Source organism: Heloderma suspectum, chromosome 4, assembly GCF_057233095.1.
Source record: "Heloderma suspectum isolate Gila_16-S chromosome 4, 16-S_ref, whole genome shotgun sequence".
In the NCBI taxonomy this organism is placed as follows: Eukaryota; Metazoa; Chordata; class Lepidosauria; order Squamata; family Helodermatidae; genus Heloderma; species Heloderma suspectum.
This window is the reverse complement of record NC_139461.1, coordinates 60,529,847-60,818,204: the sequence shown is the minus strand read 5'-3', so window position 1 is coordinate 60,818,204 and position 288,358 is coordinate 60,529,847. Positions and strand designations below refer to the sequence as shown.

General features: G+C 43.9%; 2 protein-coding genes across 3 annotated transcripts; one reads left to right on the top strand and one right to left on the bottom strand.

Annotated features, from left to right (window-relative positions):
- The first annotated feature begins 39,302 nt into the window (after positions 1 to 39,302).
- On the top strand, positions 39,303 to 40,388 carry BHLHE22 (basic helix-loop-helix family member e22). Its single transcript, XM_084848051.1, has one exon. The coding sequence runs from the start codon at positions 39,465 to 39,467 to the stop codon at positions 40,386 to 40,388; it is 924 nt and encodes a 307-aa protein (XP_084704177.1). The 5' UTR covers positions 39,303 to 39,464.
- Positions 40,389 to 56,085: 15,697 nt separating this feature from the next.
- Positions 56,086 to 224,237, bottom strand: CYP7B1 (cytochrome P450 family 7 subfamily B member 1). 2 transcript variants are annotated; one of them, XM_084849427.1, is made up of 6 exons: positions 223,593 to 224,237; positions 99,019 to 99,155; positions 84,069 to 84,659; positions 83,405 to 83,611; positions 70,058 to 70,236; positions 56,086 to 61,292 (listed from the first exon to the last, which is right to left on the bottom strand). In XM_084849427.1, exons 1-6 carry the CDS (start codon positions 223,688 to 223,690, stop codon positions 61,005 to 61,007), a joined length of 1,500 nt encoding a protein of 499 aa, XP_084705553.1. In that variant the 5' UTR covers positions 223,691 to 224,237; the 3' UTR covers positions 56,086 to 61,004. The 2 variants fall into 2 exon arrangements, with proteins under 2 accessions (XP_084705553.1, XP_084705554.1); XM_084849428.1 differs by lacking the exon at positions 56,086 to 61,292 and adding an exon at positions 69,718 to 69,899.
- Positions 224,238 to 288,358: the final 64,121 nt, after the last annotated feature.

Here is a 288,358-nt window from a genome sequence, read left to right as displayed (position 1 = left end):
ATACATCATTAAACTGGAAGGAAAAAAAGTTTGCCCATTACTGCTGTTTTAACATCTTGCCCCATCTTGTCTCATTAGCAGGAACTGATTGAGCATGAAGGTGTTCCCTGGCTGTCACTAGATAAAGTAGGTGCTCTTGGCTTTCATCTGTTCTGAGTTCTCCTTGTCTCATTATCTTTACAAGGTCAGTTTCTTTGACACAGGGACTGCTTGCTTAGCACTCCATTCTGGTAATTACTCGCCTGGCAATCCTTACCATAACTAGATTGCAGGTACATCACAGCAATGAAAGTCTCTCTGCATACAGGCCAAAACAAATTCTACTAATGTTCTTGCTGGGATTCTATATTATCAAATTCCCTGAACTCCATTTGTCATTATGGATGTAGAAGTGGGAAGATGATCAACATTCAACCCAAAGTGTGTCTGCTGTGAAAAAGGCACATATTGGGATTCATTAGGAAAGGAAAAGAAAACCATAATGCCTTTATTACAGATCTTTGGTGTAGCCACACAATACTGTGTACACTTCTGGTCATCTAGACCTCAGAAAGATATTGTAGAGTTGGGAAAAGTGCAGAAAAGGGCAACCAAAATGATCAAGGGACTGGAGCAATTTCCATGTGAAGAAAGGTTGCAACATTTCGGACTTTTTATCTTAGAAAAAACAGTGAGTAAGGGGGAATGTGATAGAGATGTGTAAATTATGCATGGTGTGGAGAAAGTAGATGGGGAGAAGCTTTTCTCCCTCTCTCATAATAGCAGAACCCAGCATCATCCAGTGAAGATGAATAGTAGGTGACTCAGGACAGAGAAAAGAAAGTACTTCTTCACACAGTGCATAGTCAAACTATGGAATTTGCTATTGCAAGACATAGTGATGGCCACCAATTTGGATGGCTTTAAAAGGGGATTAGACAAATTCCTGGAGGAGAAGGCTATCAATGATTACTAGTTCAGATGGCTATATGCTACTTCCAGCATTAGAGGCAATAGCCTATGTATACTAGGGGTGTATGAACCCCACTCACCCGTCCAGTCCAGAGCATCTGCTGGGGGGGGGCATCCTTCCCTCCCTCTGGAATCCTTCCCGGCCAGCTTCACTCCACGGTGAGTCTGCGGAGCCGCTGGCTGGGCCCATCTGCACCTGGACTTCCGTCCGCTGCCACACAAATGGCATCTGGCATAGTGGATGCCATTTGCATCCCTGGCCTTGGCCGTGATAGGCAACATAAATATTTACGTAGCCTATCACAGCAAAGAGCAGGGACGCAAATGGCGTAGCGGACATAAATATGTAAATATTTATGTAGCCAATCATGAAAAGAGCAGGGACATAAATGGCGTCTGCTATGCCATTTGCATCCCTGCTCTTTGCCATGATAGGCTATGTAAATATTTATGTAGCCTATCACAGCCAAGGGCAGGGACGCAAAAGGCGTCCGCTATGCTAGACGCCATTTGCGTCTGCAGCCTGGCAGCAGATGGCTGCAGATGGCAGCGGACGGACCTAGACCAGCCGGTGCCAGGTAGGGTCCATCCCTACCGGACTTTGTGGGGGGGCGAGGGGGGGAGTAGTCCATTCTGCCACAGACTCTGCAGGGCTGGATTCTAAAGAATCTGGCCTTACTGGAGTCCGTGGAGGATTTCTCCGCCATCCCTAATGTATACCAGTTGCTGGGGAACATGGGTGGAAGGGTGCTATTGCACTAATGTCCTGCTTGTGTGATTCCCACAGGCAGCTGGCTGGCCACTGTGAGAACAGATTGCTGGATTAGATTAACTTTGGTCTGTTCCAGAATGGCTCTTCTTATGTTCTTACGTTTTAATTTTATAGTTTTTCTATTGAATCTTCACCATCTCTTCTGATCATCAACCATCTTTAATTTCTGCTGTTTGCAATAAAAGGAACATTACACACACAAAGATTTGTAGCCAAGAATTCTGAAGTGCTAACGACCAGTCAAAAGGATGTATTCCACACACCCCACACACTGATCAGGATAGCATTTACACTTACATATAAGCCCATTATCCAAAAACACTAACTATGGATAATGGACTTATATTTATTGAATTCTTTAATTATCTGGATTTTAAAAACATTTTTTCCAATGGTTAAAGTGCTAAGCACAGTGGTTTAATACATATTTTAAAATATATATATTTAAAACAAATGTGAAACCACTATTTCAAAAAAGTCCACAACCAGCAGCATTATTAAGGCAATGAAAGAGATATCAATATTTTACTGCTTCTAGTAGGTGCAAGATGGTCTGTGCTTAAAAATTCAACTATAAATGGCCTGATATATTTTTTTAAAAAAATATTGTGGTCTATTGGACTACACAGTGTGGCTGCTAGCATGCCTCTTTGGGTAAAGGGTTTCAGAGCTGTAGCTTCACCATGTGCAAATCCCTACTGCTATTTATTTATTTATTTATTTATTTATTTTATTCCATTTCTATACCGCCCAATAGCCGAAGCTCTCTGGGCGGTTCACAAACCTGGAACCTATGCTAGCATCCATACTTCAGTTTTTATGTTGGAGCAGCAGGAGGGGGAACCCAACTGCTACCCTTCCAGGTTAGTGAGGGGACGTCCAAGTGATGACAGCAGTGGAGGCTGGTGGCTCCAAATTTGGTGGGGCTGTGATTCCATTCTGGGTTTCAGACAGAACTAGCCAGAACTCTAAAGGAGATATGCAAGGTGCTGAACCCATTTTGGGGATCGGGCTCAGCATCTTGGACAGCTTCTTTAAGGTTCTGGCTAGTTCTGACTAAAACCCTGAATGGAATCGGAGCCTCACCACAATTGGAGCCACCAGGCTCCACTGGATGACACCAGCCACCAAATTGAAATGGTCACAGATGAAAAATGTCCTAAGAGCTGCTGTCTCCACCATTACCACTATTGCTGTCCATAAAAAAAAGTTTGTTCATGTTCCTTTAAAAAAAAATACTGCAATTAAGAACATAAAGTCAGTGCTGCCATAAGGGTAGGACATTGGGGCAGACATCTAGAGCTCCACTTGGCAGAATGAACAGGAGGGCCCCCATATGCAGCAGGGCTGACTTACCACATTTTGAAGTAGGTAAAGTAATACACATTACCAGTGGAGCCTGGTGGCTCCGATGTCAGTGGGGCAATGAATCCGTTCTATGTTTCAGACAGAACCAGTCGGGACCCTAAGATCATCTTCAGCGGTCCTTCTCCAGTAGCCCCTGCCAAAGGAAGTGAGGTGGGTGGCTACCCGGAAGAGGACCTTTTCTGCTGTGAAAAACCGGCACCCCGGTTGTGGAATGAGCTCCCTAGGGAGGTTCGCCTGGTGTTTGTACTCCTTTAGGCATCAGGTGAATACCTTTTTATTATTATTTTCCCAGCATTTTAACATTTTAGCATTCTAGTCTTTTAGCTCTGCTGTTTTAAATCTGTATTTTAAATTTTGGCATTGCTGCTAGGTTTTATTCTGGTTGTACTTTTATATCGTAGTTTTAAGCTTTTGTATTTGATACTGCTTTGTGCTGTACTTATGATTTCAATTTTTGTGAACTGCCCAAAGATCTTCAGCTATTGGACAGTATAGAAATGTAATGAATGAATGAATGAATGACTCCAAATGAGCTCTGCAAAGTGCTGAACTCTATCCCCAAAATGGGTTCAGCACCTTGCCTACCCCCTTTAGAGTTCTGGCTGGTTCTGAGTGAGACCTGGAGCGGATTCACCACCCCACTGCCATCAGAGCCACCAGCCTCCACTGATTACCATCTAAAGCAGGAGGAGAGGAGTAAGACCACCAAGTACAGAGTCTAAAAATACTGAGCTGCACCAGTGCATCAAGGTTGTAAAGAAGGACAGATGATGGTTCTGTTCTATCCAGCCCAACAAATGGCACATTGGAAATACACATCTCTGTTGCCTGGGTTGGTTATTAAACAGTGTTTGACTTTGTGTCTTATTCCTGGCTTCTGCACTCAAATGAAAGAGTTATCATGTGCCTTACTAACCAAATACAGAGATGGTGCACTCATCCGTATGTCCAAGTGCAGATCAGACAAAATCCAGTCTGCATAAAGAATGGGATCTTCCAAGATAACCATTTGAGCTCTTCATGGTTTTGTGGCTTGTCTTTAATCCCCTCAGCAGGGACTGCACCACCTGCAGCCCTCAGGACTGAAAAAGTTTGCCCACCCTTGCTGGCTAGCAGTGAGAGCAACTTTCCCATTACCAGCATATCGGCATTAATCCTGATTATGTTTCAGTAGCTTAATAACCATACAAACAAAATGATGGAGAGTAGATGCTCAGGTGTATCCTTATCCAAATGGAAGATGACTGCTGATTCAGAAGCAAATCATACCACAGTCACCTGAGGAAACCACATAGACATCACGCCAAAGGGAGAAGGGGAAGGAGAAGTACACTGACTTTTATATGTGAATGACAATGTACATGCCTCCCTCCTTTTGTGTACTGTACAGTGCTTTGATTTGTAGCAGCACAGAACAGGTATTCCTTTCAGTTTGGTGATTTAATGGAATTGAGTGAAATTCACTAGATCCACTTGAATTTCTGAGGAATTTCTGAGTGGCTGATTGGGAAGAGGAATTCCTTATGAAATTTCTCAAAATGGGTTTACACACTCCCAGCAACAAAAACATTATGTGAATAGCCAGCACTGATTTTTTTTTTTTTAATCTGCTATATGGATGGCTTTACATTTCAAGGGCTTGACGTTTTGAGTGAAGATACTTATTAGCAGAATGGGTTAGTGTGCCATTCCAGTCTACAGAGATTACAAATCACTGATAATTACTGATCAAGATGAGTCAATTTGCTTCACCTGATTTCGATGAAATTATTCTGTTGCATGTTTGCTGAGGATCATGCACATGCTCGTTCAATGACCAACAGCACAGCTGAAAAAAGTATACAAGAGATACTCAGGTTTATCTGTACCACCATATAGATGATAAGCATTGCCACTAGTTGGAAAGTCTAATCAGCCTACCTGCAGATAATTTTATGAATAAGAAGCCACTCAAAATTAAGGAATTGAGATTCAGCTAATGGCTCAAAGCTGTTAGCTGAATCCTCAATTCCTTAATTTTTATCAATGAACTGTGGAGATGATCCACATGATCCTTTTTAGCATGGTGAAAGCAGTCATCTAACTACCTCACCATGTGCCCAGATTTCTGGCCAGCCTGTGATGTCCTCAAAGAATAAAATGAATTGGCCATGTAATGTTTTCCTCTGTTCCCTTGAGTTATGTTTGTATAGGGACAAAGATTTAGCCCAAGTCCATTCAGCAATTCCATTCTTTCATTTTCATCAATTAGAAAGGACTATTTCTCAACAGCTGCTACCACAAAGGTATTGATGTCATGAAGATGTCACCGAATAACACCCAAGCCATCGGGAAGAACTGCTTTAAGACCTGAGCCAACTCCATCTGTCCCAGCTAGGGATGTGTGATACTGGGAATTCCATTCCATTTCAGCCTGATGGAATTCCATGGTGTGTCCATTCCAGTAAGTGGCAGCAGACCATAGCAGTTTTTCCCCCCGATTCCAGAAATATTTTGTGCAATTGTGTGTGTGTGGGGGGGGGGAGTCCACCATTTGCACAAATTGTAATTTGCACATTTCAATAAATTGGGATCTTGAGTTTGCACAAATGGTGTAACTTTTAAAAAAAAAAAAATTGGTGATCTTGTGCAAGTGCACATAAGTCCACCTGTCTGCTAGATAGCCCCAAAGACGCATATTCCCTGCTTGTCACTATTTTTGTCAGATTCATCCTCTCCACACACTACTTTGTTTAGCCCAACAGAGCCATATTCCATACTTGTCAAAGAACTTGTTAATTTCATCCCCCCACTTCAAGTGAAGGGGGTAGGGTAGGGGTCCACAAGTTCTTTGACAAGTAGGAAGTAGAGAGGATGAAACTGACAAGGATATTGACAAGACGGGAATATGCCTCTGCAGGGCTCTATAGCGGACAGGTGGACTTGTGATCATGTGCATTTGCACAAGATGGCCAATAAACACTTTTTTAAAAATTATGACACCATTTGCACAAATTTCAAGATCTCCCCTCCCCCCAAATTGTGCAAATTGCAGCCATTTAAAAAAACAGAATCTGCGTATTGGCTTGACTAGTTACAAATCGAGTCAATGCCAGTGGGGGAAAACGGAACGAAATCTGCAGGGCTGAATCAGAAAAAATCCACTGATTTTCACCCCTCCACCGATGGAATTGTCATACAGGCCTGATGTTCTCCACCCCTAGGACATCCCATCTCAAAGCTGATACAGACCTGATGCTATCCATATGCAGTGCTGACATGCATATAAGGACAGGCTCATGTTTGAAAGGTTCTCTCACCATATTCCTCGATCAATCCATACTTAGCACCTGCACACCAGTGCAGCTGCCACTTGGACCATAAATTGCTTGAGTACAATGTTACACTGTGTGTGTATGGACCAGTGCAAGATCCATTAAATGCAATACTACTGGCTACATGGAGCTTTTGTACACATGGAAGGTGAGTTTCTGAATATGGCTGGCATATATAAATCAGCCCTGATCTTTTAAAAGGGCTCGCTGGCACTTTTTTATTAGCAGGGATGCTGATACTGTATGCCACCCCCCTCAGAAAACCCTGTTCCCTCTGAGCTTACCTGCAATCCTCACAGAAGCTGGCTGGCGGGGGGTGGATTTTCACAGCAACAATATATTGTTCCCTGCTGTAATGCAAAGTATTTTGGGATCAGTTGGTCCTGAATGGGCAATTAAGACCCATTCATTTTATTAAAAGACCGCTCCTGTGAGAGATGAAAACAGCTAGAAGTGGTTTGTTGATATGGATCAACACAGCTACCTGCAGTTTTGGAGTCCTGTGGTGGGTATGGCTATGGGGTTGTCATGATGAGCGCCTGTGCTTCAAAATTTACCACTACAGCACTGCATCTGGGCATTTGGACTTGACTACTGCAGATTTTCCTAGATCTACAAATACAGACAAATCAGCTGAATCCTTTCACAAAAGTCCCTCACTCTATAAACAATTCCACCCTTCGTAATACGCTGTACTCCTCTACATCCTATCCAGTAATCTGACCTCTCAAACAGCTATTGACTTCTCTACTTACAACCAGTGGGAAAGAGTCAGAATGCTAAGATAGCAGTCTGTGAAGTAAACAGTACATAGTCCTTAAGGTCAAACAAGTACAAAGTCTCCAGCATAAATGATTAATAAAGATATACAAGATGTCAGAACATGTTCCAGAGATTTACTAAAATACAGATAAATTGGAATCTGACAAAAACAAATTGTGCTTAATAACCCTTAAAGACGTGATCCCTGAAGCATTCTGCAGCCCTCCACTTTCCCCTTGTCCAACTACTTTCATCTTAATTTATAGGAGACAAAGAGTAGTAAAAATAATGTTAGGACTTTAAGTAATAAGATCACTTATAAAATCACTTGCTTTATCACATACCTAATGCATTTTCTCTCTTTTTTTCTCCCACCTAAAACTCTCTGATTATATTATTTAGCAATTACAATTTATCACCAGCTTGGAAAGTACTGCTGTTGAATAGAGAACAGTGCCAGTCCTACTTAGAGGAAAACTGCAATGTAATCTAAAAAGATATTGAATAGGACTGTTGTGAGACTACCCAGAGAATCTCAAGTACAGGTTCATGATATTTGAAACACGGACTTGAAACCCCATAGAAGTTCAAATATGGATGAACCTAAAGACCGAGAAGGAAAATAAAGATTTGTTGAAGAAGGGAAATTAGCATTGGACATCGTATGCTACATGTACATGTCTACTCAGAAGTAAGCCGATTGAGTTCAACTGGACTTATTCCCAGGTAAGTAGGGAAATGTTTGCAGTCTTATAGTATGTTTTGTAAAGAGGTTTAGGTTCAAGACCTCTTAACTGATCTTGTTCAAAGGTCAACCCAGGGGTGGGAAACCTCTTTCAGCCCAAGGGCCAAACTCAGTTTTGGAGAAGATCTTGAGGGCAGGGCCAGCCTTACCATTAGGCAGAGTGAAGCAGTTGCCTCAGGCAGCAGATGCTGGGAGGTGGCAGCAAGAAGTTGGAGGGGAGACCTGTGAGTTACACTGCCTGCCCTGCACCCCCTAACCTGGCCTCCTGCCTTCAGGTGTGATGAAGGATGCTGTCCCATTAGCAGTGCTGAAGAAAGTTTCGGCACCAGTCCAGTCAGAATGGAGTGGAAGGGAGCGCCATCTTGTCTTTTGCCTCAGGCAGCAAAATGTCATGGGCCAGCCGTGCTCATGAGCTGCATTCCAGTGGTGTGCAGGACTGAAGGCAAAGGGGGCAGAGCCAAAGACAAAAGACATGGGGCAAAAAAATACCAGCATACTTTAGCTTAAATCTCCTACTGCCAGTAAGTAACTAAGCCCTAGGAAGCATTTCAATCTTTTTAGAGTGGGGAAAACCCGGCACAAAAAAACCCAGGGAAGTACCAAATGATTGGTGGTTGGGGAAAAGGGGGTGTGGCCGGGGTAAGGGAGTGTGGCCATCGGGGCAATCCCAGAGGTTTGGATTGGAAAGCAAACACTGAGTATGTTGGGCCTGCAGGCAGCCAATTATAATTCTACCATCCACCTCTGGCTTGCTTGCTACCCTGCTCTCAGGTCTTAGCTGCCCATCCCACCTTCCCAGCATTTAGTTTGGCTAGCCCTTACCCATCTGCGGAGGTTATCAATGGATGGGGGCAGGGGGAAATCAGTTCTGTATACTAGTAAGTTTTCAAATTCTCACCACCACCACCACCCCCCACACACGCATTTGGGTTTTAAGGCCCTGCCAGCAAGGCCTGGCCTGTAGGCTGCTTTTGAGATGATTCATGATTCATCTTGCTTGCAGGCAGAAGGCTCTGTCCATGGTACTTCCAAACAAGTCTCTTGTTATGCCTTCGCCCTGCCTCAAACACAGAATTTTGAGAGAGGTCCAGACAGTGGCATCTTCCTTTTGTAACCCTCCCATGTTTTCCCACCACTTTCTCCTTGTTTTTGCTTGCCACACACACACAAATCCATTAAGGAGGGAAAGAATAGCTGTCTCTGGAAGCATCTCATACACCTCCAAACCTATTGTGATTGATCTATGCCCCAAGCATATAGAATTGCTTATAGGTCCCAGTCTGGATGAGGTTAGTAATTCCTTATTCCTGGTCAAATCAGTGGGTCTTCAATTAGTTACAATTAGAAAGACCCATTAATCCAGGGGAGGGCAACCTCTGGTCTGTGAGCTGGCACCGTCTACAGTCCCTGTCCTCCCCAAGCTCTTCCCCGTGGCCTGGAGTCCATTCCCATGCCATTTGAACCAACTGGGTACATGAGTGGTGCAGAAAGGGGGCATCCAACTCAGCTGGGGCAAGCCCCTTTCTCCCTACAGAGAAAGGCATGGAGTTGTGGGCCTCTCTCTGAACAGGGGGGTGAAAAAAAAAGAAGGGGCAAGGTGAGACAGATGATGTCATGGGAGGGAAGGGGCTTCATGTTGGGTCTCTGCCCCTTGACATCATCCAACCTGCTGGCTTCATCTGTGGGAGGCAATTCGTGATGAAAACGGATTGCCTGCCCCTGTGTTAATCTCTCCAAAATATATGCATGACTTAACCGTCTCTCAACTGGGACCATTGTGTTGGACTTGGAATGGACCAAAGGTTACTTAGCCCATTAGACTAAGTGAGTCCATCTAATTCTGTATTCTTTGCACTCCTGAGATAACCTTCTGCTGTTGTTTGTCCACAAGAATGGGTACATTTTCAAAGGAGGTCCATGACCAATAAAGCAGATTGGGAGCACACTGAACTTAGGCCTAGATCTAGGGATGGATGAAAGTCCCTTACCTGATCCCAAAGCTTGCTTCGCGGTGGGGGGGAGGTGCTCCGTTCCTCCCCCCGAAATTCTGGCCAGGGGGAGGCGCCCTGTCCCTCCCCCCAAAATTCTGGCCAGGGGGGAGGCGCCCCATCCCTCCAGCCGCGAAACCTCCTCTCCTGCTGGGATGCAAATGGCGGCGGCTGTAGCCGCCGCCGTTTGCGTCCCTGCAGTCAGCCGTGATAGGCTACATAAATGTTTATGTAGCCTATCAAAGCTGACTTAAAAAAAAAAAAGCACGTATGCAAATGGCGGTGCCCATGGGCGCCACCATTTGCATTCCTTATTTTGGCACGTGTAGTCTACGTAAACATTTACGTAGACTATGGTGAAAATAAGGGGAACGCTATTTGCGTTCCCCTTATTTTCGCTGTAGTCTATGTAAATGTTTATGTAGACTACACGTGCCAAAATAAGGAACGCAAATGGCGGCGCCCATGGGTGCCGCCATTTGCGTACGCACTTTTTTTTTTCCAAAGACAGCCGTGATAGGCTACGTAAACATTTACGTAGCCTATCACGGTGTTTTTTAAAAATCTAGCCGTGATAGGCTACATAAATCTTTATGTAGCCTATCACGTTTGTTTGTTTGTTTGTTTGTTTTACTTGGAAATGGCGGCAGCGGCAGCCAGTTGGAAGACCGGCCGCCGCCGAACTGCCACCGAACCGCCACCAAACCACTGCCGGAGCCGCCACCGCCAGGGACATTCGAACAAGGGGTGGCGGGGGGCTGGCAGACCATCTCTCTACCAATTTCGGGGGGCCGAATGCGCTGACATTTGGCCTCCCCAAGATTTGTGGAGAAATTCTCTGACATCCCTACCTAGATCTCAAGTGGGTTCTTCCTTCCAGAACATATAAGAATGATTCTGATCACAGCAGCCATTCTTGTAGCTTGGCCTACAGAGTTCGACTGTGATCCTTGCCCATTTCGCAAGACAAGGAGAACTTGCAACAAAGCATTACAAAGTATCCTTACCTCCAAACACAAGTGCTCTTGTTCGCAGAGTTCCTGCCTGCCAGCCAATGCTCTCCCGCAAGATGTTACTAGCTGCAAAGAGCACGAGCATGGCATTTCATTCTCCCAGTTTTCTGATTCTCCTTTCCAGCTGTCACTCAATAACCTCTAGCTCCTGAGCATGCTCAATTTTTACTGGGCTGTTTGGGGGGACCCTCATTTGGGATCGTTTGTCCCCTTAGGTTGTTTGTTTTCTTCTGCAGGTCTTGTTGTTTCCCTGAGGATGCTGATACCACATTGTTGTTTCTAATTTTGGCTCCATTTCTGTCAGCACTCACCAGCTGAGCTTGCTATTATTCTGCAAGGTGCTTCTGCAGCAACCCTCTCAGACCCTTACCAGACACACTGTTCATCAGCTGTTCATCAGGAAGGAATAGCTCAGGGGCTTATGACCATTCCCCGTAAATAGCCTATAGGCACTACTGCAGCTGGATTGGAAGAGGGCTGTGTATGCACACAGCACCTGTTTGCACACATGGTTCTTTATCTAGCTGGGAAATACATGTAGTATCCTGCTTCTGTGCATGCATACCCTGTAGTTAGATTGGGATATTGGACCTTGTGCTGGTTTGGATACTGCAAATTTACTCCTAGGAACAGTTCTTCCCATATGATCAAATGCTTAAGAACTGGTATTTTTGCAACAACCACACCTCTGGATTTTGCATCAGTGTATCTCGTGCATGTTATGTGGAGAAAGTCACTATCTGTGCTGTGAAGTTAACTTTATTTTAGCATTCTATTTTCTCCGTGTCAGTATGTCACCATCCCTGCTTCTGAAGGGGAAAGGTTTTAGAACAATGCATCTTCTAACCCTGAACTGCAACCTAAAATTTTAAAAAGAAGTCAGGTTGCGATCACACATCAGGCATTTGTATATTTTTATTAGGACAGATAGAATTTACCAATTGAAAGCAAAACAGTACATATACAAGCAATAATTCACAGTTTTAGGTATCAACTCCAAATCAAAATAAGCACCATTTGCAGTCAGCAACATTTGCCTGCCACATGTATGTATGTACAGCTGGTGCAGAATTAAATTTGAACACTATTTACATGGTACGCATGCTGCATATAAAGTAGTTTGTCAACTGTTCACTTCCCCCCAAAAAGGAACCAAAGGATACAGAAATGAAATATGAAAAAAATCAAAGGATTAATGATGTGCAATGAAAAAAAAAGAATGAAAAAATGAGGATGCAGATGTGACCTCTCTTTGCATTTGGAACTTTACACATTTAAGACAGCTGTTCAGTTATTTATTTATTTATTTATTTATTTGGTGAGTTGTCACTGAGTAATGCATGGCTACAAAGTTCTCTCTCCTTTGTTTGATGGATATATCTTTATAATCTCCTTGTGGGAGATTTTTCTTACCTACCACAAATTCTGTACTCTTATAAAGTAGAAGAATGCTAATCTTGAAAAATGATGTCTTCTGATAACACTGGAAGATTTTATGAGCTCTTCTTCAGATATCAGAAACCAAATTTAAAAGAATCTAACATTCCAAATACTACTTCAGGTTTTTTTTTTTTTAATCCTGCCTATTTTTAACATAATCTGACGCTTTTAAGGGGCAGGTTTCTTGGATCCTTCATTTAACAACACTGTAGCCTGCCAGAAATGATGTATTTATTTACTTATTAAATTATTAAATGTATAGGTCATTTTTCCACTAAAAAAACCTCATGCTCAATGCAGCTAAGAATATCATACAGAAAAAATACCGAAGTTATAATTAAAATATTTAAAAAAATGAAAAACACATAAAATAAAAGCACACTAAGAGGAAAGAAATAGCAGCAGCCATCAGGTTAAATCTACCTCAGCAGCGAGTCATCTTAAATGCCAGAAGTGTGTCTGAATAAAAACATCTTTGCCAGCTGGTAGAAGGACAACAGAGATGGTGTTTGCTCAGCCTTCCTTAGCAGGGAGTTCCACATCCTTGGAGCAGCCACCAAGAAGACCCTCTCTGGTTTTCCCACCAAAAGTGCCTCTGATAGTGGCGGGACAGAGAAAACTGAGTCCCCTGAGGATCTTAAAACCCAGCCAGGCTCATACAAGAAAACGCAGTCTTCCAAATAGCTTATTCACAAGTCAGGTCGAGAAACTCCATAGCTTGAACTGGAATGGAGATGGGGATCTAATTTGTAGCCAAAGTTGATGAGACATCCAGTGAGCAGAACTCCAGTGTATTTAAAGTCTGGCAAAGAACATCATTTTAGCCCTTCCTCCCATGCCATTTTACCAATGAAAATCAACTCCCCCTTCCCAATGCTGCTATTTCTTCATTACAGGCAACATACTCGTACACAGCCTGCACACATAGGTTTTCCATAACTGGGCAAAAAGCAGCTGGTATTTCATAGGCACAAGTGGGAAAACATGGTCCTGATCTGGATTGATCCGCCTGGAGGCTGGTTCTTGCCAGAAATTTGAAGAGACTGAGCTGTCCTATCAGTTTGGCCTTTAGTGAGCTACCATAAACGGTGTGTGCTCAGGTCTCAGAGCCCTCTTGAATGGCAGAAAAGGGATTGTTGTTGTTCAGTCATTCAGTCGTGTCCGACTCTTCGTGACCCTGTGGACCATAGCACGCCAGGCCTTCCTCTCCTCCACTCTCTCCCGGAGTGTGCTCAAGTTCATATACATGGCATCAGTGATGCTATCTAGCCATCTCATCCTCTGCCATCCCCTTCTCCTTTTGCTTTTAGTCATTCCCAGCATCAGGGTCTTTTCCAGAGAGTTTTCTCTTCGCATTAGGTGGCCAAAATATTTGAGCTTCAGCTTCAGTATCTGTTCTTCCAATGAGCAGTCAGGGTTGATTTGACTTCCTTGCAGTCCAGGGGACTCGTAAGAGTCTTCTCCAGCACCACAGTTCGAAAGCATTAATTCTTCAGCGCTCAGCCTTCCTTATAGTGCAGCTCTCACAGCCATACGTTGCTACTGGGAAAACCATACCTTTGATTGGCAAGCTGATGTCTCTGCTTCTTACTATGCTGTCTAGGTGTGCCATAGCTTTCCTCCCAAGGAGCAAGCGTCTTTTAATTTCATGGCTACAGTCACCATCTGTGGTGATCTTGGAGCCCAAGAAAATAAAATCTGTCACTGCTGCCATTTCTTCCCCTTCTAGATGCCAGGAAGTGATGGGGCCAGATGCCATGATCTTAGTTTTTTTTTTTGATGTTGAGTTTCAAACCAGCTTTTGCACTCTCCTCTTTCACCCTCAACAAGAGGATCTTGAGATCCTCTTCACTTTCTGCCATTAGGGTGGTATCGTCTACGTATCTGAGGTTGTTGATAATTCTCCCGGCAATCTTAATTCTGACCTGTGATTCATCCAACCCGGTGTTTCTCATGATGTACTCTGCATATAAGTTAAATAAGCAGGGTGACAATATGCAGCCTTGTCATACTCCTTACCCAGTTTTGAACCAATCGGTTGTTCCATGTCCAGTTCTTACTGTTGCTTCTTGACCCTTGTACAGGTTTCTCAGGAGACAGGTAAGGTGGTCTGGTACTCCCATCTCTTTCAGAATTTGCCACAGTTTGTTGTGATCCACACAATCAAAGGCTTTAGCGTAGTTAATGAAGCAGAAATAGTCATTTTTCTGGAATTCTCCTGCTTTCTCCATGATGCAGAGAATGTTGGCGATTTGATCTCTAGTTCCTCTGCCTCTTCGGAACCCAGCTTGTACTTCCGGTAGTTCTCGGTTCACATACTGCTGAAGCCTAGCTTGTAGGATTTTGAGCATCACCTTGCTGGCATGTGAAATGAGCGCAATTGTGCGGTAGTTTGAACGCTCTTTGGCATTGCCCTTCTTTGGCATTGGAATGTAAACTGACCTTTTCCAGTCTTGTGGCCACTGTTGAGTGTTCCAAATTTGTTGGCATATTGAGTGCAGCACTTTAACAGCATCATCTTTTAGGATTTTAAATAGCTCAGCTGGAAGACTGTCATCTCGGCTAGCTTTGTTGTTAGTAATGCTTCCTAAGGCCCACTTGACTTCACTCTCGAGGATGTCCAGCTCAAGTTTAGTGACCACACTATCATGGCTATCAGGGACATTCAGATGTTTCCTGTATAGTTCTTCTGTGTATTCTTTCCACCTCTTCTTAATCTCATCTGCTTCTGTTAGGTCCCTGCCTTCTTTGTCCTTTCTCATGCCTGTCTTTGCAGTTCCCTTGAGATCTCCGATTTTCTTGAAAAGATCTCTACTCTTTCCCATTCTGTTGTTTTCCTCGATTTCTTTGCATTGTTCATTTAAGAAGGCCCTCTTGTCTCTCCTTGCTATTCTCTGGAACTCTGCATTCAGTTGGATATATCTTCCCCTTTTTCCCTTGCTTTTCCCTTCCCTTCTTTCCTCAGCTACTTGTAAAGCTTCATCAGACAGCCACTTTGCTTTCTTGCATTTCTTTTTCTTGGGGATGGATTTAGTTGCTGCCTCCTGAACTATGTTACGGACCTCCGTCCAGAGTTGCTCAGGCACTCTGTCTATCAGGTCTAATCCCTTAAATCTATTCCTCACCTCCACTGTATATTCATAAGGGATATGATTTAAGTCATACGTGAATGGTTTAGTGGTTTTCCCTACGTTCTTCAATTTCAGCCGAAATTTTGCAAGAAGCAGCTCATGATCTGAGCCACAGTCAGCTCCAGTTCTTGTTTTGACTGACTGTATAGAGCTTCTCCATCTTTGGCTGCAAAGGACATAATCAATCTGATTTCGATATTGACCATCTGGTGATGTCCATGTGTAGAGTCACCTCTTGTGCTGCTGGAAAAGAGTGTTTGCTATGATCAGCGTGTTCTCTTGGCAAAAATCTATTAGCTTTTGTCCTGCTTCATTTTGTACACCAAGGCCATGCTTGCCTGTTATCCTGGTGATTTCTTGACTTCCTACTTTGGCATTCCAATCCTCTATGATGAAAAGGACATCTTTTTTGGGTGTTAGTTCTAGAAGGTGTTGTAGGTCTTCATAGCTGATCAACCTCAGCTTCTTGGGCCTCAGTGGTTGGGGCATAGACTTGAATTACTGTGATGTTGAATGGTTTGCCTTGGATTCATACTGAGATCATTCTATCATTTTTGATATTGTACCCCAGTACTGCTTTTCCCACTCTTTTGTTGACTATGAGTGCTACTCCATTTCTTCTAAGGGATTCTTGCCCACAGTAGTAGATATAATGGTCACCTGAATTAAATTTGCCCATGCTTGTCCATTTTAGTTCGCTGATTCCCAAGATGTCGATGTTCAATCTTGCCATCTCATGTTTGACCACCTCCAGCTTACCTTGATTCATTGATCTGACATTCCAGGTTCCTAAACAATATTGTTCTTTACAGCATTGGACTTTCTTTTCACCACCAGACACATCCACAGCTGAGTGTCCTTTCGGCTTTGGCCCAGCCGCTTCACTCTTTGTGGTGCTACTTGGAAATACCCTCTGCTCTTCCCCAGTAGTATATTGGACACCTTCTGACCTGAGGGGCTCATCTTCCGGCATCATATCTTTTAGCCTTGTGATACGTTCCATGGGGTTTTCTTGGCAAGAATACTGGAGTGGGTTGCCATTTCCTTCTCCAGTGGACCACATTTTGTCAGGACTCTCTGCCATGACCTGTCCATCTTGCGTGGCCCTGCACAGCATAGCTTATGGCTTCACTGAGTTACGCAAGCCCCTTCGCCACAACAAGGCAGTGATCTATGAAGGGGAGAAAAGGGATAGCACTGTGCAATTGTCTTAGATGAATTCCAAATAGAGATTTATCAGCAAGCTGAATGACCCAGAAGCTGGAGGGGTTGGTGTCCTCTGTAATCTGGGATTGAGAGATTCTCTGAACCACCTTTGTACAAAGTACATTGTTCAGACATTTTAAAGGGGATTAAGAGTGCAATCCTAGGCATGTTTAGACAGGAAAAAAAACCCCTACAACTCCTAGCATGCCTCAGCCAGCTATGCTGAGAGTTGTAGGACTTTTTTTCCCTCTAAACATGCATAGGATTCCACTTTTGATTTCTAATCTTTCACTTTATTTTTTACAAAAATAGAATAACATCTCTATAAAATTAATATATCAATTTGAAAAGAATGAAAATGAAACACACAATAAAGCACAACATCCCTCACTCTCTGTCTTACAGCCCACTGGCTCAGAATGTAGGAGCAAGCAATTTGTCCCAAGCAGGCAGGCAAAACTTAGAAAGTCAAAAACCCTTTGTCCTCTCCTTCCTCCTTCCTCTTTCTTATCAAATGTTACACCATCCAGCCTCCTCTCTTCTGGAATTTAGTTTTACATTGTCTCTGCTTTCTGAGGCTCTCAGTCACCAATTGACAAACCAAGATGCCCATGCCATCTTCAGTCTGTCTCCAGCATTGCAAGCATGCTTTGAGAGAGAGAGAAGAGAGAGGACAAATGGGCAAACACAATTCTTCATTCATCATGGCATCCATTTCACTTCCATGTAAGACATAATGCCTCTAATATTGCACATATTAAGCTTTCCTGGCCCCAAACGGTGCATATTTAAATATGCACATTTTTAAAACTCCCTTTTTTCTGTAAAAAAAAAAAAAAAAAGGCAGCAAAATGGCGGGTGCTTGCTGGATGGGTTGCGGTGAGTCTGGGAGGGCGCGAACGGGCGTGACCGAGAGCAGGGGCTCAGCAAGCACAGTCTGGGGGTTGTGGGCAGTGGGGGGCGATGGACTCCTGGACCCATTCAGGTGTCCGCAACATCCCTAGCAACCACTTGGTGTCAACAATACTGGGCTAGATGGACCAATGGTCTGGCTCAGTATAAAGCAGCTCTCTGTGTTCCTGTGAGCACAGTAGAGGAGCAGTGCTTGAATAGCCCAGCTGGCAAGTACAAACAGAGCAGCTGCCTATGGACAGATCAGGTCCAGACTTTCCCCCAGTCTCCAAGTGTGTTTGAGCCATGGATTCGCTGACCATCCTTAGGGATGCTGGAGAAATCCACCGCAGACTCAAATGAGGCTGGATTCCAGAGAATCCGACCTGCGGAGTCTGCAATGGGCCATCACCACTCACCATCCTTAACAGTTCCCACAAGGCAGCTCTCTGGCTTTCGAAAAGGACTAATAGACTAATGGCAGCCGCCATTGGCCTATCGTGGGAAAATTACAGCCATAAATGGTGTGTTTTATGCCATTTGTGGCTGTAAAGCACCTACTTTTATGTAAATGCATCCATAAATGGCTGCAATTTATGTAAAAGTAAGTGCTTTATGGCCACAAATGGTATAAAATACACCATTTATGACTGTAACTTTCCCACAATAGGCTAATGGCAGCTGCCATTAGTCTATCAGTCCTTTTCAAATGCCGGAGAGCTGCCCCGCAAATTCCAGCAGCCACGCCAGGGCTCCAGAGAAATTTGCAGGGCTCCAAGCAGCAGGGATTTCCCCATAGTGCCCCCTCCTGAAACCAGACATCCAGGGGGTTGCCCATCCCTAATTTTCCTTGTTATTAGCCCAGTCTCGGTGTTGCCCATGGGCCTTGGGTAAATGTTTTTTTCTAGAAGAGATCCTTAATATTTTTTTCTTTTCTTTTTTAAACGCTGCATACCTGCAGTTTGTCCTATACTCTAGCTTGCTTTCTGGAGTTATCTGCTTTACATGTCAGTTATTCCCTGCTTTCTGGTTGTGGCACAGTTTTAGTCTTGATTGTGCTGTCATCTGTAGGGGGCCTAATACCATCTGTGGATAGTATTGCTTGGTGGCCATGAATTTATAAGCACGTGTGATAGGCATACACCTGAGAGGAACAGAGCATTTTCTGTGGGATCCAGCGCTTGGCAAATCACAGGCTCCACTGCAAGACATCACCTACAGGTACCAGGATTTTTTATCTCAAGAGCTGACAAACCTACTTGCCCTGGGGAACCCATTCTTCAGGTCTAAACTTGGGTATGGCCTGGCTCTGAAGGAGCCTCATGCTACCAAAAAATCACTGTGTAGGACTGACACTTTTCATTGGCTGAAATGTTACCAGTGTCAGGACAAAGTAGTACATATAGTCGAAGTGCTACATGATTTTAACCTCTTAAAATCATGTAGCACTTGGAGCACAATCCCCATAACATATATCTGTGGCAGTAACCCATGGAAGGAATTATCTGTCACTGGTCAGAATGGAATTTACTGAACCCTAGAAAACTAATGCTGAAACCAATACCCAGGTACTAGTTCCCCAGCTCCTCCATTCCTCCTATGCCAGTCTTCTCCAACTTGCTGCCCTCCAGATGCTTGGATTACAACTGACCATTGGTCATGTTAGTGGGACTGATGAGAGTTGAAGTCCAAAACATTTGGAGGACACCAGGTTGGAGGAGGCTTCCCTATGCAATGTCAAGAAATAAGCCTGCTACACTATTGTGACTCTTAGTTTTATACTGATACTTTAACAGGGAACATGCATTTAAGCAACAGCCATTTCCATGGAAATAAAGAATCAAGAAAGCCATGCTGATTTAAAATGGGAGGAACCTAATGATGAATCAGGCCAAGAGAGCTAAACTCTCTCTCTCTCTCTCTCTCCTGCTCTCAGAAGCCATTTTCAGAAATTATTTCAGAATTGTGTCCAAGCAAGCAGAAGGACTCACAGATGGATAAGATGACCTAAGAGGTCTTTTCTGTCTCTAACTTCTAAGGTTTGAATACACCTTATGGTCCACTGCGTAAATAAGCATTAAGTATGGGTGTGTGAAACATGTCCCTTAATTTCCATGGAGTTTTTCACTTTGCCTCTCCATGCTGTCAGATATTGTCATGGGTATCCTTGCTTTGCCAAACAACTTCTGGGTATTTGGGAGGTTTTGGAGGGATACCCCAGAAAAGAAAAGAAAAAACAATTGCAAAAGACCTGTGCATTCTGATGAACATTTTAGCAGCAAGCCAGGGTTGTCGATTAATAATTAGTTATGGATGGGGATGCACATTGAAATCTACATCCCACTGAGATGATTGCAATGCTGAAAAACATAGATGTGCATTCTAATGCTCATGCAGCCTTTGCTTTTCCCCTTCTCTATGCTCCTTGCACAAAAGTTTGTGCACCTAGTCACCTATCATTTTCCCTCAACAGAAAGTAAATTGGATTGAATAGGACATAAAGTCCGTTCATTATAATGGTTCTCACCAATATAGTATCCATGTTGGAAATCAAACCTGCTGGATTACTGTGATAGCCCTAGCATTAAGGCTTTTTTTTTTTTTTAAATTGCATTATACCACCTCCCTGACAGTACAATCCTCTGTCCTCTGGGATGGAGACATTCCCATGGAATTCAATGGGACTTACTCCCATGTAAGTGTGCATAGGACTGCAGTGTAAACATATCAGCTGTCTAATTTATTAATACACAGCTTAGTTTATCAAGAAATTAAAATTACTTTGTAAACTTACTAATAAATGTTGATCTCTAGTTGTTTTCTCCAGATATTCAAAATAAGACTATATTGTGGAGTTGGAAGCAGCCTCATAGGAATGTGAAGAGATGTGAAGGCCTGGGAGGATGGGGGGAACATGAAAAAATGGGAGGGAATACCAGGAAAAAGTAGTTTTTTCCCCAGGAATTTCTGGAAAATTTATGGAGGGGGAATGTTTCCCCCCTCAGTTTTCTGGGTTTCCCCAGTTTTTCCCCCTAAGCCTTCACATCTCTACTGATAAATCATGAGACTTGGCTTCCAGTGCATAAGCTTCTGTATCCATTATCCCAAGAATTTCAATTTTTTTGAAGGTAATGCAATGTTATGGGCTCCTATACCCTCCAAGGCATCTTCTCTAATAGCCAGGAAACAGTACCTTTGGATGCCCATCCATCTGAGTTTGGAAACCCCCACTAGGCTGTTCTCATGAATAGCTCCTGTCTTCGCTGTGAACTAGGCTAGGCCAGTGGAGGCTGGTGGCTCTGATGTCAGTGGGGCAGTAAATCTGCTCTGGGTTTCAGTCAGAACCAGTCAGAACTCCAAAGGAGCTATCCAAAGTGCTGAACCCTACCCCCAAAATGGTTTCAGCACCTTTGATAGCTCCTTTAGAGTTCTGGCTAGTGCTGACTGAACCCTGGAGCAAATTCACTGCCCCACTGAAATAGGAGCCATCAAGCTCTACTGATCCAGGCTGAAAATCCACGTAAGCCTTAGAAACATCCATGTAGGCCAAATCCACGTAGGCCACAGAGAACCTGATTTACATTATTATACCACTAGTTGTAGTATATTTCTGTTTTAGATGTTTGTGTTTTATATATTATTTGTCTTATATGATGCATCAGCACTTTCAATAGAACTGTGTTGAATATTTATTAACATTAAGAAATATTACCTTACTGTTCTATCTGTTTCCTCTGTTCTACCTGTTTTCTTTTATTCTTTTTTGCTGCTTTAGATTATTGAATTTTGTATACTATTTCTCTTGTATAACTCTGTGGACACTTTGAGTTGAACCACATCAGTGAAAGCGTCTTGGCATTCTGCTGTCCTCTAGAGCTTCCCATCACAACCCTGCCCTGCTTCATTCCAGCTTCTCTTTTCCTTTAAAAAAACTGTCTCTCTAGACCTTGGCTGGCATCCTGATCCTAGACCAAAGCTAAAGATGGTCCTGGAATACAAATTTCTCTGGTTTGCAATGCTTGGATGTATTCCAGACTGAACACCATTGCCCCAAGTTCTTCCTTAAGTTCAAATCTCGAATACATGTGTATCTGTGATTGTGAGCATGTGTGATCAGCATCCAACGTGCCAGGTGCCCAAAGCCAGCTGCCCTGTAGGCACATGAGGGAATGTTAAACCAATTTCTCTTTCTGAAACTCTTGTTGATTGTTGTGAAATTATGTGAACTACAAAACAAGATACCTTGTGGGCAAATGTGCAGAGGTTTTTTGTTATTTTTTTTAATTCAGTGACTTTTTAAAATTAAAGATACATTGCAAGAAATACAGCTGATGCAAGGAATGAAGGGGGGGGGAACATGGACAAAATAACCCCCCAAATCATCCTTTAGAATCATAGAATAGTAGGGTTGGAAGGGGCCTACAATGCCATCGAGTCCGACCCCCTCCATTGTTGCATTGCTCTAACAGTCAGGAAGTTTTTCCTGATGTTCAGCCGGAATCTGGCTTCCTGTAACTTGAGCCCCTTATTCCATGTCCTGCGCTCTGGAGAAGAGATCCTGGCCATCCTGTCTATGACAACCTTTCAAGTACTTGAAGAGTGCTATCATATCTGCCCTCAGTCTTCTCTTCTCAAGGCTAAACATGCCCACTTCTTTCAGTCTCTCTTCATAGGGCTTTGTTTCCAGTCCCCTGATCATCTTTGTGGCCCTCCTCTGAACCATTGCCAGTTTGTCTGCATCTTTCTTAAAACGTGTTGCCCAGAACTGGACATAGTACTCCAGATGAGGCCTAACCAGTGCTGAGTAGAGGGGAACTAGTACTTCCCGGGATTAGGAAGCTATGCTTCTATGAATGCAGCCCAAAATAGCATTGGCCTTTTTTGCAGCCACATTGTTTGCTCATATTCAGCTTGTGATGGACAACAATTCCAAGACCCTTCTCACTTGTAGTGTTGCTGAGCCACGTATCCCCCATCTTGTAACTTTTCAAGAGGCTTTCTGCCATGGCTAATACTAGGAACTACAATTCTTAGCATACATTTAATTTCATTTATTACATTTATACGCTGCCCCAAAGCCAAAGCTCTCTGGGTGGTTTACAAAGATTAAAAACCTAAAAATACAATACTATGCATAACATATGTAATGAGTTTGAAAAATCAAATTTGAACAGATACGGTATCCTGTATGGTGTTTGAATGCATAGAGACATGTTTGGCCTAACCGACACCTTTATAATTAATTAGGCCAGTAATTTACAGCTTCATCTTGAGGCTGTTTTGGCCAGCTGTATGATCCCATTCCTAGAAGAAGACATAAGTTTTGCTTCCTATGGGAAGAGAAACACCCCCCCACACACACTTCTCCTGAGATGGGAGTGTGTTTCCCTTGAGAGGTTCCTGGGCTCATGGAGAGACACTTATAAAATCCAGCCCACCTCCTTTGCTCTTTGGTCTCACTCCATGGGGGAAAATGTTCACAACCATTTGGTCCTAGGAATGACATCCCTTATGCTGTTGATAGGGTCCCCAGAGTACAATCAGCTGTGCTGAAGGTGCCAGCTTTGTCAACTAAAGAAAAGTGTGAGCTTTCTTTGTACCTTTATTCTGCATCCCTTTTCTATCCATAAACTATCATTCCTTTCACAACTGGTCTAGTTTCATCTTGGTAATCCAAAGAATCTATTTTGACTGGGCCCTGAGTTGATCAGGCCTCCAGATTAAAACAATATAAGAAACAGTTTAGCTACAAACATACAAACAGAGCAGACACACATATATGCACACATATCCAAACAATATCCCATGATCCGATAAGAAAAACCTATCATATAATGCCAAATGCCAGAGAATAGAAGTAGGTTTTAACCTGGTGCCAAAAAGATAGCAATGATAGCACCAGGCAGTCCTCATTGGAGAGTTCATTCCATAATTGGGGGGCAACCACCAAGAAGACCCTCTCCCTTGTTGCCATCTTCAGAGCCTCCCTTGGAGGAGGCATCTGGAGAAGGGCTTTAGACAAGGTTCATACAATATGATAAAGCACATGCATGCAGCCAACAACATTACATGCTGGGACAGAATTCTCTGAAAACAGATGACTTCATTCTTAATGTGCTCTGCAAAACCTCATAATTTCTGAGCCAGTTCCAAATTGATCCAAGGAATTACTAAACAAGACTGGAATGTGACAAGAAGTATAAGATACCATTTTGCATTAAGTAAAACTTGCATTGGTTAGAGTGTGGTTCTATATTTTAGTCTGAATTAACATTTGCATATGGCACAAATACTTCAAGAAAGATTCAAAGGTGGTTTTAAGCCTCCTGTGTGAAACTCTCCTATGTTCTGCAATTATTCTTATATGTTCTATACATTCTGGTTGTGTGGTCTAAAATGTGGATGGCCTTTAGTAATGGGTGCAAAACATAACATTTCAGAAGGCTTTGGAATCACTATTATGCTGTTTAACTTCGTGAGTTCAGGATAAAAATATTTTGCTTGACTGCTCTTGTTTTGAATTTTATTATTGCATGTGAGTAGTTTTGCTGTTTTCAAGCATCTGGTTTTAGATTTGGAAATGGTGCAAGCTATCTTGATCCTATGGCAAGGCAGGGTGAAAAATCCTGTGATTAATTTTATTTATTTATTTATTTATTTATTTCATTTCTATACCGCCCAATATCTGAAGCTCTCTGGGCGGTTCACAAAAATTAAAACCAAACAACACATAATAAAACAATTTAAAATATATAGAACATTAAAACCACAATATAACAATACAACCACAATAAAACCTAGCAGCAGTGCAGGAGTTTAAAATACAGATTTAAAACAGCAAAGATAAAAATTTAGAAAGCTAAAATGCTAAAATGCCTGGGAAAATAAAAAGGTCTTCACCTGCCGCCGAAAGGAATACAATGTGAAGGGCTGAATTCATGTCACATATGGACAGAAGGAATTAGACTCTGGGAAGGATGCTTATCATGAAATTTTATTTTATTTCAAAATAAAGTTAACAATATAAAGGCAACAAAAGGAAAAGGAAGAACATACATAATAATAAATCAAGATCAGTAAAGAAACAAAGGAATTCACTAATTATAATTCTTAGTCTATAACCAGTATGTTTATAGAACATTACAATAAAACAGCCTAAGTAAGAATTCCATACCTAATGAAAGAGTATACAGCATATAAAAGGACCATCTGCTTTTTCTGTGTATATGTGTATTACTCAGAAAAAATATAGGCAATGGTACTAAAAAATGTAGGCAATTGGTTGAAATTTGATCAAAAGTTTAAAGAACTTCAGCACAGGTAATAAATGGAAACCATGGTGCCATAAGACCTTTCTTTAAGTTAGGATTCCTTGTTTGCTGCACTTGCTGAGTGAATTTACACATAGTCACGGACTGGGGCTAGATCTACACTAGTGCTTTTTATCAGTATTGAAGTGTACTGATAACTGTTGGGGCACACTGCACACTCCATATACCGCTTTTCTAGCATTATTTCCTGCTTTTTATTCCGTATTATCCAAAATACCACAACAGATGATATTGTGTGTGCTATGAGGTATAAATTTGCAAGATGACATGAGGTGTAGATCTGGCCTAGGTTCACACATAATGAGAAGCCACCAAGGGGGAATTTCCCCACAGGGCTTCTTGTTGCCGCCATGGCCACCATTCTGAACATTCAAGCCATAGTGGGGGCACCGTAGCTTGTCATTATGGCTTTGCGCCTTGGATAGCTCCTTTAGAATTCAGACTGCTTCTGACTGAAATCCAGATTGGATTCATCTGCAGCCTCCACTGCCTGAGATTTCTCTACTTCTGTGTACCTGCTCATTTTTAGGGGAAACCATTCCCATACCTTCAAAACTTGTGATATAAACAGCAAAACCTAATTCTGGAAGGAGACAGCGGTGGGAAGCATTCACCACAGCTGATTACCATAAGCAAGAGCACATACATTTAAATCAAAAGTCAGTTGAGTTGGAAAAGGTTTAAGTTTTTCAATAAATTATTTTTATAATGACTATAAAAGTTATATAGGACCCAGAGTCTTGCTAGAAGGAAACACTTTATTGTGCCAAATTGCTGGTAACCTTCCTTGAAATATAAAGCTGACAATCAGGTGTCTGAAAAACATGATGTATTAAAAGATTCTAATAGGTATTTAGAAAAGTAATTAAAGAGAGAATCCACTATTTTATTTGTGTTATTTAGTAAGACAGTGGTAGGTAATATGAGAGAGAACATAGCTAATTTTCATTTTATTTAAATAGTTAAACTTCCCCTCCCCCTGCCCCCAAAGTCTATTTGTGCATTAAATATATGGTTCTGTGACTCAGGGGTAAGTATATTTCTTGTATCGTATTTTAGATATAATGTTCACAATAAATTATTAAACATACAAAATTATTTTACAGAGTTCACAAATGCTTCTAACATGGCAGCCTGAAAATCTCTATCTCAATCTCTTTCTTTCTGATCATTAACATTACAGTTTCTTCTGTTTTCAGAGTTCAGAGGTGAGTGCTAATCCTTGTATAGCCAAAAATTGCATGTTCCATGCAAAAGAGGAAGGGCTTCCAGAAACCCCAAGGTTTGTAGATGTACAAAAAATGTTTTAGAAAAGTACTCTAAAAATGCTAAGCAGGAGGACCCCCTCTCCGTCCCAAAAGTTAAATGTGGCCAAGACATTTTGCTGCCTGAGGAAAAGGACAAGATGGCACTCCCTCCCACTCCATGTACAAAAGCCAACTGGACTGGAGTTGAATCTTCTTCCTTCAACATTGGTGATGGGACAGCATCCTCCATTGCTCCTGAATGCAGCAGGCTAACTTAGGAAGCACACAGAAGACTGCATGGCACACAGGTCTTTCCTCCAATACCTTGCTGTTGCCTCCCAGAATCTGCCACTAGGGATGTCACAGGCATCCAATTGAGGCTCAAAGCTTGGAGATTTCTCACTGGCTTGGCCCCTTGGACACTAGTCCACAGACTCCACACTTGCCCGACTCAGCATGCGGATCCCGGATCGCTTGCCAAGCCAGCATTTTGCATAAAAAAGGTGGCTCAGCCTTTTACAGAAAGGCTGGTTTTGCACAAATGGCAGCCATTAAGAGCCCATTTACACAGAATTAGAGACATAAATTGTGCATGGCGAGCAGGGTCAGGTGGCTGGCAGGGGTCCAAAGCAGTGCACAAGGCAGGATAAGGTGAGTTCACCCATCCCTATCTTCTGCCTGAGGCAACTGCTCCACTCTGCCTAATGGTACGGCTAGCCCTGATGTACTCAGTGACCATAATCACCTTTGGTGCGAATGTAGCAGATGTTACACATCAGTGCTGGGATGGAGTCAGCATTTGTGGTGCACATTGGCACCAGTGACTGGAGAAATGTAGTTGGGAGGTGTAAGAAGCCACATTTTCTAGGTAGGAGGTTAAAAGTCAGGACCTCCAAGGTAGCTTTCCCTGAATGCTACTTGTTCTACATTCAGGGCCAGCTGGACAGCAAACCTGGGGGGTCTCAATGCATGGATGGGACAGTACTATCGGGAGGAGGGGTTTAGATTCGTAAGGCACTGGTGAACATTTTTGAGCAAGCCAAACCTGTACAAGAGGGATGGGTTCCACTTGTACCAGAATGGAACCAGACTGCAGGCACTTAACATAAAAATGGTGGTAGAGCAGCTTTTAAACTGAACACTGGGGTAAAGCTGTCAGGTTGACCTTGAGATGGAGAATGAAATCAAGGAGGCACCCAAATGAGGAAGTGTTCTAGTAATCGGGGACTTCCATTACCCTCACATTGGCTGAATAAATGCATGTTCTGGACACAAAAGAGGTTAAGGGAGCAATCCTATGCATGTTTAGACAGAAAAAAAATCCTACAACACCCAGCATGCCCCAGCCAGTTATGCTGGCTGGGCATGCCGGGAGTTATAGGATTTTTTTTTTCTATCTAAACATGCATAGGATTACTCCCTAAATCTCTCAATACCCTAAATGATTGTGCCCTAGAACAGTGGGTCATGGGACTGACTAGAGGGGAGGTGACCCTGGACTTAATCCTAAGTGATGATACCCAGGACCTAGTGCAAGATAAACCAGTTTAGAAACAGTGACCATAGTGCTATCAAATTTAACATATATTTAAGTGGGAAATTCTCAAGGAAGTCTGACACAGCCACGTTTGACTTCAAAAGAGGAATGTTCTCTAAAATGAGGGAACTGGCAAATAGGAAGTTGAAAGGGGGAGCCCAAAGAACAAGAGGCCACCAGCATTGTTAACAAGCAGTATCAAGGAAGCCATTAGAAAATTTTGTCTCTCTAACCATTTTAGGGTTTTTTGAGAGTGTGTTTTTTGAGACTTTGGCTTCCAAAAGGCTTTTGACAAATTCACTTATGAAAGACTCCTGAGCAAATTAGCAGTCTTGGAAGCAGAGGGTAGGAATAAATGGCCAGTTCTTGCAATGGAGGGGTTTAAACAGTGGGATCTCACAAGGATCTGTTTTGTGGCTAGTGCTTTTTAACTTGTTGATAAATAATCTGAAGTTAGGAGTGAGCCATGACGTAGCCAAGTATGTTGACAACACCAAATTATTTAGGGTAGCCAAAACAAAAAGGGATTGTGAAGAGTTCCAGAAGGATCTCTCCAATATTTGCCAGTTCCAAAAAGGATCTGGAAAATAGTGTTCAGTACAGTATAAGCAAGTGTAAAGTGATGCATATTGGACAGAGAAAAATCATAACCATGTATATACTGATATTATCTGAACTGGCAGTGATTGACAAAGGAAGAGATCTTGGGGTTGAGGTGGATAGCTTGATGAGAATGTCAACCCACTATGAAGCTGCTGTGAAAAGGCAAATTCCATGCTGAGGATCATTAGGAAAGGAATTCAAAATAGCACTGCCAATATCATAATGATCCTTCTACAAATCTATGGTGTCACCATACTTAGAATACTATGCACAGATCTTATTACTGCACCTCAAAAAGGATATTGTAGAGCTAGGAAAGCTTTAGAAAAGGACTAAAATTACAAAGTAGCTGGAACAACTCCCCTATGAGAAAAGGTTACAACATTTGGGTCTTTTTATCCTAGAAAAAAGGTAAGTGGGGACATGATAGAGGTGTATAAAATTATGCATGCTGTGGAGAAAATGTGTGGGGAGAAGTTTTTCTCCCTCTTTCATAATATTAGAACTTTGGACCATCCAAAGAAGCTGAACTGTGGGAGAGTCAGTCAGGACAGATAAAAGGATGTACTTCTTCACAAAGTGCATTGTTAAACTATGGCCTTCACTACCACAAGATGTAGTGAGGAGCACCAACTTGGACCGCTTTAAAGGGGGATTAGAAAAATTCATGGAGTATAAGGTAATCAATGGCTACTAGTCCTCATGGGATATATATTACCTCCAGTATCTGAGGCAGTATGCCTAGAATCCCAGTTGCTGGGGTATATGAGCAGGAGGGTGATTTTGCATTCATATCCTGTTGTAGGCTTCTATAGTTGGCCTCTGTGCAAACAGGTGGACCAGGTAGTCCTTTGGTGTGATGCAGCATGACTCTTCATATGTTCTTATGAATGCTGACTGACTATTAATGAAAAGATTGGAAAGCCACCTGGGAGGGGGATTGGAATGGGATATTTTGGAGTAGGGCATGGTTCACTGACTGGAACAGTGAACAGGAGTACTTCACACTGCAAAGTTTTGCCATTTACGTTCTCTACTTTCACACATTGTCTTGCAAGTGCTGCCAGATGACAGTTACAAGCAATGGTGACCATTTGAAGAAGCCCTAATCCTGAGAAAGTTAGTTATGCTTAACTTTTCCAGTTAATGTTTGTTTAGTGAGCTTTCTCCATTGACTTCAATGAGACTTAAACACAGCTTAAGTTTAAGATCATGCTTATAATATAGTACCTAAATGGCTTCACATGATCCATCTTTATTCATTGGGCATCCTGTGTGACGTGACCCTGTGCCATAGGTGCTGATGTCTAAGGCAGTGGTGGCTGGTGACTCCATTTCCAGAGGGACTGTAACTCCCTTTAGGGTTTTACTCGCTCTAATGGTGCTATCCAAGGTGCTGACGGGTGCTATCCAAGGTGCTGAACCTAGCCCCAAAACTGGGCTCCGCACCTTGGATAGCACCTTTAAGCACCTTGGATAGCACCATTAGAGTTTTAGCTGGTGGAAACTAAAATCCTGAATGAAATCACAGCCCCTCTGGAATTGGGGTCACCAGCTGGCACTGGTCTAAGACACAGTTAAGCTGCTTAATTCCATTGAAGTTAATGGGAGTTAAGCAGTCTGCCTGTCTGCAAGTTTACAGCTTGTCATTACCATTAACCCCAGAGTTCCACTGAGGTGTGAAGAAGACTCAGACGAAAATGAGATTAAGGCCACTTTCTCTGGGAGAGAACCTTCAGTTCCTTCTTCTATGTCCTCCTGGCTGGGAGACATGGCCCTCAGGCTCAGAGAACAAGTCCCCAGCAGTTCCTCCATCTCCTAGACCTCACAGAACCCAAAAGATTCAGAATCAGGCAAGGCCCTTTAAGGAACCCAGCTGACACCTTCAAAAAGGAGAAGCCTAATGCAGAACAAGGCTTGCCTAACTTTATAAAGCCCCAGATGGGTTCAGCTCCATAGGCCTGTTCAGGAATTCAGACAAACATGTGAGGGCTTAAAGTGTGTACAGATTTGGGGCCCTGCATGCTGGCCTTGCCCCCTTCATCTCCTGGTGCATCTGACCCCCCCCCCCCACCACACACACACACACACACAGACCTCAGTTCAGACTTGCCATGTTGAATCAGCAAGATATGAACAGGAGCTCTACTCGCATGTGCTTGAATATGCATAGCACTCTCCACGTGATCAGGAACCCTGATAAGGCAGGGAACCCTGGTCATCATACCAAGAGTTTTGCTCATGTTCAAGCAAACATGAGTAGAACTCCCTTTGAGGCCTTGACAATTCAGCATTCAAGGTCTGAACTGACGTGGGTGGGACCAGTGTGCCCAGAGATGTAGGGGGTGGGGCCAGCATGCACAGCTAGGACTCTACACACTTTAAGCCTTCATGAGGTCACCTGGATGCCTGAACAGGGCTCCTGTTGGGACAATATCTTTCCATAGCTCAGCCAGCAGGGACCACTGGGAGCTTTCCAGGGTCCTGATTTCTGCTTTGGCTTGACCTGCCTGGAGATGACCCTGTGACTTCAAGTTCTGCAGATCACACTGCAGCCAAACTCTCCACAGTAGCAAAACTAAGCCTTTTTTCACACATGATGTTTACATGTTTCCCCTTTTTCTTTTTGCTTTCTATATGTCTGTAATTCAAATTAAAAGTTACATTGACTAGGATGTACTTCTGGTTTAAAGATTACTCTCTTCCACTTTCTATTCCAGAATAAAAATGGATTCCCAACTATAAAGCATTCTAAGCATCACTAGTGCAAATACCCTAAGGTCACTAGTGGGGACCTTATACTGACTTTCTCATGCCTGTTGTTGTTGTTGTTGTTATTATTTCTATTCTGCCCAATATACAAAGCTCTCTGGGCAGTTGACAAAAATTACAAACACAAATACAAGATAATAAAACATAGTATAAAATGTTTAACATACAAATTTAAAACAATGTAAACAGCTAAAAACAATTTCAGTAAGATACTAGATGTGATAAAGACAGCTGACATGAATGCCCCATCATATGCCATTAAATCACTGGAACTCATTCTCACCATAAAGTGATCTGCAGCATTCTACAGTAACTGGCAGTCTGAACAGTCTTCAAGGTAGTCCCACATAGAGCTCTTTGAATCAACTCATTCCCAAGGCAGCACCCTTCTTGCCCTTTAGGATACCCCCCCCCCCCGGAAGAATCAAGACATACAAGACAAGTACACCGCAGATGTGCCACATTCTTGTCTTTAAGATCAGGATAAAATGTTAGACAAAATATTAAAATGTTAGACAAAGCTCAGTTTTATTTGAACTTTATTAACCAGTCTCAAGAGATACTGCTCCCTTTTAAATGGAGCTATTCTCCTGTTTTGCCAGGAGATGGAGCTGTGGATTTTAAATCGCTGACTGGAGCATATAAAGAAGAGTCTAATTTCTCATCCAGATTTCTTTTTTTAATTGAAAAAGTAAGTAGGGTGGTGGGAGGGAGTACTACTACATAACTCTGAGTCGAAATAGGCACATTTCTAGGGGGTATAAAAATGCAATCAAGTGGGGGGAAATAGTCTCTAACACAAGTATGCTATCTCTAAATATTATTAAAACTCAGTACAATGGCATTTTATTTGCAAATCTACTATAGCTAGGACCCGTTCGATTTTTTTATGTATATATCAGCGTCTTATTTTCCATCTAGTTTTTATATAACAATTTACAGCGAACTGGATCTATGTGTTCCTTTGTATCTTCTAAAGTATGCACTGCATACCTTACCTTGTATGTTTGGGAAGAGTAACATAGAGAAGAAGGTGAGGAGGAGGGAGGATACAAATTCTGTGATCATCCCACTTATCCAGCCTTTGCCAAAATTAATCATGGTGTTAATTTAAATTAACTCCGGAGGATTCTTACGCGATCCCCTGTTGTGAATGTGTGTATGTATATGAATAATCTGCAGCATACAGTGCAAAGTGTGAACATTATATTTTTGTTTAGCCCTTCTAAAAAGTCGCAGAAGTTGCTGGCAGAAGCCACATGACGTTAGTCTGCTGTTAGAAATCCCCCCCCCACACACACACACACACACACAAACACACTTTAGTACTCTTCAATAAACCCATCCGTTCTTTCTCTCATGATTTCTATCAAGTTCCCTTGATCGCTTGTTCCGGTGCTACAATGGAAACATCGCGACCTACCACCACCAACTCGTTAAACTGAGTTTTGCACCAGAATTTAAACGACCTGAAGTTGCGCTGATTTTTTTTTTTTAAAGTGGGAATTAAATATGTATTTAGCACTGAGCTGAGAAATTAACTTAAATCCACCTAATCAGGTTTGAGTGTCAGGCTGTTCAACAGCACTCCGAATACTTTAAATAAATTCTGTTTTCTGGCTTCTCAAAAGTTCCCCACACACACACACACCTTGAGCAGGACATGCTGTTCGCTCGGTCGGCAACCTTTTCCCCCCTCCGGAGGACGTGCTTATGAAACTGTTAAATGCACAGCTAATGGGATTGTTTTAATTATGGGATCAGCTCCTGGGGTCGTGTTGATTTAACCCTGTTTGGGTAGGAGCAGATGAAAAGGGAAGCCGTTTCGGAAGAAAAACGGCAACGCCTCACTCCCACCCGCATTTTCCGACAGTATCAGCCCCCACCCCTCTGCGTTGCACACCCGTTTGCTCCTTACAACTTTCCAGCATTTGAGAACCTTCGGCAGCAAAGGCCATCGGGGCATCTTCCAAACAAATGGCAGCTCCAGAACTCTGCCTGGGTCTGTCGCTGTCTAATACGTTTTGTTTGCCAATTACAGAGAAGTAATTGACACTGATTTCAACGAGGCAAACGAAACGAGGCAAACAGGCAGGGAAGTTTGGAGACCGCTTCTTTGGCGCTTTCTGATCAAGACACTTTCGGTCATTTTCTCAGTCTTGCCTTCCCGATCTTCTGCGTGGTCTGTAGATGGCCAATAGCCGCACAGTGAGAAATGCTGGCGCTTCTCTTTCCCAGATAAATTGACCTGGGCTATGCACGTACGCAAGTCACCATTTGGCGACTTACAACAGACCGACCTACCAATGGTGCCGGTAGCATTTGGCCAGCTTCACTGAATATTAGGAAAGTTGGTGGGATTTTGTCACGAAAGATCTGGAAGATCTCTCCCTCCCTCTATCCAAACAGGCAAAACAGCCGAAATGTAGATGTCCCGATCCACCCCAAGTTAACTGTGGTCCTGTTGAAAGCTACAGGACTTAATCTAGCCATTGCTCGAAGACCTTGTTTCACTGGTTTGAGTGGGAGCTGTAGCGCGATCCTAACCAGAAGCCCGGCGAACAAAGTGCAGTGAGGCTTAATCCCAAGTAAATGTGCGTAGGATTGCAGTATGGGTCACGAATGGCTTTAGCTAGGTTGGGCCCAGAATTTGTGAGCAGCAGAGTGATGAGAACTTGAAAGTGACTAGTAAATCTAAACAAGGAGGGAGAAGAAACCCCCCTGGGGTGTGTCTGAAAGCGGAGATGTCATCTCGGCTTTTTACTTACAGCCCAGTTCCAGCAAACTCGTATACTACTAGGAAGTGAGTTCCAATGGTTTTTAAACCAGGGTACTACTAAGAAGTCTGGCAGGCGCCCCGACTCTGAAGTATGTTTACTCGGAAGTAAAAGATGCAGATGGTGGGATGTCCTTCCTTGCATGTATGTTTAGGATGGCAGCCTCCCTAACTTTATTGAGAAACCAATGGCGGGTCTTCCAGTTAAACGTGATTAAACTTGGAATGCCACATTTCATCCAGTCACTTGCGAGAACGAATTCGGATAAGCAAGTCTCGCCCTCTGAAACGTCCAGATCAGATGAAAGTGGCGGAGAGAGAAAAAATCTTTAAAAGTTGGATCTGTGACTAAGCTTAATATCAGCTATTCTTGAAGTGTCAAATAAACCATTAATATTTCCCAAGCTTTTCAGAGCTTTAGGGATGGGTATTCGGGTTGCTGTGAAGCTGCCTGTAATCTTTATAAAATATGCTTCACTGCCAGCAAACTCATGCCTATGGCTACACATACATCATGGGTTTTTTTTAGTAAAAAGAAGCGCAACTTTCTGGACTACCTGGGGACTCCCCCCCTTTTTTTGGGGGGATAGGGTTGTGCTTCAAAGTAGGGGTAGTGTTAGAGTTGTTGAACTGCAATCCGCAAACCACGAACTCTGAAATCCTATTGGGATTAGGATCTTGGGCTGCGATTCTAACCGTAGACAGCTGGAAATAAGTCTCACTGAACTGTCATGAGATAACACTTAAATCGGAGTACTATCTGAAGCAGTTCCATTTAAAGAACCGGTTTGTTTCTTTTAAAAAATAAGTTAAGGCCGCAATCCTATGGATGTTTAGACAGAAAAAAGTCCTGCAGCTCCCAGCATGCCCTAGACAGCATGCCTGGCTGGGGAATGCTAGGAATTGTAGGACTTTTTTCTGTCTAAACATGGATAGGATTGCACTCTAAGCATCTTAACTGACGTATGGGTCACACTGTTAGCATGAGGTTTTCAAACCACTTCCCCCGAAGTTATCTATCGAGGTCTGTCATGATGATTCTCACATGCATGGTTCGGTGTCTCCTCGGGTGAACGTGTGAACTGCCTCTCTAGAGAAGCATAGTGTCTGAGGTGGCTTGGGCCGATGTTTCAGTTTGGGGTGATACAAGGAAGTTCTAATGGCTCTTTTCATAAGTGCAAATCCTTTTGATTTCGCAGTCACAGACTAATGAATGTGCATGTGTGAAATCGCCTTTAGTCGCTCAGCGCTTACCTGGAACATATACCCCAGTAAACGTGCTAAGGATGTGACATTACTCTTCAGTGGGCGATATTTGATGTGTTTTCAACAGTCAACCCTCAGTTTGATCCTACAGTACATGGAAAAGTGCTTGCAGTCCCATCTTTGGCTAATAACATGCCCTTTTAGTGGCATGCCGTACTGGGGCCTTTAAATATTGAAAGGATGTTGCCGGTAAGAGGAGTCTGTGGAGCTCAACACAGACACGCACACACCGGCCCTGCAGTTGCCTTCCTTGGGCCGTGCGTAATGTCAGAGCAGACCTCGGCCTGCCTAGGGAGAGACTTTGCACGCCCTGAATTGCATTGCCTCGGCTTTTGTGATGGGGCATAATTCTCCCAGCCCTGCCTGCTCGCCACAGTTGCAAATTGAAGCACCGCCCCGCAGTCTAGGAAAGTTCACCGGCAGTTTACGTTTCTTCGGCATAATGGCCAAGTTGCTTGATTTGTTAGCGCCTTCCGCGCCTTCCCTTCCTCGCCCTATAGACCCTGGTGGCTGCTGCTCGCACAGACATAATGAGAGAGTGGGAGCCCCAGCTTCGTCAGTGACAGAGGGGCGGCTGCGCTACAATTAAACCAGGTAACGAGACACTGGGCAGATGTGTTTTCATTGCGCTGTAAGATAAATGCAGTGTTAAATGCCTGACAACTTCCCAGAAGCAATCAGCAAAAGTTTACGAGTGCATAAACCACAAAGACCATTCCTCGGATATTTTTTATCAGCCCCGCATTTAAAGCTTCCATAAATTCTTCTGCTGCCGGCTTCCAAACTAAAGTTAGTGGCGACTATTAAACAAGCTCTCCAGGGAATTCAGGTGAAGAGTTTGCGACAGAGGAATGGAGAGATCTGAGGCGCAAATAAATAAATAAATAAATAAATGGGAAATGATTGAGAACTGTATGTGTTCCTCGAGATATGTCTAAGTTGAAGGCACAGGGAGAGCTGGAACCAAGGCTGGACGTACGTACCAGCACTGGGAAAACGGAGAGGTGATTGCTCGGAGGGGGAGGCAGGTAATAGATGGGGAGGGGGCTGGAAGCACGCTGGGTGGAGGTGTAATGCTGTGTTTAATCAGGAAGCCACTGACCCTCTTTATGAGGAGGAAAGAAGGACCTAGCCACTAGGGGAAACTGAAAGCCACGGCGCCTTGAATCTTATTGTTTATGATGTGACCTTCCATTTCTTCCACCTGTTCATTGTAGAGTGGTCCACCTGTCCAAAGAGTGACACGGCATCAATCACTCTGCTAACCAGTCCCTCTTTCTGCATGCGATCAAGGCTCTGATTAGTGGTTATGATGATGAAATGCCTTGAACGCATTTCATCTGAGATATTCAGTCTCTCATTTCCCCAAACTGCTTACTGGGCAAGGTGAACCACCATCCGAAAAGTTTCCGGGGGAAAAAAAAAGGGGGGGGAGAGTTAATGAAGCATCATAGATCAATGATGACGCAGTCTTCTATCTTCCAAGAACTAACGGTATGAACGGTGAAAGGGTTCTCCATCTCCATCAGGTAATAATAACAGAAATTCCTGATCTCGGAAGTTTTCCAAGTCGATATTAAATAGGGAAAAACTTATCCTGCCACGGATTTAAAGGGTTTTCAGATTATGGCCCTGGTAAGAAGGAAGTTGCTAACTGGGAAACAATAAGCAGCGACGGAGATGAACTACACCGTTTGTAAGAAGGTAGTCCGTTTGAAAGATGGGAAGTTTGGGATTCAGCTAGGGTCCTGAATAGCGTGGAGTCAAATAGCACTTTAGGGGGAAGAGGATCTGCTGAAGAGGCGTGGGGTGCTTCTTCGTTCAATGCAGGGACACAAGGGTGACTCTGTATCGTACTCATGTCCTCGCTAGATGGAAATCTCCAGTCAATGGCAGGAAGGGGGATGGAATGATGGGGATGGAGAGGGACGGGGGAGGGCAGCTTGGCTTCTTTTTATTCTTTTCCAGGTGAAAATTCAAACGGGGTCTGTTGTGCCTGCTCCTTTTCTTTGCTGAAACAAGACACCCAACTGTTCTGATATTGCCATTCAAAAACAAGGTTCTGTGGCAAACCTCATTTGTGAATCTATTACAGAGATTAATAGATTATTTCTCCTTTTTCAACTAATTCTCAGTGGGGAAATTTAACCATATGGTAAGGAGAGAATTAGAATTTCATCACATTAGAGCAAAATGTAATGAAAAGAGTCCAACACCTGGGGCCAACTGTGAAAGACACAATTAAAAGGTTTTTAATGAAACCAGAGAAACCCAAAATTTCATACCCTTCAGTTATTCTATCACATAAGAATGATTTAATGGAAGTGTTGGGGCATATTACTTGGTGATGTCATAAGTATGAAAAAATAATAAAAAAACCCTGCCATTAAATGCCTTGGGCTTTTGGAAAGAATATAATAAAAATAGAATTGGCTGCTTGTCCGTCCCCCACCAGCTCACCCCCGCTGAAGACTAGGGTATCAGATGGGCACTCTTTAAAGAAGAGTCCTGGCTCCTAGATTTCATTGTTACACACTGGCTGCTAGAAAAGAATTGAGACTCGGAGAATGGGCTGAGAGTAACAAGAGGAATAAAACACGTATCTGATACCAGGTAAATATTCCATTTCATAAACAGGCCATGAGGCTGACGTTCTATGAAGAGTATCTGCCCTGAAGTCCCACCCTTTAGAAGAAAAAAATATCAAGAACACCACCCACAAACTATAAATCCGTGGTTAGTTCTTTGGTTTGATATAAGACGATCGAACAGGCACTGCAATCTTAAAACAAGTTTAATGGGAATTAAGTGCAGTGGTTTCAACGATGGGACCTCCTTCCAAGAGAGGATCTTAGACTAAAATCAGCTTACATCCAAGTTCTTCCTTGTTAGAAAGTGGTTTGAAAATTGGGTGCAGGGAGGAATAGGAGTTCCCCTATAAACACCTCCCCCCCCCCCAATCAGGTCACTGACGCCTCCCTGTTGATTTTACAGTTATCCATTACGTCGGAGAAAATGAGACTGATGCCGATAGAAGAGTGGAAAAACGGGGAGGGAGCGAGGAAAAGGTGGAAGTAAAAAAACACCTTGCAAACACACACACACACACACACAACACCAACAAAAACAAAAACAATACTTAAAGTGAATCGCAATGGAGACAAATGGGTTGAGCCCAAGGTGAAGTTCGATGGCCAATAAAGAAGCAAGCAGTTCCTCCCCGTCCCCCCGTCCCTCCTCTGCAAAGAGCAGCGGAGTTGGACGTCAACAGGGCTGGCGTGGAGGGGCGTCATTCTGGCGCTGGTGCAAAGTTAGCAGAAGTCCGCTGGCAGTCCTCGGAGAGAAAGCCCCCCCGCCGCCGCCGCCGCCGCCGCCCCCCCCCCCCGGCAATTCGCTGAAGGAGGCAAAGAGCACTCTCCGACCTAAGTAGGGCTTTTAAGTGTGCTCACTGAGGAGTGAAAGTCGCCACACATGTCAAGCTTTAAAGGCAGTTGTTGGGCTCCTAATAGGACACAACGCCTTGCAAACATATGCGTTAAGCTGTGCCTACAGATGGCGGGGAGAATAATGGAGCAGGCGCCTTTTATAAAGCGCGAGCTGCCGCCTGTCTTCGTCTCCTCCAGACCGGGCTGCGTGTGCGTGTGTGAAATGAAAACTCTTCAGACTGCGGGCCAAGCCTAGCGCCTGGGCTCGTTTGTTACCGTTTTAATCCTATTAATTAAAACGTTAACCTGATTGGGTAGAAAGCTCTGTCCCAACAGGCGAGGCTTCTTCATAATAACCTTCTCGGCGAGATAATGAGGTAAAAGACGCCCCCGTCTGCGGTGCTGGCGGCGGCGGCGGGCGGTGGCAGCAGCAGCGAGCGAGCGAGCGAGCGAGCGCCCGCGCTCCTGTTCTTCCCCTCTCTCCTCCCCTCCCCTGATGGGTCCCGGAAATCTCTTGAAGGTGAATCCAAGCAAGATAAACGGCGCGAGAGGCTCGCCGGCAGCTCACAATGCCTGAGCCCTTCGCTGGGTGACAGGAGAGAGGCGCGGAGAGCGGGCGGGCGGCCGGGCGGGCGAGACGAGGCAGGCGAGCGAGCGAGCGAGCGAGACGCGCGCCGGGGGAGAGAACGAACGCGCGCCGGAGAGGCCGGCCGACCAGCCTCGCCTCAGAGAGCCTCAGACGGCGGGGAGGAGGAGGAGGAGAAGGCAGCGGCAGAGCGCGGAGCGGCTCTCCGAGGGAGACCACCTCAGCCCCAGGCAGAGCCAGCCCCCCGGCCCGGCGCCTTGGAGGAGACAGCCGAGCGGCGGCGGCGGGGGGCGCGGGGCGGCGGGAGGAGCTGGAGGAGGGGAGCCCGCCGGCTGGGACCATGCAGAGGGCGCTGAGCCTGCCTTCGGATGAGGACTTGTTCCACAAGAGCCTCAGCGCCTCGGCCAAGAGGATGGAGTCCGCCTTCCGCGCGCCGCCGGGGCTCGACCTGGCCGCCCGCCAGCCGCAGCGGGGCGAGGCGCGGCAAGCGCCGTCCCCGCTCAGCTGCTACGAGCCGGGCGACTCCGAGGTGCTGCTGAGGGAAGGCGCGGCCGGCGCGCTGGGGGCCGGGGACGCGCTGGGCGGCTCGGTGTGCGTCAAGTACGGGCAGAGCACGACGAGCCGCAGCTCGGTGGCCGAGAGCAGCGGCGGCGAGCAGAGCCCGGACGACGACAGCGACGGGCGCTGCGAGCTGCTGCTGCGGGGCCCCGGCGGCGGCAGCGGCCCCGGCGTCGTCGTGGGCGCGGGGGGCGCCCTGCTGAAGGCGCCCGAGGGCGGCGCCTGCTCCAACAGCCACCACGGCGGCGGCGGCGGCAAGAAGTCCAAGGAGCAGAAGGCGCTGCGCCTCAACATCAACGCCCGCGAGCGGCGGCGCATGCACGACCTGAACGACGCGCTCGACGAGCTGCGGGCCGTCATCCCGTACGCGCACAGCCCCTCGGTGCGGAAGCTCTCCAAGATCGCCACGCTGCTGCTGGCCAAGAACTACATCCTCATGCAGGCGCAGGCCCTCGACGAGATGCGCCGCCTCGTCGCCTATCTCAACCAGGGCCAGGCTATCTCGGCCGCCTCGCTGCCCAGCTCGGCGGCGGCCGCGGCGGCCGCGGCGGCCGCCTTGCACCCAGCGCTCGGGGCCTATGAGCAGGCGGCGGCGGGCTACCCTTTCAGCGCCGGCCTACCGCCCGCCACCTCGTGCCCGGAGAAATGTGCCATTTTCAACAGCGTCTCGTCCAGTCTCTGCAAACAGTGCACGGAGAAGCCTTAAAAGAGACCTGAACTGCAGCCCGATCCCTCCCTCCCTCCTTTCTTTCCTTGGCAGGACTTCTGCTACAGCCGCCTTTAGGGGGATGATCAGGGGGCAATAGTGCAACTAAGACCTCAGCGACGTTTAAACACACACGCACGCACACACACAATCGCAGTTTTGGGGGGTGTATGTTTTTGGGTGAGTGTGGACAAAGAAATCGTAGATCGGGAGAAAAATCCTCAGTCCTCCACATGGTTTCTGTAAAACTTGCAAGTATTGGGAACTTTTGCTATAGGCAACCAAGGACTGGGAGGGGGTGTCGGTTGGGCTTCTTGGGCAAGGGATAGATGTGGTGGAAGCAAGGTGGATTGTAAACTCAGACAAATCAAGAAGGGCACTTAATTTTTTAAAAATAATAACGTTATTTTATTTTATTGCTTCTGAGCCAGGAAACAAGCAAACTTGAAATGCAGACTTCTTGAGATTAGACACGTGCAAACATTGCTCTGAAAATACTTGCATTTTTTTATTTTTTCTGAACTTTTGAGCCTGTGAAAATGCGCAAAGTTTTGGCGGAGAGTGAGCTTAAAAAGAGGTGACAAACTCCTATTCGTGTGGCTGAAGTATTGCAGGTTTAATTTTATTTTTTAAAGATGTGCACCTCGTTTCTTTTCACTTTGCAATGCTGTGTACAAGAAGAATGGTATTTATTTCAATGGCCCTTTCACACCAATAATATTCATCCTGTGTTGAGGTCATTGGTCTTATGTGATTTTTTAATAATGCTTCTTAAACTTCCCATTCACTTAAACTTTGTGCCAAGTGTTTAAAAAGTTGATTTGCCAAGGACATGTGAACCAGAAATCTTGATGTATCTGAACTGCTGAGGCTTATGAAAGGTCGTCTGGATTTTAAGTTGCATCATCCCTGTATTTATAAATTGAGCTTTAATAAATTGCTTCAGTCCAAAAATGAGAGGAGAGGTGCATTCTTCATTGCTCAATGAACTGGACTGTTGCTGACTAGAAACTCTTTGCAGTAGGAAGGGATCTCTGGTTCTAGTTATTTGCTGTGTTAAGACATCAGGCAATAGTTCCTGTCAAGAATTTGCAAAACAAGGTTTTTCCAGATGGTAGTGTTTGGTTTCTCAAAGAGAAAGAAGGCTGGATTTTTAAATATTGATTATGAAAGTTATTTTAGCTAAAGATGGTCATCTTAGCTGTTTCACATGCATTTCCCCGAATAAGGATAGAAGGTGAAGGAGTAAAGGAGAACTTGTTTCTCTCCAAGGTAGATTTCAAACTGAGTTTGTATGGATTTCTTTCTCACCCAGTCCATAACCCATTTAAGCTGAAGTACTGAGGTTTTAAGATGATTAACATCTGACATACAACAACCCAGTTAAATCAAACTCAGTTCTACCTCAGTCTCTGCCCTGATCCTAGACACATTTGCTTGGAGGTAAATCCCAGTGATTCCAGTAGAATTTGATTCTGGCTAAGTGTACTTAGCACTGTAGGTTCAAATAGGTTTTAATCTGCTTCAGACTCTGTTGATCTGGCAGAGATCAGGAGTGTGTTCCTACACATGTTTACTTGGAAGTAAGTCCCACTGAGTTGAATTGGGTTTACTCCCAGGGGCTAAGTGGGTATAGGATTGCCGCTTGAATAGCCTTCCTTCTAAACACACTGGCTTGAAAGAAAATCCCGTTTAAGCCAATTAAATTTATTTCTAATGAGAAGCGTGTTTTAGAGTCTGGGCCTTATATATCAGCATTTAAATTCATCTACTTTGTAGAGAGGACTGTCAGTGGAGACTTGAATGGTCTTAACTCTAAGTACTTTGGCAGAACTGGAATATGGCTCACGTTGCCAATCAAATGTAGAACCCGAAAAATCTTTATCTTTCCCCCACCCCCTCTATCAGGCTTGGTGTTTTCCACTACTTGCTGATAATCCAAATTCAATCTGTCAGCTTTGGATGGCAAAATGAGTGCCATGATGGATCTGTTGGCAGGTCATGGATGTGTAAAGAGTGATATATATTAAATAGGTCAATCAGATGATGACAGCGATGTATGATGGTTTGTATGTGTATCTATGTCGGAAAGAATCTTTATTAAAATATTTTGAACAAATCTTTATCACGCTGTTCTTTGTAAGAGGCGCAAAAGAAATGCGCCCCCTCCCCCGCGCGCCCGCTTCATCCCTTTTCCTCCTGTTTCAGAGACCAGAAAACCCAGCGGCGGGGTAGTTTAAAGAAGAAGCGCGCTGAGATAACGTTGTTGTTGTTCACCTGTTTTTCGTCGGTGTTTGGAAGGGGAGGCAACAGGCAAGGATGCGTGTTAGGACACATACAGGGGTAGACAAAGGGGATGTCGATTTCTCGCTACTAGGAAGCTTGAAGCTTGTCCTCATATGGGGTGAACACGCTGGCCTGAAAAATCCCACTTCTTGCATGATTCCAAATATGCCCGAGTTAATACGGGGAAAGACTCGGAATCATGTATAGGTGTGTAAGGACACCTGGCAAAACTCTAAAAGTGCCATAGGCGGCGGCGGCTTTCCTTTACCTGTAGTGGCCAGGTAGCTGACAAAAAGTCCCCGTTTCCCATAGAGCCACTAGAACCTACTTGGTCGGGAAGGCAACTCTGGCTGTATGAATGCCCCGCACGTGTTCGCACACCTTTTGTGTGGGCCTGTGGGTTGCAGACTCCGGATTGTAGCAGTGGGATGGACGGGGCTCAGCCGCCTGCTGCCTTCGCCTACTCCGGGTTCCACTACGATCTGGTCGGTGTTTGTACTGTAGCTCTTTTTGATTTCTCCCCGCGAATCCCCTCAAATGGCGAGAAAGGCTGGAAGCGAAAGAAAAGCTGTGGATTAATATTTTCTGCTCCACTTCGCATTAAAAGAGAGAAAGAAAGAGAGAGAGATTAATCAGAACCTGTAACTTTTCAAGAATCATAACTGTGCAGTGCAGCGAAGGCAGTCCAGACAGGGTGCGCAGCTCACCCCTAGGCGCCAGGAGAAACTGTCTCTCAGTATTTACTAGACAAAGCCTGGGTGCGTCTAATTATGATTATTAAAACAATTTCCATGACGATGTCTAATATTATGTTAATTTGAAAACAACTGTGTATGAAAACTGTCGACTATAATACCTAAATTCATTTAATGAAACACATCGTTAAGGCAATTAGACCTCCTGGATGTGATTAAGGAACATAATTACGACACTGTTCTGCGCCATAATTGGGTGTCTTTAATCAAGGGGTAAAGTGATCAGCAACACAGCCATTAGTTTGTATTGTTCTGTCTCTGCTGTCCATCATTCTGATTAGGAATTAAGCAGAGCCAGAAGCCTGGCTATTTTCTCTCTCTCCCTCAAAACACACACACACACACACACACACACACACACATTTCTTTTTTAGATGTATGCATATTAACAGCGTGGGGCTCCTCGGCTGCTAGATAGAGCACCGCTTTGCGTTTCCCCTTGGCGTAAAAAGCTGCCCTCAGAGACGCAGCCACCTTTTCTCCAGGTGAGGATGCTGTTCAGCTATTGGTAGGAGAAGGAAGAGAAGGATAATATTGGGGAAATTTGGTGGGGGGAGATACACCGTTTAATAAACGTGCAACTTTGCCAGACGAAAGGACTCCGGGATAATTTGATTCAAAGGCTTCGAAATGTGTCCAGCCACATGGTTGACACACCGGTGAAGTCCTCAAAACACTCCCTTGGGGGAAAAAGTTTAATTGAGATCAATGGGATTTGCTCCCAAGGAAATCGGTCTAGCAGCAAGGTGTCTCTGTTCTGAAAATGAGGAAGCAACCCCCACCCCATCCCATTTTAGCCAATGACAAACTTCATCTTGACAGGATTGGATCCAGTAGCTTGACTTGGAAGTCAGCCACGATTCTACGAAGCGTCTACACTGCTCGGTAGTAACCGGAAGTCTGAATGGCTGTACTTCTTCTAACGGGCCAACTCAACTGAAGTAGCCTTTGGCAGTTGATTTTCATGGGAGTGTTGTGGATGGCAACGTTTGGCATTCTCACCATATTTGAATTTCCAAGGGTTCCTTGCTCTCACTGTGGTCTGTGTTCTGCAGCAGCAGGAGAGCAAAAGTTTGGGATGCTGGTGGTGGGACTGGACCGGGCGCATCAGTTCTCGAATAATAGGGGGTCATCCAACCCATCTCTCTTTTTTGTTTCTCTCTCTCTTTCTCCTGACGAAGCGGTCGACTAACTTATTTGGCATCCCTTTAGCGATTGCGGAGCTCTCCGTATTTTGACATTTCAAAGAATGGAATTGTCAGCTGGGATAAGAAAGAGCTTTCCCTTGTAAATGCCACCAGCCTCACGTAACTCGGTTTAACGTCGCCGAATCCCAGGAAGTTTCAATTCAGAGTGGGAGTGAGGCGGGGAAGAAAAGGAGTCTCCCTCTTCCCTCGTAGTCCTCAACTTTAACTCCTATTCTGGTTTATCCTAGAGAACAAAACGATTTATTTAGAAAGGGTGCCTCAGATGGAAGGAAGGCTTTTGGATCTTTCTCTAAGGCCGGGCTTGAGACTACGTTCCTTCCCCTATCCCCAGCAGCCCACCCCGGGTAATAATGGGTGTTTTATTCCCTGTATGTGAAATCCGAGACAGTTACAGAGACTCTGGCGCTTTTTAACACTTCGCTCCTATTACACTGTATGATCAGCAGGGTCGCTGGGAACTGACAGGGAAGGAACCAAAGCTCAGAGCTGCATCATTCGCCGAACGGGGCTTGAGAACTGCGTGGCGCATCTGATCTCTCTCTTCCCCCCGTGTGTCTCTCTGTGTGTGGCTCCCTCCCCCTCCCCTTTCCTGTTTGATGGATCACTTAATCAGAAATGAATATTCCCCTTGAAGAGCTTTTGTTTCATTTCAAGCCACCACTCCAAATAGGACCGCTTAGTCCGTCCAAGCGTACCCCCCTTTCCCTTTTCACCTTGGTTGCCAAGGCAAGATTCTCCCTCCCTCCCTCCCTCCCTCCCTCCCTCCCTCCTTAGCCCCAGTTCTAATCCCGCGAATGTCCCAGCATGAGTGACATTGACTTTCCTAATGTAATGACTTATGAAAGATATAATCATGTGTTAAATTGAATCCTCCGTTTAACTGTTAATGGTGTGCTCTGGGCACATTTACGTATTAGATGCTATGGTAACTAATTACCACTAGAAAAAGGGATAATACACTTTGCAGACTTTGACAAATAATTATGAGTGTTCACATCCCTGCTCGCAGTCAGTTGCAGCGGATCTGCTGGAATGAGTAAGTGAATAAATGAACGGATGGGTAAGTGAACTTGTGTGCGTGGAAGGGATGAGATAATGAATAGCGGTCAAGTGAGCTTTGTTATTAAAACCTTTAATGAAAATGTGATTTAGGGTGGGGGGGGGAAGAGAAGGAGACATGCGGAATGCGGCCTCTAAATGTAATTAAAAGTGCAGTATAAACATCAGAACATAAATACATGTGTTGTAATTAAAGCGGAAGCAGGCAAAGTGAATTATCCACACGCCAGGAAACTTTGCAGAAATAAACGCCGTCGACTGGCCGTGGGGGTGATCCCTCCAAAAGGCAGAAGCGGGAAAGCGAGGTGGGTGGCTTGTTTGTTGGCATAATAGGGACGAGTTGCTGGTCCTCGTGTTTTTGTTTTTCTTCTTCTGTGGTTTTGCCAGATTAGATTGCTCTTACGGTATAAATGTTTGTTCTTTGTCTTAAATGCCCTTTTAACCAGGCAGTCTACCGACGACCAAGAAACTTTTATAGAAAGCCTTAGTCCTCTGGAGTTAAACCTCACGATAATGCTGGGTCTTGAGGATGGGGCGATGTGATGATGGGGAGGTGTATTTATGTTGTTATTGTTGTTGTTGTTGTTGTTGTTGACTTAAGCACTTCCGATCACCCACTTTCCACAAAGGAATATTTACCACATCCTCGTGCAGATTCGCAGAGAAGCGTCAAACCGGCGAGCGGAGTCGATTTCTTCTGCCCGCGCTCCTATGGAAGCGATTAGTCTATGACCAGTTCTCCCCCCTCCCCCCCCCCCGCCAGCAGCGGCGCTGCTAATTGCCCTGGGATTCGGAGATCCCCCCGGGCTCTTCTTTTTCCTCCAATGAGGCAGCTGGAAAGCGCCTCCTTCCCGCCTCTCGGAACGTTCGCCGAGCCACCCTTTCGCTCCCGTCCCCTTGGCACGTGGTGCGCTGATCCTCTTCGGCGGGAGCAAGCGACCGGTCGCGGCGGCTTTTCTTTTCTTTTTAAAAAATCCCGTGGCCCCCCGCCTCTCTCCCGACTCCCTCCCCTTCCTTAAGTGGAGAGCGCTCCCATCCTCTCGGAGCTTTGAAGGCATGGGGCGCCTTCTCCCCCGGGCTGATAGGCAAGGGGCACTTCATCTCCAGCTAAAGGAAGGATTCGGAGACCCCAGCAGCCACGCGGGGCTGTCCGATCCGCGCTCAGCGACTCCTTCCTTGACTTCGATGGAGTTGGTAGGGTCACCGCATTTTTTACCAAAAAAGGCGTGCATTCTTGCATTATCTGTTGCCGCCTTCCCCCAAGCTGGCACCCTCCAGATGTGTTAGACTACAAACTCCCAGATGCTGGGAGGACGCCAGTTTGGGGAAGGAGGATGAATGGGATTATCTTTAAACCCAAGTATTCATTTTGTTGAGCTCAGTGAAGGGTGGTGGCTCCGATGTCAGTGGGGATCTGCATCCCCTCTGGGTTTCAGTCAGAACCAGCCAGAACTCTAAAAGGAGCTATCCAAGGTGCTGAGCCCTATTCCCCAAGGCAGCTTGGATAGCACCTTTAGAGTTCTGACTGGTTCTGACTGAAACCCAAAGCGGATTCACAGCCCCACTGACATGGCAGCCACCAGCCTCCACTGCTTGACCTTACTGCAACACGGCACCAAGGCTAGTTATCCGGTTCTGTCTGAAGGACAGCAACTGAACTTGGCTGCCTTCAGGGCGGTGGTTGTAAAAGCCTGTTCGCTGAACTAGCAGAGGTCGTGAAGCGGAAGCCAGGTTCTGTAGGGGTGGATCTCTCTGTAACAGTTCCCAGAGATCAGCTCCACTGCAGTCTGCCAGCCGGAGAAAGCGTTTCCTAATGGGCTTAGCTTGCATTAGAACCGCCCAGTCTTGGAAGGAGTTAAAGCCTCCCCCCGCCCCCCGAAGCCCTGCGGTTGCCCTTGTCTGCTCCACACGATTCCCGAGATGTGCAATAAAATAGCAAGTAAATTTATGATGTGTTCCAAGCACTTTTATTGCTGCATTTTAAAATTCATATATATATGTATGTATATATATATATATATATATATATATATGAATGAGAGTACACATACTCACACATGTAAGAAGAACTAAGATGTGTGAATAATTTGTTTGAAATGGTAGGGGGCAGGAGGAAATAGTTTAGGTGAAGGGTAAGAAATGTCTTCCATAATTGTTTAAAATGCTTTAAAATGCATTAAAAGGGGAAGGGATGTCAGTGTCACGCAAGTGAAACAGTCCCTGGCTACAATTCTGGACTCACCTGCTTGGAACTGGAGTCAGACAGACTGGGCTCAATGGAACTTACTCCTGAGGGAAAACGCATAGAATTGTGCCATAAACGTGCTAGTGACCTCAAATGTAAGGAAGTACCAAATGTAAGAAAGTATTGAATAGTCCCTAACATTGCAATCCTAGACACATTTTCCTGGGAGTAAGTCCCACTGATTTCAGCTAGGCTTACTTCTGAACAGACATGGATAGGATTTCACTGTACATCTCTCTGTGAGAATTTAACAGTAAGGTACTAGATTTTTTGTTTTCACAAGTCTTCGTTATGTGCAACCATTTCCTATTTTTACTGCCTTTGACTCATCCAGTTCTCATCAATTTAAGTATTTTTGTCTAGAAATCCAGACATGGCATTCTGGCAGGTCCAACCTGTTGAAGCATTTCCACACTACTGAATAAAAGTGGTAGGTTTAGGAATGGCTCTTGTCTCCACATCTTAATACTACAGTGTAACACAATCTCAATAGCGCTGGAGAAAACTGTAGGATTACTTTAAACCTTACATCATTGCAAAATTGACAGTGAGCTGTACTTTGAGATGCAGGTTCTGTGTTATCAAGCACTACAGTCTAAGAGTACATTATATTCTTCCATGATTAATTAATAGAAAGTATAAGAATGCTGCATTACAAGTTTAGACATTTCCTCTATTAAAAATGAGACAGGAGGTAGCACACCTGAAATTCTCATCAAGGCTGATGACCAGTTTTCTGTTCACAGTTTAAACCAATCATACATGTTGCTTCAGCTTCTGTATATAATTCACTTTTAGAAATAAACTGGCAGAATGGATGTTGAATAGATATTAGAGTAGTTCACATGGCAAGAAATAACATAAGAACTGACTTCCTGCCTGCTCAAGATTAACACTGTAACTATTTAGAACTGATAAGCGAAAGTGCTGAACCATCATCAATAGAATTGTATCATACTTACTAATCTGTATTAGAAACTTGGATTTTCTTAACTCTGTTGCACTGAAACTGTTCAAGGGGGCCAGTATCTCCACCAGTTTTAAAAGAGAAGCGAAACTCGCATTCCAAATTGACACTGTAGTTTCTTTAGTGAATGAAGATTTCAAGTTAAGAGTTGAAGTTTAATTTTAATGAATTACAAAATAATGGAGGAACAAATAGATCAGGTTTTATAAAGAGACCACATTAATGTTTGAATATGAGAGACTTCACAGTGGGAGAAATGATCCATAATAAAAGGTTGATAGAATTCTTTTAATATTTTTATTGATTGATTGATTATTACATTTCTATACTCCCTTTCATTCCCTCACACTGAACTCAAGACGGCCTACATGGTCCCCTCCTGTCCATTTTATCCTTACAACAACCCTGTGAGGTAGGTTAGGCTGAAAGTTAGTGACTGGCCCAAACTCACCCAGTGAGCTTCATGGGGCCCCTGAGTTCTAGTCCAACACTCTAACCACTACACCACACGGACTCTCTAATTACTTAATTATGATCACACTGCATTCTTTAGGTTTTCGCTCAGTCTTTCTAGACATAGAATAAATGGTGAATGCTTTGCTAGAACATTAAAGCTTTTGGAACATGTAAGGTACTTTGCTTGCTTGCTATGGTATATTTGATAAATGAATATATAAAGCCATCATTTTTAGGGGAAATCCTGTAACCAGAATATTTTCATTTCTTAAGGATGCAGACAAAAAATTAAAATATATGTAATATTTAAACTTATATTTAACCTTCAATGAATGAAATTAAACTAAGTTAAAAAAAATTATCCTATCCTACATATAGCATGCAGTAATTTACTAGATTTTGTATTGTTGATGTCAAGGCAAATATTAGCTACTAATATTATACAGGGAAATGATTATTATGCTGATTTCTTCCTTGGATGCATGGATTAAGGGCAATCAGACTTAAAGAAACTAATGGCATTCCATTCTTTAAATAATGTTAAGGTGGAAACTTAGTGAATTGCATAGCTGTTGGTGACTCTAGTTCCGGAGGAGCAGCGATTCCATTCTGGGTTTTAGTTTCCACCAGCCCAAATGCTAAAAGTGCTATCCAAGGTGCCAAATCCTAGCCCCAACATGGTTCAGCACCTTGGATAGCACCTTTAGAGTTTGGGCTGGTGGTAACTAAAACCCTGAATGGAATCGCTACCCCTCCAGAACTGGAGTCACCAGCCACTACTGGCAAGTTGTTTAGCACTTACTGGCTTTCAAAATATTAGCCCATTTAGTAAATGTCACAAGGTTATACAATAGTTTTTTTCCCTATCAACTCATCTGGTATACAGTATGTACTTTTAAATAGCTGGATGACATTAAGTCCCATGTGACTTGATGGAAAAGGCTATTTTTATTATGGATGCAGATGGGACTGCAGGCATGGAAAAAGCTATTGAATTATCCCCCTATGGCTAGATTCACATTTACCCTACCAGACTACTTCGATTACAGTCATCAGTCCATTAAGGTCAATAGGATTAAACTGCTTGGAATCCAAGTACTCCAAACAGAATTCGTTTATGGATTGTATGGTATACTGTATTATACTTATTATAGTAAGCCTTTAAATTCATATGTGAAGTGTAGATAACTTTTTAAAACTTCTTGTCAGAATTGGATAGAATTTTCAAGTATAGTTTACCCTTTGGAGGGGAGCATCCCTGCTATGTTTCAGATGAATAGGTGCAGGGAGCTTTGTGCAAGAGTAGTTTGGGGGTTTCAAAAAAATTGGATGTGTTTACCCCCCCCCACCCTATTTTTTTTTGTGGGCAATTGTTATAAAAATGGCATGCAGCATAGAGGTGGCCATAGTTTAAAAAACCTGCACAATTTCAGAAGGATAGGTGCAATGTTTTGTGTGTGGAAGGGGAGTATTCAAATTTGGGGGGTGAGTGATTCACTTCCCTTTATCCATCCCTGCCATGGCAATTTGTATAAAAATGGAGGTGTACCTAGGCAAAAATCCTTAATTTTTTTCAGAAGGATAGGTGCAGGGGTTACGGACTTATGACAAATGAAAACAGATTAAGGCTCTTCCCCCTCCCCCCCACTCCTTAACTGACACCAGAGTTACAGAAAGTGCAATAGTACAGAGGTGGCTGATGGTTGTGGAGCATACAGTGGCAGAAGGACCTGAACATCCAATACTACATCCTCCCCGTCCCACAGGCTCCACCAAACCTTTTTTAAATGTATCAGTCCTTTGATATATTGATTTAACATCCCACCCGAAAAGCACTGGGAATAGAGAGCCCTGGTAAAACAATTCATTGTAATTAGAAACTAGAACTGCCAATCAAAAACTGCACTCCCTCCTCTCCCTCCCTGCTCCTGCCACCCTGGTGTTCTCCTTATATAGAGAGCTTGGGGAGAAATGTATAAATTTTTGGAGACACACTGTCTCTATCTCTGTGTCCTTCTAAATCCTGAATTTTCAGGAGTGTTTAGATTTGGTCCACTTCGCAGGAGTCTGCTTTGATTTAGACATCTCCCAAACCTGTTTGGATCAGCCTTATCCAATTCACAATTCAGCTGAATCCAAAGCACACCCCTAATATCTATATCTAAAAATCTTAAAGTCAGAAACTCATAAAAGCAGCATTAACCGTCAGCAGGATAAAAATTGCAGCTAAAAGGCTGGGGAATTTTTTTTAAAAAAAATGTTGCTTGGTGCGAAAATGACCATAAGGTAGGTGCCAGCCAAACCTCTCTGTGGACAGCATTCCACAACCGACACTGATTTTTTAGTCCTTCCACCACTTCACCTCAATTTGACAAAAAGGAGAAAATGAGTTGGGTGTCATCTGCATATGGATGACATCTCATCCCAAACTTTTGATGACCCCAGTCAGTAACTTGATGTAGATGTTAATAATGTAGGGGACCGAATAGGACCCCATAGTGCAAATGCCAAGGAGTTGAGCAGTAGTCCCACAGAACTTTGCACAGGTCATCCATTAGGGTGACCAAAGAAGTTATGCATTTATCAGTAAAAGTAAAAGAATGTAGTCAGGAATGCTGTTGTGGTGGTGTGGTGGTGATGAATCAGACTTGCTCCTGGTGATCTGAGTTTCTTTGTGGTACAGTGCAGGGGTGTCATTATCAGAGGCCCATCTGGGCACAGGCCCCAGATCTTTTTTGAGCTGTGCCCCAAATCTTTTGAGCTGTCCTAATTGCCTTTTTTTTTTTTTTTACATTTTCCTATTGACTTGCATTGGAAAACAGAAACAGACATAACTTTTTTTTTATTTTGTATGATAAATACATGACATTTGGAGACCTGGCAGCACCCATGGAGCTGATTGAACCAACTGCCCAATTTCAGGCAGTTAGGTCCAGTGTCTTTTGTGCTAGTCACAGGTAAAATTCGCTATTTTCAAGAAAATCTGTCAAAGCGAAGAGCTATATTTTTTTGTGTGCTTCCTCATAAGTGCATAGAGTTTGGGGACCTGGCAGCCCCTATATAGATGATGGAATCTGCCAAATTTCAGACAATTAGGCCTAATGGCTTTTGGGCTAGCCATAGGTAAAAATACGTTTTTTCAAGAAAATGTGTCAAAGCAAAGAGCTATAACTTTTTTGTTCTTCCACATACATGCATGGAATTTGGGGACCTGGCAGCCCCTATATAGGTGACTGAATCTGCCAAATTTCAGGCAGTTAGGTCCAGTGGTCTTTATGCTAGTCATGGGTAAAATTTGCTATTTTCAAGAAAATCTGTCAAAGCAAAGAGCTATATATTTTTTATGTGCTTCCACATACATGCATGGAATTTGGTAACCTGGCAGTCCCGATGGAACTGACTGAACCTGCCACATTTCAGACAGTTAGGTCCAGTCAGACAGTTTTTGTGCTAGCCATGCATAAAGTTTCCTTTTCTCAAAGTCTAAAACAAAAAGTAAAAACTGTCAAGTCACCCAGGGGATTAGAGATCCTAATCAGAAGGTATTTAAAGTGACCATTAGGAGGTCACTATCCCTAAACTCTGGTGTAGGTTTTTCTTGAGGTGCAAAAAACCTCTCTGCCCCTACTTTTCAGCTCTTACATGCCCACTGTTGGGAGCTTGCTTGCAATGGAATTTTGAGGAGGGAGAAGGAAGGGAAGAAAGAGCTTCATGTGAAAGGATCCAATCAGCCTCCACAAACTTCTTTCTCCCCCTCCACTTTAATTTTTCCAAAATAGCTGTAGGACTCAAATTATTTCAAAAGGAGGCTTAGGACTATGTGGCGGCATGAGCAAGGAACTGCTAAGGCTTTTAAACAGTTTCTACAGCTTAAAAACAGCTAGAAAGCCCTCCGCCACCTCACCTCAAAAAGTTAAAGTACATGCAATCCTTGCAAACCCTCCACAGCCTCCTAAATTCCTGTGAAGTACTACCTCTCTGAAAGGAGCCACTTGGCTTGGAGAATTCTCTCTATCCCCTACCCACCCTCTCTATCCCCCCACCAATCACCATTCTTCTTTTCTTCTTCCCTCCCCCATCCTGCTCTTTCTTTCTCTTCTTTATTCCACCTAGAGAATATCTTGAGGAATTCTTGAAGAGAATTCTCTTCGGTGGGCAAGAGAAGTTCTGAACTGTACTTGACTTTATACAAACAGACAAGAGGGTTGGTTTTTCTCCTCACTCAAGCCTTTGAGAAGAGGGGGTTCACATGGTTGCCGAGAAACAAATCTGGAGCTGTTTTGTTTGTCAGTTGCCATTATTCAGCAATAGGAAGGGCTGTAGCTCAGTGGCAGAACACACGCTTGGCATGCAGAAGGTCCTGGGTTCAATCCCCAGCATCCCCAGGTAGGGCTACAAAAGAATCCTGCCTGAAACTTTGGAGAGCTGCTGCCACCAGTGTCAACAATTCTGGGCTAGATGGACCCAGGGCCTGACTCAGTATAAGGCAGCTTCCTATGTTCCTCTGAACAAAAAGCTTTAATTAAGGTAGGAGTTTTTGGTTTGTTTCTGAGGGAAGATAAATACTGCTCATTTATACAATCCTATGTATGCCTGCTCAGAAGTCCCATTATGTTCAACAAGGCTTACCCGCAAGAAAGTGTGCATAGGATTCCAGCAGAAGTTACATTTGAAGGGAGGTTTGCACCTTGATGTTCTGCATGTTTACTCAGAAATAAGTCCTGAGTTGTGAGCATGGTATTGCATGCTTAATACAGTGCCTACCCAATTCCATCAAATGAATTGTCATTTGTGTTTTTTTCATTTTGCATGAACTCTAGCTTCAGTGGTGAGGGAAAGACACTTAGTACATGCTCAGAGTTTCTCCATAAATGAGCCCTAGTTTTGAAAACAGACTCATTGGCTGAAACCTGGTGAACTCTTGGCACAAATGAAGTTATGGGGAGGAAGATACATTGCGAGCTTGTGCATAACAAGGAGGAGGTAGAGGAGAGTTACACAAAACAAGAGATCTGTTTTTATGAAGAGTTTCTGGAGGATGGTAGGATGAGGAGAGATGGTTGCATAGAGGAGAATAGAACTGGTAGGGGGAGAATGTAAGTGCTCAGTGGTGAAAAAAAAGCATTCTTCATATGCTCAGAGGCACTCTATAATTAAGAACAAAAGTAGAGCCATGCTACATCAGATCAAGGTCCATCTAGTCCAGCATTCTGTTCACACAGTGGCCAACCAGATGCCCATGGGAAATCCACAAGTAGGATATGAGCATCTTCCCACCTATGTTCCCCTGCTGCTTATATTGGTAAAATGTAAATAAATTCTAGTCATTCTAAATTTCCAGCATGTATATCCTTCAGAAACTTTGCAGGTTTCTTGCCTGGGAGACACTTCTAATGACCTGTGCATTTTCATACAAACTTACCCAAAAAAATATTGGGGAAGGGGTGAAGGGAAAGCAAATCACTCCCTCCCTCAAATTGGAGAATTTCCATTCTATATGAACTGCTGCACCTATCCTTCTGAAACTTTGCTGGTTTCTTACTTAGGGAGAACTCTAGGCTCTCTCTAATTTTCAGAACAATGGTCCACAAAGAAAATAAGGAGAGAAGTATGCCCTCTTTTGGGGACCTCAAAATGTCAAGGCCACCCTTGCCCAAAAACCCTTGTGGCTATCATTCTGAAATTTGGAGACATGATCTCCTCTGGTGGGCCAATGAATCCTGAAATGTTTATCCAATTCTTCCAAGTAATAAAAATGTTATTGGCAGTTCCCTTTAAAAGAAAATCAAAATAGAAACCCTGCACCTATTTTTCTGACATTGGGCAGGTGTAATCCCCTTCTAGGGGGCTACTATGCCTGAAATGATCATCCAGTTCTGACCAAGAGAAAAAAGTTAGTTATTTTTAAAATTACCAATGGTACTCAACAGGAACCATAAAGACTCATTTTTCCAAACCTTGACTCAGGTTTGGTGCCGAGCTGAAATGATCCGACCACAAATTGGCCTGAGCAGAAGCGGGACATTTTCCAAAATGCTGAATCAGGGTCTGAGTTGAGGATGGGGGGTCAATGCACACTTCTTATGTATGTACATAATCTATATACACACGCAAGCACACCACATGCACACACCACACACATGCCCACACACACACACACACACATGCCCACACACACACACACATGCCCACACACACACACACATGCCCACACACACATGCCCACACACACACACACACACACATGCACACACACACACACACACACACACACATTGGAGGTGCGCAAATGTGTGTTATGGGCTTGTGCCCCGGATCTTTTAAGAACCTAGCAATGCCCCTGGTACAGACCCATTTCTGCCTGTCCACAAACAATATTGGCTTTTGCAGTCCACTTACTTTTCTGTCTCAGAATTAATTGGGAACCACTGAAAATTAAGCTCTCTCCTGTCTGGGTAGCTCTGCCCTGGATTAATTTTCTCAATCATGCTAGAGTTTGCTAAAAAATGCCACTTTGATGGATTTTTAGCGGATAAGGTGGTATATAAATGCTAATACTAAATAAATAAATGCATAAATAACAGAACCCAGAAAGTGGCCATATTTTCTCATATCTGTCTATAATATTGTATATTTCAATTTACTTTGAAATGTTAAAGTATACCATTTTGTCATGAGACCAATGATGAAAAACAAAATCAAATGATATATTTTTTAGAAATATCAATTTGCAACGTGGTTTATTAATGTTAGAATAGTTAACAAAGAGGCAAAAGTTTACATCACATTAGATCCTTTATTACTACAAAATTAGCAAATCAGAAGATAGCATGGCAGTATTCAGCTTTATTTATTTAATGAGAATTTACAAATCACTTACATCTATAGATTGCTAAAGATTTGATACAACTTATGTCAGCCTATGAAGATATCGTGCTGAGGCTGTGCCCCCAAATGCTAGGGCATGATCCAGCCAAAGTTAAGCACTGCTAGGTCCAACTAATTCCTATGAAAGGGAAAGTAAAGCACATGAAACGTAAGATGTACTAACCTTATTGCATATCTAGTTTTCAAAGGTCTGTTGAATTTTATGTGCATAGTCCTGAAGACATTTAGGTTGTAATCCTAGATACACTCATCTGGGAGTAAGTCCCACTGAACTCAAGAGGGCTTACTTTTCAGTAAGAAGTATGCACTATCTTGTAAAAACCTATGAAAAGTTTTTGAATCACACATTCATTCATTTATTCATTTATTACATTTCTATACTGCCCCATAGCCGAAGCTCTCTGGGTGGTTTACAGAAGTTAAAACATTAAAATACAATAGTTTAAAAGGCATTTACATAAAAGCACACAGACAATATACAAAAAACAACATATAACTAAAAAGAACTTTGAACAGTCAGTCATAACTAAAGAAAACATCCAGGACCGATTAAACTCATCATGTACTGCCAAATGCCTGGGAAAAGAGATGGGCCTTAACCTGGTGACGAAACTAGGACATTGGTCCTAGTTCATGAAGGACAACTGTTTGCGAGATTGTTAGCATCTGCACATGCTAACTGTAAATAAATGTTTTATATTCACTTATACTTGACTGTTTGCTTTTTGTGACTACTCGAGAGCATGTCAGTTATCATGCATCTCCATCATGTAAGGTTGCTTGAAACAGGTTCCTGTATCCTTAAGAGGATACACATGGTAAGACCCCCTAGTCCCTCCCATCATGACCATCCTTCCTTTCATCTGTCATCTCTTGACATGAGAGGATAGAGTCTTGCCATGACCTGCCTTGCCATGGAACTCTTTAGAAAACAAAAGCCTTACCCCGGCCTACGACTTGTTGAGAGAATTTCCACAAACTTAGTAGTTCATGAGCTGGTGAAGTGGTACCAGATACGAACCCCCCTGGAAGACTCTGTCATCAACATTTCAGCAAAGTCTATTTTGAGATCCAGTGAGTCTATTCTGTTCCAGGGTTGGGGCTCAGTCTAGCACTTCTCAGTATGTGTCTATACACTGCGAGGGTTTGAATGGCAGATGGGCACCGAGCTGCCAATTGTTCTCTTCCATAGATTTCATTTGCACATCTACTATCACTCTGCTATTGGTTCCCACAGAGACACTTCAGCTACAGATCAGTGATTACTCTCATGTATGCTTTGCTTCGATATTTGACGGAGTGCCATTACATCCTATCGTTTTATATTGCAACACATGAGATTTAAAACTTGAAATCCGAAAAGCACAGTGTGAATCAAAATAGGGATTGTGTTTCAAGCAAATACTGCTTTTATTTTTCACAGTTGCTACCAAAAGGATGCCAAAGGAGGACTCATCACAACTGTAGTAGGAAACCTTTTACCGCTTCCGTGTATGCAAGAATGTCTATATTCAACAATGCAATGATGCCAGCGTTGCTTTTTGTTCCATAAAACAGGAAATGACACTCTAGCTGGACTGTGAGCTATGATTGAATATGTAGTAGCTATAACATTTGCCCACAGGTTTGCAACAGTCTATTTCCAAGTGCTGGAGTATCAGTAGCAGCAGATGGGGTCTCCAACGTGCCTCCCATGGGCACCAACGTGCTTGTGGACACCTCTCTTGGTGCCCACTGTGCTCCTTGCACTTCCTGATTGTGCTTTATTTTATTTTTAATTGGGAGACTGGCATGCTGCAGAGTAAAGTTCTGCCCTCCAGCAACATCTTTAGTTGGGTTCAAAAGAGTGGTTCTATGTTTTGAAGCACAGAGGTCACCTCTGCCTTATACATAGATGCTTGGGCAAGTTACTTTTCCTTTAGTCTCAGTGGTTTGCCTTCTGAGAAATGTGTGTTTTATGACCGGCCATGCCTACCATTTTGTGAGAGCACACACAACATTCTCTCAAAGTTCCCAATGTGCCCACTGCCACAAAATGTTGGGGACCCTATCCAGTAGATCACTGATTCTTAAATTTGTTGTATTGCAATTTGCAGATCACTTATGCACGTGCCCTTTCCGGACAATCACAATTTCTTATATTGTGCCCACATCAGAAAGCCACTTGAGAAACATCCAACTTCTGCACCCTAATGTAGCTATACTGAATGTGCAGAGGGATGGGAAAAAGGAAGGTCGGCATGGGTAGGCGTCTGCATGATGGATATCCAATGTCTGTAAGACCCTTTTATTAGAATCCTGTACGCAGACGATACCACCCTAATGGCAGAAAGCGAAGAGGATCTACAGAGCCTCTTGTTGAGGGTGAAAGTGGAGAGTGCAAAAGCTGGTTTGAAACTCAACATTAAAAAAACGAAGATCATGGCATCTGGCCCCATCACTTCCTGGCATATAGAAGGGGAAGAAATGGCAGCAGTGACAGATTTTATTTTCTTGGGCTCCAAGATCACCGCAGATGGTGACTGTAGTCATGACATTAAAAGATGTTTGCTCCTTGGGAGGAAAGCTATGACAAACCTAGACAGCATAGTAAGAAGCAGAGACATCAGCTTGCCAATCAAAGGTATGGTTTTCCCAGTAGCAACGTATGGCTGTGAGAGCTGGACTATAAGGAAGGCTGAGTGCCGAAGAATTGATGCTTTCGAACTGTGGTGCTGGAGAAGACTCTTACAAGTCCCCTGGACTGCAAGGAGGTCAAATCAGTCAATCCTAAAGGAGATCAATCCTGAGTGCTCATTGGAAGGACAGATACTGAAGCTGAAGCTCAAATACTTTGGCCAGCTAATGCGAAGAGAAAAGTCACTAGAAATGACCCTGATGCTGGGAAAGATTGAAGGCAAAAGGAGAAGGGGACGGCAGAGGATGAGATGGCTAGATAGCATCACCGATGTAATGAATATGAACTTGAGCACACTCCGGGAGAGAGCGGAGGACAGGAAGGCCTGGCGTGCTATGGTCCATGGGGTCACGAAGAGTCAGATACGACTTACCAACTGAACAACAACAAGAAGTATAAGTTCACATTTAGTTTGTGTCAGTGTTTGGAAAGAGAATTTAGCCCTTTCTTCTTCTACTACTTTGCCATCCTGCAGTACATGTAAAAGTACATGGACCGGTAACGGTCCATGGACCACAGCTTAGGAACCACTATAGTCCATGAAATTGTAAAATAGTGCTGTGGGATTTTATGTTTCACAAAGATGATTCTGCATAAATATGGCCTGACACTGAAGGTATTTGTGGTATTCTAAATGGCGAGAACATATTCATGCAGAATATGCTATAAGGCCATACATTTCCTGAGAATCTCCAATAGAAATGACCTATTTTTCAGTGTCTCCCTACAAATATTCACATCGTGACATTCAGTGCAGGTTTGTTTGACTAAGGGTTGGTACTCACAATCTTGTGTTGTTGGTCCAAACAAGCAATACAGAATATTCTGGGTATTCACGCACAAGGAGAAATATAACGAATAAATCAGGGAACCTCAATGCTTCCCCAATATATGAAATAAAAGGTATCATGCAGATCTCCACCCCCTAACTGTGCAGTTTATGCATTATTTTTATTATTTATTTATTTATTTAATTTCTTAATCGCCCATCTGGCTGGTCACTTGGCCACTCTGGGCGATGTACAGCAATACAATTTTAAAACAATAACATTCTGCTTTAAAACATTATATTTCTAAAAATACCCTAACCCACCCCAAATGCCTGGCTGAACAACCACGTTTTTAATGCGTGGCGGAAGCTCCTTAAAGAACGCGGAAGCTCCTTATGTTGTACCTGTGGTCATGTAGGCAGAGGATGGCCAGGAGAGTTTAGATTTGGAAAACGAGTCCTAATTGAACCAGGTACAGGACATTTATTAATGTTAATAGATTTCATTTAATAGCACAGTTAACGCTAGGGATGTGCACTGGATTCAGACAAAATCCAAAGCCTGAGCAGAACAGGGCTGCTTTAGTCTGGTTCTGTTGGGTCCTGAGATAAAGCAGACTTCCCTCTGACTCATGAGGCTCTTTATTTATTTATTTATTACATTTATATCCCGCCTTTTTTCCTCCTTGAGGAACCCAAGGCGGCGTACATAGTCCTCCTCCATTTTATCCTCACAACAACAACCCTGTGAGGTAGGTTGGGCTGAGAGTCTGTGACTGGCCCAAAGTCACCCAGTGAGCTTCCATGGCCGAGTGGGGACTAGAACCTGGATCTCCCGACTCCCAGTCCAACACTCTAGCCACTACACCACGCTGGTTCATTACCAACTTGTGTTTCAGATACAATACCTGCCTGCAGATGTTACATATCCAAACAGCATCTTTTGGTTTCATTACTCTAGATGTTGCAGGGGGAGGAGAGGGAATGTGGTCGAGTGACTGACAGGTCTACTTTCTGATCCTAGGGCAGGGTTTTACCAGGGACTCCAATCGATGTGATTTGGGGGAGGGCAAGGCTAGGACCAGGAGATGGCCAATCTTCTAACGTCACCATGCTTCAATATGAAAAGGCCTCAAATTGATTTTTTAGCATCATAACTCTGTAGCCCCTAAACCTATCCTTCTGGCAAATTTCATCCATAAATGTAAAGACACCAGACAGCTATGAAAGCCATACCACATTTAATAAAAAGAGACAGAACTAATCTGAGTAGGATCTTGGTAATGCCAGCAATTGAATGACTGCATTAAGACCTTAACTTGTAACGAAAAAGAATGTCAGAATCTGGCAAGACAATACCAAGGCCTATCCTACTGTTGTCCAGTCCAACTTGTTTCTCTTCCATTATTTCCATATCAAAATAAGCCAACAATAAAACCAAAAACAGCCGAATTTCATTCATTGCAAAGAACCTGCCGGGACACATACTGCTTCCAGAGCCAAAAGGCATCAGAAAGTATTTCAGCTTCTTTCCCTGCTTGTAGAAGGCTATTTTTTTCTTGCCATTTTCTGTGTAACGGTCAAATTTGTATTTCTGAAAGAAAAAGAACATGAAATATAGTGGTTACAAAGAGGCCAAAATGGATCTAAGAAATGGAAAAAAGTTAATTAGCGGTTACTTTCAGAAGGCAAGGCTACACCTGTGTTTTAAGAATTGTGAAAATGTAACGGGGACAGATACATGTAGAACTCAACTCTTGGAGCACATCCTCAGATTGCATATCTTCTTTTGTAAATAGATCGGCTATTCTTGTTGAAGTATATTTTACAGACGCCTTAGACCCAAATCTTCACAAACGTTTTCCCTAGGTCACACTCAACACAGGTTGACTTCTCACTGGATTTGCGTCTACTGATCTTGAGCTCTATGTGCACATGTGGCTGTTGACATGCGGCTGTCCTTGTTCAACCACTTCTCCAGTGCAATCCTATGCATGTCTGCACAGAAGTAAGTATGATTCAGTTCAATGAGAGGCAGTGTTGTGCAGTGGTTAGAGTGTTGGACTAGGACTGGGGAGATCCAGGCTCAAGTGTCCACTTGGCCATGAAGCTCACTGGGTGACTTTGGGCCAGTCACTCTCAGCCCAACCTACCTCACAGGGTTGTTGTGAGGATAAAAAGGAGAGAAGATAATGTAATCCTCCTTGGGATCCTTGGAGGAAAAGCCAGGATAGAAATGTTAACAAAAAAATAAAAAATAAATACTCTCAGATAAATATGCATAAGATTGCAGCCCCAGCATTTTTAGGCTACATCGATCCATGCACTGTAATCAAATGATGTTGGACAAAAGGTGATTTGAGTAGTGATGATCTTGGCTTTGTGACTAAACAGATCCTTTCTAAACCTACAAAACTATGATTGTATGGATTGTTTCTCCACAAATAATCATGCATTCTTCTAATGAAACTGACAGGATTGACTCTGCTTAATGTCACTATGTAAGGCAATTAGAATTTGCCTTACATTAAACAATGGAACATCAGACAAGTAATGAAAACAATTCCAGTAGCTATGTACCCCTACACACGCACACGCACGCATACATTGTTATGTAAAAAGTGTGTACTGGGAACCTTGAAATGCTTTCTGTAGGATTGTGAACCAGCTAGGAAAATCCAAAATACTGAGTGAATCTCTCCTGCACACACCAAGTGAGTTAATTTTAAATTAGAGAAGTGAATCGAACAAACCAGAAAAGACTCCAATAATAAAAAGGATTAGGGATGGGATAATATTTTGAGTTTTGTCCAAACCAGTGGAGATTACAAACTTTTCCATCAGTTAGTACCTCTTCAGTGAGGTACTAATGTTCATGCAAAGAAAGCAGGAGGAAAGTGATAATTAGGAACTATCAGTGACATGAGGGTGTGTGGATTTCTGCACCTCCTTATTGCTATTGTCAGTTTGTATGAAAATGAGCGGGTGAAGAAACAGCCTTAGAAAAATAGTGGTTCAGATTGAAACAACCAGTGGAGGAGCTTCGCACCTTGGGTAGCTCCTTTAGAATTCTGACTGGTTCTGACTGAAACCCGGAGTGCATTTACCACCCCACTGACATTTGATCCACATGCCTCCACAGCCTGGGATTTCTCAACTTCTGGGTACCTGCTCATTTTTTGGGCCAACGTAAGAGCCACCAGCCTCCACTGGAAAAAAAAGGTTTTAAAAATTACAATTTAAAGCAGCCTTCCCCAACCTGGGGCCTTCCAGATATATTGGACTGCAACTCCCATCATTCCCCACCAGCAATGCTCATGTGGACTGGGGATGATGGAAGTTGCAGTCCAACACATCTGGAGGACACCAGGTTTCAGAAGGCTGCTGCTTTCAAGTCTTATGTCTAATCTTCATTTGTCCTGTTTTCAGGAAGCAAGTCACAGCCCCACAGTCCAGAAAGTCCAAATCCTGAAAGTCTACCCTTAACACAACGAAAGATACAAATGACAGCCATTCTACAAATGCCATTTGCATTTCTTTGATAAAACAAATATGATTAAGCGCAAAGTCCAACCAACATTAGAAGAAATGACAAAAACATATTTCACTGACGTGAGTGGCTTTACCAGGTTTGTATTTATTTTTTTAATGTAAAGAATCATGACCATTAAGAAATTCTGGAAGAGCCAGACATCTTCCTTCGAGGAAGAGTTTCTTTTGCAGGGAAAGTCTTAATTCCCACAGCAATAACCACAATACTGCTATTGCTCGAAAAACACAGTTTGTCTTCCAGCTCTTGCTATACAGACTGTTGTTGCATTAGCTTCATGGGCCTATATTCAAGCACGCACGCACGCACACACACACACATGCACACACACACGCACGCACACTCTATAACTCACACATAGGAACTAATCTAGCCCTTCAGCCCAAAAGAAATGAAGAAAAAGAAAACTGAACACTTCGGATTTTTTTAAAAAATATGCTTTTGCAATTCCTGCAGGGAAAGGGGAGGCAAAGCTACCCACTTCTCCTGTAGCAATATGCCTGCCGTTATAGGGATCTTGTTTGCTCTTGCTGCCACACTCCCGCTCCCTTTTCCCTCTCAGACCCCCCCCGTTTCCTCCCTTCCTCAGTTTTGCCTCCCTGCTTGCTGAACTTGACAAAGCTCCACAGAAGGCATTCCCATCTCCCACCATCCTTTTCTGCACTGTGTATGTGTGTGCGCGGACTGGACAGAGCATGATGAATTAGGAACTTGTAGGAGGGTGGTGCAATAGAAACACACACATATGCTTAAGGGGTGCTCTGCATGCATGACAGCAACAAGAAACCTGCCCCTGCCCCAACGGAAAGAAAACCCTGGCATTCTTAATCCATTTGATTCAATGTTCATTTCACATCTCAGATTATCTCCTGCAAAGCTATCGGACTTGCTGAGTGTGAAGGTGATCAGTCTTAAGTGATGTGTTCACCAAATAGGCAATATGTTCACAAAGCGAGTTTATGGGGGTAGCTTGGGATCTTGGGAAGATAGCTGGAATCATCACTAGAAATTCATGTTGTCCACAACTATTGTTTTAGCCATCGATGAGACCTTAAAGAATCCTTCTGACTGATGAATGTTGGGATTAGGAAACATCAGAAGAATGTAGACAACAGATTTGAGGGTAAGAACAGAGCTAACATTAAAGCACAAGTTGCAGCGGGTTCTTCCTACTCACATGTACCGCACACTTGTATTTATTTGTTACATTTTGCAATTTGCAGAACAGACACATACATCCGTGAATGAAACTGAGATTCAGCCAATGGGTCACAGACTCGATGAAGCTAGAGTGACACTTCTGGTTCTTAACCAAATGTGACCATGTGCAGGATTGCCTTGTTCTTCATCGTGCTTCTACCCATAATGCATTAAGCCATGATTACAGTTCCATTGTTACACATTACAAAGCTGCCTTATACTGATTCAGACCACTGATTCGGGCTCACTACCATGTAGTTTGACTGGCAGTGGCTGTCCAGAGCCTCAAGAAGAGAGAGGTCTTTCCCAGCACCACCTACTGAGATACTTTAACTGGGGATGTTTGGAAACTTCTCCATTCAAAGCATGTCCTCAACCACCAAGCTTTAGCCCCACCCAATACCATGGAACTATGACCCCTTCCAAACTGCTCCAGGAATTGGGGGAAACAGAGGAGGTTGGTTTGTGACTAGCTTGAGCCATATCAGTTGTATCCACACAGCCAGCTTCTGCAGGTTTATTCAGAGCATGAGTCTGGAAAGGGAGAATTACACCTGCATGCATTAAATGTGGTGAGAGCACTTCCTCACTACCTCCACAGCTCTACAAGCATTATATCTGTCTTCACCCCAAGATTAACAGATTAATAGCAGCTACTGTATTCATTCACAATTGGGTGTATTTATTCTGTACAACCTTTAGGTTCATGTATCTTATAAATTTGATAAGGAATATTGAGGAAATATGCATATCATGGAAAACTACTTAGTTATAATAAAGGGACCTTTTTTAAAAAGGAGAAAATGGATTTCTTTGGTTTTTCTAATCTATTCTATTTGTTGCCTTCTTTGTTTTTATGACAAGGTTGTGATTTTAGTGTTTTTATTGTATTACGTAATATTGGAAATATACTTGTACATTGCCCAGGTATTTGTAAGGCTGAAGGCCAGTTTTAAAATGGTTGAATAAAATGTATCTATGTATGTATGAATGATTGCATATATGATATACCTGGACGTTTAAACACTAGTGTACATGAAGCAGATAGTTTCAACTCAACAGGGTTCCCAGATATTTGCACAGGTGTTTAAAAGGTGTGGCTATACCATCCTTATTTTACATGTTTGCTGCTGAAGTACCCACAGCAATCATGTCTGCCAAATAAAGTGCAGAGCTTTAACTGAATATGTAAACAACAGTTAATTCCCAAAAGCTGATAGGAAAGAGAATGTCAGGGTGTTGTCTTCTTCTATTTAAAAAAAAAGTGTTCAGTTTTGTTACTGAAATACCTAAATGTAATGATGTGTGTAACATTTTGCCCTAGAGTTTGAAGCTGCAAACCAAAAAGTTGGAACTGGCTTTGTATAATGCAGGGAAGAATCAAGATATAAATTTTCTAATGTTTGTGTTCCAGTGAAAGACCTTTAAGAACCTAACTGTAGGTAAGTAGACCTTGGTGTCAGCAGATAAGGAAGTGACATCCTTCTAGCTCTTGTGTGAGGAAAACTAATTGTTTTGTTATAAGGACTGTTGTTTAGACAAATAAGTGTTCAGAACCTGGCAAAGAAGAGCTGTGTTGATATGCCACACCTGGTGTGGTTGCAGATCCAGCCATAAGTCATGCAGGGGCAGTTGTATGGGCTACATACATTACTGCAGTCTTAGAAGATCTTCCCTGCCTCCTACTTTGTTTCAGAACTCAATTCAAAGTGTTGCTTTTGACCTTTAAAGCCCTGAACCAGCGAGAGCCAGTGTGGTGTGCTGGTTAGAATGTTGGACTTGGGAGATCCAGGTTCTAGTCCCCAGTTGGCCATGAAGCTCACCAGATGATCACAGAATAATAGAATCATAGAATAGTAGGGTTGGAAAGGGCCTATAAGACCATCGAGTCCAGCCCCGCTGCTCAATGCAGTACTGGCCTTGGGCCAGTACTGACTCTCAGCTTAACCTACCTTACAGTGTTGTTATGAGGATATAATGGAGAGGAGGAGGATCATGTAAGCCACCTTGGCTTCTTTGCAGAAGGAAAAAGGGCAGGATATAAATGTAATAAATAAAATAAATAAAATGAACACCTTGGGACCAGGTTATCTAAAGGAGTCCTTTTTCCCACATGGATCTGCCTGCTTATTGAGATCATCTTTGTCATCCTTCCTCTGCCTACCCCTTCCTTCTGAGGACGGACAGGTGGCTAGTAGAGAAAGGGTCTTCTCTGTGGTACTATCCAAATTATGGAACTCGCTCTTCAGACACGTTCACCTAGTACCATCCCTTGCTTTTCAGGTACCAGGTCATCTTAGTCCTGTTCTTACCTACTATCAGTGGTATTTAAGATCCTTTTAATGATTGTTAGCCGCTATTTCTATTTGCTGGCTCTGTTTTTATCCTTGTGGTTTTGTTGTTGCTTTGGGGTTGTTTAATGTACTGTATTGATTGATTGTTGTAGTGGCCTTGGGGCATTCACATCGAAAGGCGGTGTAAGTCATGTTCAGACTATTGCAATGCACTCTATGTAAGGCTACCCCTGACAAGTGTCCAGAAGCTTCAACTGGTGCAAAATGCTAGGCTGCTAACAGGTGCATGATATTGGGACCACATTATACAAATCCTGAAAGACCTGTACTGGTTGCCCATTGCATTCTTGGCTCAATTCTAGGTGTTGGTTTTAACCTTTAAAGCCATAAATGGCTTTGGACCTGGCTTGCTATGAACCTCCCTAGGTATGAAGTTCTGCAGGAGAGGCCCTTTCGAGGGCACAATTATCTACAGAGGTGTATTTGTTGGGCATCAGTGAAATGGCTTTTTTCTGTGTTGCCCCTAAATGATAAAATGTGCTCCCTGAAGAACTATAATTGGCTCCCACTCTCTTGTCCTTTAAAAAGTGTATGAAGGTACATATTTTCAATTTAGCCTTTTAAAATATGTAGGTTTAATGCTTTTAGGGCACAGTCTTATGGCCATTAGACAGTGTCTAGATGGCCATAGGATTTTCAGTTTCTGGGAACCGGACTTCTCTCCCCTGCCCACCTTGTAGGCAGCATGGTTCGTCCCCACCTCTGCGCTCGTAAAAGCAGTGTGGAGCAGACAAAAAGGGGGCATTTCTGGGGGCAGGGAGGGGAGCAGACAGCGGAAGTGCCGTTATGACGCTTCCTATGTCACCACCACTCTGAGCTGCTCTGGCTAGACTGCCAAAATTGGTGTTCTAGCTGCAAATGCAGGGTGGCCAGATTGCAGAGGAGACGATCCCTCCATGCTCTGCCCACCCTGCATTGGATAGTTGGCCGCCTCCAAATTCAGAGGTGGCTGACTATCCCCATAGGATTGTGCCCTTGCTGTTTTTAATGTTCTTGTTTTTATTGCTTTAAGGTTTTATTGTTTTAAATTGTTATACACTGTCTTGATGGCTTTTTAGATAAGGTGATATATCTTATCTTTTAGATGAGGTGGTATATGAATGTTAACAATAAATAATAATAAATAATAAGTCCTGCAAGAGAACCAATTAAATAAATATTGTACAAGGAAGAGAAGTAGCAGCATGCAACCCCCAGATGTGGAGATACGTGGTATGGTAAGGACAGAACAGAAGTTGCAGCAATGAGTCACATGGCTATTTAAAGGCATTCAGGATGCCAGCCAGCTGTAGATATCTCCCCAGTATATGTCTCTACAGGAGCCTTCCCCAATCTGGTGCCTGCCAGATGTGTTGGACTACAACTCATCTGGGGCATGCTGGGAGTTGTAGTCCAACACATCTGGAAGGTACCAGGTTAGGGAAGGCTACTCTACAGAGTACACACAGCTAGAAAGAAAACTGTAGCCATCACAGCACTGCACAGTTTTAGTGGAGACCCAATGCAGGTTTACAACATCTAACCCTGCTAACATACGTGAGGGTGTATCTTGTCCCATACTAGACTGCTTGTACGTTAAGATCATCAGCCGATGCTCTGGTCTAGTTACGACCTCTGTCAGCTGTGAGGTATGCCTCAAAGAGAGAGAGAGAGGTGGGGTTTTTCAGCTGTGGGGCCCACAACGGCGGAATGGCCTCCCACCGGACTTTTGCTGGTGCCGACTTTGTTATCTCATAGGCACTAGGCAAAGACTTTTTTAAAAAATCAATGAGGTATTTTAAACATCCAGACTTTTTAAAAGCCAAATTTTAACTGTGCTTTCATCTGCCACTTTTTTGCTTGCATGCTTTATAATTATGTTGTCGTTCTATTTTGATGCTGTCAACTTTGTAAACTGCCTAGAAATCTGTGGCTATATGGCAGCATAGCAATGTATTAAATGATCCTGAATGTAGCCAAACATGGACAGCAGAGTGCCTGATCTGTGGTATCATTTTCTAAGAATACAAATATAATGATGTTCCCATTACATAGGGTTGGATCCAGCATAAGCCTCCCATGGATGGAAGGGCTCCTTCTGTCAGTAGGAGGCCTTTGATCCAGCGAAACTTTTCCACTGGCTGAATGGAGAGGAGATGATCTTTACCAATTTGCACTCCCCTGAAGTGCCGTATCCCCCCCCCAAACCTGCTCCCTGTGAGAGAGGTGGCCTTGAGGGATCCAGAAGGAGAGGGAATCCGCAAATATTGTCTTGCCCCGGCCCCCTTTCTGCCAGTGGAAGCATTCTCAGTGGAATTCCACTTGGGGATGTCCCTACCGGTGGAGTAAAATGTTGGGTCCCACCCAGTATGCCCATGATTTGCTGGAACCACCAGCAGTTCCAAATAATCAGAAACAGAGGGTGTATGTATTATCAAGAACATACACAGAAATGTATATACCTACATATGCAAAGCCATGGCAGTCATTTTATGGCTCACTTTCATAAAAATGTTTCTTCCTCTGTGGTTGCTTCCCACCCCCCACAAACCAGCAACAAAATATATCACTAAAATCTATGGAACTTGACTATTCAATTTGCATGCAGGTGATGAACTTCTGAAGCTGTATTAAGGCTGAGCTAGGCTGGATTAATTTCCAGCCTTTGATATTCATTAACTTTTGCTTCAGAAGGGGGTGGGTGGGGGAGAAATACAAGGAGATGACACAATTACCCTCAAAGCTTCACTGCAGAGCAACAGCTTTACAATCCCGAGTTCACGACGCCATACTAATTGACCACGAAAGGGCCAATCCCTATAAAGGGAGGTGAAAAAGCATACGGCTCAAGAAGACACTGCTATTAGAGGGGCTTTAGAGAGTCAATGATGCTTTGGGGGCACTTAGCTAAATGACCCACATTATTTGCTCTTTAATCCACCTTCTATTATTCAGCCTTCTTTGGGCATCCAATGATCCACTTCCAAACAAAGCCCACATTTTGCTTCAAGTTTATGGTAGTCAACCCACAATTGTCAGTTCTTCTCAAAGGGGGTAGCAGTCAGCCTCATCACCATATTTCTCTCTTTAGGCCATGAATCCATTGACCTGCAGGCACCTTGAAACAATCTGAAAGTCAGAAGATTTGTTCCACAAGAAGGAACAGCAGTCCCCACCCCCCTTAAAAAAGAAAAGAAAAAAGATCTATACATTACAAAGTGCCTGGTTGCTGAAATGTGCCTGAGGTGGTATGTGTAATACCAGCTCAATGTTTACCTTAGGATCTTCGTAGACCTCGGGGTCCATGTGCAGAATCGGAGGATAAATTGCTATCCAATCTCCTTTTCGCAAACAGACTTCCTGATTCCCTTCCAGCTTGAGCAGGAAATCTTCTTTGGCAATGCGAATGTTCATAGAAGATGAGCACAGTCGTAAACTCTCGTTAACAGCACTTTCTGAATGTAAATAAAGAGGGGAGAGGGAAGAAGAAGGAAAAAAATAAGAACCCCAAAGCATTTAAAATATGGAAGGTGATTGGAAGTTATAAGCTGCTACAGCTGCCAGAGGTCTACGGGTTTACCAGAGCTAACAAAGGAAACAGGAGTGGGGGAGCTCAAAAGAGGTAATAAACTTTCCTGGAGGGCTAGGAGAAGCTCTGGCATTCTCAACTTTTAAATTTAATTCTTACTGATAGATCCAATGAATTTCATTAGGCTCTAGGCAGTGCAGTGTTTTGGGTGGAAAACCATTACTTAGGCATCATGTTGAAAAATGGCACAAACAAAAGAGATGAATGCTTTTATGCATTTTACATATATTGCTGAGATCATGAGGAAATGCTGGCCACAACACCAAAAGCTCTGTCCAGCTTGCTTTTCAAGAGACCCCTGCTAACCCTCAACTGTGCATTACAAAACTATCTGCTCAAAGAACTGTGCAGTCAATTGCGAAGTAAGGGTAATGAGAATTAAGCAACCCTTCGCGATATCATCACATCAGAATTTCTACCGTGGACTGAGCAAATTCAAATTACGTGTGGCGCTTTGATGAGTTAATGGGGGAAAACCCATACACTGTGTCACACTTTGACACAAATCCCAAACCTTTTCCAGAAGCCCACCATAACTTGGAAGGCTCTAGAAGGCAAATGTCCCTGCTCTCCCAGTGGCCTTCACCTCTTGCTCCTAGCACGACAGATTTTATGGCTAATTTCCGGCAATTTATCCTGGCAGTTTGAGGAGGAATTCCTTTGGGAATAATATGCATAATTTGCATAAATCATTCTGATAGCATGCATACCAGCATGTAGCTCCTGTCTGGAGCTGCATCTCTCACTTTGTAATCAAAACTGACTGTTTTTCCACCAGCATGGCTGGGCGCTGTCACAGGCGGCATGACTCCTCTGAGTCGTCAGTGAGAATTTTAGCATGAAGAAACCCCTAAAATAAAATACCCCAAACCTAAAGCCAGAGCACCCTTCCCACAAAAGATCAAATAGATGGTTGCTTTCATGCTTTTTGGAATATATAAGAGACCTTCTCCAAGTGGGCTGAGAGGCTTCACGGCTCTCCAACTGCCCTCCCATCAAACCCATAGGTTAGCTTACTAGAAATAGTTGCAACCCTGGCACAGAAACATCTGAACAAGATAATAGCAAACGTTCTTTCACTAAAAATTAAATCTGTTGCAGCATGCATCGCAAATAAAGTGGCCTTGGATGCTTTCTTGCAGGAGATCTTTCCTTAAGCGTGCATTTGTCTAAAGAGATGAGGCTGCGGTCAGCTCTGTGTGGCCAGTGCCGTGATTCAATGTGACGTACAGTGAGGCTGTGCATATTCTTTTGGACTGCCTTCGTTACTATAATCAGGGAGAGTCAAATCGGCTTGTTGGTGATGAAGCCAGAAAAGAACTCTGGTTCCAGAACATGGCCTCTGCTGTGGATAGCCACAAGGCACCTGACACGATAGATTTCAACTGGCAGCACTCTGGCAACAAAAACTTTGCAAAGGAAAGGTCCAGAATCCAGTCTTGTAGGCTGTCTCCAGCCCAGGCAAATGAAGCTGATAACACACCATTTTAGCCTGCCGTGTGGAAATGGTAGCTGACTTATGTAACGCTGCTGTACACCAAAGGAACCAAACGGATGTGTGCATGTGTGTGTATTGGGGTGGGGGTGGGAGTGAAGAAAACACAACAACAGCCAGCAAAATGGTCAGGGAAGTGCTGCTGCTGCGGTAGCAGGTTTACACTGAACCGCACACGCCACACAGTCACATCAGATTGGCTGACATTTCCCCAGGAAGCGTGGCAGTCTGTTGCCCACCGCAGTATCGCAAATGACAACTGGGCAAGCATATCTTATGTGGGAGTTAATCACAATAATGGAGCTCAAAGTGTGGCTTAGTGGTCGGATCATAAATGACAAATCTGTTTTACCTTCCAGTACCAGTTATATGGGGGTAGGCGAGCTTGGCTCTCGCTCTGAGCGATCGTGCCGATAATCCTTAGATGACAAGAGTAATGAGTCACATTATGATCAGCAAAGGAGGATGGGGCTTGTGTGGGTCTGTGGCAGTCTACCATTAAAACAAACAAACAAAAAAGACACTCGTTTGCCCCCACCCCTTCCCAACAGTCCCTGTATGGATGCTGAGAAGAATGACAACTGGATGATAAAACTGCCATCCGTACTTGCTGTTGTCATAGTTCAGTAGGCACAAGCCAGTGTTCCTGTCAGACCAGCTGGGTAGCTTGGGAGGCCTTCCATTCTGCACCATGAGGTACAGTAAATTATCCAGCACGGTAGAGCAACATCTGTTTCTGTGCTAGTGCCGAACAAACAAGGCAATTTAAAGCATACCAAGGGATAACCAAGCAGCAAATGAACATGACCCTCATTTTTCCCCCCCATCCTACACACACGAGATGGCTGAAACTTCACTGTATAAAGAGGGGTTGTCAGAAAAGTTGACGTATTTTCTATGCACAGAGGGAAAGAGAGAAAGAGAGAGACTGCAGACTTCCCATAGTATTGTTATTTTTAGAATCCTCCCACTCCTCTTTTCTCGTACATACCCAGCTTTCAATTCACCCTAGATCTTTTTTTAAAAGTCAAAGCCGTTTCAATATACTTATAAATATTCAGTCTTTAAACCTAATTTGCTATACTTAGTTCACATGCCTTCAAGCATTTGTCTTCCAATTTCCACTGAATAAATGCGTACTAATGAGAAATAGAGCAAGCTGCTGAGGCAAAGCTGGGTGACTTGAGCCTGGCCTGCCACCAGCTTGTGATAGGCAGGCAAATTGAGTTAAAATGAAAAGTCTTGTCAGCTGAAATACAACACGGTAGCCAAACAGCAAGCTGTCAATCATCCAGCCAAAACAAGGGACTGCAGGTAATAAAAGGTCATTGTGAATCATTAGTGCATTTGGCTTTCATAAGCAAGTTAATTTTAATTAAACATGATCTCGATCTGTAACTGTTTAATAAAAAACTTACTGCACATAATGGATGGTTAATTTTATACAAAGCGTTTAGCAGGTAATAGGACCCCATAAGGATCAAGAGGGTATGGAAGAAAAAGAGTGGTTGGGTATTAAAATATTTGGGATATATTTTTGCTCCATCCAGGGTGATGTGACTACATAAATAATGAACTGGTTCACATGATCATGTGCCGAGCGGGTTTCGAATATTCAATCCCTGGCTGCAGCTTGTTGTGATGCCCGAATCCAGGGACTGGGGGTTATGCGAGGGTTAAACAACCATGGTCCATTGCAGGGTTATGCAAGGGTTAAACAACCATGGTCCATTGCAGGGTTATGCGAGGGTTAAACAACCATGGTCCATTGCAGGGTTATGCAGCCATAATTCAGTACCACAAACATGGTTGAATACACAGCTATTCAAACCCAGACGTTTCAGAGCTAAGTACTCAAAACTGTGAGCCTGGATAAACGAATCTGTCAGATTCAGTTTCTCCCACATCTTAATTGTTTTAGTAAGTTATTTCCATTCTAAATATGAAGAAATTTATGAATTGTGGTAAATTGTTATAAAAATGAACTGAACTGAAATTCTCACCCATCTCTAGGATTTGGTGAAGCAATATTTTCCTGGCATTCGCACTTTCAATTCTGTGGTAAAGCTGGCTTCCATCAGCTCCTTACTAACAATGAACCAGTATCCCAAAAGGTCTTGTGATCTGCTGCAATAATGTATATTCTCTATCGCAAGAGGCAATGTTGCCGTTCTCAAGACACCCAGACAATCAATGGAAAATGGTATTTTTTCACCACTGGTCATGACCACCTATGGGGCAGCTCAGTAATGTACTCATAATAGTCCCACAACTCAATGATGGGCATAAATCCACCTATATTCCCACAGAGTTTGTTTGTTTGTTTGTTTATTTATTAATTAAATTTATTAATCGCCCATCTGACTGGTCACCCAGCCACTCTGGGCGATGTACAACCCACCATAAAACAATTTAAAACAATAAAATTTTACCATAATTTTTTTTTTTTTAAATACCCTAACCCACCCCAAATGCCTGCTTGAACAACCACGTTTTTAATGCACGACGGAAGCTCATTAAAGAGGGGGCATGACGAGGTTCCCTAGGGAGGGAGTTCCACAGAGTGGGGGCCACCACAGAGAAGGCCCTCTCCCTCGTCCCCACCAGTCTAGCTGTCCTGGCTGATGGGACAGAGAGAAGGCCATCTGAGGCTGATCTTGTTAAGCGGCCTGTCTGGTGTTGCTGGAGGCGCTCCTTAAGATAGGCTGGGCCGGAACCATATAGGGTTTTAAAGGTCAAACCCAACACCTTGAATTTGGCCCGGAAAACAACTGGTAACCAGTGCAACTCCTTCAGCACTGGAGTGATGTGATCTCGCCGGCGGCTGCCTTTAATCGGGCGAGCCGCCGCGTTCTGTACCAGCTGCAGCTTCCGAACCGTCTTCAAGGGTAACCCCACGTAGAGCGCATTACAGTAGTCTAAACGAGAGGAGACCAGGGCATGTACTACCGATGGGAGCAGATGGTCGGGAAGGAAGGGGCGCAGCCGCCGTATCAGATGGAGTTGATACAGCGCTGTCCAGCTCACAGCTGACACCTGAGCCTCCATGGACAGCTGGGAGTCCAAAATGACCCCCAGGCTGCGGACCTGGTCTTTCAAGGGTAGCCGTACCCCATTCAACACCAGATCAACATCCCCCAGCCTCCTCTTGTCTCCCACCAAAGTACCTCGGTCTTGTCAGGGTTGAGCTTCAGCTTATTCCTCCCCATCCAGCCACTCACCGTCTCCAGACATTTGGACAGGGATTCTACGGCCAACCTTGGTGAAGATTTGAATGAGAGGTAGAGCTGCGTGTCATCCACATGTTGATGACACTGCACCCCAAACCTCCTGATGATAGCCCCCAGTGGCTTCACAGAGATGTTAAATAGCATCGGGGAGAGGATGGAACCCTGTGGCACCCCACAAGTAAGTGGCCACGGGTCCGAAGCCTCCTCTCCCAGTGCTACCCTCTGGTACCTGCCGGAGAGGAAGGACCGGAACCACCGCAATACAGTGTCTCCAATGCCCAACCCCTCCAGGTGGTCCAGGAGGATACCGTGGTCAACGGTATCAAAAGCCGCTGAGAGGTCGAGGAGAACAAGGAAGGAGCATTCACCCCTATCCAGAGCCCTCCTCATATCATCCACCAAGGCGACCAAGGCCGTTTCTGTCCCATGCCCAGTCCTGAAGCCCGACTGAAATGGGTCTAGATAATCAGTTTCTTCCAAGTGTGCCTTCAACTGCACCGCCACCACCCGCTCAATCACCTTGCCCAAAAATGGCAGATTTGAGACTGGGCGAAAGTTGTTCAGAACTTGAGGATCCAAGGAGGGCTTCTTTAAGAGCGGTCTTATCACTGCCTCCTTGAGGGCTGATGGCATCACTCCCTCCTCAAGGGAGGCGTTCACCACCGCCTTGATCCCCTCACCCAGTCTCTCTCTGCAGCTCATAATGAGCCAAGATGGGCAAGGATCAAGTAAGCAGGTGGTCGGCCTTACAGATGAAAGCACCTTGTCCACTTCATCAGGAGGAAGAAGCTGGAACCGATCCCACAAAACCGGTTTGCCACAGGCTGCCTCTTGCTCACTAACTGTATCCACAGTGTGCAGAGTAACACCCCTAATCTGATCAATTTTATCTGCAAAGTGCCTTGCCAAAGCCTCACAGGAGGACTTAGAATACTCCAGTGGTTCCGGAGCCACAGGACCGACCAGGCTCCGGACCACTTGGAACAGCCTCCTGGGGCAGCACTCTGCAGACGCGATGGAGGCAGCATAATATTCCTTTTTTGCTGCCTTCACTGCCACGTGATAGGCTGAAGATACAGCTCTAGCCCGTGTCTGATCATCTTTGGAGCGAGACTTCCGCCACCGGCGCTCTAGCCGTCTCACCTCCTGTTTCAGAGATCGTAACCGCGGATTGAACCATGGTGCAGTCCGAGCCCTGTTCAGGGGGAGAGGGCGTTTCAGAGCCACCCGATCTAATGCCCCAGTGATTGCGGCATTCCAGCCACCCACCAGGGTCTCGACTGAGTGGCCGTTGGCATGCCCCAGAGAATCCCCAAGCGCGTTCAGGAATCCATTTGGATCCATAAGACGCCTGGGGCGGACCACTTTAATGGGTCCTCCACCCCTGCGGAGGGGTTGTGGAACCGAGAAGTCCAACATCACCAGATAGTGATCTGACCATGACAAGGGGGTGGTGGATATACCCCCGACTTCCAGATCACTCCCCACTTCTCCAGAAACAAACACAAGGTCTAGTGCATGACCGGCTACATGGGTGGGCCCAGTTAGAATATGGTGCAGCTCCCAGGAGGCCATGGTCTCCATAAAGTCCCGAGGTGCTCCTGTGAGGATGGCCTCCGAATGTACGTTGAAGTCCCCCAACACCAGTAAGTTAGGGGACTGTACACGCACATCAGAGACCACCTCAAGCACCTCGGCCAGGGAGTCAGTCAGTAATAAATGCCCTGGTCTCCTCTCATCTAGACTACTGTAATGCGCTCTACACGGGGTTACCCTTGAAGATGGTTCGGAAGCTGCAGCTGGTGCAGAAGGCGGCGGCTCGCCTGATTAAAGGCAGCCGCCAGCATGATCACATCACTCTGGTGCTGAAGGAGTTGCACTGGTTATCAGTTGTTTTCCGGGCCAAATTCAAGGCGTTGGTTTTGACCTTTAAAACCTTATATGGATCCAGCCCAGCCTATCTTAAGGAGCACCTCCAGCAACACCAGACAGGCCCCTTAACAAGATCAGCCTCGGATGGCCTTCTGTTTGTCCCATCAGCCAGGGCAGCTAGGCTGGTGAGGATGAGGGAGAGGGCCTTCTCTGTAGTGGCCCCCACTCTGTGGAACTCCCTCCCTGGGGAACTCCGCCATGCCTCCTCTTTAATGAGCTTCCACCAGGCATTAAAAACATGGTTGTTCAGGCAGGCATTTGGGGTGTGTTAGGGTAATTTTAGAAATATGATGTTTTAATGCAAAATTTTATTGTTTTAAAATTGTTTGTATTGTTGTACCTGGCCCAGAGTGGCTGGGTGACCAGCCAGATGAGCGATTAAGAAATTTAATAAATAAATAAATAAATAAATAAATTCAGCAATATATTGTTCGCTGTTGCAATGCAAAGTATTTTGGCCTGGCTTGGTCTTGAATGGGCAGTTAAGAGCCATTAGCTTCACAAAAGACCTGATCCTGATGGGAGATGAAAACTGCTAAAACTAGTTCCTTGATACGAATCCACACAGCTTCCTAAACATTTGGACTCTCCTTGGAGGTGTGGGTATGGGGACTGTCTTGATGAGTGCCTGCATTTCAAAACTTACCATTACACCATTGCTTTAACCTTCGTTGGAAAGGTGTCCTATATATGGTGAATGTGTGGCCCTCCAGATGTTGTTGGAATGCAACTCCCATCAGTCTCAGCCAGAATGGCCAAAGGTCAGGGGTGATGGGAGCTGTAGGTCAATATCTGGAGGACCACACATTTCCCACTCCTGCTATATGCCTATGAACATTTGTGAGAAGCAACTTACATAAGTTTCCATGCAATGTATATTTTACCTTTTGTTGTTCAGTCGTTCAGTCGTGTCCAACTCTTCGTGACCCCATGGACCATAGCACGCCAGACCTTCCTGTCCTGCGCTCTCTCCTGGAGCGTGCTCAAGTTCATATTCATTGCATCCGTGATGCTATCTAGCCATCTCATCCTCTGCCGTCCCCTTCTCCTTTTGCCTTCAGTCTTTCCCAGCATCAGGGTCTTTTCCAGGGAGTTTTCTCTTCGCATTAGGTGGCCAAAATATTGGAGCTTCAGCTTCATTATCTGTCCTTCCAATGAGCACTCAGGGTTGATTTCCTTTAGGATGGACTGATTTGACCTCCTTGCAGTCCAGGGGACTCGTAAGAGTCTTCTCCAGCACCACAGTTCGAAAGCATCAATTCTTCGGCGCTCAGCCTTCCTTATAGTCCAGCTCTCACAGCCATACATTACTACTGGGAAAACCATAGCTTTGATTAGACGGACCTCTGTCGGCAAGGTGATGTCTCTGCTTCTTACTATGCTGTCTAGGTTGGCCATAGCTTTCCTCCCAAGGAGCAAGCGTCTTTTAATTTCATGGCTACAGTCACCGTCTGCGGTGATCTTGGAGCCCAAGAAAGTAAAATCTGTCACTGGTTCCATTTCTTCCCCTTCGATATGCCAGGAAGTGATGGGGCCAGATGCCATGATCTTAGTTTTTGTAATGTTGAGTTTCAAACCAGCTTTTGCACTCTCCTCTTTCACCCTCAACAAGAGGCTCTTGAGATCCTCTTCGCTTTCTGCCATTAGGGTGGTATCGTCTGCATATCGGAGGTTGTTGATAATTCTCCCAGCAATCTTAATTCCGACCTCTGATTCATCCAACCTGGCATTTCTCATGATGTACTCTGCATATAAGTTAAATAAGCAGGGTGACAATATGCAGCCTTGTCGTACTCCTTTCCCAATTTTGAACCAATCGGTTGTTCCATCTCTGGTTCTTACTGTTGCTTCTTGACCCTCGTACAGGTTTCTCAGGAGACAGGTAAGGTGGTCTGGTACTCCCATCACTTTAAGAATTTGCCACAGTTTGTTGTGATCCACACAATCAAAGGCTTTAGCGTAGTCAATGAAGCAGAAATAGACGTTTTTCTGGAATTCTCTTGCTTTCTTTATGATGCAGCAAATGTTGGCGATTTGATCTCTAGTTCCTCTGCCTCTTCTAAACCCAGCTTGTACTTCCGGTAGTTCTCGGTTCGCATACTGCTGAAGCCTAGCTTGTAGGATTTTGAGCATCACCTTGCTGGCATGTGAAATGAGCGCAATGGTGCGGTAGTTTGAACACTCTTTGGCGTTGCCCTTCTTTGGCATTGGAATGTAAACTGACCTTTTCCAGTCTTGTGGCCACTGTTGAGTGTTCCAGATTTGTTGGCATATTGAATGCAGCACTTTAACAGCATCATCTTTTAGGATTTTAAATAGCTCGGCTGGAATACTGTCATCTCCGCTAGCTTTGTTGTTACTAATGCTTCCTAAGGCCCACTTGACTTCACTCTCGAGGATGTCCGGCTCAAGTTCAGTGACCGCACTATCATGGCTATCAGGGACGTTCAGATCTTTCCTGTATAGTTCTTCTGTGTATTCTTGCCACCTCTTCTTAATCTCATCTGCTTCTGTGAGGTCCCTGCCTTCTTTGTCCTTTATCATGCCCGTCTTTGCACAAAACGTTCCCTTGAGATCTCCAATTTTCTTGAAGAGATCTCTAGTCTTTCCCATTCTGTTGTTTTCCTCGATTTCTTTGCATTGTTCATTTAAGAAGGCCTTCTTGTCTCTCCTTGCTATTCTCTGGAACTCTGCATTCAGTTGGGTATATCTTCCCCTTTCTCCCTTGCTTTTCGCTTCCCTTCTTTCGTGAGCTACTTGTAAAGCCTCATCAGACAGCCACTTGGCTTTCTTGCATTTCTTTTTCTTTGGGATGGATTTCGTTGCTGCCTCCTGAACAATGTTACGGACCTCCGTCCATAGTTCCTCAGGCACTCTATCAGGTCTCATCCCTGAAATCTATTCCTCACCTCCACTGTATATTCATCAGGGATATGATTGAGGTCATACCTGAACGGTTTAGTGGTTTTCCCGACGTTCTTCAATTTAAGCCGAAATTTTGCAAGAAGCAGCTCATGATCTGAGCCACAGTCAGCTCCAGGTCTTGTTTTTACTGACTGTATGGAGCTTCTCCATCTTTGGCTGCAAAGGACATAATCAATCTGATTTCGATATTGACCATCTGGTGACGTCCATGTGTAGAGTCGCCTCTTGTGCTGTTGGAAAAGAGTGTTTGCTATGATCAGCATGTTCTCTTGGCAAAACTCTATTAGCTTTTGTCCTGCTTCATTTTGTACACCAAGGCCATGCCTGCCTGTTATCCCGCTGATTTCTTGACTTCCTACTTTAGCATTCCAATCCCCTATGATGAAGAGGACATCTTTTTTGGGTGTTAGTTCTAGAAGGTGTTGTAGGTCTTCATAGAACCGATCAACCTCAGCTTCTTCGGCCTCAGTGGTTGGGGCATAGACTTGAATTACTGTGATGTTGAATGGTTTGCCTTGGATTCGTACTGAGATCATTCTATCATTTTTAAGATTGTACCCCAGTACTGCTTTTCCCACCCTTTTGTTGACTATGAGTGCTACTCCATTTCTTCTAAGGGATTCTTGCCCACAATAGTAGATATGATGGTCACCTGAATTAAATTCGCCCATGCCTGTCCATTTTAGTTCGCTGATTCCCAAGATGTCGATGTTCAATCTTGCCATCTCATGTTTGACCACCTCCAGCTTACCTTGATTCATTGATCTGACATTCCAGGTTCCTAAACAATATTGTTCTTTACAGCATTGGATTTTCTTTTCACCACCAGACACATCCACAGCTGAGTGTCCTTTCGGCTTTGGCCCAGCCGCTTCACTCTTTCTGGCGCTACTTGGAAATACCCTCTGATCTTCCCCAGTAGCATATTGGACACCTTCCGACCTGAGGGGCTCATCTTCCGGCGTCATATCTTTTAGCCTTGTGATACGTTCCATGGGGTTTTCTTGGCAAGAATACTGGAGTGGGTTGCCATTTCCTTCTCCAGTTATTTTACCTTTAGCAAGTTATATTCCAGAGTACTATCTGCCATCTTTTCGAGAGCAATAACGGTCTTCTTTTTATAAAAGGTGAATCACTAGCCTTATTCAGGCCTTTGATACTCATGGCTCCAAAACACACGAAGGAGCCAGTGGGAACATGGGGGGGGGGGTATCGCTGCCATGATGGTGATGCATATGCTCGCCACATACTGCCAGTCAATGCATGAACAGCGTCAATGTGAAGTGGGCTACCCTGTGTAAGCCTTGCTTAAAAAGAATTAGCGTGGATTTGGCAAAAGTAAGTCCTGTCTCACTAACCTTTTAGAGTTCTTTGAGAGTGTCAATAAACATTCGGACAGGGGTGATCCTGTAGACATTCTTTACTTGGACTTCCAAAAGGTTTCTGACAAAGTCCCTCACCAAAGACTCCTGAGCAAACTTAGCAGTCATGGAATAAGATGAGAGGTCCTCTTATGGAACAGTAACTCATTAAAGAAAGCAGAGAGTAGGAATAAATGGTTCTCCCAATGGAGGGATGGAAACAGTGGGGTCCCACAGGGATCTGTATTGGGACCAATACTTTTCAATTTGTTCATAAATGATCTGGAATTAGGAGTGAGCAGTGAAGTGGCAAGACTGCTGATGATACAAAATTATTTAGGGTGGTTAAAACAAAAAGATAATTGTGAAGAGCTCCAAAAGGATCTCTCTGAACTTGGAGAATGGGCATCAAAATGGCAAATGCAGTTCAATGTAAGCAAGTGTAAAGTGATGCATGTTGGGGCAAAAAATCCCAACTTCAAGTATAGCCTGATGGGATGAGAGCTAGCAATGACTGACCAAGAAAGAGACCATGGGCTTGTGGTAGAGAAGCATGCAGCTGTGAAAATGGCAAATTCCTTGTTAGGCATAATTAGGAAAGGAACTGAAAATAAAACTGCCAAGATCATACTCCCCATATACAAATCTATGGTGTGACCATACTTGGAATACTATATACAATGCTAGACTAGATGGATCTTTGGTCTGATTCAGCATGGCTCTTCTTATGTTCTTATGAACATAAGGACATAGTCCTTAAATAGGTCCCTAAAGATCCATCTAGTCCAGGATTCTGTTGACACAGTGGCCAACCAGTTGCCTGTGGGAATCCACAAGTAGGATGTGTGTGCAAGAGCACCCTTCCGCTCATGTTCCCAACAAATAATATACACAGGCATACCGTCTCTGATACTGGAAGTAGCATATAGCCATCATGAGTAATAACCACTGATAGCTTATTCTCCATGAATTTGTCTAATCCCCTTTTAAAGTAATCAAAATTGGTGAGTATCACTACATCTTGTGGTAGTGAATTCTATAGTTTAAGTATGCATTGTGTGAAGTACTTCTTCTTATCTGTCTTCAATCGCCCATCAATCAATGTCATGGGATGACCACGTGTTCTGGTACTATGAGAGAGGTAGAAAAATGTCTTGCTATCCACTTTCTCCACCCCATGCATAATTATGTACATTTCTGTCATGTCTCTCCTTTTTTCAGGTCTTCTAGCATAGTTTTGTTCACAGTCTCTACAGTTTTTCATATGCAGGATATTTTTCTTTTTAAACAAAGAGCAATTTTTCAAATGAACAATTTTCCATATGTATTCTAAGGTGGGAAATCTGTACCATGACATTTGTATCATTGTAGATATTTCAATTGGCTCTTATTTTTAACTAATGAGCTTCATTTTATTTACTTTTAATGAATCAGGATTATAAACAATCCACTTCTATGTAGAAACGCTACTAAGCAAAACAAAATTTTTCCAAGGAGAAGTGTTTAAAAACTGGGATGCCAGCCAGCTTCTTAACACCCCACATACACCTAATTTTTGTCAATAACTATTTTGACTTGGAAATATTACCCTCTTGTTCTGCTTAGCTAGTGAGTTGCCAACCCATGGATAAATTAGAACACACACTTTCTTTTATGCCTTCAAAAGCATTTTAAAAAGCGATTGTTGTAAAACATATTTTTATTTGGAAAGTAAATTGATTATTCCAAATACTTCCTTTCAATTTGTGAAAAGGTCTGTCTTTGCAATGGCACTGAAGTCTTTGAAATGCATTACCACTTCAGCAGATGTTTAGAATCAAACTTAATATGCATAAACTTTTTGGTAAATAACTGCAAAGCTTTGATTCAGCCTTTTCCATATCTTGCCTAGTTAATTACCTGGGCTTTTTATGTTTACATGCAGCAAGTGTATCTCCAGCTATAAACTACATAATTTATAATTGATGTAAATGGTTGTTATTATGTCAATTAAGCAGCTGTGTTCTCCACCTTCTCACTAAATAGAATGAGTGATAAACTGAGTTTACAGGGAGATACCTACTTTTCTTCAGGAGGGATAAAATAAATTACCTAGGTAGACCAGGTTGTCCAATTGTTCTCTGGTGAGGCGGATGTTGTATCCAGGCCCCCTCTCTTGACCTGTTGACTGCAGCAAATGGTCAATTTCGTCACGCACCGCTGCAAGAGCTTCTGGGTGCCGCAGAAGATAATACATGGCCCAGAATGTAGCTGGAATCGTGTTTCCCACAGAGGCCCACATGAAGGCGAAATGATGTGCTGGGAGAAAATAAGTGAAAAGGAAGATTAATAGCGTTTATTACACTGATTAGATTTGCAGTGTGCTAATTAAAAGATGTTAGGACACAGACCCAGCCAAGGATCAGTGAATGCTAATGAGGACCAATAGGCTTCTGAAGTCTAATTTTCTGCTTAATGAGAATAGTTTGAAATGTAATTTCAGGGTGGGGGTGGGGGTGAAATAAAGGGAGGAAATGCAGCTCAGTTATAATCTCTCTCATTATCACCATTAAATATCTTGTTTTACCACCTCAGCCAAAAAAGAGAGAGAGAAAATCAATTATCATACAGGGTTGTTTCAGAGTAAAACATTTTATCATTAGCCAATTAGAAAAAACATTAAAAATGTTCAAGGTCGCCATTTTGCCATTTTATTTCAAAGGTCTCTAGTAAATTATCTTATTCTAGACAAGCAATCATTCAAAAAGTTTGCTACCAGCTTTGTCATAATCTCCGAGCTGCTCGTACATCTCAAAAAGATCTTTTCTGTTTTGGACCACTTCGGAAACTCCAAACCATTTTGCCATGCTTTTAGGATAAAAAACACTGATGAGTTCTTTCTGGATCCTCTTGGTTGCTCCCAACAATCCAATTGGTATGTTCACAGCTAAATAGGGAAAGTTGGCATCAAACTTGAGAAATTTGTCTCCAATTGCATCAACAATATTGTGGCCATCAGGATCTCTTCCATAGAGCGTTCTAAAACTGGCTTCAAATATTAAGGAGAAGCAGAACTTGTTCATTTTCTCTGTATCCCAATCTCTTGCTTGTGGGAACCTCCTCTCAAATATACGTTGGAGGTTTTCCATCATGCTGTCTGAGAGAGCATCCAATGGTGTGCCTAGAAGGTACTGATAATTCCTGTGCAGATTTTCATTTAAGTCTGGGCACTTCCCATTTACAACGGGTGGATGGTCAAATGCTTGTGCTGAGACTTGATCTGCAAATTCTTGAAATTCCAGATACTTGGCATTCTTGGTCACAGAAACAAACTGCAGGGGATCCATTAGAAATGTAATATACCTGCCTGAAGGAGAAAAAGAAATTGTTCAAAATCAGTATGATATTTTAGGATAACTATTCTTTTCTGAGTGCTTCATTCCACTTTAGAAGACTGATATAGCAGTCCCAGAATGAGTATTATCTTCCATGTGTGAGAAGCGAGACCTCTGAAAATACTGAGATACAAGGTATTTCCAATACTATACAACTAGAATGACTCACTTCAAATACAGATTAATTTGTGATGCAGCATCAAACCTGGAACACAGTGAACAAAATCTGCCACAATAGGGCGAAAATAATTGTTGTCTAAGTTATTTTAAAATTACTTTTAAACACTATTTTGATGTTGTTTAAAAATATGGAAATCCTCAAAAAGAAATTAGTTATGTACACCTATCATTTTGCTATAAATTTTAAAATATGAAAAAGATTAGGTTCACATGAAGTCAGCAGTCAGCTTTCCAACATTTGTGGACACATTTTCATCAGGGGCAGTCTTATTCTAATATATAATGACTTTTTTCTAGTCACCAAGAGAGTAAGTCATAGCTTTATCATTACCTTGTTAGGTACTGATAATAGCAGTTAATTTACAGACCATCAATATAATAAAAATTTTCCTGCACCATTCTTCCACTACTGGGTTTTTTTATTTCATTTCCACTGTTTCTGCAAGTAGCATACTTGCTCCTGCTAACAAGTTATAGGCAGTTGTTCTAGGTTATTTCTTTAAGCAATTTCTTAAACCATATAATAATATATCCATGGGATGAATGCTAAAACATCTCCCATGTTTTCTTGACTAATATATAATCCTGAGGCCAAAGTCCTACTGTCTTCAATTGGACTTAGTAAGTTTGTTTAGGATTGCAGCCATGCAGGGTTTCACACAAGCAGCTGGTTGGCCACCGTGTGAACAGAATGCTGGACTAGAAGGACCCTTAGTCTGATCTAGCATGGCTCTTGTGTTAATCCTATGCACGTTAACCTATTGTGTCCAATGGAGTTTACCTGGGGGCAACTGTGCATAAGACTGTAGCCTACATCATCATCGTGCCTCATGCTCAATACAGTTGATGCATTAAACAGGTGAGTTGCCACCCACAAATTTTTGTGAACTGCCCAGAGAGCTTCGACTATTCGGCGGTATCAAAATAAATAAATAAACAAACAAACAAACTGGGAAGCTTATGACCACTGCAGCTGGTGGATGCTCTTAACAGATTCCATTCATGAGCATACCCTTGGAGCCAATCTGTACATTCAGTTTGAAGAGAAGGGGAAATTGCATGTTTGACTTCCACCTGCATAAAAACCTAGAACCATTCTCTCGAACACAGTAGCTTCCCAAATAAACATTCAGCCATATAAGCATTTGGCCATGGAATCCTTGACCTCTTCATTTTTAGAAGGATGAAGTCTTAGGAGAGCTGTTCTAGGTGCTTTTGCAGAATACTATAACACCTACAGCCTCAGCCACCAGCTGCTTCTTTGATGACAGCCAACGTCATGCTGTCTTGTTCAGTGGGCCTAGTTTGACATGGCACCAGGTACCTAGTTTTAATAAGCATTAGCCCAACAGAAATCAGTTTACCTCATGACAAATGTTTACTGCCCCTTAGACTTACAATCAAGGCTGTCTAAATGTTTCAGAAGCTCAAATGTAACATCTGAATATAATGTAACATGGACAGGCGTGCACAGTTCTCACATCTGCAGTTCACAAAAACAAGTAACATTTGAAATGGACCTAATAGTCCATTTAGTCTACTCACTTCTGTATAGGGTGGCCACTTAGGAATTGCTAAAATAGAGGAAATGCATCACACACAAAAAGCAAAAAAGAAGACAAATATAAAATGTGCATATCCTAATGTATATGTATACATGCAAATTTAGAAATAATTATTAAAATTCAAATAGAAATGCAATACATCACAACATAGTGTGGAAGACTGTGACCAGGTGACCTGGTGTGCCTGCCTGTTCAGTCTGCTGCCCAGGTGCTAACTGGGGATGGGCAACAGTTCTTATGGTACTTTATCTTTAAACTGGTATTGAACAGGATAGCCCTTCAAACAGAGGACAGTCCTCTGGCAGCCCCTCAAATAGAGGACTGTCCTCTATAAAAGAGGACACATGGCAGCCCTAGCATGCAGTAAGCACTGCATCCCTTGGCGGTGCCTGCCATAACATCAGTCCACAATATAATTTGAGGTAAAATGAATTATTCCTTTCTGGACTATTGAAAATTGTACATATGTGCAACATTAGGGTTACCACCATTTTTACTTCAACCCACCTAACAGTGGGTCTGTCTTCTGCCTCTAACAGAGAATTGCTGTGGTGCCACCCTACAGATGTTGCTATCAATGATGCTGTGTGGAGAGGGGCAAAAGTATCAGCCGACAGAACTGGTCTCAAGTGTTTCTGCCGCCTAACCAATGAGCACTGTGGAATCTACTGCCACTGTCACAACAGGTGGTAACTTTCCTTACTCAGGTGTAACTGTTTTTGTCTTTTTTCTTTCATGGCCTGAGAATGCAACCACTCCACACACTGAAAAACCAGGTAGGCTGGTAAAATTATGGCTTCATCCTGTATTGAGTGAAGATGCTGATGAGTGGAGCACTGGTTTAAGTTACAAAATGCCTTTCAGCTTATAACTATTGCAATGATAAGGTTCCAGAGTAAATCCAAACATTGACACTGGGAAATTAGTTGTCCCCCCCGCCAAAAAAAACAAACCACTGTTTACAAACAGCAACAATGAGATCCAAAGATTCCTTTCCATACATAGAAGGAACTTCCTTCAGCAGAAGGAGCCTTTCCGGTGATTAAAATTCTTCTGTTTGAGGAAGGGAACCTTTGGATCCAACCCAGTGTTATCAGTTAGGTGGGTTAAAGAAGGATGGATGGTTTGACTGGGTTAATGTTGTCAAACTCCCCCCACTCCCCTGTTCAGAATATGAAACACACCCATTCATTCCTAAGATGTGTTGTAAGCTCCATTTAAATACATCCATTAAAACAACATTCAACTAGAAATCCAGTCTTAAATAATCCCCCAAAAGGAGAATAACTTCTCCTGCCCACTATCCTTCCATTACCTTCCTCATTATCTCTGATTTTAAATTAAAGTAAGATTGTCTTCAGCCATAATGATACAATTCAGATTTTACACAGAGGAAAGGAGAGTGGATAAAGGCCAGGCTTTCCAATGTAATCTCAACTCAGGACATTTTCATGGCTTTAGACAAAAAGTTTTATTAGTAGAAGAACTGAAAGCCTGTTAAGGCTGCTGGGAGTAAGCCCCACTGAACTGGATAAGATTTACTTCTGAGTAGCAACCTAGAGGTTTGCACTGTCATTCCATTGTGCAAGATTACCCAAATTGGTAGCTACAACCTTTCAAATATAAGCTCAGTATATCTGCACACACAAAAATAATAATACACATCTGTAAACAGTTTGTAGAAAGGTGATAAATAAGAGTGGTCTACAAAGTTTAGCCCCAAACTGTTTAGAGATTTGATTATTTTCCCCCTGTCCCAACCTGACCACAACCCAATCTTTCCAATGAAATCACCTTGAGAGACACTTTTTATTACAGGCATCAAAGTTGTGACCAAAAGAATGAAAATAAAACACTCTGTGGTGTTTTTCACAAGTTGATTTTGAATGCTATTAACCTGAAGATGTCAGCTAGCTTCCCAACTTTGAGCACTCAGGGTAAACAATTTAAGATTTCTTTAAAAATTAATTAATATTAATTTAAACCATCTGTTCACCATCTGCTATATTTGAATGGAAAAAAATGAGCTGCTTTCTTTGTGTTCTCCATTCCAACATTTTGCAAAGCAATTCCCAGTTCTTATATATATTTAGATATCAATATAATTTCAAGCAAGTCATCCTTCAAGCATGGGCAACCAGTTTACCATCACTCCTGTTCTGAATACATTTGTCTAGAATAAGATCCTATATTATTCTAACATAAGCCCAAACTCAACTCCCCTGGGAATTGGTTGGATTTGTTTCCAAGTCTGTTAAGGATTGAGTTCTCAGTGTCTTTAGACACGCTTATTCCACACAAGCCCACTCAAATGCTGGGCTGCATGCAATACATTCCTGACAAAGAGAAAGTGTCAGGGGATCAACACCACTATTTGTCAGAGAATCTTTAGTTATTACATGTCAAAAAATGAACCCTCATCTTGCAAAGTCAACAGAATGACTGAAATGGAAGAAATAAAAAGAAAAAAATGCAATATGTATTGAGTTCTAATACAGAAAAAGTGTATGTATGCTGAATGAAATTGTGTTAACTTACAAAGAAAAGCATATTAATTTGATATTTCCAGTACACCACCATTTTTATTCATTACTTTGAATGATGAAGGGTGGGGGACAGTAAACCTCACAAGATGAAGGGCTACATAGCATTTGAAAACTTGGGACAATCTCTCTGCACAAGAAACCAGATTATCCTACACACTCTTCCTTGGCGGTTAGCAGCAGTGAACATGGTGGAACTTCTAGGCAAACATGCATAGGATTGGGATGCATGGTCAACTGATTTCAAAGGAGAGTGCTTCCAAATAAAGGCTTGGGTCAAAGTCACAACTGTGCACTCATAATTGTATTTGCTTTCAGTCTAGCAGCTGCCCCCACCAAAGAATCAAACCTCACTTTACCACACCTCTACATCTGAAAACACAAGTGATATTGGGGCAGACCTGTGGGATTGCAGCACACTCAGCTGCATGTGCCATTCTGTCTTGCACAGTTTCTAAGATTGCAGGCAATGTATTTGGGACTGGGCCATCAGCCTGTTTAAAAATGTCCTTTGTTTAATATTTGGACCATTCTGCTTTCTATTATAGTAGTAAACACCATTATCTTAGTTTTTCTTTTACCCACACGGAAAAACCCTTAGCAGCAGATACCAACAATCTCTCTCTCTCTCTCTCTCTCTCTCTCTCTGTTTGCAAATTGGATATACACATATACATACACATACACACACACATATACATACACATACACACACACACACTCACACACACACATATATATATAGTATATGATCTAAGCACCAATTTATATTTTGCCTTTCCACAGTTCGTGATGGCTCACATAAAAACAATACCATGAAATCAACGTAACCAATAAAAACCAAAAGCAACTTTTAACCACGTGGACTGTTTTTTGTTGGCTGTGAGAGTTTGTTTTATTATGCTATCTGCCTGCCGAACATCAATACAGAGGTGAAGATAGATCCTGACAAAACTTTTGCTACAGTTTTCCCATCCCATCCAAACCTGCCCCAATGCTTTGCCAATCCAGACACAATAATAATAATAAAAATCCTCAGAGGAGTTTTGCTTCTTTCTTGAAAACCCTGAAAGCCAAGCTGTTGTCACCACAGCTCACAAGCCAAAGCAATCATCTGACTGGTTGTAGGAGCTGATTCCCACATCAACCAAGGAGTTCAAGGAATGAGATCACAAGTCTTTCTAAAAGCAGCTCTGTTAGACCCATTTATAGCAGGTCTATAGTGACAGTTTAATGAAGTTCTTCTTACGAGTCTGGCAATGTTTTCTGATCTAAACTCTTTTTATTCCCAGTGGAATATGAAGAGACATGCTTCTTAGACTGAGCTATGTGAAAACTCCTTACTGCTTAATAAGCGGAGTCAGCTCTTCTCTTTAACTGCATGAAAAGAAGTTTTTTTTTAAAAGCCCCTGAACCTTGAATGGCCATTAGATTATTTTTTTGTTTCTTTTTATTGACAACGCTGCCCATTTGCTCCCAAACCTCTTGACTTCTGCTACAATCTCTGTTGAGAATGCATTGAATTGCGTTTGCATTGTATCTTTGCAGCAAAAAAAAAGGAAAAGAAAAGAATGATGTACAAGATATGAAAAATTACTGGAGAACACGATCATCTTGGAAGTAGTCAGTATACTGCATATTTTAATAATGCTAAAACAATACAGTGAATTTAGGGTTGGGATCCAGATTTAAACTGGATTAACTGCACTGGTGGATGTAGACTTCCCCACCCCGTCCTTCCAACAGCAGCCCCTCCAGCCCCCTGAAAAGGTTAGTCAGGAGACCCCACTGAAGGGGGTGAACTGGGTGTGGGGGAATCCCCCCAAATCAGGCAAAGGGATCTTCTTGGGGAAGGTCACTTCCTCTTGTGAAAGGCAGATCCTGGATCCAACCCATAGCATTTAAGAACACATATTGTGGAATGTTTGGTATATTACAAAGTAGTATTATCTGCATGATAGGTGATTTACAGTTTTTGTTTTTAATGTGCCCATTGGAACAAACCAATCCACAAACAAGTTAAAGCAGTGTATCTGGATTCAAAATGGCTCATTACTGAACAGCTTAACAGAACAAATTCCCTGGCATTTGAATCCACCTGGGCTAGAACGAAGAACTAGAACCAGGTGGATTCAAATACTAGTGTGTTTAGATTCAAGATGGCTCATTAATGAACAACTTAATGGGACAAATTCCCTCGCACTATGCAAATTACATGGGGGCAAATCTCATTAAAATCACCAGGCTTGGCTTTCAAGTTCCTGTTCAGGGCACAGGTGTAAGAGTAGTTTACCCTTAGATTTTGCCTCTCAATTGGCTTATGAATAGTAACCCAACAGCTTGTTGCACCAACAAACATGTTTAGACAGGAGCATACAGCCTGTGGCAGAGGTGCGCTGCCTCTGCCTTGGGGCAGATGCCGCAACCACAGCATTGTCTGAGTGCCCAGGCAGATATGTGTTCAAGAAGCACAGGTGTTCAAGAAGATTGTTTTGTGGAATGAGTGGCCGTTGCTTCTAACCCAGCAATCCTAAGTGGGGATGCAGGGAAGAGTGACGTGGTGGAAAGCCTGCCACTTCTAAAGCCCTACTGGCTAGTGCTGGCCATGGTGGGCAGTGTGTGTGGGTATGTACATTTTATTTATTTGTAGCTTTTATATGCCAGTTATGTCTAACAAGATTCCTGAGTGGTGAACAATAAAAAAGAAGAAAAAATAATAAAAACAGAGAATTTCCCTCCCATTTATTCAAACTGGAGGAAAATTACCTAAAACATCCTGAGGCTTGCATAGCTTAGGAACCCAGTCCTGGGGCCTCATGGAGGAATGGAGGAGACTTGGATCCCTGCCTGGGATGCTCCATTTTGGGCCCTACTGCCAGTGGCAATATTGTTGTTGGTAAATTAATCTGGAGCTTTTCAAAAGTATATCAGGGGCCTTCATGGCAGATATGCTCCTTGCTGGCAGAAGTGCAGTTTCAAACCATCCTACCCCCTCCATCCCCAGATGGATGTCTGAGGGGGCAATGTCCTTGTTTGTAAGGCTTTAATGAAAGGCGTAGCTTATTGTAAAATATGCAATAGCTTCATCGCTAATATAGCATTTGACAAAATAGGCTCTGGTGTATGAAAGGTGATGCTAAAATACATTTGATAATCTACACTTTAACCTACTCTTAGGGAGCATTCTATGGCCGCTAGACAGTGGCTAGATGGCCATAGGATATCTGGTTTTCCAGGAACCGACCTCGGAGCCCATGCTCTGAGGTCGGTTCCTGGAGAACTGACCTCCCCCTTATTTATTTATTTATTTATTATATTTATTTATATCCTGCCTTTTCCCCAGTACTGGGACTCAAGGCGGCCTTACAACATTAAAACCACTACAATTAAAACCTATAAATAGAAATATAAATACAACTGTACAAAAGTTAAAACTATAATTAAATCATCAATATTAAAATTGTAAAAATATTAAAACATTAAAAGACAACCAGAACAACAAAAATGGTATCCATAAGTTGCATTTTCCCAGGTCCAGACTAGTTATCCCCAAAGGCCTGCTGGAACAAAAAAGTTTTTGCATGCCTGCAAAAACATATCAAGGAGGGTGCCACTCTTGCCTCCCTGGGAAGGGAGTTCCAGAGCCTTGGGGCAGCCACCTACTTTTGCGCAAGCCTCAGAGACAGCACAGAACAGCCCCATCCTCTGCGCTTGCAAGAGGAGCATGGAGCGGCCAAAAAGGGGCGTGTCTGGGGGCATTCCGGGGTGGGGAGGGTGGAAATGCCTGTACGACGCATCCAACGTGTCGTACAGCAGCCTCCTCCCCCACTCCGCCCTCCTGTGGCTAGACAGCCACAATCATCTGTCTAGCTGATAATGCAGGGCAGGAGAATTGCGGAGGGAACAATCCCCTCCGTACTTCTCCTGCCCTGCATTGGATAGGCGGCCGCTTCTGAGTTCGGAGGCAGCCACCTATCTGAATAGGATTGCACCCTTAGTTATTTTGTTATAATAGATTAACATGACTGCTCTTTTCAAATTCTTCACAGTGTTTCAGTAGAAGTAGACATGGTCTTGTGAGAAACAATGGAAGACATCTTTAAGGTTTATAATGCTGTTGCACAGGGAGATGATCGAGCAATACAGTTTGGGTTTTTAAGTACTATCATTTAGGAACATCTCTTTGGAGGGGGGAAGGAGTAAAGATGATCACATTTATGTAATAGTGGTCTTATTAGGAAGATTTTGCTGAACTGCTGACAATGATGTACAGTAGTGATTCGCTGGAATGACATTTGGGGAAAACGATTCTGCTGCACCACCACACAAAACCAATTAGAGAACTATTTTCTGCGACAGGTCAGGAATTTACATTGTTTCTCATGGAAAGATGTGCTTTTTAATTTCTTTATTAAGATGACATCCATGTCCCTTAAGACTTTTCAGGATGACAATCATTTGCTCATCACATAGGAAAGTACAATCAGTGAAATCACGTCACCAGTCCGGGGCAATGCCAGAAAGTCCAAGCATCACTCCATGTTTTCCAAATGAACTACTCCGAGAACTAATAATTGGAACAATATATATTGGCAGTGTTTTTGACAGGACCTTTAGCAACACACCATGGGGAAAAAGTAATGAGAGTACATAGACAGCAGTAGTGCTGTGGATACACTTGATAGTTCTGTATACATCAATTTTGTCAATTCAGAAATTCATTGTGAAATACTGAGTATATTGGTGTCTGAGGTAAGGATGCACAGTGGTTCTTATGGCAGCAGATTTATTACTTTTTCTCCTTTATGAGCTTTCAATATTCAGTATTAACAGAAAATGGGAAGGTTAAAACAATAAGTGTCATGAAGTCATAAAAACTCTGGTGTTCCAGTGAAAGAATACTACCCATAACTCAACCTATTCACACTATTTCATACCGGTCATAATGCAATAGGTTAAAGGGTGAAATCTGAGTAATAAATACGTCCCATTTCTTTTAACTTGTACGGTCACAGAGATTACCCTAAGAGACAAATGAAAGAAATTAGCTGTCATATGTTTGAAATGTGCAATGAAAAGAGGGAGGACCCTGTCATACCTATAGTGAGTTGATACAGCATTTATTATTTTCACTTGCTGATATTCAAAAGAAGATATTATTTTGGATTTGGGGTAGGGTGACTGGAGTCTCTGAAACTGATTTCTTGACTGCCAATATCAGAATGCCCTTATGCATATCTATGGTGCAACTATACTTGGAATACTGTGCACAGTTCTGATTGCTGTACCTCAAAAAGGGTATCGTAGAGCTGGAAAAGGTGCAGAAAAGGGCAACAATCAAGGGGCTAAAGCCAACTCCCCTAAGAGGAAAGATTCCAACATTTGGGGCTTTTTAGCTTAGAAAAGGTGAGTAAGGAGAGACGTGTCAGAAGAGTATAAAATTATGCATGGTGTGGAGAAAGTGGATAGGGAGTTGTCTCCTCTCATAATTAAAGATGGGGAAGAAATTTGTTTGGTTCTCATTTTCATGCGAGCTTACTGAATTACACACTTTCAAAGCAATATGTAAACCTTGAAATTTGCACTTTTCTGAATTTTGCAACAAAGTGTCCAATGTTTAAAAAAAAAGGTACAGAATGTGTATATTAGAGTGAAGTGCACATAAATATGCATATATTCCTGAAAATAACATTCAAAACTATATTACATTAGGGACATGGTTTGCAAGAATGTGCACACTAGGCACATAGTGTACAAAATGCATGAATCAGGAGAAATGTGCAAAAAATGTATACTAATTTTCATGAGAACTTTTAAAAAAGAATTCTCAACATTTGGGATGAATCAAATCTGAGATTGGAAAAATGAGAAACAGGAATTGACAGATTCACCCATCCCTCTAGTACTAGAACCTGGGATCCTCCCATGAAGCTGAATGGTGAGAGATTCAGAACAAACAAAAGGAAGTACTTCTTCACACAGTGCATAGTTAAACTGTGGAGTTTGCTACCACAAAATGTAGCAATAACCACCAATATGGACAGCTTTAAAATGGGATTAACAAATACATAGAGGATAAAGCTATCAATGGCTACTAGTCACGTATATAGCTACTATATACGTATTACTTCCAGTATCAGGGGCAATATGCTTCTGTATGCTGGGGAACATGAGCAGGAGGCTGATGTTACATTCACGTCCTGCTTGTGGGCTTCCCATAGGCATCTGGTTGGCCACTGTGCGAACAGGATGCTGGACTAGATAGGGCTTTGGTCTGATCCAGCAGGGCTCTTCTTATGTTCTTAAGACTACCATTTCATTGTTTATAATTAAAACGCACTCAAAAGAGTTTCTCAAGTATAGATTTAGAAGGGCTAAACGTTTTGGGAATTCTTTGGACAGTATGGCAATTTTATATTAAGATATTTTGAATGTGTATTTAACAATGGGCAAAAAGTTCAACAAGTCAAACATTTGGCAAAATTTGGAGAAGTTTCCTCACAAATGACTGTGGAAGTGACTGCGTTGCACTTCCTTGACAATTTTCTGTTTACACATACATTAAATTGGATAGCACTGTGGTCATTGTTTCCAGTCTGTTCAACAACACTCCCATCTCACACTAGGTCCTGAGCACCACTTATGTTCAAGTCCAGGATCGCCTCTCCTTTGGTCAGTTCCATGACCATCTATCCTATTCTAGGCACGGTCATTTAGGGCACCTAGAAATTTGACCTCTTTGTCATGGCCAGAACATGCATTTATCTGTCCATTACTGCAACACTTTCCTTTGGATGCCTCCCTGATTTCATTCTCCATCTCAAGACCACCCTGAGCAATTTGGTGATAGCATGTCCCCAGTGCTAAATTACTCTGGGGGCCTTGTATTTTCACCCACACTGAATCTGTGGAGGAGTCTGCCCTTTTTAAGGTTTCTAGTTTGTTTGATACTATGCCCTCTTTGATATACAGAGTGACACCACCCCCAGTATGACCTTCCCTACCCTTCCTATAGAGTTTGTATCCAAAGATGACAGTATCCCACTGGTTCTCTCAATTCCACCAAGTTTCTGTTATGCCCACTAAATCTATGTTCACCTTTAAAACCAAGCACCCCAGTCACCATCTTTCCTCAGAGGCTTCTAGCATTAGTATATATATACCTATACACAGTGTCCCTGTCCAAGTGTCTCTGGCGTTGCATTTTCTCCTGTGGCCCTTCGACTCTTTAACTGGCTATCAAGTGCTACTGTACGCTCATGAGATATTTCTACCATGTCCACTTTGGGCAATCAAAAACATTTTCACCCTCATCCTCTAGATAGATTCATATGGGAGGCAGACCTCACAGATATCCTAGTTCCAAATGATTTGGGCCTTCAAAACTAATGATCGCTATGTTGAATTGGGCTTGGAAAGAGGCCAGAAGCCAGTGGAGACAGTACAATACTGAGGTCACATGCTCTGAAAAGTGGACACCAGTATGGAATTTAGGTCAGAGATTGAACAGGATTGGTAGATGCCCATATTCTGACATGTACAGAACATAGTGTTTAATGTATGGTAACAGCGACAGTTGCAACTCTGTGCAAAGTTATGATGCTTAAATTCTATTGAAGACCATGCATTTAAACAGCATTTCTGACTGTAGCTTACATTTTAACAAATAAGAAAGAACAGGAAGTCTCATTTTGCAAGCCATACGCAGAACCCGCCAGTGATGTGCCTATGTCGCACAGGTTTCTGTTGCTCTCAAGAACTGGGTGCAAGATAAGCTCCTGTTATTCTGAGTTTATGAAGATGTGTGTTCAGAGCCATGGGTCATTAGAGAAGTAGTTTCACTATTCTCATTCTAATGTATCAATGGATTAATATGTCAGGCACTTTTCTGTACTACTGTCAACTCTATTGTTAAACAAAATTAGAGAGAAATATATTTTGCATCTTTTTTTTTTAACTGGCCATCATCTAGATACGAGCTAACATTTTCCTCTGTAGGTGGTATCATTTATCCCATTTGCTGAGAGATTTAAAATAACATATATAATTTACATTTTGCAGAAGAAGTAAACAAAACAAATTACATATCTATATATTTTATGCTCATTTTATACTTATGTGCACATGTGGAAATATGCAACTGCATATCTTACTTTTCCAAATTTTATGGAGTTCCACTCATCACACAGGATTCCTCCATCCAATTTGAGGAGATTTCCCAGTGCAGCTCGGAACAACAGTGCCCCCCACAACCCACTGGACAGGCTTTTGGGGGATTAAGAGGCTGTAGAGGAGGAGGTGGGGAAGATAAAGATGGGTTGAGGACATTGCCTTCTCTTGGTGCTTCCATTGGATTCATCCCAATATATTTTATGAGTGGATACTTCAGGGGTGGGCCCACAGCCTACATGTGCCCCCCCATAGCCATTTTGTTAACTCCCCCTGACCCCGCCATTGAATTTGCTGAGGCAGTGGTGGATAAAAAGCTGCGATTTTGCAAGGAAACCAGATGTGAGAGGTGCACACACCTTGCTTGCAAGCAAAACCCCAGAAAGCTCCTGGGAGTGTGACCCTGATTGCAAAACAAAGTTCACACTCCCCACACACCTTGTTTCCTTGCAAAATCACCATATATATATATATATATATATATATATATATATATATATATATGAGACACTACTGCAGCAAATTCAGCAGCAACTGCAGCAGCCCTGCTGGGGTTGGGTGTGTGTGGCTCCAACACTTGGACATTGCCTATCCATACACACATCATATTCCCATGCCTTTATGTGAACTGCCTTTAGGTGTTTACCCCAAAAGGCAACACACTTTTTTTTTCAAAATAAGCAGAAAGAACCTCCACTTTCTGCTGATTTCCCTCTTCCAGCTGAAGCCCCCTGCACTGTCTCCCATGCTATTCCAAAAGCCTGATCATCAGGGGTGGCTTTTGAGGGATGTGTTTATGCAAGGGGCTACAGCAGGAAGGAGGAAAGCCCCATAGCATGAGTAGAACTCTGCACACACTTCTCTGGATCTAAGAGCATAAACATCTCTCTCTCTCTCTCTCTCTCTCTCTCTCTCTCTCTCTGAAGTATTTCTAGGCTCTCTTTCAGGGCAGGAGGCCTCCCAAGCTGGCTTACAACAACAAAATTGACTTTACAGCAATAAAGCAGCCCAAATGTCATAACAACAACAATTTAAAACATTTTTTAAAAACAACAACATGAACACATCAAAGAAAGGCCAGAGTAAAACAGTGCTCAGGGACTTCCTAAAAGCCTGCAGTGACAGAGCCCCAATGGCAACCCATTCCAGAGGTGTGGGGCCACTGCTGAAAAGGTCCTCTCTCGTGAACTTGCCCACCTAACTGCCCTCTGAGGTGGGCAAGTGAGAAGAGCTACAGTTATGTTCTTAAAGTGCAGGTAGGCTAATAATGCATGAAGGCATAAACATTACATTTCTCTCTCTCTTTAATCCAGGGGGAATGTTTTCTGAATTTTATTGGGACTCCCAGGGGGAGGGGAAGATTAATATTTTCCTCCAAAGACATGTAATCCCACCCCCACCCCCACCACATGTAGGGTGCCAATGGGGGCTTTTTTCCTAAGCTCCATAGCTCCAAATGTTCCCACCCAGGGACATTGTGATAAAAATTAGACCCCACCCCACAAAAAAATGAAGAGAAAAAGGATATAGCTCCTAGGTACATCTTAGTGTGGCTCTAAGCCACTGTGCATATAGTGATGTGTATTAAATATTGGCCTTCATACAAATATGTTTAAAAACAAGAATACTGCTTTAATACCAGGCAGTATACCTCCAAATATTAGGTTCTTGGGAACAAACAACAGGGACCCTCTTCATGCTCTGTGAGAAACCAAAACCCTTTGGCTGGCTACTATACAAGATGCTGTACTTGATGATGTACCGGCCAGGCACATCTCATGATCTTAAGCATATAACAGGAAGGAACAAAGACTATTAGTACTTTTACTTGACTTACTAAGAAGTCTCTACAAAATAAATGACATGCTTCTCACCAGCCATGCATACTGTAAAAACATCTCCATATTTTTGCTTGAAGAACAATAACAAACTGGAAGCATCCTTTCTAAAATTCAAGGCCTCTCCCAAGAAAGGAATCCAACTGTTTACTAAAGGAGGCTCTCCGGGTCTCCTGTAGAAAAAAAAAATAAGAAAAGAAAGCATTCTTTTTCATATATGCCTAATACAATAAACATTTCATTGTGCTATGGACTAAATGTGGAAGATCATGTCCAAAACTCTTTGGGTGTTCTGGAAGTACACATAGTGTAAGGGCTGCCCTTTTGATTACTGAGCAAGGAGCAGCTCTCTCCATGCAAGTAAGAAGTATGCATGGGACAACTCCACCCACTGGGGAATTCCTCATTTTATGTGCACCAAAGCTGCTTAGAATATTATACACCCATGGACTGGGCCAATTACCTGCAGTGTAATGTAAATACATGAAAAAAGAGAGAACCTGATCCTCTAGGGAACTGATTCAAGGAAAAATGTAATTGTAAGTAATCCACAGCTCTCTTTTTAAATCTGCCTAGGCTTTTCCAAGTTGAAAGTGATATTATGCAAATTTAAAATTAAGACAATATATTCTGCATAGAAAAATATACAAACAAGTTACTTTTTATTGTATTTTTGTATTTGAACATATAGCTTCCAATAGGTTAAAACAAATAAAACATATCCCACTAGATTTCAATTAAAATAGCATTGTAATAGCTATATATACAATTGTTAACAATCTTGACTCAATGCAAGTGACATTTGTCTGCTTAGTAGTCCTGCTTAGCTTCCCAAAACTGATTTCATACCAAGGAACAGAAGCCATGTCTCTTATAGAAAGGATTAAAAGTACACACACACACACACACACACACACACACACAAGCCTGTGATGCTACAGCCCCATCTGGAAAGGTGACTTACACTACATGCGAAACAACTCATTTTGATTAATCGCAAGATATTTACTAGCTTGAGTCTAATCAAAGATCAAGGGATCACAAGCTTTACTACTATCATACATGGCATGGAAATTTATGTGGCTGGATTAACCCTATCATAGCATCTCATGAAATGTTAGAAGAAATACTTTAAATAAAAAAGAAACCCTTTTCCTCATTATTATTACTATTATTATTAAAGTAAAAAATGCTGGCTTCAATAATATAGGTGGAAGATGAGATGTTTTTCAGCTTTCATAAAGCTAAGAGTATTAGCTAATTTTTTAAAACACTGAAATGATCAATGGTCTAACATTAATTAGATCATATCCCTATAAATTTGCATACATGAATAACTATTTTAAAACTAGTTAAAACCCAATATACAATATATTATGAATACAGTACTATTGATGTACATGGACGCAACAGAATTCTTACAAGGAAAGAGAGACATATCCCTGCCCACAAGGAGTTTACTATCTAAATTCTGAAAGTTGGGAAGAGAGAGGCAAGGGTAACAGAGAAGAGGTGATGGGAACAGGAGAAATATGCAGTGGAGGCTGGTGGCTCCGATGTCAGTGGGGCTGTAAATCCGCTCTGGATTTCAGTCAGAACCAGTCAGAACTCTAAAGGAGCTATCCAAGGTGCTTCTCCACCAGCCTCTGCTAGAAAGATGAGTAGAATTTATTACACAGCCTTAGTCTTCAACCCTATACCCACTTTACTTGGAAGTAAGTCCCACTGAATGTATTGGGACTTACTTATAAGTAGACATGTATAGGATAATCCCTGACCATTGGCCAATGCTGGCCGGGGCATATGGGAGTTGTACTCCCAAATATCCAGAGGGCACCAGGTTGCCTGTCCCTGGACTCTTATGTTATCCAATTATGACTTTCCACAGAGAGCCATGCATCTTCTTTGGTCTTACGTGAACTTTGCTTTTCTGTATGTAATTAAAAGAGAACACCACAGTTCAATGAAATTGACTTCATGGGATTTAAACTGCCTAACTATATGTCAGATAAAAGCCAATACAAACTTTTAAATTCTCCCTGAAGTGACCAAATGGAGAGGAGCATAAATGAATTCTATCTGCAGCTTTATAGCAGCTCACACATGACCCACATAACAGCTCACACATGACCCACAATTAACTTCTCAAAGCTACTAACTTATTTGGATGGTACACCTGTTATTCTTGATTTCTGTGCTTGGCCAGCTTTCATTTTGGGAACTGGACAATATATTGCTTAAATAACATTGTGACAGATACATTTACATAGGCCGTTTGTCATATTCTAATTTAATGCACCCAATTTCAACCTCCCTGCTCTGTCATTTGGTCAGAAGCTGTATTCTCCACTGGCTTTCCACAGGGTAGGAAAGACGCAGCTCATAAATCCAGGAGGAAATTAACTTAATGCTCCAGGATCATATCAGGGAGACATCTTGCTATCACTAAGACACAAGGGTCATCATTTGCTTCAGACATGTTTAGCTCAGCAAGAATAAACTTAAGACTGTAAAATAAGTGGGACCTGCAACAAACGTTGCAATGTGGAATGCTCCTTTTCAGTCTTCCAGCCAGCCAGGCAGCCATACCCTTTTACAGAATACTCCCTTCCCCACTCTCCAGTTTTCCATTTCTCCCTCCAACAGACATTGAGCATTCTATTGCCACTGAGCATGTTTAATCCTCATTGGCACCCTCCATCCCAGCCTCATTAGATTTCCCCCCCTAAATATTTTTTGTACATCTGCAAACCCCAGAGTTCCTCAAAGCTTGCTGATCCTTCCCTCTTGTTTCTTAGGGGCTACAATCCGGTTGGCACTCACCAGTTGAGTTAGAAGGATTGACACCATGTCAAGCTTTTGCGTATTTGCTGGAGGGGAGCTGGAGAACACTGGTACTGTGTATGACCCATAGCAGGCTGATAACAGAAATGCATCTTCTGTCTTTGCTTAGGAAGATGGAGGTCATTTTAATGAATGTGGCCCTCTTCCAACTATCATCTATCTATCTATCTATCTATCTATCTATCTATCTATCTATCAAAAAACCTCTGAGTGTGCATGTGAATGAAATGATTTACTGCACAATTTTTTAAATTGTATATTTATTTATTTATTGCATTTATATCCCGCCTTTTTTCCTCTTGCAAGGAACCCAAGGCGGCTTACATGATCCTCCTCCTCTCCCTTTTATCCTCACAACAACAACCCTGTGAGGTAGGTTGGGCTAAGAGTCTGTGACTGGCCCAAAGTCACCCAGTGAGCTTCCATGGCTGAGTGGGGACTAGAACCCAGATCTCTGGGCTCCCAGTCCAGCACTCTAGCCACTACGCCACACTGGCTCTCAGTATAACTCACACTTTGGGGCTTCTTATAGCCCCCTATTATTTTAGGCTCCTTTGAAACATAACACAATCATTTTTTTAAAAAATATAGAATTTGGGAGCAAAGCTGACATCACCTGCATGTCCTTGCTTTAGTTAGTGCTCTACAGAGGGTGGTTCTCTAATAGAAAAATGCTCTGAAAAACCAGGAGCAAGATGTAGGCCATAGTAGAGATGTGAAGTCCCAGAAAACCTGAAAAAATGTGGTTTTTTTCAAAAAAAATTTCTAAGGACCATTTTGGGAAGTTTTTAATTAAAAATTAAATCTACCAGATCTACTACTGTGGACAAGAGGACCACAGAAGAAATGGAGTAGCTTTCATAATTAATAATTAAGTGGCTAAAGCAGTGCTTGGATACAATCCAAAAAATGACAGAATGATCTCAATTCGAATTCAGGGTAAGCCATTTAACATCACAGTGATCCAAATATACGCCCCAACCACAGATGCTGAAGAAGCAGAAGTAGATCAGTTCTATGAGGATCTGCAGCACCTACTGGATAGTACGCCAAACAAAGATGTTGTTTTCATTACAGGAGACTGGAATGCTAAGGTGGGTAGTCAAACGACACCTGGAATTACAGACAAGCATGGTCTGGGAGAACAAAATGAAGCGGGACATAGGCTGATAGAATTTTGCCAAGACAACTCACTGTGCATAACAAACACTCTCTTCCAACAACCTAAGAGACGACTTTATACATGGACTTCACCAGACAGTCGACACCAAAATCAGATTGACTACATCCTTTGTAGCCAAAGGTGGTGGACATCTATGCAGTTGGTAAAAACAAGACCTGGAGCTGATTGTAGTTCAGATCACGAACTTCTTATTGCACAATTTAGAATCAGACTAAAGAGAACAGGGAAGACCCACAGATCAGTCAGATATGAGCTCACTCATATTCCTCATGAATATGCAGTGGAGGTGAAGAATAGATTTAAGGGACTAGATTTAGTAGATAGGGTCCCGGAAGAACTATGGACAGAAGTTCGCAACATTGTTCAGGAGGCAACAACAAACAACGTCCCAAAGAAAAAGAAATCCAAGAAGGCAAGATGGCTGTCTGCTGAGACACTGGAAGCAGCCCAAGAAAGAAGGAAAGCAAAAGGCAACAGTGATAGGGGGAGATATGCCCCATTAAATGCAAAATTCCAGAGGATAGCCAGAAGAGATAAGGAATTATTTTTAAACAAGAAATGCGTGGAAGTGGAAGAAGATAATAGAATAGGAAGGACAAGAGACCTCTTCCAGAAAATTAGAAACATCGGAGGGAAATTCCAGGCAAAAATGGGTATGATCAAAAACAAAGATGGCAAGGACCTAACAGAAGCAGAAGAGAGCAAGAAAAGGTGGCAGGAATATATGGAAGATCTGTATAGGAAGGATAATAATATCGAGGATAGATTTGACGGTGTGGTCAGTGAGCTAGAGCCAGACATCCTGAAGAGTGAGGTTGAATGGGCCTTAAGAAGCATTGCTAATAACAAGGCAGCAGGAGATGACGGTATCCCAGCTGAACTGTTTAAAATCTTGCAAGATGATGCTGTCAAGGTGATGCATGCCATATGCCAGCAAATTTGGAAAAAACAAGAATGGCCAACAGATTGGAAAACATCAACCTATATCCCCATCCCAAAAAAGGGAAGCACCAAAGAATGTTCAAACTATCGAACAGTGGCACTTATTTCACATGTCAGTAAGGTAATGCTCAAGATCTTGCAAGGTAGACTCCAGAAATTCATGGAATGAGAATTGCCAGATGTACAAGCTGAGTTTAGAAAAGGCAGAGGAACTAGAGACCAAATTGCCAATATCTGCTGGATAACGGAGAAAGCCAGGGAGTTTCAGAAAAAACATCTATTTCTGTTTTATTGACTATTCTAAAGCCTTTGACTGTGTGGATCATCACAAATTGTGGCAAGTTCTTGGTGGTATGGGGATACCAAGTCATCTTGTCTGCCTCCTGAGGAATCTGTATAACAACCAAGTAGCAACGGTAAGAACAGACCACGGAACAACGGACTGGTTTAAGATTGGGAAAGGAGTATGGCAGGGTTGTATACTTTCACCCTACCTATTCACCCTGTACACAGAACACATCATGCGACATGCTGGGCTTGAAGAAGCCAAGGCTGGAGTTAAAATCGCTGTAAGAAATATTAACAATCTCAGATATGCAGACGATACCACTTTGATGGCTGAAAGCGAGGAGGAGCTGAGGAACCTCATGACGAAGGTGAAAGAAGTGCAAAAACTGGGTTGCAGTTAAACCTAAAAAAACCCAAGATTATGGCAACCAGCTTGATTGGTAACTGGCAAATAGAGGGAGAAAATGTGGAGGCAGTGACAGACTTTGTCTTTCTAGGCGCAAAGATTACTGCAGATGCTGACTGCAGCCAGGAAATCAGAAGACGTTTACTTCTTGGGAGGACAGCAATGACAAATCTTGATAAAGTAGTGAAGAGCAGAGACATCACACTGACAACAGAGGTCCGCATAGTTAAAGCAATGGTATTCCCCGTAGTAACCTGTGGCTGCGAGAGCTGGACCATACGGAAGGCTGAGCGAAGGAAGATAGATGCTTTTGAACTGTGGTGCTGGAGGAAAATTCTGAGAGTGCCTTGGACTGCAAGAAGATCAAACCAGTCCATACTCCAGGAAATCAAGCCAGACTGCTCACTTGAGGGAATGATATTCAAGGCAAAACTGAAATACTTTGGCCACATCATGAAAAGACAGGATACCCTGGAGAAGAGGCTGATGCTAGGGAAAGTGGAAGGCCAAAGGAAGAGGGACAAGGGCAAGATGGATGGATGATATTCTGGAGGTGACGGACTCAACCTTGGGGGAGCTGGGGGTAACGACAGCCGACAGGAAGCTCTGGCGTGGGCTGGTCCATGAAGTCACGAAGAGTCGGAAGCGACTGACCGAATAAACAACAACAAACAATGAAAAATTGAAAAAGTTGAACAGCTTTGGATTATTAAATTTTTTCTTTTATATTTTAAGACCAAATATTTATATATTGTTACCCAACCTTTACTTCTCAAAAATATTTTCTAAAAACCTATGTAATAAGAACACTTTTACAGAAAGAGTAGAGATGTGAAATGCCCGGAAATAATGAAGCCATGGGGAAAAACATATGTTTTTAATCCTCTCTGTAAGATTCCCAGCATAGTTAGTTCTTTCATTCCTTATTATAGTTATTGATCGAAAGTATTTTTTACTGGTAGACATTTATGCTCAGTTTCCCAACATGCGAGTAGTCACCACTGTGCATTCTTGACAGTAAATGTGCATTCTTGACAGCTTGGGTTTTGTTCTATAGAGTTCTGTGTTTCTGATGCCATAGCAGTCATTTAATGTAGTTCTAATCTATTCAGATAATAATTACAAATCTATTGAGTTTATTTTTAAAAGTTTTAAAATATGATGATAATTTCATGAGTAAACTAAGTCATACATAAAATAACTTTAGGAACAGAAAGGCTGCTTTATGTTGCTAAAAGAATAGGTATTGCTTAGTTTCCAATTTTTCTGGAAAAAAACCTCCAGGTTTTTTTCCCATGGTCTCAAAATTTCTGGACATTTTACATCTCTAGCAGGTACAATAATATATTTAAAATGAAAATGGTTCCCAGGGGGCATGGGAAAGTACATTTCAACTATAAACAGCGTTATCTTTTAAAACCAACATTGGGCATTCCTCTTCAGAGCCTATACTTTACCAATGTACTTCTCCCCCCCCCCCACACACAATTCAGGTACAGAAATCATTACTCAATACAGTGTTACTAGTGAGCCTGAGCATCAACATATCATATGATAGAAATATGCATGAATTCCTTCTCAGGACTGAGACCCCACATTACTTTGATGTATGTTCAAGACACAGGAAGTGTTTAGAATGCAACCCTGTATGGGGAACAACTTTCAGTCAAAGTTTTAGCACTACTTAGGAACAGTTATTTGAACTGTGTAGTTATAAATGAATGCATACTTAGTTGTTATAACAGCATAACTCAAGACAAAGGCTGCTATACAGTTTTCATGTATATTGCCATATACATTATAAATTTTCTTCTGAAATGTAAGGACTGATCTTGCACTGTGTCAGAGGATCTTATTATAAAAACTGGTGCGCAAAGTTGCTCAAATGTCAAATCTATAAACAGTCGTTAGAGTAATGTATCAGAACATATGCAGCATTAGTGTTGCCTGATTTTTGCTAAATTCATTCTGTCTGTATTTTGCAAACTGTCAGGCGCCTTTCATTCCATTCTCTGCTCACCGATGAAATATAATTTTTTTTTAGGGATGTATGACAATTTCATTCTTGTTTGCAAATGCACATTAATGCTAATGCACACTTATGCAAATCTTCCCCAAAAGTAAAAAAAAAAAAAATCAGCCTGCAAATCTACAGAATCCACATGACTCGGAAAACGCTAGTCCACTGCAGAATCTGAAGGTTGGATTCATAGAAATCTGAACTCATTTGAATCTGTTGCAGATTTCTCTAACATCCCTACTCAGCATAATCTATACCTTCAGAGTCTGTACTGAGAGGAAGACTGAGGAAATCTGGCAAAATGTACACCTGTCAGTTCCTAAATCAATAAGCAATTAACTCTATTTCTCAAATGCACTTCACATTTCATTAGGGAAAAAATTAAATTATCCTACTGAAATCATAGGGACGTTAACGGCACAATCCTATGTATGTCTACTTCAGAAGTCAGTGCCCATTGAGTTCCATGGCTTTCTCCCAGGTTTACATGGATGTAGGACTGCAGTGGATAAATTATTGCAGCCTGAAGTGCTTACTTTTCACTGAATTCTACCTTAAGCCTTCTTTGAAATAATTGCATCATGATACTCTGGCACTTTTCATAAGGTAGACCCATCCATGGTTGTTTCCTCTTATTTGGTTTTTATAATAGATCATACAAAGGCCAAATGAATTTCTTTTTAATTTGTCCCCCAGTTTTCAGATAAAGACTCTCAAAACTTAATAGAAACATAGCTTAAATATAGACATTAACCAAAAATAAAGCCATTAAAATGCAGGCATAAAATAAGCAGGAATTAATATTTACAACAAGGATGACGAAGATCCTTGTACAAAGCCAACCAAGTGAAGATCCACACAATGAGCCACAGTCAAAAAGCCTCTGGAACAGGGAAGAGTAGGAGAGAGCTTACTGCTTGGGGTCATGGCCACACAGCTGCCAAACCACCCCCAGCCATCCTCACAAACACAGAGCTTGGGAGCGGCAGGAATCACTGCAATGTAGCCAGACAGTCCCTGTCCACCTCCGCAAAGTTAGGAAGAAGGTGTGTTGCTTGTCACAATTGCCAGAAGGAGGTGCCACACTCACTGTGGCAAACGTGACAAGTGTAACTGTTGAAGCTTGCCCCAGAACATCTGATGTAGTGTTAATCTGGGCCAATTTAAATTGGAAGCTTCCCAGACCCAACTACCTGGTGTGTGTGTGTGTGTGTGTGTGTGTGTGTGTGATCTGCTACCCCCATTTTCAGTGGAACATATTCCATAGAATAATGAGTTGTTTCAAGAGCACAGTTCTAAGCCAACCATAACTACACAAGAGCCATTTACATTTGTCAATGGTTTGCAGTTCTACCGTGGGTTTTACTGTCTGTGTTTTGTACAGTTTTCTGCTCACACTGTGGCAGTGGACGTGACCATCAGATATAACCTGTAGCTCAAGAATTTTTACCAGTAGCATTGTACTGTTCTTTTGCCATAACTAAATGTAACATTTCAAACTTTTCTTAGCACTATCATCCCAAGTAAAGTGTGTTCAAGTCTGGTCCACTCCCTTGCCTGCTTAGATTCATGAAGGAGAAAAAAAAGGTGCATCTAAATCACCTCCAATTTAATTCTCAGTGCAGGAATTGAACAGGTGAATTTGTCTCTTGGAAAATAATATATCAAAATGCACAACACCTGTAGTTGCCTTCCATGAACATAAACCTTCTGTTTAATAATGTCTGTTTACAATCAGAAACAGACATATAGTAATCTCTTGTTTGGGATAAACATTAATCCAGATCTGTCTACAATGCATGCACACACACACACATACACACACACACACACAGTTCATTACTTACGATAATCTGTATTGTGACCTGTTCTTACCCTTCATTGTCTGGCTGCCTGTCCTAAATCTAGCAAATCCATTGGGTGTATGTGTGTGAGGATTGGCACCTAGTCTTAACACAATTTGCAGCATGAAAAATAATAGAATCATTGGAAAAGCCCACCATGAAGTTATCCCCCTGCAGGAGGAAAAAGGGGGCCTCAAAAGGGCTAGTAAGATTGCATTTCCATGGAAAATATCTTTTTTATTTTACAAAGTGTAATTGCCAAATGCGAAGAGCAAAGTCACTGGAAAAGACCCTGATGCTGGGAAGGATTGAAGGCAAAAGGAGAAGGGGACGGCAGAGGATGAGGTGGCTAGATAGCATCACCGATGCAATGAATATGAACTTGAGCACACTCCGGGAGAGAGCGCAGGATAGGAAGGCCTGGCGTGCTATGGTCCATGGGGTCACGAAGAGTCGGACACGACTTAATGACTGAACAACAACAACAACAATTGCCAAACAGATATTAAAAGGAACTGATGGAAAGCCACATGCTTGTTTGGTTTCAGTTCAGAAGTCATTGACACTCCTCATCAAAAGGATGCAAACTTAAATCTACCAATACAAAATGTTTTGTTTTCTCTTTTAACATGGGAGAAGAGGGCAAAGTACTGGTACAGATGAATAGAAAAAACTAATATGAACATGTCAGAATAGTTTGCATACATTCACTCCCTCTATCATAATATTTAAACAGCTTTAATGTGACATTCAGGGCATTCCTGGGGGCTTCCAACATTATTGAAGCTTTGACTGTAATATGTACAATGAACCTGGAGGCTTTGGAGAAACATGGTGCAGAGACTTTTGTTTGTTGTTTGTTAAATGATAGCAACTGAAGACAACAGGATTTAAGTAGCCTAACCGCTTAACACCTAGTGTCAAAACAGACATTACTTGAAATATGTACATAGCAGCCATGTAGGCACGGGGGGCCTGATCCAGATCTTTAAAGCCCCACTACCCCTAACACTAGAGTCATAATCCAGATTGGGGGTCCTTGTTGTTGTTCAGTCGTTCAGTCGTGTCCGACTCTTCGTGACCCCATGGACCACAGCATGCCAGGCCTTCCTGTCCTCCGCTCTCTCCCGGAGCGTGCTCAAGTTCATATTCATTGCATCAGTGATGCTATCTAGCCATCTCATCCTCTGCCGTCCCCTTCTCCTTTTGCCTTCAATCTTTCCCAGCATCAGGGTCTTTTCCAGTGACTTTTCTCTTCGCATTAGGTGGCCAAAATATTGGAGCTTCAGCTTCAGTATCTGTCCTTCCAATGAGCAGTCAGGGTTGATTTCCTTTAGGATGGACTGATTTGACCTCCCTGCAGTCCAGGGGACTCGTAAGGGTCTTCTCCAGCACCACAGTTCGAAATCATAAATTCTTCGGCGCTCAGCCTTCCTTATAGTCCAGCTCTCACAGCCATACATTACTACTGGGAAAACCATATCTTTGATTATACAAACCTTTGTCGGCAAGGTGATGTCTCTGCTTCTTACTATGCTGACTAGGTGTGCCATAGCTTTCCTCCCAAGAAGCAAACGTCTTTTAATGTCATGGCTACAGTCACTGTCTGTGGTGATCTTGGAGCCCAAGAAAGTAAAATCTGTCACTGCTTCCATTTCTTCCCCTTCTATATGCCAGGAAGTGATGGGGCCAGATGCCATGATCTTAGTTTTTTTAATGTTGAGTTTCAAACCAGCTTTTGCCCTCTCCACTTTCACCCTCAACAAGAGGCTCTTGAGATCCTCTTCGCTTTCTGCCATTAGGGTGGTATCGTCTGCATATCGGAGGTTGTTGATAATTCTCCCAGCAATCTTAATTCCGACCTCTGATTCATCCAACCTGGCATTTCTCATGATGTACTCTGCATATAAGTTAAATAAGCAGGGTGACAATATGCAGCCTTGTCGTACTCCTTTCCCAATTTTGAACCAATCGGTTGTTCCATGTCTGGTTCTTACTGCTGCTTCTTGACCCTCGTACAGGTTTCTCAGGAGACAGGTAAGGTGGTCTGGTACTCCCATCTCTTTCAGAATTTGCCATAGTTTGTTGTGATCCACACAATCAAAGGCTTTAGCGTAGTCAATGAAGCAGAAAGAGACATTTTTCTGGAATTCTCTTGCTTTCTCCATGACCAGCGAATGTTGGCGATTTGATCTCTAGTTCCTCTGCCTCTTTGAAACCCCGCTTGTACTTCCAGTAGTTCTCGGTTCACATGCTGCTGAAGCCTAGCTTGTAGAATTTTGAGCAAAGCCTTGCTGGCATGTGAAATGAGCGCAATGGTGCTGTAGTTTGAACACTCTTTGACATAGCCCTTCTTTGGAATTGGAATGTAAACTGACCTTTGCCAGTCTTGTGGCCACTGTTGAGTGTCCCAAATTTGTTGGCATATTGAATGCAGCACTTTAACAGCATCATCTTTTAGGATTTTCAATAGCTCAGCTGGAATACTGTCATCTCCGCTAGCTTTGTTGTTAGTAATGCTTCCTAAGGCCCACTTGACATCACTCTCAAGGATGTCCGGCTCAAGTTCAGTGACCGCACTATCATGGCTATCAGGGACGTTCAGATCTTTCCTGTATAGTTCTTCTGTGTATTCTTGCCACCTCTTCTTAATCTCATCTGCTTCTGTTCTGCCTTCTTTGTCCTTTATCATGCCCATCTTTGCACAAAACGTTCCCTTGAGATCTCCGATTTTCTTGAAGAGATCTCTAGTCTTTCCCATTCTATTGTTTTCCTCAATTTCTTTGCATCGTTCATTTAAGGCCTTCTTGCCTCTCCTTGCTATTCTCTGGAACTCTGCATTCAGTTGTTCCCCTTTCTCCCTTGCTTTTCACTTCCCTTCTTTCCTCAGCTACTTGTAAAGCCTCATCAGACAGCCACTTGGCTTTCTTGCATTTCTTTATCTTGGGGATGGATTGAGTTGCTGCCTCCTGAACAATGTTACGGACCTCCGTCCATAGTTCCTCAGGCACTCTATCAGGTCTAATCCCTTAAATCTATTCATCACCTCCACTGTATATTCATAAGGGATATGATTGAGGTCATACTTGAATGGTTTAGTGGTTTTCCCTATGTTCTTCAATTTAAGCCGAAATTTTGCAACAAGAAGCTCATGATCTGAGCCACAGTCAGCTCCAGGTCTTGTTTTTACTGACTGTATAGAGCTTCTCCATCTTTGGCTGCAAAGGACATAATCAATCTGATTTCGATATTGACCATCTGGTGACGTCCATGTGTAGAGTCGCCTCTTGTGCTGTTGGAAAAGAGTGTTTCCTATGATCAGCATGTTCTCTTGGCAAAATTCTATTAGCCTTTGTCCTTCTTCATTTTGTACACCAAGGCCATGCTTGCCTGTTATCCCAGTGATTTCTTGACTTCCTACTTTAGCATTCCAATCCCCTATGATGAAAAGGACATCTTTTTTTGGTGTTAGTTCTAGAAGGTGTTGTAGGTCTTCATAGAACCGATCAACCTCAGCTTCTTCGGCCTCAGTGGTTGGGGCATAGACTTGAATTACTGTGATGTTGAATGGTTTGCCTTGGATTCGTACTGAGATCATTCTATCGTTTTTGAGATTGTACCCCAGTACTGCTTTTCCCACCCTTCTGTTGACTACGAGTTCTACTCCATTTCTTCTAAGGGATTCTTGCCCACAGTAGTAGATATAATGGTCACCTGAATTAAATTCGCCCATGCCTGTCCATTTTAGTTTGCTGATTCCCAAGATGTCGATGTTCAGTCTTGCCATCTCATGTCTGACCACCTCCAGCTTACCTTGATTCATTGATCTGACATTCCAGGTTCCTAAACAATATTGTTCTTTACAGCATCAGATTTTCTTTTCACCACCAGACACATCCACAGGTGAGTGTCCTTTCGGCTTTGGCCCAGCTGCTTCACTCTTTCTAGCGCTACTTGGAAATTCCCTCTGCTCTTCCCCAATAGTATATTGGACACCTTCCAACCTGAGGGGCTTATCTTCCAGCGTCATATCTTTTAGCCTTGTGATACGTTCCATGGGGTTTTCTTGGCAAGAATACTGGAGTGGGTTGCCATTTCCTTCTCCAGTGGACCACATTTTGTCAGAACTCTCCACCATGATCTGTCCGTCTTGGGTGGCCCTGCACGGCATAGCTTATGGGTTCACTGAGTTACGCAAGCCCCTTCGCCACAACAAGGCAGTGATCCATGAAGGGGTTTTTGGTCCTACTCTAGAGTAAAAAAATGAAGAGAAAAAGTTGTAGCTGCTAGACACTCATTTAAAGTAATGTCTGTTTTGGCCCCCAGTGTTAAGCAACACCTAGTATTTTCTGAAACTTGTCTATTATGAAATAGATTGGAGAGAAGGAAATACTATTATTTAGATTATGTTTCCTTTCACAGTTTCCTTCTGTGCTGTTCAGATCCAAAGAATTATTAAAAAGGTGGGGGGGGGGCAGAGGGATGCCACCACTAACATCTTATCTTTTGATGGGAACCTGTGAAATATGCTCCAATAACTTACAATGAATTCATCATCCAGATAAATATGAACAAAATTAGTAAAAGATGGGTTTCATCAATAAATAGGTTCTGATAATAAACATTTGCTTACCCTATTTCTGAAAAGCTTGGGACCAGGCTTATTGGAAGACTGCCTTGTCCCATATGAGCCTGCCCAGCCCCTAAGATCTGGAGGCCCTTCTTTCAAGACCGCCACCTTCAGAAGTGAGTTGGTGGCGAACTGAGAGAGGGATTTTTCAGTGGCTGCTCCCAGGCTGTGGAACTACCTCCCAAGGGTGGATAGGTTCACTCCCTCTCTGCTGTCCTTCTGCCAGCAGGCAAAGACCACTTCATTCAAGAAGGCCTTTGGGCTGTCGAATGCTATTTTTAGTTCTTAATTTTTTTTTAAAAAAAATCTGTGATTGTTATGTTGTTCTTGTATTTTAATGTATTGTTTTATTATTTTAATCAATTTTAATTTGCTTAAGCCATCCTGAGTGCCATTTTTTTGTAGAAAGGCAGGGTACAAATCAAATAAATAAGTAATAGAGTTATACAGCATTTTAAAAACCAGGAAAAAATACAAAGGCTTGACATCAGTGTTCTGTTGTATTCAAGAGCAAAACTATTAAAGCTATGGCTAGGGATGGATGCATCTGTCAAATTCACTTTCTCCCCTATTCAAAATGTTTAAACCCATGGTGCCTGCTTATGCTATTGGCATAGCACTACAGGTTGCTTACACTAGTGCTATGTTAATTGCGTAAGTGGAGTAGCAGTATTGGATACTGCCCAGAGTATTTAAAATGATTTTTAGGCTGCCTTAAAGAGTGGAACATGTCCCATTTACACATGGGGAACTTGTAACACCAAAATCAAGTCCTTCATTGCCTATGTGGCTTCCCTCTCCAGTCACCAGGTCCCACACATGATATAGCTAATGTCCATTCTTAGCTGCTTTTCTGGGTGAACTGCATAGATTCAGGCAAGATTAGTCTATAACTCAGGGGTGCAGAAATTCTTTCAGCCTGAGGGCCAAATTCCATTTTAGAGAAGCTCTTGGGGGCCACATTCTAGTGGTGGGCAGGGCCAGAAGCAAAAGGTGCAGGGCCAGAGGCAAAAAGGGCAGGGCCAAAGATACCAGCATATTTTAGCTTCAAGCTCTTACTGACCGTAACTAAGCCGTAGGAGAAGCATTGCAACATTTTAGAATGGGGAAAAACTGCACAAAAGCCAGAAAACCACCAAATGATCAGTGGGGGGTGGATAGGGGTGGGGCCAGGGAAGGGGGCATGGCCATCTGAAGAATCCTGGTTGACCAGATTTGGCTCCCAAGCTGAGGCTCTGCATCCCCTTCTTTAACGATGGAAAGGATTTGATGTTAACAGTTGTCTATGTATACGTCTACAGAACACCGGCCAAAGGAAGGGGAGGGGAAGGAGGTTGGTGAAGATCATGCATCATGGCCAGTGTCAGGAGGGAGCTGCTGATTCCAGGTATTCCTACTGTGCCCATGAACTCACAGGAGTGACCGCTCATGCAACGGGACTTTCACCCTTCAAAAAATAAACCCAAACAAGTAGAAATGCTTGTTTCCAAAACAGGTTGGGTCAGCAGAGCTCCCTTCTGCTCTGTTTCTGCTTGTCTCCCAGGCCATTTTTAGAAGCACCAAAGCCCTGTTGTGTGAGCGGTGGGTCCCACAAGCACAATGGAACAAGTGGAGGCAGAGCAGCCCTGCTGGATACTGCCCCTAGTCTGAATATTATTCCATAATCATGGAATGGAATCTGTTTTATTTCAGCTACATATATGCACAAAGCTGAATCCACAAGGAACACATTTGGGCCTTCACTTTGTTGTGAGTTCATGGTTGTTATAGGAAGCCCAGGGTCAGCACCCAGCACTCTCAGGTAGTAGCTGGAGCCCCCGTGCCCTGGCAGGGGCCACCAGGACTGACAACCACCTTAGGCCCCCAGCCATGGGCTAACCTGAAGGGCAGCAGTGGCAGGTGGCCATTTCAGTTTCCCACAGACCCCCTGACATAGTGCTGCTCCGAAGCATTGTGGGAAATTAAACCGGCTGGCTGCTGCTGTCAGATAGGCCTGTGGCCAGAGGCCCACCAACATAAAAAAGGTCCCACCACAGAGCACTTTGCTAAGGGCCCCCTCAGACTTGGAGCCAGCCCTGTGTTATAGCCTGCAAAACATTGCAGCATCTTTATTCATCTAGCTCCAGTTTTAATAATCAAAGACATTTTATCCCGCATATGCAAAAGGGTGAAGTCCTTTTGTAAAAAAAAAAGGGTTGAACTGTGATAAGGGCCCTTTTTCCAGGAACCATCAGTTTCCTCTCCACCTGCCTCCCAGACTGTGATTCTTCCAGTTGCCTTCTCATGGCTTTGTATGCCATGAGAAAACTTCTCTAAACATTTCTGGATCATCTCCTCCAATATATTCCTGCTCAGACGTTAAGGTTATCTTCAGAGGCCCTTCTCCAGCCCCCCTACCAAATGAGGTGAAGTGGGTGGCTACGAAGGAGAGGGCCTTTTCAGTGGTGGCACCCTGACTGTAGAATGCCCTCCCCAGAGAGGCTCACATGGCACCTATTTTGTCACCTTTTTAGTGCCAAGTGAAGAAGGCCTTTTGATTATCCCAGGCTTTTGATTCCTCCAGGCTTTTTAGTCTTTCAGCTTAAAAAAAACCTGTGCGAGTGTGTTTTAAGATCCTTGCTTTTACTTTGGTTTTTATTGTGGTTTTAAACTTTTTAATGTTTTTACATTGTGTTTTGTTATGCTATTGTATTTTATGATTTTAAGTCTTATTTTGCAGATCACCCAGAGAGCTTCACCTATTGGCCAGTACAGAAATGTAAATGTAAATAACAACACCAATAATACACATTTCATTTCTGCCCATCGCCATCTAGCTGTGAGTCTTGAAAGACCTGGTCCCTATTCTCTCCCTGGCTCATTTCCACTTTTATTATGTAAACTCTTCTGAGCTGCTTTGAGCATGGTTTATCATGGAACACTGGCATACAAATAGATGGCGGATGATTATTTTCTTCTTAGCCTATGCTCTTGTACTACTTGCAGTTACTTCCATAGGAAAAGAAAGCATTATACAAAGAACAAAACTCAGCATTTATGGATATTACTACCATTTTCATCTTTGAACTTTCAGCATCTTGCTAGAACACAGCCTTCTGTTAGTGGTACATCTGTCCTTTCATTGACACCCTGAAACAGTTTTAATATCTAATTAAAGGACAAAGAAAGCAGTGTCTGTTCACAAGCTGACATCTAAAGCCTTTTGTTGACGTTTAAAAGACAATCAGGCTATTATGTTAAATCACAAATGCAGTAATTTCAATTGGAAGGCTCAAGACAGCAAAACATCAAATGATTAAACTGATAACTCTCCTGTGTTCATGAAAACAAACAAACATGTGCATACATTAGATAAATAATTAGTAATTAATTACAAGAACGGAGCACAAAAAAACCAAATTCCTAGTAATTAAAGGAATTGGACAAGGATGGGGAGCACGTGGCCCTCCAGATGTTGATGGGCTTCAACTCCCATCAGCCCACACCACTGGTTATACTGGCTAGGGCTGATTAGAGCTGCAGTCCAACATCTAGAGGGCCACATGTTCCCCACCTCTGGAACAGGCAGTGTAGCTAGTTTCACCCACTGGAACCTATGTGGAACTGGAGTCATCAAACGAGCAGCGGTCTTAAATGGATAGCAATTCATCATCAAGGAAAACATCAAGCTGATTAATAATTGCAGATACTTAAGTAGGGTTGTGCACAGACCCCCTCATTTGCTTCAGAGGCTGATTTGGATCTTCTGAATCAGCCCTGATTCACTTTGTGCCAATTCGGACCAAATCCGATTTGCTTTGGATTTGGATCTGAATCGAGATTTGGATATCCAAAGTATTCGGATTTTACATTTTCTCATTGACTTGCACTGGAAAACAGAAATGACCATAACTTTTTCGGTTTTTATAATAAATACATTAAATTTGGGAACCTGGCAGCCCCCAATGAAGGTAACAGAACCTGCCAAATTTCAGACAGTTTGGCCCAGGAGTTTTTGTGCTAGCCATGCATACATTTTTCTTTTCTCAGAAATTAAAACAAAAGGTTAAAAACTGTCAGCCACACAGGGTATTAGAGATCCTAATCAAAAGGTGTTTAAGGTGACAGTTAGGAGGTCACTATCCCTAATGTCTGGTGTAGGTTTTTTTTTGAAGTGCAAAAGGGCTTTCCTTTTGTCTGTCCTGAATCTACCACTGACCTGAGGCTCTCATTAAGAACAGAAAGAAAAGTTAGACATCTCTGTGGCTGAAAATTGCAGTACACATTACCTGGGAAAGTCTGAACTCAGTGGGTCTTATTTATTAATTGCACTGCTGCACTTTCTCTACTCCATATAATTTTATAAACCTCCCCCCTTATTTGCCTTTCTTCTAAATTAAATAGCCCAACCACTGAAGCCTTTTATAGAGGAGTAATTCCAGCTAGGGGCATACGAAACCCCGCTTACCTGGCTCCCCTGGGTTCCGCAGGTGGGGGGAGGCGATCCATTCCTCCTCCCGGAATTCTCAAAGGGGGGGGAGGCGATCCGTTCCTCCCCCCGGAATCCTGCCCAGCTGGCTCCGCTCCGCTGCCTCCAGCTGCTGCCAGGCTGCTGCAGACGCAAATGGCGTCCTGTGTAGGGGGCACCATTTTTGTCCCTACGCTGGCCCGTGATAGGCTACGTAAATATTTATGTAGCCTATCACGGTGAAAAAGGGAATGCAAATGGTGGCCAGTGTAGCCGCCGTCATTTGCGTTCCCTTTTTTTGCCCTGATAGGCTACATAAATATTTACGTAGCCTATCACAGCCTCCACACGGATGCAAATGGCGTCCCTGCATTAGACACGAATGGTGGCTGCAGACGCGGCTGCCATTCGAGGAGCACCGGAATGGCCGACAAAGGTAGGCTCCGTTCCGGGCCCATTTCGTGGGGTGGGGTCCTTAGTTCCACCATGGATTTCAGGGGGTCGAATGCGCTGGCATTCGGCCTCACCGAGATCCGTGGCGGAATTCTCTGCCATGCCTAATTCCAGACCCTTGACCATTTTGGCAGCCCTTTCCCCCAGAAAGGGTAAGATGAAGCAAACATTAAAAAATACATATAGCTTAGCTTGATTATATTTTTCTTATGGTCATTTGATGTACACAAGGGAAAACAAGCGACAGGCAAAGTGTCTTGGAAAATGAGCAAAAGTTATGATGCTTTATATTATGTGTATTGTGTACTGCATTGTTCCACAGTATATATTGGACTGTGTATTGGTGTACTGGGTTTGGCCACACACTGTTTGCTTAAGCACAATAACGTGTATGGTGCACTCACACAGCATACACACACACACAGAGAGAGAGAGAGAGAGAGAGAGAGAGAGAGAAGACCAAAAGAGAAGCAGATATAGAAAGGAAAGAACTACCTACAAGATAAGGTTGAGGGGAAGGGAAATAACACTAAAGCCTAACAGAAAAGGAGTTGTCATTTTTTGTATTCTTTGGTTTTTTTATAAGAATATAGAGAGCTGATAAGTGGGAAGGGAAGGAATAGTAATTGAGAAGTGGGGAGGGAGCCAAAGAACAAACAGTACAAAACAAAGAAACAAACTGCTGGGTTAAAAGTTCAGCCTTATTGGCACCTAGACATGTCACTTTCCAAGGCTCAGTTCCCTGCTCCCAACTCCTCCTCACCCCATCCCTTCTTTAGCAAGTTGTTACATTTGCTCAGACAGGCTGTCTGGGCTTCAAAACTGTCTGAAGCTATCTGACGCATGTCAAATGTCTCTGACCTGCTTTGGATCGCTCTGGACCCCTTCGGATTCAGACCAAAGTGGTCAGAATCACTCTGGATTCAGACCAAAGCAGTGCACAGCCCTATACTTAAGTATATGAATGCAAGTTCACCTTTCCTTTGCTTGCTCCTAAACAACAATATTTTTTTGCCGTGTTCATTAGAGACACCTATATATGGAATGGCTTAGATCCTAAGATAAGCTAACTTAGGGAAGTTCATTTGTTTAAAATTGTTTTAGATATATATGTGTATCAGTGGGGAAGTTTGGAAAATCAGTGGGGGAAACAACACAGCATCCGTTGTTTCCCCTGCACACGGGACTGGGATTACCCTAATTATCTGCATTGCATCATTCGACCCTGGTGCACAACACAGGTGTAGTTCATTTTCACCCACCCTACAACTTACACTTTGTAGTATGGGTTGCAGGGTGAGTGAAAATGAACTACGCCATGCTGCTCACTGGGTTCGGACAACGCGGCAACCCATAGCATGGGAAATTAGGGTAATCCTGGTCACGCAACCGTGTGTCCAGGGGCAGGGGAAACAACCACTGCTGCATTGTTTCCCCGGCTGATCGTCTGCATCTAGTCAGTGTGTGCTGTCTGTTCATACATTTGTATGTCAATGGTTTTTATAATGTATTGTTATGGTTTTAATCTTTGTAAACTGCCCAGAGAGCTTTGGCTATTGGGTGTTATAGAAATGTAATGAATTAATTAATTAATTAATTAAAGGAAAATTTCCCATTCTCTGTCTCCCCAACCCCAGGAGCTACTTGCAGCTCCTGAAATGCCTCTTCAGAGGTTGGCCCCCTCTGAACAATGTGGGATGAGTGGAGAGGAGGCTGCTGAGGGGAAAAGGTGATGGGAAACCTTCATTCTATGAACTTCCTTAAGGTAATTTATCTTAAGTTCCAAGCCTGATTTTGGGAAATTCTCCCCTCTCCCAGGAGCCCCCACATTGTTCAGGAAGGTCTTCCAACCTGCAAATGAAGCTTCCCTGGCACAACAGGGGATGGGAGACTTTCCTTGGATGAATTTCCTTAAATTAGCTCATCTTAGGATCAAAGGCCATATGTGGGGAAGCACAGAATGGAGGGCATGACCTCCTCAATTACCAACTAGAAATGCTATCCCCATCCATGGTGTTTCTCTACTAAACAAGAGGTCAAAGACTGAAGACAGCAGATGAAAAGTGAACCTAGGCCATATACCACTATGGATGAAATGTGCAAGGAGCCAGAAAATGCATAGGCACATTGCGGCATACTAAGCTAGCCTTGACTCCAAGGCAAGTGCTAAATAATCTGTTCTTGCACCATTATTTCCATTTTCCCAATCTATAGCAAGCAGCAGGAACATCTGTTCTACATGCAGTATGTTTCATTCAAACACATGACAATGGGAATAATTCAATACCAGCTGGAATGACTGGTTAGTTGGTATATAGATAAGGTCATAGGGCCACATCTGGCCTGCCAAAAACAATGCAAACAAGAAAACTAAGAGAGCAATCCTACGGCCACTAGGCAGTGTCTAGAGGGCCATAGGATTTCTTGGTTTCTGGGAACCGAGGTTGGAGTCAGCCCTCCAACCATGGTTGCCAGGAACTGTGCACTCTGCCCCCTCCCCCTCATAGGTGGAGTGGTTCTCACCAGTCTCTGTGCTCAGGAACAGAGCACAGAGTCAACAAATAGGGGGCAATCCTAGGGGAAAGGAGGGGAGGAGACTGCGGAAGCTGCTTATGCAGCTTCCTATGTGCCACACAGCCTCCCTGCCCCCCACTCCAACTTGCCCTGGCTAGATAGCCAAAATAGACCATCTAGCCACAAAAGCAGGGTGGGTGGAGTGCAGTAGAGAGGGTCTCCCCTGTATTCCACCTGCTCTGCATGGTATAGTCAGCCGCCCCTGACTTTGGAGGTGGCCAACTAGGACTGCGCCCTAAAAGTGTGTTCTTGATGTATAGCAGCCTTCCCCAACTTGGTGTCCTCCAGATGTGTTGGGCTGCAACTCCCAGCATTCCCAGCCGACATAGTCATTGGCTGGGAATGTTTGGAGGGTACCAAGTTGGGGAAGGCTGATGCAGTGGAAGCTGGTGGCTCCAAGTTTGGTGGGGCTGTGATTCCATTTGGGGTTTCAGTCAGAACCAGCCACAACTCCAAAGGAGCTATCCAAGGTGCACAACCCATTTTTGGGATACGGCCCAGCACCTATCAATGGGATGTCAATGGTCCCATCAATGGGACCTTCTCAAACCGGGGAGAGCTAACGAGTGGGGTATCGCAGGGCTCAGTCCTGGGCCCAGTGCTCTTCAACATTTGTATTAATGACTTGGAGGAGGAGGTGCAGGGAATGCTGATCAGATCTGCAGATGACACAAAATTGGGCGGGATAGCTAATACTTTGGAAGACAGAAACAAAATTCAAACTGATCTGGATAGACTGGAGCGCTGGGCAGAAAACAACAGAATGACATTTAATAGGGATAAATGCCAAGTTCTGCACCTAGGAAAAAGAAACCAAATGCACAGTTACAAGATGGGGGATATGTGGCTCAACAACACTACAAGCGAGAAAGATCTTGGAACTGTTGTCGATCACAAGCTGAATATGAGCCAAATATGTGATGTGGCTGCAAAAAAGGCAAATTCTATTTTGGGCTGTATTAATAGAAGCATAGCTTCCAAATCCCGGGAAGTACTAGTTCCCCTCTACTCAGCACTGGTTAGGCCTCATCTGGAGTACTGTGTCCAGTTCTGGGCACCACACTTTAAGAAGGACGCAGACAAACTGGAGAGGGTTCAGAGGAGGGCCACAAAGATGATCAGGGGACTGGAAACAAAGCCCTGTGAAGAGAGACTGAAAGAACTGGGCATGTTTAGCCTTGAGAAGAGAAGGCTGAGGGGAGATATGATAGCACTTTTCAAGTACTTGAAAGGTTGTCACAGAGAAGAAGGCCAGGATCTCTTCTTGATCATCCCAGAGTGCAGGACACGGAATAATGGGCTCAAGTTACAGGAAGCCAGATTCCGGCTGAACATCAGGAAAAAACTTCCTGTTAGAGCAATACGACAATGGAACCAATGACCTAGGGAAGTGGTGGGCTCTCCCACACTGGAGGCGTTCAAGACGAGGCTGGACAGCCATCTGTCAGGGATGCTCTGACTTGGATTCCTGCACTGAGCAGGGGGTTGGACTCGATGGCCTTGTAGGCCCCTTCCAACCCTACTATTCTATGATCTATGACCTTGGATAGCTCTGTTAGAATTCTGGCTGGTTTGGACTGAAAGCCAGAATGGAATCACAGCCCCGCCAAACTCGGAGCCACCAGCCTCCACTGGGCTGATGAGCAGGATTGCCCCCATTTACTAGCAAACTGGTCTACAGCTGCATCATATTTCCTCCCAGAGCAACGCAGTGGACGTTTTTGGTTTAGCTTGATGGCCCAGGAATGTCTAGATGCTCATGATGTGCAGCTCAAGTTTCATTGTGAGATGCAAGTGATTATGCCTGGATGAAACTAAATTTGAAAACAGGTGGCCTGGTTGTTCTAGCGCCGACTTGATCACACACTTGTTTGTTAATACACAGTACATTGAATTTTATGAACTACGGAACAGAGTTTAATCGAGCTGCCTGACTTGCATCAGGGTACGGAAATGAATGCGGCTGCAACAGTACAGAGTAGATTCAATGTTCAGCCTGGAGAAGAGAAGATTAAGGGGAGACATGGCAGTGGTCTTCAAATATCTGAAAGGCTGTCATGCAGAACATGGAACAGACTTGTTCTCTGTTGCTCTGGAGGGCAGGACTAGAACCAAGGGGAGGAAAGTGCAGGGAAGCAGATTTCAGCTAAACTTTACAGGAAGCTTCCCAACAGTGAGAGCTGTTCAGCAGTGGGACATATTTCGGGGGGGGGGGGGGGGAGTCCAGCGGAGGGTGGTGGCTCTGATTTCAGTGGGGCTGTGAACCCATTCCGGGTTTCAGTCAGAACGAGCCAGAACTCTAAAGGAGCTATCCAAGGTGCTGAACCTATCTGAGGGCCAGGGTTCAGCACCTTGGATAGCTCCTTTAATGTTGTGTCTGATTCTGACCGAAACCAGGAACGGATTCACAGCCACACTGGAATTGGTGCCACCAGGCTCCACTGGGGGCTTCTCCTCTGGAGGTATTTAAGCAGGGGCTGGAGGGCCATCTGTCAGGGAAGCTGTAGCTGCACCCTGCTGTGCAGAGTCTCCATTGAGCAGGGGGTTGGACTAGCTCAGGGTGGTGAACCTCAGGCCTATTGGCCAAATCTGCCCCACCAGGAGTCCCAGTTTGGCTTTTTGGGGTTCCCCCAATGGCCACACCTTTCCCCCTGGGCCCACGCCCTTTCCCCCAACCACCAAATATTGGATGGTTTCCTGGCTTTTGTGCAGTTTTCCCCCTACTTCAAAAGGCTGAAATGCCTCTATGAAGGTTTAGTTACTAGCAGTAAGCGCTTTAAGCTAAAATATGCTGGTATTTGGGGGTATTTTGGTCCAGCCCTCTTTGCTTGTTTTAAAATTTTATTTGCAATCATAACAAAACAACACAAAAAGTGGGGGGGGGGACAACAGCAACAAAACATAGCAAAAGAAGCATGTCCATTTGCAATAACTATTCACAACACCATTAATTTGTTTTAAAAAAGAGAAAAAAGATTCAACACTTCTGTTTCAAATATATATATTAATAAAAGCAGTTCATATAAGTATCCAGATGAAACTGACAACTGTAAGATATGCATTCAAATGAAGCAAGAGTAGTAAAATCTTTACAGCATGGGAAAGTGTTTATTCTTCCAGGCTTGAACCATGAATCTTTTTGCAACTGTTAGGGCTCTCAGAGCCCACATTTGCTGTCCATCTGTTAAACCCCACATCACAGGAATAGAATTGAAAAGTCCATGAACATCTACAATTATCACAGATTTTTCAAGAACAGAATTTATGCGGGCAGTAACTTTTAACCAGAAAGTAACCACCACAGGACATGCCTACATCATATGCCTCACTGATGCATTGTCTGCATTACAACACCAACAGCTAGCAGAGTGAGCCAGCTTCTGTGGTGTCCAAGATACACGAAACATCAATTTCTGTTGAATCAGCCTCAGTTTTAAAACTACAGTAATGGTGCATATGGAAGCTAAGACAGCTTTCCATTGACTAGACTGTATAGAGCATTCCAATTCCCTAGACCATTCCTCAGTAACATATTGAACATCCACTTTATTAATAGAAACAGCTATTGTAGTTTTCGCTTTCTATAAAGATACCATTAATTCTTCCAACAATATAGGAGGTGTCAAAGCACCCATTGCTGATGGGCCATATATAGGCCTTAGAGATTTATTTATTATTACATTTTATACTGCCCAATAGCCGAAGCTCTCTGGGCGGTTCACAACAATGTGTGTGACTCAGCAAAACCTGAGCTTGCTGAAGTTCTCAGAATTCCATCTAGAAGCTCGTTCCGATCCAAGTCTGTATCAGATTGCAAGCTTCATTTTTTTCTTTTCACACAAAAATCCGTGTGTATTTCCATGCATAGTTTTCCAAATGTACAGTACGCATCGATTGTGTGCATCTTTGAAATGTGCACATTTATCTTCCATTGATTCATGTGTATTTGTGGGCATTTTTCAAAGGTACACATTTTTCCATATGCATTTTTCAAATATAAGCATGCTGCCAAACACATTTCTTTTGGTCCGCGAATGACATTGTGAGCTCAGAAATGTACAGACTTCCACTACAGATTGTGTCCAAGTGCAAACTGGGTAAATCCTGATAAAAAACCCAACTGAAACCAAATTTCTCATACATCCTAATAGACACCAGCCAGTGCTGTAATTTAATATACTGCCACCCAGTACTAGATGATACGTGATATCTACGCTGCAATACTGAAAATGGTAAAAATTCATCATCAGATCCTATCACCTGATCTAAAGTATAAATTCGACTATCAACCCAGTTCCTCCCCTTTGCCTTTGATCCCTGCCTCATTTCACCTTCAGCCCCACCCACCATTGAAATGCAGCCCCCATGAGCTTCTCCAAAATTGAATTTGGTCCCCAGGCTGAAAGAGGTTCAACACTCTCTCTGAGGTCCCTTCTAGTTCTATGATTCTATAAATGAGGGAGATATCCAACATATTCCTTCAAGTCCTTTCTTGACTTGCAATTCTAATCCTAATGGGCACTGAAAATAAGTTTTCCCAGAAGATCCCAGGAGACCTTGTATTGCCCTGGCTGTGGGCTTTGAACTCTTAGGTTAGAGGTGCCAAGATAGTGATAAATCAGACCCAGGTTTACTTACAAGGAGTAGTTTATTGAGTAACTTACAGCACACAGCCGTAAGTCATCCAATGGTTGGATCAGACAGCTTTTCTGAACCCAGAGCCATGGGGTACAATGGGTTTTATACCATACATGTTAACAGTGAGGCAGCATAACAGCAGCAAGCACCCCCTAGCATTCATTCCCAGCATAGCAGCACAGCCACCTGCAGCTTTAAGACAAACAAACTTCACTTCCCAGGCCGGTCTTGATAAGATCTTCTAGCTTGTTAGTGTGGAATGTATCGGCCTTTGACTCATCTGAACATGCTCAGAGGCCTACTAGCAAGGGAATTGCACCAAAAATGAACTTAAGCAAGCATTATGGATCTGTAGGCCCCTCTAACACTACATGTGACTTGGTATGCTCCTGGGGCCAATACAGACCTTTGTTGCTTAAAGGCAGCCAGTGGTGGGCAAATGGAATGCAGACAGCCATCTGTTGGGGATGCTCTGACTTTGATTCCTGCATTGAGCAGGGGGTCGGACTCGATGGTCATGTAGGCCCGTTCCAACCCTACTATTCTACGATTCTATGATTCTTCCCCACCTTGATAGTGGGCAGGCTTTATGTGCCCCAGATCCAAACTAGGGTCAGCTACTTGCTGCTACATATTGTTAAGTCCAAAACAAGAAGAGTGGTGTGGGCTTCAATGATGCATTGGAGCCAGGGCTCACAGGGTCAAAGCACTGGGACTTTTTGAGTAGCAGGGATATATATTTTTAAAATACGTTACTGTGTTTTAAATCTTTGCACTGCTGCTAGGCTTTATTTTGGTTTTTATTTTTCATTTTGGTTCTATACTGTAGTTTTAAACTTTTATATTATGTTTTGTCATTTTATGATTTTAATTGTTGTGAACTACCTAGAGAGCTTTGGCTATTGGGCAGTATAGAAATGTAATAAATAAATAAATAAATAATTGATATCATCTGCCCACCGCCCCCCTCAGACCTCGGTGTTCTCTCTCTGAGCTTAGCAACAACCCTAGGAGTAGCTGTGGTGGTAAATGAATTTCCCCAGCAACAATTTCTTGTTATAGACACAGATCGACACAGGTGCCTGCAGTTTTGGACTCTCCTTGGCGACGTGGCTATGGGAACTGTCATGAGGAGTGCCTGCAATTCAAAATTTACCACTGCACTAGTGGGCTCCAACTCCATGTCAAGTTCATGCGCCTCCTCATGGAGTAAGGCACAACTTCCTTTTAAAACAGTACAACATTATGCAGTGTGAAACAGAAGTCCAAGTGGTGTCATGCAGCCACTTTTCTCCACAGGTTGGAAGAAGTGAAGCCATGCCCTGATGAGTGGTTTTTGCCATGTGGAGCCATGCCGTGCTGAAGGTGTGAAGCCGTGCCATCCTGAGTGGTGTTTTGCCAAACACTGCTCTGTGTACCCATGCTTATTCTGCAACTTCTTAGTGAGCCATGTCAACTAATACAGTTGACGTAATAACTATGACATAATTACTGTGCAGCCTGCAGAGAGCAGAAGCATTCAATCAGCATATCTGAACTCCGATAAACACATAATTACCCATCCTCAGATTAACTCATCATGCTACATTAGCATTCTATTGGGTAGTGTGAGGCCAAGAATACAATTGGACTTTTTGTTCTGCCCCTGGCTTTTTTGCAGTGTTTACTTACCTAATTCTAGGTGTTACTTCTAGAACTGCTGCTGCTACTGCAACCGCTGATTTACAGATCGGTTTAGAGCTGAAGTTGGAGCAATAGCATGAGGATATGTTTAGCTGGCTCGTCAGACCAAAACTCTGGGGTTATGTTTCAGAGGCAGGGATCCACTTTTTTTTTTTTACTGGCCCTGGTAGCTAATCATGGTCACCTGTCTTGCTGGTTTGGCCACTGTGTGGCTAAGGACACCCCTGCCTCCCTCAGAAAAGGGAGACACAGTGACCATGAAGCTGCTGCTCATCCACAGAGCTCCCTGCATCATGGCCAAGTGGTGGCCAATGAAACCCCTTGACAGATTGTCCTGCTCCAGAGTGGGAAAGAGCGGGTGGGCTTGCCAGCATGTCTGGGGGGCTCTCCAGCCTTCTTCCCAACCTTAGCATTAGAGAGGAGTCAGCAATTGCCTTCTAACTTCCAGGATGATCCCCAGCCACCAACATGCTACAGCTTCGGGTTTGGGAGAAAGGGCCAGTATGCTTGCCAGACAACAGCAGCAGCCTTAGCATGGTGAGTGAATGTATGGATACCTATATTCATGATTTATTTATTAATTATCTTTTTAATCTGCCCAATAGCCAGTGTTGTCTGGGAGGATTACATACTCTTTCAAGAATAAAATGCAATACAAACATTTACAAGAATAAGACACGACACAAAATGACAAAATAGCACAGGAATAGATAAATATAAAAATATCTGTCAACAGCCATAAACTCCTAAAAACTTTAAGTCTCTAAAATGCCAGGGAGACAAGAAAGGTCTTCATCTGGCAGCAAAGAGACAACGATGTAGGTGCCAGGTGATCCCGAGGGGGGGGGGATATTCTATAAATGGGATGCCACACCTGAGAAGGCCCTCTCTTTCATAGCCTAATATCCTTTGGTGGGGGGCACCTGGAGGAGGGCCTCTGAAAATGAACTATGGGTCCAACTAGGTGTGTGCAGGAGGAGACATTCCTTTAGATATTTAAGGCCCTAAATGGCAGTCCCAAGCCATTTAGGGCCTTAAAGGTCAATACCAACACTTTTGAGTTGGGCTCAGAAACAGACTGGGAGCCAGTGCAGCTGATGAAGCACGGCTGTCATACGACTGTATCAGCGAACCTGCTTGCATGTTGATGTTTTCAAGGGAAACAGATACACAGACAATTTGATATAATGCTCTCCTACAAACTGTAGCGCTCCAGTTATGTTTGGGAGCACAAACTTACATTTGAAACCCCAAGAACTGGGGTAAGTGGAAAGCATGCGGCTAGGCCCTCCATGGCATATTTCGAATCCCAAATGACATTCCAGAAGCAGCTTCTCTGATTTAAAAAAGGTTGTTGGAATAATGTTATACCGGTCTACATGCAATGTCTAGTTTGGCTCTCAGTTTCCATGTAACGTTTTTAAAAATGTGACCCATCTCAGCTGGGCAAGGCCTCCTTAATTTAGATACGTATTAATTAATTAATTAATTAAATTTCTATACCACCCAATAGCCAAAGCTCTCTGGGCGGTTTACTGTCAGGGTGGAAACTGAGCCGATAGAACCCCAGAGCAGTTCTAATTCTGAGGAGGATCAGCAATCCGTGGGAGAGGAGCCAGCTCATCCCTCACAGGCACAGCAGCTGGCAGAGATTCCTCCTGCCGGCATTCCTGAGATAGACAGTGACCCTGGCAGTGAGCGAGTGCAGGAGGGGGGCTTGCTTGACGCTTGACGCAGACGCAAAGAGCAACGAGCGATGGAGGGTGCGGAAAGGAGGTGTACCACCTGTTTGGCGTGCAAGCAACGGCTGCCTCCTGTGGACCCAAAGGAAAGAGGGAGGATCTCTCCCTAGCCCATAAGTTCAGGGTCTTCAAGTGACTCTCCTTCAAACGGGGATCAGCTGCTTAATCGGCGCATAGGCCACTCTGCTGTTCCCTGCTTAGTCGCTGGTGATTAGCATCTGAAAGAGTCATTAAGTTGTAAAAGGATTAAAGCTTTGAAAAGAATCCTTTCTGCTGTGTCTTGAGTTGGCTATTGGAGTCTACTGAAAGAGACCACTAGGGTGCCTCCTGACATTTACAAAGATTAAAACATTTAAAAATGCAATATACAGATTTTAAAAGCCAATTCCATAAAAAACACATGAACAGAACAATATACAAGAACATGTATAAAACAACTTCAACAAGCAATCTCAAAGCAGACAACCATAACCATACGCCATTCCAGGGTCAGTTAAAACTTATCATATGCTGCCAAATGCCTGGGAGAAGAGAAAGGTTTTAACCTGGTGCCAAAAAGATAACAATGTTGGCATCAGGCGGGCCTCATCAGGGAGATCATTCCATAATTTGGGGGCCACCACCAAGAAGGCCCTCTCCCTTGTTGCCGTCTTCCGAGCTTCCTTTGGATTAGACAGCTGGAGAAGGGCCTTAGATGTTGAGTGTAGTGTATGGGTAGGTTCACGTCAGGAGAGGCACTCCATTAGGTATTGTGTTCCCTAGCCATGTAAGGCTTTATAGGTTAAAACCAGCACCTTGAATTGGGCTTGGAAATATATAGGCTAGAGATGTACGAAAGTCATTTACTTGGTCCCGCAGCTTGCTTCGCGGTGGCAGGGAGGCGCTTCGGTTCTCCCCCCGAAGTTCAGGCCGGGGGGGGAGGCACCCCACCCCACCTCGCCCGGCCGAAATTCAGGCCGGGGAGAAGCGCCCCGTCTCCCTGGCCGCAAAATAAAAAAATGAATTAAAAACAAACAAACACACACCCGTGATAGGCTACGTAACGATTTACGTAGCCTATCATGGCTAGATTTTCAAAGTCAGCCATGATAGGCTAAGTAAATCATTACGTAGCCTATCATGGGTGTGTGTGTGGGTTTTTTTTAATTCACTTTGTAATGGCGGCGGCGGCAGCTGGTCGGAAGACCGGCCGCCGCCCCCACCCCCGCCGAAACGCCACCGAACCGCCGCCGGGACCCGCTGCCAAGAGGGACATTCGAGGGAGGTAAGTCCCATCCCAGGGGGGGGCGGGGAATTTCACCGCCAATTTCGGGGGGCCGAATGCATTGGCATTCGGCCTCCCCGAGATTCATGGAGAAATTCTCTGCCATCCCTAATATAGGCAGCCAGTGCAGGCAGGCCAGAATTGGTCTTATATGTTCGGACCTTCTGGTCCCCATTATCAATCTGGCCGCCGTGTTTTGCATGAGCTGCAGCTTCTGAACTGTCTTCAAAGGCAGCCCCACGTAGAGTGCATTACAGTAATCTAACTTGGAGATTACCAGAGCATAAGAAACTGAAGCCAAGTTATCCCTGTCCAGATAGGGGCGTAGCTGGGCCACCAACCGAACTTGGTGGAAGGCACTCCGTGCCACTGAGGCCACCTGAGCTTCAAGTAATAAAGATGGCTCAAGGTGAACCCCCAAGCTATGAACCTGCTTCTTCAGGGGGAGTTCAACCCCATCCAGAACAGGTTGAGCACCCTCCGTCCAGTCAGCAGAACCACCCACCAACAGCAACTCAGTCTTGTCTGGATTGAGCTTCAGTTTATTAGCCCTCATCCAGTCCATTGTCACAGCCAGGCACTGATTCAGCACATCCACAGCCTCACCTGAAGAAGATGAAAAGGAGAAATAGAGCTGCATGTCATCAGCATACTGATGACACCACAGTCCAAAACTCCGGATGTTTTGCATTTTGACTGTACAAAACAACACATCAGAAAGGCAAAAAGCATCCATCCACACTCTTCATAAATTGCTAGTTTCAGAAGCACCCTTGTATACATATTAAAACTCTAATCTTGACAATATTTAAAATAATTTGCAGCAATAGAAAACTGTGAGATTAATATTTTAATATACAGATAATGTTATCAAAATCAGGTTTGTTTTCAAAACGGTTGACACTCCCAATATTTTTTTCTTAACACATCAAGGATGATAGAAGCTTCTTTTTGCTGTCAAAGTGATCAAACAGAGATTGAGAAAGAATCTATAAACAGATGCTGCCCAGTGACAAAACGTAACAAACAAGATTGCGGGGCCAGATGTTTGAATGACCTTCGGACTACAGAACATGTTGGCATGGTGTTGATTTAGATAGTTGTTGGCAGGGCCTTTCGATCCAGCAGCTGGGGGGAAAAAATCTAAATTATGGAAATATTTCCCCCCTTCTTTTCTCCCCTAACTATAAAACCTGAAACTACTGGTCAGTGGGGCTGATGGCTGTCAAAGAAGTTGAATTCACCACACAACTCTGCCAGTAGGTATCACATCAAAAAGGAGTTAGCTGAACGAACACGAACATCTCGAGGCTGTGCCATTTTGCACCCCCCCTTCAACTTTCAACAGCTGTTTCTTGAGTGAATACAGATGCAAATTACCTATACAAAAATGTTTTAAATTTCAGTATTGTGCACCATACAAAGCAATGAACATAACCTAATGGCGAAACACAATAATTAGTGAATGGATATCAACCAGTAGCAAATGGATTCTAAAAACTCTATTATCCTCTTGTGACAATTTGGATGCATGAAATGATACATAAAATTAAAGCAGGAAGTCTTGTTTTGAGCAAGTCCTGAGCAAGTTCAGAAAAATAATAGAAGTTATGACTGCCAGTAAAAATAACATTCATTATTTCATATATATTTTAAGACCTTCATTCTATTTAAAAATTAAGTTTCATATTCAATGAATACAAAAAGATCAACCATTCTTATCCCAAAATTCTGACATCCTCTCAAGAACAAACCGCTATGAATTGCTTGAATAAATATAGAAAGCAGAAAAGGTTTTGCTTTGTAACATTAAATGTGATTGAAGACTGCACAGCTCTTCTTATGCTTTTGGACGTTTTGTCACTTTACCTGGAGAAATATACACTGCTTATTCTGAATTGGTGCTGATGTCCAGCACTTGTCAAAACCACTCTCTGTCAAGCATTTCACAAAGTGTTGCAAAATGACAGATCAGGATGTCTGAATAGATGGAGCCCCGGGAAAAACAGAACAGATAGAAAATTCATGACTCTAAACTACATCAAAGCGACTTCTGTCAACATCATGTCAAAAGAAGAAGAAGAAAAAGCGAACTGTTCATTTTAGACAGTTTTTTTTTAAAAAAAAATTATATAAAACACTTCTTCAAGTATGAGCTAAGTGTAAGGAAAAATTAACTTAACATACAGTATGATATACCATATGTGCCAAAAATACATTTGAAATAATCTAGGAATAACAAAGTTCTACAAGTAGATACTGTCTGGCAGTTAAAATCAGTCACATCCAAAAGAAATGTATGAAATATGAAGTATCTATCAGTTTAAAATAGAAAAAAAACACCCATCTGGCTATAAAGAAATAGAAATACTCTAGTCAGTATGTTAGTTGGATTCTCAGAATCCCTTCTACTGGTTTACTATCAGTGAGTGAATTTCCCAAGATTAACTCAATGCTCTATTTAAAGAAACTTAACTGAGCAACCTTTTGATTTAAGCTAGAAACATTACAGATAACTTAAAACAAAAACTATATCTTTGTCACATTATTTTTGTTTCTCTTTTTTGTGCTTCTGTTTAACTTACAGCTTTCTTGCATGATTTTTATTTTTTTCCTTTTCACTTCTTTTTAAATTTTAACTTTCTTGCTTTTTAAAATTCATTTATTTTTAAACTAAGCTTCATAGAGATCTCCCATGTAGGTACTAGCTTGGCACAGGCCTGTCCAGGTGTGTTTAGTGTGTTCCTTTATGAGAGCAATCTCTTAAAATGTATATTGATTACTGTACTGCCCTTCAGTTCAATTGGAACTTGCAGGTTAGCTTATATGACAAGATAAAACAATAGCAACACAACAATACTGTAACTAAAGGAAGACAGGCTAAAAGAGGGAGTTAGCATATTAAAAGCTCAACGTAATTAAAATTCCCGAGCAAATAAAAAAGGCTGTGACCTGATGACAAATAGACATCTGTGCCAGGCAAGCCTTTCTGGAGAGAGATCCACAGGTAGGTGCTACCACGGAGAGTGCCCGCTTTCCAGTCATCAGCTGCCTCATCTCAGAAGGCTAACAACATTTGGAGAGCCACAAATTGCCCATCCCTACTGGAAATGGATGAGCACTTTTGACTCAAAATGGGTGAAAAGGAAAAGAAATATGGTAAACGGAGAGCAAAACTATTCCCATTTCTCCATCTTTTTAACAGCTGCAAATTCTGCAAGAGCAGTGACAGCAAGAGCCCTTTCTGGAAGCCACCATTATTGCCCCAGAAGTCCCCTGGGAACACTGCAACATGATGGTATAGGATGATTTCCTTGGGGATTCCAGGGTGGGGGTGTCTCATTTTCCCATTGGTAGTAAGTTCCCTCATTTTACTCACCCTCCCTGAAAAATTGCAGACACGCTCCCTCGTTTCGCTCATCACCTATATAGGGAGGCAAATTGGGGGGACCAATTCAACTCAACCCTAAGATTGGGTACGAAAGCCCAAGCTGCTTTGCTAAGATTGTACATACTATTTTCTACACGACATGTAATTTTGTGAGCTCTCCTCCCTCCCTTTTCATTCCTCCGGTAGTGAGAAGCACAGTTAGGATTATATATGTACTGAGTCAAATGCTAACCCTAGTCTGATATAAACCAGCATTTGAATTATGGTTAGAGGGTTTCAAAACCTCAGGCTTACAACACAGTTTGAAACCCATGTCTAACGATGGTTTCAAACTCTGGTTTAAACCAGACCCGGGCTAGTTAGCACATACTGTTGAAAAGGAAAGAGCAGACTTCTGCAAATCCCCTCACCACAGTGAACATGGTGCTGACTTCTGGGGAGAGTGATGAGTGGCCAGCATCACAGGACTGAACCAACCCTCCTCACTTCAGCTGGCCTTTCCTCCTCCAGAGCAGTGAAGGCAGATAGGGAAGGTTGGATACTATGTCTGAAGAGTGCTTTGGGTGTCTCCAAGCAGAGTCACCCAACTGGCTGCTCTCCTGCTGGCTGTTCGCATTGGGAAAGGCAGCAAGGTCAGTCAAAAACTGTAGACTCCTTGGAAAGTAAGGGGGAATTTAAGAAAGGGAGGGAAGAATGAGAGTTTGAGCATGAGGGAGAAGGAGAATGAAAGAGGAAGGGAAAGAAGGAGGTGGGAGCAGAAAACCATACAAAACTGAGGAATTGGGATCTGTATACAACTCCCCTGGGTGTTGAACTGCTGAACTGCAAATGGCAGCTTCTCAGTTAAGAACCTTCAGGCTCTGGACTGATTCTACCCACCAAGGCTGCCAACTGGATCCTCTCAAACAGGAGGAAGCATAAGAGGGCATCCTTTCGCAGTTGAAACTGGCTTGAGATCTTCTTGCGCTCTGGCATGTTCCTGCATACTGGCTTGGTCTTTGGTCTTGACTTCTGGTCTTCTCCCTCAGTCCTGTCTCCTGATTTGTCCTTTTGTCCTAACTAGTAGTTTCAAGTCCTAACTCACCTCAGACTGCTTCTCAAGGCCTAGCCCTGACAGATTGACTGGAAATGTTATGTCTGCATAGAGCCAATGGCACACACATATGGGTAATTATCATCTGAAAAGTTGATCCGTTAACTGCTGGCCAGAAAAATTTCATTAGATTCAAAGCATTGTGTAATCCATGATATATATATATATATATATATATATATATGTGTGTGTGTGTGTGTGTGTGTGTGTATAAAACGGTAAAGGTGTCCCCAACCAGTCGAGTCCGACTCTAGGGTGCGGTGCTCATCCCCGTTTCTAAGCCGAAGAGCCAGCGCTGTCCGAAGACGCTTCCATGGTCATGTGGCCAGCATGACTGAACACCAAGGTGCATGGAACACTGTTACCTTTCCCGCCAAGGCGGTACCTATTTATCTACTTGCGATTTCTTGCTTCCGAACTGCTAGGTTGGCAGAAGCTGGAACTGAAGACGGGAGCTCACTCCGTCACGCAGCACTCGGGTCTCGAACTGCTGACCTGCCAACCTTCCAGTCTGCAGTTCAGTGTCTTAACCACTAAGCCACCGCGGCCACGTGTAATATGCACAGGCATTACTATCCATTAATACTGAAGTACAGTCAGAAGGATCGCTGTTTTATTATACACAGACCTCAATATATCTTGCTTCCTACTTATGAAAAGATGTTTATTACCTGTAACTGTACAGAGGTGTGTGCTTCACAGCAGCAAAGATTGTTAATAAGCCTCCTTTTCTCATTTACATTGATAGCAAACATTAGTGAAGATATATGCATTTCATTTCATGGTTCAGAAAGAACAAAGTATATGTATATGTGATAGCGGTGGGTGGTTAATGAAATGGTCTGACAAACATAAGCTAATACATAATCATACTAGAATGTGGACAGGAACACCTGTTCCCACTTCTCAGACTTACGGCTCTTCAAGAAAGTTACTATTTGCAAGAACTAAAACTGCTACTATTTAGATGTCAATATGCTCCAAGGAAATTTTAGTCTTTTTTTTTTTTTTTGCAAAACACTAAAGGAATGGAGGGAGGGGAATTTTAATGATATCAAGTCTCTTTTGCTTGTGTCCTAAGAGTAATGAAAACTTCACACATGCATGAAGCTCTAGTAATTATTTTAAACTGCCTTCTGTTGTCCCCCTGAGGAACACGGTGGTATTTGTTTGATGCAGTTTAATTAGTGTCAGGGTAATTAATGCTACGCTATCTACATGAGATCAAAACCCTTCCTTTGTAACATCCTAGTCACTAAGAACCAAGGCAAGGCATAGATTTCAAAAATAGGGAAACTGGGCTAGGGGAGATTCAGAAGAGCCAGCACGCTGGAAGTCTGTCCTCGTGAATCAAACATTAACCATCCACAGAGGACACAAGCCACCATGTGCTGCAGCAGTACAAGTGCCATTTGTGTCTATGGGGTTTGCACCATGGGCTGCCCACTCAAGTCCCACTGAAAATGGACGGGTTGGTCTCTGGCATCCAGAGTCACCGCCTTGAAAGCCAGGGCTAGAATTCAAATGCATTCAAAACCACCCCATAAAGATACAAAGACTTGCTGCTTTCGGCATGAGTCAAGTTCTTTCTTCTTCTTCTTCTCCTTCTCCTTCTTTAATGGCTGTCATCAAATTAACTGAAACTTGCATGGATCCCAAGCACCTTGTCAAGAGCTAAAACCCTTTAATAATCAAATTATATACTTTAGCCCAAGCAGATCCCCACAGCTATTTACAAGAAACCTGTGGCGATACAGGACGAAGTATGTGTGATTCTAAACAAAAGCAGCGTTTATTTGAACGATATAGTATAATTTCACCTTAAATCTGTATTTCATGGTACGTGTGCACGCACACATACATACCCGTACCTAAACACTACTGCAGTAGAAAAAGGAAATATACCACCCCATCCCCAAAATACACACACAAACAAAATATGATCTTCATAAATTCTCTTAAGCTCCTCCGCCCCCATTCCTCCTGGTCACCACCAACTGCAGTATAAATCTCAGAACATACAAACTCAGGCTGATTACAGGCTTAAGGAAATAGCTACAGCTATCTTGACTGGATAAATTATATCCTAAAGGTTGTTCCAGCTTTTCTAATAAAGCTCCAGTTTGTGGAGGAGTGGGGGGGGGGAGCAAAGGAAGGAATGGAAAATGCCTAAGAATTTCACTCTTTTTTGTAACCATGAAATTACAAGCTTGACATAATGCCTTTGTGATTGCTTTGACGTCAAAAGGAAAAGAAGGGGGGAAAACCTTGACATGTTTAAAGGAGAAGAGCCAGTGATCTGGCACAAAAATGATTATCCACAAGAAACAATATACTTTTATTATCATTATCATTAATACAATAATAATGGCTTCCCACAATATTAATTTGAGTTGTGTAAACCTTATCAATTTTAAAGCCACATAAAAAGGATGGTTCCTATAATGGAAATGTATTGGGATGCTAACAAGAGTCATTCTATTCAGATTTAGTGAATATCTTGCTGCAAAGTGCAAAATATTAACTCTGCAGCTGTTTGGAAATCATATTGGTTCCCACTGCCAGGGAATTAAGCTGTAATTTTATTTTATTTTCACAAAGAATTCCACTTAGGCTAGCAGCATATCTCCTACAAAGGAAGGTCTGTCCTGAACTTCTGAGTCATTCATTATGAGGTACCTGGCAGGATCAGCTGACTAGCAAAATATGCTTTTTCACATCTTTAGTTCTGCTTCCTGCAACCCAGTTGTTTATGAATTAAAGTGATAAATATAAGTGACTTTGATAACACGAGCAACACATTATGGAGTAAAGTAACCTCTGGAAACCCTGCCATAAGAACTGTATGCAAAGTTCAACAACTGTGAACGAACTATTAAAGAGGACACGCAAACAAGTGACCTTGACTGACAAGCGCACTTCATTCCAGCAATAAACAGTGGCGGTGCTGATAAGTGTTCATTGGCGCAGAGAGTAATTACCTATCTGTCAGCATTGCTGGTGTATGCGAAATAGTATAAATGAAACATACATAATGTACAGCAATAATATCAGGCATGCAGAACCTAATGTATTATCATCATTCTCAAGGCCCACGTTTATGTGGCTGCCACCACTGAGTAAATGCCTTCGAGCCATGATAATTTCATTCTAATCTCTGTTCCATATTATAATTTTCATAGCTAAAAGATACTGAGGAGCAATACGTTTCAATCAAGAGCTAAATAGAACACAACCTGTAACCGGGTATTTTATACACCTATATATAGACATACATATATATTATTTTTTCAATTTTTTTTCCTTTAAAAAAAATTAGTCAATTTATGAACAGAACAGAATAAGCTGTAAATTTATGGATGACAAACACTGTCTGTAGCAATGTCACCGTGTCAGTGGATGGGCTTTGCATATCATACAAGAGCAATGCCAGCTTTCAGATCTTTACCATGCAATTCTATTTTCCAGGACATTTCAGCTCCTTTCCCCATTATTAGTGCTGGTTAACTCTGACCAAAATAAGTGTGGTTTGAATTTTGTGACTTTTTTTTTTTAAGAGGCATAGAAATTAGTTGTCTTCCAATGTTAAATGCAGCAAATTCATTACATAACAGTCACAGCTGTCTGCTACTGCTATCAACAAATTCCATCTGTGTTTTTAGCCAAGCCACTTTAAAAACAAAGTTAACCTTTTTAAAACCCCACAGTTATCTGGTGGACAAATAATAACTGAGTAGAGCACATGCTTTGTATGCGGAAGGTGCCAATTTCTTGGCATCTTCAGTTTCTTGTTGCTGTGCATGCTCCTTCCAACAGACATACAATATGTGTGTGTCCATGTGTAATGACCAACACAGGTCTAAATAAATCAGTGGTGTGATGCACACACTGTGGATTATGCACTCTGCTTTTACTAAAATGGGAAATATCTACTTCTAAAATGGGAAAACTAGCTCAAACACTCATTCAAAGCCCCCAAATCTGAACTTCATTTTTACAGATGTTTTCTTCTCAAAACGCACGCCTGCACATCCATGACAGAGGAGAAAAATGGCATGGTTACTATACCTACCCCTAGCACATGGTTGAGTAAACCAGTTCTAATAGGCCTAACCTGGGAGATAGAAAAAGTTAAAGATGGGGGAAATTAGCAATTACCACAGAAGAAGTGGGAGATGGTGCCATGGAAATGGCGGATCAGGAGATTGGAAGACTATATGACTGAGAAACTGTCAAATAGCCTTCCAGTCCCCTGCTGGTGAAAATGGTGAGCTGCAGGGGATGGTAATGGATAGATTTAGGAGGTAAAAAAAATAGATGGTGTCGGAGCAGCATTAATTACCTGACTTCAGAGGAAGGGGAACCTAAAGGACTTCTCGTCCTTGTCTGTTGCCAAAAATTAGGAAAGTGCTGTGAGCACTGACTACCTTCAGCTTTCTCAGCTTTAGCTTCAAGTTAAAAAATGTGACTGTATAAAAAAGTGATTCAAGAAATAAAATGGTATGGTTTCGTGATGGCCTCAGAATTATAACAGATAAACAATGTATTTGAAAGCCCTTATCTACACTCTATGCAAGAAACCTCTCCCCTGTGGGCATCGCCCGCCTAAGGCAGGTCCACTGTGTTAACATCTCTGGTTGGCCCAAGATTTCTTGATGGCATCGCCAATTTGCGCAATGGCAAGACTGTAGCAATGGCGCCCATTATTAGGTGCCACACAGCAGCACTCTGCCAGAATGTTGCGTTATGTTCATGGTTGGGGCAGAACTGGGGATGACTCACCTGTGTGGCATCCCTAAAAGTAATTCTGGCTACTACGGAGTGCATTGCATTGGCACCCTATACACCTAATCCTTGATAGTAATCTTTTACAATGAAATGGCAACTGACAGGTAGCATAGCAGGGGTGGTCTTGCCATCACATAGACAGGTTATCATGTGGTAACTGCAACACCAACATAACAATCATGACTGTGGACATAGCCAACTTTCTTACCATGTGGATGCATGTATCTATCAACTGGCAGAAATCTGAAGTGATTCAAGACTTTGAGGAGGGAATTGCACTGGCTACCTATTTGCTACAGGGCCAGGTTTAAGGTTTTAGTACTAGTGTACAAAAATGTAAACAACTTGGGACCAGGATACCTGAGAGAGTGCCTTCTCCCTTAGCAACCTGCCCGATCACTGAGGTCATCGGAGGGCTTGCTCCTGGTGGTTCCACATGGACCAGTGGTGTGATTGCAGTCTACCAGGAGAAGAGCCTTCAGTGTGGTGGCCCCCTTTCTTTGGAATTCCCTGCCCCTGTAGGTCAGGTAAGCACCAACACTGCGCTGTTTCCGGCGCCTCTTGAAAACAGCACTGTTCCAGGAGGTATTCCTTAATTGACCAGTTACAGTTTTAATTGGCATTGTGTTTTTTTAAACAAGTATAATTTTAATGTGGTGTTTTAATCTTTTTATTCTTTTACTGTTTTATCTTTTGTGTTCTCTGCTCCAAAATGTGTTCTAGAAATGGAGACGTATATAAATACTGCAAATAAATAATAAAAAATAAGTGATAAACACATCTCACAAGATAATCTCAGGACCAAAGCAGGTATTATTTTAAAATGTGTGTCTAGCAGTTATGTCTCTCCCCCACCCGTCCACTCCTCACACTAGGGTCCTAATCCTGGTCAGGTCCTCAGCATCCCACACCAGTTGAAGCTTCTTAAGAACGTCTGAGGGCAGCCTCCACACAAAGCAGTGAGGTAAATTCTGGCTTTCTTGGCAGTGGTGCCCCAACTATGGGATGCTCTCCCTATGCAAGCCCACCTGATGCCTACCTTGCAATCTTCCTGGCACCAAGCTAAAATGCATTTGTTCACTCAGGTATTTTAACTTGTGTATGCTTTTAAGAATTAAGGGTTTTAGCTGTTGTTTGACTGCTGCATTTAATGTTTCAATTTAACGGATTTACAATGCTCTGGGTTTCTAAACAGAATAATGGGCAGTATAAAAATATTTTAAACTAAATTAAAGGAAAAAATATAGGATTGCAGTCTTCTCATTAGGTAGAGGTGGTTCCTGGCCACCATGATAACCTATACATTTAGGTATAGGGGGTGGGTGGGGGGTCACTGTGTTATTCCTTTTTTCATCTTTTATTTGTTAGAATAGCATTCATTTTTTAATTCATTTCACCCATTTTTATCATTCCCATTCATTTCCATGGGGGAACCAAGTGCTCTTCTTGTAACTTTGGTACTTTGAATCATCATGCCATTTTTAGGTATTCTATTCACACACACACACACACACACACTGAGCAGACATGCCAAATGGCAGACAGATAGGTACCAAGAAGACCTGTTTTATAGGCAGTTTAAAAGATGGCACACACCCCTCATAGTGATGACTAAAGGAACACCCAAACCTTCAAGCCAAGGCCAAACTCCATTGATGACAATCATTCATATTGCCTCAGTGCCTAAGACTGATTCAATCTTGTTTGGATTCTGTTTTAATTAGCTCATCCACCAGTGTGGATACAAGTGCAACTCTCAGGCCGTCCCCTTTTTGCCCCACTTTGAAGCTGGAAGAAGAAGCAGCTGACTGGGAGATGACCGAATCTCCAGTACCTCCACTCTGACTCTGCATGTGCTGAAAGAAAAAACAAAGCAAACTCTGGGTTCAGAGAGGCCATGATCCTACACACACTTTCCTGGGAGTAAGGCCCATTGAATTCAGTGGCGTTTCTTCTCAATAAGCACGCATAGGATTGTACTAATGGCCTGCTAATGGTCTTCAAGGGCAGTGCCACTAAAATCACATGGCAGTAGCCTTTTCTCAAGCTTCCATAGGCATGAATTCATCAGATTACAAGAGCAACAGCATAGTAGATGCACATTTTGTACTTTTTACAACTAGCTCTAAATATTCTATACAGAGAAGACATTCTTTTATTACACATTCTTCTTCAAAACCTTCTTCTTCAAAAGAAGACATTCTTCTTGCACAGACATCCTGCCATCTTACAGCATGCTCTGGGAGTGGACGGGGGCAAATTACACTGAAGCCAAGAATATGCTTGTGCTGGCTATAAACTTAGCATTTTAGATCAGGGGCAGCCTAAAGAATAGTTAGAGCAGAGATGCCAAACAACTGCAATTTACCAAACATACAGAAAACACATGAACATGTAAATAACTTGAATTCTCAACTCCTCCGCCATACCTATATGGTAGTTTTACTTTGATTAGAATGAACACTCTTATTCATCCATGCGAAGTCAATTATTTGCGAAAAATTGAAACCTACACCTCATCCATATTGACCTAGTCTTTAGCACTAACAGGGAATCCTTACTGCTGGGAAATTTTGGCCATGATCCAGCTCAGAGCTCAGAGCACAGAGCAATTAAGTCCAACAAAAGCAACGCAAAGCAATTTACGATGCAATCCTATGCACATTTAGACAGAAAAGAAGTCCTACAACTCCCAGCAGTATCCAGCCAACCATGGCTGGCTGGGGCATGCTAGGAGTTGTAGGAAATTTTTCTGCCTAAACATGCATAGGACTGTGCCCTTATAGTCTTTATTATGTTGGTCTCAGAATAATTCTGTTAAGGAGTTCTATAGCTACAGGACTCGCAGATCTCAAAAAAGTGCATAATTCTCCAACACCTTTAGGATAACTCTCTTTTCCCTGGTGGTTTTGACACTACAGTATTTGAGACTAATGTGGTTCAAACCTCCAATGCAAATCTGAAGTGTTACATATACACAAAGGGATACCTATTTTATATCAAATACATTGAGTGCTCAACACACTCTACAGCACTTTGTCTCTTTTTGCACAAGGACAGCTGCTGAATTCAGCTGATTCAAAATGCCTAGATAGAGGTCCAAACTCCTCTCAGGCACAATAGAATTCCCTTCTTGGACAAAATGGCTAACAAATACTACTTCCCCCTAACCCCCCACCCCACCCACCCCAGCAGGTGAGATAAAACAACTGAAAAGCTATGAAAACGATAATACAAAGGTTCATCAATAGACTTGGGAGTACAGATACAAGAGCTCAAACTTTTTCAGTGGTAATAAACAAAAATAAATAAATGAGGCATCAAAGTACAAAATGTCTGTCTAATCCTTTGCTCCCTCTCACTATATTGAGAGACAGACCTTTTTAACAAACAAATTCTCAAAGGACAGAGGATTTCAAGCTACTCTAAAGCTTTCAAATGAGCTATCCAGCCTTTTTCTGTTCGGCTAGTCTTCAGGGCCTTGTGTGCCTGCCAGATTTCAGTTTGCCTCTGGCTAGAAGGCCATTGAATGGTGCGTGCGTGCATGTGTGTGTATGTGTGTGTGTGTGTGTGTAGAAAAGTGTTTAGAAACAAACTGGGGTTTTGATGCAATTCATTCAGAGCCCTTCTTAAGTTCACTCTTGCTCAGTATCAAAAGTATCTTAAAACATTAGTAAGACTTAATCCTATTGTGAAGGACTGGTGGCATGAATGTTATATGCTTCATTGTGATAAAAATTAAGTAGATTCAAACCAAGAAGGCAGTGGAGGCTGGTGTCTCCTAAGTCAATGGGGCAGTGCATCCTCTCTGCGTTTCAGGCAGAACCAGCCAGAACTTTAAAGGAGCTATACAAGGTTCTGAACCCATTTTGGAGATAGGGTTCAGCATGTTGGACAGCTCCTTTAGAGTTCTGACTGGTTCTGACTGAAAACCAGAGCGGATTCACTGCCCCACTGACATAGGAGCCACCAGCCTCCACTGTAAGAAGGATAATGACAAAGGGCTTAATTGAGACTCACCAGATGATGACAACTCCACACTTCCACAACCCCAACAGTGACTTGATCTCTGGATTTTTGTTATGTGGAAGACATCTTTCCCAGACAATTTTAATTGGATTGGTCCTGGAACTGTCTGTTCCAGCCAGCCCTGCCACAAGACTCAATTTCCTGCCTTACCTGTCTAGTGAGTCAATTAGGAGATTGACTATTGCAGGGCTTCTATCCAAGGAGGAGTTACAGGGAGCACAGCAATATCATAAGTTGTTTTCAGCACTGCTTAGGCTTCAACTGAGCAGCTTTACTGGTATTGTTGCTGCTCCACAACTTCCTGGCATGCCATCAGGGCCCAAATCCAGAACACTTAAGGAGGAAGACAACATCCTTACAAGTGGGGCTTAGGAAGAGGTGGGCACTGCTCTGGGTTTCCATTAGACTCACCACTGCCTCTGTGGCTGGGGGAGATATTGGTGGGTCTGGAGTGAGGGTATGAGACTAGTCAGATGGTAACAGTTGCCCCAAGCCTGTGGCTTTCATTGAGCAAGCTTGTCTTCCCAGGTGGTGGTCTCAGGAGGGAGGTTATTGGTCTCCACTGACTTCCCTGGAATCCCAACAGTTCTGGGGCCAGCAAAAGGGCCTATCTCTTCCTCTGAGGTCTCATGCAGTTCAGGACTGGCCTTGCCAGGGAGGTGCTGGGACTAGGGGTGGACAAAAGTCCCTTACCTGTCCTCGAAGGACGTTCGCGGTGGGGAGGAGGCGCTTCGCTGGTCCCCCCGCGAAGTTCAGGCTGGGGGGGGGCTTCCCGCCTCGCCCCGGCCGAAATTCAGGCCGGGGAGGAGGCTTCCCGCCTCGCCCGGCTGCGAACGTGAAAGTTAAAAAAACAAAAACAAAACGCCCCCCGATAGGCTACGTGACGATTCACGTAGCCTATCACGGCTAGATCTGCAAAGTCAGCCGTGATAGGCTACGTCAATCGTCACGTAGCCTATCACGGGTGACTTTAAAAAAAAAAGCGCGTACGCTAATGGCGGCCCCCATAGGGAGCCGCCATTCGCGTTCCTTATTTAGTCACTGTAGTCTACGTAAATGTTTACGTAGACTACGGCGAAAATAAGGGCAACGCAAATAGCGTTGCCCTTATTTTCGCTGTAGTCTACGTAAATCTTTACGTAGACTACAGCGACCAAATAAGGAACGGGAATGGCGGCTCCCTATGGGGGCCGCCATTATCCGTACACACTTTTTTTTTTTTAAAGTCACCCGTGATAGGCTACGTGACGATTGACGTAGCCTATCACGCTGACTTTGCAAATCTAGCCGTGATAGGCTACGTGAATCGTCACATAGCCTATCGGGGGGCGTTTTTCTTTTTTTCTTTTATTGCAATGGCGGCGGCGGCAGCCGGTCAAAAGACCGGCTGCCGCTCCCGCCCCGCTCGAACACCCGCCGAACCGCCGGCCGGACCCGCCGCCGGGAGGGACATTCGGCGAAGGTAAGTCCCGTCCCGGGGGGGGGCGGGGGGTTTGGAGGATTTCTCCCCGAAACTTTTTCGGGGGGCCGAACACGTTGACGCTTGGCCCCCCGAAGTTTCGGGGAGAAATTCTCCGCCAACCCTAGCTGGGACACCTCTGATCTACAGCCTGTGTCACATGTTATTACATGCTAAAGACACAGAGAGTCATAGAATAGTAGGGTTGGAAGGGGCCTATAAGACCATTGATTGGGTGGCCGGTAGTAGACTCTGACCACCATGTTCCTTTTATTCTTTGCGCCATTTATTTTAACCCAGATGCTCTCGATGGGGCTACCAAGCTCATCCCCCTGTATTTCTGTGCAGAGATACGTATTTTTAACATATAGTGCAACCCCACCTCCCCTTCCGTTCCTCCTGTTCTTTTTGAACAAGTTATATCCTTCAATTGCTAGATTTTTACACCTAGATTTTTACTATGTTTGTCTTATGGCTCCTGGTGGCAATATAATTTACACCACAAAAAAATCAAGGGTAATTTCAGGTAGTATTAGAATTTCTAAAGAAGTTTCAGTAACTGGTGGTGAAATTCCACGTGCTAGTGGCAAGTTTCCTAGCTCAAAAAACCATGAGTGAGTTCAATGCTCACTCCAAGTTCATAGATCACCTGTGTGCAAGGAGATACAGATGACAACACTCTCTAAAAATGTGTTTAGAACAACCATTTTCGTGTGTGTGTGTGTGTTTTCTTTTGTTTTAAGGAATACAACTTTTTAATGTTAGACAGTGCTGTAATATGTGCACCAAAAGAGCAATTGCCACTCTGTGTGATCAAAAACTGGCTGAAATATGAAAACAAACGAGTTTAGGGAATCTGGGTGCCAAGACCTGACCAATCCATACATATGTAGCTCCTCGCCTGAAACTCTGCCCCTAACAGATTAGTCAGGAATACATCACCTGCCCTCACACTCTAGCAATTCTTGTTACCACTTGCTATGCCAGTAAAGTATCTTCCAAATGAATTGAACTGAGTGAGGTGCTGCCAAAAAAAAGGTTGCCTGCCTGACTCCAATCATTCCAACTGTCCCTCCTGGAACTGAAACGCTGCTTTGAAGAGGTTATGGCTAAGAGGATATTAACGCTCTTGTTTATTCCTGGGAGATGAATATGTTATTTCTCCTTGCGCTACTTGTGAGTCTCGTTTAGCTTGCACAATAAGCCTCCAAACTGTAATGCAGATTTGCTTTCTGAATTGAGAGCGAAGAAGAAAAGCAAGCACTGCTAGGGAAATCTATGCCTTTTCTAACTGATAGATTCAGTTTCAAGAGAGAACTCAAAACAGTCTGAGTTAATTTAAAGCCTAGGGCACAGGAGCCTTGAGCAAGCCTCAGAGGGAGTCCAAAACATACACAGAAGGCCAAAAATATTTAAGGAGAAAAAGGTTGCAAAATGAACAAACAGAAGTTGTCAGAGAATCCTCTAAAAACAAAAAAAAAATATGCAAAATGAAGAAAAGGTAGCTAGAGATAAAAGAGTGCTATAGAGTAGGTTAAAATACAAAAGGACGTACAAATTTTGTTTCAGTCCCAGACACTGTAGTGGATGTCAACCAGGTCGCTTTATTACCTCAATATAAATACATTGCTATAAAGTACTGACAGAAAACCCTGGGATTAATGATAGTGTGAAAGCCAAATAGCCAACTTCAGGTCTTGTGTGTTAATGTCATTGCAGGACTGGAGCTTTGCTTAAGAGCTGTGCTCACTCAGTCAATGACTTGGTTCAGAATAGACATACAAATCTAAGACCAATAAGCCATGCTTGATCAGGCTAAAACAAGGCCTATGTCTACATCCACATGCTCCTTCCTCTCCCCTCTCCTCATGTGTCTGGCTTCAGAGTCTGTTTTCATATTCTAGTTTGTAAGCAGCAATTAAGCCACAGTTTCCCAGTTTGGAAATCAAGGGAAACTGTGTTTAAACTGTGGTTTAAACAAGCCAGGTTATACATGCCAGGTGCATCATGGGAGAAGCGAGGGAACACACAAGCAAACAGTTCATCAGGCTGGTAAATTATGCTTTATGGATCCAAGACTGTTATGTCTTAATGGGGCCAGTGACTGGTTCTGTATCAGTTGGTTTTATAAGGGGTGATCAGGTGAAATGCCCCATGCTACCTCATCTTTATTTCATGGAGATTGAGGCGCGGGAGACAACTATGTTGGCAAAGATGTACATACGGATTTTAAAAGAAAAAACCCTAGAACACACACTCTGTTCTTACTCAGAGGTAAAGCTCACAAAGGGCGGTATGAGGTATACTTTCAAAAGGAACAAAATGAAGGATGCTTATGATTCAAAGGGAGTGGGGTGGGGGTGGTAGTAGTGGAAACCAAACAGTCAAGTTCTCAGTTCAGCTACAATGTTTAAAAGATTAAACCCAAATTTAGGCTGCAATCTATACCCACTTACCAAGGAGCAAGCTCCATTGAACTCAATTGAACTTACTTTTGAGTAGACATATCCAGTAGTGTGCCATTACTGTGCAATCCTATGCATGTCTACCCAGAAGTAAGTTCCACTGACTTCAATGGGAGTTACTCCCAAGTAAATGTGTACAGCATTGCAGCCTTAATTGATTAAAAATCAAATGACCAATTATGCAATGACAGGCCATGTTAATTATAGCTAGGGGATGTACAACCAGAGCAGATGGGTGTGCTCACAAGGGTTTTAAAGAACATAACATAAATGTGCATGAAGGATAGCAGTCTACTGGAGAGTAAGTCCCACTGAAGTCAGAGAAAACATGCTTAGGGTTGCACTGATACTTCATGGATTATCCTGCATTTCCATCTGCTTCTCAAAAATACCCTAGTTGTAAAGGCCAACCTCATTCACAGAAAAGCTTAATAGGGCAAGGCAGTTAGCATTAGTAGATGGCTGACTCCGGAACACCTATTTTAACTGTGACATGCTTAATATGACTACAAACAATAGGTTACTGAACTACAACAGAACACCTGTATCATGTCTAGCAGGCATCGAAGAGGAGAGAATAAATTATGTATCTACCCTGTTGTTTTGAAGTTGGCAGACCTAAATCAGAGATATGTCTCTGTCCCTGTTTTGCTGAAACAGAGCCGAAATTAACTCCATTACATAAGTAGTCCACATTTTACTGGCCACCCAGGCACTTTCTGCTCAGAAAATTGGAATCAGTTGGTGCAACATAGTTGAAATAGAAAGTCAAAAACTAAAAGAAAAAGGGCGGGGGGGCACCTTTTCTGCAGTTCTGTAGCCTCAAATCATACGAAAAGATAGACAAATGGTTCGCAACAAATCCATGACTCAAGTAAATCAAGTATTCCTCATGGGCATAATAATGAATTCATACAACGAATTAATTCGGCAGCACTGAGTTTCTCCCCCAAATAATTATTAAGCACCTCTCCTCATGGAAATACAGTGAGATAAGAAAGTGAAGGGAGAAGGAAAAGGCGAAACCGTAAATAAGGCTAAATATGGACAGGAAATCTTCAATTGTACCCCTTTAAGTCAACAAGAGAGGGTTATGGCTGACATATGCAGTCTCTGCTTGCCCTTTGTCATGTATGTGTTTCAACTCAAAAACTGTCAGTGACTTGTCAGAATCAATCAGAAAATCCGATGCTCTTCTGCAATGATGTACAAGGTTGGACAGCACGACACCAAATTTCTGGTGGTGTGTGTCAAGAACCATATGAAAACAGATGTCCTCATTACCTCCACTGCTTGGGTACAAAAAGAGGACCCATATTTGGCAACAACAAGAGATGGGAGAAAAAGCAAAATAACAGTTTTGTTAGAAATAAAAAAAAATAAAAAACCCCAAGGGAGATGTCGCTATGTAAGCTCAAGGTGAGTATTGTTTCTTTTCACAGAGTGATCACAGCAGAACATCATGCCATTGTGTCAAAAGATTTCCTAGACAAAATGGTGATTAAGGATGCAATCCTACAGGACTGATGCCTGCTAGATGGCAGGATCTGATCTCAGAGACCTCTGTCTATCCTAAACCCTGCCGGCAGGAACCAGGCAAAACAGGAAGAGTGGCAGAGGCTTTTACAGCCACTCTGTCCTCTGTTTCTGCAATTTGAGTTCACCTGCCTGGCCATAGGCAGCTATGGGGACCGATGGGACCCACTGGATCCACATCCTCCCTCCTTCCTGCCCACAGTCCCGCCCCCAAATTGTCCATTTCCTCCTCTCCCAAGGTTGTGACACTGATCTTGAGGGGGAGAGCTGCTATGGAGCTTTCTGCAGCAGCTGATGGGGGTGGGGAATCAGAGTGAGGATAGCTCCCCCTCCCCAAGGTAAGAGCTCTGTCTATGGCCTTGGAGGGGTAAATCCCCAGTATATTTTGACGCCTCAGACAATGTCTAGGAACAACAGAATAGCTGCATAAGGGTGCAATCCTATGGATGTTTAGACAGAAAAAAAAGTTCTACAACTCTCATTATTCCCCAGCCAGTATAGCTGGCTGGGGAATGCTGGGAGTTGTAGGACTTCTTTCTGTCTTAACATCCATTGGATTGCGCCCTAAATGGCTTAGAGAGCAGACATCCTTGTGTGTCCATAAATGAGAAAAACTGGACATTTCCTTTTGTATATAAGTCACCTCCTCAAGTTGACTGACCAAGACTTGCTCTTTACAAGCAGCAAAATGAGATGGGAATGAGACATGAACCACTTATGGATTCTCTTCCACATATAGGCTCATGGCACTCATCTCTTCATCCCACCCCAACTTCATTCAGAATGAGAGTTGGGACAGGCCAACATTTTCCTTGAATGCCCCTAAGCCAGGGGTGTAGAACCTCAGGCCCGTGGACCAAATCTGGCCCTCCCGGCCCAATCTGGCCCTCTAGGATTCCCCAAACGGCCACGTCCCATTTCCCTGGCCCCATGCTCTTTCTCCCGACTGCTGATTGTTTAGTGGTTTCTGGGCTTTTCTGTGTTTTTTCCCTATTCTAAAAGTTTGGCATGCCTCTCCTAAAGCTTGGGCTGAATCTACACATAGCAGTTTTACCGTTATTATACTGCAGTGATAACTATTGGTGCACATGACACCAATGTGCACCAACAGTTATCATGGCAGTATGATAATAGTAAAACTACTATGTGTAGATTCGGCCTTAGTTCCTGGCAGGAAGAGCTGTATGCTCCAATATGCTGGTATTTTTGGTATTTTGGCCCTACCCCTTTTGCCTTTGGCTCTGACCCATTTTACCTTCAGCCCCACCCATCACTAGAATGTGCCCCCCACCACCAAGAGCTTCTCCAAAACTGAATTTTGCCCTTGGGCTAAAAGAGGTTCAATACCCTGCACTAAGCCAATGGGATGTGATGAGGACTCATGATGAAATACTGGTCTTTGAATGGCAAATCCAAGTATACTAGAATAGCATCCAAGAACTTGTGATATCAGCATACATAAGCAGATGAGCACACTTACCTTTAAAATGAACCAATGTGTGTGTGTGTGCGCGCACGTGTGTGTGTGTGTTGAACAGCATGTTCATTGTACATGGATTGTACATGGATCGAATACACGTACAATTTGACATATGTGTGTGAATTCAATGCTTCTGAACTGAGAACTTCATGAAAGTTAAATAATCATCACAGTTTCTATTCATCTAAGAACCTTTTAGCATTAAGAACAAAAGCAGTGACTTGAAGATGAGCTCAACATATTCTAAGATGCAATGGATACCCTGCCAAACATTTATGATGCGCAGTGGGACAGCCTTCCACAACCTGTTGCCCTCCAGATGTATTGGACTGCAACTCCCATCATTCCCAGCTGGTTGGGGTTGATAGGTGTTGTCATCCAACACATCTGGAGGGCAACAGATTGTGGAAGGCTGCAATACAATGTAGAAATGGAAACTGTAGGTGGCAAGAGGTAAAGACTTGATATGAAATGAAACTTCTCAAAATGAGCACTAGTTGATTATCTGGAAAGCAGAGTAGCTCAGAATTAAATTGCGTCTCTAAAAGCTCAAGTCACACTGTACACCAGGACCAAGCTATATGAATCAGGGATGTGGTCTTCCCCAAGGCCCAAATGTATCTACTAGAGGTAGGCAAGTGACTCATGGAAAAAAAGACCTGCAGCAATGGAGGTATTTAAATACAGCTACCAAGGATTTCTCTCCATTTACAGAACATTTTTGTTATGTCCAATGTGTAAGTTGCGATTCTAACATTCTCAGCTAGGCTTTTAACTGGCTGACACATAATACATATATGGCATTCTATCATTCTCAGACAGTATAGATAAAAGTAATGATAGCAGGCAAATTGTCTCAGTAAAGTAGGCCATGCGATAAGATGGCTGTTTCCTGATCCTAGAACAAGAGCACAGCACATCTCTTTGCACAAGCATCTGGGTTCTATCCTAGTCCTGGCAACAGATATATAGGCAAATTTCCTTGGTCCCTTCAAACAAGAGGCCTACAATAGGGAGCTTAATGAGCATAGGATGGAGGCCACTAAAAGCTCATTGAGCAACAGGCCAAAGATGACAGTGGTCTTGTATCCCCAGTGTACATAGTGAGTCTAGCATTTTTGATAGGCCAGCATATAGCATAGTTTTAGTGGCCAAAAGGAGAAGCAACAACATGGCTCTCTCCCACTTCTTTGGACAAATCTGTCAATTTTGGTTTCTCTGAGTTTTTCATTTTTCCAATCAGATGCAGATGACAAAACATGCATAGGACTGAGCTGAATGGATAGTCAATTCATTAGATGGAATTGGGTAGGTACTGTATTAAGCCTGCAGTACCATGCTCACAACTCAGGACTTATTTCTGAGTAAACATGCAGAACATCAAGGTGCAAACCTCCCTTCAAATGTAACTTCTGCTGGAATCCTATGCACACTTTCCTGGGGGTAAGCCTCATTAAACATAATGGGGCTTCTGAGTAGGCATACATAGGATTGTATAAATAAGCAGTATTTATCTCCCCTCCACTTAAAAACACAACCCAAAAGCTCCTATTTTATTTAAAGCTTTCTGTTCACAGGAACATAGGAAGCTGCCTTATATTGAATCAGACCCTGGGTCCATCTAGCGCAATATTGTTGACACTGACTGGCAGCAGCAGCTCTCCAGAGTTTCAGGCAGGATTCTTTCCTAGCCCTACCTGGGGATGCTTGGGATTGAACCTGGGACCTTCTGCATGCCAAGCGTGTGTTCTGCCACTGAGCTACAGCCCTTCCTATTGCTGGATAATGGCAACTGACAAACAAAACAGCTCCAGATTTGTTTCTCTGCAACCACGTGAACCCACTTTTCTCAAAGACTTGAGTGAGAAGGACAAAAACCAACCCTCTGTTTGTATAAAGTCAAATACAGTTCAGAACTTCTCTTGCCCACTGAAGAGAATTCTCTTTAAGAATTCCTCAAGATATGCTCCGGGTGGAATAAAGAAGAGAAAGAAAGAACAGGATGGGGGAGGGAAGAAGAAAAGAAGAATGGTGATAGGAAATGCAGGGTGGGAGGTAGAGAGAATTCCCTAAGCCAAGTGGCTCCTTTCAGAGAGGTAGTACTTCACAGGAATTTAGGAGGCTGTGGAGGGTTTGTAAGGATTGCATGTACTTAAATGAACTTTATGAGGTGAGGTGGCAGAGGGCTTTTTCTAGCTTTTTTAAAACTGTAGAACCTGTTTAAAAGCCTTAGCAGTTCCTAGATCATGATGCCACATAGTCCTAACCCTCCTTTTGAAATAATTTGAGTTCTACAGCTATTTTGGAGAAATTAAAGTGGAGGGGAAGAAAGAAGTTTGTGGACGCTGATTGGATCCTTTGATGTACTGAAGCTACTAAACTTCTACAGAAGCCAAAGTTTCCACTTTGGGGCAGTAAAATCAGGTGCTGTGTGAAATACTAGTATTTCAGATGAAGCGCTTTCTTCCCTTCCTTCTCCCTCTTCAAAATTCCATTGCAAGCAAGCTCCCAACAGTGGGCATGTAAGAGAAGAAAAGTAGGGGCAGAGAGATTTTTTTCACTGCAAAAACAAAACAAAACCCTACACCAGAGATTAGGGATAGTGACCTCCTAATGGTCACCTTAAATACCTTCTGATTAGGATCTCTAATCCCCTGCGTGGCTTGGCAGTTTTTACTTTTTGTTTTAGTCATTGAGAAAAGGAAACTACACATGGCTAGCACAAAAGCCACTGGACCTGTCTGAAATTTGGTAGGTTCAGTCAGCTCCATAGGGGCTGCCAAGTACCCAACCTCCATGCATGTATGTGGAAGCACACAAAAAATATAGCTCTTTGCTTTGACACATTGTCTTGAAAATAGCAAATTTTACCTGTGACTAGCACAAAAACCACTGGACCAAAATTCCTGATATTTGGCAGGCTCAGTCAGCTCGATGAGGACTGCCAGGTCCCCAAATTCCATGCACTTATGTTGAAGCACACAAAAAATATAGCTCTTTGCTTTGATAGATTTTCGTGAAAATAGCAAATTTTACCTGTGACTAGTACAAAAGACACTGGACCTCACTGCCTGAAATTGGGCAGGTTCAATCAGCTCCATGGGGGCTGCCAGGTCTCCAAATGTCATGTATTTATCATACAAAATAAAAAAAAAAGTTATGGCCATTTCTGTTTTCCAATGCAAGTCAATGGGAAAATGTAAAAAAAAAATGGCAATTAGGACAGTTCAAAGATTCAGGGCACAGCTCAAAAGATCCGGGGCCTGTGCCCAGCTGGGCCTTCCTAACACCCATCTGCCTTTAAGAACCTGCAGAAATCGCTTCCTGAAAGCAGAGGTCCTTAGAACACTCTTAGAACTAGTGAAAATACTGGGGACCACCAGCTTTATTTGTTGACCTTATGTGCTGAAGCAAGCAACTGAGAGGCTCTTCCGTAATGACAAGGTAAGCCCTGCATATGGCATTCACAGGAAGACTTGAACACATGATGCCACCTTATGCCAGGTTATTGGTCCATCTACCTTAGTATTACTTTTTCTGACTAGGTCTTGGGCAGAGAGGCCTTTCCCAGCCCTGCTGAGAGATCCTTTAAGTTAGACATGTTGGGGTATAAACCCTGAACTTATATACATACAAAGCATGTGCTATACCACTGGGCTATGACCTCTTCCCTTGCTGAAAATCAGAACATGATGACTGCTCCCAGTTAAAATTTGCAGCAAGTCTGCAAGGGGAATCAAGAGTGATCTACTTGGAGAAGAAGATCAGGCAAGGCTGCTGGGTGATGGACTGTCACAGTCATTCTCTTTGTAAATTAAAAAAGAGGTGCAGTTTCATTGGAATGTCTTTGCATTGTGGCTAGAGCCACTTGACATCTTTCCCTTCCTGAAAATTTCAAAACCATGAAGTTTTACCTATTTAGGAATTTTCTGAGTACTAATCATACAAGCGGTTCAGCATAAATTGGCTCTGTTTTAATTGTGGAAGGAACGATTAAAAAACCCTTTCAATATGGACTTCTCATGAACTATATTAGAATATGTACACACACACACACCTCATCGCACCACATCACACCCACACACACACACAAATGCATACCTTGCTATCTCAAATATTACTATAAGAAAGTGAACATATTTATTTATTTAAGGTATTTTTATCCCACTTTTCACCTTCCAAAAACGGAGTTGCTCAAAGTGGCTTACAAAATATAAAAACATTAAAACAATAATAATTAAAACACATTACTAAGCTAGAGCTGGAGTCTCCAATGTTGTGCCTGCCAAGCCCCCTGCCCCTCCTGATTTTTATTTTATTTTTAAGACTTTTAAAAATTATTATTATTAATAATAGTAGTAGTAATGGGAAACTGGCATGCTGCCTTCTAGCACCATCTTTATTTTGGTTCAAAAGAGTGGTTTTGTGTTTTGGAGCTCAGATCCCACCTTTCCCTTGTACTTAGGTTCTTGGGCAAGTTACTTATCTGTTAGTATCATCAGTTTGCCTTCTGGGAAATGTTTTGTGACTGGTCGTGCCCCTCCATGGCAGTCATTTTTTGAGAGTGCTCGTAACACTCTCTCAAAATTTCAAGTGTGCCCACTGACCCAAAAAGGTTGAGGATTCCTGACTGAAAGGCAGCAGCAAACAATGAATAAAATTAAGCAGCAGCAAGAAGCTCAAAAGTTTGTTTAAAGAAAAATGTCTTCACTTGCTGGCAGAATACAGATAAAGAGAAAGATGACCTAACCTCTTGGGACAGGGAGTTCCCCATATGAGGTTTGTCACTGAGAAAGCCCTCTCGTGCACTGTCATGAACTGGGCCTCTGGAGGCAATGGCATGCGCAAGAGGGGCACAGCATCTGATCTTAAAGCATGGGCAGTTTCACATGGGAGGAGGTGGCCCTTCAAGATAGAAGTACAAATTACAGAGCGTAATTATAGAACAGTCACCCCTATTTAAAGTGCATTATTTATTTCAGGTGCTCTTATACACGTCAACATAAAGAAGAAAGTCAAAGGGAATTTTCTGCCTGTCCTTTTATCCATCTCATTTGGGGCAGCCACACGGGCATTTCTTTATATGGACCAGAGGGCACCAAGAGTGGATGAACAATGCCTTTCCAAGAATGAATGTTTCCCAAGGCAACTGTGCTGTGCCCTGACTGTGGGACAGAAACACCCTCACCAAAACACTTCCTACTATTTCAAAGTGTACTGCTGTTTGGTTCCTTCTTACACAATGATGGTGTGTCACAAATAATTGAGAAATTGAATTATTGAACAATAATGTTAGAAAAGTTCTACAATAGATGTGGCAGAGTATTTCATCTGCATTTATCTTTTCCCTCTGTCCTCCACAATCTATTCAGTCCAAGTGACAAGTAAAGCTGACCCACTCTACCACAGCTGCCTCTACAGAATGAACTACATCTGTCAATGAAAAAGTAGGTTAACCTTAGGATTTCTTAACTGTAATCAGAGCAAAACCAGTTTGCTAATAACTCTCCCCCCCCCCACTTGCTATGCTTGTCAGTGCCATCACCATGGCGGTTTTACCAATTTTGCCCCTGAATACTAGACAGTCTAGCAATGGCTAAATTGTTCATTTTTGTGTATATCATTAAGATCTTATGAAGGACAAAACAATTTTACTTCTGCAAACATCACAATATTTCTGATAAAAACAACAGTCCAACTGCCATGTATTATGAAGTTAATAGTCTGTCAGGATATTAACAATGTTGACTCCTGAAGAGAAGTCAAGAATTTTAAAAGACAAAACAGTGTTTATCAGATGGGACAGATTGCTGCTTGTCTGACCGACTTAGTTCGTGTGACAGAGCTATGAGCTGCCTTTGGGTTCACAAGTCCTTCAAAACCAAAGATTCATGCTAATAGAAAGCTTTTCAGTGGAAAGCACCCAACAATCTGAGTTAAAGTTTTATTTATTGGCTTTGACCAACTACTTCTGTTATCAACCATAAGGGCCCGCACACTTCATCAACTCTCAACAATAGCCGCAAGCTTGGACAATCTGTCTTGTGTCTTCATTGGGGTAAAACTTCAATGGAGCAGCATCATTTAAAGAGCAACCCACGCATAAAATGGAAACTCATTAAAATAGACTTTTTCAAAAGGGGAAAACCCTCAGCTCCAATTGAATTGAACTGTTTTTATTTCAGAGATGAAAGGTCCATTACCCAGCTATACATTCATGTGGTCTTGGCTTAAGTGCCTTTTATTTGACTTAAAACTTTGGTTCCTTCCCATGTCTTTTTAAGGCTTTAGAAACATAATAGGAATTCAATCCTTACTGCAGACAGTGTGAACCTTACAACAACCACCCAGGGTCCTTTTATGTTTATCATTTCAATGACATCTCTTTTATCTGGATGACTGGGGAAAGAACAGGGCTGTTTTCACATGTATTTGTACAGATTTTTAAAAACTCTTTCAAATTGAATGGATGCCCTCTAAATAATAGAAGAAGCTACACAAAATACAGGTGTAGCCATCTACATTATAAATGGAAGACTGCATAAGCGGTAGACGTCAAGACAGTTTTTCTAAAATGTTTATATGCAAACTGACTTGCAGCTTACTGCCTGAAAACCTCACCTTGAACTTATTATGAGGGCAATAATAATATAAAAACTACACTTGGTAACCTGCAGTACATGGAAACTTTTGTTTAACACACAGCATGCCTGTAAGCGTGCAATCTACAAAGTACGATCAAACCTAAGTAATAATATTCCAAATGTCTTGAAAGTAGCTGATAGAACACTAAATGAAATGAACTACATTCTCAGTTACATACATATACTGAATGTCAAGGGAAATTTGTTTAACTCTGTACAGCTACAAAGAAATATTCACTGACTCGGCTACTGAACATCCCAACAGTGGGGGGAAATGAATCCAAAACCATTATACAAAAATTCATTATAACATGTTCCTATGCCTTCAGAGCCCTTTCAGTATATACAGTGTATGTCCACATTGAAAGTATAGTACTATTATTTATTTATCACATTTATATAGGTGGCCCAATAACACTGTTCTCTGGGTGGCTCAGAAACATACAATAGTAAATCCACTACTACTGGATTGTATTAAAAGACAATTACATTCTTTATTGAAGTCTGCCTTTAAAACTTCCATCAATAAAAATATATTCAAACCTAACACACATATATTAACCAATGGGATCAGTTAACACACATATATTAACCAATGGGATCAGTCATACTATAAAATGACTCAAACAAGAACTCAGAACCAAACTGATCTGTTAACTAGCTAGGTGTGTAAGACTGCCATTGATTTTGAAGACATAAAACTGACTATTAAGACATAATGCAGTAAATTCAGCTTTTGGACAAGTGCTAAGGTCAAATTATCCAATTCTATTATAATATAAATCAGCCCTATATAAACCCCAAATCTGCTCTGGGGGAATGGGCTGGGCGGGGGGGGGGGAGGCAGGCAGAAGGAGAGGAAAGGGAAATCCCATTGTGCGAGCAGAAATCCACTCACATAACATTGGATATAGCCCTATATTATATGATTTTATGATGATGAAGTATGCAGTTCTGGGTACTTTTTAATAGAAGAGTGCGAGGAGGAGGAGGATTTCGTATGTTTAATGTTATATGTGGTGTGATCCACAATAACATGAGACTCTATCTAGACAAGATGGAGTACTTAGTGGGCAGTTTGTCTGCCCCACTAAGTGATGTTCAACCTGCTCTAGAGGGGGTTGTACTCTCCCTAAAAGATGAGATTCATAATTTGGAGGTGCTCTTGGATCCAGCATTGTCACTAGTGGTGCAAGTGGACTCAGTGGCACAGAACACCTTTTATCAGCTTAGGCTGATGTACCAACAATGTCCTTATCTGGACAGAGATAGCCTGGCTACAGTTTTCCATCTTCTGGTAACCTCTCATCTGGATTACTACAATACATTATATGTGGGTCTGCCTTTGAAAACAGCACTGAAACTTCAGCTGATCCAAAATAGGGCAGCGAGACTGTTAACGTGACCAGCCAACATGATTTGTTGGGGGTTGGACTCGATGGTCTTATAGGCCCCTTCCAACCCTACTATTCTATGATTCCATATTTTTATTATGCCAGTACTTTTCCATCTGTACAGGCTGCTGGTCCATTTCCGGCCTAATTCAAAGTGTTTGTACTAACATGCAAAGCCTTAAACAACTTGTGGCAGCTTACCTGAAGGATTGTCTCCTCTCATATATACCTGCCCAGTCCCTAAGATTGTCTTCAGTGGTCCTTCTCCGGGGGTCCCTGCCGAAGGAAGTAAGATGACTGCCTATAATGAAGATAATAGGGCTCTTCTGCTGTGGCACCCTGGTTGTGGAATGAGATCCCCGGAGAGGACTGCCTGGTGCTTGTGTTGTGCTCTTTCTGATGCCAGGTGAAGCCCTTTTTATTTTGCCAGGCATTGTAGTCTTTCAGTTGTTTTAAAACTGTTACTGTATTTTAAATCTTTCCACTGCTGCTGGGAAAGACTGAAGGCAAAAGGAGAAGGGGACAGCAGAGGATGAGATGGCTAGATAGCATCACCGATGCAATGAATATGGACTTGAGCACACTCTGGGAGAGAGCGCAGGACAGGAAGGCCTGGTGTGCTATGGTCCATGGGGTCACGAAGAGTCAGACACGACTTAATGACTGAACAACAAATGGTAGGACCATTATTGCACTCCCTGTGGTATGTATTTATGAAGTTGGCTAGATAGCATCACCGATGCAATGAATATGGACTTGAGCACACTCCGGGAGAGAGCGGAGGACAGGAGGGCCTGGAGTGCTATGGTCTATGGGGTCACAAAGAGTTGGACACGACTGAACGACTGAACAACAACAACAACTGCTGCTGCTAGGTTTTATTTTAGCTTTTCTTTTTATTGCATACTGTACTTTTAAGCTTTTAAATATTCATATAACATTTTATTGTGTTGTATTTTACGGTTTTGTTGTGAACTGCCCAGAAAGCTTTGGCTTTTGGGTGGTATAGAAATGTAAGAAATAAAATAAAATAATAACATAATAATACAGAGAATGTATACATCTCATTCAGATGTAATGCTCAACTATGGACTATTATGTAAATGAGACTCAGGCTCACAAGCTTCCCCCTCTCCAATCCTATGGATTCCAATCACTCTATGTGATTGGATAGGATTCCAATCACTCTATGGCACAGCCATAGAGTGATTGGAAACATTTTATTCCATTTTTAGCTCACTGTGATTTCTCATTACATTTGAAGCAAGGCTAACTGTGATTAATCTTAACTATGGTTTAGCAAAACAAGCCAAAACAGTCAGTGCCTGGTTTTAAAGGAGAAACTAGATATAGTGAGCATAATGGAAACCTGGTGGAATGGAGAGAACCAATGGGATACTGTAATCTCTGGATACAAAATCTATAGAAAAGGCAGGGAATGGTGTACTGGAAGAGGTGTTGCTCTGTATGTCAAAGAGAGCATAGTGTCAAGTGAACTAGAAAACCTAAAAGGGATAAACGCCTCCACAGAAGCACTGTGGGTGACAATACCAGGCTCCAAAAGTAATTTATTACTAGGAACATGCTATCATCCCCCAGATCAGAATGTTCAGTGTGATCTTCAGATGGAAAATGAAATCAGGGAGGCCTCCAAATGAGTAAGTGTTGCAATAATCAGTGGCTTCAATTACCCCGACATTGACTGGATAAGTCATGTTCCAGCCATGACAACGAGGTTAAATTTTTTGATGTCCTACATTACTATGCCCTAGAACAGTTGGTCATGGTACTGACCAGAGGGGAGGCAACCCTGGATGTAATCTTAAGTGGTGCCAGCCAAGACCTTGCATGAGATGTGAGTGTTGTCAAACCAATTGGAAACATTGACTACAGCGCTATCAGATTTTTATATATATATATATATATATATATATATATATATTAGCAGAAAATTGCCAAGGAAGTCCCACACAGTCACATTTTACTTCAAAAAAGGAAACTTCTCTAAAATTGGAAAGTGGTATTAAAAGCCCTTCAAAATGCTTGGAGGTTACTCAAAACCACAATAGAAGCTCAGCTAGAAAGTATACCACAGGTTAGGAAAGGTAACCCCAAGCCCCAAAAGTCATCAGCATGGTTAACAAATAGTGCCAAGGAAGCTATTAGAGAGAAAGCTTTCTCCAAAAGTCTTGCCCAAATGAGGAGAACACCAGGGAGCACAAAACTGCACAAAGAAGATGCAAGCAGACCATAAGAGATACAAAAAAGCATTTTGGAGAGCATATTGCTAACCATATCAAGGCCAACAATAAAGAATACTTTAAACATATCAGAAGCAAAAAACCAGCTAGGGAGATACTTGGACTGTTGGATCACAACAGAGTTAACAGAATACTAAAAGAGGATAAGGAGATTGTGGAGAAACTGAATGAATTATTTTCATCTGTCTTCACTGCAGAAGATGTAGGACAGATACCTGTGCCTGGACTGATGTTTTCAGGAAGGGAATCTGAAGAACTGAGGCAAATAGTGGTGACAAAACATTAAGTTCCTAACCTATTAACAAACTGAAAGTTAATTAACCACTCAGCCCAGATGTTATCCATCCTAGCATTCTTAAAGAACTCAAATGTGAAACTGCAGATCTTCTAACAAAAAATGTAACATGTCCCTAAAATCAGCCACTGTACCAAAGGACTGAATGGCCAATGTAACACCAATTTCTACAAAGGGATCCAGAAAATTAAGCCAGTTAGCTTAATGACTCTTCTGCATAAATTGGTTGAAAACATTAGTAAAGATGATCTTTTAGAGTTCTTTGAGAGTGTCAATAATCATGTGGACAGGGGTGATCTGGTAGACTTCCAAAAGACCTTTGATAAAGTCCCTCACCAAAGACTCCTAAGAAAACTTAGCAGTCATGGAATAAGAGGAGAGGTCCTCTCATGGATCAGTAACTGGTTAAAGAACAGAAAGCAGAGAGTAGGAATAAATGGTTAATTCTCCCAACAGAGGGATGTAAACAGTCGAGTTCCACAAAGATCTGTTTTGGTACCAATGCTTTTCAACTTGTTCATAAATGGTCTGGAATTAGGAGTGAGCAGCAGCCAAGTTTGTTGATGACATCAAATTATTTAGGGTGGTTAAAACAAAAAGGGACTGTGAGGAGCTCCAAAAGGAACTCTCCAAAATGGGAGAATGGGCATCAAAAGGCAAATGATGTTCAGTGTAAGCAAGTGTAAAGTGATGCATGTTGGGGCAAAATATCCCGACATATATGCTGATGGGATCTGACCTAGTGGTGACTGACCAAGAAAGAGATCTTGAGGTTGTGATGGAAAGCTCAGCGAAAATGTCAACCCAGTGCCACTGCTGTGAAAAAGGCAAATTCCATGTTAGGCATAATTAGAAAAGGAATGAAAAATAAAACTGCCAATACCATACTGCCCATATACGAATAATGGTGCGACCACACTTGGAATACTGTGTACAATTCTGATCACCTCAAAAAGGATATTGTAGAGGTGGGAAAAGTACAGAAAAGGGCAACTAAACTGATCAAGGGGCTGGAGCAACTCCCCTACGAGGAAAGGTTACAACATCATCATCATCATATTACATTTTTACACCATCCCATAGCTGAAGCTTTCTGGGCAGTTTACAAACATCTGGGACTGTTTAGCTTAGAGAAAAGGCAAGCAAGGGGAGACATGATAAAAGTGTACAAAATTATGCATGGTGTGGAGAAAGTGGATTGGGAGACATTTTTGTCCCTATCCCTTGATACTAGAACCTGGGGTCATCCTATGAAGCTGATGGGTGGGAGATTCAAAACAGATCATAGAATCACAGAGTAGTAGGATTGGAACAGGCCTATAAGACCATCGAGTGCAACCCCCTGCTCAGTGCAGGAATCTAAGTCAAAGCATCTCTGACAGATAGCTGTCGAGCTTCATCTTGAATGCCTCCAGTGTGGGAGAGCCCACTACCTCCCTAGGTAATTGGTTCCATTGTCATATTGCTCTAACAGTCAGGAAGTTTCACCTGATGTTCAGCCGGATTCTGGCTTCCTGTAACTTGAGCCCATTATTCTGTGTCCTGCACTCTGGGATGATCGAGATCCTGGCCTTCCTCTCTAACAACCTTTCAAGTACCTGAAGAGTGCTATCATATCTCCCCTCAGTCTTCTCTTCTCAAGGCTAAACATGCCCAGTTCTTTCAGTCTCTTCTCATAGGGATTTGTTTCCAGTCCCCTGATCATCTTCGTTGCCCTCCTCTGAACCCTCTCCAGTTTGTCCACATCCTTCTTAAAGTGTGGTGCCCAGAACTGGACACAGTACTCCAGATGAGGCTGAACCAGTGCTGAGTAGAAGGGAACTATTACTTCATGGGATTTGGAAGCTATACTTCTATTAATGCAGCCCAAAATAGCATTTGCCTTTTTTGTAACAGTTGAACCACCAGTTCTTTCCTCTGTCTTTTACTAGGCACGTCTCTGAAGAAAGGCTTTTTGTTGCTTTTAGCATCCCTCGCTAATCTGAGCTCGTTCTCAGCTTTAGCCTTCCTGACACCATCCCTGCAATTTGGTGCAACCTGCCTGTACTCTTCCTTTGTAGCTTGGGCTTCTTTCCACTTCCTAAATGTGCTGGTTTTTTGTTTTCAGGTCATCTCTAAGCTTTTTGTGGAGCCACATTGGCTTCTTCTGTTGTCTTCCACCTTTTTTTCTTGTTGGAATTGTTTGTAATTTTGCCTTTAGAATTTCCTTTTTTAAAAGCTCCCACCCATCTTGGACTCCTTTTCTCATTAGAGTCACTTGCCATGGGACCTTACTTATCATTGTTCTGAGGTTATTAAAACTGGCTTTCCTGAAATCCAGGGTATGCGTTTGGGTATACTCGGCTTTTAACCAAGAACTCAAGTGTAAGATGGTCACTTTCCCCCAGAGTTCCCATAACTGCTACTTTATCCACTAAGTCATCTCTGTTGGTTAGGATCAAGTCAAGGACAGCCGATCCTCTACTTCGTTCCTCCACTTTCTGCAGGAGGAAGTTGTCAGCAATACAAGTGAGGAATTTCTTGGAAGGGCCATGTTTTGCAGAATTTGTCTCCCAACAAATATCAGGGAAATTGAAGTCCCCCATTATAGTACGTCTTGCTTCCTTGAAACATTGGCATTGCTTTTCAAAACTTTCATCCTCTTCTTCTCCTTGATTGGAGAAGTGCTTCTTCATATAGTGCATAGCTGAACTATGGAATTCACTAACACAGGATGTAGTGATGGCCACCAATATGGATGGCTTTAAAAGGGGATTGGAAAAATTCCTGGAGAAGGTTATCAATGGCTATTAGTCCTGATGGCTATATGCTGTCTCCAGTGTCAGAGGCAGTATGCCTATATACACCAGTTACTGGGGAAGATGGGCGGAAGGTGTTGTTGCGGTCATGTCCTGCTTGTGGATTTTCATGGGCAGCTGGTTGGCCACTGTGGTGAGCAGAATGCTGGACTAGATGGACCTTGGTCAGATCCAGCACAGCTCTTCTTATGTTCTTAATCCTCTGTGCACACCAAACACTGATCATCATCAAGCGCCATTAACAGCTTCCAACTACTGGAGGGGAGAGGGGGGATCCTCTATCTTTATTGAACTGTACTTTGGGAAAGCAAGTTTTCCATTGTGAAGCAACATATTATGCCCAGTTACCCACATTCATTGGTGGCAGTGGCAATGAAAAAGCATTTCTACAGACTATTTACAGCGCAGGGGGAAAAATACTAGTGGTAGCTTAATCAAATTTAAAAACATCAGACAGATAGGGTGTTTTTTAATTGTCTCATTTAGTTTTGAAACATAAGGCCCCGTTCACTTCATTTAAGACTTACAATGAAACGAAGCCTGATTAATCTGTCTTGTGCCTTCTTAGGGCGAGACTGCAATTGAGTGGAAGCAACAGAGGAACAAAGCCCACATTCAAATCTGTAGCTCATTAAAATATGTTAAAAAACAGGGTTAAATCTCAATTGTAAGTGAACAGTGGTTGGCTCCTTTCAACTACATACATTTGATTAATAAACGATACATTCATTAGCTCTGAACAAGTGGTCTTTAGAGTTAAATTTGAATAAATAGCCCTGCTACTTAGACCTTTAGCTATAGTTTGAAAAAACGTTTAGGGAGGAGAAGGTATTGGGAGCTCTATGCCATACAGATGACAAATGGAATGCATCAAAGTCAAAGCAGTTAAACAATTCCAGGAGTTAATGGCATAAATGGCGGGTCTCTGTGGCTGCACAGCACTGACACTGTTTTTATAATAGCAAAGTTTTGTTTTAAAAATGCTTTCAGTATCAACAATTCCAAAGTTTTTGGAAGACTAAGACTTCATAATGCTAGAATGGCAGGCGGGAAACAGGTTGGAGGAGAAACTATTCTGAGGTGAGGCAACAGAAAAATGTGTTGCTTGGAGAATGAAGTGGTAGTAGAAGAAAGAACGTCTCTCAGAACCAGAAGCATGGAGACAAGGAGGAGAAGGAGCATTAGTGGTAGCCAACACCCTTCCCCCCCTCTAAGGCGCTAGGCAACTGTTTTGGACAGCCAAGAAGGGGCCTAAATATAATTTTAAATAAATCTATAATAATAAAAGATGATGTGTGTCTGTCACCACCATAGTTCCAAAATTATGAAACCTAAACACCTGAAACTTGGCATGCATACTAAAGGGGCCCTAAGTATGTGTGCTTCAGGGTTATTTACTTGTTAAAATGCATTAATTAATTCTAATTAATGTAAATGCATCCATGTGTTTGAAGCTTGCAGTACCATATTCAGTCACTAGGTGGAAGACATCCCTAACTAACACATAGCTTTGCAGTTGATACAGTTTGAACGGGGGGGGGGGGAGAGTAGTATGAGGGACTGAATTATACAGCTGCCCCTCCCCCATCAAGGAAATTGAGTGAGCAAACCCCTCACTTAGGGACTATATGGGTGCATCATAGCAGGGGTCATGCTTAGTAAGGCCAGGGGATGTGGCTTCACTCAGATGGGGCTCAGTTGGATACAACGTATCCAACTCTTGACAGGTGTTCAACTTTTCTTGAAGGCTTCACTTTATCAAAGTAAGGGCTCTTCCAGCACATGAGAAGCTGGGTACATTCACTAATAAGTAAATAAGAACTCCACTTTCTGCGTAGCATAGGTGTCCATTCACACATGTTTGGGCAAGAGTGAAAGAGAAATATATGGGTATAATTTCACAAAAGGACACCTATCCCAACATTCCATCTACTCAGCCTGGTGGGCTGAGGGCCATGTCCTTTTCCTCTTTCTCATGCCCCGATCTCTCTCCCTTTCCCTCTGCCTGCCTAGAGAGTTTCAAGGAGAGGGACAGAGCACTCTTGGCAGAAGTCTGAACAGATTTCTTGCAGAGGGCTTTTGAAATACGGCAGAGGGTTAGAGCCCCTTGAACTGCAGGCTGCCTGTTATAGAGAACAGCTTTTTAAAACAGTAGCATATAGCACCATAGACATTCATGCTATTAACTTTTATAAGGAACGCTTATATTCAAGAGTTGCTCCCAGACTAGAGTCAAAGTCCTATCCCGCAGTATGCTCCTTAGACAGAGAATTGTTACCTTTATTGACAAAATCAAATCCATATGCAGGACTCCTGTTTCACTGAAATATAAAGAGTTCTGAGGCCCCACCAACAGCCAGCAGAAAGGCAAGATATAAATCTAATAAATAAATAATATTGTGAGCCAAATCAGACCTCCTGTAAACAGCACATATTTCTGTTTTTGTCCTAGGTAAAGTCCACATTCTGCTTTTAATGTAGGTTCAGCCCACTTTGTGTAGCAAGTAACATAAGACAACAGCAATACCAACCAAGAAATTGACCCAATAAATAGCTCTGTACCTGCTTTTCGAAGCCTGTGAGAAAATGTGAACAGGCAGGTAATAAACATTCTGGCAAGAAGAGGAAAATAAATTATGCAAGCAGAAATGCAACATTCAAGTAATGCAAGCAAGTAAAGCTGGGCTGTTTCCACTGTTGGCTACAGAACATCTAGCATTCAAGCATTTTCTGCTCCCATCACTAACTTATGCTGCTGGATGGATCACAGCTAGGGCCTGGCTTTCTAAAGGAGTGCCTCGCTAGGAACCTGTATGATTATCTAGAACTGCAGGAGAAGCCCTTTTGAGAACATCATCACTTGCAGAGGCCCACTTGACGGGCACGCAGAAGAGGGCTTTCTCCTTCGTCATTCCCCAATTTGGAAAGCAGTCCTCTCAGAATTAGGACCAGTACCCACTCCCTCTGCTTTTAGAAAATTGACAAGACACATCTTTTTAACGTTGCCTTTTAATGGTTTTTATTGTTGTTTTTAATGTTTAATGAGAGTTTTATTGTGCTTAATGCTTTTTTGTTGTTGGCATTGTTGCTTTGATGTGTTGTATACTGCCTTGGTGGTTTTTACACAAAGGTGGTGTAGAAATACTTAAATTAAAAACAGATAGGTAGCTGAAATGTACAGTATATAGCATCTCTTATTCTGGACATAGATTGTATTCACACTTCCTTCACGCGGATGTATATCAGGATTTTACTTACAAGAGCCTTAGTTATCTGAAAACTAAAATTCTCTATGCAAGCACATATTGATATAACCCATTGTGAAGAGCACCTTCATTGATCTAAATTTGATAATTAGATCTGTCATAAAGCATTGAGATAAATGGAGTTGTACTTGATAACATTTATGTCCTGTTATTTATTCTGTTATACAGAATTCCTGTGCAATTCTGTACTGCAGAGTTTCAATGCTACTTTTAGACATGGAGGTACCAAGATAATTCTTCCAACTTCAAACCTAGAAAGTCTTTTCAGCAACTAGAGATGTCTTAAAAGGGGGAAATCCCTCAAAAACAAGGTTAAGATCAAGTTGTGGATCATGTGACATTCCACTAATACATGGTCCTTGACATTAACTTGCAATATATAACATTTCTCACAAATTCCAATAATGTTGCCTCCCCCTTGTTGCTACCACTAAACTTTGGTTCTCCATATCTCTATTGAAATGACAGTTTACAACTGTCACTCAAAGATAGAGGACTTTTGTTTGAAAACATGGGTTGCCAAGAGAGTCTCCAGTTAATATGGATGATTAATTCTTATCAATACCAAAAGGCTATAGGTAAACATATCAAGAACCAAACTATACTTGTAAAAAGTGGGTCCTAAAGCAGCCAATTATGATTTATTTTAAATTTGTGCTTAATGCTTAAAATAAGGCACCCTGGGTATATTATTGTACAGAATGAAATATCCAGATGTTTTTGCCACATAGGCAGCCACAGTTGGCCACTGTGTCAACAAAGTGCTGGACTAGGTGGACCCTTTGTCTGATCCAGCATGGCTTTTCAGGTCTGGGTCTGGTAAGCACCTGGAAAGTAGATTACCTTGGAATCTTCTCTATGCCACCTGGAATTCCATGATGGAAGAAAGATGGGATATAAGTGTAATAAATAAAGGTCTCTGTTTTTAAAAATCAATGGATCTGAAAAGTGCTTAATTTGGGCTGATTTGTGTCCAGATTTAAGACCCAGGTTTTGGTAGTCCAAACCACACATTATACTACACAGGCTCACAACAGACAATTTGTTATGCTGCACAAAAATCTGCAACCACTTGCTCAAGGTGGCAATAGTGTGTGTGTGGGGAGGGGAAGGGTGTTCAGCCTGTATTGTTAAACCTCCTAAGATGGGCAAGATGTCGACTAGATGAGACATGGGAGATGCACAAGCAGGCTCTTGTTTACTGAAACGTAACGGTGGGGAGCTGTGGATTTCAGAGAAGTCTGAGAGGAAGAGGGGAAGCAGTTGTGAACCTTTTCCTTTGCAGTGTATTTTTTTCAATCAAAACTATCACCTTGCAGCTGCTTTCCCACTCACAGGAAGACACACGTGGGGCTCTTTCCACCTAAAAGCAGAAAAGCAGCTGGGGATGATTTTGACTGAGAAAATGACCTGTGGGGAGAGGGTTAAGCCACCTCTCCCTCCCCCACTGCTTTTCTGACCAAATAGCACTGGAAAAGAAAGACAGAGCAATTCAAGCAGCACAGGGCAAGAGAAGCGCATGAGGTCAAGGGGGAAGGAAGAGCGAGGGGGAAGGAGAATGAGAATGAGTACCTAAGGTGCATCCCTAAGGTCTTAAAGCATGGCTGAGGGACTGCAAAGAAACTGTAAAGTAAAGACAGGGTCCCCTTGTTCCCACTGACTGGCAACAGGATTTTCCAGGCAGAGAACAGCAGGTGGGGGTAAAGTGAACATTTGTAGCAACCCCTCCTTTTCAATCTCTGTCACTGACGCTACATCCAGTGCAAGATACAGTCTGGCAGCATTTTGGAAGAGGCACACTCTACCTTCCAGTGGCTTTACAAAGAGAATGTTATTCCTGTGGTGAGGTTATTGGATGATTTCCCTGATGGGTGCCAGAATTAAATCTATGTTCCATCAATGCAGTAGAGGTAAATTCTGAAGTGCAGGCGTGCATCATGACAGTCCCCATAGTCACGCCCTGAAGGAGAGTCCAAAAATGCAGGCACCTATGTTGATCCATATCAACAAACCACTTCGAGCAGTTTTCATCTTCACCAGAAGCAGGTCTTTTGTTAAGCTCTTGGGTCTTAATTGCCCGTTTAAGACCAAGCCACACCAAAATACTTTGCATTATCACAGAGATAGCTCACAATAATATATTGTTGCTGGGAAAAACCATTTTCCCCCAGCTACTGTGAGGATTGCTACTAAGTTCAGTGAGAACACGGAAGTCGGGGGGGGGGGGAAGCTGATGACGTGATCATCCCTGCTCAGTGGAGTCTCATAGCTCCAATGTCAGCAGGATAGTGAATCCGCTCCGGGTTTCAGTCAGAACCAGTCAGAACTCTAAAGGAGCTATCCAATGTGCTTGTGTGCCTTGGATAGCTCCCTTAGAGTTCTGACTGGTTCTGATTGAAACCCACCACCCCACTGACATCAGAACCATCAGCCTCCACCGTCCCTGCTCATCAAAAAGTCCTGGCTCTTCAACCCTACGAGCCCTAGGTCCACTATACCATCTATGGTATAGATCATATAGACTGACAATCTGGTGCTCATATCTGTGGAGTTCTGGTTAAGGAGACAGAAGCTAGAAAGGCTTATTGAGCTGCACAAGAGCAAAACAAAAATGTTCTCCAGTACACTCCAAAGCTAGTGAAGATTCAACAAAATATTAGTTTGCCAATTAACGTTTGGTGTAGAAGTCCATGCTGATTTAGCCAAGGGGCTTTATTGATTATATAGTTGCAGAACAGCAAGTACAGCTGTGTCTAGTCTGTGCCTAGTCTGAACAACTCTCTAAACATTATCAAACCAATGAAAGAATGGGATGGGAGCCTAAATAAAACCATGTGTTGGTTTATATGTGTTATGTCCTTAGGTAGAGGCAATCATAATTGCCACATGACAATTAGTTGTGGTTTCTTTATAGAAATTGTGTTCATAGAAGAGCATGAGAAAATACATGACAACGTTTTCTACATACGTGTTAGTTCATGGTCATAGCATACCTCTGGTAGATTTCTCCACTATATAGTATAAAGATTCTGTTTTCTCCTCTATATGGTGGAAAAACCATAGAATCTTCATACGCTATGAAACTTGTGATTAGTAATAAAGATTCAACAGCACTAGATGAACTGTTGTGTAAATATGTGAACAAACCCTAAAGTGTAGACCTAAGTGTGTGTGTGTGTGTGTGTGTGTGTGTGTGTTTTAAAAAAGAGAAATACCTAAATATATAGATATTTCTGTCAAGGATTAAAGCATCATCAGACATTCTCAAAATTCTCCTCAGCTGGGTGCCCCACTGGTAACAGACGATGCTGGTGGGAAAATGGTGTAGAACCAATGGCAACAGACAAAAGGATAACCCAAACAAATCTGCAAATCATCACACTCTCCTTACAGAAACTGATATAAACAGACTAGAAAAGGCAGAAAGCATTTGCAAAGCTATTTTAATGCTACATTGCAAGTCAGTGCAGATGGTCATCATTTTAGTACATCCCACCTTACTTATTTTTTGTTTCTAACACAAAGTAGTTAGCACTTTATTGCTGTATTTATTTTGTTTAGCTTTCGGTCCTTTATTGTGGCCTGGCTACAGCCAAATCTAGGACCTGTGGAATGATCTTCCTGATGCACATTCAAACAAGCCACCCATTTACCTGCATTGTGAGGTAAATTTTTAAATTCTAAACCTCTAATAGAGACATGTGTTTTAAATCTTACTCTTGCCTAGAGCTTATATATTTATGTATTTTATAGAATTATTGTGTTTAATTGAAAGAGTTGGTGTATGTATGCGGTTTCATTCTTACTTGATATGACCATGATGGTTGAAACAACAAACAAACAAATAAATAAACTACCCGCATTGCAAGCTACCATCCTAGAAAGGTTCTAGTGTGTGCTTTGTAGATTAATCAAGAGAGTTGATGCAAACATTCCAACAGAGCACATCTTAGAAGGTTGTTTGTTTGAAAGGGATTCCATATCCAAGGCCTTATCCTTGGCCTTGGATATGGAATCCCTTGTACGCATTATTGGATGTGTACAAAATGGGTACAAAATCTGAAATTTTGATGTGTGAATGTTTTCAAACAAGTGCTCTCCAACATATATTTTTAGGTTGCACAGTCTTCTTGGGTCATGTCACATGCCCTTATGAATGCTTTGACTGGCTTGTAAAAAGAAAAGTTCATTACTTCTTGGGCTTACTAATGTTTTTAGTCCAGAAAAGTTGGGCCATTTTGGTTATCCACACCTCTGGCAACTCCCAGGCCCAGCTACTGTTGCATACTTAAGAGTCAAATCAGACATTAGTTTAACTGTGTGTCTAGTACGTATGTCTTCTTTTCATTTTTACTCTAGAATAGGTGCAGAGAGGCTAAAAAAAACCCCTACCTCCCCATGCTAGGGTCCCATTCTGGATCGGGGGCCCAGTGCCTACTCTAGAGTAAAAATGAAGAAGTTCAAGTTGCTAGACAAACATTTAAAGTGATGTCTGTTGTAGTCCTTAGCTGAACTGGGTAGTGTTGCAAGCAGTCTGTTGCAATTGAGCTATTTAAGGATAATCTATTAGCTTAAGCTTTTACACAATGATACATTGTGAACTGCCAAGATGTATTACATAAATAGTTAAAATGGAAGCTTGTCATACTTGTTTCTGTCTTTGATTTTTTTTCAACATACAAAAGAGGACTAATACTAGATATCTGTGATAAAACAAGTACAAGTGCAATCCTTTACATGTCTACTCAGAAGTAAGTCCCATTACGTTTAATGGGGCTTACTCCCAGGTAAGTGGGTATAGGATTGCAGCCTAAGTTACCATTTGGCATCAGGATGACATGATTAATTTGATAGTTGTGTTTGAGAGACAATTGGGAAATTAATTACATCCATTCAGACAATTATGGTATAGTTATGAAGTCATTATTGCCATGTGAATTTGAGCTTAAAATCTGAAATATTCAAAACTAAATAAAAACAAGATGTCGTCATGTAGAGTAATTGGCTGATCATACAAATACTTATTAAATATAAACACATATGCTTTTGTGGATTTGTTAAAAAGATTCGTTAATTGCTTAATGAAAGATGTCTTTCAGATACTAATGTCTTCATTTAGCTCGACAGATTAAATTTTATATGAAGAGATATTAGTATGCATGCAATGAAGTGACAAGGCCAACTGAAAAAGCTTAAATGTTAATGGATGAAGTGCAGCAATATTCTAAGCTAAAATCTCTAATCTTCACTGCACACACAAAAGATTATCTTTCATGGAATTTTTATTTATTAAAAAACATATTTAATAGACCAATGAACATCACAATATGTTTTGATTCAGTTGCTCTGTATCTATCATAAATAAATAATGAAATCTTTAAATTGTGCATGAAACTAGAGTGAATGATTCTTAATGAGCAATAAAAATGTCATCTTCCTATGCTACTGGAAAAAAAAAAGAAAACCCCAAACACTTTGCTGACATTTAGAAGTCCAGGCAAATATATTTAGTAATTATCTTGCTTGTGAACAATTCCAGTTTGACTTCAGCAAAACCAATCGGCTTTAATTGATTAATAAGTGGCAACACAGTGGTACTGTCAACAATTTTTGCAAAAGCAAATTACTGGCAATGCCAACAGACCTGCATCTTCATTTTTCGCTTTAAGCTAGAGCTTAGTCTGGCATGATCTTTTCTTTTTTCCCCAGTAGGGTGCATGAGGCCTCTAGCTTCCAAGTATGTTTCCTACTGTGGTTACATCTTGGCCAGGGTACAGCTGCTCTGAACAAGTCTTTCCATCAACAATGGGGGTCATCCCACCACCTTCTTTTCAGATCAATATGATCACTACAAACAATAGTTTGATTTTGATTGCTCTATAGCACGCTTGGGTAGAACCTCTGAATGCAGGAGAATTGCTCCGAAACAATGGTCTGGTTCATCATCCAAAGCGTCCCTTTTCAGACAGCTGCCTCTGCCACACTCACCCTGACAAACGTCCAGAAAAACAGATGGTTACAGCATTCATGGGCAGTTTAGTGAAAACCCCAGAGTCAACTATTCAAGACATCGTATCATCAAGCTCGTAAAAGGGGCATTTTCTGATGCTAAAAATTAAAAATACATTTAAAAATCCTGTTCATATTGTGATATCACAGAGTTAACTTCTTTTTTAAGAAGGAAAAAAAACCCTTTATACACATAATAAAGTGTTTTGTTGCAACATGACCTTTAAGGGGGAAAAAGCCAACTCTGTAATGTCGTGTGCATAAATGGAATTTGTAAATGGTTTTTTAAAATTATTTCTAGCATCAGAAAATGCTCCTTTTTAAAGCAACAGTGGATATGGTGTCATGGGCACACTGTGCATGATGGTCCAGTATAAAATATACAACTGCAGTACTCAACTACAAAATATAATGAGTAAGGGAGAATGTGTATTTGGTTCAGGCATCGTGCTTGCCTATTGTTGTCCATGAACCTAGGGGGTGTCGCCACTAGTGATCTGCCCCGAGCTGGCTGCGTTTGGAGGTCGTTAGGGATCCATGATGTCATGGTCATACCACAGCCCCACCAGGGCTTATTGCAGAAAAACCCGTTCTTCTAAGAATACTTTTAGACCGATTGTTTTCCTTAATTTGGCTTGTCTGTGCTTCTGTTGTGGTGTGTACCACCCTCCGCATTTACTCTGGCGTTATAGCCCTGCCCAGGGGTGTGTCTTTCACTTGGCTGTGACCTCACTGACCCTGATCAAGCGGTGTTTCCCCAGTGTTTTCCCCGCCTGTGTTTCCGCAGTGTTTCCACCATTTCACGGCTGGCCATCAGAGTTCTGAGCTACCTCATGGCATTTATTTCACCTTACCTACCACTAAACTCTGGTGGCTATCCCCACAAAGTATAGGTGTGCTCCGGGCAGCCTGTAACTTTTTTTTAAAAAAGCATTAAAGCAAAATAGCACTTTTGTCCACAATACCCACACCCCCCATCTCACTCTCTCACCATCGCACTGTTGTGCGATAGTGAGATAGGGGGTATAGGAATCGCTGGCAAATGCATGATAGTGACACAGTGACATTAAAACCCCTTTGTAGGTACGGTTTAACTAGTCCCTTTCCGGATAGGTGATTTCTTCCACCTCACTATGCCTCTATCACACAATTGCTCTATCCACCTCACAAAATTGTGTGATGGAGTAATTCCATGATAATGGTATAGTGAGATAAGGGGTGTGGGTGTTGCTGGACAAATGTGTGACAGTGACAAAGTGAGATAGTGCTTTTAAAGGGGAAGAAAAACAAGAAACTGGCAGAATAGCTTGGGGATACAGGTGTGTCCTCAGAAGTAACTTCCATTGTGGTAAATGAGGCTTGTTCCATAAATACCTATGCTGCGTGTCTTTACTGGGGGAGAGGCAGGGAAGAGAGAGAAAGAGATTGATTTTGGGCAAGGCCATTTTACAAGAGAAGACCTCTCAGGATTTTATCAAGTAACAAAGGATCTGCAGCTGTGTTTCCTTACTGTTTGCTTTCTTGGAGTAAGGAAGTAATTAGTGTGAAGCTTCGATGCATCACATTACAGGAGAATATGAGAAGAAGGAGAAAGGAGAGCCTACAGCTGGGGAGCCTCTTATTGGCTGAGCAGCCCCTGCCAGTCTGATGATGTTTACTCCAATCCCCCCACCCCACCTGGAAGTATGTTTTGTGAAGCAGCTTATACAGGTCCGGTGCACTCGCTTGGCGAGCCTTGCGTGGATCAAAACGCATCAAAGCCAATTCTTTGAAAAAAGGGGGGTAATCTTTCATTTGCTTCTCCTTCCATTGTTGTGGAGAACCACCCCCCCCCCCCAGGCTGAGTCAGCTCCCATCTTCTGTAAATCTGCATTTAACGGACTGGACTGTTGGGGATCCAAGAACACTCTTGGGAGGGGAGATTTGGCCCAGTGGACACATCTCCTGAAAACAAGATTTTCCTCAGCCAGGGATGGGGGTTGCCCCTTCACTGCCAAGAAGTGGAATTGAGATCAGAGGTTGCTCATCCTACTTTAGCCCAATTTCCCCTCCCTTCTCAGTCCTTTCAACAGCAAAGGAGTAGCCCCACTTCACTATCAGTGGCCCACATCCAAGCCCAATTCCACTTCCCATCCCAATCCTTTGCCATTAAACTGACACCCACCAACTCCATGTGCAAGCACGAGAACACTGGGGAGCATAGCACCACGTCCACGAGCTCTTGGAACATGGGCACAGCTACTCCTGAGTTACCTGCACACTGCCCTCTGCTGCCCAAAAGGGACATTACCCAGCATCACAGGGAGAGAATGCATGCACAACAGCCCCATTTAGGAGCAGTTTTGATATTTTCCAGCAAGGGTTACGTGGTCTCTGCTTTGGTTGAAGACTTGCACCCACCAGGCAAAACCCTATACTTTTTAGACCTCAGTGTTCAATGTTGTCAAAGAGACACTAAGGTCTAAATTTATATGTGTATATCTATAATAATAAATGAAGGAGTGTGTGTGTGTGTGTGTGTGTGTGTGTCTGTCCATGCCATAGCACCAAGACCATGAAACCTAGACACCTGAAACTTGGTATGTTTAGTAAAGGGAACCTAGGGTTATGCACTTTGGGGTTATTTTGGTTTCAAAACACATTAATTGAAATTAATTTTAATGTGTTCATGTGGTTGAAACCTGCATTAACATTTTCAGCCATTAGGGGAAGACTTCTCTAACCAGCACAGAGGTTTGCAGTCCATACAGTCTGAAGCCAGGGGAGATTAGTAGGCTGAAGGAGAGAGCTACACACCTGCCCCCTGCTGTAGGGGAGCCCTACCTTGGGGGGGTATAGGAAACAACATGGTAGGGGACATGTCTAGGGGTGCCAGCAGGCATGGCTTCACCCAGATGGGGTGGCCCAATATGCCGAACTCTGTCAGCTCTGTAAGTTTGCTTAAAGGCTTCGCTTCATCAAACAAGGGCTAGTCCAACATGTGTGAAGCCGGGCCTGTGCCCCAGCACTATAGATGACAGACAGACAGACACACTGTTCTAATTTAGTGGATCACTAATGGTGCTTCTGGTCCTTGAAGTAGAAATACGGGAAGTGACTCAGCTCAGACTGATTTCCACTCTGTCTACAGGAAATACGGAGTTCAGCACTGACTGTGAAGTCTTCTAGCTAACTTCCCAGGCACATGGGGCAGACTAGGCTAAAGGGATTAATTTTTTACGATTGTTGAACTTCCAGTTGTGTGCTACAATAGTGACTTCACATGCCTTAAAACCATTTAAGATATATTAATCATAGATGGAAGAGTCACTTATTTCATTGGAATTACTTTCTAGTAAGTGTGCTTAAGTTCTTAGCACTGCTCCTGGAAGTTAATTATTTGGAAAGATCACCCACTGATTACTGTAGAAGTGTGTTGCGGGGGCGGGGGGTATTAAAAATAAAGCAACCAGACATGGGACTCTCATAATTTCATCACCAAAGGTGCATTTCAAGCCAAATGCATTTTAATTTTTCTTGAAGAAATAACATTTCATGCCCTAATTATTGTGTGAGCCGCCCTGAGAACTTTTTGTTATAGGGTAGGATATTGATATCATATATACATTTATGCCCATCACAGGTCCACAAGTCCCATTTTGCTGTTTCCCCACCTCCCTGCCAAGCCCTTTGAGGTCCTAGCACATGTGGATGGCCCACATGGGGCTCTCAGCAATCTTCACTGTAGCCCACACTGGCCCCCAGGTCCCTGCCAAATTCCACCCACCACCAAATTCCCTATGGATATCAGACTCCCCCAGCCTGCTAAACCGCTGTCTGGTGGGCTGGAGGAAAGTGCTATATTCTTGGGGAAGACAGTGGGAAGGAAGTCATCCCTGGGTTCTGTCCTCCCCAGTACAACTGTGCACCCCATAGCCCACCAGACAGCGGTTTGATGGGTGGGGGAGCACAATTGTGAGGAGAGGATGGCACATGTGAGGAGCCATCCCCTCCCCGAGTGCCAATCCTCCCCAAGAATATGCATGACAGAGACACTTTGAGAGTGAGAAAGGGGAAGGAGGAAGCCAGCTACAGCCACACCCACCAGCAGCCCAGGCCCTGCCCACTAGCATGCACCCCTGGCTGCTGTGTGTGGCCCTCAGGGGCCAAAAGGTTGGACAAATAGGAAATTGTACTTTGTTACTGTGAATGGAAGCTGTAAACGTCCTCCTGTCATACACAAAGGAAGAGAGACGGGGAGGAGTGCATGAGCCTTAGTGTTGTACCTGCTTGGTCAAGTCGTTTCATTCTCTTGCAACTTTGGCTTCATACATCCAACACCTTGTTTTGGTCTTTCAGCCCCAATCGTCTCCCTCTGCAGGGTGTATCAGTGCTATATAAAATCCAGGGCCGGCCCAAGTCATTTTGCTCCCTGACACAAAGGCCAAGATAGCATCCCCTCCATTCCACCTACAGAAGCCAAGTGGAAGGGCAGGTGTATCTTACTTTGGCACTGGTGATGGGACAGTGTCCTTAGGAGGTGCAGGGCAGGCTGCCTGAAACACAAAGCTCTGTCTCCCAACAGAGGGGAACAACCAGGGGGCTGCCGCCGCTGCTCCCACCACACCACCCAGCATCTGTTGCCTTTCTCTGCCTAATGGTAGGGCCAGCCCAGCCCTGATCAAAAGTATAGTAAGAGCCCCTTTCGGAAGTTGACTTCATACATCAACAAAACACATCAAAGGGAGAGCATGGCTGGCTCCATCTCCAGTCCTCTGGGTGTGAGCTGGAAGGCCTGAAAGGGAAGCTGACTTATGTACAGCTGAATCTACATAGGTGCTCCATGTAATTTGGAACCCTAATTGCACAGGGTGCCAGGCTGCGTGGAGTGCCTATGCACATATATGTGGAGGCCCCTTTCAGGCATTCCAGCTAACCTGCAGAGTTAGCCTAAGGGCAGAGCGGTGTGACATGATGGCGTAGAGGTATAGCCATTGGCCACAGGCCTGCTCCACCCTCCACTCACTTATTCTGCAAGGAGGCAACTTCTTAAAGGGCCAAAGACTTTATATATATCAACTTTAATGGATACAACAGCAATGCCAGTAAAGAGCATTGGGAGCCAGTGTGGTGTAGTGGTGAGAGTGTTGGACTGGGAGCCAGGAGATCAGGGTTCTAGTCCCCACTTGGCCACAGAAGCTCACTGGCTGACTTTGGGCCAGTCACAGACTCTCAGCCCAACCTACCTCACAGGGTTGTTGTTGTGAGGATAAAATGGAAGAGGATGACGGTGTAAGCCGCCTTGGGTTCCTTGCAAGAGGAAAAAAGGCGGTATAGAAATGCAATACATAAATAAATAAAGACGTAAATATTTTCTCCTCGTACATTGAAGACGTTTTGCTCCTAGAATGTGCTTTCGCCCAGAGGTTACGTTGCGCAACGGTGTCAAAAATCTTCCTGAGCTTCCAAAATCTAGGCTTTCTTAACCATTATAAATTACTTGAAAAATGTATTAAAAATGCACTTTAAAAAAAGAGCTGTCAGAATCCATTATAAAATCCTGGAGGATACTTACTCGTCAGTAACTCACTTCATAAAGCTGTTATTCCTCACTGCTATTGTTAACTAGGTGAAAATCCAGTGCATAGAATAAAGCAACACTTTGTTTAGACCTTTAAAAAAATGTCATTGACCTGTCTGCTTGAGTAAGTCAAGATTCCCGAAGCCACCGCTCTCTCCTTTTGATCTCACATGTATTTAGGGGAGAAAGAAAGTGGGGAAATTAAGAAGAATGCTCCTTTAAATTGCCACCATTTTTCCCCAGTTGAGTTAATAGCATGTGACAATGATTTGAGCTTATATTCAGAACCTGTTAGGTATTCTGTCCAGCTGAAATACAAACACTGTTTCAATTACTACAAGAGGCAGGTATATATTAAAGAGGCACTCACTTCCTTCAGTGTCAAAATAAACCTTTGAATTTATATGCGTATATAGAAGTATGGATGTATGTATAGACAGGCTGGTGATCCAGCAGTCATTAATAGTTTCTGCAACTGTGTATAACATTTAAACAAACTATCATGGCTTTCTGGAATACAACTCCAACCCATTAGTGATATAGGAGTTCACAGGAGGAAGAACTACTGCACATTACAGAATTCAATGGAGAGATAATAATTCTCACACTACTCAGTAGCAGCAGTTTCAGGGTGAGGGTTTTTTTTTTTATGCCGTGGGTATTATAATCTAAACACAGAAATTAAATTCCCATCGTCATAACCCGTAGCCTCCAATTGCTAAAAAAATGAACATTATGCTCCTCAAAGGGGTTGACAATGTCCTTTTAAATTATAGTTGCACTGTAATATGACAAAATAGACTTCAAGTCCTCAAGCTTGGAGGCAGGACAACAATTCCAGGCAGAAGGATTCCTGAATGATCTGCCCTCTGCCGTTCATCCAGGAAACATCCATCACGGTTACTGTTCACCATTTACACCACCCTTACTCAACCTGGTGCTCTTCAGATGTTTTGGACTTGGACTCCCGTCAGCCCCATCCACCATGGCCAAGGAGCAGGAATCCTGGGAACTTAGGTCCAAAACATCTGGAGGGCACCCGGTTGGGGGAAGCCAAGGGCATAGGACACAGAAGTGAAGTGGTTGCTGTCCAGAGGGGTGACAAATTACATTAGAAGCTGAACAAGGCAAGAATGGGAAGAAGGGTCAGCAACTGAAAATGAATCGCAAGGATGGGTTGGGAGGGTCAGGTGGCAGTAGAAGACAGGGTTGGTTGACTCTAGGAATCCTGTTCCAACATTACCTTCAGGGTGAGGGAGACACTGCAGCACCGGTTCCTTGCTGTGTCACAAAGGTGACCTTAGAAACTCAGGCTCAGGTTGGAAGAGGCTGCAAGTTCCCACAGCAGCCCTTCCAGAAAGAGCCATGTTTCCTTCTCTTTCCACAAGACCCAATGCTTCCGGAGGTCTGCATAAAAGATTCCCTGCACCGGGAGGCTGAACGTTTTTCAGCCCGAAAGCTAAATTCCATTTCGGGGAAACTCTTGGGGGCCGCATTCCAGAGGCCAAAGGCAGATGGGTGATGCAAAGGCAAAATGGGTGGGGCCAGAATGCCAAAAATGTCTGCATATTTTAACTTAAAGCTCTTGCTGCCAGGAACTAAGCCTTGGGAGAGGCCTTTCAACCTTTTAGAATGGGAGGAAAAACCGCACTAAAGCCAGCAAATGATCGGTGGTCAGGGAAAGGTAGTCTGTGGGGCCAGGGAGGGCCAGGGAGGACCCAATTTGGCCCCCAGGCCTGAAGTGCTGCACCCCTACCCCACACTGATCACCCTGAAGAGGCTGTGACACACATGGCCAGCTGGGGTGCCAGGCTCCCTACTGGCACAAGTCAATTTGAAGTTCAGCCATCATCGTGTTGCTTCTGCTTAAAAGAGGCCCTGATGAAGAAGAAAGGAAGAGTCCTTGGCTCGGGGGTGGAGAACGTATGACCCTCCACATGTTGTTGAACTGCAAATCCCATCATCCCTCACCATTGGCTATGCTGGCTGCAGCTGATGGGAAATGCAGTCCAACAACATCTAGAGTGCCACACATTCCCCCACCCCTGCTTTGGCCCTTGGTGTTTAGCCTCAGGAGACCTGATTTCTCGCAGCTTCCTGGACCTCTAAGTAGTTGGACAGAACCCCTCAAATATTTCACCATTCTCCTTATCTGCACAGCAGGCAGTATGTTTTTAAAGCAATCGTCGCCACAGTTGTCCACTGGGAAAACTGCTTAGAGAGACTGCTCTGTTCCAAAAGTTCAAAATCTGACCGTCTGCCCAGAATTTGTAATGTAAAATATCCTTTTGTTTGCAGCTGCTGTTACAAATCAAAAAGCAATTATGTTTTCAAGATATACCCTGCGAGACTTTTGATCCTAAGGGGAATGAACAAAAATAGCTGTGTTTGAGGTTTGTTTGTGAGGGTTTTTGGTTTTTTTTTGCAAACATGTACCAGAAAAAAAGATTGCCTAGAACAGTTTTCATCCTTTCAGTAGAAAGAACCCAAGAACCATGGGCTACTTACAAACATAGGAAGCTGCCTTATACTGAATCAGACCCTGGGTCCATCTAGTCCAGTATTGTCAACAACGACTAGCAGCGACTCTGCAGGGTTGCAGGCAGGATTCTCTCCTAGCGTACCTTGAGATGCTGGGAATTGAACCTGGGACCTTATACATGCACAGCATGTATTCTACCACTGAGCTGCAGCTCCTCCCTGTCTTTATCTGGCTTATGGGAGAGGGAGATACAAGCCACAGTTCCAGGTTCACACATAATGCTAATGCTAACCAAACCACAGATGAAAGGTCAGTGATTTGTTTAGCCACTCCCACCTGCAGTGGGAGCGATTGGGCAGCGTGTGAACTGGCCCATTGTGCAGCTATTCCATCTTTTCCCCCTTAACAGATTTTCCTCATTAAGGAATAAGACAGAAGCAGCAGTAAGAAAAGAATTGGAGGGTCATGAATAGAATCTGGGCCGATCTACATTGCGCCCGCCATCGCAACGAAGTCGGGGTCCTGTTGGGTTAAACGCACTCGCATTAAAACGTGATTATCCACACTCAGCCATTTTTCCCGTTGCGGTTCTTGATTGAATGCGCAAGCTCAGTTCACACTCGAGCGCTGTGCTGTTTTCCTGCTCTTAAAGATGGTGGCTCTCATTGGAGGAGCAGAAACTCTCCCTGTTTCTGCTGATTCCCCACCCACCATCCCTCTCTTCCTCTATCCCTGTGTGTGTGCGTATGTACGTGTAGGGAAGGTGCGAGCATCCTGTTGGGGCTTCCCAGTGAGAGTTTGTCCCTTGATGCTGCCACTGTAACAGGTGGGGATGGAAGGAAGAAGGAGGCACATATCCTCTTCTCCCTGCCCCCCACCTGCTGGAGGCCAGGGTGAGAGGCTGGGGGTGTCTGCCGATGCTCTTTTCCCTGTACAGCCCTTTGCAGCCAGTGCGAAGAAGAGGGGTAGTGGTGACGCACCCAGCACTCGCGTTTTGGGGGGGCTGCTAGCTTCTTCGAAGGTGACATTGCATAGGTTCCTCAGCATTCAAAGTTTTATCACCAGCAAGGAAATGGCTGGAGGTGCCTGCTCTTGGAAGCTCAGCAGGGTCAGCCCTGGTCAGAATTTTGGATGGGAGACAGCAAGGGAATCAGGCTTCCTGCACTGAGCAGGGGGTTGTTCTCTCCCTTCAAATGACACTAACTTTTACCTCCTTCTATCCCCTGGTTTGGCTTTTTTTAAAAAAAAATTAAGGATCACAACTGAGTGCTTTTACACATGCTGCCTCCCCCCTCCCCCCCTTCTAGCTTAACTGGTGCTGTAATGCTATCTCATGGCCCCAATCCTGGGCACTCATTTACTTGGGGGTAAGCCACATTTCGCGCCCCCCCCCCCGCGAAAGGCGTGCGAATAGAGACACCTACCTGCTGCCCTTCGTGCTGCTTTGCGAATGGTGGCCATGTCCGCGGCCGCCATTTGCTTCTTCATTATAGCCGTAGTAGGCTACGTAAATACTTATGTAGCCTATCACGGCTAATGCAGGGATGCCATTTGCGTCCCTGCGGAAGCCGTGATAGGCTGCATAAGTATTTACGTGGCCTATCATGGCAAAAAATAAGGGAACGCAAATGGCGGCGGCTACAGCAGCCGCCATTTGCGTTCCCCTTTTTTGGCCAAAAAGAAAGGCACAAATGGCGTAGTGGCCACCATTTGCACCCATCTCTTTTGCTGTAATAGGCTACGTAAATATTTACGTAGCCTATCATGGCCCAAAAAGGGAACGCAAATGGCGGCTGCCGTAGCCACCGCCATTTGCGCTCGCTGTTTTGTTTTTTGCCGTAATAGGCTACTATTGCAGTGATATGCTAAATATTTACGTAGCGTATCACGGCAAAATACAGGGATACAAATGGCAGCGGCTATGGCAGCCGCCATTTGCATCCCTGCAGGCTGCCCAGCGGCTGGATGTCCGGCTGCGGGCGGCCCCGGCCAGCGGCTCCTGGAATCGCCACTGAGTGGAGCCGGCCAGAGAGAATTTCAGGGGGAGGGACGGAGCGCCTCCCCCCCACCGCGAATGTCACCCTTCGAAAAGGTGACTCTCATAGATCCCTACTGAAGCCTGATTCTCTTGTGGTCTCCCATCCAAAATTCTGACCAGGGCTGACCCAGCTGAGCTTCCCAGATCAGACAAGAGCTGGCACCTCCAGCCATTTCCTTGCTGGTAATAAAGCTTTGAGTGCTGAGGAACCTATGCTATCAGTAGCCGGAAGACCAGATGAGGGCATCTAGAGTGTCAGGAGCGCCCTAGCTGCCTCTTGCAGTCCCCTCCAATAGCCAACTCAGGACACAGATGACGAGGATTCTTTCCAAGGCTTTATTCCTTTATTATTTTATGACTTTTTCAGATACTAATCACTAGCAACTAAGCAAGGAACAGCACTGGGGAAAGATAGCAGAGTAGCCTAAGCTCCAGGTTAGGCAGTTGGTCCCCATTTGAAGGAGAACTGCGGGAAGACCCTGAACTTATGGGCTAGGGAGAGATCCTCCCTTTTTTCCTTGGGTCCTTGGGACGCGACCGTTGTTTGAGCGCCAAACAGGTGGTACGCCTCCTTTCAGCACCCTCCATCTGTCATCACTCCCTGCGTCTGTGCCGAGCGTCCAGCAAGCCCCCCTCCAGCGCTCTCTCACTGCCAGGGTCACTAGCTATCCCAGGAATGCTGGCAGGAGGAATCTCTGCCAGCTGCTGTGCCTGTGAGGGATGAGCTGGCTCCTCTCCCACAGATTGCTGTTCCTCCTCAGAATCAGAACTGCTCTGGGGCTCTATGGGCTCAGTTTCCACCCTGACATAGAGCTGTGATTGGACAGGAGGGAAATACAAACACCGCCATATATGGACAGGTGGGGGAGGGGACTATGACCTTATAAGGTAATGAACACGGAAGAGCAGAGCACATGAATGGGATATCAGGGCATTGAAAGTGGGAGCACAGAAGTGGGAAATTACAGTCCCAATTCAAGGCAGGTCCTGCATAGTGTGAAAGACGAGTGGTGAAACCGTATTGGAAGCGAAAAAAACGTAAGTGTAGATTGGCCCTCTGACGGTAACTGGAGGCCCATAAATGTCCGTGAATAAGACACCATAAAAGCCTCATTTGGATGCACCCAATGTGTGGATGATGTAGACATGGATCTATGATCTACAACTGCCCATTGCAAATAAAAAAATATGGGCCAGTTCAGATGCAACGTTCCTAGTCCAACAGACCATGGGGAGAAAGGGAGTAGGAATGAGAGATGAGCTCATACATTCCTTCCTTCCTCCTTTCCAGAGAAGACTTCATGGTCTGTTAAACCATAGTTTTCCATGATGTCCAAATCGGGAAACTACAATTTATAAACTTGGTTTGAAATCATGGACATCAGAAGAGGAGGGAGTGCTTGAGCTTATTATTAACCAGCAAAACATGGTTTATTGGACTGGGAACGTTACATCTGAACCATGCCTACATATGTATTTATGAATGCACACACTTTTAGCATGCTCTTGCTAGTCTTCAGTTTCAGTCAAGGGAAAGATCCAAAGCCATACGAAACCAGAGAACAAATGAAAATTCAGTTTCTTAAAATCCCCAGATTAATGTAATTTGAACAGATTTGGTTCTGTGTGGAGATTCTCTATGAATTCATGCAACCAAGTGGCTTGTTTTTTGAAATGATCACAGCAAATTTAATAAGCAGTGTTATGCTACAGAACTGTAAATAATACAGGAAGGAGTAGCAAGTAACAAAGATAATGGCAAACATTTGAATACACCAAGTGGGATAAGTTGCCCTTCCTAGCCTTCAGATAAATATATTTTTCTGATAATAGTTTTAAATAGCAGCCACCAGTGAGATGTGCAGGACTGATGTCCCTGGCTGTCTAATGCAAGTGCCAAGATGAGAACTACTAAAATTATCTCCTAAAATTAAATATCTTACAGGATTTTTAAAAAGGAGATAAAGGAGAGGGCACCTTTGCTATTGTCATGAGCTAAGAATATCACAAGTAATTACAGTAAAACTTCAGATATATGGAAACATTCTCCCCAGAGCCATAAGCTGGTCCATCATCATGCTCTTTAAAGTTCCACAAGATATAACATCAACATAAGGCGTAAGTTCATGCGGGGAAGGAACCAAGGACAAAAACGCCATTATACTTGCTTCTTGGCTGTGCCAAGAACATAGTAGTCTCGTTTCTGTTACAGAAGTGGTGCAATACAACAGGATCGTCGTGTGAAGTATTCACCCAGACTTAATATGGCTAATTCAACTTACTGCCTTGGCCAGATACTACTGGAAATGGGAGCCCTTCCCCCCCCCACACACACACACACCCCACTCCCCCTTCCACAACCACCGAGTTTCTGCTAGTTGTGTGGCTGAACAGTTCATTCCTGAACAGCATATTTACCAGTTCCTGGAGAATCAGCAGTAATTTGGAGCAGCAAGTACACATTTTCCCCTCTACAACCAGAGTGCCAGAAATTATTATATCTACACAGAAGATGAAAACTCCTAAGACACAGCATTCTAGCTCTCACAGCTCATAATCGAAGATAATTTAAGATGTGTTTTCCTTTGGATTTGGTTTAAAGGGCTAAATAGTGTGGGTTGGATCCAGATGGGAATTAAGTTCAGCTAGCTCAGTCTGGATCCAACCATAATGGGAACAAAGGTCAACTAACATAGTCTGGATCCAATCCTGTGGGGGAAGGGAGGCAGGGGAAGACTGATTTCTCTCAGCATATCCCAATGTATGCATATGAACAGGGGACAACTCTAAATATTATTAATGATTGCTAGTGCTGAATTAAGAAATGGCAGTTGTTCTGGCTTAAATGGGGGTCAGGGGAAGCATGGGAAGAGGTTGGGTACACTTTATTGGGGTCCAGAGATCTCGAGGGTCCAGCCCACGCTGCAAAACCATCACCATAAAGAAAAAGTGAGACTAAGGGCACAATTCTATTAGGATAGGCGGCCGCCTCCGAACTCAGAGGCGACCCACCTATCCAATGCAGGGCAGGAGCAGCACGGAGGGGATCGTCCCCTCCATGCTTCAGCCACCCTGCATTTTCGGCTAGACAGCCGATTTCAGCTGTCTAGCCATGGGAAGGTAGAGTGGGGTTGTGTGATGCGGGCTGACGCATAGTTTTTATTTTATTTATTTATTATTAAATTTATTAATCGCCCATCTGGCTGGTCACCCAGCCACTCTGGGCGATGTACAGTGTATAATAAAACATTTTAAAACAATAAAATTCTACAATAAAAACATTTTCTAAAATACCCTAACCCACCCCAAATGCCTGCCTGAACAACCACGTTTTTAATGCACGATGGAAGCTCATTAAAGAGGGGGCATGGCGGAGTTCCCTAGGGAGGGAATTCCACAGAGTTCGGGCCACCACAGAAAAGGCCCTCTCCCTCATCCCCACCAGTCTAGTTGTCCTGGCTGATGGGACAGAGAGAAGGCCATCCAAGGCTGATCTTGTTAAGCGGCCTGTCTGGTGTTGCTGGAGGCGCTCCTTAAGATAGGCTGGGCCGGAACCATTTAGGGTTTTAAAGGTCAAAACCAACACCTTGAATTTGGCCCAGAAAACAACTGGTAACCAGTGCAACTCCTTCAGCACTGGAGTGATGTGATCTCGCCGGCGCCTGCCTTTAATCAGGTGAGCCGCCGCGTTCTGTACCAGCTGCAGCTTCCAAACCGTCTTCAAGGGTAACCCCACGTCGAGCACATTACAGTAGTCTAAACGAGAGGAGACCAGGACATGTACTACCGATGGGAGCAGATGGTCGGGAAGGAAGGGGCGCAGCTGCCGTATCAGATGGCGTTGTTACAGCACTGTCCGGCTCACAGCTGACACCCGAGCCTCCATGGACAGCTGGGAGTCCAAAATGACCCCCAGGCTGCGGACCTAGTCTTTCAAGGGTAGCTGTACCCCATTCAACACCAGGTCAACATCCCCCAACCTCCTCTTGTCTCCCACCAAAAGTACCTCGGTCTTGTCAGGGTTCACCTTCAGCTTATTCCTCCCTATCCAGCCACTCACCATCTCCAGACATTTGGACAGGGATTCTACAGTCAACCTTGGTGAAGATTTGAACAAGAGGTAGAGCTGCGTGTTATCCACATATTGATGACACCGCAGCCCAAACCTCCTGATGATAGCCCCCAGCAGCTTCACACAGATATTAAATAGCATCGGGGAGAGGATGGAATCCTGTGGCACCCCACAAGTGAGTGGCCACGGGTCCGAAACCTCCTCTCCCAGTGCTACCTTCTGGTACCTGCCGGAGAGGAAGGACTGGAACCACCGCAATACGGTGTCTCCAATGCCCAACCCCTCCAGGTGGTCCAGGAGGATACCGTGGTCAACGGTATCAAAAGCCGCTGAGAGGTCGAGGAGAACAAGGAAGGAGTATTCACCCCTATCCAGAGCCCTCCTCATATCATCCACCAAGGCGACCAAGGCCGTTTCTGTCCCATGCCCAAGCCTGAAGCCTGACTGAAATGGGTCTAGATAATCAGTTTCTTCCAAGTGTGCCTTCAACTGCATTGCCACCACCCGCTCAATCACCTTGCCCAAAAATGGCAGATTTGAGACTGGGCGAAAGTTGTTCAAGACTTGGGGATCCAAGAAGGGCTTCTTTAAGAGCGGTCTTATCACTGCCTCCTTGAGGGCTGATGGCATCACTCCCTCCTCAAGGGAGGTGTTCACCACCGCCTTGATCCCTCACCCAGTCTCTCTCTGCAGCCCATAATGAGCCAAGATGGGCAAGGAACCAGTAAGCAGGTGGTCAGCCTTACAGATGAAAGCACCTTGTCCACTTCATCAGGAAGAAGCTGGAACCGATCCCACAAAACCGGTTTGCCACAGGCCGCCTCTTGCTCACTAACTGTATCCACAGCGTGCAGAGTAACACCCCTAATCTGATCAATTTTATATGCAAAGTGCCTTGTCAAGGCCTCACAGAAGGTCTTAGAATGCTCCAGTGGTTCAGGAGCCACAGGACCGACCAGGCTCCGGACCACTTGGAACAGCCTCCTGGGACAGCACTCTGCAGATGCGATAGAGGCAGCATAATATTCCTTTTTTGCTGCCTTCACCGCCACGTGATAGGCTGAAGATACAGCTCTAGCCCGTGTCTGATCGTCTTTGGAGCGAGACTTCCGCCACCGGCTCTCTAGCCGTCTCACCTCCTGTTTCAGAGCTCGTAACCGCGGACTGAACCATGGTGCAGTCCGAGCCCTGTTCAGGGGGAAAGGGTGTTTTGGAGCCACCTGATCTAATGCCCCAGTGATTGCAGCATTCCAGCCACCAGGGTCTCGACTGAGTGGCCGTTGGCATGCCCCAGAGAATCCCCAAGCGCGTTCAGGAATCCATTTGGATCCATAAGATGCCTGGGGCGGACCATTTTAATTGGTCCTCCACCCCAGCGGAGGGGTTGTGGAACCGAGAAGTCCAACGTCACCAGATAGTGATCTGACCATGACAAGGGGGTAGTGGATATACCCCCGACTTCCAGATCACTCCCCGCTTCTCCAGAAACAAACACAAGGTCTGGTGCATGACCGGCTACATGGGTGGGCCCAGTTAGAATATGGTGCAGCTCCCAGGAAGCCATGGTCTCCATGAAGTCCCGAGGTGCTCCTGTGAGGATGGCCTCCGAATGTACGTTGAAGTCCCCCAACACCAATAAGTTAGGGGACTGTACACGCACATCAGAGACCACCTCAAGCACCTTGGCCAGGGAGTCAGTCATGCAGCGGGGTGGACGGTACACGAGCAGAATCCCCAGACTGCCCTTCGGGCCCAACCTCCAGTACATGCACTCAGCAACCTTGGTCTCCCGGAGAGGGGGTCTGGTGAAGACCAAGGATTCTTGGTAGATAACAGCCACTCCCCCTCCCTGATCCCCAGCCCTCGGCTGCTGTGCATACGAAAATCCGGCTGGACACATGGCTGCATGGGTTGGAGCAGCAGCCTCGGCCAGCCAGGTCTCCGTAATACATGCCAGGTCTGCACCCTCATCCAGGATCATGTCATGGATGAGGGAGGTTTTCTGGGTAACAGACCTGGCATTGCAGAGCAGCAAACGAAGGCCAGAAGATGGGGTCACGCCTCCCCCAGCCATCCTTTGGCTCTGGACAGGCCCGGAGCAGGAGACAGATACTACACATCTCTCCCTTGTTCCCCTTACCTGGCATGGCCTGCCCCTAGCGCTCCGCCAGTACCTGCCACCCAGCCTTGGTATGTTCTGGCCCCCAACAGTCCCCCCACTGCCTCCATCAGGTGGACACATGCCCCCTCGCTCCCGCCTATCAGGCAGGCTACCCACCCCTAAAAACACAACAAAATCCCCCAGAAATTTTAAAAACAAACAAACAAAACAATTAAAAAACAATTAAAAAACAATTAAAAAACAATTAAAATTAAGACGCATAGGAAGCATTGGAATGGCACTTCCGCCTTCCCCGCCCTGGCACACCCCCAGCATTGCCCCCTTTTCGCCGCTCCATGCTCCTCTTCCGAGCACACAGCACACGGTTATTCCACGCTGCCTACAAGGCAGTGCAGGAGGGGGTGGAGGTTGGTTCTCAGGGAACTGACCTATCCTATGGCCATCTAGCTGCTGACTAGCTGCCATAGGATTGCACCCTGAATTGTAGATTTATAAAAACATTATTTCATAATTCTTCCAAACACAAAAATATAAAGCAAAAGCAGAGCACTTTCAAACAAAGTGAAAAAGATATGATCTGAACTTACTTTTTTTCAAAAAGGAGGGAAAGCTAAGAAAACATATCTGATTATATTAATAAATTACTTATACACATAAATGATAATTTTTTGATAAGATTGCTTCATGATATGCCCAGTACCATGTATGGATGTACCAAATTTTGAATTCTATCATTTCAATACATGATGAATAAACTCAATTTCTCCATGAAATTATTTTGCTGTATTCTTCCTTCTCTTGCCCATTTAACCATACATTGTGAAAGCAAGTACAAGTCTCTACACATTCGGAAAGCCTGGTTTATCAGATTCCCAGAGGCTTCTACTCATACTGAAGTGAACGCCAGGAGATGCCCTTGCTTCACACCTCTCTGCTCAATGCAGGAAGGCTGAAGACTGAAGGATTGGGGATGCTGCATTGGGCCTTTCAAGCACTCCCACATCCCCTCCCCACTTTTAGCCCTCATGTGAGCAGGCTGAACGGCTGGCTGCAAAGGACTAATATCAAATGCAGAAATTTTGTTCTAGATGCCTTCTGTCAAAAGCACCATTCTTTACCTCAGCAGTGTGGGAGCTACTTTCCCATGGCTTTGTCTCACAGTGTGGTAGTAATGTTTGAAAGCCTGGAACCATACATGTGGGGCTAACTGCACAAGTCCCAACTGACTGCAGCCCAAATAAAAATATCTGCAATTAAATCCTGGCCAAAAAAGACAAGTTTTCATAAGCTTCCTAAAACTAGGGAGGGAATTCCTAAATTTCAGGACCAGCATTAATATTATTTGTGGTAATAAATACAGGGAGAACACCTCGCACTGCATAACCCTGCCCATGGCCTTAGTTATGGGGGAGAGTCCCGTCGCATTGTCCCGCCACTAGGCAGTGGAGGCGAGTGGCTCTGATGTCAGTGGGGTGGTGAATCCACCCTGGGTTTCAGTCAGAACCAGTCAGAACTCTAAAGGAGTTATCCAAGGTGCGAACCTTCAGAGCTCTGACTAGTTCAGACTGAAAGCCACAGCAGACTCACCGCACCACTGACATCGGAGCCACCAGCCTCCACTGCCACTAGGAGAAGTACATCAGGTGGTGCGATGAGTTAGGCCTTGTTCATGGTGGTTCCCCAACTCTGGAATTCCCTCCTCCAAGGGGTACACCTGGGGACAACTTAACTAGTATTTTGGTGCCAGGCCAAAACCTGTCTGTTTAACCAGGCATTTATGAGCGTTCGTTGAATACGGCTGGATATCTTTTGTGCATTTGTTTCTCTGCTGATTGTTATTGAGTTTATCTGATGTGTTGTATTTTATTGTTTTAATATTGGGCAGCATCCAATACTGCCCATGCACCAGCAGGACCCACCACTGGTGCAAAAGGAAGCTGGCGCTTCCTCAAGCAAGCCAAACTGAGCCAAAATGCTTGTTTCCAGAACAGAACAAGCCAGCGAAGCTAGCAGAAGAGAGCGCTACTGACTTGTCCCATTCCAGAAACGAGCATTGCAGCTTGTTTCTTGCATTGCTCTAGGAAGTACTTGCTCCGTGTTGCACCAGCGGTGGGTCCCACTGGCACAACATCATCAGCGGAGGGGCAGCAGCAATACTGGATACTTGCCCATTGTTACTGGGATTTTTTTATGAAAGACAGGATATAAGTAGAATTCAAAAATAAATATTTGGTCTTTAAAAATATCCCCCACCCTTAGGCAACTTAAGAGAACAAATATAACAAGACTACAATTCAAACCTGTAAAGCACAGAGAAAGTTAAGTTCTACGCATTCGCACATGTGACATCCCAAACAAAAAGAACATCCACTGAAGAGGACAATATGCTGGCAACTAGTGTCAATACCCCATTGATACAAAAACTACTTTGGCATTTGCTCGTATTGAATTCGCTGAGAACAGTCTCTTGTCAAAAGTTTGGCAAAAGTTATATTGAAACTGTCTCTTATTCTTAACCCATTCACTTCAGTTTTACCCTCACTAAGATTTCAATTAATATTAATGTTCATCTCAGAAAGAATTGGTGCTTGGAGCTAACATATCTTGCCCAGGAGAATAAGGTAAATTTGTCTAAGCTCAAGTATTTTAGCAAGACAGCATTCTTCAGACTAAGCACTCACCAAGGAAGAAGTAAATTATATATGGAGCTGGGATTAAAAAAGACAATCAAAAGAGGAGGAGGAGTGTTAATAAATCTGCCCTCTGATGAGGATATTCTATTAGAAAATCATTTGTAAGTATATTAACCTGTAAAAACAAATTGCTGATGGGTTCATGGGTTGAATGAAAATATTATAGAAGCCCTTAAATACAAAAGGGAATGGATAGAGCACACACTTTCTAGCAAGCCTAGTCAAAACTAAAGGGAAAAAAATCTACCACCAGCAGCTGCAGCATTCAAAGAACTATACTGGCATAATATTTCAGAGTTCTGACACAGAGGTGACGTGACTTTTTGTATTTCTGCTCATTTCCACTTCTAAGGAAAAGTAAATATATAACTGCTCTTCTTAAGAATAACTACATCATCATCATCTGATTTGTACCCTGCCTTTCTACCAAGAAAAAGGGTATTCAAGGTGACTTACAATCATAAATAAAACTTGATTAAAACAATAATAAACCAGTGCATTAAAACACACTTGAAAATGCAATAAGAACAGAATAAGAACAATATCCAGCCGAGCAAACCCACTTACACTCCAAAGGCCTGCTTGAATAAAAAGGCCTTTGCCTGCAGTGGAAAGACAGCAGAGAGGGAGTGAACCTAGTTTCCCTCAGCAGGGAGTTCCCTCAATAGCCTGAGAGCAGCCACCATGAAGGCCCTCTTTTGCACCTCCGAAATTCAGCAGCCTCAAAAGAAGGGCCTCTACCAAGGTTGTCCTCAAGTTTATTGTCATGTCTGTCAGTGTCAGCAAAAAGGCTGCTTTCTCCACCCATGTGGCTCTTCCAACAGTGCATTAGAAGGGCATGAAAGCGGCCTGCTCGTGTGGTATGTTAAAACACGCTCTTAGAAAAACCACAGGATCTGAAACCTTTACACAGGACAGGAACACCAGGGAAGGAGAAGGGACTTAGGGCAGTGGGAGATGGGCGAGCACATGCTTTGCGTGCAAACAGTCCCAGGTTCAATCCATGGCATCTCCATGTAGGGCTTGGAAAGACACTTGTCTGCTACCCTGGAGAGCCAGGGACAGTCAGCACAGGCGGTTGTGAGCTACAAGAACCAATGGTCTGACTTGGTATAAGGCAGCTTCCTATTAGGTAAATCAAAAATCTAGCTACTGGAAGTCCACCAACATAACGGGGCTTTCTTCTCTGCTCCCCTCTGCACTACCCAAAAATTTGTTCTGGAAGGTTTCCCAGCCCTCCAGGGCAGATTTGAGGTCACGTGGGGGACTGAAGGGGAATCTCCCTCTTCCTGGTTCCACTGATGTAAGCAATTCCTTCACCAGAATGACACTGTTGGATCCAACCCTATGTTTTTAATAACCAAACCCAAGGATGGAGGTGTGTTCATGTTGTGGAATAAAAATGCAACATTAATTGTGGAAGAATGACAGGAAGACAAAAGGACCACTATACAAATCAAGAGTGATATTTTTTCCTTTGAAACCAATTTCTCATAACATAATTTCTTATAAATCTAGTTTGTGTTTTTATGGGGGGTAAGATTCAGCTATGTTTAAGGAAACCATGAGAGGCAGAAGGACTCCTGGACAAACTTTCGTTATTTCACAATACACACAAGTGGGGGCAGGGGAGCGTAACAACCCACAAACACTTTGGTCAAGAAGCACCACCCCTCTTGAACCAACTGCTAGTTTCCTATGTTCTCAGAATATTTTTAACAACTGGCACGCAGCTCGGCACCATATGGCATGACACACTAGCAAGTAAAGAACTGGATTTAAATATCCAGAAAAATAAAAATAAATGTTATACCTATACAGGCACAAATAAAGATACAAAGTCATAGGCTCTGTAGCTTTTCTCTCACAAGAAGAATTTTGGGGTTATTCCAAAATAAAACATAAAGCAACACAAATCTATGGCACCTCCTAAGTCTCACCACTAAATATAACAGTCATTTTATCAGTATTTAAAGCTTCTTTCCCCTGTCACTATAGTTGTGTATGGATGGTACAGGCTCCTCTGCTGAAAAAGAGACCGTGATGGAAGTTTCCGCTTGGTGTTCTAAAACCCAAATTTAGTTTCCCTCAATCGCCATCTCAAGCTATGGTTCATGATAAGAAAAGCTGGGCAGAATTTCACCTCCTATTTACTCGTTAGCATACGGAGGTTTTATTTTGACTTGTTAACTATTGTTAGTCACCTGTGATATCTTTTAAGATAGAAAGGGTAGGGTACAAATATTTCAGTAATCAAGATTGTAGCACCTGTACCATCTTGCTGCCTTGTCTTACTAGACCAGCCTTCTTCAAGTTCCAGATGTTTTGAACTACAACTCCCAGCATTCCTTACCATTGACCATGCTGGCTGGGGCTGATGGGAATTGAAGCCCAAAACATCTGGAGGGCACCAGGTCAGGGAAGGCTGTACTAAAGCTATGTAGGGAAAAGAGAAATACAGGGAGGCCTGGAGGTCTCTGGAAAAGTCACATGCACCTAACCACCTGCTAACATGATGCTAGTACAGAGACATCTCAAGTATTTTTTTTCCAGTCCGAAACTGTTACCAAAAAGCTTTCCCATGTAGGTGTTCCCCATGGCTAAAATCATGTTTTAAAAGGGTACTTACCATGTGTTCCAGCTAGGGATGTACAAAAGTCACTTACCTTTTCGACAGGGTGATTCGCGGTGGGGGGGAGGCGCTCCACACCTCCCCCCGAAATCCTAATCCGGCTGGCTCCGCTCCACGGAGATTCTGCAGAGCCACCGGCCGGGGCCACCCGCAGCCGGATATCCGGCCGCTGAGCAGCCTGCAGGAAAAAAAAAACAAATAGCGTACGCAAACGGTGGCAGCTACGACGGCCGCCATTTGCGTTCCCTTTTTTTCGCTGTTTTAGCCTACGTAAATATTTATGTAAACTATTACGGTGAAAAAAAGGGGAACACAAATAGTGTAGTGGGCGCCATTTGCGTTCCCTTTCCCCCCCGCCGTTTTAACCTACGTAAATATTTACATAAGCTATTACGGCAGGAAAAAAAGGAACGCAAATAGCGCCCACTACACTATTTGCGTTCCCCTTTTTTTCGCTGTAATACCTTACGTAAATATTTACGTAGGCTAAAACAGCGAAAAAAAGGGGACGCAAATGGCGGCCGCCGTAGCCGCCATTTGCGTACGCTGTTGTGTTTTTTTTAGCTTGCCGTGATAGGCTACGTAAATACTTACGTAGCCTATCATAGCCTCCGCAGAGACGCAAATGGCGTCCCTGCATTAGCCATGATAGGCTACGTAACTATTTACATAGCCTATCACAGCTATGATGAGGAAGCGAATGGCGGCCACCATTCGTAAGTCAGCGCAGACGGCAGCAGGTAAGTGCTCCGTTTCGTGCACCTTTCGTGGGGGGGGGGGGCAGGGGCTTCGTTCCGCCACGGATTTCGGGGGGCCGAATGCACTGGCATTCAGCCTCACCGAGATCCATGGTGGAATTCTCTGACATCCCTAGTTCCAGCCCATACACATGCAGTACTAGCACACCAGTGGCCACAAATAGTCGGCATATTGATACTGCTTGCATATATATAAACTAGCACATTTTAAATATATCACTGGCCATATGGTTTGTATGTGGCAACATCATACCTAAAAGGAATCAAAGGCAAGGATTCAGGAAGGACAGGACCACCAGGATTTGAGCTAGGACTCAAAGACCTAAGAACCGAGATGTGACAGCTTGTAAAAAAAAAAACCCGGGGGGAAACCAGACAAATTCAGGGAGGGGGACATTTTTCCCCATTTTTTTTTGAAAAATCGCTGGAAAAGAAATGGGGAAAAAACAGTTTTTTAAAAAAGAAAATCTATCTGGCTGTCCACACACACTCTTTTTTTCTTGCGGTGGGGGGGGGGGGTTCCAGGCCTTCACATCTCTTCTTAAGTACTCAAACTATCCCTGGATTCACATTACAATACTACTAAACTTGCCTCTTTTCTCAAGTGGCATACAATTTCCAGAAGTATTTTGGAAGCCTAAACTTAAATTTCCCATTCAAAATGAATGAAAGGGAGATGTGTGGATAACGGTCAGGGCAATCATACTGAGGATTTACAGGTACGTATTAGTGCTGGAAATTACAAACAACCACACCTCTCACTTTTGATTTGTGCCAACATGAAAAGCTTAACACACTAAAGTATGTTAGCTAAATAAACCCGCTTGGATGTTTTATTTGAATGCTAATTAAGTTTTATAGTTACATTTTCTTGTGCTGTTAAACTCAGAATGGTAGAGGCATTTGTTTTCCTACGATTTAAAGCGTGTATTTCGAAGATTCAGGTTTTACCACAAACAAACAAAGTAAGGAGCGTATTGCTAGACAACAGCAGAGAGAGAACTGGGCAATTGATTTAATAGGAGATTTCTTGAAACCCAGAACACACACAACACACTCTCTTACTGGTATAAAAGGGTTTAACAAGAGTCTAAGTATGAAGGGTGGGATCCAATTTTAGTCATACTTGAAGAAGATTTATTGAAATCAATGGGACAAGTTAGTTCTATTGATTTTAATGGGTCTATTCTAGGTATGGCAGAGAATTCCGCCACGGATTCCAGTGAGGCTGGATTCTTTAGAACCCGGCCCCCCGGAATCCGTGGCGGAACGGCCTCCTGCCCCCCCACCCCCCCGCGGAATCCCCTCGGGACGGAACTTACCTGGGGCAGTTGCGGCGGATTCGGCGGTGGCGGTTCTGGTGGCGGCTCCAGCGGTGGCAGCGGCTGGTCTCCTGGCCGGCCGCTGCCGGGCTGCTGCGGCCGCCATTGGCGACCTTGCAGCTGTGATAGGCTACATAAGCATTTACGTAGCCTATCACAGCTAACCCCCCCCAAACCAGCGTATGCAAATGGCAGTGGCTACGGCGGCCGCCATTTGTGTCTGCAGCAGCCCGTCCACAGCCAGAAATCCGGCTGCGGACGGCCCTGGCCGGCTGCTCCGTGGAGCCGCCACACAGTGGAGCCGGCTGGGCAGGATTCCAGGGGGGAGGACCAGATCGCCTCCCCCCCGAGGATTCCGAGGGGAGGGACAGAGCACCTCCCCCCCCACCGCAAATTAATCCGCGAAAAGGTAAGTGAGTTTCGTATATCCCTAGTCTATTCTAAGTATAGCTAAGTCTGAATCCATAACTAACCTAAGTCCCATTCATTTCAATGGGTCTGCTCTAAGTAGGACTTATGTGGGATTTTACCCAAAGACTTCAAATTTCTCGGAAAAATTTCCAGTATTTAATTCATAAGCAACCAACTGTGGAGAGAGTGTGGGAAGGTAGCTATGGACTCTTCTATTCCAAGAATAATTCCAATAGCATGTTTATATGCTCCCAACATTTTTGGTATACATCTTCAGAAATTGGTATATCATTCCAAACATTAATCTACTTAGCCTTAGTTTATAAGAGATTGTGGACAATACATTATTAGAGAATAAAGAAATTAAAACTGGTATCACTTTCTAGATATAAATCACCTACTTTGTGGTTGTCAGTAGAGATTAAAGCAAGCTGAATTAGAAATGTTTCTTAAATAAGCACCTTAATTAAATTATGCTAATATAAATGATGCCAAATTTGAGAGGCGAGTCTCAAGATGTGTGAAACCCCTCACAGAAGTTCTACTAGTCCTATCAAAAATAAGCCTTTGTCCAAGTAATGGGCTGTTTGAGGTCAGGGTTTTTTCAGTAATGTCCTTTGTATACATAAATAGGGCTAATTCCTGGGGTGGGGGACATATTAGTCCTGGGCACCTTAAAAGACTAGCAAATATATTGTTGCATAAGCTTTCATGGACCAGAGCCCATTCTGTCAGATGCATGAAGATTCAGCCTGAGGAGACCTTGGCTAGCAAACTGGACGCCAATTTGCATAAAATTTGCATATCCTGGTTTTATGTTCATAGAGGCAAATTTGGAAATAGTTACTATAATTTAAGTAGAAATAAACTACATCAACGTAATGGGAACAATTGTGACCAGGTGACCTGCATCAGGACACTAGCTCAGCTGCTAACTTGATGAGCACCTTCTCTCCTTTCTTACAGTTGTTCTTTATCGTTCAATTGGATTTGGACTAGACAGTCCTTCAAATAGACAATGCATTCCAATACAGGACTGTCCTCTGTAAACTAGGACATATGGCCACTCTAGGCTGAAATTCTAAGAAACAGCCTTGCTGTAGAGATTCAGACACATTCGTTGACATGTTTTCAGTCCGTGTGAAAACTTGCCATCACCTTTTCCAATCCTTTCCTGTTCTCCACTGAACTCTACTACAAGATTCTCCTCTAAAACATTCTAGTGCCATCAAATATATCTTCCTATGCTAGCCATATTCTACCTACAGCTCATAGCACTCAGCATCCATAGTTTACTTTAATGAAAATGTATGCCCCACTTTTCTAGTAGGGTAATAACGAAAGACACTTACAATAATGCATAAAGCACAGCAAAGCAAAACAAGAGTATTACATATTCATTAGAAACCAACAATTAAATTAGCAAGATTTAAGTCTGAAATAATATTTGTTCTCAGTTAGTAGAACTCTGAACTCTATCAAAACATTAAGTAGAGTGCGGCAGCTGCCTCAGGTGGCAAATACTGGGGGGTGGCAAGATGATGGAGGACAGAGTGGTGTGAGCCATGTGGCCTGCCCTGTGCCACCTAAGCTAGCCTGGTGCCCTCAGGTACAGTGGAGGACACTTTTCCATCACCAGTGTTGAAGTCAAATTTAACTGCCAGTGTGATCGGCTCCTCTACATGGATGAAAGAGGAAAGCCATCTTGTATTTTGCCTCAGGCAGCAAAATATCTTGGACTGGCCCTGAACAAAGCAGATTAAGCATTCTGTTGCTAAGGGCCTGCACTCAACCCTAGGTACCCACAAAGGCAGAGACTGCCTGTGAACCCTTGCTCCACAGCACAGGTCTCAAGTGCCATTCTCTGCCTTGAGCATCTGAATATTCTTTCATTTTTCTTTACATTTCTTTCCCTTAGAACTACTTACCTCGGTATACCCTACTGCTCTTAACAGAGGATAAAAAACAGAGGATTAAAAACAGTGAAGAATTCATCCATTCCCATGTTTGTGTTTTTCTAAACTTAAAAAATAAGATGGAAGAAATGTCTGCTTCAGGTCCCTCTCCCCTCACCCTGCCCCCATCCACACTTGCCTTTCCATATCAGATGCCCAAGGTGGCCAACAACAATAAAATACAACATTGCAAAAATATACAATAAAATAACATGTCAATGTCCAAAAAGAGACCAACTGCCAGCTAAAACGAATCAACAGGGCAGGGAATTATCCATTCACAAGGCCAAAAGTTTTGGCCAAACAAAAGATCTTGGCATATCAGTGAAAGCTGGTCAGAGAGGAGGCTTGATGGGCTCAGCCACTGAACAGGCCCTCTCCTGCATCCATGCCAAATGCACCTCAGATGTTGGTGGGTCATGGAGAGAGCCTCTTCCACAGAGCTTAATGCACAGGCAGGTTCATATTGGAGAACCACTTCCTTCAGGTAAACTTGTCCTAAGTTATTGATACTCAAGAGCAAGTTTGGGAAAGGAAAGGATGGGGAAAGAGCTCCACTGAGCCTTATGCCAACCCCTTTCTGTGCACACAACTGTGCCTGCAAAGGGATGGATTGTGGCCTCTGTCTCAAGTCTGTTGTTGAGCTCTTAGCTTGGGACTCTTGCGATTCTATCAACCAGAGAATACCACACCCAGTGGCAGTTTACGGAAGATAGGTTAATAGGTTTGGCATACTCATGAGTCACACAGCTCATGGAAAATGACAGCTCACAATCTATAGTCGTTAGACGGTGTATTGTTATCTCATTGGTACTGTTGTAACTAAAACATTTGCATGCATTTGATATTATAAAGTTGCTTTTCAGCTGTGAGAAACTAGTTTGTGGTGGAACTGAGATGCTTGCTGTGTAATTTATTTTATTTATTATTACATTTATATCCTGCTTTTTTCCCCTCTTGCAAGGAACCCAAGGCAGCTTACATGGTCCTCCTCCTCTGCATTTATCCATACAACAACCACCCTGTGAGGCAGGTTAGGCTGAGAGTCAGTGACTGGCCCAAAGTCACCCAGTGAGTTTTATAGCTGAGTGGGGACTATAACCTGGATTTCCCAAGGCCCAGTCTAACACTCTAACCACTACACCACACTGGCTCTTAGTTGAACAAACTCATGTGTTTATAACTTATTTATTTCATTAGCAAGTATACGAAGATCACTTGGCATGATAAATATGACTGGTGATGTTAAGTGATGTTAGCAATTATGAGTGCTGAGTCTTTTGGGGTAGACAGACGACTGCGGGACATTATGCCAGACCAGGAGAGGATCTTCCACTATCTAGTCCAGGGGTGGGGAACCATATTTGGTCCAGGGCCCAGATTGCCTCCTGGACTCCCCCATGAGCCAGATGACATCAGAGGGCAGGACCCTGACAGTGACATCAGATCCCCACATCTACACAAATAGACAGAAAATATTCAGGAATAGGTGAAGAGAGGAGAGGAAGGAGATGTTTACCCCTAGAGCACTGGTTCTGCCAGCTTGTAGGTGCTGAACCTATTTAAGATGCTAATTTTGGCCCCAACCAATGTTCACAAACCCCTGTGTTCAGGTGATATTGGAATATTTCCTTTGAAACTAGTCGTCACTTAATGCACTTTAAAAAGATTCCAACAGTGGTTCTTTCCTTATAAGATTGAGGCTGCAATATATACCACTGATCTGGGAGTAAGCTCAACTGAACTCAGTGGAACATGTAGACATGAATATGATTGTAAGGAGTCTAGACTTCCAGAGTATCGCTTACAAGGGGCATATGGGTCCTTAAAATAAGGGAGGAGTAATGGTTCCAGGCAAGACAGGGTCATTTCCACTTGATAAGTGCCTTTAGCTCTATGCTAAGAGGGCTTGCTTGAAAATTTATTTCTTTTAAAGCATTATGCCATGCTCTCCAGGCAAAACAGCTCCCAGAGCAGGGTAGGATCAACAAAACAACAAGCAGACAATCCCTGCCCACAGGTTTACAATCTACAATATATTTATTATTTTATATTGTTTTTATATTGGATTTTATATTGTCTTTTATGTATTTCTCATGTAAACTTCTTACAAGATCTTACGATATCAAACAGTATATAAGTAGTTTAAACAAACTAAATCAAAAAAATCAAAAAGACATAACAAAAATTAAAAAAAGGAATGGAGATAGAGGACAAAAACAAGCAAACCCATGCATCAGTTCTTAAAGTGTTTATAATGAATGGAAACATTGAATGGAAACAGCGGAAGGAGAGGGGGAACCAAATGGGGCTGTTCTTTGAGCTAAGCTGATGGAGTAGGTCCTGCCATTCCATCTCTCTCTCTCTGCTGCAGCCATGTGAAAGGACAGCTAAAAGAGGGCAGCTGAGGGGAAGGAGATAAGACATTTCCTAAGGGCAGGGGTTGGCTACTGGTTGCCCTACAGACATTTTGGGCTACAATTCCAATCAGCCCCAACCAGCATGGTCAATGGGCAAGGTTTATGGAAGCTGCAGTCCAAAACGTCTGCAGGGAACTGGGTTGCCTGCCCCGTCCTAGGGTTTGCAAGGTTGCCACAGTGATTCTATCAGCCTGCCTTTACAGAGGCAGTTTGGCTTTATGGAGGACTTATGATATCAACAACAACAACAAATGGATCAAGAGTGAGCTTTTGCCAGCACAGGTGAGAGAGGCTTTACCTTCGGCTAGAATCATTCCCAGTGAACCTGAAAACAGGTGTCACGGTAATGGCAGTTGACCTCTGAGGGTCTGGTCAAGTGAACATCTCTAGCCTTCAGTTCGCCACCTGAAGGACAGAAATAATATACTTCACAGGATCGCAGGGACAAAAGGGGTAAAGTCATAGGCCCAGCATCAGCACCCAGCATACAGCCAGGGCCCATGCACTTCAGCAGGGGCCAGTGGGTCTGAGGCCTTGCTTGCACCCTCAACATACACTGTCATTTGGGCCCCCTGGTGACATGGAGCACTACTCAGCTCTGACTGCCACCTGCTAGCCTCCCAGTTGCAGTGGGTGTTGGGTGGGTGGGTGTGGTTAGCACTAGAGGGGGCCCACCAAGTGCAGCCTGCCTAGAGCCCCTCAAAACCTGGAGCTGAGCCTGTAAAACAGCATTGTTAGGATGACTGAAACTGAAAACTGAACTATGGCCATGAGTATGGCTTTTCTTGCCACAGCCTCTAGGTTTATGTTGCCAGTGGAGGATGGTGACTCTGATGTCAGTGGGGCAGTAAATCCACTCTGGGTTTCAGTCAGAACCAGTCAGAACTCTAAAGGAGCTCCATATATTGGAGATACCAGCCTCCACTGGATGTTCCTACCAAAAATCAAATCCCTGGAGCACGACATAGCATGAAAAGCAATAAGCTGCTGAATGAGAATGATCATGAAAAGGCACTAAGTATTGTACATTATTATGATATGGCAACAGAAATCAAGTGCTCTCAAAGCAACTCTCTCTCTCTCTCTCTCTCTTTTGCCGTTAACGTTTTATAAGCCAGTAAAACCTTCTTGCTATTTTCATTTCAATTAAAAACATCTAACATCCTTTTAGATATAGAATTAGTCATTTACCATTTACACTCTTCCTCTAAATGGGCCATTTGAGCCTTTGAAGATGTTAAAAGACACAATTTAAAGGTAAAAACGGCAGAAGCATTCTTGGCTCAGAAGCAATACAAATAACCCAGACACTCTCCTAAGAGTGCAAAAATATATAAACAGGATTTCCAAATGTGCACACTAAACCAGAATGAGGCAATGGTTTATCTAACTCACACTAATATATATCCTGAAATGATTATATATTCATGGATTGATTTTAGGAGTCCCTGGCATCCACAGAACAAAAAAGGAACACAGAAAATGTGGATATCTGCCATTACCAAAATAAGATCATAAACATTACATCCACATGTTTATGTGCTTGCTGGAGAAATACCAATAGTTGAGGGCATAGAATAGTGTTTTTCCTGGGCTGCTTTGCAACTCTTCTCACAATGGAGTCAAAACTGCCTCTTAGACTGGAGCAAGACATTTCTATAAATCTTTGGTGCAAAGCTTCACCCCTAAAACTCTTGTGGCAATGAGACAGTGCCAGCAAAGTTGGAAGGGTTACAGCGAACTGTCTATTGTACAGTGTCTGACTGTTGGCATAGCAGCCATAGCAGTGTTAACATCACATGATTTTGCACATGCCAGGAGTCCATGATGCAGTGCCTTCCCTTTTCGAGTGTAGCCTCAATTTCAGGTGGGGTAATGCTAGTGTGGATATTAATCTGGTACTAAAAGGGTTAACAAAGAGTAAAGATGGCTAATTTGGTCTGGAATGGTTGAATGACCTGAGTGAGGGTTTTGGAGTGACCTACAAGAAGAGCCCCTAAAAGATCCCAGACTCATAACCAGTTTTATATTCCAGACTCTTGACCCCTGGGCGAGAAGACCTTGAGGTTTGATTCTATGCTCACTGATATTATTTCACTAACAGAGACTCTAACTAAGATGATGATCATGATCATCATATATGATGATATATCATCTGGCATCTTGATGACATCTCGTGGTGTACACCTGCTGATAAGAGAATGTCCTTACTCGACGCTAGTTGGGCAGCGGAAGCTGTAGTCCTGAGCACGAGTGACAACTGGGAGGAGGTGCTTGGGCAGGTATGGCCAAAAATGGCCAAAGATGACAGGGAGTTCAAAGAAGATATACCAGGGAGAAATGCATCAATCAAGGTAACATGTCCAGATGGCAGACTCTGGGCCACGTTTTGGGACATTTCAAAGTATCCCGTTTGTAATGATACCAGATATGTTCCCCAAACACATGAAATAATGGGAGATAGATGAGATACCTTAGTTCTGATTGGTGAGCGAATGCTCTAACCATGTGCATCCCATTTTGATTGGAAGATGGTTCTCTCATTGCTCCTTGGGGCCCTACCTTTGACCAGAGCACTATCAAAGCACAAGTAGTGAGAGCTCCTTGCTGCTCCTGTTCCTGCTGCTCCTGTTCCTGCTGCTCTTGTTCCTGCTGCTCTTGTTCCTGCTGCTGCTTGTTACTTCACTTCACTCTTTCTGCCTCGCCACCAGACCCAAGGATTTGGGTAACTACGGGCCTGTTTAGAATCTTAGACTTGGAACTTAGAATTATTTCTGAGTTTGGGACTTGGAGGTTATTTCGGAGGATGGGATTTGGAATCCCATCTTCAGGGTGGGCATTTGGAATTATTTCCAGGTCTTGGGTTTTCCTTTCACTCTAATTTCTACCTCTATTCTTCACATGCCTAGAGGAACCTAGTAATGCTTTAGCGTAGCTTTTATATAGTAAAGGAAGGCACAGGAGGAAGTAATGGGGGGGTTAACACTTATGTTTTAGTTTACTTTAGTTTTGTTTTAGTTTAGCTTTGAACTGCAAGTAGTAAACAGGAGAAAGCTGGAAGAAGGAGTCATAACAATGTTAGAAGCTCAATCCCTTCTCCTATTAGCCAAATTCATAATACCAGCTTTGGCATTTGCAATTCTTTTAATTAATCTTCTATTTTTGTTGCATTCTCTTTCCCTGTAATTATAGAGAAAGTTTCTAACACTCATATAACCACGATGCCACTTTACGTTTTGTATTTTTCTGAAATAAAGCCTTAAATAGATTTCAATTTACAATTTTGTCCGTAGTGATGTTTGTCTGTTGGGATTAGCTTGGTTACCCACCGGCATGCTTTGGACCCATTTGGAGCAGGTTCTGAGGTTAAACAGGACCAAATTTACAGTGGGGAGAAGCCATGTTGTGGATTGTTCCCACATGGTCTAGACTCCTGTTGTTACTGTAGCAGTACTTGCTCCCACACCATTCAGGTAGCACCAGAATGAGTCTGTAGTGTCACTCAGGGCTGGCCCTCCCATTAGGCAGAGAAGGGCAGTTGCCTCAGACTACATATGATGGTTGGTGTGGATGGAGCAGCAGCTCCCTGGCTGTTCCCTTCTGTTGGAGGACAGTTGTGTGTGTGTCACACTGCTTGCCTTGCATCCCCTAAGCTAGCTTGCAGCCCTTGGATAAGGTGGAGGATTGCCACCTCATTCAACTGCCAGTCCTGTCAGATTCTGAATGTGGAATTGGGGGCAGGGACGCCATCATGTCTTTCCTCTCCAGCAGCAAATCTCATGGGCTGGCTCTCATGTCACTGCACCATTCACATGAACAGGCACAGTACCAGCAACTAAGTGACAGGCAACTGGTGCCTGCAACTAAGGGTCAAACCACACAAAGAAGCCACTAAGTGCCACTGGCTCCATGGGACTAGCCATCTATATGCAGGCAACTCTGCTCATATCACTGCAAGCCACAAGTAGCAGCTGCTTCATATGCAACAGCCTTCACCTGCATCTCTCTCTGCGCCACCCCATCCCTCCTTTGTTCTCTCTCATGTGCATGCACATGTACACACAGGGAGAGCAGAAGAGGAAAGTTCAAAATAGGTTCAGCACCTTGGATAATTCCTTTAGAGTTCTGGCTGATTCTGACTGAAACCCAGAGTGGATTCACAGTCTCACCAAAATCGGAGCCACCAGCCTCTACTGCTGATCACATGCCACAAGACGACAACAGGGGCCTACATTACAGAAAACCAGAACACTCCCTCAGGGAGGACAAAAACAAAAGCATCAAATACATTTTATGGACAACCCAGCCACTGCCAGTAATTTTAATTGATTACATTTACCAACAAAAAAAACCTTAACCAACCAACAAACCACTGGCTTGTAAGAAGAAATTTAAGACCTGGTCCAGAAGAGTTCTAAGATTTGTTTTGCTGATACGTGCCAAAGAAACAAAACCACCGAAGTCTGGAAACGGTTTGCTGAGAAGAGAATTGATTGCTTCCACATGGCATTTTGGATCAGCCCGAACTCTTAAATCCATTTGCAGATCCTTTACTGCCTCAAAAGTTACATAGGATTTAAATGGAATACCAGAAAACAATAAAGATAAGACCTGCTTGAGGGTGGTCTTTGCAGCAGTGGCCCACAAACTGTGAAACTCGCTCCTAGTTATGTGCACCTGAACAGCTTCTTTATTGTCTTTTAGGCACCAAAATCTGTCCTGTTCTCCTGTGTCCTGGACAGCCACTTGTCAGGGATGCTCTGACTTGGATTCCTGCATTGAGCAGAGGGTTGGAGTTGATGGTCTTACAGGCCCCTTCCAACCCCACTATTCTGTGATTCCATGTCCTTAACAGCTTTTAATAATGTCCAGCACTTCTTTTTACTGATAGTATTTATACTGGCTGGCTGTATCATTTTATATGCTGCTTTGATGGTTTCTTATTGTTTCGGTCTTTTCTTGTTGTTAATTCTGATAGCATAAGCCATTTGGTGCCATGTGGGGATGAAAGTGGGGCACAGATGTTATAAATAAATAAATCACTATGCTAAATCAGGTTGTCATATGAGGAACATGCCTGGAAAGTTAAAGAAGGCAGTGCCAGCTCCAGGTTTTTCAGGGCCCACGGGCAAGACACCCTCAGTGAGCCCCCTCCCTCAGGGAGTTGACATTCTTACCGCCACTGTCATCAGCCGCGGTTGCTCCTCATCCTCTTTCTAATCATTGCTACCACTTCTTGCTTGGCAGGCAGCAAGCAAATGAGCAACTAGGCAGTGGGATCTACTGTTCTTGCTTCTCACCACGACCATTGTCTGGGCCAGAGCAAGAGACACATGAACAAGCAGGGTGGAATGGTAAAGAGGAGGATCAGTGCCAGGGGGATCTTGTCAGTGGGCCCTTGCTGGGGTGCCTGACCATGCCTACCCTTGACACCAGGCCTGCTGGAACATTATCACAAATGGCACAAATGTATTCTGCCATCTTGGTTAGAACTTTAGATCTGACAAGTTTTCAACATTTGAAAATCAAATCCAGTTTTGAAACTCTGCAGCATCTCAAGAAACACTCTGGATTCAAAATTGTAAATGTTAGCCTTTTGAGCTAAAGCTGTCAAACAACAGGCCTGAAAAAGTTATTTTGATAAATCATCATGACAAGAGGATCTAGGTTTGTCACTGTAATGTAAAGCTTGCTACCAACATCTCGTGCCCAAAATCTGAAACATACTGCTGGATTCAAGGTTCCCCACTTAAAATTCATTTCAGATGTGCTGTGTGGGCTGAAACAGTGTAGAAATTTAAATGTAAAACAGTAATCCCAATGCACCTGTGACTGGGAGTGTGCAGAGGGCAATGGAATCCGCTGTTAATGTCTTGTGCTTATTTAATTTCCTCAAAGATTTGAATCTGGCCTCTGTAAGACACAGGATACTGAGCTGGATGGAGCGGTGTTCTGATCCCACATACTTTTACTGGGCAGAGTCAACTCTGGCCCAGAGCTTACTTTTAGAACCAGGAGTCCATAACTCACCCCCACCCACTGGCAAACTTGACAAATTCAACTCTGCGCCATCCACCAAGCTGAATGCACTGACCACCACCCTTCCCACACATGAGCCCCCTCTTCCTCCTCTGGCTGTGCACCTCCTCTTAGAATTAAGCAGTGCTCAGTAGTATGTGAGCATCACATTCCTGCTCCTTCTAGCCTATGCCGATTGGGAAAGGGGCTGCCACATGATGGTCAGTGGCAGCAGCAACTAAGGGTGCAATCCTATGCATGTTTAGACAGAAAATAGTCCTACAACTCCCAGCATTCCCCAGCCAACGTTGGAGTTGTGGGACCATTTTCTGTCTAAACATGCATAGGATTGCGCCTTAAGTGCTGAGCACTGCCTAGCATTGAGAGGTGCGGGGAGGAGTGGCGTGGAGTCAACTTCAAGCCATGGGGGGACCTTCCAGGGCACAATCAAGGCGACCACAACGTTTGAGTTGGCTACCAGATCTTGAGTGTTTGTACCTTGTGTTGGGTACCCGGGATAGATTAGGGATTCTGTTGGTGTACCGCCCACCCCGCTGCCCATCAGACTCCCTGCCTGAGCTGACGGAGGTGGTCTTGGACTTGGTGTTGAGGACCCCTAGGATGATGGTCCTGGGGGATCTCAACTTCCATGCCGAGGCCGCTGTATCCAGGGCGGCTCAGGACTTCATGGCTGCCATGACAACCATGGGGCTGTCCCAACATGTCATCGGCCCAACGCATATAAAAGGACACATGCTTGATCTGGTTTTCTCGACTGGGCAGGTGGATGGTGATCTGAAAGTGGAGGAATTAACATCTGTCCCTTTGTCATGGTCAGATCACTTCGTGCTGAGGTTTAGACTTCTGGCGGCCTTTCCCCTCTGCAAGGGTGGGGGACCTATTAAAATGGTCCGCCCCCGGAGATTAATGGATTCTGATGGATTCCAGAGGGCTCTGGGGGATTTTCCTGCTGGTATGGCTGGTGCTCCTGTCAAAGCCCAGGTCACTCTGTGGAATGCAGAGATGACTCGGGCGGTTGACACGATCGCGCCCAAGCGCCCTCTCCCTCTGAGCAGAGCCCGGCCAGCTCCTTGGTATACACCTGAGCTGAGGGCAATGAAGCAAGAGGGGAGACGGCTAGAACGCAGGTGGAGGAAAACTCGTGCTGAGTCTGACCGAACACAGGTAAGAGCCCACTATCGAGCCTACTCTGTGGCGGTGAGGGTGGCAAAGAGACAGTTCTTTTCCACCAGCATTGCATCTTCTCAGTGTCATCCAGCGGAGCTTTTCTGAGTAGTTCGCGGCCTGTTACATTCTGGGCCAGGGAGAGAGATGGTGGAACCCTCGGTAGCACGCTGTGACAAGTTTGCACAGCACTTTGAGGATGAAGTCGCTCAGATTCGTCATGAATTGGACACCACCATTAATGCAGTTCCATTGGTAGAGGCGTTCAGAGCACCATCTGGTCCAGTTTTATTGGATGAGTTTCAGTTACTGAGGCCTGAGGATGCAGACAAGGTGCTTGGCCAAGTCCAATTGACAACTTGTGTGCTTGACCCTTGCCCTTCATGGCTTATTAAATCAAACAAGGAGGGGTTGTCCGGCTGGGTCCAGGAGGTTGTAAATTCCTCCTTGAGAGAGGGAGTGGTGCCTGCCGCTTTAAAAGAGGCGGTAATTAGACCACTCCTGAAAAAGCCTAACCTGGACCCAGAGGATGTTAACAATTATAGGCCAGTGGCCAACACCCCCTTCCTGGGCAAGGTGCTTGAGCGGGTGGTTGTAGGACAGCTCCAGGCACTCTTGAATGAAACGGATTATCTAGATCCATTTCAATCGGGCTTCAGGCCTGGTTTTGGAACGGAAACTGCCTTGGTCGCCCTGTGGGATGACCTCTGCCGGGAGAGGGACAGGGGGAGTGCGACCCTGTTGATTCTCCTGGACCTCTCAGCGGCTTTCGATACCATCGACAATGGTATCCTTCTGGATAGGTTGTCTGGGTTAGGAGTTGGAGGCACTGCACTACAGTGGTTCCGCTCCTACTTGGATGGCCGATTCCAGAAGGTGGTGCTGGGGGATTATTGCTCTGTGCCATGGCAATTGTGCCATGGGGTTCCACAGGGCTCTATTTTATCCCCCATGCTGTTTAACATCTACATGAAACCGCTGGGGGAGGTTATCCGGAGGTGTGGGCTGAGGTGCCATCAATATGCAGATGACACCCAGCTCTACCTCTCTTTCTCATCAAAACCAGGTGAGGCAGTGGCTGTTCTGAATCAGTGCCTGGGCACGGTAAAGGACTGGGTGAGGGCCAATAAACTGAAAGTCAATCCAGACAAGACGGAGGTACTGTTAGTGGGTGGTTCGTCTGCCCGGCTAGGTGATATTCAACCAGTTCTGGAGGGGGTTGCACTCCCCCTAAAGGATCAGGTTCGTAGTTTGGGGGTGCTCTTGGATCCAGAACTGTCACTTGAGGCACAGGTGAACTCAGTGGCATGGAGCACTTTTTATCAGCTTAGGCTGGTATACCAACTACGCCCTTATCTGGACAGAGATAGCCTAGCTACAGTTATCCATTCTCTGATAACTTCTCGTCTGGATTACTGCAATGCCTTATACGTGGGGCTGCCTTTGAAAATGGTCCGGAAACTTCAGCTGGTCCAAAATAGGGCAGCAAGATTGTTAACAGGGACTGGCCTGCGAGCTCATATTACGCCAGTACTTTTCCAGCTGCACTGGCTGCCAGTCCATTTCCGGGACCGATTCAAAGTGCTGGTGTTAACATTCAAAGCCCTTAACGGCTTGGGGCCAGGTTACCTGAAGGATCGCCTCCTCCCATATGTGCCTGCCTGGACCTTAAGATCATCATCACCGGCTCTTCTCCGTGAGCCCCTGCCAAAGGAAGTGAGGTGGGTGGCTACTAGGAGGAGGGCTTTTTCTGCTGTGGCACCCCGGCTCTGGAATGAGCTCCCTAGTGAGGTTCGCCTGGCGCCTACATTGTATTCCTTTCGGTGCCAGGTGAAGACCTTTTTATTTTCCCAGGCATTTTAGCTTTCTAAATTTTTATCTTTGCTGTTTTAAATCTGTATTTTAAACTCCTGCACTGCTGCTAGGTTTTATTGTGGTTGTATTGTTATATTGTGCTTTTAATATTCTATATATTTTAAATTCCCCTTCATGGATCACTGCCTTGTTGTGGCAAAGGGGCTTGTGTAACTCAGTGAAGCCATAAGCTATGCCGTGCAGGGCCACCCAAGACGGACAGGTCATGGCAGAGGGTTCTGACAAAATGTGGTCCACTGGAGAAGGAAATGGCAACCCACTCCAGTATTCTTGCCAAGAAAACCCCATGGAACGTAACACAAGGCTAAAAGAGATGACGCTGGAAGATGAGCCCCTCAGGTCGGAAGGTGTCCAATATACTACTGGGGAAAAGGAGAGGGTATTTCCAAGTAGCGCCAGAAAGAGCGAAGCGGCTGGGCCAAAGCCGAAAGGACACTCAGCTGTGGATGTGTCTGGTGGTGAAAAGAAAATCCGATGCTGTAAAGAACAATATTGTTTAGGAACCTGGAATGTCAGATCAATGAATCAAGGTAAGCTGCAGGTGGTCAAACATGAGATGGCAAGATTGAACATCGACATCTTGGGAATCAGCGAACTAAAATGGAGAGGCATGGGCGAATTTAATTCAGGTGACCATCATATCTACTATTGTGGGCAAGAATCCCTTAGAAGAAATGGAGTAGCACTCATAGTCAACAAAAGGGTGGGAAAAGCAGTACTGGGGTACAATCTTAAAAACGATAGAATGATCTCAGTACGAATCCAAGGCAAACCATTCAACATCACAGTAATTCAAGTCTATGCCGCAACCACTGATGCCGAAGAAGCTGAGGTTAATCGGTTCTATGAAGACCTACAACACCTTCTAGAACTAACACCAAAAAAAGATGTCCTCTTCATCATAGGGGATTGGAATGCTAAAGTAGGAAGTCAAGAAATCACCGGGATAACAGGCAAGCATGGCCTTGGTGTACAGAATGAAGCAGAACAAAGGCTAATAGAGTTTTGCCAAGAGAACACGCTGATCATAGCAAACACTCTTTTCCAACAGCACAAGAGACGACTCAACACATGGACGTCACCAGATGGTCAATATCGAAATCAGATTGATTATGTCCTTGGCAGCCAAAGATGGAGAAGCTCTATATAGTCAGTAAAAACAAGACCTGGAGCTGACTGTGGCTCAGATCATGAGCTTCTTGTTGCAAAATTTCGGCTTAAATTGAAGAACGTAGGGAAAACCACTAAACCATTCAGATATGACCTAAATCATATCCCTGATGAATACACAGTGGAGGTGAGGAATAGATTTCAGGGATTAGACCTGATAGACAGAGTGCCTGAGGAACTATGGACGGAGGTCCATAACATTGTTCAGGAGGCAGCAACGAAATCCATCCCAAAGAAAAAGAAATGCAAGAAAGCCAAGTGGCTGTCTGATGAGGCTTTACAAGTAGCTGAGGAAAGAAGGGAAGCGAAAAGCAAAGGAGAAAGGGGAAGATATATCCAACTGAATGCAGAGTTCCAGAGAATAGCAAGGAGAGACAAGAAGGCCTTCTTAAATCAACAATGCAAAGAAATCGAGGAAAACAAGAGAATGGGAAAGACTAGAGATCTCTTCAAGAAAATCGGGAGATCTCAAGGGAAGGTTTTATGCAAAGACTGGCATGATATAGGACAAAGAAGGCAGGGACCTAACAGAAGCAGATAAGATTAAGAAGAGGTGGCAAGAATACACAGAAGAACTATACAGGAAAGATCTGAATGTCCCTGATAGCCATGATAGTGCGGTCACTGAACTTGAGCCGGACATCCTAGAAAGTGAAGTCAAGTGGGCCTTAGGAAGCATTACTAACAACAAAGCTAGTGTAGATGACAGTATTCCAGCTGAGCTATTTAAAATCCTAAAAGATGATGCTGTTAAAGTGCTGCATTCAATATGCCAACAAATTTGGAACACTCAACAGTGGCCACAAGACTGGAAAAGGTCAGTTTACATTCCAATTCCAAAGAAGGGCAACGCCAAAGAGTGTTCAAACTACCGCACAATTGCGCTCATTTCACATGCCAGCAAGGTGATGCTCAAAATCCTACAAGCTAGGCTTCAGCAGTATGTGAACCGAGAACTACCGGAAGTACAAGCTGGGTTTCGAAGAGGGAGAGGAACTAGAGATCAAATCGCCAACATTTGCTGGATCATGGAGAAAGCAAGAGAATTCCAGAAAAACATCTATTTCTGCTTCATTGACTACGCTAAAGCCTTTGTGTGGATCACAACAAACTGTGGCAAATTCTTAAAGTGATGGGAGTACCAGACCACCTTACCTGTCTCCTGAGAAACCTGTACGAGGGTCAAGAAGCAACAGTCAGAACCAGACATGGAACAACCGATTGGTTCCAAATTGGGAAAGGAGTACGACAAGGCTGCATATTGTCACCCTGCTTATTTAACTTATATGCAGAGTACATCATGAGAAATGCCGGGTTGGATGAATCAGAGGTCGGAATTAAGATTGCTGGGAGAATTATCAACAACCTCCGATATGCAGACGATACCACCCTAATGGCAGAAAGTGAAGAGGATCTAAAGAGCCTCTTGTTGAGGGTGAAAGAGGAGAGTGCAAAAGCGGGTTTGAAACTCAACATTAAAAAAAACGAAGATCATGGCATCTGGCCCCATCACTTCCTGGCATATAGAAGGGGAAGAAATGGAAGCAGTGACAGATTTTACTTTCTTGGGCTCCAAGATCACCGCAGATGGTGACTGTAGCCATGAAATTAAAAGACGCTTGCTCCTTGGGAGGAAAGCTATGGCCAACCTAGACAGCATAGTCAGAAGCAGAGACATCACCTTGCCGACAAAGGTCCGTCTAATCAAAGCTATGGTTTTCCCAGTAGTAATGTATGGCTGTGAGAGCTGGACTATAAGGAAGGCTGAGCGCCGAAGAATTGATGCTTTCGAACTGTGGTGCTGGAGAAGACTCTTACGAGTCCCCTGGACTGCAAGGAGGTCAAATCAGTCCATCCTAAAGGAAATCAACCCTGAGTGCTCATTGGAAGGACAGATACTGAAGCTGAAGCTCAAAGATTTTGGCCACCTAATGCGAAGAGAAAACTCTCTGGAAAAGACCCTGATGCTAGGAAAGACTGAAGGCAAAAGGAGAAGGGGACGGCAGAGGATGAGATGGCTAGATAGCATCACCGATGCAATGAATATGAACTTGAGCACACTCCGGGAGAGAGCGCAGGACAGGAAGGCCTGGCGTGCTATGGTCCATGGGGTCACGAAGAGTCGGACACGACTGAACGACTGAACAACAACAACAACATTTTAAATTGTTTTATTGTGTGTTTGGTTTTAATTTTTGTGAACCGCCCAGAGAGCTTCGGCTATTGGGCGGTATAGAAATTAAATAAATAAATAAATAATACCAAGGATAGCCAACGCAAACGTGTGGCCTACTGTCTAGAATTCATAATTAATTCTTGTGCTGAGTCTTAGAATCACTTTTTTTAAGGCAAACAGGGTGACTGAATTTCTATCCCTCGCCAGACAGTTACCTGCCTGGTTTCCAGTTGCCAAGGCCCGAGTTCCTAGAAATGAGACACTGACTTCTGACCCTACAGGAATTCAAGGCAGCCTCCTTCAGCAAGAACAGTTCAATAGCCCATCGGCAGCTGCTGAGGCCTTGGTGCGCCACAGGAGAGTTAGCGGGTGCAGGCCACTCACCAAATGCTGAAGTGCAAAGTTACTCAGGTCCCTTTTGGGGTCCAAGTGTCGGGAACAGAGGGCAAAATCCATTGAGGTCCGCCTGGTGCCAACATTGTTATCTTCTCAGGGCCAGGTTAAGACCTCTCTCTTTTCCCAAACATTTGGCATCACATGATGAGTTTTAATCAGTCCTGGATGTGTCATTAGTTATGACTGACTGTTCAAAGTTGTTTTTATTTATATGTTGTTTGTGTATATTGTCTGGGTGCTTTTATGTAAATGGCTTTTAAATTTTGTATATTGTATTTTAATGGTTTTTAATTTTTGTGAACCACCCAGAGAGCTTTGGCTAAGGGGCGGTATAGAAATATAATAAATGAAATTAAATGTTGGATTTTTCCCAGAGGGCTTATAAGGAAGTCATGGAATGGAATGGAATGGAATGGAATGGGAGTGAAACTTTGGTTCACAAGCTCGCCTTTCCTTGAAGGCAGAAAGTTTTTGCTGCCTGGAATCAGAGATGTAGACAGCCATACTGACAAAGTTGTGGTCAAGTTGTGGAACAATGGACCAGTATGAGAAGAAGTTACAATGATTGTACAACTCCATGAGTCTGGAATGTTCCCGTATGCCCTGATAGGGCCTAGGGTAACACTGGCTGCCTAAAACTATGAGAAAAGTCTGGTTTTGCAGGTTTCTGTCCACCCAATATGTCTTTCTCCAATCCGGAATCAAATTTCTAGTTGACAACTGGAAAGAAGGAAAAAGGACAAGTGCTTCTTGCACTGCACCTTATTTTAGCTCTCAGAATCTTGAAACCTTGCTTTTGGATGGACTTAACTGTTGTGCTGCTAATGATTCTTCATAAGATTCTGTTTGTAAACTGCCCTTTTCCCCTGGACTGATAACACTATAATTTGACCTTTGCTTACTTGCTGACTTTGCTAAACAGATTTGTCCCTAGCCAGGGGTAGAAATTCATATCTGGTGAGGGAAAGGAGTTCAACAGTTTGCAGGTCATAACCAAAGGCTTATAAAGTAGAGCTTTCAGAGCCCCACCCTGGACTCAGCTGCAACATTTTGTCCTTGGGCATTTTGAAGGAGTCGTAAACATTTTGGTTAACTGGAGTTTGCAAAATCTGGTTTTGCACACCCGGTTGGTTTATAAGGATTTGCTTTTAACACTAGAAGAGTGGAGAGGTGCAGCCCAGCAATGATTACTTGAAAGTGGACTAGAAAAGATTTTCTCCCAAGGACTCAAAATGTACAGACATGAGCTTGATAAAGGTAATTTGCAGAAACAGATCTTGAGTGGCATTCTGTTATGTACAAAGGTCGTCATTCCTGTTCTACATTGTCAGCAATATAGCTGTGAATTGTATTATTGGGGTTTGTGCTTCTTGGATATAGTCTTAGTACTCCTAGCTGTGAAGTATTCCTGCTTCTCTGACAGAGGCTGCTCCTTGATGTTGTTTGTCTCCAGGAGCTCCATCTCTTCCTCTGAAGAGGATTCCATCAGCCAGGGCGTGACAGGAACAGCCTCCAATTGTTCATGTCCTCTCTCCCTCTGGAAGGTGCAGACGTAAAAACTAGGCCTGGCAAATCATCCAGAAGGTGAGTAGGAGGGAGTGTACAAGAGAAATGGAGGCTGCTCCTGACTCTGCCCCCTTTCCCCACCCCATTCTCTCTCTGAGGGGGCACAAAGGGGAGAACTGAGCACAGCAGGCTGCCCAGAGGGTGTGCGAGCAAGCAAAAGCAAAGGCAATTCCTACAGTGTGTCGTTTCCTGCTCAGCCTCTCTCTGAGCAGGGCAGAATGATAGGATCATAGAATAGTGGGGTTGGAAGGGGCCTACAAGACCATCAAGTCCAACCCCTGCTCAATGCAGGCATCCAAGTCAGAGCATCCCTGACAGATGGCTGTCCAGCCTCGTCTTGAATGCCTCCAGTGTGGGAGAGCCCACCACCTCCCCAGGTAATTGGTTCCATTGTCGTACTGCTGTAACAGTCAGGACATTTTTCCTGATGTTCAGCCAGAATCTGGCTTCCTGTAACTTGAGCCCATTATTCCGTGTCCTGCACTCTGGGATGATGGAGAAGAGATCCTGGCCTTCCTCTCTGTGACAACCTTTCAAGTACTTGAAGAGCACTATCATCTCTCCCCTCAGTCTTCTCTTCTCAAGGCTAAACACACCCAGTTCTTTCAGTCTCTCTTCGTAGGGCTTTGTTTCCAGTCCCCTGATCATCTTTGTGGCCCTCCTCTGAATGCTCTCCAGCTTGTCTGCATCCTTCTTAAAGTGCAGAGCCCAGAACTGGACACAGTACTCCAGATGAGGCCTAACCAGTGCTGACTAGAGGGGAACTAGTACTTCCCGGGATTTGGAAGCTATGCTTCTGTTAATGCAGCCCAAAACAGCATTTGCCTTTTTTGCAGCCACAGCACATTGTTGGCTCATATTCAGCTTGTGATCTACAACAATTCCAAGATCTTTCTCAGTTGTAGAGCTGTTGACGTATCCCCATCTTGTAACTGTGCATTTGGTTTCGTTTTCCTAGGTGCAGAACGTGGCATTTATCCCTATTAAATTTCATTCTGTTTTCTGCCCAGTGCTCCAGTCCATCAAGATCACTTTGAATTTTGTTCCTGTCTTCCAAAGTATTAGCTATCCTGCCCAATTTTGTGTCATCTGCAAATCTGATCAACATTCCCTGCACCTCCTCCTCCAAGTCATTCATAAAAATGTTGAAGATCACTGGGCCCAGGACTGAGCCCTGCGGTACCCCACTCGTTACCTCTCCCCAGTTTGAGAAGATCCCATTGATAAGCACTCTTTGAGTCCAATTCTTTAGCCAACTGTGGATCCACCTGATTGTTGTTTCATCTAGCCCACTTCGAGCTAGTTTGCTAATAAGGATATAATGGTGCACTTTGTCGAAAGCTTTGCTGAAGTTGAGGTATATTACATCCACAGCATTTCCACTCTCCACAAGCGAGGTGACCTGATCAAAAAATGAGATCAGACTCGTCTGGCAGGATTTGTTCTTGACAAATCCATGTTGGCTTCCAGTAATCACTGCATTGTTTTCAAGGTGCTTACAGATGGATTGCTTTATGACCTGCTCCAGAATTTTTCCAGGGATTGATGTCAGACTGACTGGTCTGTAGTTCCCGGGTTCCTCTTTTTACCCTTTTTGAAGATAGGGACAACATTAGCCCTCCTCCAGATCTGGCACTTCCCCCGTCCTCCATGATTTCTCAAAGAGAATAGACAGCGGTTCTGAGAGTTCTTCTGCCAATTCCTTTATTACTCTAGGGTGCAGTACATCTGGCCCTGGAGATTTGAACTCATTCAAAGTAATTAGGTGTTCCTTGACCATATGCCTATCGATCTCAAGCTGCAATCCTGCCCCTTCAGCCTGCCAGGGGGGTCACAGACCCTCTTTTGGGAGAAGACTGAACCAAAGTAGGAATTGAGCACCTCTGCCTTTTCTTTGTCATCTGTTATCATTTTGCCATCCTTATTTAATAGCTGAACCACCATTTCTTTCCTCTGTCTTTTACTATGCACGTATCTGAAGAAAGCCTTTTTGTTGCTTTTAGCATCCCTCACTAACCTCAGCTTGTTCTCAGCTGATGCCATCCCTGCAATCCTGTGCTACCTGGCTGTACTCTTCCTTTGTTGCTTGGCCTTCTCTCCACTTCCTATGTGTGTCCTTTTTTGTTTTCAGGTCATCTCTAAGCTTTTTGTGGTGCCACATTGGCTTCTTCTGTTATCTTCCACCTTTTTTTCTTGTTGGAATTGTTTGTAATTGTGCCTTGAAAATTTCCTTTTCAAAAAACTCCCACCCATCTTGGATTCCTTTTGTCATTACAGTCACTTGCCATGGGACCTTACTGACCATTGTTCTGAGTTTATTAAAATCAGCTTTTCTAAAATCCAGGGTACGGGTTTGGCTACGCTTCACTTTTGCTTCCTTTAGAACCATGAACTCAAGTATAACATGGTCGCTTTCCCACAGAATTCCTGTAACTGCTACTTTATCCACTAAGTCATCTCTGCTGGTTAGGATGAAGTCAAGGATAGCCGATCCTCTAGTTCCCTCCTCCACTTTCTGTAGGAGGAAGTTATCAGCAACACAAGTCAGGGATTTCTTGGAGGGGCCATGTTTTGCAGAATTTGTCTCCCAACAAGTATCAGGGAAACTGAAGTCCCCCATTACCACTACATCATGCTTCCTTGAAACATTGGCTATTTGCTTTTCAAAAGTTTCATCCTTGTCTTCTCCTTCATTGGGTGGCTGGTAGTAGACTCTGACCACCAGGTTCCTTTTATTCTTTGCTCCATTTATTTTAACCCAGATGCTCTCAGTGGGCTACCAAGCTCATCCTTCTGTATTTCTGTGCAGAGATATGTATTGTTTACATATAGTGCAACCCCACTTCCCTTTCTGTTCCTCCTGTTCTTTTTGAACAAGTTATATCCTTTAATTGCTGTATTCCAGTCATGACAAGTCATCCCACTAAGTCTCAGTTATACCTATCAAGTCATAATTTCCCTCTTGTATTAAGACTTCAAGTTCGTTCTGTTTGTTTCCCATACTCTGAGCACTGGTATATAGACATCAAAGACCATGTGCTTCATGGTCTGGCTTTCTTCCTACATGTTTGTGAAGACTATTAAACTGACTATTAAAACTGCCCAGAGAGCTTCGGCTATTGGGTAGTATAGAAATGAAATAAAATAAAAGTTGTTATTGGGCGCTATTAGAGCTGTTCTCTCTCCATTGCGGTTCTCCTTTGTCCATTGTTACCCTCAACTTTACATCTCCCTTCCCCATAGGATTCAGTTTAAAGCCCTCCTGATGAAGTTCTTCATGCTGTGGCCAAACACATTCTTCCCAGCCTTTGTGAGGTGCAACCCATCCCTTGCCAACAGTCCATCTTCCAGAATGTATAGCCCGTGGTCCCAGAATCCAAATCTCTCTCATCGGCACCACCTTCATAGCCAGTCATTCACCTGGAGCATTTTTCTTTCCCTTTCTATCCCTCTTCTGACTACTGGAAGGATGGATGAGAAAACTATCTGGGCCCCAAAGTTCTTGAATTTCCTTCCCAAAGCTTCAAAGTCTGACGTGATTTCTTCGTAGCTCTGCTTGGCGGTATCACTTGTTCCCACATGGATGAGAAGAAAGGGATACCTGTCAGTGGGCTTTATGAGTGCAGGCAACCTTTCAGTCACGTCTCTGATCCATCCTCCCAGGAGACAGCATACCTGGCGAGTCACAGGTCTTCGCAGCATACTTGGGTCTCGATCCCACGCAGCAAGGAGTCTCCCACTACTACTTCTCCTCTCTTCTTCTTGTTGTAGGCCTTGGTTTCATCGCCTCTGCTTGACTGACTTCTTGCTCACTCTCATGCAGGTTCCCCTGTAATTCTTCCTCTGCAGGTTGTCCTTCAGTCTCATCCTCAAGTACCTGGAAGCGGTTCCCTAGTTCCACTGCCTCCACTGGTGAAGAGTGGCTTCTAGTTCTTCTGCACCTAACTGTCACCCTTTTCCAGGGTGTATCCTCTACTTCATTTTCCTCACTTCAGCATTTCCCTCTTCTGCCTCAGCTTGCTGTTGCTCTTCTAACTCCTGTATTTCGCTTTGTTGCTGTAGTTCCACCGTTCTGTCCAAGAACTCTTCGTGTTCTCTTATTCCCCAGAGGGTCGACAGTTGCCGCTCCAGTCCTCTTACTTTTTCTTCCCGCAGTGAGATCAACTTGCACTTACTGAACGTGTAGGCCATGTTGTTCTCAGGCAAGAAAACAAACACTGCACACACCTTGCAGGTCACCACCACTGGAGAGTCTTGTCCTTCCATAGTCTGTTTTCCTTTTTGTGCCTAGCTTTCTGATTGTTCTAGAGTAGCTTGTGCCTGGTCCTTAATCACTGGAGGTTAAAAAAAGAGTCCCTCTGGTATGGAAGACAAATTACAAGACAAATAAATGGAAAAAAAAATATGTTAGGGGCCTCCCCCTTGACCTCCCCCACTGAACTCCCCTGGCCAGCTCCTGTTTGCTTCCCCTGTCCACTCGCTCTAGTCACTCGCTCTCTGGGAGCTTGCTTGCATCTGTAGCCCCTGAACCAGCTGGAGATGAGCCCTATGGGGCTGGCTAGAGACCACAAGGCACTGCCTCTGCCTGCTCGTTTGCCCTCTCATGCTGTGAACAGAGCAACAGACAGTAAGTGGGCCGGAGCAAGGAGCAGCCACCCTCATCTTCTGATGTGCTCCTCCTCTGGCCAGTGGGGATTGGATGTAGCAAGCCTACACCTCCCCACCACCGTGCCCAGAGCAAGAGGGTGGAGGAAGCGGCACGGCCATCTCTGTAGATCCCAGCTCAGAAGCAGCCACTGCCGTCTCTCCCACAAGCACCTCTGGGCCCAGTCCTCCCCACTGCGCTGTGCAAAGGCAGTGGGACAGTGAGCAGGTGAAGCCCTCCGGAGGAACAGGGCAGGACAGCAACTGGAGGTGGCCGAGGCTGCCTGTGGTAACCTTTGCTAGACGAATCCTACCTCCTGAGAAAGAAGTCCCCGACTGTGTTCACGCATCATGCTAACCCATGGTGGGCGGCAAGCTACGCTGGGTGGGTGGTTATGCAAGCAAGCTACTGTGCTCCCATCAGACAATCAGGCAAACAAGCTACAGAGAGTAGTTTATTTTACACACCCCTCGCCCTTCCTCCTGTAGACCTCCCACCCAGCCAGGCTGGTATCCCAGCTTCCTTTGTGTCTGGAACAGAGATTGCTTGAGAGGAGCAGAGTGGTGGCAGTGTTTCTGGCTGCTCTTGCCAAGCAGGAAGCAGTCCTGTAACCCATGGTGGCGTGACAGACAACACGCTAACCCACCATGGGTCAAATAACCCTTATTGCAGACAGTGGGTTCTCAGGGTGGCTTATCTGGGGGAGATGGGTATGGGGAGACCTCTCACAGACAACACGCTAACCCATCATGGGTTGTTCCAGAAAACAAAACGTCATGGGTTAGCGTGTCATGTGAACCCAGCCAAGGTCTCCTCTTGCTCACCACATCTCTGGGCAGCACAGCAAAGGTTGCTGGGCTTGCAGAATGCTGTAGACATCATATACGTCGACTTCAGCAAAGCTTTCAACAAAGTGCCTCATGATATCCTGATGAGCAAACTAGCTCAAAGTGAGCTAGATGAAACAACGATCCGGTAGATCCAGAGTTGGCTACAGAATTGGACTCAAAGAGTGCTTATCAATGGGACCTTCTCAAACTGGGGAGAGGTAACGAGTGGGGTACCGTAGGGCTCAGTCCTGGGCCCAGTGCTCTTCAACATTTTTATGAATGACTTGGAGGAGGAGGTGCAGGGAATGCTGATCAGATTTGCAGATGACACAAAATTGGGCAGGATAGCTAATACTTTGGAAGACAGAAACAAAATTCAAAGTGATCTGGATAGACTGGAGTGCTGGGCAGAAAACAACAGAATGACTTTTAACAGGGATAAATGCCAAGTTCTGCACCTAGGAAAAAGAAACCAAATGCACAGTTACAAGATGGGGGATACGTGGCTCAACAACACTACAAGCGAGAAAGATCTTGGAATTGTTGTCGATCACAAGCTGAATATGAGCCAACAATGTGATGTGGCTGCAAAAAAGGCAAATGCTCTTTTGGGCTGCATTAATAGAAGCATAGCTTCCAAATCCCGGGAAGTACTAGTTCCCTTCTACTCAGCACTGGTTAGGCCTCATCTGGAGTACTGTGTCCAGTTCTGGGCACCACAGTTTAAGAAGGATGCAGACAAACTGGAGAGGGTTCAGAGGAGGGCAACAAAGATGATCAGGGGACTGGAAACAAAGCCCTATGAAGAGAGACTGAAAGAACTGGGCATGTTTAGCCTTGAGAAGAGAAGACTGAGGGGAGATAGGATAGCGCTCTTCAAGTATTTGAAACGTTGTCACAGAGAGGAAGGCCAGGATCTCTTCTCCATCATCCCAGAGTGCAGGACACGGAATAATGGGCTCAAGTTACAGGAAACCAGATTCTGGCTGAACATCAGGAAAAACTTCCCGACTGTTACAGCAATACGACAATGGAACCAATTACCTAGGGAGGTGGTGGGCTCTCCCACACTGGAGGCGTTCAAGACGAGGCTGGACAGCCATCTGTCAGGGATGCTCTGACTTGGATTCTTGCATTGAGCAGGGGGTTGGACTCGATGGCCTTGTAGGCCCCTTCCAACCCTACTATTCTATGATCACAATCCCCATCACTGCAGCATGCAGAGGGAGAGCACAGGTGAGCAACTGAGAAGATGAGGTGGCTGTTCCTTGCATGGGAAGATACCTCTGCCCACTTCTGCTGGATGGCACAGTGGTGAAGACTGGGCTGAGTAATCCCAATAATGGAGCAGAATAATGGCTGAATCCCCGCACCCTTGCATCCTCCTCCACCACAGGAAGACCCAATCCTTCCCACTGTGCCTCTGTGAGTATGCAACCACAGGTTGCCATCTCTATACACACACACACACACCTCTTGGTGGTGAAGCAGGGAGGATGGGGGGCTGGTCAGAGTTATGTTGTCAGCCTGTCCACCCTCATAATCTGAAACTTCCTCTGCTATCCAGTTTGCCTTCTACTAACTTTTTTCACCTAAAATTAATCTCCAGCTTTGCTAATATAAATGTGACCACATTTCCCTTCACTTCTGATCTCTATGGAACAAGAAGCCTGTGTGTTTGGCTGAGGGCTGAAAACGGGGCTGGATAACTGTGGGATGTGATATTTTAAGAAACGGGGAATGTGCCTTGGTACGTCTCCCGCCCCCGCCCTCTAAGCATAACTGAAACCTGTGGAGCCTAAACCAATTAAGGGCGCAATCCTATGCATGTTTAGCCAGAGAAAAGGCGTACAGCTTTGCTGGCTGGGGAATGCTGGGAGCTGCAGGGCTTTTAACATGCGTAGGATTGCGCCCTAGGTCTGCCATTTACTCCTACGCTTCGATCTGAAGACTGTTTCCAAACGCAGAGTCTGTGGCTTCAACATCAAGCCAGCTCTCCCCCGCCCTCCTCCCCCGCGTTGCTTAACATCTAGCCTGACGAAGACTTCTGGAGAACTCGGAAGCTTGCTCGCTTTCTGCAACGTCTGGCCTGCCTCGCCGTCTGCAGATTTCGGAACTGTCCTAACGGACCGCCGCGGCTTCTTTCGTCGTTAGTTTCTGTGGCGCCTTGAAGGTCGGCCGCTGTTGCGCCGCCTGGGCGCGCGTTCTGCCTCAATCAATCAGCGAGCGCTCGTGCGCCGCAGCAAGGCTCTTCCCGCGCGTCCCGCGCCACGTTACTGTCGGTAACAAAGGCAGCCTTCTTCGGGAACGGGGGCTGGAAGCTCGCCTCGCCGCTGCCGGACCTTCCAGAGGGACAGCAGGGAACCGACGCTGCCCCCGGTCGGCGGCAGCCGGGCAGGCGCTCTCCTCCTCCCTTACCTTCTCCTCCTGCAGAAAACACAGAGCGCCCAGAGCGCCAGGACGGCAGCGAGGGCCAGGCCGTAGGTGTGCCCGGCCAGCAGCTCGGCGAGGCCCATGTCGGCGGAAGCTCCGTTCCTCTGATCCGCTCCTGCGGCCGCCGCGAGAGCGGCTCCCTCGCCAGGAAAAGTTTCTGCGGGGAAACTCCGAGCGGGCTCCGGCTTCTTCCTCCAGCGGCGTTCCGGGAAGTTTGGATCGCGATGCCAAAAGAGCGAGCAGCGCCGTCGCTACGATTGGAAGGCGAGAAGGACTCGGGCGGCCCCACACGCCCCTTCCCAGCTGGCCCCTCCTCTCGGGAGAAGAGGAGGATCGACGGCAGAGAAGAGACGGAGGAGCGAAGCGTGGGGTCATTGCACCACCCGCGCCGCGCCCTGCCTCTCCCCGCACCCCTTTCCCACGCAGGGCGAAGGCGCTTCTTGTCCCAGATCGAGCGAATCCAGAAAGGGAGGAAGACAGGGAGCGGAGCGGAGCGGAGCGGGGGGTGGGGGGGAGCTTTGGAAGAGGAGCCGCCTGCGAAACTCGACAGGCCCTCAAGCAGCCCGAATGTAAAGAGCGTCCCTTGAACCTTGTCTGATGTGGTCGGGCGCCCCCACAACACGGCTTGTTGCCAACTCACCGGTTTGTTTATCAGATTAGTCTGCTATCGATCCCTGGCAGAGCTCCTAAACTAGCCTAGGCGGGAGCCGCAGCAGGGATTTTCCTGGGCAAAGATGTGGGCGGTGGGGGTGCACACAGCTAATTCACTCTCCCTGAAAACAGCGCACTCTGCACGGGTGTGGGCAACCTTTGGCCCTCAGGCCGCCTGTGTGGTCCTCTGCCTAATTTGAAAAGCCCTCTGTTTTGCATTCGGGGGGGGGGGGGTTGCTTTTGCCAGAGCTCTAAACTCATCACAGCCCACTGGATGGGAAGAGAAAGAGAGAAAGGGGTGGCAGAAAATGAAAAGGGGTGACCCACACACTTTTGGCTTTGGCCCCGCTCACTACGGACATGTGACCTCCAACAAATTACCCACAAGCGAATGCAGCCCTCGGCAGAACAAAGATTGCCAACCCCTGTTCTATGCCTTCATTTGGAAGTAATACAAATTCCCCTGTACACCTGAGCTTTGCTCTCAGTCTGAAGTGTACTTTGGATTCCAGCCTTAGTGTCTAGCTCCAGCTCAAAGACTCAGCATACTGAGCACCGTTAACAGATGTCATGCGTGATCTTTTCAAAAGCCTTCAAGGTCCCAGGCCACAGTCTGCGTTTTAAGCCATGTTCACTTGGTAGTATTGAGTATTTCTGTGGTGGACATTCGGGAAGGCATGCCATACATCTTTATTTATTTAAAGCATTGTTTTACCCTGCTCTTTAGCTGATAAGGTTCCCAGAGCAGCTTGCATACAGTCAAGAAAACACAACAGTCCCTGCCTGCAGCTTTATAATCTAAACAACCTGATACAAAAGGAAAAAGAGATGGGGAGGGAAGAGGGGATAAAAGCAAACTCAAGCAGCATCAGTTCTGTTCATGTGTTCTTTCATGGGAAAATCACATCAGTGGTGCAGTCCTATATGTGCCTACTCTGAAGTAAGCCCAACTGAAAGTCGGTGAAGTGATGGGTGGATCATATGCCAAAGTTCACCTTGGCTTCACTTCCTACAGTGCAAATATCTCTCTGCGTTGGACAGAGACATCCTGGCGATATGGAAGTGTAGGTTTTGCTACCCATAGAGGTCATGCAAATGTTTTAGAAGTCATGATGCTGAAGTTAGATAATGGTTCCTCTGAGAATCTCGAAAGGAGGACGGTCCCCCCACTCTCATGAAGATACATGATTTTGGTAGTCTAAAGCTTGTTCTGGAGTGCGGAGCATATAAATTTTAGTTCCGTAGTCAGTCTACTGAGTGAAATCTGTTCTGAACTTTTGTGCAAACTAGGAGCCAGTTTCAGCATCATTCAGGAGTGAGGGTATTGCTTTAGGGTGTATTAGAATCATAGAATAGTAGGGTTGGAAGGGGTCTACAAGACCATCGAGTCCAACCCCCTGCTCAATGCAGGAATCCAAGTCTGAGCATCCCCGACAGATGGCTGTCGAGCCTCATCTTGAATGCCTCCAGTGTGGGAGAGCCCACCACCTCCCCAGGTAATTGGTTCCATTGTCATATTGGTCTAACAGTCAGGAAGTTTTTCCTGATGTTCAGCCGGAATCTGGCTTCCTGTAACTTGAGCCCATTATTCCGTATCCTGCATTCTGGGATGATGGAGAAGAGATCCTGGCCTTCCTCTCTGTGACAACCTTTCAAGTACTTGAAGAGCGCTATCATATCTCCCCTCAGTCTTCTCAAGGCTAAACATGCCAAGTTCTTTCAGTCTCTCTTCACAGATCATCTTTGTGGCCCTCCTCTGAACGCTCTCCAGCTTGTCTGCATCCTTCTTAAAGTGCAGAGCCCAGAACTGGACACAGTACTCCAGATGAGGCCTAACCAGTGCTGAGTAGAGGGGAACTAGTACTTCCCGGGATTTGGAAGCTATGCTTCTATTAATGCAGCCCAAAAAAGCATTTGCCTTTTTTGCAGCCACATCACATTGTTGGCTCATATTCAGCTTGTGTTCTACAACAATTCCAAGATCCTTCTCACTTGTAGGGTTGTTGAGCCGCATATCACCCATCTTGTAACTGTGCATTTGGTTTCGTTTTCCTAGGTGCCGAACTTGGCATTTATCCCTGTTAAATGTCATTCTGTTATTTTCTGCCCAGCGCTCCAGTCTATCCAGATCACTTTGAATTTTGTTTCTATCTTCCAAAGTATTAGCTATTCCACCCAATTTTGTGTCATCTGCAAATTTGATCAGCATTCCCTGCACCTCCTCCTCCAAGTCATTCATAAAAATGTGGAAGAGCACTGGGCCCAGGACTGAGCCCTGCGGTACCCCACTCGTTACCTCTCTCCAGTTTGAGAAGGTCCCATTGATAAGCACTCTTTGAGTCCAATTCTGTAGCCAACTGTGGATCCACCGGATCGTTGTTTCATCTAGCCCACTTTGAGCTAGTTTGCTCATCAGGATATCATGGGGCACTTCGTCGAAAGCTTTGCTGAAGTCGAGGTATATTATGTTCACAGCATTCCCACAGCCTACAAGGGAGGTTACTTGAGGAACCACCAGGTTCCTTTTATTCTTTGCTCCATTTATTTTAACCCAGATGCTCTCGATGGGTCTACCAAGCTCATTCTCCTGTATTTGTGTGTAGAGATATGTATTTTTAACATATAGTGCAACCCCAGTGGCATAGTGGAGCCAGGGCTCACAGAGATACAGCACTTTTTAATTGGTCAGCACTTGTTGATTAGAAGAGATGCCGACCTCATCAACTACTCCCACCTCTGGCTGCTGTGTTCCCTCTGAGCTTAGCTGCGGTCCGCACAGGAGCTGGAGGGGAAATTGATTTTCCCAGCTGCAATATATAGTTGTGCACCTTCCCTGATGGAATGCAAAGTATTTTGGGTTGGGTTGGTCTCGAATGGGCAATAACGACCAAACTGCTTTGGAAAAGACCTGCTCCCAGCAAATGAAAACTCCCAGAACTGGTTTGTTGATGTGGATCAACACAGCTGCCTGCATTTTTGGACTGTCCTTGGGGGCGTGGCTATGGAGACTGTCATGACCAGCGCTTGTACTTCAAAATTTACCACTAAACCACTGTCCATACCCACTGTTACTTCAGAGTAATAAACACAATTCATTTCCTCACTGCTCTTTCAGGCCACAGTTCTATACAGACTTACCAGTGAGTGAGCTCTACTTCCTGGTAGACATGCATAGGGTTGCACTGGTACTTTTCCCACTGAGAGTCAGGTTTGCCACCAAGGGTAAGGCAACAAGGAGCTGCAGCCATTCATGTTTCCCTGATGGGCGTACCTGTATACTACATCTGTGTGCATGCATGCTTTACATTTTCAGGTGTATGCTTGAAACTAGTAATGGGCGGCACACATACACACATGAGTTCTCCTTGGATTGGGAAATATCTAGGCTTACTTCAAGCCAGCCTGTCTTAAATGGACCTGACTTATCACGCCCCCAATTGGAAGAAGTATAGTGTCCAATCCTTTTCCCAACAACCTGTTAGTAAACCTCCAACGCCTCCTCCTACTCACTTGCAAGTCTGCCTCCACCCCCAGCCAGCCTCCAGGCTGACTCCACCCTGTACCATGACTCAAAATTATTGTTTTCCCTTGTCTGGGAGAGCAGAAGTGGATATTGACTGTACAGTTTTCCTATTCATTTCCACAACAATATGGACACATCTTGGAAGGGGGTGAGTTAAATGGTTGGGAACAGCGACCAGATTTTCTTAGGAGAATTGGCAGTCCTAACAGATAAACTTCACAGATCTTTGTAAAAGGAATGTGTTCCCTTTTGAAATTAAGATACGGTCACTTTGGAGATTAGGCCTAATGCATTTTTATTTTTTTTAAGGTTATGGAAAACTGTCCCTGTCTTGTGTGAGTAGGCAGCCTTTTTGTTTTCCAGTCCAGAAACCATTAGTTGCATTTCCCATTTACGTTTTTAGCATCAGAAAGCTGATCACCCTCAGAGATATTTTCAGCCCCTAAAATGAGGGCTAATAATATGTATTGGGGTGAGGAATAGAAACATAGTGATATTTCTCCCTCAGACATTCCTCTGCTTCCATCATCATCTAGACCACTGGGGCAAGAAGAACGCATCTCTCAGTGGGCCAGAATTAATCTGTGGACTGCCAGCTGCAGACACTGATCCATACAGATGGGCAACAGAACTTTGGATGTTACTTCAGTTTTGGCTGAAATCATCCTTTAAGGTGCAATCCTACTGGATCCACCCTGGGTACTTGTAAGCCTCTGAACCCAGTTGCTTACGCATAACCAGTGCAGAATGGGAGGGATGTTGTGCCTCCCCCTCTGCATTTTAGCTAGACAGGTGTTTTTGCCAGTCTAGCAGAGGCTTCAGGAAGCAGGAGGGAAGGGGGCTGGGGATAGTTTGGATCCCTACATCCCTGTCTCCTCCCCTCCCTGCCCACTGACGCACACACCCTTTCACCCCTCTACAAGCCATGTTTGTAAGCTTGTAGAAGCAGCCGGCATGGTTCTCTCCACTCTGGCTGTGAGGGGAAGGGGAGGGGAGCTCAGTTTCCCAGCTCTGAGCACTGTCTCTGGCCTCACATCCAGGAATCCAAAATATCCTACGTCGCCCAAACGCTATCTAGGGACCATAGGATTGCTCTCCCAAAGAGCCAAATGCAGGCTGCAAGTTATTATTTTTTATTTAATCAGCCTTCAATTTATTTTTTATTACAGAAGATTTCTATGCAGTTTTAAAAAATAAAAATCCCAAAGTGGTTTCACGAAAACATGAAAAAAAAAACCCAGAATAAACCAAGTGATAAAACAATAGCATCTCATCAAAATAACCAGGGGTAGCGTTCAAATGGTGGGCTGCACAACACGTAAGGCCCTCCTCTGCACCATTGCCGAACGAACATCAGTGGGCTGCAGTGCGTGAGCAAGCCCTCCTCAGCATGTGGAAACGGGAGCAGCCTATGCAGGGGAACTGAGGTATGGCCCAGTTGATCAAGATTTGACTGTTGGGAGGCAGCTGCGGAACTGGGATGATGTTTAATACAGGACTGATGAGTGCTGCAGATTTAGGTTTAAAACACACACAAAAATGACTTGATGTGAAATGGCAGGGAACGGAGGCTCCTTAGCTACCTTTCCTGCCCTGTTTTTTCCCCCTCTTCCTTAGATAACCTTCTATGGTTCCTGCTGCGATGTGACTCTCTTAAAGTTTTGATGCCCTTTTCTTCAGCTTCTCTTGGAGGGGAAAGGTGTCCTGCCCCACTGGCCCCTCCTTTCTTCTTTTCTGAGCAGTCTTGTTCGGCAGTCTTCTTTTTGTGACAATGTAATTGCTGGCGAATTGTTCAACGGCAGTGAACGCAAGAACTGTAACAGAGAATATGGGATGGGAGACGGGACCACTGGACAATAAAGCCCTGTTCACACTTGGATCTATAGCAGGGGTGCACAACCCACAGCCCCCGGACACCTGTTGTATGGTCCCTGTGCCCATCAAGGTCACTGGGAGGGGCAGGAGGCCAAAGCCCCCCCCCCCCGTAACCCTGAAGCAACCAGCATTGCTGTTTCCATGCCACTAATGGTGGCACAAAACAGCAATGCTGGTTGTGGTGTGCCCAGCTCCCCTGAACCAGCCTCCTGCAGGCACAGAGCCAGCAATCCAAGTCTCCAGTTCAGTGGAGGTCACAATTTTGTGTTGTAGAGAATCAGGGCCGGCATCAAGGCTAGGCATGGTTGGCCACCTTCCAAGAGCTCGTGCTCCAGCAGGGCCTCAGTCACAAGAACCTCCTAGAGTTGATCCTCCTCTTCACCACTGCAACCTGCTTGTTCACCTGCCCCTTTCTCTGGCCCAGACAACAGTGGTGGTGAGAAGGAGGAGCAGCGGATGCCACAACGGCTTCCTGCTTTCTCCCCGGCTCTCTGCCTGGGGTAGCAGTGATGAGAAAGAGGATAAGGAGCGATAGCAGCTGGTGATAATGGCAATAAGCTAGTGACGGTGGTACAGAGGGAGGGGGCCCATTGGGGGTGCCTTGTCCAAGGGCCCTCAAAAACCTGGAACCGGCGCTGTCAACAGTGCTTAATTTCTGGGGCTTTGGTAATTTTGGAAGTCATGCTCCAGTAACAGCACAACCCTGCACAGGACAGTCTTTGGGATGCTTGGCACCAGCATCTAATGTTTAATTCATTGGCAAAGAGAGAACTGCAGTGTGTGGAGCACAGGGAGTTTTGTATGTTTGCTGAAGCATGGCTTGCATTTCTATCAGTATTTGTAAATCTCCCACAGAGATTATTCTGGCATGTACATATTTATTACATTAAAAAAAAAATCAAGGAAGGCTCAGGGATTCTGATAAGCTGGCCCTAAGGACACCGTGGCTCCATCAGAGGCTCACTGTGATATGTTTACAAGGCACTTCCAAGATACGGTCTCTAGCTTCTGCTGGGACTTAGACTGCAGTGTTACAGCAGGTGAATCAGGTGAAGAATCCAGAGCACAGTCTTGTCCAGTTTTGTTGGATGAGTTTCAGTTGGTATAGCTTGAGGACATCGACAAGGTGCTTGGACAGGTTTGTGCAACCACTTCTGTATGGGCTCCTCTCCCCTCTTGGCTTATAAAAACTGGCAGGGAGGAAACGGCTGGCTGGGCCAGGGAGGTAGTTAATGCATCCTTGGGAAAAGGAATGGTCCTGAGCCCCCTGAAAGAGGCGGTGGTGAGATCACTGCTGAAGCAAGGGCCTTGAGTGGGTGGCTACCAACCAGCTCCAGATGCTCTTGCATAAGACATTATCTGGATCCATTTCAGTCGGGATTCAGACTGGTTTTGGCAGAGAAACAGGCTTGGTCACCTTGTATGATGACCTATGTCAGGAGAGAGACAGAGGGAGTGTGACCCTGTTGATTCTCCTTGATGGCTTTTGATATACCATAGACCATGGTATCCTTCTGGGGTGATTGAGCTGGGAGTCAGGGGTACTGCATTGCAGTGGTTCTTACTTGGATGGCCTGCTTCAGATGGTGTTGCTTGGGGAATATTGTTTGACCCTGTGGATTCTCCGGCATGGGGTTCCTCAGGGGTCAGTTTTGTCTCCCATGCTGCTTAACATCTACATAAAACTGTTGAGTGTGGTCATTCAGGGTTTTGGAGCACCCTGTCATCAGTATGACTTCTCCTTTTCATCTTCAGGTGAGGCTGCGGATGTGCCAGATTGGTGCCTGGATGCAACAATGGACCGGATGAGGGCTCATAAACTGAAGCTCAATCCAGACAAGACTGAGATGCTGTTGTTGGATGGTTCTTCTGACTGGATGGAGGGTGTCCATCCTGTCCTGGATGGGGTTGCGCTCCCCTGAAGGAGCAGGTTCATTGCTTGGGGGTTCTCAAGTCACTTGAGGTTCAGGTTGCTTCAGTGGCAAAGAATGTCTTTTACTAGCTTTGGCTGGTGGCCCAGCTCTGCCCCTGTCTGGACAGGGATAACCTGGCATCTGGTAACCTCCAAGTAGGGATGGGGGAGAATTTCTCCCTGAAACTTTGGGGGGCCGAGCGCCAATGCATTCGGTCCTCCGAAGGTTGTTCAGGGAGAACTTCTCCGCCCCCCGCCCCCCCACCCGGGATGGGACTTACCTTTCACGAATGTCCCTCCCGGCGGCGGTTCGGCAGGTCTTCGTCAGGGGCGGGGGCGGCAACCGGTCTTTCGACCGGCTGCCGCCGCCACCACTACAAGAAAAACCAAACGCCCCTGTGATAGGCTACGTAACGATTAACGTAGCCTATCACGGCTAGATTTGCAAAGTCAGCTGTGATAGGCTACGTTAATCGTCACGTAGCCTATCACGGGTGACTTAAAAAAAAAAAGCACGTACGGCTAATGGCGGCCCCCATAGGGAGCCGCCATTCGCGTTCCTTATTTGGTCCCTGTAGTCTACATAAAGATTTACGTAGACTACGGCGAAAATAAGGACAACGCAAATATCATTGCCCTTATTTTTGCCGTAGTCTACGTAAACTTTTACGTAGACTACAGCGACCAAATAAGGAACGCGAATGGCGGCTCCCTATGGGGGCCGCCATTTGCGTACGCACTTTTTTTCTTTTTTTTTTAAAGTCACCCGTGATAGGCTACGTGACGATTTACGTAGCCTATCACGGCTGACTTTGCAGATCTAGCCGTGATAGGCTACGTTAATCGTCACGTAGCCTATCACGGGGGCATTTTTTGTTTTGCTTTTTAACTGTTTAGTTCGTGGCCGGGCGAGGCGAGGCGCCTCCTCCCCGGCCTGAATTTCGGCCAGGCGAGGCGGGAAGCCTCCCCCCCGGCCTGAATTTCGGCCGGGCGAGGCGGGAAGCCTCCCCCCCCAGCCTGAACTTCGCGGGGGGAGCAGCGAAGCGCCTCTCCCCCACCGCGAAAACCTTCGAGGACAGGTAAGGGACTTTCGTGCACCCCTACTTAAGACTGTCCTCTACTATCAGGCGTTTGGCCGTATATGATGGGGCATTTATGTCAGTTGTTTTTATCAGGTCCAATATCTTATTGTAACTGTTTTTAGCTGTTTCAAATTGTTTTTAAATGTTATATGTTAAAGATTTTATATTATGTTTTTATTATCTTGTATTTGTGGCTTGTAGATTTTGTGAACTGCCCAGGGAGCTTCAGCTATGAGGTGGTATAGAAATGAAATTAACAACAATGAATAAGTAAACCAGCCTTTGCCAATCTGGTGCTCTTCAGATATGTTGGACTACAATTCCCATAATCTCTGGCAATCTGAGCATCTTTTCTAGACAGGGATGTCATTGTGGCACCTCCTCTAAAAAGTACATTCACACTGATGAAAGATGGACCCATCTCATCATGTTTTGTGACAGTCACCCAGTCCCTTGTCGTAGATGAAGATACTGAACAAGTGAGATGGAAGGGTGACATTGCTTTCTTCATTTCTGTGTCGGAAAAGCCCAGTCCAGCTTCCCTTTCTGGCAACTCCATTCTGCATAGTGGGAGCAGAAGAAGTGTGTGGCTGCAGTAGCAGCATGTGCAGGCGGCGGGTGGGTGGCAGGCGAGGTTGGGGCTTGCAGCTCTTTAGAACGTTTGTGGTTCATTGAATATTTTAGCAGGCTGCCAACATTCCCCTGGGGAGGACAAGGGAGGGAAGGGAAATGGAGGCTTAACACCTCACACTTGATGCAAACCTGAATGAAATGTTACGGGGGCAGGGAGACCAAACTTTATTTGTGTCTAATGCAAAAGGTCATCTGCAAACAAGGACTGAATGAGAGTTTGTAAGGGAGAGGGGGTTTGGTTTGGTTTTTTTGTCAGTCTGTATCCAATTGTGGCTTTTTGCTCTTCCTGTTAATGTAGCTTTTTTCAGTTGGATTGCATAACATAATCTTTGTTTAGGTTTGATAATGTGTGACTTGTTATTTATTTTAATGTACGACCTCCTCTGCCAAGCCAGCTTGAGGCAGCTAATAATATTTACATTCTATAAATATATTCTCTATTCTAGAATAAAGCTGCAGTCTTATACCTGCCTCATACCTGGGAGTAAGCCTTGCTGAATTCCAGAGGGCTTACTTTTGAGTATACATGTATAGGATCGTGCTGTCGAAGAAGAGAAGATATATTTAAAATTCATCCTGTCACTTCTCTTGAGCAGCAAGACATTTGCTAGAAATAGATAAATCTTAGATCACCTGTGGAAGATGCCCCATTGAGGCTTTGGCAGTCCTCCAGAGGGAAGTGGTGAATGTGCCATGTGGATATTTATTTGTTTGTTTATTTATTACATTTCTATTACTGCACAATAGCCAAAGCTCTTCATCCTTAACAGGCCTGTAGCCATGGGTGGGTAGCCCTAATTTTTCTCTACCCTTCTGACATTGTTTACAAACAAATAATTTAAAAAGTTTACAATTTTGTCTTCAAAAGGCCTGCAAACCAGATGAACTGCCCACCTACTTTTTTGGCATTCCCCTGCCCCTAACATTTAGGCTGGCTATAGGTCTGATCCTTAATGTATAAAGGTAGCTTTTATTTCCTGCCACCTCTTTGTCTAAAACCCCCAAATGAACACAGGCTGCTCAAGACCTCAGTAACCTTATTCGTTTTAGGTAAGGAGACTACTGGGGTTGCTGTGTTCTAATGCAGTTCCCCATTCACTTCAATGGAGCTTGTGCATGAGATTTTCCAGTTGGATTGTAACATCAACATCCAAATATTAAAGGAGGAGGATTAATCAGGCATACAACATATTATAACAGCTTTGCAATTACCCTCCCCCTGAAGGCCTTCATGAAGAGGGAGAACCTGCTAATTTAAAACACAGGTTCAGCATACAGGAACTAAGATGGGCCCCCTCAAGGGACATTAAAAGGGGCTGCAACCAAGAAGGACCTGCCATGTCCCATCCTTAGCTTTCTTCCTACAATACAGGAATTTTGAGCAGGGTACATATGGGTTCAGCGTCAAACTAGACATGATGGAGACAGCCACATTTCTTGTTTGTGTGTCTGTCCTATTGCAACACAAAGCAGGAGGTGGGGATTCTAGTTTTTGCATTAACAGATGTTTATGGGTAAAAAGAGCTGGCCTTTTGCCCTCCCTCCCTACATTTCAGTGGACAGAGAGAGTCTGGTCAGTATTACACACACACTAGGAATCTGTCAGATTATTGCAATGCATTCACTGTGGAGCTGCCTTTGAAGTCTTCTTGGGAGCGTCATTTTGTACAAAATCCAGCCACTAGGTTACTAACTAGCATCAGTTACACAGAATGTATTTTGACCAGTTCTGAAACAGCTACTCTGGCTACCAGTCTGTTTCCAGGCCACAGTTCAGTGTGCTGATGTTATCCTACAAAGGACAATACATTTCCACAGCCAATCAGCTAGCATGCTTGGGGAACTATACACACGCACACGCTACAGCACATGCTACACTATTTCAGCAGTGGCAGGACCTGAAAAATATATGAAAATATTTTACACACCTAGTCAGTGGAAATAGCATACTTACCAGAATAGAGTAGGCATAATAACTAAACCTGGGGCTGAATCTACACATAGCAGTTATACCGTTATCATACCGTTATCATACCTATTGGTACACATGACACCAATGGGCACCAATAGTTATGATAACAGTATGATAATGGTATAACTGCTATGTGTAGATTTTAAAAATCCATTCGAAAGAAGCCATGTCCTGTAGATGGTGGTGCCCACACTGTAAACAAGGAAGATTGTTTACAAAAAGTATTAGCCCCATAAAATCTGAACTACAAATACCAAAAAAACACATCTCTTGACCAGCGGAAGCACAAAAATCTAAAACAAACAAACAAACAGTAATTATACATGAAAATACTCTGAGATAAACTTGCCAATATCACTCAGTCAAAAAAAAGCGGGGGGAATACTATCAAAAAATAACGTTGGGATAACTTTACAAGATATTGTTCTTAATCAACAAGAGGTCAATGAACAAACCCTCAATACCAAAAGAAGTGAGCTCCTAGTATGGTGGAAGTAAGGAAAACCTTGCCTCCAGTCTGCCTCCAGTGCCTGATATTGGATACATGATCACCAGAAGGGGAGGGTTTCTTGGTTGTGATGTGCCACCAATGGAATGCCCTTTATAGGGAGGCTCACCTGCTGGCACCAATTGTGATGTCATTACAGTACCAGCCGAAGAAGACATTTTTATTTACCATGGCATTCCATAGGTGCATTGTGTGAGCTAGCTGTCATGTTTTTACATGGAATTTTTATGCTGCTGTTTATGTTCTGATTTCTGGTTTAATTTTAAATTTATATCAGTCTTTTAAATAGTTTTCTGAAGGGTGGCCTACGAATCTTTTAAATAAAATAAATAAATAAAATTACATTGCTTTGGCTACTTTCCTTCCAGCCTAACCCCAGTACCAGGAATGAACAGCGCAGGGGTAAAAAGTCCCTGATGTAATGCGGGGGGGGGGAGTAGGGACAAGGAGGGTTCACCTCCCCCACACCCAGGGCTGGCCCAAGCCATTTTGCTTCCTGAGGCAGAGAACAAGATGGCACCCCCCTCCCATTCCATGTAGAAATGCTGACTGGACTTGCATTTGAATCTTTCTTCAACAGCATCCATCACCACTCCTGAAGGCAGCAGGCTAGTTTAGGGGGGCAAAGGGCAGGCTGCATTGACACAGCTCTCTCCTCCAACACCATGCTGCCACCTCCCAGAATCTGCTGCCTGCGGCAAGTGCTTCACTCTGCCTAACGGTAGAGCCAGCTTTGCACCTCTCTAATGATAAAGCTGATTAAAAAACCCATTTATTCATGAATGAGGCAGATGCAGAAATGTACAAATGTGGTTGCCCTCACCACATCAGTGTTGGCCCTTGTGAGGGCTACAGAGTTTCTACACCTCTTCATCGCAGCCACTCCATGTCCTGACATCTCATGCCTATTTTTAATAACAACACATAAATTGTCTGTGACTTTGAACTGCACCCTTTCCGGAACAGCATTCTGGCTATTCTCCTAGAACCACTTGTCTTGCTGGAACATCGTTAGTGGCAATGGGAGTCTGCCAAGCAAAGTGCTTCTAGGCTAACAGCCTTAGATCCCCAAACTTAAAAAAAAACATCAAACCCAATGCATACAAAAAGGGATCAATTCTGTTTCGAAATATTCAGAGGAAACTAAGCACTGTGGGAATCAGCGAGTTTCAATAGGAATCTGTACTTCCTCAGGGCTGCACACATATGGTCTTTCCCTCTACGCTGTTTTGAAACTTTACCATGGAATTTGCAAAAAAAGTGATTTGTGTTTTGGGACATACATTCATTTTGAGGAACTTTTTTTAATTGTTATCAACTGCTAGAAATGGGCCGGAGCAAGTTTTGTCTGAAATGAAACCAAGACTCAAGAGCAGATGGCCTACCCTGCTCAGCAAAAGTGCTGTCTGGAAATGTAATGGCTTCTTCACTAATGAAGAACCTCAAGGACTAGCTCCTCTGCTTGTCATCAACATTTGAATTTGCCCCATTCCCTTATTCTCGGAGGCTGCAAATGAGAATGACCGAGAGCCAAAGTGCTATGAAAGTCACATTATATTTACATACATACATACATTTTGCCCTAAGCTGTGACTCTTGCTTTTGACATGGAAAATGTAGATGTTTGCTTGTGTACATACTTTGTCTCTATAATTTCTTATTGCAAATTGGAAACAAAGGCTCCATTTGCAGATTCCCATGCTCAGCAGTGAGTTGCACACGTAATGCTGTATGTGAGGACTTATATACATGTACCTGCCAAACAGATGGTGAGTGGTGTGATCTCTGAGAACACAAGTCACCTGTTGAGGGAGGGAGGGGAACAGGGACAGAGGTTTCCAGTCCACCACATGACTTCCCCAAACAGGTGATTAGCACAGTCAGGGCTGTTAGTGCCATCTGTTAGGGGATGTTTGTGCAGATCTGATCCAGCAAGGATTACCATGTGTAGCATGCAGGGATTTTGCACATGTTTGTTGTATCGCACATGCCAATCTGCACACAGAAGCTGGCTTCTGCACATGGGCTGTGTTTGCTAAATGGGAATGGTAAACCTTTGAACTCCTTTAGCTGATGTCACTGTTTGCAAATATGTAGAGTTCTTTGAGAATGTCAAGACACATGTAGTTGTGGAAGGCATTATATACTTGGATTTTCAAAACAGCTTTTTGATACAGTCTCCCCTATGAGGAGAGGACATGATAGAGATGTACAGAATTATGCATGGTGTGGAGAAAGGGCATAGGGAGACATTTTTCTCCCCTCTCATAATGCTTGAATCCAGGGTCATCCAATAAAGCTGATTGGTGAGAGATTCAGAACAGATAAAAGGAAATACTTCTTCACATAGCTGAACTATGGAACTTGTTACCACAAGGTGTAGTGATGGCCACCAATTTGGATGGCTTTAAAAGGGAATTAGACAAATTCATGGAGGATAAGGCTATCAATGGCTACTAATCATAATGGCCATATACTATCTCCAGTATCAAAGGCAGTATGCCTTTGTACCCCAGTTGCTGGGGAACATGGGTTGGAGGGTGCTACTGCACACATGTCCTACTTGTGGTTTTCCCACATGTTCTATTTGTGTTTCCCACAGGTAGCTGGTTGGCCACTATGTGAACAGAATACTGGACTAGATAGTTGCTTGGTCTGACCCAGCAGGGCTCTTCTTATGTTCTTAAAGTCCCTCACTGAAGGCTTCTACACAAACTTAGCAGTCATGCGATTGAAGGCCAGGACCTCTTATAGATCAGCAATCAGTTGTTAAAGTTGTTAAACACAGAGATGGCGGGAAATTGATAGTTTTCACAATGAAGGGAAGTAAGCAGTGGGGTCTCTCAAGGCTGTTATTGTGGCTGCTTATTCATAAATGATCTGGAGTCGGGGTAAACAGTAAAGTAGCAAAATTCATGGATAATACCGCATTATTCATTATGGTAGAATCCAAAGCAGACTACGTAGAGCTCCAACAAGATCTCTCTCCAAACTGGGCAAATGGACAATGAAATGACAAATGGGTGTCACTGTAAATAAAAGTAACCCATATTGGAGCAAACCATCCTAAATTCACACATATACTAACTGGTTCTGAACAACTGGTGACTAACCAAGGAAGAGATTCTGAGGTCATGGCAGGTAACTCAATGAATGCAACAGAACCCAAAATGCAGCCTTTCTTGGTTGGCTTTTGTGATGTTTTACTCTTATTTCTCCTCTCTACCTGCCCTTGCGACTAGCTTTCCTGGAGTCCTAAGCTGTGTGTCTATTCCTTTCTTTTCCCTAGCTCTGCAGCTTTCTCTGTTTGATTTTCTGGCTCCAAAAAAGTCTAGCTATTGGCTGCGATTATGGACTCCTTGGTGGTCATGAGGCTTCACTCCACCAAAGGTATCAGATTTGTCTCAAGACCCTCTGTTCTAAGTTATCCTTCCAGCTCTTCTGTCCAACCAACTGTCTCATGCACCTGCCTAGAACAGGAAAAAAAGAGCTCACCATCTTTCCTTGGGAATTCTCTCCTTTAGTGTTGAAGTCATCACTAGTGCATAACTTCTTGAGTCTGCAGGCCATCACCGACTCCTGTATTTCTTCACACATCTGTGGCGAAGCCCAACAGTGTGGGTTCTTCCCGTGTCTAATCAAAACCACATATCCCTGTTCCTCTCTACAGCTAAGAAAATGTTTATGCCTGTGCAAACTCCATCTTGTGTTCCTCTTCATAATATGATAGAAAAGGGACAGTCATGAGTTGCCCTTGCATGCCAAGTTCATATTTAACTGAAACTCAATGCAGTTCTGTCCTTTATTTCTGGCATGCAGCACATGCTCTCTCTCCTTGCCCTCATATTTTATTTTTTCCATGTACATTTCTCCAGTTTCAAAGATGAGTGTCTTAGAACTGACCAACATAGACTACCTTTTTACATGGTATAATTCGTACCTGTTGCCTTATCAGTAGGGAAGGGTGATATGAATTGACTTTGTGAATGCTACAATATGTGCCTAGGTTGAAAATTGCTATGTTATCATGGCTTATCCCAGTGTGTGTGTGTGTGTGTGTGTGTGTGTTGTTTATTTGGTCAGTCGCTTCCGACTCTTCATGACTTCATGGACCAGCCCACGCCAGAGCTTCCTGTTGGCCATCGCCACCCCCAGCTCCCCCAAGGTCGAGTCCATCACCTCCAGAATATCATCCATATATATATATATATATATATATATATATATATATGTGTGTGTGTGTGTGTGTGTGTGTGTATGTATGTATATAAAGATGTGTTAATATAGTCGTGCATCAGCAAGTAGAAAAGGATTGTGTTAATTTACTCCTTGAAATTGGGATGACTAGGAACAGGAAAACCTCTAGCTCAGCCTTCCCCAACCTGTTACGTTCCAGATGTTTTGGATTACAACTCTCATCAGCCCCAGCCAACATGGCCAAAACATCTGGAGGGTATGACATTGGGGATGGCTGCTCTAGCCTGTAGGATACTTCCCTTGTATAGGCATTTGTGACTAACCTGTAGGACAACTGCTTTAACTGCTGCTATTGCCACTAGTTCCTACATGCATAGAGACTGGTGCATGAAGCTCACCATTCCTCAGATCATGTAAGTGGCTCCAATGAGCCCACAGATCAGGGCATAGCTTCTTCCTCATTTGTTTCAAAACTGCTCAGCTAATGCTCAAAACAGTTATGGGTGGGCCTCACTGTATTGTCATATCTGCCTGGGAGATCACAGATAATAGATTCTACCTGACTCTTGATGGTGCAAGCATGCCAGAAAAATCCACCTGATTGACCAGTTGTGTCATAATATTTCCCACATATATGCCACCAAAGGAATCATTCCAAAATCATTTCTGTGGAAGAAAACATTACATTGGAACTTGAAAGTGGCTCTTGGAACCCTACAATGACTACATTTTAGCTGGTTTGGATTTGCACAGATGTAAACAGTGGAGACTGGTGGCTCTGTAGTCGGTGGGGAGATGAGTCCACTCCAAGTTTCAGTCAGAACCAGTCAGAACTCTAAAAGAGCTATCCTAACTGCTTCACACCTTGGATAGCTCCTTTAGAGTTCTGACCGAAACTCGGAGCAGATTTACCACCCAACTGATGTCAGAGCCACCAGCCTCCACTGGATGCAAATGAAATCAAAATCTGCTCGTGTGCTCATTTTGTTGGTAAGGTCAGCCACATTGACCCAAACCATATGGAGGTAAGCAAAACCTGTCACAAAAAGTGTACCTTTAATGGAAGCTACACAAATACCTGACTTTAAGCAAACTTAAAAAACAACAACGCGACTCTTATGAAACCTTTCAGTTCTTTCAGTTTCTCAGGGCATAGCTAGTTACGTAAGGTAAGTTATGTTGACACACATCCCTGGAGTGCTCATCTTTGGGGGATGAACAAAGTGTTCTGTGATGCCAAGCTGGCTTGTTAGAACACACGGTGCATCCTTGAAAAAGAACAATTGAGGGTAGGGGAAGTTCTGAAGACAGCTTTCTCATATATTTATATATCTCCAAAGGCAAAACAATCAGCTTGATTCTAAGACATACGGGCTGTAATGATCACAAAAACCACTTATGTTTGGTGTTAAACTGATGGGCAGCCCAGTCCTCTCAAATTGCTGGTACAGGTTATTCCTTATCCAGTGCTTTAGAAGTAGACAGAGCTACATTTATGTAGGACCCTCAGTTGAACATGGGGCTTTGTCTTAGCATGACTTGTTGGTCGGTAATTATACAAAACCCCAAATCCTGAATAGAAACCAGACTTCTAGTTCCCTTGCTGTAAGGCTCAGACTGTTTTCCAGGGAATAAACAGACACGAGGAACAGATTTTAATAACTAAATAACACAAGAAGCTAGAATATGATGATTCCACATAGATTCAAATTAAGAATTCCAAGTCTGCAGTGACAACAGATTCTGAAAGAATATGAACAGTAAGAGAGTAAAGACAGACAGACAGACAGACAGACAGACAGACAGATCTAGACAGGCACACAGAGAGGGAGAGGTAGAATGGCCTTGCGCGTTGTTTTCACAATGGAAGTGCAGTATTCCTAATAAATAATAAAATATAGATGCATCATAGCAAAATTATCAACAACGTGCAGTATTCAATGTGACACTACTACTAATGTAAATTCTATTGCACTAGTGTAAGTGACCTCTAGAGCAATGCCAATAGCATTCTCTGGCACACCCAATGGGTTTCCCCAGAAAATCTGTCATGCTGGCAAACACGGTTGGCATTGTGGGAGAGATCACTTGCACTAGCGCAACATAATTTACTTTAGTGGCTGTCTCGCACTGGATACTGCCCGAAGGAATTAAAAAGGCAGTGCTTACATGTAAGCCAGCATGAGAAAAACTAACTCAATCCAGCTATTTAGACTGAAAAGGAAATGGAATTTCTACCATGGTACTCCTGTTTGGAGAGGTCAGAGTCTGACTCTGGATTATCTACAGGCATTCCAGTCTGGAGTTTGGTGTAAATTATTAACCAACTTGGGAAGCTTGCCACACAACTAGTGTGGCAAGCTTCCCAAGCTGACATGTGTCTGCCCTATCTTGAACCTATGTACTATTACTGACTATCTTAACTCTGACATATATCCTCCAGTTTCCTATTTTACCCACCTTTTCATTTTTGAATTCAGCTCCATCCAACGTACCTTAATGTATACCATTCTAAAATATGAATCTTCAGTAGGCCTCCCAAGAAAATAGGTATCCATTGCCAAACGACTAGCTTCAGGAAGGGGGTAGCTAATCACAACTTGGAGTGGTAGTTACTGCCCCTACAGCCTCTGGAGCACTGCAGCCTCTTACATGATCACAAAATGACCTGCCTAGAAGGGGATCAAACTGAAATCATTCTTCCCATTACCAAGTCCAGGGGGCCTGTGGTGGTGGAAGGGAAGCTATTGATGCAGGTTACTTGACTGGGGCTGGGATCAACATTTGTATATACTTCCTGCATTGAGCAGGGGGTTGAACTCGATGGTCTTGTAGGACCCTTCCAACCCTATGATTCTATGAGATCTATGAACTATAAGGCCATCCTGTAAGCACCGCCCACCTCAGTTAGATGTGTTTCCTCATTTTTAAAGGCACTTTTAAATTTCAACATTGTGCCAACAAGATATATTGTGCTGAAGCAAGTTTCACATCACACAATCTGGCTCATGGGAAAACACAATGCTCACAATGCCATGACTGTCACATAATTATTGGGCTGGTTCTCAAAAGCCTCTGCTATAAATCATTTATTGAGGGTGGAGCATGTTTTCATCAAATGTCCTTAAACTGGGAAATACAGAGGGGATGTTATTAAAAAAAAAAAAAGGCACATGTCAAAATACATTATATTGGCATCACTTTTATCCCCCCTCTTCTGGTATTACAGCCCACCAGACTGAATCAGTGTGTTAAATCCCTTTGGCCACAATTCAGCGCGGAGTTAAGCATCTTTAAACCCACTAAAACCAGTGAGCTTAATCACACATAACTCCATTGGATTGTGAGTGTGCTTGTGTCTCTGTCTCTGTGTGTATATTAAACTCCAATGGGACTATTCCAACCAAGAGTACATACATTGGCTTAAGCGGCTTGTACACTGCATTGATGGTAAGTTATCTTGGTAAGTATTTATTCTGGATCACATACTCTGATCTCCACAAAGTGAGCTATTAAATATACCACACATTTCTATCTGAAACGTAAGATATCCTGGCATTTTCCAGAAGCTTTTCCCTCTAATTCTCTGTGATTCATAACATAAACAGTAACACCAGTCCTGTCCTGCTTTAAAATGTGCACTTATCTAGGCAACATATCTAACCCTGTGAAATGTAGAACATTTATTGTGTTCCAACAGAATAGCTTTGACACCCCTGTAGTCACATGTCTGAATCAAAACAATACCCAATTGACCAGATGGCCAAGAGAAATAAATCTGTATTGCAACAAGGGAAACAAAGACTTTTTCTCTTGGAGTTCTGATTTCTCATTAAATAGTAAGTTGCTTTTGACAGATGTGCTGTAGTTGTATTCATTTTTAATCTCAGCCATACGGTGGCACAGTCTAATGATATTTCAGACATCCTTCCGATTTGTTATTAAAGACTGGAGAATTAAATATCCATGAAAATTTATAAGAAAATGCGGGAGGGGGGGTATTTTCTACAACTCAGACTGAATTACCCATGGTCGATAAATGATAAAACAAGATGGCTTCCAAATTGCTATAGGACAAAAAAAAAAAATCTGATGGATAGCTTGAGTTTTTATGATATGAGAGAGAAAGTTTCTTTATAGTGAGCCAGACCATAGATCCATTTAATACAGTATTGTCTACTGGCAATAGTGTTATGGTTTTACTTTGTTTGAACTATCTGCTTATAGTTCAGTACTTCTGGGAGCCTTTGGCTGCCTGTTTACTCCCTATAGCAGATTAAAGAAAAACACATCTAAGCAAAGTGTACACCTAAGATTATTTGGTGGATTGCAATCCAGGTTTAGTACTACCAATAATTATAGTACATGAATCCTTGATTCTATTTCTTTCTTTTATTGGTACAAATATACATTCCCAATTAAAGTACAAGTAGTAAAGTAAGTAAAAGCAACTAAAGTTACATTTCCTATGCTTTTGTTGCTGTTACAAAAGAAAGCATTATTGAATCCATTTTGCTTACCAAGACTTCTCTACAGAGCTGTCTGGCAGTCTCACAGGCAAGGAGCTTTGATATTAGAGAAGCTACCTGACCCCCGAATCAGACCATATTTATACATTTTCTAAAATATTACCTCACTGCCAATATGTCATTACTAATTGTTGTTTCATAAATCTAGGTTTACAATCTTGACTGCAAAAAGAATCCCTCATGATCAAACTACACATACAAAAACTTAAAACATACACTTTTCAAGTTAGGTACAATTAATTTTGATATATGCTTTTGGCAAAGCAATTTCATATTCCAAGATTACTAATTAAACCTAAGTACATAACTTTTTCCAAATATCTATATATCAGTCTTAATGTTTATACCTTACACAATATTTTTTGCTCATTAATTGACAAGTGAAAACTTTTAAGTTTACCCTGACACTGAATAATACAGTTTGATGTCTCTCCATTTCTCACATAATCCTCTTCATCTTTAGTGATGACTTATAATTCAGCATTTTCTCTCTGAATATTATCCAAACTGCTTTGCCCATTACATGTTGATAACAATTACCTAAAATTCATTGTGAACTCACGTCATATCTTCCCTATTGGTACCAGTAACCTTATTCTTTATTTAATTCCCTGGATTCCTAGGGTAAAATCCAACACAAGTCCTACTTAGAATAGACCCAGGGCCCCATCTACATTGGGCTTTTGCTCCAGAGTCAAGGTCCATCATGATAGATGACATAGTCGTGACTTCACAGCCATCCGTGGTTTTCGTCCAGAAAATGTGGAGTTCCAAGGAATTGTTTTAGTGCGATTTGGGGGAGTTGCTACGGGTGGTTGCAGGCTGTCTGTTCCTTCCCTGAACTGACTTCGCATTTTGCAGTGGGCATGTTGTGGGTGTGCATCACTCTGTGATGCGCCTTTACTTCCCCCATCTCTTCGCAGCTGTGCAGCTACAGAGGCACTCAGGGGTGTTTTCATATATTTAATCACACTTTCGCACAGGTTTGCAGCTTTGTATCTTCGCAACGGTTGTGGACTCAGTACCCAAGGGCGGGGGGGGGGGGCTTGGGGAAGGAACAACATCACTCCGGCCACCATTTTGAAGCAATGGCTAGGCACGTAGTGCTCACACTTGTGAGTGCGAACCATCACGAGAGTCTCGGGCTGGGGAACTGACAAACCGATGGTGTGGAAATGAAGGCACACAAAACACTCACTTTTTACCTAAAAAGGGACGGAAAGACACAGTAGAGACCCTCAGATACAAAACAGCCACTGAACTGTCTAACCCCCACACTCACGGGACTGCACAGCTGCACATTTCAGTAAAATGGCAAAAAAAAGGGCATGGCATGTCTGTAAGGGAAACATGCAGTACATTGCGAGTGTATCACATGGCATGCTGTCTTGAAGTTGCATTGCTGTGCAGTTGCAATGGGGTGGGGGGTCAAAGCAGTGTCATATAGATGCGGCCCCAGTGAAATCAATGGGACATAAATTGACTAACTTAAGTTCCATTCATTTCAGTAGGTCTACTCTAAGTAGGATTTATGTTGGATTTACCCCCAAATTACCTTCTATGCAACATACTTAATTCAATTGCCTGGGGCTTGCAGCTCCAAGACCAGACAGCTTCTGCATGTGTATGTGTGTGTGGGGAGGTGGGGGTGGGAGGGGTGAATAGTCACTTTCTTCAGTAATCATTTTGCACATTTTGGGGTGGGTTGCACATTTGGGGGGGATTTGCGCATTTGGAGGGTTGTGCATTTGGGGGGATTTGCCCATTTGGAGGGTTGCACATTTGGGGGATTTGCACATTTGGGGTGGGTTGCACATTTGGGGGGGATTTGCGCTTTTGGAGGGTTGAGCATTTGGGGGGATTTGCCCATTTGGAGGGTTGCACATTTGGGGGATTTGCACATTTGGGAGGGTTGTGCATTTGGGAGGGATTTGCACATTTTCACAAGTATGGATTTGCACAAATTCTGGAAATTGGAAAAAAAAACCCAATTCCGCCAATGAGCAGACCACAGAACGAAAGGTGCCTGTGTGAAATGCAGATGGAACCATTTTTACAAAATCCACACATACCTAGTGTCACCCCACTCTCAATAAGCAGAGGGGAGCTTTACTAAACTCCATCCTCTTCTCCGTGACAGCTTAGATCTCCTTTGTAGCTGGAGAGACTCTCTGGGCACAGTGAAAGTTGGCTGCCCAGATTCCCAGAGAGTGCTTGCTTCTTGCTTGCTTTGCAACCTCTCCTGTCTCCAGAATGCCATCCCAAACAGCAGAGCCAGGGGCTTAATAAACATCATGGGCATATTCTCTGATATCATGGGCATGCTCTGATGGTGTCAGTATCAGCTTGCTGACCTCAGATGCTTCCCTCTGTGGCTTGCTCATGCAGCTGAGCAGTGACAGGTGTGTTCCCGTTTCCCATGCTATAATATTGTCCTGCGCACAATCTGATGGGCTGACACACACTGACAGTACAGTTTATAGGATTTTGTGTTCTAGTGCTGGGCGTGATGGGACAACCAGTCTCACTGAACAGCTCTGCCCTGCTTCATTGCAACAGTGATTACTTGCACTTGTAAGTTAAGTAGATTGGTGGGTCTGGGCTGACTGCGTTTTCCTGTTTCATGCATATGAGAATTTCCATACAGGTTTGCAAGGGATATAAGAAACCTCGTAGTCCCAGTTAGAAGCCACTCAAGCTGCAGGATTAATTTATAAAGTCGGTGAGTTACAGTGCCTGCCAAAAAGAAAAAAAAGTATTGCTGAGAAAGATGCTTTTAGGACACAACAGGAGTGGGGTGAGCATACATGCGCTCCCATGCCTCATCAACTGCACACACAGCAGTACAATTGCATGAGTCCCAGCAATTTTAAATCAAAAATTTTCCTGTTTGTTTACTACATCCAAGAGAGCAGTTTTCTCAGTTGTTTGTTAAACGAAACAGCTGTCTACCAAACAGCTGTTCTCCCCCCCCAAAAAATTAGCAGATTGTGCAATAAAGGAATGGAAAAGCTATTTAAATGTAGAAAACAGTAGTGAGCTGGAGTTATTAAAGGGAGAAAGTGGAAGACTCTTACTCCTTCCGTTTATTGAAGATGTTACACCTCCAGATGATTTCAGGTGAAGTACATTAGTTAATTAATTTCAGTCAACAACTGCTACTAAAGTCTTCTGTGATCTTGGGGTCAAGATTCTACCTTGCTAAGGCAGTAAACATCAGTAGCATTCACACAAACCCCTTTGCACATTGAAAGCACACACAAGCAAGTGTGTATGTGTTTGTGGGGGGGAGAGCGGTTACACTGATTAGCCCCACCACCAATGCTCAAAGGTACTGCCAGGTTTGAGGCAGCCTGGGCAAAGTGACTTATGGGGGGCCCTCCCCCTCCTCTTTTTTAAAAGAAGTTCTTTGCTAGGCAGAGGAGATGCTCTGATCACTCCTTCCCTGCTGCTGCCCTTCTCTTTCTCCCGCTCTTTCTCTCCCCCCCACCTCTTCCCTTTCTTTCCTTCTCCCTGCCCCACCTGCATTTTTTATCTTTGGGCAGGGCACTTCTTCTCCCTGGCAAGGATGGAAGGCAGGCTACTTTGCTGGTCCAGTGGTGTCATGGGCTGCACACCCCAAAAGGTAGTGTCTGATTGGTTCAGCTCTCTGCCACTCTTCCAGGCTGGGAGAGATAGCCTTTACATGGCTAGCACAGTGCTTTTGCTTGCAGCTGACTGCCTCCCTGGTCTTGTCTGGGGGCCCTCTGGGCTGCGGGGCCCTGGACATTTCCCCTGCAGTCCAGTACCAATTATGGCTGGTACAATTATGACATGTACCAGCCATGCTCCCTGCTGGCTGCACATTTGGCAGCCATGTGACTCATGTATGCACATAGGGCTCCTCCATGAGAAGGGGAATCCTGGGCCAATTTGCGTTCTGCTTTGCACAGAGGAGCCTATGCATATACGTACATCTGTAAGCACAGCTGGTGGTGGGTGCTGCTGGCGTATGTGCCATCAGTGGGGGGTAGGGCTAGCCAGTGTGACCCATAACCCCCTCATGTATACTTCAGTAGAAATGCATATATCATGGTGGCCCTGGGCCTCCATGTCAAAGGAGTGCTGGTGTGTCTAGTATTCCAAAGAAGCAACAAATATTAGCTCAGGAAAGTGTTCCATAGTGTCAGTGAATCCACCTAAAGCTGTGACAAAGATTAATAATATCTTTAATCATCCTTTTAAAAGCAGTGGAATGTATCCTTGGTCAGTGCATTTACCCTAACCTTTCAGCTTGTTCATCCAACTTGAGATAGTATATGAATTTAAGCAGATTTGCGACGTACCTAGCCTACACACTAAAATGGGTTTAGAGTCATGATCCCTTTCCAGGGAATACCGGGAACTGTAGTTCGGGTGGGGTAGGTGGGTGGGGTGTTGGCACGCAGGATATCTAATGGAGAATTTTCAGCACTCTCACTTAACTACAATTCCCAGGATTCTTTGGTTAAAATGATAAAAAAATGGCATCTAAAATGATATAATAGTATAACTGTGTAGTGTTGATATAAGTTTACATTAATTGGACACGGCCCCCATTCTGCGCTCTTGTGAGGCTTACCAAAAGGAGCACCCGGTGTCATGCCCCTGCCAGAGGAATTCTCTTCGAGGAGCAGCCCAAGCTAGAAAACCAGGAGGAGACTGGGCCCTCCCTCAGGGGAGACGGCTGCCGGCCCATTCCCACAAAAGGAGGGGAAGTTCCTCCGCTGAGACAGATGCAGAGTGACCCCCCTTGTCTTCAAGAGTGGCAGAGTCTCAAGAGGCAGGCCAGAAGAACCTCTGTGAGAAGGGTTGCCTGTTTGCAAAGACAGGCTCCCTGTAAGTAAAGGACTCCCCAGGGGTAGGGCCCTCCTGCAAGGAGGACTTCTGATGTGGCTGAGTCGTAGGTAGGCTCTGGAGCTCCAGCTTATAAGCCTCAGTCCTAGGCAGGAGTGTGGGGGTTGGCTGCTGCCCAAGTAACCATTAGGACATGCTGCAATTGATATCAGGCTACCGTTGTCCTCATCAGAGGTCAAAAGCTGGGTTTGGCATGAAATCAAACAGGATTAGCAGAAATGGTAGGAGAGTGGGCTTGTTGTGAGAATTTTTTTTTCCTGCCCAGCTCTGGATGAGTTTCGGAGCTTTTGACCAACGTGGTCAGATTCGGTTGGTTGCTGTGTTTTGGGTCTTGAGCATACATTGCACTTTATGTAGCAATCTGTATGGTTTGCGAAGTTCTAATTCTACTCTTCGCACAGTTTGTGGAGTGGATGAAACCATAGCTAATCTTCTCTGAGCATGTGCAGATGAGTCAAAAGGCCGATAACAGCCTTCTCAATGCATTCCTTACTAATGAGTAGAAAGCCTGATCAAGCACTCTGCCTGGGAAGCGAAGTCTGATTATAGGTGGCTGTGCCTGAGAACCAAACACTTCTAGCCTATGCTGAGAATGAACACTAGGGGCGGGTGCTGCTGTTATGCTGCCTATTGCTAACATGTATGGCAGCGGTCCCCAACCTTTTTGGCACCAGGGACCGGTTTCGTGGAAGACAATTTTTCCACAGACTGGGGGGATGGTTAAATGTAAGCGCATTACATTTATTCTGTACTTTATTTCTATTATTATTACTACACCCCTGCCACCCCCCAGAATCCCCCCGGGACAGAACCTACCTGGCAGTGGCTGGTCCGGGTCCGTCGGCTGCTGTCCACCCGCTGCACCCGGATAGCAGATGCAAATGGCGTCCGGCATAGCTGACGCCACTTGTGTCCCTGTTCTTCAAGTAATAGGCTACGTAAATCCTTACGTAGCCTATTACTGCAAAGAACAGGGTTACGCAAATGGCGCCTGCTACTACTTTTACTTATCAACATTTTAAATTCTTCATTATTTATCAGCAACACTGATAATCCAGTTTAGAACTACTTTTACTAATGAGTTATAAATATTATTGATAATCCATTTTAGAATTAGTGCTACTGCTGCATTATAAATATCATTGATAATCCAGTTTAGAATTGTTACTGCTGAGGTATTATTATTATTGATAATCCAGTTGTATAGATTACAGTGCACACTTAACAATAACTGTGTATCCAATAAAAAAGTTGGAGGCGCAGAGAACAAGATAAATCAATCAATTTAACTTTGCTCTGGAAAATCGAAACTAGGCTACATAGGTAGGGACTTCCCTCGGAATATAGGAGTGATTTAACAAACAACTCCAAACTAAATTGTTTGGGCGTGGGAGGGGAGCCAGGCCGACGTTGCTGAAAGCAGCCGGGGCTTACTTGAAGAGTCAGCCCTGGTCGTCAAAGGGAAACCTGAAAGGCTGAGGCAATTACGCCGAGGCCACACACACCTTCCACCTTTGCACTGCCTCTGTGAACCTTGCTAGCCCCCCCCCCCCCCCGTTCATGGTGAGGCAGCTGGGAAGGGCATAGAATCCCCAGGAGTGCATATCTGCTCTACCCAGCATGGGGGCAGGGTTGGGGCCAAGGGAGTTTCCTGCTCTACTCCTTGGCCAAGTATAAAGAAAGCAGGCAAGAAAAAAAAAGAGCCCCACTCTTAATTAAAAGTGTTCTCTCAGAAGCGCCGCTGCAAGCTCACCTCCCTTTGTATTGCCCCACCCTTGCTAGGAGCAAAATCCTCCTGCGGACAGAGGAGACAGCCACCGCCCACTACACCATTTGCGTCCCTGTTCTTTGCAGTAATAGGCTACATAAAGATTTACGTAGCCTATTATTTGAAGAACAGGGATGCTTGCCCACCACTCACCTCCTGCTGTACGGCCCGGTTCCTAAGAGGCCATGGCCCGGTACCAGTCCACGGCCCAGGGGTTGGGGACCCCTGATGTATGGTATAAGACCCATTGTACCCAGTGGCTCATGGTTCAGAGAAGCTGTCTGACCCAACCATTGGGTACGCCTGTGTGCTGTAAGTTACCCAATAAAGTCTCCTTGTAAATAAACCTTTGAGTCTGATTTATCACTGTCTTGGCACCTCTAACCTAAGAGTTCAATGCCCACTGCAGGGGCGACACAGTGGGTTTCCTAAAATTATGCCACATTCTTGTTTAAAAATGGTACCCTGAGAAATCAATGGGATGTGAGAATTGGAGGAACAGTCAATCAATATTTGTTGATATAGTTAAAGCATTGCTCCCAGAAGCATTGTCTTCAGTTGAAAAGGCTGCCCCAGGTGGTTTACAGATCAAGAACAAGGCATATCCTGCCCTCAGGCTTACAATCTAAAAGACGCTGCAGAAAAGGAAAAGCAGTTGAGGAGGGAGGAGGAGAAAAGCAAACTCAGACACCAGTTTTTAAAGTTACAAGTTCCTTTAATGACCAGATGGGATGATAATGACCAGGAAGAAGAGGAACTAAAAGGAGCTGGTCTCTCAGCAGAGCCAATGGAATGGCCCTGATTTCCTTCTCTCCCTCTATTGCAGCTTGATGGAATGGAATATATTCATATTAATCTTGTTGTTGCTCTATCCTGTCTCCTTCAGTAATGTAGTAGCCCTGCTGACTAACCACAAAGACATATTTTATGTTTTGTAGAAATTCAACTCAGCTCTTTTGTCATGGAAAATTTCCTAAAATCTACACTTCCCAGGGGGATTTCCAGGCAGATCGAGTGAAAATTCTGCAAAGGAACATCTGTTTAGTCATGCTCACTGTACAACAACATCTTCATAGCCATATAAATTTGGAGTATATACTTTTGTGCTTTCTAGCCATTAATTACAGAGTATATTACAGTCTCATTTTACTCTGCATTAAACATCTGGTGCCAGGAGAAGAAACAAGGAAAAATGCACAATTACATTGTCAGATTTAATAATTCAGAAATATTAATCAGCTGCCATAATCATCAGTAATATTTCACATGCAAATGGCTCTTGATATTCATTTCTCCCCTTGATGTTCGCTTTTCATAAAACAATAAACACATTTAATGAACAAATATTAAATCATATCAGCAGATTTTTATTAGTCTCCAGGAATTTCTACCAGATGTACTTTTACATGTGGGACATGATCCAAAGGAGCTGCTTGTGTAAATAGAAAGAAATTATGCATGTAGCCAGGGCTTGCTCTCTCTTTCTGTGTTTTGCCACTGCAGCTCCCAGAGTTAATGAGGCCAGGCACTTTTAAAAACCAAGAAGCACCTTTCCTCATTGGCTGTGAGAACTGCAGCAGCTAAAGTACAAGAGAAAGCTTTGCATATACATATGCTTTTCTTACAAGATACAAAGAGTTCTGTGGATCATGGTTTTAGAAGTAGGTTTGGAAGAATAAAGCTGCTTCTATACCATATTGTACATGCCAGTAGGGAAGACAGAAAAACAGCTTGTGGGTAGGTTTGCCGAGACAGTGTGATTGCAAACTGGATTTTGCAAATACAGTTCTAGTTTGTTTGCATTGGCACGTCAGCCTCCTTGTGCTGGCACACTAACCTCTGCAGTGGCTTGGATTAGCAGCGTGGGTTCACAGGGACAACCCAACCATTAGGCAGAGTGGGGTGGATACCTCAGACAGTGGATGCTTGGATGTGCAGAGCAGTGCTGAGATGTTGGCATGTGCCCTGCAGCCTGCCCTGAGCTAGGTAGGCTGCTGCTCTCGGGTGTGGTACAAAATGCTGTCTCATCATCAGAGCTGAAATAAGTTGGACCTGCCCATCTGGTCAGGTTCTGCAAATGGTAGGGGGCACCATCTTCCCCTTCACTTCAGGGAGCCAAATGTCTGGGGTTGGCCCTGTGGACTAATATGCAGACGTCGATATCTTGTTTGGAACTGGATGTTGCATTGCGTAGAGTCTTCAAAGAACAGATGGCTTTGGAGGTAGATGGCTTTGTATGAATGATCATGAACAGAATAGGAAAAATGGCCCTTACATGGGTTCCTTATGCTTACATATACAAATGTCTGTCTGGCATTAAAGTACATGACCTGTTTGCCTCAGGCGTCTCCTCAGGTTGTTTTGATTATCTTGGCAGACTAAGGTGATGATATAGTGGCACTATTCTATCTGTTACGTCTGTGTGGAGGCAGCTTGAAATGACATCTGTACAATCCCAACTGCCACCATAACCTGTACAGCCTGTCTCCATGTGGCTCTTCTGCATCACATGTTTCCAAGCCTATAGCACATGCTGCCAGGATTATGTTTATCCATGCCACCTGTAGGCCAGCCCTGAAGGACAAGGCTGCCATTTTGGATTTTGGTTTTGGGCATGATTCACAGCAAGGTGTAAAGACCTGCTCAATGGATATATTCAAGATTAAATTGCTCCCCCTAGAAGTATATTTTAATAGTGTTCATTTATAGATTATCTTAATTATAGGAGTATTTTCCACATAGGAGGATAGTCACACATCTCTTCTTAAGCAAATCATTTAAAACACCAGAATATCTTATTTAGTTGTTAACACAATAATAACTCAGGGCAGACGAGATGTGACTGGGGCATTGCTAGGCACTTAAAAGATTTTGGGCCAAGGCCTATAGGACACAAATCTGAATAAAATGTGCATATGCTAATTTATATCTATATATGCAAATTTAGAAAAAATTATTAGGATTAATTTGAATTTCACAGAAGACAAAGCCAGCAAATTCGTGTCTCATCCAAATCACCCCAAAATAAATTCTATTAATTTCCACACTCCCCCAGATCATCCCAGATCAGTAGTTCCTCTTCAACTGCAATTAACTGGCACTCCCTTGCTGTCAGTTCCCCCACTTATCTCCCTGTCCCCCACACTTTCCTCTCTTTCCCTTCTGAAGGAAAATCCCCCCCCCAAAAAAAAAATTAAATGCAGATGCTTGCATTGATACCAGTGGAAGATTTTATTTTATTTTCTAGCATGTTGGGAGGGGAAGACTAACTCTTCACTCCGCAGCAAACTCCCTTAAAAGTCATCCCCTACATGGCAATTGAGCTAAGAAAGAAATCTTCCATTGGCATCAGTGGATACTCAGGGCTCTGGGGAATATATCCAGGCCCTTGGGAAACAGATTCAGGATTGGGGCTCCATGGACCCAGGCCTAGCAGCGCCTCTGGATGTGACATTAGTTCTGTGAATGCAACTGATATATACATTTAGTTGTGTAAATAGCAGCCATTGGGAAGCCAGAGCATCCTTGGAACAACATGGGTGAAGGGGGAAGTGTAACTCCTTCTCTCTCTACCATAGTCCATACAAAAACTGATTCTTGGAAGGTGCTATTTGCATTTCAAGGGAAGCCTCCATTGGTACCAATAGGAGCTTTAGAGAAGTGATCCTTTCTGAGACCATCACAGGGAGACAAAGAGTTAAACTTTTCTCCCCCTCCACTCTCCTGAAGCTGCTGGGCCTTCCCAGAAGCTGCTATTTACATAACAAAGCCCATGAACTGTATTGACACAATTAATGCACATCTAATTTGGCCCTCAGGCTCAGCTTGTAGAAGTATTGAGCTAGCAACAGAGGAATAATCCCAATTAATTTTCAGATGAGGTTGTAACAGAAGAATGAGTGAGGAGATGATCAACAGCAGGGATCAGAATGGAATAATGGGTAGAGTTAGTGTCAGTTAGGAAAGTCAGTTAGTGAGTAGGAGCTGAGGCAGTTTTTTTGGTTAGAGGAGAGAGAGAATTAGAGGTGGGAGCTGACAGGGATAGCAATTAGTGAGTTCAGAACTGATAGGTTAGGTTATTAAAACCATTACTTATTATTCTTGATCAGATGACTACTTGTTCTGGATGTTATGTTCCATGAATAAATATATGTTTACTCTTTTAACTATGTGTGTTCTGGTCTGGATGGATTCCAATGCCGGCATATCTCAGCCCATGTACTGCCTTCAATATACATGGCCAAGTATATCAAAAGAAGAGACCCACTGCTCTCTGCACATCGATAGGTGGTGGCGGCAGGTTATTTTGGAGAGTATTAGGGGAAGACTAGGGGAAGACCCCTTCATGGATCACTGCCTTGTTGTGGCGAAGGGGCTTGCGTAACTCAGTGAAGCCATAAGCTATGCCATGCAGGGCCACCCAAGACGGACAGGTCATGGTGGAGAGTTCTGACAAAATGTGGTCCACTGGAGAAGGAAATGGCAACCCACTCCAGTATTCTTGCCAAGAAAACCCCATGGAACGTATCACAAGGCTAAAAGATATGACGCCGGAAGATGGGCCCCTCAGCTCGGAAGGTGTCCAATATACTACTGGGGAAGAGCAGAGGGTATTTCCAAGTAGTGCCAGAAAGAGTGAAGCGGCTAGGCCAAAGCCGAAAGGACCCTCAGCTGTGGATGTGTCTGGTGGTGAAAAGAAAATCCGATACTGTAAAGAACAATATTGTTTAGGAACCTGGAATGTCAGATCAATGAATCAAGGTAAGCTGCAGGTGGTCAAACATGAGATGGCAAGATTGAACATCGACATCTTGGGAATCAGCGAACTAAAACGGACAGGCATGGGCAAATTTAATTCAGGTGACCATCATATCTACTATTATGGGCAAGAATCCCTTAGAAGAAATGGAGTAGCACTCATAGTCAACAAAAGGGTGGGAAAAGCAGTACTGGGGTACAATCTTAAAAATGATAGAATGATCTCAGTACGAATCCAAGGCAAACCATTCAACATCACAGTAATTCAAGTCTATGCCCCAACCACCGATGCCGAAGAAGCTGAGGTTGATCGGTTCTATGAAGACCTACAACACCTTCTAGAACTAACACCAAAAACAGATGTCCTCTTCATCATAGGGGATTGGAATGCTAAAGTAGGAAGTCAAGAAATCACCGGGATAACAGGCAGGCATGGCCTTGGTGTACAAAAGGAAGCAGGACAAAAGCTAATAGAGTTTTGCCAAGAGAACACACTGATCATAGCAAACACTCTTTTCCAACAGCACAAGAGACGACTCTACACATGGACATCACCAGATGGTCAATATCGAAATCAGATTGATTATGTACTTTGCAGCCAAAGATGGAGAAGCTCCATACAGTCAGTAAAAACAAGACCTGGAGCTGACTGTGGCTCAGATCATGAGCTGCTTCTTGCAAAATTTTGGCTTAAATAGAAGAACGTAGGGAAAACCACTAAACCATTCAGATATGACCTAAATCATATTCCTTATGAATATACAGTGGAGGTGAGGAATAGATTTCAGGGATTAGACCTGATAGACAGAGTGCCTGAGGAACTATGGACGGAGGTCCGTAACATTGTTCAGGAGGCAGCAACGAAATCCATCCCAAAGAAAAAGAAATGCAAGAAAGCCAAGTGGCTGTCTGATAAGGCTTTACAAGTAGCTGAGGAAAGAAGGGAAGCGAAAAGCAAGGGAGAAAGGGGAAGATATACCCAACTGAATGCAGAGTACCAGAGAATAGCAAGGAGAGACAAGAAGGCCTTCTTAAATGAACAATACAAAGAAATCGAGGAAAACAACAGAATGGGAAAGACTAGAGATCTCTTCAAGAAAATTGGAGATCTCAAGGGAACGTTTTGTGCAAAGACGGGCATGATAAAGGACAAAGAAGGCAGGGACCTAACAGAAGCAGATGAGATTAAGAAGAGGTGCAAAGAATACACAGAAGAACTATACAGGAAAGATCTTAATGTCTTTGATAGCCATGATAGTGCGGTCACTGAACTTGAGCCGGACATCCTTCAAAGTGAAGTCAAGTGGGCCTTAGGAAGCATTAGTAACAACAAAGCTAGTGGAGATGACAGTATTCCAGCTGAGCCATTTAAAATCCTAAAAGATGATGCTGTTAAAGTGCTGCCTGCACGCAATATGCCAACAAATTTGGAACACTCAACAATGGCCACAAGACTGGAAAGGCCAGTTTACATTCCAATTCCAAAGAAGGGCAATGCCAAAGAGTGTTCAAACTACCGTACAATTGCGCTTATTTCACATGCCAGCAAGGTTATGCTCAAAATTCTACAAGCTAGGCTTCAGCAGCATGTGAACCGAGAACTACCAGAAGTACAAGCTGGGTTTCGAAGAGGCAGAGGAACTAGAGATCAAATCACCAACATTCGCTGGATCATGGAGAAAGCAAGAGAATTCCAGAAAAATGTCTATTTCTGCTTCATTGACTACGCTAATGCCTTTGATTGTGTGGATCACAACAAACTGTGGCAAATTCTGAAAGAGATGGGAGTACCAGACCACCTTACCTGTCTCCTGAGAAACCTGTACTGTATGAGGGTCAAGAAGCAACAGTAAGAACCGGACATGGAACAACTGATTGGTTCCAAATTGGGAAAGGAGTACGACAAGGCTGTATATTGTTGCCCTGCTTATTTAATTTATATGCAGAGTACATCATGAGAAATGCCGGGTTGGATGAATCACAGGTCGGAATTAAGATTGCTGGGAGAATTATCAACAACCTCAGATACGCAGATGATACCACCCTAATGGCAGAAAGCGAAGAGGATCTAAAGAGCCTCTTGTTGAGGGTGAAAGTGGAGAGTGCAAAAGCGGGTTTGAAACTCAACATTAAAAAAACGAAGATCATGGCATCTGGCCCCATCACTTCCTGGCATATAGAAGGGGAAGAAATGGAAGCAGTGACGGATTTTATTTTCTTGGGCTCCAAGATCACCGCAGACGGTGACTGTAACCATGAAATTAAAAGATGCTTGCTCCTTGGGAGGAAAGCTAAGGCAAACCTAGACAGCATAGTAAGAAGCAGAGACATCACCTTGCCGACAAAGGTTTGTATAATCAAAGCTATGGTTTTCCCAATAGTAACGTATGGCTGTGAGAGCTGGACTATAAGGAAGGCTGAGCGCCGAAGAATCGATGCTTTCAAACTGTGTTGCTGGAGAAGACTCTTACGAGTCCCCTGGACTGCAAGGAGGTCAAATCAGTCAATCCTAAAGGAAATCAACCCTGAGTGCTCATTGGAAGGACAGATACTGAAGCTGAAGCTCAAATATTTTGGCTACCTAATGTGAAGAGAAAACTCTCTGGAAAAGACCCTGATGCTGGGAAAGATTGAAGACAAAAGGAGAAGGGGACAGCAGAGGATGAGATGGCTAGATAGCATCACCGATGCAACGAATATGGACTTGAGCACACTCCGGGAGAGAGCACAGGACAGGAAGGCCTGGCGTGCTATGGTCCATGGGGTCACGAAGAGTCGGACATGACTGAACGACTGAACAACAACAACAGGGGTAGTCTGGATGCAGTGGATCACCTGAGGGATTTACCCAATGACCTCTAGGGGGCTAGAGATTTATAGGGAACTCCTAGATATGTCACAGAAATCTGCAACAGATTCAAATGAGTTTGGATTTCTATGAATCTGACTTGCAGATTCCACAGTGGACTGACTTTTTCTGAGTCATGTAGATTTCCTGGACTTCCAGACCAGTTTTTAGGGATGTCGTGGGAGCCAAAGAGGGGAGGGGAGTCTGGTGCTAAGTCAGGCAAGTGTGCTGGTCCTTGTTGGTCCACCAAACCACTATTTTGCGTAAAAATGGTGGCTCATTCTTTTACATAAAGGGCCTTTTACGCAAATGGCAGCCATAAAGCAGCCATTGATGCAAGATTACACATATAAATGGTTACCAATCTGCCCGGTCACTGAGGTCATCAGAGGGCATGTTCCTGGTGGCTCCACATGGACCCATGACCCAGTTGGAGTCCACCAGGAAAAGAGCCTTCAGTGTGGTGGCCCCCTTCCTGTGGAATTCTCTGCTTTTAGAGGTCAGGCAGGCACCACATTGTGTTCTGTTTGGTGCCTCCTGAAGACGTTGTTCTTTCAAGAGGCTTTCCTTACATGACCAGTCGTGGTTTGTTAAACTCCACTTTTGGGGGGTTTGTCTTTTTAAAAAAATGTTTTAACTCTTTTAACCATTGTTTTATTCTTTTATCATGTTGTTCACTGCTCCAAAATCTTTCTGATGAGGAGTAGTGTATAAATATTGTAAATAAATAAATAAATAAATGGGTCATTTGTGCCTGTTATATTGAGTAAATGGCCACTTTACAGCCACTGTTTGCATAAAAGGCCCTTTACGTAAAAGAGCAAGCCACCATCCTTACACAAAATGGCAGCTCACTGAGGGATCAGGTAGCCACTTGCCGGGCACCTGCAGACCACCCAGCAGTTTGCAGTGAGCAGGGATGGGTGGCTGGCAGGGCTCTGGAGAGCAGAGTATGAAGCAGACTTGGGTGAGTCTGTCCATCCCTACCAGTTTTTCACTTTTGAAGGGGATTTGCGCTAATTCACAAGTGCACATTAGCACTAGAATGAAATCCTGGTTAAAAATATCTGATTCTGTCAATGAGTGGTTGACAGAATGAATGGCTCCTAACAGTCTGCAAAACACAGATGGAACAGATTTAACAAAATCCATTCGTCCCTTGTCACAGGGGTATGAAACGAAGGGGGGGGGTACGGATTCCTCTTCCCAAATGGTGCCTCTGTTGAAGGGACCCAGCATTCAGTAAAGTTTAGCTAAGCTGCAAACTCTACCATCCTGTGGTCATGGTAGCAGCAGCAAAGTTCATCCTGTGATTTCATTAGGGATGTACGAAAGTCACTTACCTTTTCGAAGGGTGACATTCACGGTGGGGGGGAGGTGCTCTGTCCCTCCCCTCAAAATTCTCCCCGGCCAGCTCCGCTCCACAGCGACTCCACGGAGCCGCTGGCCAGGGCCACCCACAGCTGGACATCCAGCCGCTGGGCTGCACAGGGACACAAATGGCGGCCGCCATAGCCACCGCCATTTGCGTCCCTGTATTTTGCCGTGATAGGCTACGTATATATTTATGTAGCCTATCACGGCAAAAAAAGAGAAAAGAAACGCAAATGGCAGTGGCTATGGCGGCCGCCGTTTGCGTTCCTGGTTTTTGCCGTGATAGGCTACGTAAATATTTACGTAGCCTATCGCGGCAAAAAAAGGGAACGCAAATGGCGGTGGCTATAGCGGCCGCCATTTGCGTCCCTGTATTTTGCCGTGATAGGCTACGTATATATTTATGTAGCCTATCACGGCAAAAAAAGAGAAAAGAAACGCAAATGGCGGTGGCTATGGCGGCCGCCGTTTGCGTTCCTGGTTTTTGCCGTGATAGGCTACGTAAATATTTACGTAGCCTATCGCGGCAAAAAAAGGGAACGCAAATGGCGGTGGCTATAGCGGCCGCCATTTGCGTTCCTGGTTTTTGCCGTGATAGGCTATGTAAATATTTGTGTAGCCTATCGTGGCAAAAAAAGGGAACACAAATGGCGGTGGCTATGGCAGCCACCATTTGCGTTCCTGGATTTTGTTGTGATAGGCTACGTAAATATTTACGTAGCCTATCACAGCCTCTGCAGGGATGCAAATGGCGTTCCTGCGTTAGCCGTGATAGGCTATGTAATTATTGACATAGCCTATCATGGGTATAATGAAGAAGCAAATGGCGGCCGCAAATGCGGCCGCCATTCACAAAGCAGCGTGAACGGCAGCAGGTAGGTGCTCCATTTTGCGCTCCTTTCGCGAGGTGGGGGGGCAGGGGACTTCGTTCTGCCACGGATTTCAGGGGGCTGAATGCACTGGCATTCAGACTCACCGAAATCCATGGCGGAATTCTCTTACATCCCTAGATTTCATAGACTCAAGTGGAGCTACAGAAGTCATCTGAAACTGGTGGTCTGAACTTACCCTTTAGTTAAATAATATCAATGCAAGAAGAGGTTTCTTGCCTGAATTAAAGAAGACAAGTATAATACATGAAGATCTACTGATTTGCTACCCGGAGTTGCCCCTTTACTGGAATACAGCATCTGCTTTTCTACATTAGGAATTACCCAAAGCAATGTTTGTTCCATTCAGCAGAACGGTGCTACCTTAAAATGCCTTCTATTATGCTGTTACATTCTGCTGTGCATTCAACATCTGGTATCAACAGCCTAAACAACAAAAAGGCATGATTATGCTGTCAGACTTAATAATTCAGAAATATTAACCAGCTCTCATACCATCAGTGGTTTTTCATGTGTAATTGGCCCTTGATGTGTATTTTGTACTTGGGAGACTCTCTGCATACCAGCATAAGAGAACAAGTGTTCCATCTTTCATGTAACTAACAGGGATCATTTCAGCTAAATGAAATCACTTCATCAGCAATAGTTCTTTGCCTTGGGGAGAAAAAAAGAAAGTTCTAAACAGCCAAACATACAGTTAGAAAATAGTAGGGGGTGGGTTGCAATGAGGAAGCCACTGTGAGGGCAATTGCAGATTAGGAAGCCTATTTAGCTTTAAGCAAATGTGAGATCTATGAAAGATAAACTTTTGTATAAGGTGGCCATGGGATGTCTTGCCTGTTTCATAACCAAAAGATGTCTGCTTGGGTAGCTGTAAGATGCTGCTTTTGATCCATTTTTAATTTAAACATCGTTGTCATCTTCTGTGAGTGTGGAGCTAGAATAGAAGTGAGCAGACTTCAGGCTTGCGGGATCTGCTTTGCTTTACTTACTCAAGATCCACCAAAAGTAACCTGGGGCACAAGATACAACTAGAATTAAAGCATTCTAAGCTGAGAAATTTTTTAGAGTCCCAAAACTGAATGGAACTCACAGCCCTTCCACCAGTAGAGGCTGGTGGCTCCGATTTCAGTGGGGCTGTAAGCCATTCTGGGTTTCAGTCAGAACTAGTCGGAACTCTAGATGAGCTATCCCAGGTGGTGAACCCTCTTTTGGGGATAGGATTCAGTACTCTGGACAGCTTCTTTAGAGTTCTGGCTGGTTCTAACTGAAATCAAGAATGGATTTCCAGCCCCACAGAAATCGGAGCCATCAGCCTCCACTGCCTTCCACACAAGGCTTTTCTTCATTTTAGCAGTATAATTTAGGGAAGGGGAGCCATTTTATTGTTCTCTCTCCAGCCTTTTATGGGTGGGGGGATAGTTGTTGAATAATTGACAATGAGCTCCAAGCACACCTGGGCAATGTCAACCTGCTGGACTTCTGCCAGTGTGGCTTTTGGCTTGGATATGGCTTTACTTATGCCTTGGTCAATAAGATGTTTATAGGCATTTAGAGGTTCATAGAAACAATGGCATCTTACTGATTCTGTTAATTTCTTTCCCTATCTTTAATACAGTTGACATGAGGTATGGAAGATGTGGCTCCTTGACCTTGTAGATATTATATTATTGGAACTGATTTCAGTTGATTCTTCTCATTCTTGCCAGAGAAATCCTAGAATAGATCAACCAGTATGCATGTGCTTGCGCACATATGTGCATGATGTTTTTTAAGAAACAAAGACTATCTTGCAAAACTGATAGATGAATCAGTCTATTTCCAGTCCACGTCAGTTTTTCATGTCTTCAATCATAAGTCCATACCATCCAATTTCTGCATCAGTCTGGTTTGTTTTTTTCTTCGGGGGGGTTAAGCCCCCCACACAAACATATTTATTTTCTTATGGAATTTACCCTAATATACATATTTTGTACACCACTTTCCCTGATATGCACATTTTTGTATGCAACTTTCTCTAATATGCATTTTTGCATGCAATATTTGACCTGAGAACTGCATCACAAAATTCGGAAAAGTGCGCAATTTGAAGGCTATCTGTGTTCCAATACATAGATAACCCTGAAAAGTGTGAATTAGATTGGTTTGCTTAAAAATGCAGACAAAATGAAATTCTTCCCCATCCCTTCAATAATATTTTTTCCCCTTCGAAGGAACCAAAGCTAACTTTTAATTAATTACAGTTCATAGAGTATTCAAAGGTGTTAAAAACACTGTGGGCTATAGCACAAATTGTGCTTGTAGCCTATAGCAAAGCTGCTGTCTCCTAGAGAGACCACCAAGAAATAGCGTTGCTGCTCCTAGAATTCTCTGAAATGCCAAGTGAGCACATGCTCATTGCTCATTGCTCTTTGCCTTTAGGGCTTGCAGCTCCCTCTTTGCTTCAGCATTCAAAGAGGAAGGAAGGTGCCCATTTTCAAAACACTCCTCTTCATTCTCCCAGAAAGGCATGTGATTGCTTCTGCTCTTTCCAAACTCTGTGCACCTGGAATTGTGACCACAAAGCATTCAAGGCAGGTGAGGGAATATGAAGCCTCATGGAAAGGAAAGGTCCCCCCAAGAGCTTTTCTACACTGTTAATCGGCTGTTAATCCACAGTAACTATTTTCAGTTTCATCGCAGAATTGAGATCCAAGCACTACATGAAGAGTGTTTCTTTCCTTCTTTTCCACTACATATCCGCTTAACAAGATCAGCCTCGGATGGCCTTCTCTCTGTCCCATCAGCCAGGACAGCTAGACTGGTGGGGACGAGGGAGAGGGCCTTTTCTGTGGTGGCCCCCACTCTGTGGAACTCCCTCCCTAGGGAACTCCGTCATGCCCCCTCCTTAATGAGCTTCTGTCGTGCATTAAAAACGTGGTTGTTCAGGCAGGCATTTGGGGTGGGTTAGGGTATTTTAGAAAATGTTTTATTGTAGAATTTTATTGTTTTAAACTGTTTTATTGTATGTTGTACATCGCCCAGAGTGGCTGGGTGACCAGCCAGATGGGCGATTAATAAATTTAATAATAAATAAATAAATATCCCCTAGGTGGCACTGTGGTAGAGTGGAATAATGCAAACACACAAGAGGAAATCACACTTTCTTTTGCTTTTACAATTAAATGCCAATTTTCCCTGCTCTAAAAAAACCTCACCAAAAGTGCTGGTTGGACACAGAAGTGAAACTGGAGGGTCATGGCATCATCTAAAGAACCTGTAAGCAACTATGAGTTGGGAATGATGAGTGCACAATAAATGCCTCATGTAGAAAATCCCTAAGTATCTCCAATGTGTGTTCTTCTCCTCCTCCTTCTTTGTATATTTCTGTGGCAGTTGCTAGTTGTTTGACTAATTAGAAATGCAGACCTATCTTTAAAACATCAGACTAGCTTGTGACCCAGGGATGAAACTAACAAAATTTAATTCAATGGAGACAAGTGCACATTTTGTCTTTAAGCAAAATAACAAATAAAATGCACTGATATAGGATGGAGGATACATGGCTTGGCAGTTATAGATACTTGTGAAAAGGATTGCAGGACTGTAGTTGACTGCAAGCTCAACATGAGTCAGCAGTGATATGGCTTCAAAAAAGGCCAATGTGATTTTAGGCTGCCATAATAGAAACATTGGTTTGGATCCAAATAGCCCACAGAAGGAGGTGGGTGGAAGCTCATTTTCTCATCCCTGCCAGTCAGTCCCCACAAAATGCTTCCATTGTCAGGGGATGCTGCTGAGTGGAGTGAGCTGTGGAAGGGGGGGGTGAGAAGGAAGGGGGTTTGCATGAAAAGTTGAGTTTAGATGCCTTCTGTCCCACTCACAGAAGGTGCCTCCACCCAGTTTCAGGCAAATTCCCTCTTCCCCCACAGCCCTCCACATGACAGCTCACCCAGCTCATCAGGTTGCCCCAACACCCCGGGAGCATTTTTGGGAAGTTCTGGGGGGTGGGGAAGAGATGGGGATGGGGAAGTCAGCTTCCACCCAGCACCTTTCACAGGCAGATTCAATCAAGAGTTTCCAAGTCATGAGAAATAATAGTTCCTCTCTATTCTGAACTAGTCAGACCTCATCTGGAGTCCTATGTCCAGTTCTGGGTACCCCCACTTTAGGAAGGATACAGACAAATTAGAATGGGTTCAGATGAGGGCAGTAAAGTTGGTCAGCAGCATGGAAAACAAGTCCTATTGGACCAGATTCAAGGAACTTGGATATTTTAGCCTGGAGAAGAGAAAATTGAGGGCATGGGGGACATGATCACTCTCTTTGAATACCTGAATGGCTGCCATATAGAAGAGAGCAAAGATTTGTTCTCTACTGCCCCAGAGGGCAGGACTAGATCTAGTGGGCTCAAGTTACAGGAGTGCAGACTTAATTGACATTAGGATTTTAGGCTGCCATCCAACTTCTTGATGGTAAAATCAGCTTGACAAAGGAACCAATTCCTGGCAGGGGGCTCTCCCACACTGGGTGTCTTCAAGCAGAGACTGGGCAGCTATCTGTTGGTGATGCTGTAGCTCTGGATTTCCTGCACTGAATTGATTTCCTGCTGGAATCTCTAGCCCACCAGCTCTCCTCAACCCCCTCCCTACCAAGGCCTTTCCCCCTCCCCAAAGCCCTTCCCTGTCAGGAAGACTGAGGGGTGAGGGAAGATGGCTGCATTGGGAGCCACCACTTCAAAGTGCCTGTAGTGCCTTGAAGCAGGCTTCCCATAGGTTCCATCCTTTTCTGATAAGGAAATCCTTCCATGTGTGTGTGAGGGGGTGTGTGGTTCCACCCACCTTCAAATTTGGCACTGCCCCCTGATGGTGCAGCCCCTGGGAACTTAGCCAGGAGGTAATGTAGTCCTCCTGCTGAAAAAGGTTCCCCACCCTGTATTAGCGAATGGTTAAAAATAGCCCTAAAATGCTTTGGGTTGAATCCGAAGTTAGCTCTACTTTGAGTAGACCCACTGAAATGAATGGGACTTATGTTAGTCTAACATTGTTCACAACCATCTGTCTGAGCTGGTCACAGCATTATGACTAGTAACGGCCAACAACAACTACTACTGCTTTATGTTCTCTTTTTCCAAGCTCTATGGCTCAGCGGGCCTTTGAACCTTAACCAACAGGCCCTTTGATCTGAAGTAACCAATCTGAAGTATGGCCAGCAGAAAACCCAGTTCAGAGATGCAGCTTAACAGATATAGTTGAATTCCCATTTATCAGTGCTATGGTTATTACCCCAAGCACCTCCTTATCCAATGTCACTTTCATTGTTGACCCTTCATTCATTCATTCATTTCATTTCTATACTGCCCAATAGCCGAAGCTCTCTGGTATATCCCTAATATATTACTAATGTGGAGACTAGAGTTATATAATCTTCAGAGAGTCAAAGCAATTAAAGCATTGAAGATACAGATTTCACATGCATGTTTTAAAAAGAGCTGCATTTTTAATCCGTTTATCCTGACATCTTCTAGAGCTGACATATACATGTAACAGAAGATGAAGTATTACTTGCTCAGCCTCCAGTCAAAACACTAGTTGAGCATCAACAAACTGATGCATTCTGATGTTCTTATGCCATTATTGTTACCATAATAAAATAATATATTGTTTCATTATTACATTATTGCTATACGAACTTTGAAACTAAAAACTGGTGCCAGCGTTCTGTTTTGTTTTCCTTCTCCCTCCCAATCTCTTTGCCTTTTGTTTATGTCTTTTAGATTGTAAGCCTGAGGGCAGGAACTGGCTCATTAATAATCTTTGTAAGCTGCTCTGGGTGCCTTTTTTGGCTGAAGAGCAGGGTAAAAATGCTGTAGACAAATATATAAATAAAACTAACACGGCAACATACTCTTTTATAGCATGGCATTTCAGTACATTACAGTCAATATACTGTGACTCAAGCTACTACAGGAAGATCATGGGACCTCATCATATGATATATTTTATCGGTGACATCTCAGGTGTTTCAGATGAGCATGTAAATATGTAAAATGTGAATGGAGGATAAGGCTATCCATGGCTACTAATCATGTTGACTATATATTACCCTCAGTATCAGAGGCAGTATGCCTCTCAGTACCAGTTACCGGGGCCACACGAGCAATAAGAATATGAGTGCTGTTGCACTCATGTCCTGCTTGTGGGCTTCCCGTGGGCATCTGGTTTGCCACTGCGGCAACAGAATACTCAACCAGGTAGGCCTAAGTCTGGTCCATCATGGTTCTTCTTATGTTAATGCGACAAACCTGTATTTTTAGATACATGTATTATATAGGTTCAGTCATGCCGGCCACATGACCACGGAAGCGTCTTCAGACAGCGCTAGCTCTTCGGCTTAGAAACGGGGATGAGCACCGCACCCTAGAGTCGGACACAACTGGTTGGGGACACCTTTACCTTTTATTATATAGGTGCATGTGTTCACAGAGCTGGCTTTAGCTTCAGCTTCCTGGTTTGCCTCTGTGAAATGGCTCTATGAAAAGTCAGAATTAATGGAGTGAAAAAATGGCTATTAACAATATGCGTGATGCAAAAATGTCTGTCATATGTGATGTACATTCTTTTGTAAAGGCAGTATGGTTTAGTGGCTACAGTGTTGGACAGGCAAGGGAGACCCAGGTTTAAATTCCTACTCAGTCATAAAACTCATTGGGTGACCTTGGGCCAGTCTCTCTCTCTTTCTCTCTTTCTCTCTCTCTCTCTCTCTCTGTCAAACCTGCCTCAGATAGGGATGTCAGAGAAATCTAGAAATCTGCAATGGAATCAAATGAGTTTAGATTTCTATGAATCCAACCCACATATTCAACAGCAGATTGCCTTTTCCTAAGTCGCACAGATTCCATGGACTTGAGGACTGTTTTTTTTAACTTTCTGGAATTTTATGCACATTTTGTTGTAGAAAAATTCATTAAACACACACACACATATACACATGCACACACACAAACACAAACACAAACACATACACCAGCTGAAAATGCACATTTCCTCCATAGGCTAAAGCATGAAAATGCGTATCTTGAGGAGGATTTGTGCAATGGGGGGATTTGCACATTTTTGCAAGTGCAATTTTGTGCAAATTCAGAAAATTGGAAAAAATGCAATTCCATCAATGAGCAGACAATGGAACGAAAGACACCTGACAATCCACGAAATGCAGTCAGAGTGGATTTTAAAAATACGTGCATTCCTAGCCTCAGAGAACTATTGTGGCCATAAATGGAATAACAGTAAGGATGTACGAAAATCACTTACCTTTCGGGAATTATGCTGATGGTGGGGGGGGAGGCGTTCCATCCCTCCCCCCAGAATCCTCGCCGGGGGGGGAGGCGCTCCGTTCTTCCCCCCCCCTGGAATCCTGGCTGGCCGGCTGTGCTCTGCAGAGATTCTGCGGAGCCGCCGGCCGGCTCCGCCAGCAGCTGGACATCCGGCCGCTGGCTAGCAGGGACACAAATGGCGGCGGCCGTAGCTGCCGCCGTTTGCGTCCCTGCAGTCAGCCATGATAGGCTACGTAAATGTTTACATAGCCTATCACGGCTGATAAAAAAAAAAAACCCGCGTGTCTACGCTATTTGTGTTCCCCTTATTTTCGCCGTCGTAGTCTATGTAAATGTTTACATAGACTAAGACATGCCAAAATAAGGAACGCAAATGGCGGCGGCCATGGCCGCCACCATTTGCGTACGCGCGTGTTTTTTTTTTTTTTTTTTTAAGTCAGCCGTGATAGGCTACATAAACATTTACGTAGCCTATCACGGTGTTTTTTTAAAATCTAGCCGTGATAGGCTATGTAAAGATTTACATAGCCTATCACTTTGTGTGTGTGTGTGTGTGTGTGTGTGTTTTAACCTGGAAATGGCGGCGGCGGCAGCCAGTCAGAAGACCGGCCGCCGCCACGCCGCACCGCCACCGAACTGCCGCCGCCACCGCCGCTGAACCGCCGCCACCACCGGAGCTGCTGCCGCCAGGAAGATCTGCCCAAGGTAAGTCCCGTCGCGGGCCGTTCCGCCACCGATTTCGGGGGGCCGAATGCGCTGACATTTGGCCTCCCCGAGATCCATGGTGGAACTTACGTACATCCCTAAATAGCAGTGATGTCAGGTCATATATACTGCCCTAATTGACTTGAAGGAAAGGTAGGATAAATATGTATTAAATAAAGGTAATCAACCTGCATTACTCATTTAAGAAATCTGCATTAAAAATTACTTAACAGGAGCCTTGCAAATATGTTTGAACCTGTATCAGGTACAGAACAATATAAGTGCCTAGAAATAGTTTTGTGATTTTGTGCAAAATTGATAGTGTTAAATATTCTGTTGTTTGGCTTAATGGATTTTTAGTTTCTACTTGGACATAAACAAAAAGAAGAAAAATAATATCAAAATAACCTAGCTTTCTTTCTACTAACTGCTTGTGACAAAAATGCAAAAATATTGAAACAAAGAAGGGTAGGAAACTTAACAGAACTGAAAACTGCCTACTTTGGAAGCCTTTCCGCAGCAAACGTATTGTTGCGTGCTTTGTATTTGAGGATTTTGTGCCATATTATTCCCCACATCTGAGGTTTGGCAGGTGGAGAGGTTGTATGCTTAACTTCCTCCATCTCTGTGCCATTATGTTGTATTAGTTTTCCGTGTTTGCACAGATGTAACTGTAAAAGCTTGATTCAAATGAGAGCTACGAGAGTTGGGGAAAAACCACCTGGAAAACCAGCTTGGTTTTATATGTTCTTAAAAAAAAAAACCTTTTAAAATTCTCCACTGAAAGTTTTGCTCAAACACACACACTGCAGTGGAGACTTTTTAAAGGTTTCTTTTTTTAATTACAGTATCAAGGAATCACTATAAAAAATACTAGACAGAGTGACTGAGACCACTTATTATTCAGTGGAGGCAAAATGTGAAGATATAGATATAGATATGCGCAACAGACCTTCTGGATGTTGTTCTTGGTAAATGTAGAACTATGAACTTGAACTATGAAGAAAAAGGATGCCTGTGGTTACCCAGTTACTCTGGAGACGGGAGCCTTGAAAAGTTGTCACAGAGAGGAGGGCCAGGATTTCTTCTCGATCATCCCAGAGTGCAGGACACAGAATAATGGGCTCAAGTTACAGGAAGCCAGATTCTGGCTGAACATCAGGAGAAACTTCCTGACTGATAGAGCAATACGACAATGAAGCCAATGACCTAGGGAGGTGGTGGGCTCTCCCACACTGGAGGCGTTCAAGACCAGGCTGCTATCATGTTCTCGGTCTTCCAGGCAAGGCAGGGGAGTGATCCAGCTAAGCCAGCAAGGTTTTGTGGAGAACTGGCAGATAAAGTGTAACTGTAGGTTGCCTTGTGGGCCCTATTTGGGCCTAAAGGTGACCCATACATTTATAAATAAAAAAGCACTTACAAGCAGTGTCAAAAAGTTGGTCAGAGGGCCAAGAGCTGAGCAACGCTGAGTTGTCCGGCAGGCAGCTAGAACAAGGACTTGGTCTGTGAAGCTGTTATACTAGGCAGCTCTCATGGCAGGCTATTCTGACCACTCTTAAGATAAGGATTTATTCTCCTCCTGGTAGGGCTCTGAAATGGAATGCAAAGTGCTGCCACGTGAGTGCTGCTGTACGGTAGGGTTTGTTGTTGCCTCTGAGAATACGTATGCTACAAGTATGTCCCTTTTGTCACCTGAGAAATGCTGAAGGGTATGGCCTGCCCAGTCAGACATCTTCTCTTGGGAATGTCACAACCTCTGAGCCTCAAATCTCTTTCCACAAAATGGCAATGAAAGTTGAAAAGAAACTAAAAGTGTCCCCTTGGTTCGGCTAGATAGGTCAATGGGGACTCATTGCAGGGCCTTTTCTGTAGTGGCCCCTTCATTAGAATCAATGTACCTCTGAGATTCATCTTAATCTGATCTTCCTCATATTGGTACCATAACAGATTCCTGGACAGATGTTCTTTTGAAGAGATGTTTTTATTATAGATTATTTTTAAAAAATAGTTTGTAATGTCTGTTTATATTGTTGTCTGTTTAATGCTGTTTTATTACTTCTGTTATTGTAAGATACTGAGGTAAACAGATCAGGGTAAAGTTAATGAAATAAATAGATGTTTCCGCTAAGTTAATTTTGTTTCCATGAATAACATTCCGTGAAGAAAGGAAGACATTTCTAAGAAAAATACAAATCAAAACAGAAAACCACAATCTGCTCATCAGACAAAAATGCAAGAAAGGCATTTAAGGGTGCAATCCTATGCATGTTTAGACAGAAAAAAGGTCCTACAATGCTGGGAGTTATATGACTTCTTCTATCTAAATATGCATAGGATTGTGCCCTTAAATGTTCTTTGAGCCTCCAAAGGCATCAACATTGTTATAGCTTTTTAAAATACTGTTTGCTCACAAAAGGCTTTTCAGCTCGGTCTGTCTTTGTTGAATGCTGATATCACTTGACATTCTAACATGATTCTGTGTTTGCCAAAGCATCTTCCGATGCCACTTTCAATATCAGAGTCGATCTCAAAAAACATTTTGAATGGTTTTGCAAACAAACTTTCTCCCAATGAATAATTGAAGAGAGGAACAGCTTGTGGTGTGTGCACAGAACAAATTTTTACTATATATAGTTGGAGTGAATGAAGACACAACCGAAGCCCACTCCCATTTAAATACTCAGTACTTCGTCTGTTACCTTGACTGGTGTAAAGTTGGTTCCCAAGGTAAAAACTAAGTGGTCTGCTGGCATATGGTATAACCTCCATTTGAGCTCTAAAAGCTGGATACTGTTTTTGTGAAACAGATGTTGTTGAGTGCAGCAATGCACAACTGACTCCATCTAACAGCTGGGGATCCTCCGTGACCCATATAGCTGGAAATAAACATGGCCCTATGCTTGGCAAAAGGATAAGGAGGCAAATTTTCATTTGTTAAAAGGGCTTCTCAAAATGAAGAGTAAATGTTTCCCCCTCTAACCTGATTTTTATTCACCAGAGCTATCTCTCCAGCAGTTTCGTGCAATGGCCTCATATTATTAGAGGCCCCCTTTGCCAGATGAAGGCTGCAGTTGCACTGACATATAGTGCAGATGGAAAATAAACATCTGCCTCAATCAAGAGAGGAGACCAACAGACAAGGCTGACGAATATTCCCTGGCATGGCTCTCTTTTTGGGGGAAGCACATAAATGCTACAGGACCCAAACCACTGGCATCGTCTGGTGCTATCCTTATGTGGTTACTGACCATGAAGAGAGATGATTAGTATGCTCTCTCCAAGGAGGAGTGGTGCAGATGCTCGGAGTGATATGCTTCCAACACACTAGAATGGGTTTTGCTGTAGCCATGTATGCTAAGCTGCAGAGCAGCTTGGGTTTATTTTATTTTTTTGCAATGTTTCAATGACATTTAGCACCCATAAATCCTCTCTGTCTTGGGGAGGGGGCTTTTAAGCATCACCAGCGAAAGGATATATAGATAGCTGATAGCTGATAGATAGATAGATAGATAGATAGATAGATGATAGATAGATAGATGGATAGATAGATAGAAAAATATCATAATCAATAGCAGAGATAGATAAATAATACAAGTTGGTCTAGCATTTCTCCTCTTATTTCTGAGTAAAAAAATCCCCCATAGCAGTACAACCCCTTAGTATTACAAGGAATCAAGTATTTCATTCAGTTGACAGTGAACTGAGAATAGCGTAGCCACTTATGCATTGCCAAAACAAGAGGACAGAGATTTGCATAAAATGTACATTTGCTAATTCATGGGTATAGATGCACATTTGGAAAGAATTCCTGTACTTTACATAGAAATACAATATATCTCACCATTGTGGGGAAGACTGTGACCTTGTGCCGCGCTCAGTCTGCTCTCCAGCTGTTGATGGGCAACTTCAAGGCCCCCGTGCTCCCTTCTTATGGTTCTTATCTTTAAACTGGACTTAGCCTGGACAGCTGTTCAAGTAGAGGATGCCATCAGAGAACAGCCATTCAAACAGAGGACTGTCTTCTGAAAACTAGGGCACATGGCTAACCAAGAAAAAAGAAACAAAGAAATAAAATAAAATAAAATTAATGGATTCTGATGCAGTGCACAGGATTGCTGACATGCCTGAACACTGCTGTGAACAGTCTCACAGCAGTGTGTCCAGGCATTAGGCCTGAAGCCTACGGTTGCTGCGAGCTATTCCTACTGGCCCCTCTTCTTTGTAACCTTGGGAAAGGGACTGATGTGGAGGCTGCCTAGCAGGTGCAGGGAATGGGCCTATTTCAGATTGTGCTTGAACTTCAGAGGAGTTTGGGCATGAAGGGCAGACCCATGAAATGGAACTTCAGTGTCATCACCAGGGCCAGGCTAGTGCAATGGACAGCTATATCCAGACCTGGAGTGCCTGTTCTCCAACTGAGAATTTCTGAAGGCCCCTGCAATGCAATAGGTAGACGACATCACCCTGTTGATCAGGCAAGAGCAGACGTTCAGGCTCCAGGCATTGCTACCAGACTTGGATGATCATGGAATTTCATGCTGCATACCAATCACAAACTCTGATGTTCTACTTCCTAGTTTCTTTTTGTGCCCAAACAGGGCTCTGCCTGAGCACATGGTCGCAGCCTGGCAAGTTACTAGCTAGGTCTAAGCTTCAGACCACAAAGTTCCTAGTTGAAGCCCTGGAGTCCCTGACCCTGAGTCACTTATATGACAAATACTCTCCTGTCTTCCCCATGGCCCTTCTGAGGATAACTATGCACAGCACGAGACCTCTGCACTCTGGCACTGCAATATCTCAGGTGGTGGTAAAGTAGGACTATGCAGAAACTACATTTCTACTTTCACAGCCTCAGTCAGCTGCTGTGAAGGCAACCCCCTTTCTTCTCACTTTCTCTTTCCCTTCCCACATCTCTTCTGTGGCTGTTTGCAGCCATGATGATCAGAGCACTGGCTAGAAGTCAAAGAAAAGTTTTCCACTTGCCTAGACAATATGGGGAGGCTTATCTGTGTTCCCACACTGTGTGCCTTCCTGATCTCCCAGCACTGTGCAAAGAACAAAATGGATGTGACCATCGTGGCTGTGAACTGCCACAGAAGAAGAAAAAACTTTCAGGTACATTTGGGCAGTGGGGGGTGGGGTGGGGGGTTGAAATTGCACCAGTGCAAACTCTCCATTTTCTACTGGGTGACACTTTAGCAGAAAGTACATGATAAGTGCAGCACCTCTACCCTGATGTGCTGGTCCAACATTTCACTTGCACAGGATACTAACTCACTTATGCATCACCAGAAAAGAGGAAATGCATCCTAGAGGACCAAAAGGGGACACAAATTTGCATATAATTTCATATGCTAATTTATATGTATAGATGCGAATTTAGGATTATTAGAATTTAAATAAAAATCAGTACATCTCACCATAGTGTGGAAGACTGTGATCATATGATCTGTGTGTATGCCAGTTCAGTCTGCTGCCCAGGTGCTAACTGGTGATGGGCAAAAGTTGTTATTGTTCTTTATCTTTAAACCAGAATTGGACAGGACAGACTTTCAACTAGAGGATGCCTTCAAATATAGGACTATCCTCTGTAGAAGAGGACATATGAACACCCTACCACCATAGCAGGTGATAACACTTTCATAACATATGAAAATCTGTTCCATCCCAGACTTAGCACCTATCTGCCAATGCACAAGGTGTTGGTGAAACTATTTGATGGCACTGCTATTGGAAATTTATATTCTCTAGAATATTAGAAATAGCAGGACGTCTGTAGGAAAAGATTCTGTTGATAATGGTTTATTGCTTCCTTCCTACTCACTGTTTAAATAAGGGGGTGTTTTGTTTAGAGAGCCACCCTTATGACATTTCAATTTCCTGGCCTCCCTCCTGTTGCCTATATTCTCTAATGCACCAATGTTAAAAAATTAATTCACAAGAATAGACTAAAGTAAGCTTGAAAACGTGGGACAAATCCAGCCTTTTTGAAGCTTGCAGAAAATATGTTTAGAAAATTAGTATTTCCCCTCCACAACTGGGGCAAAATGACAGCAGGAAATTGTTCTCAGCATCCATCTTCTAACCTACAGAAGAAGAAAAAACATGTTGGACAAAACTCTGAGTTGAGCTATATAAAATTCTGTCACGACCACCTTAACATGTGATAATAGAAAGGCTTCACTCCTATGCTCATTTACCCAGGAGTAGCTCTCATTGAATGCGATTGGACTTACTTCTGAAGAAGTACTGTGCTGTAACAACCCAATCCTAACCATATTCCCCAGTAAATAAGTCACCTTGATCTTATTTCCAGGTAATTGTCTGGACTAAAGCCTAAGAATCAAAGTTTTCCTGAAAATTCGTAGCCATTTAGTCCTCATGGTTGTGGAATAAATCTTGAGCACAGTCATATATATTAATTACTTGGTGCATTTCAGTAAGGTTCTCACAGGAGATTTTTTTTATAACACGTTTATAATTTCTTGTTCGTTACATCTTTGAGGTAGCTATAAAAGATGTCTAAAAGCTCTCTGGGCTACTTTGCCCAGTAGCCAAAGCTAGTCTTTATATTTCCAATGATCAAGTAAGTTCTCTATATAGAATATAATTAAAATATACTACAGGTACAAGAGAATTAGAGGTGGAAATTGTTCAACCAGTTGTGAAATTGAGTACTAAAGCAGTTGTCTGTAAGGGGCTCACTTTACTCATGAATATATGTTTAAGATCCTCCACCTATAGCCCTATACAGGTATTATTGTAACTGGCTAAACTCATGATGCCATGCTGTTAGAAAAAAAAGGAGACTCCATAACCATTGGCGTCTCAAGTTACGTAAGAGCCCGAGTGGCGGGAAAATATAGGCGGAGCAAAAAGGGAATCATACTGACGCACTCATGACTAACGGCTTGGTAAGCTGATAGTGACTGTTTATTGGATATTAACTTAGTGAGCCGATGTACTAACTGTTTCATTGGTTACTGGTAAGAACAATAGAAGCAATATGATATAAAGGGCTTTTGCACACGTGTCTCGGGGTCCAGACTGCTCTGCACCCGTTTTGCAAAACGTTCAATAAAATAGTGTTGGATCCACTGCTGCCTGCCTGGCATTCTTTTCTTCTAAACCGAAAGCAAGGACTTTTTATCTAACAATTTGGTGCCGTGACTCGGATCCTGCTTCGGGGCGCGTCCCCTTCGCGCTGAGCCGAGGGGCCGCGGAGGAGAAGTGGCCACAGGCGGTTGTTTTATACTGCCTTCTCCTCACGACGGTGGCGGCAGAAGCGCCTGGGGACCAACGCCAGAGGAAGAGGGAGACGTGATCACTCCTTTTAGGCACCGGCAGTGGATCAATAAGCAGCTGGACGCAGCTGCGGGCGGGACAGAAGAGGCTTTTGGGGTAAGTGAAACAGCTTACATTAGGGGATAAACGCGGGACGGTGGTGTGTTTGTGATTGTGTGAGACGCCTACGGGCGAAGCGAGTGAGGAGCCCCGATCTGCATTTCCTTACCCCGGAGACGGGCTAGGTCAGAGGAGGGCGAAGCGCAAGAATTGCTGACTGAAATTCCCACCGTCATGGGCGGGTCCCAATCTAAGTCTGCGAAGAAGTCCCATACGCCCTTGGAGTGTTGTTTGCGCAATTGGTCACATTTTAAGCAGGATTATGGAACTAAGATGACAAAGGATCGTCTTGTCTTTTTTTGCACCCGGGAATGGCCAATATTAGAACCCAAATGGCCACCCGAGGGGTCTTTTGACCCAACCTTGGTATCTGATGTGCGAACAATAGTAGCACAGAGGGGAAGTTGGGACCAGTTCCCTTATATTGATTCGTGGGCAACTTGTGTGCCCCTTGGCGGCAGGCCTGCTCCGTGGGTTGTTAAATGCATGTCCCTTGCCCTTCCCATGATGGTCAAAAGGAAACCACCAAAAGAAGGACCACCCAGGGTCGTGGCCACGGCACCGGAGGACCTACTGCTTCCTCCTCCCTACGGGACAGCCGTCGCAGGGCGCTCGTTGCAACCACCACCCTCTCCTGAGGGGCCCGCCCAGCGGTTAGATGCCCCCGAGAAGGACCCCTCTCATGAAATAGTACCAGAGGACCCCACCCCTCTAGTTGAATGCCAGGACACTCTCCAAGATCGTCTATATTCCCTAGAGGAAAGATTGGAGGTCCTACAGAGAGAGGCAAAAGGGGGACCTAACTACAACCTGCGAAAGGACCCCCAACCACCAGTGAAGTTCACCTTCCCCATCAGAGAAGTCCCCGACCCTACCGCCCAACATCCTCAAGGGACGATGTTTGTTTATGTCCCATTCACAACATCTGATTTGTATAATTGGAAACAATTTAACCCCTCCTTTGAAGAGGATCCCGGGCCACTCCTGTCTCTGATGGAGAATGTGAGGCTTACTCACAACCCCACATGGGACAATACACAAATGCTATTGAACACCTGTTTTCTCAGCCAAAAGCCAACCATCCTTGCGGGGGCACGAGCCAAGTATAGGGAGGAAAATCCCCAGGCAACTGAGGAGGAGACGGTGGAGGTTCTGCCCACAGGGTGACCCAATTGGGGGGTGGCCACAGCGGCACATAGACGCTTACATGCTGACTATTTTCGACTCATTTTAGCAGGCATGAAGCAAGCCGCGAGAAGGGCCCCCAATTTGCAAAAAGTCCTGACTCTAAAGCAAGACAAAAACGAACCTCCTGCTGTGTTCCTCCAAAGGCTGAGGGAAGCCTTCGCTAAATATACTGACATTGACTTGAATGATCCAAATAATTTAAGGATCCTCACGACTCAGTTCGTGGGAAATAGCTGCCAGGACATCAGAAAGAAGTTGCAAAAAGTTGAAGGAGGGTTGGCAGCTGACTTAGGAGTTTTAGTTGAAGTAGCTCAAAAGGTTTATGAGAGGCGAGAAGAAGAAGAAGGAAAAGAAAAAGACAAGAGGCAGGCCAAGCTCCTTGCTGCGGTTCTTAAACCTGACAAGGAGGGAGCTAGGAAGGGGAGGAAAGGGGGAAGGAAAGGATCTCCCCTGGGGAAAGATCAATGTGCCTTTTGTAAGAAAATGGGGCACTGGAAGCGTGACTGTGAGGCTTTGAAGCAGAAAGAGAGAGGGGAAAATACGGGAGAAGCGCAGAGAGTTCTGTATGAACAGGAAAGAGATTAGGACAGACCGGGGCCCGGCCCCCTCTTAGCCATCTCTGAGGCAAGACGGGACCCCATGGTCAAAATAAAGGTTGGGGGCCGCTCCTACAAAGCCCTTGTGGACACAGGGGCCGCCCTGTCCGTCCTCCCCCTCAGTGAGCCCCCAACGGGAGGTGGGGGGTTCACCACCATAATGGGGGTCGAGGGAAGGGCAACCCAAGTGCCCCTCTCTCGTCCCCTGTTCACCAAGGTTGGGAAAACACACCTAGAACATGCATTTGTCTGTACCCCCTCCTGTCCGGTGGCATTGTTAGGGAGGGACTTATTGACTAAACTCCAAATTGAGATTGCTTTTACTCCTGACGGAAGGATGGAGATACGGCTCCCTAAACAGCAGAGTAGTAACTACCAAATGGCCCTTTTGAAGGTTGCAGAAGAATCCACCCCAGAGGCCACCAAGGACTGGAGCTTAATAGAAAACAGAGTCAACCCTCTAGCTTGGGCCGGGATTGGAGGGGCCTCTCGTGCCAAGTCGGCAGCACCATACAAAATTCCCCTCAAGGAGGGAGCAAGGCCTGTTCATGTGAAACAGTATCCCCTTTCCCGCCAAGGAAAGGAGGGCCTACAACCAGTAATAACAAAGCTCCGAGAAGAAGGCCGGCTCATTGAGATAATGTCCCCCTATAACACGCCCATCATCGCTGTGCCAAAAAGGGGAGGGGGGGCAAGGGCTTTCGCTTAGTGCAAGACCTCCGGCTCATTAATCAGCAGATCGAGGCCCCCCATCCTGTGGTCCCCAACCCACACACCCTCCTTGTAGGAATTCCGGAAGAGCACGCCTGGTTCACTGTCATAGACCTAAAAGACGCCTTTTTCAGCATCCCCCTCCACCCTGATTCAAGGCCTTTGTTCGCCTTTGAATGGGAAAGCCCGGGGGGGGGGTCAAAAGTTCAATTAGCATGGACAGTCATCCCTCAGGGGCTGAATCTCTCACCGGTGGTCTTTGGCCAGCAGCTCCAAAAGGATCTCGAACCCTGGGTCCAGCAGCACTCAGAGGTGCATCTCCTCCAGTACTGTGACGACCTCCTGATTTCAGCCAAGGCCAAGAATGCGTGCCTGAGTGGGATGGTTTCCCTCCTCAACTATCTAGTGGGGGGGGGGTATAAAGTGTCAAAATAAAAAGTACAGTTGGCCCAACCAACTGTAAAATTCCTAGGCTACCACATAACTAAAGGGACTCGGAGCCTAGGGCAAGAAAGAGTTGAAGTCATCCGTGACACTCCTGTCCCTAAGTCCCCCCGCGAATTGAGGGCCTACCTGGGGTTGACCGGATTCTGCCGACTATGGATAGCAAACTATGGGGAGACAGCGCGGCCGCTGTATGAGGCGCTGCAGAAAGATAGACTGGATAAATGGAAATGGACTAAGGAAATGAATAAGTCTTTTCTCAGTCTTAAAGCTGCTCTTGTGTCACCACCTGCTCTAGCCATACCAAATCCCAGCCGGCCATTTAGACTTTATGTGCATGAAAATAAGGGCATAGCTTCGGGAGTGCTTTGCCAGCGAAAAGGGCCCTCTTGGAGACCAGTGGGATATTACTCCAAGGTCCTAGATGTCGTAGCACGAGGATGGCCAAGTTGCCTGAGGGCAGTAGCGGCAACGGCTCTGATTTGTGCTGAAGCGGAGAAAATGACAATGGGAGGACCCATTGAAGTTTGGGTGCCGCATGGAGTGCCACAAATTTTGGGATCAGGAGGAGGAAGCAAATTTCTCAACCCAGCCCGGCATTCCCGATATGAAATAGGTTTACTAACAAACGAAAACCTCACTTTTAAGGCTTGCTCCAGCTTTAATATCGCCACACTACTGCCAACATTACTGGGCACAAACGGATCAGGACTCCCAGATCATGACTGCCTTGAAGTATTAGACCTAGACACCAAAGGCCGACTGGACCTTGAGGATGAACCAATAGAGGGAGCCAGAGATCTGTTTGTAGATGGATCTAGCTATATGCTGGATGGAAGGCGCTACACAGGCGCAGCTGTCGTTACTCTAGAGGAGAGTGTGCGTGAGGAAAGGCTGCCTCCTCATTTCTCCGCCCAATCCGCTGAACTGGTAGCCCTGACAAGAGCCCTGCAAGCCAGCAAGGGAAAGCGAGTAAATATTTATACCAATAGCAAAAATGCCTTCGCCGTTGTGCATGCTCATGGGCAACTGTGGAAAGAGAGGGGATTCCTTACAGCAAACGGATCTCCAGTGGCTAATGGCGGCCTAATAGTGGATCTTCTGGATGCCCTCCAGCTACCCTCACAAGTAGCTGTTGTCCACGTCCGAGCCCATGGGAAAGAAAAAGAGGAAAAATGGAGACAGGGAAACCAGAAGGCAGATGAGGCCGCAAAAAGAGCAGCCAGAGAGGGAATCCAAGGAACATTCCTCATTCTACCCAAAAGAAAAGAGCACCCCACATACTCCCCTGCTGAGTTACGGATGGCACAAGAACACGGAATAAGTCCCTGCGATGACGGATGGATCCAGATGACAGATGGAAGACTGCTTCTTCCACAGACCCTGCAGAGGGTTGTTCTAGAGCAAGTTCACCATTCTCTTGGACACCCTGGAGCATCAGCCATGATCGACTATTGCAAGAGGCTGTTTGTCTCCCCTGGCTTAACTGTATGCGCCCACCGACTAGCCGCAACCTGTGAAGTCTGCCAGAAAACCAACCCTCCCAGGGCACCTCCTCCTCCAAAAGGAGGGCGACCATGGGCCTACTATCCTTTCCAGAGGGCGCAGATTGATTTTGCTGAGATGCCACCATGTAGGGGTTACAGGTATTTGCTTGTAATAGTATGTCAAATGACAGGGTGGGTAGAGGCGTTTCCATGTAGGAACTGCCAAGCTAAAACTGTTGTTGCTAAATTGTTACAGGAGGTGGTGCCCCGGTTCTCCCTGCCCGAAGTTATAGAGTCCGATCAGGGCTCACATTTCACCTCAGTTATTACACGGGGGCTGGCACAAGCTCTGGGAGTAGAGTGGCATTTACATTGCCCCTGGAGGCCCCAGGCAAGTGGACAGGTTGAAAGAATCAATCGGAGCCTCAAGGAGACTTTAACCAAACTCCAACGAGGGGTGAAGCTCACTTGGGTTGAGGCTCTGCCAACAGCTTTAACGAAGCTTCGAAGGATGCCAAGAAAGGACATAAAATTGTCCCCCTTTGAACTGATGTTTGGGTTCCCGCCTCGGGTACACTGCGGAAGGAGGGAGGAAGTCAAGTGGGAGGTGGGTGATCACATGCTAAGGGATCAGTTGACTTCTCTACAGTCTGTTCTTTCACAGCTACGAGCTTATTCCGTTCCGTTTCAGAGACTGCCGTTAGATGCACCTATCCATCTCTTCCAGACGGGAGACGAGGTGTTGCTGAAAAAGTGGAATAAAGAAGCTTTAAAGGAAGGATGGGAGGGGCCTTATTTGGTGGGACCAACCAGCCACTCGTGTGTAAAGCTTGTGGGTTCTAGTAAATGGACACATTGCAGCCGGATAAAGCCATTTAAGCGACCCTCGCTTCCTTCTGTCACTTGGAAAGAACAGGAGGACACAGGCAACGGTCCTTTGCTCCCTGGCACCCCTCTGGAAGCTGCCAAGGACACAGGCGAAGAAGCCATCCAGGAGCCACAATCGCCTGTAATATACAAGTCACAACATCTGGGAAAAGCTCGGGTTCGAATTACAAAAAACTTGTAATATGAAGCAAGTATTGTGGGTGGTGTTGGTAATGTTGGTTAAAGAAATATTAACGTGGATGGTGATACCTCAAGGACTTGGGCTTGACAGCTTTAAGATAAAACCCCGAAATGTCACACCAACACCCCTCAGACCACTTCTGGTACAGATCCCTGAGAAAGAGAGGGATCCCAATAACAGAGGAAACTGATAATGTGTGGTTAGAGTGGATAAAGTATACAGCCAAGTCTTTAAATAAGTCTGACTGTTTTGTTAGTGCCACAGGGAGATCTGTAGCAAAGGTGCTGCCCTTTCCACTGGGATGGGACACTCCTTCCCTCCTCACCTGCGTGATCCGTTTGTTCCAACACCCTGATGCATGGGGAGAGGAGGAATGCCAAACCCTCAATAAATTATACCCCCCTCTCAAATCAAAGGATCGTGTCAGACCTTCCACAGTCTTCCTGCAAAGAAGAAACCATACCGGATGCATACACCGAAACCTTGCAGACACAGAGGGGCATATAGGGAACCTGACGAGTAAAGTAAGATGTGTTAATTCTACCCGCTTTAGGAATAATTCCCTTTCAATCCCACGAGCTGATCTCTGGTGGTATTGTGGTGGCCTAGAGTTGTATGAGGTATTGCCCTCCAATTGGTCCGGAGCTTGTGGGTTAGTTCAGTTGGCAGTCCCCTTTTCAATTGCATACCATCCAGCAGAGAAGACTGGCCAACCCCGGCAGAAACGATCAGTAACCCCTTTTGATGATCAAATATATATTGACTCCATAGGAGTACCAAGGGGAGTACCAGATGAGTTCAAAGGAAGAAATCAAATTTCTGCAGGATTTGAATCTACCCTGTTTTGGTGGGTGACCATTAACAAAAATGTAGATTGGATCAATTACGTTTATTATAATCAACAGAGGTTTATAAACTATACTCGAGATGCTGTAAAAGGATTGGCTGAGCAGCTAGATGCCACCAGCCAAATGGCTTGGGAAAATCGGTGTGTTCTTGATATGATGTTAGCAGAAAAAGGAGGGGTTTGTGTCATGCTAGGTGGACGGTGTTGCACCTTCATCCCTAACAACACTGCCCCAGATGGCACGGTAACAAGGGCTTTGCAGGGTCTCACCACCTTGTCTGAAGAATTAGCCGAGAATTCAGGGATTAACAACCCCGTGACTGACTGGTTGGAGAGATGGTTTGGAAAATGGAAACACCTAGCAGCCTCAATCCTTATTTCGCTTGTAGTGATGATAGGAGTTTTAGTGTTATTTGGTTGTTGCATTATCCCCTGCGCTAGAGGCTTATCCCAGCGGTTAATTGAAACCGCTCTGTCAAAACAGATGCTCTTGCTTTATTGTGCTGATAAAGATACTCCGTTTTAAATGCTTTAAGACGTGAATAAAGACTTAAAGGAGGGAATTGTTAGAAAAAAAAGGAGACTCCATAACCATTGGCGTCTCAAGTTACGTAAGAGCCCGAGTGGCGGGAAAATATAGGCGGAGCAAAAAGGGAATCATACTGACGCACTCATGACTAACGGCTTGGTAAGCTGATAGTGACTGTTTATTGGATATTAACTTAGTGAGCCGATGTACTAACTGTTTCATTGGTTACTGGTAAGAACAATAGAAGCGATATGATATAAAGGGCTTTTGCACACGTGTCTCGGGGTCCAGACTGCTCTGCACCCGTTTTGCAAAACGTTCAATAAAATAGTGTTGGATCCACTGCTGCCTGCCTGGCATTCTTTTCTTCTAAACCGAAAGCAAGGACTTTTTATCTAACAATGCCATGTAGCCCCGCCCGCTGTGTAATGTGTTTCTGTTTAAATTATAGTAATCAGGGCCGGCGTCAAGGGTAGGCATGGCTGGGCACCCACATCCCAGCTAGGGCCTGCTGATAAGATTCCCCTGGAGTAGCTCTTCGTCTTCACCATTGCAACCTGCTTGTTCACCTGCCTCTTACTGTGGCCCAGAAAACAGTGGTGGTAAGAAGGAGGAAGAACAGATAGCACTGCGTATTTGCTCATTGGCTCTCTGCCTATCAAGCAAACAGATGGTGGCAATGATGAGAAAGAGGATGAGGAGCAATAGCAGCTAGTGACAATGGCAGTGTAATCATGCCTGAATAGAAATCATGAAAAGCAACTGGGATGGGGCTGCTTAACTTTTCCTGCTATTTCTTCTACCCCCAGCAACTTTCTTTCATTGCAAATGTGCATTTAAAGTCTGCAGGAGAAAAGCTGCAGGGGGGGGGGTATTTGGAGTGGAGAAATAGAAGAGCCCCTAACTCCACTATCCCTTTGGAAGCATCATTCCTTAAAAAAAAAAAAGAAATCATCAGGGTTGATTTGCATGTTTTATTCATTTATGTAATTATTTAAAATATTTCTATACCCACCTTCATCCAATCAGATTCCAGGGCAGTGTACAAGAATGTACCTAATAAATTACTTAAAACCCAATACAATACAATATAACACAGTACAATGCAATGCAATAATATAGCATGCCTGGGTAAATAAAAATGTCTTAAATTGACACTGAAAAGATTGTAAGTAGATGTATCTCTTTAGGGAGGGCATTCCAAACTTAGGGTGCCACCAGTGAGAAAGCCCTCTCCTTGACATAGCACACTTCCATAAAAGAAGGCCCTTGGTGTAGGGCCTCAGTGGAAGATATTAAGACATGAGCAGGCTGGTAGGTAAAGAGATGCTCCTTCAGGTTTTTGGGTTCCAAAAACTTTAGAGGTAAGTACCAGCACTTTGAATTGGGCCCAGAAATGAATAGGTAATCAGCACACTTCTTTTAATATTGGAGTGGCGTGAACAAACTGTCTGTACCAGCTAAAATTCTGGCAGCCAAATCCTGCACTGAGTGTAGCTTCTGAGTCATCTTCTAGGGTAGCCCCACGTTTAATGTATTACAATAATCTAATCAGGAGGTTACAAAAGCATGGATCATTGTGGCCAGACTACATCCAGAAATGGCCTCAACTGACAAAGCAGCTGAAGCTGTAAAGGTATCCCATGTCACCAAGGCTGCCTGGGCTTCTAGTGACAAACTGGATCTAGGAGCACCATCCTTAGTTTCATTAATTTAATTTTGTTTGTTGGTGTATTCATTTCATCACTTCATTTCATCATTTCATCCTTCTTTCGTTATATTAATCTTGTATTAGATTCACCTTATAAAACAAACACATCCTAACAAAACTTGTATCTTGCTATGAGATGTTCAGATCCTGTGTGTTTGATAGATATGAACTTCATGCACATTCTTATATTCTGCTCCTATGAAAGCCAGTATGCAACTATGCATGGGGCCCTATGAAAATGATTCCAAAGTTATATCAGATCCTGAAAGAAGAGTACCACATGAAAACATCATCTTTTATTTCAAAAGGAAGAGTCATATATCTTCCCATGCAACACCTGATTAAGCATACTTATTGAATAAGGTCTATTATACTTGCTTGAAAAAGCTATAAGTTGAAACATTTTTAGCATAATCAGATTGTAAAATCTGCACTAAATCTTCACAATTAAGCGGCTGTGTCTTCATTGAATCCCAAATTCTCATTATGCCTAATCATATTCCAAGCAAAGTAAAAATAATACAGGCACTTGAAACTAGGAGGGCATAGTCTACTGTCATTAGCAGTAATGGAACTAACATATACACTGGTAAAACATATATATAATGAAAGCCACTCACTTACTTAAACTTACAATAGGTACTTTGGTCCACATACACTTGTTCACTAGTCATTAATATTATGTATGTATGTATGTATGTATGTATTTTTATTACATTTATGTCCCGCCTTTTTTCCTCTTGCAAGGAACCCAAGGTGGCGTACATAATCCTCCTCCTCTCCATTTTATCCTCACAACAACAACCCTGTGAGGTAGGTTGGGCTGAGAGTCTGTGACTGGCCCAAAGTCACCCAATGAGCTTCCATGGCTGAGTGGGGACTAAAACCCAGATCTCCTGGCTCCCAGTCCCACACTCTAGCCACTACACCACACTGGCTACAATGTTACTTGTATCTTATAGAATGCATATATATACAGCCAGGGCCAGAAATATTGGAACAAGGATAACTGTTTTGGCAATTAGCCTCTGTACACCACCACATTGAAGTTGAAAGGAAACACACCAAAATGGGAGTGAAGTCAGGACTTTCAGCTGTAATTCAAGGGTTTGACAAAAGTGGGGCACTAACCATTCAGGAAGTACAGCCAGTGGCATACACACACACCCATCGTTGGTGGCTCATAAGTAATGGAACAAACCAACATCATTTCAAACTTAAGGATCGCCTTTAATACCTGGATGAAAATCCTTTGCAGTCAATGACTGCCTGAAGTCTGGAACTCATGAACATTGCCAAATGCTGAATTCCCTCCCTCGAGATGCTTTGCCAGGCCTTTACTGCAGCTGCCTTCAGCTGCTGCTTGTTTGTGGGTCTTTCTGCCTTCAGTCTTGCCTTCAGTAAGTGAAAAGCATGCTCTATTGGGTTGAGATCAGGTGACTGACTTGGCCATTGGAGAATGTCCCACTTCTTTGCCTTCAGAAACTCTTGGGTAGCTTTTGCTGTATGTTTTGAGTCATTATCCATCTGCAATATGAAGCAGCATCCTATCAGTTTGGCAGCATTCGGCTGAATCTGAGCAGGAAGTATAGCCCTATGCACTTCAGAATTCATCCTGCTGCTTTTATTAGCAATCAGGTCATCAATAAACACCAGTGACCCCGGTTCCATTGGCAGCCATACATACCCATGCCATAACACTGCCTCCACCAGGTTTGACAGATGATGTGGTATGCTTTGGATCATGAGCTGTTCCTTTCCTTCCCCATACTTTTCTCTTCCCATCATTCTGGTACAAGGTAATCTTGGTTTCATCAGTCCAAAGAATCTTATTCCAGAACTGGGCAGGCTTTTTTAGGTGTTTGCTGGCAAAGGCTAATCTGGCCTGTCTGCTCTTGAGCGTTACCAGTGGTTTGCACCTTGTTGTGAAGCCTCTGTATTTACATTCATAAAGCAGTCTCTTGACTGTAGATGTTGACAATGACATGCCTACCTCCTCAAGAGCATTCTTGACCTGGCTAAATGTTGTGAAAGGGTTCGTCGTCACCATGAGCAGTATTCTGCGGTCATCCACTTTAGTTGACTTCCGTGGTCTGCCAGGCCTTTTGCTGTTGCTGAGCTTGCCAGTTAATTCCTCCTTTTTCAGGATGTTCCAAACTGTTGTGTTGGCCACTCCCACTGTTTTTGCTATCTCTCTGTTGGGTTTATTTTATTTCCTCAGCCTAATGATGGCCTCCTTCCTTCGCATGGACACCTCTTTGGACCTCATGTTGGGAGTTCCAGTGAACAGCTACCAAATGCAAATGTCACACAGAACCACCTCCAGGCCTTTTCTCTGCTTGATTAGTCATGGGGCACCCAGGAAATAGGCCACACCTGGCCATGCAGCTGCTTGTCAGCCATTCGTTCCATTACTTATGAGCCACCAATGATGGGTGTGTGTGTATGCCACTGGCTGTACTTCCTGAATGGTTAGTGCCCCACTTTTGTCAAACCCTTTGAATTACAGCTGAAAGTCCTGACTTTGCTCCCATCTGGGTGTGTTTCCTTTCAATGTGGTGGTGTACAGAGGCCAACTGCCAAAACAATTATCCTTGTTCCAATACTTCTGGCCCTGACTCGTGTGTGTGTGTATAAATTAATCTTTGTTCAATTCTTTTGTAGCAAAAGAAAATCTTTTGTAGTGTAAATCCATGAAGAAACATGAAAATTGACTACAGTTGATGTGAAAATTGACTTCATTGTCATCTGGAATGTTCATATTTGCAGATCAAGGAGAATCCAGCAATTAACCCAGGAACCCAGAGTTAAGCCAGCAATCACCCATAGTTTGCTGCTGGATTAACTGTAGGATGTTTGACCCAGAAACAATCCAGAGTTTCTGGGTCCACACATCACGAAACAATCCAGCAATGGGGCTTTCCTGGGTTGTTGATTGAAAGTGGAAGCATTCTTCCCACACTTCCTGGGTTATAAAACCATGATGTTTGAACCAGCTCATAAAGTTTTTTGTGTTCATAATCCCACATCAGTTCCCCCATGTGCCATATTGGTCTTCCTGGGAACCTTACTAACTTTGCATACATGTGGAAAGTCATGATTTCACATTCTGAATGCATGATTATTTTGCATGGGGATGGCTGGTAAAACCTTTCTGTCTAATCTTTTCAAAAACTCTGATCTGAACATTAGCTAATAATATTGACAAAGCACTGTATTTGATGCTCTAGAGAGTCACATAGGCAGCTTGTTTCTTATTGATCTTCAAGCAACTCTGAGAGCCTTCTTGGCTGAAGAGCAGGGTAAAAACACTTTGTATATAAACAAACAGACAAGACAACTCTCTGCCC

Excerpts from the sequence above, each read along its gene's own strand:
- BHLHE22 (XM_084848051.1), top strand. The coding sequence starts at position 39,465 with ATGCAGAGGGCGCTGAGCCTGCCTTCGGATGAGGACTTGTTCCACAAG.
- CYP7B1 (XM_084849427.1), bottom strand. The coding sequence starts at position 223,690 with ATGGGCCTCGCCGAGCTGCTGGCCGGGCACACCTACGGCCTGGCCCTC. Across the intron at positions 84,660-99,018 it reads TTTTACAGTATGCATGGCTG|GCAGGTATATTACATTTCTA; the intron begins GTGAGAAGCATG and ends TTTCTCCTTCAG. Across the intron at positions 70,237-83,404 it reads GGACAACCTGGTCTACCTAG|AAAGTGCTGTTAACGAGAGT; the intron begins GTAATTTATTTT and ends ATTTACATTCAG.